Source organism: Mus caroli, unplaced genomic scaffold (genome assembly GCF_978045245.1).
Source record: "Mus caroli unplaced genomic scaffold, Mus_caroli_1 scaffold_11, whole genome shotgun sequence".
NCBI lineage: Eukaryota > Metazoa > Chordata > Mammalia > Rodentia > Muridae > Mus > Mus caroli.
The window spans coordinates 105421096-105640172 of record NW_028227266.1 but is presented as its reverse complement, the minus strand read 5'-3'; the positions used below and the strand labels follow the sequence as shown (position 1 = coordinate 105640172).

At 46.0% G+C, this 219077-nt stretch overlaps 4 protein-coding genes and 1 pseudogene across 7 annotated transcripts; 3 read left to right on the top strand and 2 right to left on the bottom strand.

The window, feature by feature from the left end:
- Positions 1–386: 386 nt before the first annotated feature.
- Positions 387–110165, top strand: Rad54l2 (RAD54 like 2). The gene is made up of 22 exons (XM_021171453.3): positions 387–587; positions 36628–36818; positions 74762–74960; positions 77322–77461; positions 78088–78204; positions 78658–78884; positions 79845–80027; positions 80473–80606; positions 81529–81725; positions 84006–84348; positions 85093–85270; positions 86631–86882; positions 87085–87203; positions 89059–89177; positions 91932–92031; positions 93781–93986; positions 94388–94560; positions 95164–95360; positions 97333–97532; positions 99881–99970; positions 102151–102243; positions 104354–110165. Exons 2-22 carry the CDS (start codon positions 36680–36682, stop codon positions 105346–105348), a joined length of 4401 nt encoding a protein of 1466 aa, XP_021027112.1. The 5' UTR covers positions 387–587; positions 36628–36679; the 3' UTR covers positions 105349–110165.
- Positions 68944–70473, bottom strand: LOC110301173 (protein kish-B pseudogene; annotated as a pseudogene).
- A 2104-nt stretch (positions 110166–112269) lies between the features above and the next one.
- Tex264 (testis expressed 264, ER-phagy receptor) lies at positions 112270–139218 on the top strand. 3 transcript variants are annotated; one of them, XM_021172381.3, is made up of 6 exons: positions 112270–112401; positions 113264–113330; positions 115841–116136; positions 124085–124306; positions 135447–135615; positions 138659–139218. In XM_021172381.3, the coding sequence occupies exons 3-6, from the start codon at positions 115879–115881 to the stop codon at positions 138937–138939; spliced, it is 930 nt and encodes a 309-aa protein (XP_021028040.1). In that variant the 5' UTR covers positions 112270–112401; positions 113264–113330; positions 115841–115878; the 3' UTR covers positions 138940–139218. The 3 variants fall into 3 exon arrangements, with proteins under 3 accessions (XP_021028040.1, XP_021028039.1, XP_021028038.1); XM_021172380.3 differs by having other exon boundaries at positions 112303–112601; XM_021172379.3 differs by lacking the exon at positions 112270–112401 and adding an exon at positions 112620–113004.
- Positions 139219–141854: 2636 nt separating this feature from the next.
- On the top strand, positions 141855–153350 carry Grm2 (glutamate metabotropic receptor 2). The gene is made up of 6 exons (XM_021172623.3): positions 141855–141936; positions 143543–144128; positions 146768–147605; positions 149697–150772; positions 152456–152636; positions 152842–153350. Exons 2-6 carry the CDS (start codon positions 143679–143681, stop codon positions 152913–152915), a joined length of 2619 nt encoding a protein of 872 aa, XP_021028282.1. The 5' UTR covers positions 141855–141936; positions 143543–143678; the 3' UTR covers positions 152916–153350.
- A 16585-nt stretch (positions 153351–169935) lies between these two features.
- On the bottom strand, positions 169936–171049 carry LOC110302528 (IQ domain-containing protein F6-like). 2 transcript variants are annotated; one of them, XM_021173314.3, is made up of 2 exons: positions 170918–171049; positions 169936–170356 (listed from the first exon to the last, which is right to left on the bottom strand). In XM_021173314.3, the coding sequence occupies exon 2, from the start codon at positions 170313–170315 to the stop codon at positions 169992–169994; it is 324 nt and encodes a 107-aa protein (XP_021028973.1). In that variant the 5' UTR covers positions 170316–170356; positions 170918–171049; the 3' UTR covers positions 169936–169991. The 2 variants fall into 2 exon arrangements, with proteins under 2 accessions (XP_021028973.1, XP_021028972.1); XM_021173313.2 differs by having other exon boundaries at positions 169936–170360; positions 170918–171022.
- Between the last annotated feature and the right edge of the window lie 48028 nt (positions 171050–219077).

Here is a 219077-nt window from a genome sequence, read left to right as displayed (position 1 = left end):
TCGTTCCCGGTATGTTTTGACGTTATCCCAAATTGAGAAGTGTAGGAGCTCAGGCTCATTTGTACTGATTAGTGTGTGTTTTTGGTAGTTAGTAAAATCCATTCAGTTGGCTCAACCAGTTCCAGGCAGGTTCTAGCATGGGATTGTTTTTGTTTTCGATTTTGTTTTGTTCCTTATTTTATTTTATTTTTTTGGTCTCACTTATTCATGAAAAGATCCTCTGTAGTAAATACACCTTACTCACCCAAGAATCGCCGTTTAGTGTCTTTCCCTGGGAAAGAACAACAGGACTCACAGCGGAACTTTGCTGCGGGTGGCTTGTGTTCCCGCCCGGGTGGCCGGGTGAGAGGGCCGGGAGGGGGAAGCTTTCTGGCGCGGACCGCGAGCGGAGGCTGAGAGCGCCGCCGCCGGAGAAGACCGACCCTCGGCCAGAGCCAGCCTGCGGCGCCCGGGCCTGGCTGGCTGCTTCCCGCCTCAGCCGCTTCTCCGGCTCCCGCCGCCGCAGACACCGTCCAAGAGGGTGCGGCAGAACGCGAGGTCCTACGGCCCAGCCCGGTCCGGTGCGGCCCGGATCCGTGGCACGGGAGGTGAGAGCCCCTGCGGTCCCCTTACTCCCTGCCGGGGCCGCTGGGACCCGCAACAATGGGGACGCGGCCAGAGTCCCCGGCGTGCAGCAGCCTGGGGTAGCAAGCTACTCCTGGCGGCTTGGGCCTTAGGGGGAGCTGCGTCCGACCTGGGAAACTCCAGTGACTGGAGGCTTGGAGGGGGTCTTGGCATCCACCCGGGACTTCAGTGGCTTGATATTTAGGGATTTCGTTGTCAAGGAAGGCAGTCGTAATTACCGAGACTGAACTACAGTGGCTATGCGCTCCTGATGTTATAACACCGGCAAACCGTGCCGTGGTTTGAGGGAGAGGGATTGTGGTTCGAATTTTAGGGGCCCCTGTGGCTTGGTCCCTAATGGACATAGGTGTGGGTCTCTGTACTCCCTCGGGCCGTCTGAGAATTTGTTAGGCTGAGTCGGGTTTGGGGAGAAGAGGCATGGAGAGTTTAGCTTCTCTGAGGTAACTGGGGAGTAGTTCCTGGAAAGGCACGAGCTTAGTTGGGCACAAAAGAGTTGAGCCCTATAGGAGCTAGATGGATCCTTCACGGCTAAGATGTATCCGTGTTAAGAGTGGTTCTCAGGTAGGAAACTTGTCACAGGAGTAGTGAGTGTTAGCTGCCTTGGGTTAGGAAAAGGCCCATGCGAGCTGGGAAGGGAGGGAGAAGATGGCCGGCAGCTTCTGGGGTCGAAGAATTGGCTTTATGTGGGTCATGGTGGCTGTCTGGGAGTAGAACAAGAGCACTTTGCAGAGTGGGCTTCCTGCTAGAGAATGACCTCTTACTGCGGGGGAGTGTGTGACTCAGATCTGTTAGATTACTGCTCTTACTGGCGGATGTGGCTGACTGTTGGTGCCTGGACTTTGAAGCTGGAATGGGTATTTGGGGGGGCTTAATGAATTTGTTCTAGAGGAGAGGACAGTGTGGACTTTTCTTTCTTACTCCAAAGTCAGTGTGGTGGCTGTCGCCAGCAGTCATTTAAGTAACGAATTTCTTAATGGTATTTGACTTTAAAGCTTTTCTCTGTTCATTTTCCCCCTTTCCCCTCTTTTTTGAATTGTGACTCATATTTTGTTTTTAGCACTGTGGCTATTGTTTGTAATGATCCACAAACTTAAACCCCATAGTATGTTGTAATTCTTGGAGCTTTCAGTACAATTCTTCTAAGCCCAAACTAATGTAAAAGGCTTCACTAACTATATATATATATATATATATATATATATATATATATATATGTAACTATAGAGGAGGATGTGAAAAAAATCTTTATAATTTCTGCTGCTCAAAGCTCTTTAGACCCCTAAATTCATGAAGTTTCATTATCTCTTACTGCCATGAAGTGATTACATTGAATCTGCTAAATCTTTGTCGTTATCATCTCAGCATCCTTGCTCTCACAGGATTTTATCTTCACTACAAATATCTGCGTTCAGTGATTCTGTTCTAGAGGCAGTGTGTAAACTCCAGCTTGGATTCTTATGGCCACACACCAGAGCTCTGCATGCACTTCGCAGGCAGAAGTTGGTTCTTTATATATATTAAAGGGAAAGCTATATGAACAAAGCCATATCAGGATCAGTGTGCCATCTGAATTTATCTTGAGTGTATAGGATGTATTTATTACCTAGTTGCAAGCTCGTATTGTCACATGAGAAGTGAAATTAGTTTGTGTGCCTGTACTGATAGTTGTTGTTGTTGTTCTTCTTCTTCTTTTTAAAGATTTATTTAATTTATTTATATGAGTACACTGTAGCTGTCTTCAGACACACAAAAAGAGGGTATTATATTATGATGGTTGTGAGCTACCATGTGACTGCTGGGAATTGAACTCAGGACCTCTGGAAGAGCAGTCAGTGCTCTTAACCGGTGAGCCATCTCTCCAGTCCTGTACTGCTAGTTCTAATTCTAGGGTTTTTTTCTCTTAAATTTAAGAATAATTTCTTAAATTATCAATTGCCAGGCCATGGTGGTACACGTCTTTTGGCTAGCACTCTGGAGGCAGAGGCAGGTGGATCTCTGTGAATTGTTGTTGTTTTTCCGAGACAGGGTTTCTCTGTGTAGCCCTGGCTGTCCTCACTCTGTAGACCAGGCTGGCCTTGAACTCAGAAATCCACCTGCCTCTGCCTCCTAGGTGCTGGGATTAAAGGCATGCGCCACCATGCCTGGCCCATTATTATTTTAAATTTGCACATATGTGGGTATGGACATGTATGTATGTGAGGGTGTGTGTGGAGGCTAGAGGTGTTGATCTTCCAGGAGCTAGAGTTACAGGCAGTTGTGAATTGTGAAGTGGGTTCAGATCCCCTTCAAGAGCAGTACTCCTAACTGCTGAGCCATCCATCCAGCCTGTAGTTCTTTTTAAAACTCCTTTTTGAGACAGGCTTGGGATTCGCTATCTATAACAAGGTGGCCTCAAATTCACAGAAATCTACCTGCCTCTGTCTTCAAGTGCTGGGCTTAAAGGCATGTGCTGCAGTGCCCAGCTCTGCATTTGTTATTTGAGACAGGATCTCAAACTGTAGCTCATGTTGTTGTAGAAGTCAATATGTTGTCCAGACTCCAGCCTGGCCTTGAACTCCTCCTCCTCTTCAGCCTTCCATTGTTGTGGTTACAAGTTCGTACTCTGCAAGTCGTTTATGTGTAAACTGGAGATCTATTACCTTATGCCTACACTAGCTTTGAACTTGCAGCATTTCACTACTTCAGCTTCTTGAATGCTCAATTGTAGGTGTCAGCCTCTGCACCTGGACTCAGGAGCTGCTATTCTAAGTAATGATAGTAAAATGTAGCTAGGTGTTGTGTAGCAATGAGGGATGAAGGCAAGCTGTGCAGTGTGCATCTGCTGGTGCTCAGGCGGGAGGAATGGGTGAGACTGTCTTTTTCTAGTACTGGCAAGTAGGAGCACACAGAGCTCAAGGTCATTATTAGCACTTCTAGTTTTTTCCCCTGGCAATTTCTTTGGAGAAGCCAGAAGGAAACCTCTTGGCATGCTAAACTTAAAATTTAGCACTCTGTTCAAACATGGTTTTTGTAGTTTTGTTTTAACACACGTAACAATCATTTCGTTTGTGTGTGTGTGTGTGTGTAGGAGGACAGAGGGGTATCAGATCATATGGAGCTGGAGTTAGAGGCAATTGTGAGCTACCTGATGTGGGTGCTGGAAATCTGACTTGGGTCCTCTGCAAGAACAGTATGTACTCTTAACCACTGAGCCATCTCCCCAACCCTTAGACCTGCCGACCTGCCTTTGATGGGCAAAGGTTACAGGCTTTGTTAGTTATTCAGATTTGTTTGTTTTTCTGTCTGTCTTTTGGGATGGCTTCTCTGTGTAGCTCTGACTATTCCTGGGATGCCTCTGCCTCCAAGTGCTGGGACTAAAGGTGGGTGACACCACTGCCCAGCTCAGTTTTCCTGACTCAGTTTTCAAAATTCCGTTAATGTTCAAGGGGAAAAATTAAGGAATGACCAGAGTGATTTGAAATAAGTGACCCCCCAAATCCTTTAGTGGAATCATTCCTTCATTTGCGAGTGGTCTTCAATTCCAGTTAAGAGTAAATGTTTTACTAGCTTGGAAATCCTGTGATCATCTGGCATGTCTGATTCAACATATTATATATATATATTCGACTTGGCCTCTCATATCTTTTAGTTTCTCTTCTACTGTAATTACCCTGATACTTGAGGCCAAGTTATAATAAAGTTGTATGTGGTTTCGAGACTGACTGACAGACTTGTTAGAGGCCTAACTGAACTCATTGTTACCATATTCAGAAAGTAAGATTATTTGACCAGAGTTTATTGGAGAATTTGAATTTTGTGATTATGAAGTTATTTATACCATTGGTCTAATATTGTAGAAATGCTGAAATGTTTTATGTTGTCATGAACTCTGAATACCACAGAGCTTTTTTTAGAGTGTGTGGCCAACTTTAAGGCTTGAGTCAAGAATTCAGACATCTTATCTCCCTGCATATACCTCAACCTTCCCGAGGGATTGAACTCAGGCTCTCTGTGTGGAGGACAAGTGTTCTACCATTGAGCTTCATCCCCAGCCTTATTTTTGTTTTGATTTGTTATTTTCTCCCCCTACATCTGTTCCTAATGAAAGCTTTCCTTGGATGGCTATCTCTCTTTGAGTATGCATTGCAGTTTGGGGGTACTTCTAGCAATCACACTGAACTGCTCAGTTTTGGTATTTTTGCATGTTTTCTATAACTACAAAATTAAACTTCATGTGTAAAAAGTGAGGTTTCAGTTTGTCCCACCAGGTCCAGACAAGTGCTGCCAAGCTGCCCCCTATTTCACACTACACAGAGATAGGACTCGAAAAAGAGATTTAATATGTTTTAAAATTTTATGTATATGTGTGTATATTTGTATATATGTGTGTGTATTGCACTTATACCTGGTGCCCTCAGAGGCCAGAAGAGGGTCCACTGGAAGTGGAGTTACAGGTGGTTGTGAGACACCTGGTGTGGGTACTGGGAGTCAAACCTGGGTCCTCTACAGGAGCAGCAGGTGGTCTTAACCACTGATCTCTCTAGCCCAAGGACAGGGTTTTTAATTTATTCCCCTTTAAAAAATGTTTATGCATGTATGTATGCATGTATATATGTACTTACTGTGTATGTGCTTATGTGTGTGCCCACACGTGGAGGTCAGTAAAGAAGATTTAGGGAACTTGTGATTCTCTTCCCTCGGCCTTTCAGTGCTGGGATTACATGAATATCACAACACTCAGTTTTGTTTTGTTTTGTTTTTAAACTTTATATCCTAGGACCTTACCATTACTGGCACAGAAAAGCTGCTTGGCAAAGTCTGTTGAGTGAGCAATTAAATGACCTGTGCTTATGGGTGATTTGAAGTCACTTGGTGTACTAGTGATGATGAAGGTCCTGACCTCAGTCACATGTGACCTGCCCTGACACTGAAGCAAAGCCTCTGCTCTCATGTTCTAGGTTACCGAACCTTCTTACTTGCTGTGGAAACAGTGTTTATTCCATATCCTTTTTCTTTAATGCAGGGTCTTGCTGTGTAGCACAGGCTTGATTTGAGCCTGCAGTGTTCTGTCTTAGTCCTCCAAGTGTTGGGAATACTGGAATGTGCTTCCAAACCTGACTGTGTTCATGTGTTTGAGTCTGGGGACTGTTTTTTTTTTTTTGGTTTTTCGAGACAGGGTTTCTCTGTGTAGTCCTGGCTGTCCTGGCACTCACTTTGTAGACCAGGCTGGCCTCGAACTCAGAAATCCGCCTGCCTCTGCCTCCCGAGTGCTGGGATTAAAGGCGTGCGCCACCACGCCCGGCTAAGTCTGGGGACTGTTACTTGCTCTTTTTGGATCTTACATGTCTATGGTAGCAAATGTGGCAGTTCTTCCTTGCTGCTGTCTAGATCTTCCAGGGCTGTTTATTGCTGTAGGCATTTTGCCTCGTGTGTGTGTGTGTGTGTGTGTGTGTGTGTGTGTGTGTGTAGAAAGTGACTATTCAGTTTGTCCCACCATGTCCAAACAGCTGTAGCCAAGCCTCCACCTATTCGTGAATGGGAAATGAACTCAGTAGTAGGATGTTGTGACTTCTGCTAGCTCTGGTGGACCTTTTGGAGGCCTTGATAGATTGATAGCCACTTTACTGGGGAAATAAGATTATTTCACTAAGCTTTCTTAGGGAATTCGAAATCAGAGGCTTTGGAATTAGTTGTTCCACTCTGCTCAGCCCAGTAGTGAAATGGATAGATTCTGTTTCCAGATACTTTGCGTTCTGATTTGTTTACCTAGAAGGTACAGAAATATGTTGTACCTATATTCTCTTGGTTATTAAAAATAAAAACTCTATTTACCTACCTACCCACTGTGTGCAAGCAAACATGTCATGGCACATGTGTGGAGATGAGAGGACAGCTCAAGAGCTTGGGTTGATTTTCTTTTTGCTACCATGATCCACCATATGTTCTAGGAGTTGGCCACAGACCCTCAGGCTTAGTGCAGGGACTTTACCACCTGACCCATGCTTCCTGTCTTACAATCTCTCTTTCCTTCCCCCTGCCCTGCCTCTCCTTCTTTTTTTTTTTTTTTTTAGATTTATTTATTATATGTAAGTACACTGTAGATGTCTTCAGACACTCCAGAAGAGGGCGCCAGATCTTGTTACAGATGGTTGTGAGCTACCATGTGGTTGCTGGGATTTGAACTCTGGACCTTCGGAAGAGCAGTCGGGTGCTCTTACCCACTGAGCCATCTCACCAGCCCCTGCCTCTCCTTCTTTTTGAGACAGGATTTCTGTTTGTAACTTTGGCTGTTCTGGAACTTGCTCTATAGACCAAGCAGGCCTGGAACTCGGAGAAATTCTCCTGCCTCTGCCTCCCAAGTACTAGAATTAAAGGCATGTACCACCATCACCCTGTGTGTTTGTTTGATTTTTTGAGACAGGGCAGCTTTGTATGTATGTAGCCTTGGCTAGCTGGGGAACTTGACATGTAAACCAGGCTGGCCTTGAATGAACTCTTTTTTTTTTTTTTAAAGATTTTATTTATTATATGTAAGTACACTGTAGCTGTCTTCAGACACTCCAGAAGAGGGCGCCAGATCTTGTTGCGGATGGTTGTGAGCCACCATGTGGTTGCTGGGATTTGAACTCTGGACCTTCAGAAGAGCAGTCGGGTGCTCTTACCCACTGAGCCATCTCACCAGCCCAAAGTTTTTTTTTTTTTTTGGTTTTTCGAGACAGGGTTCTCTGTGTAGCCTTGGCTGTCCTGGAACTCACTTTGTAGACCAGGCTGGCCTCGAACTCAGAAATCCGCCTGCCTCTGCCTCCCGAGTGCTGGGATTAAAGGCGTGCGCCACCACGCCCGGCTTTGAATGAACTCTTGATCTGCCTACCTCTGTCTTCCAAAGGTTTTCCCAACTTTGAGATTGAAAGCATGTCTCACTACAAGATACTTTCTTGGCTCTTTTTTTTTTTTTTTTTTTTTTTCCGAGACAGGGTTTCTCTGTATATCCCTGGCTGTCCTGGAACTCACTGTATAGACCAGGCTGGCCTCGAACTCAGAAATCTGCCTGCCTCTGCCTCCCAAGTGCTGGGATTAAAGGCGTGCGCAACCACGCCCGGCTACTTTTGCTCTTAGTGCTAAAATAACATATCATTTAAATTACTGTGATTTTGCTGGCACGACTGTAATCCCAGCAGAGGAAGGTGGATCTCTGAGTTCGAGGCCAGCCTGGTCTACATAGAGTTTTCCAGGACAGCCAGGGCTACACAGAGAAACTCTATCTTGAAGAACCAAAGGAACTATTGTGAATTAATTTTCATGGCTTATCAGGTCATATAGAAATCTTTCTGAAAGCTGAGTGTTAATAAGATTATTGAAATAATCAAGTTACTGTTCTCATGCAGGTACCAGACTGCAGCAAAAGAAAGCTTGAAAAAATTACTGTAATTAGGGTAGTTATGAAAATCCTTGCTCTCGTATTAAGTATAGCTCATATATATATGTCCCTTTTGTCTGCTGTATGTCTTTCTGAGACGGTTTTATTCTGTAGCCAAGACTATGCTGGGAATCCTCTGGCCTTATTAGCCTCCTACTTGCTAAGATAATAAACACAGGCTACTATATCTGTTACACTTTACTTTTTCATGGGGTTAGTGAGATGGCTTAGCTGGTAAGGGTTACATGACACTGAACTTGATGGCCTGCTGGAACCCAAACCAAAACATAACAAGCAAGATTTTTTTTTTTTTTTTAAGATTTCTTTATTATATGTAAGTACACTGTAGCTGTCTTCAGACACTCCAGAAGAGGGCGCCAGATCTCATTGCGGATGGTTGTGAGCCACCATGTGGTTGCTGGGATTTGAACTCTGGACCTTCGGAAGAGCAGTCGGGTGCTCTTACCCACTGAGCTATCTCACCAGCCCGCAAGATTTTTTTTTTAAAGATTTATTTGTATATTATATATAAGTACACTGTAACTGTCTTCAGACACTTTTTCTTCTCTCTCTGGCCCCACTCATTCCGGCCCAAAGATTTATTTATTTATTATATATAAGTACACTGTAGCTGACTTCAGACACCCCAGAAGAGGGCAATAGATCTCATTATGGATGGTTGTGAGCCATCATGTGGTTGCCGGGATTTGAACTCAGGACCTTTCAGAAGAGCAGTTAGTGCTCATAACCACTGAGCCATCTCCCAACCCCTAAATAAATAAATAAATAAATAAATTTTTTTTGTTGTTTTGTTTTCGAGACAGGCTATCCTGGCTGTCCTGGAACTCACTTTGTAGACCAGGCTGGCCTCGAAATCAGAAATCCCCTGCCTTTGCCTCCCAAGTGCTGGGAAACAATTTTTATGCATTTATTTTATGCATTTACTTTATCTTCTCCCAATAAGCTAGAAGCAAACATATCCCTCTTTACAAAGAAGCAAATAAAAAGAGATGAAGAAGATTCTTTTATTTTTTTTTTTAAATTATTTCTATTTATTCATTTTGTCTCTTTTGAGACAGGGTCTCACAGTGTATCTCTGGCTGGCCTGGAATTCTTTTTTTTTTCTTTATTTACATTTCAAGTGTTATCCCGAAAGTTCTCTATACCCTTCACCTGCCCTGTTCCTTTACCCACCCACTCCCACTTCTTGGCCCTGGCGTTCCCCTGTACTGGGGCATATAAAGTTTGTAATACCAAGGGGCCTCATGATGGCCGACTAGGCCATCTTCTGCTACATATGCAGCTAGAGACACGAGCTCTGGGGGTACTGGTTAGTTCATATTATTGTCCCACCTATAGGGTTGCAGACCCCTTCAGCTCCTTGGGTACTTTCTCTAGCTTCTTCATCGGGGGCCCTGTGTTCCATCTTATAGATGACCATGAGCATCCACTTCTGTATTTGCCAGGCACTGGCATAGCCTCATAGGAGACAGCTATACCAGGGTCCCTTCAGCAAAATCTTGCTGGCATGTGCAATAGTGTCTGGGTTTGGTGGCTGGTTATGTGATGGATCCCCGGGGTGGGGTAGTCTCTGGATAGTCCATCCTTTCGTCTTAGCTCCAAACTTTGTCTCTGTAACTCCTTTCATGGGTATTTTGTTCCCTATTCTAAGGAGGAATGTAGTATCCACACATTGGTCTTGGCCTGGAATTCTCTATGTTGGTCAGCTGACCTCAGACTCACAGAGAACCACTTACTTGCCTCTGCTTTCTAAGGGCTCGGATTAAAAGCCAGTACCACCAGTCTCAGACATAAATTAAAGTAAAATTCATATTAATGTGTATGTATACATGAATGCAGGTGTCCGCTGAGGTCAGAAGATGGTGTCAGATCCCTCAGCTAGAGTTGCAGGCAATTTCCAGCATACATGTCCTGTGACTCCCAGCTGCCTGCAACTCCAGCTCTGAGGGAGCTGATGCCCTCTTCTGACCTCAGTGGGCACCTGCATGCTCCTGAAGCCTCTCTCCAAATCTTCCCATTCAGAGGTAACAGAGACTGGCTTTTGGGTGCCAGAGGCAGGCCACAAGCCATTCAGTGGCTGAAGCTTCCAACGGAAGTCAGGGGCAGCTTGGTTAACAAAAGCCATGTTAACAAAAGCACCAGCTGACTGGTGCTCTCTGGCTTCTGGGTCAAAAGGAGTGTAGGTCCTTATAGGCTTCAAAAAGTCTTTCTAGATATTCTTGGGGGCTCCCCTTATTTCTCTGAATCACCTGGCTCGCCTTAGATAAATTTGTGGGCTGTCTGGCGATCTCTTGGAGGCCCCCCATCAGAATCTGGCAGTAAACCCAGGGCCTCTCCTTACCTTCAACAGTGTCAAAATCCCTGTTGGGTCAAGTCAAAGGAAAGGCTGCATCAATATCAGCCTGGGCTTGGGTGGGCAGCCCATTTGCTCCCCCCAGATCAAATTTCCAGGCAGCTCCCAGGATCCTTTCTGTCGTGAAGAGGGCCTGGACTTACTAACAGTCATCCGAGGTTGGCAGGTGAGTCAGCATGGTTGAATCAAGAAAACCTGTGAGGGCTGATGAGATGGCTCAGTGGGTAAGAGCACCCGACTGCTCTTTTGAAGGTCCAGAGTTCAAATCCCAGCAACCACATGGTGGCTCACAACCATCTGTAACAAGATCTGGCGCCCTCTTCTGGAGTGTCTGAAGACAGCTACAGTGTACTTACATATAATAAATAAATAAATAAATAAATAAATAAATAAATAAAAAAAAAAAAAAAAAAAAGAGAGACCTAGGACCTAGCAAGATTTGTAGGTCATTAAAAAAAAACAAGAAAGAAAACCTGTGAGAAGCCGGGCGGTGGCGCATGCCTTTAATCCCAGCACTCGGGAGGCAGAGGCAGGCGGATTTCTGAGTTCGAGGCCAGCCTGGTCTACAAAGTGAGTTCCAGGACAGCCAGGGCTACACAGAGAAACCCTGTCTCGAAAAAAAAAAACAAAACAACAACAACAACAACAAAAAAACCTGTGAGAGCTGATAGTCTTTCTAAAAATAGGGAGTTTTGCAACTTCCAATTGTAAAGACCATTATTGGCAAATGGCACATATGTCATGAAGTGTCTCCCCTGAGCATCTGGAGGGTCCTGTAGCCCAGAGGTGTAAGGCTGTAGTAGAGTTGGCCCTCTGGGCAGTAGGTGGACGAGTTAGGGGCTGCTCCTCCCTTTGCCTGTGCTGGCTGGGCGGGGTGGGGTGGGGGGCAAAGGTGGCATAATTAGGAACATAAGGAGGGGGGCAGAGAAAAGGGGAAGAAAGGAACAAAGCAGGAGCAAGGCAGAGGGTGGAGGCTGACTCTCCTTTAGAGAAAGAAGGGTAGAGAGTGGCGAGGCAGTAACAAAACAGTGGGCTTCTCGACCAGGTATTGCCACTTAGTGATATATGGACCCAGGCCCCATAAACTAAACCTTCACTCTGTAAATGATGGGGAGATGGAAAGTCTCTCCTCAGGCCATCATACTTTATAGGTGGACCACTTTCGCCTGTAAAAGATGGTTAATTTGTGGGGATGAACAACCAGACCGGAGTCTTCTGGGACTTGGCAAAAGTCCTTAAAATGGTTCGGCACCCAGTGGGATGCTTTGTGACTGTCCCATTCTAAAGAAAAAGTTTCTACTAGAGGACAAAAAGCACAAACAGAACACACAGAGACAGATACAGAAGGACATTCCCTGGAGATCAAAAACAAAATGAAAGGCTGTCTCAGATGGCCTTCCTCCCTGTGCATGGGAGGCCCATGGACCCACAGCCAAGTCACAATCCAGATGAGAACTAGCAAGTTTTCCTGCTTCTTCCTGGGACAAAATCATGAGTCCGCCTTATCCCTCTCAGCCTCCAGATTAAACCTGAAAGAGAAACACAGATATGGACAAGACAAAAGACAACTGGGAGCCTGGACTTATTGGTTGGAAAAAACACTTCACTATTTGGGTCAGAGGGTCTCCAGCGAATCCTGGACAAGAGCCCCCAAATGTAAGGGTCCATGATTCTCTGAAGAGTGATACCCTAGACTCAAATAGCATGTAAAAGCAAAGAGTATTTTATTCTGTAGAAGTCCAGCATGTTGGGTTCTCCTATTCCAAGATGGAGATGCCCAAATGAGCCCTAAGGCCCTATTTAAAGCACATTAGAATTCTGGGGAGAGATGGGAACCTCCATTATTGGCTCCATCTCAAGGGACATTCCCGAACTTTTGCTGAAGTCGGAAACTGCTGCTGACCCATTGTTCTTGCCTCAGGCCAGGTGGTGGGGCAGCTTCTGAGGCCTGGATTTGCCCAGTTCCTCTTGGTGTTTCTTCTTCTGTAAGCCTCTGTTTAAGGGAGGCTTGTACATTTGTGATTGAATTACTTCCCAATGTCCCATCTCCAGATACATTTAAAGGTATTAAAAACTCAGTGTAAAAACATGAGGGTTGGGGCTGGGGAGAAGGTTCAGCAGTTAAGAGTGCTAACTACTCTTGCAGAGGACGTGGGTGCAGGTGGTCCACAACCTTCTGTAAGTCCAATTCTAGAGAATCTGATGTCCTCTGGCGTCTTCAGGCACCTGCATGCAGGGGTGCACATAAATTCATGTAGGCCTTTATATATACAGACAGACAATGAAAAAAAATTCTATAAAAACCTTGAGGGTTTGAGGGACACAGACATTCAAAACATACCATTACTTATAAGTAGATTTGGGATCTGTTTTCTGTGAGCCCCAGATTCTGACACACTTAGAAACAGGCAGGCTTCAGCTGTTGGAACCCCAGCCCTAAGTGCTGCCATTCTCTGCAGTTCCAGTGACTCTCCCATCGAATGTGCCTGTGCTGCTCTAGAATTTGACCCCTTTGAGCATACCTTACTGATGGCTTTCTTGAAAGCTGCTCTGGGCTCATTGTCTCCTTCCCTCTGTGACTCTGTGTAGACTCTTGTTCTTCACTCCCCGTCAGCTCACCTCTGACTATCCTCTTCTCACCACACATCCTCCTGAATTTCCCCCGCATTTAAGGCTCCAGCTACCAAAACACAGTGAGAACACCCAAGCTTCTGACCCCAGCCTATATTTTAGTTGTTTTGCCATTTCAGTGTTAGCAATCCTGTTGCCATCCTGCTGTTCAAGTTGGAAGCCAGGGTCACAGATAAAAGCTTGTTCTTTGGAATTGGAAATCTGTCAGAATTACATTCTACTGTTCCTTATTTGTGTGTATTTACCTCTAGATTCCATTTTTATGACAACAATATTGCCTCCATTCTGGTTTTGTGAAGAGACAGTGGAAGATAATTGTTGAATACTCATGGGACCTTTGATATATGCCAGGGACATGGATGCTGGGACTTACTGATGAGCAAGACTGCCATCGTAGGGCTCCACTGGCCATTGAGGTTTTGCTTCCTTAGTCTATGATGCTGTTTTTGCCTTTCCCTTTGCTGTTGTAGTTCAAGATCTCATCACTGTGCTCAGATGGCCACAACAGCTTTCTCCTAATTTAATTTCTCTGCCTTAATGCAGCCACCAGAGGTTTTTGTTTGTCTTGTCTTGTCTTTTCTTTTCTTTTTTGTTTTTTTTTTTTTTCCGAGTGTTTTTTCTTTTAAATTGAAAATTTATATGAAGCTACTTGCTTGTTTGAGATCCTTCTGAAACAAAAGGGTTGAGGGGAAGATTTTGTGCATATAGCTATGGACGCTGCTTAAGGGCTCAATGGCATAGTTGTTAAGCCTATCAGTGCCATAGGCAGGAAAGTGGTACTAAGGGCTGCGTATATGCTGCCAGTCTTTGTTCAAGACAAACCTCAGGTTCCTTACCCACTCACTACCCAGGATATACACAATCAGAATGTGTTGTCGTGCCCTCTGTTACTCTTCTCCGTTAGTCTCCACCGTCATGAGCAGTCATGAAGTATACGGTGTCATTCCTAGGTCATCCCTAATCACTGAATAGTCTGAGTATCATACATAAATGGAATTGTCCAATGGGTGGCTTTTGTGGTTTGTTTTTGTTTTGTTTTTTTGTTTTTCGAGTCAGGGTTTCTCTGTCTAGCCCTGGCTGTCCTGGAACTCACTCTGTAGACCAGGCTGGCCTCGAACTCAGAAATCTGCCTGCCTCTGCCTCTGCCTCTGCCTCCCAACTGCTGTGATTAAAGGCGTGCGCCACCACTGCCGCCTGGCTTGTTTTTGTTTTTTGAGATAAGGCTTCACTCTAAGGTTAGGTTGTCCTGGATAGTCCCCATGTAGCCTGGACTGGTTGGTTAGTCAAATGCTGGAATTACAGGCATGAACCACCATGATGCCTGACAATTCATACTTTTCATTCCCAAATAATACTATATTTTCTGTAGATAGTCTATATTTTATTTCTCTATCCTGTCGGTTGATAGAAGACCCTTACTTTTTTCTGTCAGTGCTGTACCTGCGAAGCACATGTTCTCATATCAGCACTAGTTGGCTGGCCTGGCCATCCATGGCACCTCCCTCATCACTCTCTGGCCAGCATACACTGTATATTTTTAGTGTCAACCATTGCTAGTTAATAATAGATGTTTAATGTTTGTCTTCCATTCCAGAAAACCCATCACTTTGTATTTTTAGCACTTTTCAGATACAAGCTTTGGTTCCTACCTGGTGTTTCCTTCTCTCCCCATTAGTTGTATAATTTAGTTCTGCGCTCCTTTAGAGGTTGTCTCATAGTCTGTCTCTTCCAGGAGCACTAACCAGTATCTAAACATCAGATTCTCTTGCTTCTTTCACTGACCTCTGGTGCACATGGGTTCTGTCACTGATTTTAAGCACTTAATAAATATAGTATTGAATTGTTTCCTGAACTAGACTGACATTAAACCCATGAGTACCAAGAGTCCCTTTTGTACCCCTCAGTACAAAAATGTCCAAATTTTTTCTTTTTTAAAACAGTTTTGCTATATAGTTCTGGCTGACTTGGACCTCACTTTGTAGACTAGGCTGGCTTCGAACTTGAAATGATGGGCTTGCCTCTGCTTTTGAGGATAGAAGTTATAAGCATGATCCACTATGCTTGGTATCGTGCTCTAGTTATATACAGTACATTTAACATTTAGATGTACTTAAGTTTTTTTTAGTGTGTATTTGAGTAAATGAAAGAGGAGAGGTGGGCAGAGAGACAGAAGATTTTGAGGTTATTTATTTACTTTTTTGATTATTTATTTAGACATGGTCTTTCTGTGTAGACCTTACTGGCCTTGAACTTACAGAGATCTTTCTGACTTTTCTTCCCAAGCAGTGAGGTTAAAGGTGTATGCCAGCCACTGTGCCTTTTTTTTCTTTTTTTTTTTTCGAGACAGGGTTTCTCTGGAGCTCACTCTGTAGACCAGGCTGGCCTCGAACTCAGAAATCCGCCTGCCTCTGCCTCCCAAGTGCTGGGGTTAAAAGGTGTGCGCCACCATGCCCGGCTCACTGTGCCTTTCTAATTTGCCCTTCTGAGACAGGGTAGTGTATCTATCTGAAGCTGCTCTCCAACTCACTGTGTAGCTTTAGTCTTAAACTTCCCGTTTTCTTGTCTCTACCTCCCATCCCAGTTACTGGGATTACAGGTGATGATAATAACTTCTTGAGTACTGATTGGAAAAACCTTACGTGGTTAGGTGGTGTTGTGGTTGGTTATTATTCTATAGGAAAAACGAAAGAATAATTGAGGCTTCTAGAAAATTATTGACTTACTAGAATTGATGAAGGAGGGAATTAGTAGGAACTGCTGACAGACAGTTCATAAAATTACTGTATTGATCCAAGTAGCAAATGATCCAAGTAGTTTAATGCCTGAATATTAAATTACATGTGCTTTTGGTGCCGGAAGAGGGCATCGAATCCCCTGTTTACAGGTGGCTGTGTGCTATCACATGGGTGCTGGGGACCAAACCTGAGAGTCCTCAGCCTCTGAACCCTCTCTCCAGCCCCATAGGGGGTTTTGTTTTGTTTGTTTGTGTTTGCCTGTTTGTTGGCTTTTTTAGTAAAAGGAAAAAGAAGACAATTTGTTCACTATGGACATACTGGAAAGAGGGACAAAGAGATCTAATGACCTCTCTCTCTCTCTCTCTCTCTCTCTCTCTCTCTCTCTCACTGGAGATAGGAGATAGGATCTTTCTCTGTAGCCTTGGAGTGTGTGGGGGATGGGGACGAGGACTCTGAGCTCTTTCTTTAGCCTGGGCTAGTTTTCTATTATCCTGCTCCTCTCTACTTTCCTAGCACTAGGACTGAAGTCATCTAACAAAAGAATAGAGAAGATCATATTAGCTTTTTTAAGGTAAAATTCTCAACCAGGGATAAAGGTGGCTTACTTTGTGGATGCCTTTCTTTCATGCACTTCCCTCCGTTCATGTAGAAGGACTTGTTTGATTATGCTTTTCCTAACCAGGTTAATACCTTTTGGGCAGAGTGATTTGTTTTAGATATTGGTAGTTTTCTTGGTGTGCCTCACTAGCTTTGTCTTGCCTGCTCAGGTTAGGGTGAAGTAGGAGTCACTGATTAATGTAATTGAATATACCAGACCAAATTTCTTTCTTTTTTATTGAATTTTTTAAAAAAATGTATGTGTATATGTTGTGTGTGTGTGTGTGTGTGTGTGTATCTGCACATACAAAAAATACACATATCACAGTACAGGTATGAAGATGAAAAACTTTGTGGACTTGGTTCTCTTCTTTATGCAGATTCTTGGCTTCAAGGACTCAAGCTCAGGGTGCCAGGTAGGCGGTACCTTACTAGTTGCGCCATAGCGATGGTTAGTATTAAATGTCAACTTGTCAGAATTTTACATCTCCTTGGAGAAGGATCTCTAGGTATGCTTATAGGGAATTAGCTTGGTTGTGTTAACTGAGGTGAGGTGTCACTATTTCCAAGGCTGTAGACGCATGCAGGTATACAGTTCTTGTTTTCAGATTCCTGTCAGGGGAAGCAAAATAACCAGGGGCTGTACCCTTGAAATGTGAGCTAAAGTAAACCCCTCCTCCTTTAAGTTCCTTTGTCAATATTTTATCACAGCATTGTGGAAAATGACTATGAAAGCCATGTTGTTGACCCTGCTCTCCCATTTTAAGATAACCTCTGGTAGCTCAGATTCACTTCTGCTATTGTTCTAAACAGTCTAAATGATCTTCAAAGGATACTTTACCAAGTATACACAGGCAGTTATTCCTTGTAAGAAACCAGCCTGAATAGTAGAGTAGCCTTCACCAACAAAATAATCTATTCAATTGGAAAGTGTGACTCTTTCACATTTACAGTTTCTAGGTTGTCTAAGTTGATGCTTATTTCTTTACTTTGCTAATCTGTCATGAGTAATCTTGACTCTTTTTTTTTTTTTTTTTTTTTTTTTTTGGTTTTTTTCGAGACAGGGTTTCTCTGTATAGCCCTGGCTGTCCTGAACTCACTCTGTAGACCAGGCTGGCCTTGAACTCAGAAATCCGCCTGCCTCTGCCTCCCGAGTGCTGGGATTAAAGGCGTGCGCCACCACGCCCGGCTCGTAATCTTGACTCTTAATGTAGACAAAGCATTTACTTTTTGCTGCTTCTGTAAACTTCCCTTGGCTTGGCATAAGAATTATTTATGTTTTAGATATCTTAAATCTAATCTCGTTGGTGTGTTTGCTTCTAATGGTTTCAGATGCAATTGATACATTCCAGAAGCCTATGTATAGATTATTCTGGATGCCTCCAGTTTCTTCTTTTCCCTACAGTGTTTTATTCAGTCTTTGTAGAATTGGTTTATCTAGTTTTGTCTGAGAAGAATTCCTTTTTTTCTCACTTTTAAGCCAATTTTGAAACTTTTGGGTAAAACTGTATCTTAGCTATTGTTCTAGAGGTGAGTGTCTTGAAACAAATTTTGCTTGTTTAGTAATTAGACAGCACATATCTTAGATTGTCATACATATAATTGGAAATAAAAACAGGTTATCCTGAACTGCAACATTGGTTATCATGAGAAAACCAACATGGTGTGGACTAAGCTGTCACCTCCACAGGACTCCCAAGTGAGCTGATGCCCAGCTTATAATGTGTGTTTTCCTGAGTGACACAGCTCTGTAGTTGTTTGTGTTGTGCTAGGTCATTGCATTTTGTATTATGTTGCTGGGTCATGCGCTGTGTAAGTTCTCACAGTCTGGGGTTGTAGGTATCATTATTCATCTGTACACATGAGAAGAAGGGTGCTATGCTACAGGAAAGGGTGTCATGAATTCAGGTCTCTGACACCAAAGAGCTCATGCCCTGTGGTAGGAGCACTACCTTTTTAGAGGTTAAATGTTGAGGTATATGTGAAATCTGGTGTCACTCCCAGAAATGATAGGGATACTGTGTCTGCCCTAGTTACAGAGACGCTGTTTGATACTTTAGCTGACTTCCGCCTTTTTGAGACAAAGTTATCCATTTAGCACAGGAAGCCTTGAACTCCCTATATGGCTGAGCCGGGCCTTCAGTCTCTGATGCCTCTGTATTAGTTTCTTGGGGTTGGAGGTGTGAACCACCATTTTCAGCTCTCACCTCCTCCATCCCCTGGTTTTCTTTTTCTTTTTTTTTTTCTTTCTTTCTTTCTTTCTTTTTTTTTTTTTTTTTGAGACAGGGTTTCTCTGTGTTGCCCTGGTTGTCCTGGAACTCACTCTGTAGACCAGGCTAGCCTTGAATTCAGAAAACTGCCAGCCTCTGTCTCCCTAATGCTAGGATTAAAGGTGTGGGCCCCACCACTGCCTGACCACCCCTTGTTTTCAAGAATGGTTTTGTTTGTTTTTAGCTCCAGCTGGCTTTGAGCCCCACTTCCTGCTTCAGCCTCCCGGTCTTGGCCTTAGATTCTGTTCCCCATCTTATTTTACCTACATTTCCTCCAATAAACTTTTTTGTTCCTTTTCATTTTCCGATTTAGAAGATCTTGGGATTGAACATGGGGTCTGTGTGTGCAAGATTGGAAGTGTTCTGTTACTATACCACAACCTTACAGTGTAAAGCTAAGCCAAGTAGCTTCATAGACTAGTACAATGGTGATTTGTTCTCCATTTTCTTATTTATTTGTTTATTTAGTGTCTTTCCCCCCACCTCTGTGTGTGTGTGTAGTGTTGTGTTTTTGTTCAAGTGTGTGCATGCCATTGTATGGGTATATATGGAGGCCAGAAGTTGATGTTGGGTAACTTCCTTATTTACTTTCCACATTATTTTATTTTTTTAGGAGATGGGTCCTCTCACTGAACCTGGAGATCACAGATATGCTAGACTTGACTGGCCAGCTAACGTTATACTACCCCTCCCCCACCTCTCCACTGAGATTTCACTGCTGAGATTACAGAAGTGCATCATCTCTCCTGGCTTTTCACAGGAGTACTGGGGTTGGAGTAAAGGACCTTGCACTTGTGCCACACGCATGCACCTTACTCACTGACCTTTAAGTCTCATCCTTATACCTCCAACCTGCCCAAGTGCAGTCATGAGAGGAGTGTGCACCATGTCTAATGTATGCAGTGTTTGGGCTCAGACCCAAGGCTTTGTGCATGCTAGGCAAACACTCCACCTCCTGAGAGCCACCTCCTCAGCTGTTGACTTTATCTTAGAAAGCTGGAAGGTAGAAGCTGGGAGTGGTTACACATCTATAACCCCAGCCGAGGAAGTTCTTAGACAAGAGAGCGCCTGCAGAAGTAGCTTAGGATCCATGCCTCCCCAGTGAGCTCAAGGTCAGCCTGGGCTGTGTAAAACTCTGTTGGAGATGGGTGGGGATGATGGGAGGGAGGGAGGGAGGCTGGGAGAGAGGGAGGTATGAGATTGTAAAACAGAGATTTAAGCAATTTGCCTAAGGTCATGTACCAGAATGAGCTAAATTTATACTTAAGCAAATTAATTTTGCTTACAATCTTTAAAATTGTTTGGAGAAACAGTAGCCAGCCTGGGTAGTGGTGGAGGCACCACATACCTTTAATCCCAGCACTCAGGAGACAGAGCAGGCAGATCTACAGAGTGAGTTCCAGGCAGCCAATGTTACACCAAGAAACCCAGTTTCAAAAGAGAAAAGGGAACAGCATTGCCACGCCCTTCTTGAATATACCTTTTATTTTTCACCACTTCCTCTATTTTTTAGTGAGGATTGAACCTACATCCTTGCATGTGGTAGGGAAGCTCCCATGACTAAGCTATTTTTCTGAGCCCCCTGTGTTTTGATTTTTTTTTTTAAGATTTATTTATTTATTTATTTATTTATTTTTTTGGTTTTTCGAGACAGGGTTTCTCTGTGTAGCCTTGGCTGTCCTGGAACTCACTTTGTAGACCAGGCTGGCCTCGAACTCAGAAATCCGCCTGCCTCTGCCTCCCGAGTGCTGGGATTAAAGGCGTGCGTCACCATGCCCGGCTAAGATTTATTTATTATTATATGTGAGTACACTGTAGCTGTCTTCAGACCCACCAGAAGAGGGTGTCAGATCTCACTACAGGTGGTTGTGAGCCACAGTGTGGTTGCTGGGATTTGAACTCAGGACCTTCAGAAGAGCAGTCAGTGTTCTTGCCCCCTGAGCCATCTCTCCAGCTCCTGTGTTTTGAATTTTATGTGTGTGTGGTTTTTTTTTGCATCCTTTGAGATAGTTCTGTAGTTTACAGAACTTTAACCCTTAACACAGCTCTGTTATCAGTAGATTGTAAGGGTCTTACCCTAATTTGTGTTTCTGTTTGCTTTTTCTTGTGTGTACTTTGGGATTATGAGTTGGTCATTCAGCAAGGTTTCGTCTGAGGAAGGCTTAAGGCCTGTATTAGGGATATCTTGCATTTGCTGTTAGGCAGCAAGGTGCATCACTCACTGTGGGGCTACTGTAGCTTGCCTCTTGTTTTATGCAGTATAGGTGGGTGGGTAAATAAACACTTAAAGTCAGGTTAGTTGGAAGGCTGACTGGTTGTCCCAGACTCCTGTTTGATAGCCTTTTCCCTGTCTTTATGGTTAATTTTAGCCTTCAGTTGATTAGATTAAGAGCTGCCTAGCGCTGGGCGTGGTGGCGCACGCCTTTAGTCCCAGTACTCGGGAGGCAGAGGCAGGCGGATTTCTGAGTTCCAGGCCAGCCTGGTCTACAAAGTGAGTTCCAGGACAGCCAGGGATACACAGAGAAACCCTGCCTCAAAAAAACCAAAAAAAACCAAAAACCAAAAAACAAACCAAAACCAAAACAAACCAAAACAAAAAAGAGCTGCCTAGCACATCTCTGGTTGTATCTGAGAGGGAGTTCATTTCTGGAGAGGATTGCCTCATGGAGTCCTGATCTAACTAGCAAGTGTTTTAATCTGTTGATGGACCAAGTTACTGTTGTGCTTTTAATTGTTTTACTTTATGCATGTGAGTATTTGCTTGTATGTATGTTTGTGCACCATGTGCTTGCTTTGTGCCCACAGAAGCCAGAAGATGGCATTGTAATACCTGTTCACTATCATTATTGACTTAACTTAGCCTTCGCTCAGCCTCACCGCTATGTAACCATGAGTTACATCCTCACCCTTTTGTGCTGCGGTGACTGGGAGGATCAATTAGCTTCCCATCTTGCCTTTTCTCCATCCTTCATACCCCTTCTAATTTTTGAATAGATATTTTTTTTGTTTTGTTTTTGGTTTTTTTTTTTGATTTTTAATATTTTTATTACATATTTTCCTCAATTACATTTCCAATGCTATCCCAAAAGTCCCCCATAGCGCCCCCACTTCCCTACCCACCCATTCCCATTCTTTTGGCCCTGGCATTCCCCTATATTGGGGCATATAAAGTTTGCAAGTCCAATGGGCCTCTCTTTCCATTGATGGCCGACTAGGCCATCTTTCGATACATATGCAGCTAGAGACAAGAGCTCCGGGGTTCTGATTAGTACATCATGTTGTTCCAACTATAGGGTTGTAGATCCCTTTAGCTCCTTGGGTACTTTCTCTAGCTTGTTTTTGGTTTTTTGAGACAGGGTTTCTCTGTATAGCCCTGGCTGTCCTGGAACTCACTTTGTAGACCAGGCGGGCCTCGAACTCAGAAATCTGCCTGCCTCTGCCTCCCAAGTGCTGGGATTAAAGGTGTGCGCCACCATGCCCGGCTTGAATAGATATTTCTATTTTAAATAGTGCTGGGAAAATGTATAGTTGAGAAGAGGTCACAGAGTGTTTAATGACTGTCTGCTGACTGAGTGAGGAGGGATTGTATCTCATTAAGCCTCTTGTTCCAGAGTAGGCCTGGAAGTTTTTTGTAAGTTGTGTCTAGTGTTTCACTTCTCCTCTTGACTTTAAAAAAAGCAGTTATATTGTGTGACATTGTGTGTATGTGTGTGCATGTGTGCAAGTCAAAAGACAACTTAAGACTTGGTTCTTTTCTTCTACTGTTTGGGTTCTGAGGGATCAAACTCAGGTCTTCAGGCATGGTGGCCCGTGGGGCCTTTACTCAAAGTCTCTCACCCTGCAGTTCACTCTTTAACTCTGCTGTCCTACATACAGTCGCTCCTGATAGTAGGTTGACCTAGTGAGCACTAATGAGTCAGAACTAGGTTCAGGGCACTCTTTATGTGTTGTTGCTGTTTTGTTTGAGAAAGTGTCTGTGCAGTCTAGGCTGCTCATCCCTCTGCCTCAGCCTCCCACATACTTGAATTATAGGCATGTATCAGCACTCACAACCAGATGTCACTATCCTGGGCTAGGGCTTGAATCTGGGGGCTTTGAAGGTCAAGGACTCTGCCCACCCTTTTGAAAACATACGGTCTTGCAATGTCGTCTAGGTTGGACTCAAACTTGTTCCCCCTGCCTTAGACTCCTAAGGTGTGTGCCACCATGCCCTTTCAGATGATGCTTTACCTGTATTAGGATGAATGTGTAATTTTGGGTACCTAAGGGACCAGATGAGAGTGTGAGTATATTTAGACAGGTGTTTAGTGTGAGAGGGAAGAGACTGAGTTATAAATTCCCTAGTGGGGCAATAGTATTGTTTTTCATTTTTCTATTAAGGATATGATTTTGTGTTATGATTAGATGTGATTTGGTATTTATTAAAATGATGCTGGCTGCTTTAGTGGCCCCAAAATGACATTTTTGTTGATTGATTCTGCTTTGGGAACACAGACTCTTTGCTTCTTGTTCTACATCTGCATTTTCATCTCTGAAGCATGTACCTGTCTACTTCCCAGTGCCTGGCACAGGATCTTTGTACAAAAAGGACTTTGGCTTTGGACTGAATAAACTTTTGCCTTTTGCTCTTCCTTTTTGTCATTCTTTCTCAGCCACTTAACCCTCTATTCTTTGTATGTGTTACATGTGTTCATGTGTGTGTTCATGTGTGTGGGGCTGTCTGTGCTTGTGCTGCAGGCTGACATTGGGTATCTCTCTCAGTTGCTTTTTCATCTTAATTGTTGAGACAGTTTCTTAATGAAACTTTGAGCCTGATGTTTGGCTAGATTAGCTGCCATTCAGTCTCTGGGGATTCTTCTGTCTCCACCTCCCCGTGCTGGGGTTACAGGTGTGTGCTGCTGCACCTGACTTATTTACAAATATGAGTGCTAGGGATCAAACCTAAGTCTCCGGTGCTTGTGTGACAAGTGCTGACTTGCCCTCCACAGGTCTCCCTTTTTGACAGTTTAACACATCTTGTAGAATGCATTTTGATCATGTCCACCCCATACCCTCTCGTCTACCTCCCCAACTCCTGCTGCTGATACTCTCTTCTTTCTAACAACTTCTCTCCTAGTTTCATGGGTTTGAGTTTCTTTTGCTTTTTGTGACCCACTGGGTTTAGGGTTGCTTACATGAGCTTTAATTAGGGGTTACTTAGTGGCGCATGGATAACTCAGTTACTGAAGACAATGATCTTCTCTTTCCTAGCAACCATTAACTGCCTCCACTGATAGTTCCTGAGTAAGGGTGGGGCCTCGTGGGTCCCTTCCTTATCCCTGATGGAATGTTGGTAGGCCCGATCTTTTAGAGTTGGCCACAGCTACTGTGACATCACGAATACAAGGTCAGGTCAACAAGGCACACCTCTCCAGTTCCTAATGATTTCTGTTTCATCTTCTTTGATATCCCCTGAGCTTTGGAGAGAGTGACAGAGGTATTTTATTTATGGCTGAGCATTCAACAAGTCACTTTTTCTTGAGTTTTGGCCAAGTATAGGCCTCTGTATAAGTAAGTAGCCCACTGCAAAGCCTAAGTGCAGTACTTTACGGTGGATATAAATATAATAAATGTCTGTTTAGCAAAACAGCAGTAGTAGATTTTCCTACAACTTCCCTAGCCATGTTCCCTCCCCACTATCCAGGAAAGGGACTCAGATTTTTGACCAGATTTATAGTTAGTATCAAGCTTTTTAGTTTTTAATTTTCTGAGAGAGGATCTCATATAGTGCAGGCTGGTCTTGAACTCCCTGAGATGCTGAAGATGACCTTGAATTTCTGATCATCTTACCTCTTCAAAGTGTGAGAATGCAGGAGTGTGCCACTATGCCTAGATTTATGTGATGCTGAGGACAGAACCCAGAGCCTTGTATGGGTTAGGCAGGCACTTTGCTCTAGCTACCAGCTACACATTTCCTTAAAATATTTTCTCAAATAATTCAGCTTTTGTTCTTTGGCGGTTTCTTTTGTGAACTATTTTGAATGTCATTCTTCTTATTTGGCCCAGTCAAGTTTGGCCTTATCTCTGTATTCTTTAAGTGAATTGTGGTGGGATTCACATGACTTTCTATATGTAGCTATATGCAAAAGCTATGCTTTCATCTTTGGTAACCCCTCTTATCCCTGCCCCTGCCACCTCCAGGGTCTCATTTAGATGAACTCACTATGTAGACCAGAACTCACAAGGTCCACCTGCCTCTGCCTCCCCAGAGCACTGTGATTAATGGTATGTACCACAATGCCCAGCAATGAATGGCTCCTTGAAAAGATTTTTTAAAAAATTACACATTATTTCTTTATTCAATGTGTGCATACACAAGTATATATGTGTGCCTGCTAGTGTGGATTGAAAGACAGCTTGTGTAGTTAACTTTTTTGTTTTGTTTTGTTTTTGTTTTTTTTTGTTGTTGTTGTTGTTTTGTTTTGTTTTGTTTTGTTTTTTGAGAGAGGGTTTCTCTGTATAGCCCTGGCTGTCCTGGAACTCACTATGTAGACCAGGCTAGCCTTGAACTCAGAAATCCGCCTGCCTCTGCCTCCCAAGTGCTGGGATTAAAGCTGTGGAGTTAACTCTTTCTGTGATGTGAATCCCAGGGATCAAAGCTATTGTTAGGCTTAGCATCAGGTACTTATATCTACCGAATTATTTCCAGACCTACATACAAAACTGAGTTTTCCTGTAGCACCTTCCCCAGGATAGGGTTCCTCTGTGTAACAGCTCTGGTTGTCTTGGAAATCACTCCATAGACCAGGCTGGCCTTATCTTATACAGAGATCTGCCTGCTTCTGCACCCTCAGTGCTGGGATTAGAGGTGTGAGCCATCACTGCCAGCCCTGCAACTCCTTTTACTTCCAAAATGTATGGAGCAGGTTTTGTCCATCCTGCATTAAGTACTTTTCTTCAGAGGATGTACAGGGTCAGTATGAAAGAATAGCGTCTCTCTTCTCCATTATGTTAATGTTAGGCAAAGCCTCCATTTTCTTTCAAATCTTATAGTCAGTGTCACTGGTTCCTTCAGTATTTTAGGCATATTAGATAGGTTTATATATCTAGTCTGAGTGGGGGTGGGGGGTGGGGTAGGGGTGAGGAGAATAAGTTCAAGTATATGAATGAATTCAGAGGAAAGGAGAGCCTGGATTAGAATAAATTTGGGCATAAAATAATAGTGACATTTGCAATCTTGGCAAATTATATAAGTGTCCTTAGACTCCTCAGATCTGGGTCACATCTACACAAAGAAGAAAGGAAGCTGATGAATTCAATCTCTGCCTGCTTGTGGGATGCCACTTATTTATGTCACTGATCATGCCTAGAGCCTTTCAGAAACAACCCAAGTGAGACTCTTGTCTAATTCCTGCTGGGCTCAAGGTAAGAGAAATAGACCCATCTCTTAGCCAGAGGATAGCCTGTCCATGTGTGGGGACACCAGGAGACTTGGTTAACCTTTTTAAGCCCCAGGGCATGAAAGTCTGAAAGGAAAGGAAGTGTTTGCAGTTGTTATACTGCAGGGAAGACAACTAACACTTCAAGTCTGTACTTTGAAATAAGGTATGTTTATGCTGGCTAAAGTGTTGAAACCTTTGGAAAACTAGGAACAGAAAAATATTTCTTCTTTGCTGTCATTATTTTCTAATTTTATTGATTTATTTTTGAGCCTGAAACTTCCTGGATAGCTTAGACTAGCATTGGAATAGCAGCCTCCTGAGTGCTGAGATTGCAGGTGCGAGTCATGATGGTCAGGATGCTTTCAATATTGTTTTGCCTGTGGTGGGATGCCCAGTAATTTTAGCACTTGTGGCACCGAGGCAGGAGAATTGTCAGTTTGAGATCAGCCTGGGCTACATATTGAGAAACTGCCTCCAAAAAAAGGACTATTTCTTTTTACTACTAAATTCTCCTGTTATTTGCTTCTTAAGGTCGTTTGTTTGTTTGTTTGTTTGTTTTTGAGACAGGGCCTTTCTATCTAGCCCTGTCTATACTGAAACTGGCTCTGTAGACTGGGTGAGCCTCAAATTCAGAGATCCATGTTGCAGTAAATTTCCAACCCCAATAAGCCCATTCAAAAACACACAACTCAGCCGGGCGTGGTGGCGCACGCCTTTAATCCCAGCACTCGGGAGGCAGAGGCAGGTGGATTTCTGAGTTCGAGGCCAGCCTGGTCTACAAAGTGAGTGCCAGGACAGCCAGGGCTACACAGAGAAACCCTGTCTCGAAAAAAAACCAAAAAAAAAAAAAAAAAAAAAAAAAACCACACAACTCAGTTATAATATTTATAAGCTGCACTCCTAGGTTGGGCAGATCGATCACTGCACTACTCCATTCCCCAGCTTTGAGATCCTTTGCTACTTGTGGCTTCTCTGGGCCATGTGGTTCTGCTCCATCTTCCACCTTCTTCCTCTTTCTCTGTCTCCTTCCTCTCCTCTTCTTCCTCTCTCTCCCTCTCTTCCCCCACTCTCTAAAACCTCCAGCCCCACCTTTCCCTTCCACTGCTCAATCTCGGGCTCTAGCCTTTATTTGACCAGTTAAAATGGGGAGAAGGTTCCCTTAAATCACCTGAGTATTTGGTCCACTCCTTTTCAGGGCAGCCCCTCCTGAGGAAGCAGAATTAACATCAGAATACAAACAGCACCAGGGCAACCCGCAACATTTCCCTTTTTTGTCCAATTAAAAGGCTCTTTTCTTTCAGATATAAATTGAGCACAACCATTAAAATCATGCAAATTATAAAATAAAAGATACACTTAACACCCAGTCCATCATATTTTTCAATGTAGATAAAGCACTCTACCATGTGTCCTAACTTAAAGAGCTTACAATTCTGTACCTGATTTATGCCCTGGTTTTAGCTCATATTACCATCAGAAAACCATCCTCTCAAATCTATATCATCTCTCTCAATGCTAAACAGCTTGAGTTGACTATGAGACTACAACCAGTTCTCAACCCCATCAGAAGTCTGAGCAAGACTCAAATATTACCTGTAAATATAGAAGGACAAAACATAGCTTCTAAAACTTAACCAATTTGTAGAGAAGGCTGATTACCTGGACAGTTTCTAATTCCTCAAAATGCTGGAGTATCAGTCTTCAGCCTTCTGGCCCAGGATCATCTGACAGACTTTTGTAAAGCAGAATTATAAAGGACTGTTTACTCTGCCTTGACAGAGCTATCAGTCAACTCAAATGGAAATGATTAAGAATAGTTAAGATATAACAGTTCATATACTTTTTGTTTTGTTTTGTTTTTCGAGACAGGGTTTCTCTGTATAGCCCTGGGTGTCCTGGAGCTCACTTTATAGACCAGGCTGGCCTCCACCTCAGAAATCCGCCTGCCTGTGCCTCCGGAGTGCTGGAATTAAAGGCGTGCGCCACCACGCCCGGCTCATATATACTTTACATAGATGATAGTCTTAAGGAGCTTCAGAAGTCCACAAAATAGGATATTTCAGACCATTTCATTTTTTTTTTTTTTTTTTTTTGGTTTTTCGAGACAGGGTTTCTCTGTGTAGCCCAGGCTGTCCTGGCACTCACTTTGTAGGCCAGGCTGGCCTCAAACTCAGAAATCCGCCTGCCTCTGCCTCCCGAGTGCTGGGATTAAAGGCGGCGACTATTTCATTATTAAAGATCATTTGACTAGAGACATATCTGCTTCTGGCAGCACTCCCTTCTTGGTTCAAAGAAGAAATTGAGCATCAGTGAAGCCGCTCCGGTTGTGGTAAGATGCCCATTAGACAAGAATTGCCTTAATTCATCTATAGACAAAAGTACTGTCCAGGAAAAGGACACACTGTATGGAATAGTCTCTGCTGTGCTGTGACTGTGGCCTAGCTGGCCACCAAGCTTCTAGGTCACTCTTCTGTCTCTTCCTCCCATCTCGGGACTAGGAGTGTTGGTATTACAGATGTTCAGCACCACATCTAACTTTTTTATATATGAGTTCTAAAGATCAAACTCAGGTATAAGGCTTGTACAACAAGTGCTTTTACCCACTGAGTCATCTCAGCAGCCTCCATACCGATAGTTTATAGCAGCTTTCTTCTAGGGGTAATGTCTAACCCAAGGTCCTGTACTGCATTTGTTTTCTCTAATCTGAAATAGTTCTTGAAGGAGTCTTTGGAATATATGGTGCCATGTTACAGTCAGTCTCTGGAACCTTGTCTTTCAATATTCATTCTGATCTGGACTTTCTTTTGACATATTAGAAGAAAAGGTTCCACTACTTTGAGAGGAAGGGCTTGCATACGAATAGAACTTATTCCTTTAATCATAGCACTGGAGTGTTTGGAGCTGAAGCAGGAGGATTGCTGTTAGGTTAAGTGAGTTTTAGGCTGTACTAGGCTGCAGAATGATCTCTTAAAAACAAGACAACTTTTAAAGAAAAAATATGGGGTTGATATCAACTAAGGAAACAATTTAGTAGTGTGTAAACAATATAGCTGGCATGGCAACACATGCCTGTATTCCCAGCACTTAGGAGGTAGGGGTAAGAGAATCAGGAGTTCAAGGCCATCCTCAGCTATGTAGTAAACCTGAGATCAGCCCCAGTTACTTGAAACTCTGTCTTACAGTACAAAATACTAACAGAAATAACTTGCATACAATACAGGTTTAGTGGTTTAAAAATAATTATGCTGGGTGGGGAAGGGAGTTGCCTGGTGGCAAATGGCTTTAATCTGTGAGTTCTTGGCCAGCCTGATCTACAAAGTGAGTTCCAGGGTAGTCAGAAACACTGTGAGGCCCCGCTGGAAAGATGGCTCAGTGGTTAAGAGCACTTGCTGTTCTTGTAGAAGACCTGTGTTCAGTTTCCATAGCTCATATTGCAACTCACAACACTTGGAATTCCCGTTCCAGGGCATCTGACACCTTCTTCTGGCTTCTTCTGTAACCAAGCACTCGAGTGGTGTACAGGCACTCTCACAGATGCATAACGTTTTAAAGTAATGCTTTATATGATTAGTATCAATCTAGAAATCACTGACTTTTATTTATATTATTAGAGGATTCATATAGACTTCCTACCAGTCTCTTTTTTTTTTATTAAGATTTTATCTTATTTGTGATTGTTTAGCCTGCATGTATGTATATACATCAGTGTGCATGCAGGATGCCCATGGAGGGCATTAGGGCCCCTAGAACTGAAGTAATAGGGCGTCATAGAGAGTTTTCTGAGACAGTCTTCCTACATATTCACTGTAGATTCTAGGCCATCTTCCTGCTTCAGCTAAGAGCAGAGATTATGAATGTGAGATCTGTGCTTGGCTGGTCTAGTGTTTTAATGTAAATGTAATGTGAGCATTTTTTTTTTGTTTGTTTGTTTGGTTTTGGTTTTTGGTTTTTGGTTTTTCGAGGCAGGGTTTCTCTGTGTAGCCCTGGCTGTCCTGGAACTCACTCTGTAGAGCAGAGCTGGCCTCGATCCGCCTGCCTCTGCCTCCCAAGTGCTGGGAGTGATTGTTTAGCCTGCATGTATGTATATACATCAGTGTGCATGCAGGATGCCCATGGAGGTGTGCGCCACCACACCCAGCTTTGTTTTTGTTTTGAGGCAGGGTCTCACTATATAGACCAGACTGACCTGAACTCAGAAATCCATTTGCCTCTCCCTCCTTGTGCATCACCACAGCTGGCTGTGTGAGAAGTTTTCATAGTCTAGGTTTGTATCCTATCTTCTCATCTCCTGTTGTCATGTCTCCCTCTCTGCTGCTGTTTCCCTGTGGCCATGATTGTGTGGGGGCATGAAATGATTTCCCAGAGTTTTATGTTGTAATTCATTAAAGAAATGCTTTCAACTCATAACATTTTAAGTGAAAAATTACTTTTCCAAAACAAACAAACTAACCAAAACTAGAAGACCTTAATTATTTTGTACATTTGAAAGTATCTAGCTAAAGAGAGACAGCTGAATTCTTAGTTTTTTGTATCTAAATGCTTTGTTGTTGGCAGTTGCATGATAGAAGGGCACAGACTTTACAGAAACAAAAGTGGAGAGGAAAGAGTCTTTTTTTTGTTTGTTTGTTTTTGTTTTTGTTTTTTGAGACAGGGTTTCTCTGTATAGCTCTGGCTGTCCAGGAACTCACTCTGTAGACCAGGCTGGCCTTGAACTCAGAAATCCGCCTGCCTCTGCCTGGGATTAAAGGCGTTACGCCACCATGCCCGGTGAGGGAAGAGTCTTAATGTGTGTATTTTGACAAGTAGTGGTGTTTTTGTTTTTTGTTTGTTTGTTTGTTTTTCTTTTTTTGTTTTTGTTTTGAAACAGAGTTTCTCTGTATAGCCCTACCTGTCCTGGGACTCCATAGACCAGGGCTGGCCTTGAACCTAGAGATCCTCCTATCTCTACCTCTGAAGTGCTGGATTAAAAGGTCTGTCTCCACTCCCTTAAGTAGTGGTTTCTTTTTTTCTTTTTCAGTAATTTTGTTTTAAAGAATTATATGTATGTACACACTGTCAAAGTCTTTAGACACACCAGAAGAGGGCATCGGATCCCATTACAGATGGTTGTGAGCCACAATGTAGTTGCTGAGAATTGAACTCAGGACCTCTGCAAGAGCAGGTAATGCTCTTAAGTGCTGAGCCATCTCTAGCCCTAATTAGTGGTTTCTTAAAAATTAGCTGTGGACTGGGTAGTGGTGGGGCACGCCTTTAATCCTAGCACTTGAGAGGCAGAGGCAGGCGATTTCTGAGTTAGAGGCCAGCCTGGTCTACAGAGTGAGTTCCAGGACAGCCAGGGCTACACAGAGAAACCCTGTCTCAAAAAAAAGTTAGCTGTGGTATAGACACACTTGATGTGTGTCAAGTACCTTTCTTTATTTAGTTATGCAAAAATTATTGGTGTGTTTTGCACTTTGAGTGACTTTGTAAACTGTGCATAGTTTGACTTTGTGGCTGATTCCAAGCCTCTGAATCACCTTTTGAGAACTGCTGTTTTAGAAACAGGATGATACCTTGAGGACTGATGTCCGTTCCTCTCTAGGCTGGAATAAGAAGGGTGGTTGAAGCTGAATGAGAACAGCCCTTCTGGAAGTCATGCAGCTGGTTATCTTCAGAGCTGTGGCTCAGAATCTCACTGATCTTTATAAATATATCTCTAGTGTTTCTGCTGTGTTTGGTGACAATTTCTGGGTATCACCCTTCTTCATTGCCTTTAGAGAATTAATTGTCTACCATGGCCCTGATACTGGGAGTCTTGAATGTATTTGTTTACCCATCTTTCTTATTTTCTTTTAAGATCCAAATTGTGAAAAATCTTACTCTGTTTCCAAGTGAAGTATGTCAAGAGTGTCAGTTTAGCTTTGTGGCTGCCATTTTTGTACTTTTTCTTCCTTCCTTCCTTCCTTCCTTCCTTCCTTCCTTCCTTCCTTCCTTCCTTCCTTCCTTTTAAAAGATTTATTTATTATGTATGTAAGTACACTCTATTTGTTTTCAGACCCTCCAGAAGAGGGTATCTGATCTCATTACAGATGGTTGTGAGCCACCGTGCAGTTGCTGGGATTTGAACCCAGGACCTTCAGAAGAGCAGTTAGTGCTCTTAACTGCTGAGCCATCTCTCCAGCCCAGTGTGTTTTCAAGTAACTGATGTTCACTCAAAAGGCTATTTAAGCTTAGCAGGAGTTTGAAATACACAGCAGGAGTGATCAGAACAGCATCATTGTCCTAGGTGTGACTAGTGATCTATAGTGGGCTTTTAGCAGGCTGGACAGATTGCTATGACGTGCATGGACACACCCCCCCCCCCCCCCGTTTTTGAATTATGTGAATTCTTTGACTAGTGGGTTTTCTTGTGGAGTATTACTCAATGCGATAGACTGAATGTTCCCTTGTAAATTATTAAATCCAGGGTTAAGTTTATATTTTATATGTGTGCATATATAGTTGTGAGTATATGTATGATTTTATATATATAAACTTTTTATTGATTCTTTGTGAATTTCACATCATGTACCCTATTCCCACTCATCTCCCCATCCCTCTATATTTGCCCTCTGCCCTTGTAACCTTCATCCTCCAAAAGACAATAGGGCTGGAGAGACGGCTCAGCAGTTATGAGCACCTACTGCTCGTCTGAAGGTCCCAAGTTCAAATCCCAGCAACCACATGGCGACTCACACTCATCTGTAATGGGATCTGACGCCCTCTACTGGGGTATCTGAAGACAACTTATAGTGTACTTACACATAATAAATAAATAAATCTTAAAAAAAACCAAACAATCAAACTAATAAAAAAAACCCATCTCACTGTGGAAGCTGTGGTGTATCATGCTTTGTCACATACCCTTTTGATTGAACAGTTTTACTTGAAATGAGTCATTGTTCAGCTTTGAGGCATCGGGCTTCAGCTACACTATCCATACTGGATCCTCACCTGGACTCCTCTTAGATATCCTGCTGTTGTCCTGTGTCATGGAGATCCTGCAGCTTTGGTTCTGCAAGACTGGCCCCTTCATGAGCTCCAGCAGTTCTCAGATGGGGGAGATGGTGGGCCAACTCCAAGCCCACCTGGGCATGGGTGGTAGCTCTGGTGCTCATGCCACCTGGGTCAGGTCTTCAGCACTGCCCCAGTGAGAAGTGGGGGCCACCTCACCTGAATGCTACAACCAGCAAGGGACTGGGCCAGCTCTCCTATACCATGTCTCTGGCCATGTCATCAGGCCAGCTCAACCTTGCTGCCTAGGTGAGGTGTGAGGCTATTCTCTGGACTGTTGCAGCTGTTGAGGGATGGGGCTGACTCTTGGCCATTGGACATTAACATGGTCCCAAGCAGCAGCTCAGACTAGTGACATTGACATGGTCTTTGGTGGTAACATGGGTCAAGAACATTGGCATGGATCCCCCACCAGACATGGCCCTCTGCAGCAGCCCGGGCCAGAGCCTCACCATGGCCTCAGAAAGCAGTGCAGGCTACTCACATCAGACTGTTCTCACCACCCTTGAGTCTTTAGTTGCTCCTTTCTTCACCATGTATACATCATCCTGCTTCCTTCTCTCCCATCTCTCCACATTTACCTGCTCATCTTAGTGGTGCCTTGGCTGTCTGGGTATCCTCTGTCCCCTATGCACTGTGCAGTGGTGGGCACAGGTCCTAGTATTTATGTTTTTAATGAAGTCAGATGCACATGCTGTGGAATTTCTCTGAGGTCATTTGAGAAAATTTAATACTATTCAAAGTCTCCAGAGATAATGAGGTCATGCAATAAAAATGATGCTCTTTCTAATTTAGGATTTTGTTCTAGCTTTTCTCGAATTTAGCAATCTGCTTGTTCTACGTGCTGGAACTCTTCACCTGCCACCATGGCTAGTAGAAAGCTTTCTTTCACTCAGACAGGAGCATGTGCTACCATTACTGTACACCTTTGAGCTGCCATGGACTGTCCCAGTGATGGTGTGTGTATACACCTTTGTCTGGTTCTTTGATTTTAATGTGGGCTCTTCATCAATGCTCTGGTTTGTGAACAGAGGCCTTGCATTCGAGTGTGTGTGTGTGCTTAGATGTAAGAGCTGAGAAGAGTGTTCATTGTATCACCTCTAACAAAAATTTAGTATGGAAGAATGGGTAAAAGAAAAATTGATATTCTCTGAGAATTCACTCACTTTCTATTGTATTCATAATGGTCTGGGTATAGTTTTTACTTTTAAAAGATCCACACATAATTGGACATAATTTGATATAATCATGCAATGTGTAATGATAGAATCAGGGAGTTAGCCTTTCCCCTTCTTTAAAAAAAGTGTTCCTTCTTTGTATTGGGAGCTGTTGAAGTTCCTTTTTTCATCTTTTAGAAAAAAAAAATCGATGCTGAACTGTGAACTTTAATTACCGTACTGAACTGTAACACTTGCTCTCCATCTTTCCCCATGCGTCCTCCACCTTGGCTCTGATTTAGTGTCCTGTTTTTTTGCTGTTGCGCTGCTGCTGCTGCTGCTGGTGAGCATGGTAATGGCAGTGATGACACAGGGTCTTGCCATGTACTCTTTGCTGGTCTGGAACTTAGGTAGACCAGGCTGGCGGCATCTCTTGTCTTATTATCATATGTAGTACTTGACTATTGAACTGTTGTTTGCTACTGTCAGGAGTGTGAGGGCTAAGGTGGTGTTTTGTTTGTTTCTTTTTGTTTGTTATTCAGACAGTCTCTCTTATGTAGCTCTGGTTATCTTGGCATGGTTCTTGCCTTTCCTTGAGTGCTGGGATTAGAGGTGTGGGCCACATTACACCCAGCAGCCCTTTCTTCTTCTTCTTCTTCTTCTTCTTCTTCTTCTTCTTCTTCTTCTTCTTCTTCTTCTTCTTCTTCTTCTTCTTCTTCTTCTTCCTTCTTCTTCTTCTTCTTCTTCTTCTTCTTCTTCTTCTTCTTCTTCTTCTTCTTCTTCTTCTTCTTCTTCTTCTTCTTCTTCTTCTTCTTCTTCTTCTTCTTCTTCTTCTTCTTCCTCTTCTTCCTCTTCTTCCTCTTCTTCTTCTTCTTCTTCTTCTTCTTCTTCTTCTTCTTCTTCTTCTTCTTCTTCTTCTTCTTCTTCTTCTCCTTCTCCTTCTCCTTCTCCTTCTCCTTCTCCTTCTCCTCCTCCTCCTCCTCCTCCTCCTTCTCCTTCTCCTTCTCCTCCTCCTCCCCCTCCTCCTCTCCCTCCCCCTCCTCTTCCTCCTCCTCCTCCCCCTCCTCTTCTTCCTCCTCATCCTCCTCGTCCTCCTCCTTCTTTTGCTGATATTGGTTTAAATTAATGTTAAGTGAGGGTATGTAGAAGCCTATTCCTTGTTACTGTGATTGTTACTCTATTGCTATAAACCTTATTTCCTAGAATGACAACCATCTGGGTACCTAAAGGTACTAATTAGAAAGTTTGTCTAAAGCCAGTTGTGATGATTCATACCTAGAAACCTTGGGCTTGGAAGGTGAAGATATGAGGATCTTCTATATGAGACCTTGTCTCCATTAAAAAAAAAAAAAGGAGGAAGAGATGCCCTCTGTATTGGGGGTGGGGTGTTTTGGTATATAGGGTATGTGACACAGCAGATTGGCAAGTAGTCAAGGAATACGGACAAATGGATGCCCACAGTATAAAGATAATTCCCATTTACATACCTGCCCTGGAGGTTCACTGTTGGTCAGGAGGTGGTCTGTATTAACCTTTCAGGGGAGATTTGTAGTGTTTAGTATGGCTAATGTAATTCAGAAGAGAAATATGATTCCCTCAGCTTCTTAGCAACGCTTTTTGGAAGATGTGGTTGGAACTTTGCCAAGATGTAGAGAACAGCCTAAAAGCAGACATGGCCACTGAGACCTTCACATGAGGCTTCCTACAAGCTTGGGCAGAGTGACAGTATGGCCAGCAGTCAACTTCTCACTGTCTTGTGGTGTCCTGTGGCTGTATCTGCCCTATCCCACACAGGACCCATTCCTTGTATTCTAAGTGTTCCCAGTTCCCTTGATGCTCCTCTGCCTGAAGTACACATTTTTGGGTGTCTGTGGCTTCCTTGTGTCCTTTAGTCTCTGCTTAGTGAGGGTTTCCTTGACACCCAGTGTAAAGCAGCAGCTTCTCCTGGCACACACCAGGCTTCACACTCTCTATATACTCTTTCCTCTTGCTGTACCTAGAATAGTGCTGGGGACCATAAGTAAGTAAGTGTGTCCATGTCCTGTGTCTGTGTGGACAGGCAGGCATGGACATAGGAGATGGTTTTCAGCAGCCTGAAAGGAGCAGCATCAAGAAGGCATGAGCAAGTGGGAGTGAGTTCTAAGACATCTAGTTTTTATTCTGTAGCTGTTACTTTCTTGTCAAAGCAGCCCTGAGATGCTTGAGCTGGGCAAACTCATCCAAGTCTGTATTAAGGTAGCATTCTCATAGAGAAGATTGAGATTTGGATTTGGTTAGTTTGCCTTGCTTTAAAAAGCTCCAGGCATTCCTCTTCAGCATGACTTTCTTGGGAAGGCTTGTGTTCCTAAGTGAAGCTGTGGTGATTCTGATGCCTCCTGACCTCCTCTTAGGACCCTTCTGTGGACATGAGTCGGTAATGCCCACTGAGGACTTCTGGGAGCCATGTCAGACGAATCCGCCTCAGGGAGCGATCCAGACCTGGACCCGGACGTGGAGCTGGAGGATGAGGAAGAGGAGGAGGAGGAGGAGGAGGTGGCAGTGGAGGAGCATGACAGGGATGACGAGGAAGGCCTGCTGGATGGTAAGTACCTCTACTGAAAACAGAGATTCCTGGGAGAACATGGTATTTCTAGTTGTTTTTTCTTTGGAGGGCTGGGGCTAAAGGGTGTTGAGACAAGGTCTTGCTCTGTATAGCTGAGGCTGGCCTGGAACTCACTGTAAACCAGGTTTACTCTGAACTGCTGCAATCTTTATGCCTCACTTCTCTAAGTACTGAGGTTGTAGGTGTATATGTTATGCCAAGGGTCAAGTTGGATTTTGTAGATCATCTGTAATGAGAACAGGCAGAGGAAAGGGCCACAGAACTTCTGTGGTCATTCTCAGGGGGTAGATGGTTGTTCTTTCAAGGAAACCTTGTTTTAGTGGTAGGAAGATGAGCATTTAGTTCATCTTTGACAGAAAGGTAGGCACAAATCCAGAGATGGAGAAATATGTGGTAGAGTCCCTGTGCCAAGTCTGCAGCCTTGGAAGTGTGAGCTCTCAGGTATAGTAGTGTCCCGTGAGTTTCCTGAAATCACAATTAAAATTCTGCTTGCATGTTTGTAATAAGGGAATTGTATGGATAGAGATTCTCAGACAGAATTAATCTCTGTAGTGCTAGTCACATGTAAATTGCTCCAACTAGAAAGCAGCTGCATCTCCATAGCTGATAGGCTCCCTCCAGATTCCTCTTTTTTTTTTTTTTTTTTTGGTTTTTCGAGACAGGGTTTCTCTGTGTAGTCGTGGCTGTCCTGGAACTCACTCAGGCCCAGGCTGGCCTCGAACTCAGAAATCCGCCTGCCTCTGCCTCCCAAGTGCTGGGATTAAAGGCGTGCGCCACCACGCCCGGCCAGATTCCTCTTTTGTGTGTGTGTGTGTTTTGTTTTGTTTTGTTTTTTTGTATTTTTTAAAATTAGATTAGATTTATTTATTCTATGTATGTACTCACATACATAGAATAGCTGTAGCTGTCTTCAAACATACCAGAAGAGGGCGTCATATCCCTTTACAGATGGTTGTGAGCCACCATGTGGTTGCTGGGAATTGAACTCAGGACCTCTGGAGGAGCAGTCAGTGCTCTTAACCGCTGAGCCATCTCTCTAGCCCCAGATTCCTCTTATTTAAGTCCCTGTTTACTTTGTCCCTTGACTTTTTTTTTTGACAGGACCTCACTTTGTAGCTCTGGCTGGCCTCAAACTGGCAGTCCTCAGGTACACTAGGCTAACATCTGATTTTTGAAATAGCATAGAAACTTCATTTCCTTTTCTTTTGTGGCACAGGGAATCGAACTCAAGGCCATTGCCTGGTAGCAAAGCCCTTGCTCACTGAACTATATTTTTGTTTCCAGACAGGGTCTTACCAAGTTGCCAGGCTGGCACTGAACTTGGTCTGGAGCCCAGGCAGACCTGAAATTCTCCTCCCTTAGCCTCCCAAGCACACGAGATTCCAGGACTGTGCCACTAGACCAGTGAGGCTCTTTTGATATTTGTGTGTACATGTGTTTGTGCGAGTTTGGGTGTGCACATGAAGGCTAAAAGCTGACATTGGTTGTCTTCTTCAGTTCTCTTCACCTTCTTTTTGAGACAGATCTATCATTGATTGAGATAGCCTAGCTGGCTCACGAGCCCTAGAGGTCCTCCTGTCATTGATTGAGATAGCCTAGCTGGCTCGCGAGCCCTAGAGGTCCTCCTGTCTCTACCTTCCTAGTGCTGAGGTTACACATGAGAACTGCCATACCTGCCTTTTTTCCTGGGTTTGGGGATCCAAACTCAGCTCATAATGCTTGAGCAGCAAGCACCACGCCCACCGGCATCTTTCCAGCTTTTCACAAACCTTCTCTTTTGATCTTTTTAGACCATGGTTAGGTTATCTAGTTAGTCTTAGGCCTTCTCAGTTAATTCTGGCCTTTCATGGCCTATAGTACTCATTGAGGAAAAAGCTTTCGGTGAAAACATTCTATTACGTTGTGGAACTGAGCAGTGCACTAGACCATCACTTTTTTGAAGGAGTCTAGGGAAATGTGTTCCACCCTTCAGATTCTGGTCCTGAGCAGCCATCCTCTTTCTGCTGTTGCATTCTTCCGTTCTCATTCTCTCTAACCTCACACCTGCCATGTGGTTCAGAAGTCAGATTTTCTCTTCATTACACGGCTCACATCTTCTCCATTTAACCTTTGACTCCCTACGTATCTGTTTCACTTTCTGTTTCTCATCTGGGTTCTCAGATCAGTATTTGTAGACACCCTTAGAACCCTGTAAAGTTCAGAGGAGTTTTAGATGTTGATGATGAGTATCACACACACACACACACACATGTATGTATGTATGTATATATATATATATATATATATATATATATATATATATATCCATTCCTAGCTTCTTGGAGCATTGCCAGGTCCCTTCCTTCTGTCTCCCTTCTTCACTCCTCCCTCTCTTCCTTTTGAGGCAGGGTCTCTATGAATTTCAGTCTGGCCTCAATTGACATCCTCCTACTTCAACTTTTCTTTTGTTTGATTTTTTGGTTTTCGAGACAGGGTTTGTCTGTGTAGCCCTGGCTGTCCTGGAACTCACTCTATAGACCGTGCTGGCCTCAAACTCAGAAATCCGCCTAACTCTGCCTCCCAAGTGCCAGGATTAAAGGTGTGCGCCACCACTACCCTACTCTCCTACTTCAACTTTGTAAGAAACTGGATAAATCTGTTCCTCTGTACCTGGCTTTATTATGACATTATTTTATACATGAAACTTGAGTATCTGTGGACTCTGTTATCTACAGGAGATCTTGAAAACAATTTCCCAAAGATATCAAAATATGTACTAAAAATAGCATGCCTTTAAGGCCACACAGTTATTTATTTAGAAGTATTAAGAATTTCACTGTGATTTGTTTGAGAATAGTGTAGTGTTTGTTTGTTTGTTTGTTTGTTTGGTTTTTGGTTTTTCAAGACAGGGTTTCACTGTGTAGCCCTGGCTGTCCTGGAACTCACTTTGTAGACCAGGCTGGCCTTGAACTCAGAAATCCACCTGCCTCTGCCTCCTGAGTGCTGGTATTAAAGGCTGCGCCACCACGCCCGGCGGAATTTTTTTTGAAAGATTTATTTATTTTATTTAGATGAGTACACTGTAGCTGTCTTTAGACGCGCCAGAAGAGGGCATCAGATCTCATTACAGATGGTTGTGAGCCACCACGTGGTTGCTGGGAATTGAACTCAGGACCTCTGGAAGAGCAGCTCAGGCTTGGCATTCTTCCAGGCATGCATTCTCCCACCAGCCAATAGCTGTGCAGATAACAGAGTCCACAGATGCCCAGGTCTCATGTATAAGGTTAAGGTGTATTTTGTTTGCTTGTGTTAAAAAACAAGTTACTTTGCATCAGACATAGAGATGTACACCATTAATCTGTACACTCTAAGGCAGAGTCAGGAGGATCTGTATTGAAAGCTAGCTGGAGCTACATTGTGAAACCCTGTCACTACAAGGTAAAATAATACATTTCTTCCAATTTTGTATCAAAGCTTGTGTGGGTTTTTTGTTTTTCCAATTTTTTATTAGGTATTTTCTTCATTTATATTTCAAATGCTATCCCAAAAGTCCCCTATCCACCCCCACCCCCCTCACCCCCGTTCCCCTACCCACCCACTCCCACTTCTTGGCCCTGGTGTTCCCCTGTACTGGGGCATATAAAGTTTGCAAGACCAAGGGGCCTCTCTTTCCAATGATGGCCGACTAGGCCATCTTCTGCTACGTATGCAGCTAGAGACACGAGCTCTGGGGGTACTGATTAGTTCATATTGTTGTTCCACCTATAGGGTTGCAGTTCCCTTTAGCTCCTTGGGTACTTTCTCTAGCTCCTCCATTGGGGGCCCTGTGTTTCATCCAATAGCTGACTGTGAGCATCCACTTCTGTGTTTGCTAGGCTCCGGCATAGTCTCACAAGAGACAGCTATATCAGGGTCCTTGCTGGCGTATGCAATAGTGTCTGCGTTTGGTGGCTGATTGTGGGATGGATTCCCAGGTACGGCAGTCTCTGCATAGTCCTTCCTTCCCTCTCAGCTCCAAACTTTGTGTGGTTTTTATTATGCTCCATGATCTGTAGCAGAAGAGAACATTGAGATTTTTTTTTCAAATCTACTTAGCAGAAAAATTTGAGAGGCCTTGGATGCATATGTCAGCATCTCTTTATTTTATTACCCTGCTGCATTTTTGGGGAGATGGGGTACTAGACATGGAGCCTAGGGCTGTGGGAATGCTAGGCAAGTACTTGGACCAGCCAAGATAGATCTACAGCCTTTCGCTTTATTCTTTACATGACATATCAAGGTACTGGAATTCTAATCTACATGGCATGCTTAGTCCCTTTTGGGAGCTGCTTCATATCCAAAAAGTAAGACTTTTACCTTTGGCTGGAGGCAGCCATCTTAGGCTGCTGAGTAGGGAAAGCTGGGCTCCTCCATCTCTGGGCTTTTGATTCCCTTCAGAAAGTTTGCCTTTTGCTTTTCATGTGGTCCCTTTTATTTGTTCTCTTTGAAATGTGAAGTATCAGGGGTGAGGGAAAGGCCTCAGGAATAAACTTGATTTAGAATCTGAAACAGTGACCCATTGTGGCTGGATCGTAGTGAGATAGCTACAAGTCAAAGGACAGAATAGTCTGGGAAAAGAGAGGCAAGGTGTTCTAGTTTGCTTTTCTTTTGCTGTGAAAAACAGCATGACCAAAAGGAACCAAACAGGAAGTAAAAGGTATATTTGACCTCCACTTCCAAGTCACAGTGCATCACTGAGGGAAGTCAGCAGAAGCTTGCTGTAGACACCACAGAGGCTGACTACAGCCTGGCTCCTGCTCAGCTACTCTCTTATACAGCCCAGGCCTACCTGCCTAGGAATGGACCCACTTACATTAGTTAATAACCAAGAAAATGCCCACTGGCCAGTCTAATGGAGGGAATTTCTCAGTTGAAGTTCTCTCTTTCCTAACTGTATTGAAAGACTCCGAAAGGAGCCCCTCGCTCAGGCCTCAGGACAATAGCAGACACCCAAGAACTCACGATAGACCGAGCTTGTTGCAAACCACATGAGGCTTTATTCGGGGAAAGCCAGAGCTCTGGGGACGACTCATATCCCGCGCAGGGGTAGAGGAGTCGATCTCGAGGGGAAAGAGGTCCCAGTTTTTATAGGCCCTCAGGGGGGAAAGGAGAAGGAGGGAGTAGGGGATTTCCAGATCTAAACAATGTCTATTCTCAAGAAATGGGTATGGGAGGGGTACAAGGAAAGAGTCTGGTGCAGGTGTAGCAACTCCGGATTGGCCGGGCTGTGGTTGCTGGGGAGATTTTCTGACTCTTTCTCAGCAACCAATATCACAAACACCTGGCAATGGGCTTCATCAGTGGGCACACACATGGGTCAAGGAACGGTCAAACATTGGCAGACACACAGGTTCAAGGAGTGGCCAGAGCATTGTGCACCTCTATTTTTCTAAATCAGTGAAGCTAGTTCTGCTAACAGTGACATCTATTTTGCCAATTTCAGGGCTTCTGTGACCTTTTACATTCTGTCAGGCTCTTTCAGTATCAGGTTACATCTAAGATTAGTGGTCACACAAGAGGTATGAAGATGCTAAAATCCTGAAAATTCTGAATTAATTTATACACACACACACACACTCGTGTGTGTGTGTGTGTGTGCATGCATTTATGTGTGTATGCTTCTGTTATAGGTATATGTGGAAGTCAAAGGACTATTTGTAAGAGTTGATCCTTTTTTTCCTTGGGGTGGGTCTCAGGGATTGAATTCAGGTGGTCAGGTTTAGCAACTGGTACCTTTACCAACTGAGCCATCTGGCTGGCCCCCACAGATTGGTCTCCTGGGTTAGTGATTTCAGACTTTTACTGAATTCTCACCATATCACTAAAAGTAAATAGCGACAGTCTGCCGGAAAGGTCATGCTCTTCAAGTAGTTGGAAACAGAAAAAGTACAGAGGGCTCCAGAGTTAATTTACTCAGAAGCAACATGAGTGGGTTTGGTTTTATACAAGAATTACATGCAATCCCAGTACTAAGGAGGCTGAGTTGCAAGAACCCCGAGGCCAGCCTGGCTGATAGTGAGACCCTGTGAACTCCCCACTCCTCTACCTCACAGGGTGGGGGTAGGAAGTATTACACCTGAGAGGGCTGGACTCGTGGTTGCCTAGCCTGCATGTGTAGAATGACCTGGGTCAGTTCCTAGCACCTCAAAACAGAGCACAAGTTCTACTAAGGAATGGCAGCTCCCTGTACTTGTCACTCCAGAATTTTGGAGGCGAGGGAGTGAGGTTTGGCATGAGTTTGAAGCCAGCCTGGTCAATGTAGTGAGACCTGGTGTGGAAAACAACAAATAAGAAAGGGCTAAGTCTGAGCTCAGTGATAAACTATTTGGCATGCACAGGGTCTTAGACTCAGTCTTTCATGTTACCACCCTCCAAAGGTCTTCCAAAAAGGGCTGGAAAGTTGGTTCTGTGGTTGGGGGTACTTCTTGTTCTTGCAGAGGACTGGGGTTTGATTCCCACCACGACCTGTCATGTCCCAACTGTCTGTAAGTCCAGTTCCAGGTGGGCCAGTGCCTTTCCTGACCTCCTAGGGCAGCAGACATGCACATGGTCCAGAGACATACATGAAAGAGGATACTTGTAATATAAAATAAATCTAAAAATTAAGAACCAAAAAGTCCCCCAAACAAAACTGTACTGGATAGGAGAGATTTCAGAAATCTCTGCTTTTTGTCACAAATTAATTTGTATTAATTTGTGTTTGTGTGCGTTTGAGGGGGTGGGGAGGCCTTAGTACTGAGTTGGGTTTCTTCTACTGTTCTCTACCATAAATTCTGAAGGTCCCTCACTCTATCCCAGTGTTCCTCATTCTGGCTAGATTGGCTGGTCTGCAACCCCCCAGGATTGATTTATATGTTAGCTCCCTCTAACACTAAAGTTACAGGAAGCCTGTGTCCAGCTTTTACACAGGTGCTGGGAATCCAAACTCTGGCCCTCATTCTCTCACAGCTGGTTCTTACTCACAAAACCACCTGCCCGGCCCCGCCTTCTAGAATCTCTATATAAATGGGATCACATAGTATATTGCATTCTATATTCTTTCTACCAGTTCAACTTCATTTACTCAGCATTATTATTTTGAGATTTATATGTGTTTTTTTTTTTTTTTTGGTTCAAGATGAAAGTAGGGAAGAATGGGCATGTTTGTAGAAACAAAAGGAATTATCAGGTGGGCCTGTCATAGTGATGCACACTTTTAATTCCAGCACCCCAGGACGGACATAGAACTCTGTGAGTTCAACACCAACCTAACATATATATAGTGACTTCTAGGCCAGCCAGAGCTACCTGTCTCAAAATGTGCAAACAAAAAAATTGTAGAAAAATTGTGTGGGAAGAACCTTGGAGGGTAGTCAGGCCCTGTTAAATGGCAGATGAGTGGAAGCGCCAATGTTTCTTTATGACATTTCATCTAGTTAGGTTTCAGCATTTTGTTCTCTCCATAGGCAAGTAGTAACAAAATTGCATATTCAAATCAGATCTTTATTGATGAGTAGTTCATCTACTGTTTGGTTAGCTTTGAACTTGTGAATTCTTGATCCTTCTGCCTAAGCTTCTGTAGTGCTAAGATTATAGACCTGTTACACCATACCCCGCCTTTTCCCCCCTCCCTGAAATAAAGCTTCTATAAGTAAATGTGCAAGCTTTCATCTAGCTTAGATAACGGATTCTGCAGGGGTGTAGCTCAGCAGTTACATAACAATTGTAGTAGTCCTGAGCTTGTTCCCTAGCACCTTCCCCTCTAATGGATTGGATCTGTTGCCTCTATTATCTACCATTGAAGTCATGGGGAAAACTGGAATAGAATAAAACTGAGACTAGAAACAGTATTAGAATCAGTATTTAAATCATGAGACGTTTATTGCACATACTAGCAGGACTCATTGTGATGGTGCCAAAACATGCTGCTAACACTGATCATGCCCACCTCTTCCTCCTCCTCACCTTCCTTCCTTCTTTGGCTTTTTGAGATAAGGTCTTGGCTACATGGCCAAGTTTGGCCTTAAACTCACTATGTAGTTCAACTCACTCTGAAGTCCATGCTGACCCTGAACTTGAAATCTTTCCTTCTTAGCTTTCTGAGTACCAAATTCATTGTTTTCTTCACTTCTGACTTTGCCTTTTTTAAAAAAAGTTAAAGTATAATTACTCTGGGCAGTGGTGGCGAATGCCTTTAATGCCAACACTAGGGAGGCAGAGTGAGTTCCAGGACAGCCAGGGCTATTCAGAGAAACCCTGTCAGCCGGGCGTGGTGGCGCACACCTTTAATCCCAGCACTCGGGAGGCAGAGGCAGGTGGATTTCTGAGTTCGAGGCCAGCCTGGTCTACAGAGTGAGCTCCAGGACAGCCAGGACTATACAGAGAAACCCCGTCTCGAAAAACCAAAAAAAAAAAAAAAAAAAAAAACAGAGAAACCCTGTCTTGAAAAAAAAAAAGAATAAATATATAATTACATAATTATATTTACATATAAACACATAATTACACACATATATTTATGTGTTTATGTATATTACACAAATTTTTCCCTTCCCTTTTCTCCCTCCAGCCCTTCCCTGTACCCCACCTGTTCTCTTTCAAATTCTTGGTCTCTATTTCTTTGTTACGTATGTGTGTATGTATGCATGCATAACCTGCACATTCTGTATAATGTAAGTTGTATGTATATGTTTTTGTTTTGTTTCCACTTTTTGTCTGTTGGATTTTTTGTTGTTGTTTTTGAGACAGGTTTTTTCTGTTTACCTCTGGCTGTCCTGGGATTTGCTCTGTGACCAGCTCAAACTCAAAGATCTTCCTGCCTCTGTCTACCTGAGTGCTGGGATCAAAGTTGTGCATCACCACTGCAGAACTTGTAAATATGTTTCTAAGGCTGACCATTTGGTACTAGATCACCAATCACTTTGCTTTTCCCAGAGGAAGACTTTTATCTACGCTTAGCATTCCTCAGTTGTATGTAGTTCTTTGTCTAGGGCTGAGGCCCCTAGATTTCCTGTTTCCTGTTAGAATGTCTATGGATGTTGGCCTTGTTCAGGTATTGTTAAAGCAGCCATAAAGACGAGACTTCACATGTATAGCTTTTCTGAGATTTCTAGGAGATGAGATTGAAAAGCAAGCTTCCTATTCTTAGCTCTTAGGACCTCTCAGTTCCTCCTCCTCTATGGTCCCTGAGCTTTAGCTTTTACTGTTGAGATGGATCGATTGGAGTTGCACATCATGCAGTCATTTATTCTCTGTGTTTTTATTGGTTGTGGTTTTCTGTAATTATCTCCACCTGTTACAAGTAGACATTTCTTTGTTGGGGGCTGAGATCTATATTTTTCTGTGGAATAAGGATAAATATTTAGAATGTAAGATCTTTGATGGCTTTGTAAAGTAGCTATTGTAGGCTTCCTCCAAGATCCATGATCTTAAACACCCTGGGGAGTTATCTAGGTATGAATTTCCCTCATGTTGAGTAGACAGTCCCCACTCCTGTATCTTAGAGATAAAGTACATTGTTTTTTTTGTTTTTTTTTTTAAAGATTTATTTATTTATTATATGTAAGTACACTGTAGCTGACTTCAGACACTCCAGAAGAGGGCGCCAGATCTCGTTACGGATGGTTGTGAGCCACCATGTGGTTGCTGGGATTTGAACTCTGGACCTTCGGAAGAGCAGTCCGGTGTTCTTACCCACTGAGCCATCTCACCAGCCCCAAGTACATTGTTTTAGTTCAAAGATTTCATAGCTTGGTAGGACTGTTGGTTACTTCTCCTATCAAGAAAGGTAGTCCCCAGGGAGGAGCTTTCAGGTCAGAACTAGCTAGGATCCTTTGGACCCTGTGTCTTAAGTACATGGTATCTTCAGCAATAGGGACTTGCTTTCAACTGCTATGAGGCAACCAAGCAATAGCTTATGTTTTGGGAGTCTCGTGGGTAACCCTGGCTAACAACTCAATGGAGGGTTCTTCTCTCTACTCTCCTCTCCTCTCCTCCCCTCTCCTCTCCTTTTCTTTTTTAAATATTCATTTATTTATTATATGGGAGTACACCGTAGCTGTCTTCAGACACTCCAGAAGAGGGTGTCAGATCTCATTAGGGATGGTTGTGAGCCACCATGTGGTTGCTGGGATTTGAACTCAGGAACTCTAGAAGAGCAGTCAGTGCTTTTACCTACTGAGCCATCTAGCCAGCCCCAATGGAGGACTTTTCATGTTGGGAATTTTGTTAATAGTTTATGGCACTTGTGGGGAATATTGCCAGCCCGGAAGTCTGCCTTGCCTTTTAGTCCTAGACTTCCTTTAAGATGCCCCTCAGAATAAGGTTATTCCTTCTCCGTGTATCCAATTGACTCCTATCTAGCCTGCAGGTCACTATAGACTTTGTCATATATAATAGTTGAGATTAAGTTCTTGTTAGACAGATTTGAATAATTAGAATCTATGAGGACTCAGAGTTGCTTAAAAACCCTAGAGACTGTCATTGCCTAAAGTGATAACAGGTTTGAGAGGGAACATGGGACATCAGGAAAGGAATATGGTGTAGAAGAACAGCAGGGAGGCTAGGTGTGGTGGCGCATGCCTTTAATCCCAGTGCTTGGGAAGCTGAGGCAGGCAGGCTGATTTCAGTGAGTTTGAGGCTCTCCTGGTCTACAGAGCTAGTTCCAGTACAGCCAGGGCCACACAGAGAAACTGTCTTAGCCCCCAACCCCCTTCAAAAAAAAAAAAAAAAAAGAAAGACAAAGGATCTATTCTTTCGGTCACTCAGTAATATTTATGACACCTCTGTTCTTTGCCAAACATTGTCATGGGCATTGGAAATACAGAGAGGTCCAAAAATGTTTTTCCCCATAAAATTCTCATTCTTGTAAGGCATTTATAATAAATACACAAATAATGCCTGGTGTTTAATTATTTATCTTTGAGATGTGTAGTCCTGGCTGACTTAGTTCTTCCTATGTAGCCCAGGCCAGCCTCAACACATGGTCAGCCTCACAAGTGCTGAGATTACAGTTTGTATCACTATACCTGGTTTATAAATAGTATGTCAGAAGATTTATTTATTTATTTATGTACTTATCATATGTAAGTACACTGTAACTGTCTTCAGACACACCAGAAGAGGCCACTGAATCCTATTACAGATGGTTGTGAGCCACCATGTGGTTGCTGGGATTTGAACTCAGGACCTTCGGGAGAGCAGTCAGTGCTCTTAACCAATGAGCCATCTCTCCAGCCCCCAGAAGACTTTTAAGTGCTATAAAGAAACAGAAACTAGGGCTGGTGAGATGGCTCAGTGGGTAAGAGCACCCGACTGCTCTTCCAAAGGTCCAGAGATCAAATCCCAGCAACCACATGGTGGCTCACAACCATCCGTAACGAGATCTGACTCCCTCTTCTGGTGTGTCTGAAGACAGCTACAGTGTACTTACATATAATCAATAAATAAATCTTTAAAAAAAAAAAAAAGAAACAGAAACTAGATAAAATCGGAGTGAAATCTGAATATGAGAACTGCTACTTTATGTTCCGTATCAAGACAAAACAAGCACAACCCCACAACCAACTAAAAACCCTCAAGTAGGTAAGTTTTGAGTTGAGATTTGAACAGTTAGGAGTTTGCTAAATTGCCCAGTGGAAAGAGCAACCTAGTCAGATAGAGACACTCTCTGAGTGTCAGCAGAGCAGCAACAAGATGTGACTTCAGTTGTAAATGATCCTTCTGGCTTTTATGTAGAGACTTAGATACAAGGAGGGACCAAAGCAGAGAACAGCCTCTAAGATTTCACAAAAATCCAGGCAGAAGGTGATGGTGGTGGCTTGGTGGAGGTGATAAAAGTAATTAGATTTTAGTATGTTTTAAAGATAGAGTGAATGATTTTCTTTAAGATTTGTTTAGCTGTATTTATTTTATATGATGGGCATTATACCTGCACGGGATGTATTGTAACTTATGCATACCAGTTGTCCTGGAGGCTGAAAGAGGCTATCAGATGCTCCAGAATTAGAGCCACAGATGTTGTGGTGTGCTAAGTGGGTGCTGAGAATCAAACACAGATCCTCAGAAAGAGTAGCCAGTGCTTTTACCCTCTGATCCCTTTCAGCCCTGTATTTATCTCTGTCTCTTTCCTTTCTTTCTTTTTCTTCATTCTTTTCTTTCTTAAAAATCCAGTGGTTGTAGATTTTGTGAAAGAAATTAAGACAAATTCCAAAAATTGTGGACTGAAAAACTGCTGGGCAATTCCATATCTGGTTTTTTGGAAGGTTTGGGGTTGGGGTAGGGGCAGAAACAAATGAGGGCACAAAAGAGTTTAGTTTGCCGGGCATGGTGGCGCACGCCTTTAATCCCAGCACTCGGGAGGCAGAGGCAGGCGGATTTCTGGGTTCGAGGCCAGCCTGGTCTACAGAGTGAGTTCTAGGACAGCCAGGACTATACAGAGAAACCCTGTCTCGAAAAAAAAAAAAAAAAAAAAAGAGTTTAGTTTTATAAGCATTAAATTAAATATGAGTTGTACCTTCAAGTTGAAGTGTCTGGAAAGCGGATGGTTGAAGTTGAGGGGACTCTAGATTACAGATTAACATGTGAGTTATATCTAAGTTTAAATTGCAAGTAAAGTTGGATTCATCTTGTTGGGATCCAGGAGTCGCCCTACAAACCATACAAATACTGATCTCAGTCAGACAGGGATGGCTTATTGAACTCACGCCCTAAGATTGATTGATCAGGGCTATAGCTCAGAATTTGGGGGCTGAGGCCTTGAACCTGAACACTTTTCTATGTCAGCTTATAAAGGCTAAAACCGCAAAACTACAATGAGCTCATATGCAAATGCTGGAAGTGCTGCCCAGTGGTCAGCCCTGACTCAAGCCATTTTAGACATAACAGTTCATATTGACCTTTATTTGATGGGCCCTACATGAAGCTTATAGTTGTGGAATTTCTTAAGGTTAACAAACCTCATAACATCCAGAACATAATAGGGCATGTGATCCGCGTGACCCTGCTCTGAGTCAAGTTGTTTTTTTGTGTTGGTGACTGGTGGTCATATTACAACAACAATATAAAATAGCTGGTAGGCATGAAACAACATGGCTACAGCTTTGCTAGGGGGATAGACCTCAACACTTCTGTCTTAGGGTTTTACTACTTTGAACAGACTTGAACCATATATTTTATATTTTTCCTTTCTAAGCTTGCTACACTTGTTTAAAACACTCTTCATGAGACTTAACCAGACAGTAAAGTCTCTGCTGGGCTTTTTTGAGACTTCCTTTGTTAATGCAATTAATAAAAATCTCTCTATCTTAGATTCAGGTAGATTCTTCAGACAAGGGCAAAAAGCAGCCACATTATTCACCAAAATACCACAAAAACAGTCTTTAGGCCACATACTGAAAATCTTTTCCACCGAACTCTCTTGGGTCAGGTCTGTACTTTCAATTACAAAGTCTTCCATATTAATGGAAGAAATGGAATGATAGCCCGTAAAGCCCCATTTAAAGCATTCTTCTGCTTTCCAAAACCAAAGCCCCAAACCCACATTCTTCCAAACAAAAGCATGGTCAGGTGTATCACAGCAGTACCTCAGCCCCTGGTACTAACTTCTGTCTTAGTTAGGGTTTTACTACTGTGAAAAGACACCATAACCAAGGCAAGTCTTATAAAGGACATTTAATTGGGGTAGCTTACAGGTTCAGAAGTTCAGTCCATTATCATCAAGGGGGGAGCAGGGCAGCATCTAGGCAGACATGGTGCAGGAGGAGCTGAGAGTTCTACATCTTCATCTGAAGATGGCTAATGGAAGACTGACTTCCAGGCAACTAGGGTGAGGGTCTTAAGCCCACACCCACAGTGACACACCTACTCCAACAAGGCCACACGTCCAAATAGTGCCACCTCCTGGGCCAAGCATATACAAACCATGACAACATCTGAAGAGTAAGAGAAACTATGAAAACCAGGTTTTACACATCAACATTTATAGAGAAGGCTAGAGAAAGATCAGCAGGAAAAAATGTCTACCAAGGAGGAATCCAGAGGGAAGTGCTGTGAAGGAAGGCAGGTAACAAAGCATTTCAAAGAAGAGGAGGTGCAAGATTGCCCTGGAGCTAGTCACACACAGTTGTGAGCTACCATGTGAGTGCTGGGAATTGAACCTCAGTCCTCTGAAAGAGGAGCCAATTCTCTAAACCACCAAGCCATCTTTCCAGCCCCCCTTCCTGCTTTCAAAGGCAGGGTCTCACTTGCTAGTCTTGCTGTCATAGAATTCACTATATAGCTTGCCTAAACTGGTCTTGAGCAGTCTTCTTGCTTTGACCTTCCACATGCTGAGATTACCCTTAATGTTTTGATGAACAGTTTCAGGGCAGTGATAGAGGCGTAAAGAACAGGTGGGTAGGAGACCCTCAGAACAACCGTGTGTGTGTCTGTATCTGTCTTGTCTCTGTGTGTGTTATTGGATTGAACTTAAGGCATCTTTGATGCTGGGCAAGAGATTTACCACTGGGCTACACCTCTAGCACTCTTCTTACTTAAAAAAAAAAGTAATAAATTTTTCTTTCTTTTTCTTTTCTACCCCAAATCCCTGTCCTCGCTCCCCACAAGATCTTACTAAGTTGTGCAGGCAGGCCTTGAACTTCCAAACCTCTTGCCTTAGCTTCCTTGAATAACTAGGATTGCAGGCTTATACCACAAGTCTCAACTAAGAATAGATAGCTGAGAACTTTTGCTATATACAGGCAGATAAAAGAGCCAATAGTGAAGGGGGAAGTTGAGGTCAATAGATTTTTCTGGTTTGATGCTTTATTTATTTATACTATTGTTATTTCTTAAATTGGTTTGAATCCCCCTTTCCTCTGTAGAGTTTGGAAAGTGTGTGGGCCACCATCCCAACCAGGTGGAGTTTCTTGTTTTTGTGTTTTTCGGTTAGTAAGTTTTATCCTTTTAGCCACATGACAATAGAAATGATCAGGGAGGGAGAGAAGCTGATGATGCAGGAAAGGCAAGGTACAGTCTATGCTGCCTAGATCCTGGCTGTGACTGTGGCCTTGAATTGTCTTCACTGTGAGATACAGTGCTGAGTAGTAGGCAGGAACATGCCTCAGGCAAGACAATCAGTGCTTAACTTCTGTGATATTGGGCAAGTCCTTGATGAACCTTTTAGTCCCCAAACACAAACTGGAAACTCTGAAACACAAATTCTAGGCCTTTTATTTTGTTGTTCTGTATGAAGGTTGGGAAGGATGTGCATTTAGGAAGAAAAGAAACAAACAAGGGCTGGTGAGATGGCTCAGTGGTTAAGAGTGCCGACTGCTCTTCCAAAGGTCCTGAGTTCAAATCCCAGCAACCACATGGTGGCTCACAACCATCTGTAATGAAGTCTGATGCCATCTTCTAGAGTGTCTGAAGACAGCTACAGTGTACTTACATATAATAAATAAATAAATAAATAAATAAATAAGAAAGAAAGAAACAAGCAGGCTGGTGTAGATGGGCCTGGGGTAGCAGCCTGCTCTGACCAAATGGAAGGTGTCTTCAGCTTTCTTGTTACACTTCAGCTAGGCGAGTTTCAGCATACTGGTATTTCTGTGGGTGGACAGTCACACTCCTTAAGTTACAGTTTCCTGTTTGTTTGTTTGTTTGTTTTGCAATAAGGTCTCTGGCTGGGCAGTGGTGGCCTTTAATCCCAGCACTTGGGAGGCAGAGGCAGGCGGATTTCTGAGTTCGAGGCCAGCCTGGTCTACAGAGTTGAGTTCCAGTACAGCCAGGGCTACACAGAGAAACCCTGCCTTGAAACAACAACAACCACCACCAAAAGGGTCTCTGTGTAGCCCTGGCGGGTCTGGAGCTATATATGAAGATTAACCTGGCTTTGAACCCATAGAGATTTGCCAGCTTCTGCTTGAGGAATGCTGGAATCAAAGGTGTGCAGTACCCCTCCCAGCTAAAGCACAGTTTCAGACCAGGTATCTTTGTTCTGAGTTTGTTTTTTACCATTTTCCCCACTCGCTAGGAAGTTATAACAGTTTCTCTTGGGGATGCTTGATTATTTACTGTTGGACTAATTTTTTCAGAATAGCATTTGCCATAACTTTTCGGCCTTTTGGCTAAGACCAAATGTCAAATAGCAAAAGTCAGAATTTATGGCAGCCTCTCTGTTTGAGATGAGGCAGTGCCAATTTAGATACCAGTTCCTGTCTTCCCTTTCTCTGCCAGGCTGGAGGCACAAAGGGGCAGAGTGTTTGGGTATGCCAAGGGCATCTGAAAAGTACGCCAGACATTGACCCCATTGTTCAGCATGACTTGGAAGGACCTTTAGCAGTTTTTCTCAGTTAGGGGAGGGGACTGTCTGCTGCTGCATTTGTATTTCTTAAATTAGTTCATGTATTGTGCTCGTTTATGCTTATGGCTATTTTGACATTTGAGAACTTACCATTTCCTATTGATTTGTAAAGATTTTATATGTAGATAGAAGTCTTGTCTTTGATGTACATAATATAATCATTCTCTATCACCTGATTTTTCCCCCCTAATCTTCCTGATTTTTTTCTTTTCCGTTTTCAGAACTATATTTTGTTTTTTTTTTTTAGAGGTAGTATCACACGTGACCTAGACTGGCCTTGAACTTGCTATGGAGCACAGAGGTTGGCCTTGTTCTCCTTACTCTCCTGTGATCCCCTCCCAAGTACTGGGACTCTAGGTGTGTGCAGTCCTGGCATCTGTTCTTGACTTTTTTGGGACAGCCTTGCTATTTATTAGCTCAGGTTAGTAGCTGCTGTTGTTTCTCCTTCTCCCTGCCCCCTTTCACCTCCTCCTCTTCCTCTTTTAAACAGAGTTTCATGTATTCTAGGCTGGCCTTGAACTTACTTGCCCCGAAGAGACCCCATGGTCAAGGCAACTCTATACAGAGAAACCCTGTCTCAAAAAACCAAAAAAAAAAAAAAAAAAAAAAAAGGCAACTCTTAAAAAAGGAAGAGCAGCCGGGCCTGTTGGCGCACGCCTTTAATCCCAGCACTCAGGAGGCAGAGGCAGGTGGATTCTGAGTTCGAGGCCCGCCTGGTCTACAGAGTGAGTTCCAGGACAGCCAGAACTATACAGAGAAACCCTGTCTGGAAAAACAAAAAAAAAAACAAAAAAAAAAAAACAAAAAAAAAACCCAAACAAAACAAAAAAAGGAAGAGCATGCTTACCGTTTCTAGGGTTAGTCCATGATCAGTCTGGCAGGAAACGTGGCAGCAGGCATGGTGCAGAGAGTTTATATCCTGATCCCAGGCAGGTCAACAGAGAGACTTGGCCTGGCATGGGCTTGTGAAACCTCCAGTGACACACCTCCTCCAACAAGGCCATACTTACTTAAAAGGCCACACCTCCCAGTCCTTTCCAAACAGTTCTACTAACTGGAGACCAAGCATTCAAACATATGAGGCTATTCGGTCCACTCCACTCTCACTCTCTGTCCACTGCTTGGTGGACAGAGTCACCTACCTGTTGTCACTACTAGCAAGCTAGCGTTGCCATTCAGGCAGGAAGGACAAGGGCTTCTCTTCTGAACAAATGAGTGGATGCCACTTTTAGTGATGGCAGGTGAGTTGGGGGTGAAGCTGGGCACTGGGCTTCACTTTTGTTTCTTTTTAGTATGGCCAATCATTCTCCTGTCTTAATCTGATTAAAGTTTAATTATGTAACTCTTTTCATTAACAGAGTTAACATTTAGGGATTTTTGGTCTTTTTGTTTTTTTTTTTTTTTTTTTAAGACAGGGTTTTTCCATGTAACCCTGGCTTTTCTGAAACTTGTTTTATAGACCATGTTGGCCTCAAATTTAGGGATCTGCATGCTTCTGCCTCCCAAGTGCTGCCTCCCAACTGCATCACTACGCTTGGTAAGATTTAGGCTTTTAATTAATGAAATAGTCAAAAAAGCTCATGAGTTTGTCATTTTGTCAAGGCATAACTTGAGATGTTGTTTTCTTTAGAGTATAAGGGCTTAATTATAATTTAGTTTTGCTTTTCATAACATCTCCTTTCAATCTGACTTAGTGTTCCCAAATCAGAAAATCTTATCATGATTAAGGGTGTGAAAGAATTACTTAAACTTTTTAAATTACACCTGAGTACTTTCTATAGAAGACTTGTACCTAGGACTGTATATGGTAATCTGGGGTTTTACAGAACCCTTTTCTCCCCATGGGCCTTGTCTTAGTTAGGGTTTTACTGTCGTGAACAGATACCATGACCAAGGCAAGTCTTATAAAAAACATTTAATTGGGGCTGGCTTACAGGTTCAGAGGTTCAGTCCATTATCATCAATGTGGGAGCATGGCAGCATCCAGGCTGTCATGGCGCAGGCAGAGCTGAGAGTTCTACGTCTTCGTCCAAAGGTGGCTAGTGGAAGACTGACTTCCAGGCAACTGGGGTGAGAGTCTTAAGCCCACTCCCACAGTGACACACCTACTCCAATCAGGTCACACCTATTCCAACAAGGCCACACCTTTAAATGGTGCCACTCCCTGGCCCAAGAATATACAAACCATCACAGGCCTCTTTTGCTTTCCCAGCCTAGTGTCTGCTGCCAAGTCAGATGCTCATGGAACTTAGTCTTTGCCATTCCCTTTTCTGAACTACACAGTCCTGGGAGCTATGTGAGAGCTGTTGTGTTGTTTGTAGCTTAATGTTCACCAGTAGGAGGAGACAGTAACCTTAACTCCTGTTGGCTTTTTCTGTTTCCCTTCAGGCTACTAGAGTAACTAGTTTTACTGTCGCTGTGCTGAGTTAACTCATTTGCAGGTGAACTCTTATAGTTTCTCTATGTCCCTTGTTTCTTTCTTTCTTTCTTTCTTTCTTTCTTTCTTTCTTTCTTTCTTTCTTTCTTTTTTTTTTTTTTTTTTTTATGTCCCTTGTTTCTTTTTTTTTTTTTTTTGGTTTTTTGAGACAGGGTTTCTCTGTGTAGCCCTGGCTGTCCTGGAACTCACTTTGTAGACCAGGCTGTCCTCGAACTCAGAAATCCGCCTGCCTCTGCCTCCCAAGTGCTGGGATTAAAGGCATACACCAGCATTGCCCAGCTTCCCTTGTTTCTTTAATGGGCTTACCTGGAAGTAAACAAGAATATTTTACTGCCTTTGTCTTCCTATTCAAATCCCTAGCCCATTCCATTCTACAAATTTTTACCAAATAGACAAAGGACCTGTAGAGGTGGTGCTTGGTGGACAGAGTCACCTACCTGTTGTCACTACCAGCAAGCTAGCATTGCCATTCAGGCAGGAAGGACAAGGGCTTCTCTTCTGAACAAATGAGTGGATGCCACTTTTAGTGATGGCAGGTGAGTTGGGGGTGAAGCTGGGCACTGGGCTTCACTTTTGTTTTGGTTACAGCTTTGTGGAGTAGCAATGGCTTTGCTATGCCAAAGGAATGTCCTTTCCCAAGCTGGGGTTCTTGGAGCTCCTAAAATGGCTTTTTGAGATGGAGGGAGATAACTTATTATGGCTAGGGTATAAATCCTGAAGTCTCATATTTAGTCTTTATTATCTTGGGATTTACTGTGGAGTCCAGGCTGGCCTTGAAGTCACAGAGATCTGCATGCCTCTGTCTCCCCAAGTCCTGGAATTAAAAGCATGCGCTACCACACATGTCTGGTGGGGACTTTTACTTAGCAAGGGTGACATACTAGTTAGTGGTTATATCACTGAGAAATATACCTCCTAGACCCTCAGCAACAATTAATTAATTACCTATAGCTCTTCAGGGAGGGATGGGACCTTGTGATCCCTTTCTTCATCCACAAAAGAGTGCTGATGGACCCAGGTTTGTACTGGTATGCAAAACTCTTCTCTTTTTTTCTTTCTTTCTTTCTTTCTTTCTTTCTTTCTTTCTTTCTTTCTTTCTTTCTTTCTTTTTTTTTTTTTAAAAAAAAAAGGTTTATTTTGTTTGGGTTGTGTGTGAGTGTAAAGTATTTGTGGGTGTGTACATTGTGGCATTGTGTATAGAGGTCAGAAGACTTAGATGAAATTCAGTAGTCAGGCTCAGTGGCAATTGCCCTTTCTTCCCACTGATCTTTCTCACTGGCAGCCTTTTCTTTTGAGACAGAGGTTTTATGCCAAGATAGCCCAGTACATATCTATCCAGGATGGTACCAAGGTCCTGGTAATTCTTCTTCAGTTTTCAAAATGCTGGTATTTGGCCACCAAAAATCTTCATGATGGTATTGGATAGAGTCAATTAAATCTCTTTGCCACCTGGCTGAAAAGATCTGTTGTGTTTACAAATGATTCTTTACTATTTTTAGCCTGGATTCTGTTAAAGCTCACAGGGAGTGACATGGGCCTTGAGGGAATGTTTAGCAATGTCTCACAGAGTCTGCTGGTTGTTGCAGCTGGAGGAGTAGTCCTGCTGTGGGTAGAAGTAGGGAGGTCATCAGACACACTGCGGTGCATAGGACAGCTCCAAACCAGGGTACTGGCAGACCCAAGAGACACTGGTGCTGAGGCTGAGGCAACCTGTGAAACTTTGGGAACATTAACAAAGAATCTGTAGTTGTTCCTCTCTGAGGGCTGGATCTACAGGACGGCTATTTCTTCTTGTCTTAAGTTGTTTCTTGAGTTGTAAGAGTTGGCATTGGGAGCCGGGCGTGGTGGCGCATGCCTTTAATCCCAACACTTAGGAGGCAGAGGCAGGCGGATTTCTGAGTTCGAGGACAGCCAGGGCTACACAGAGAAATCCTGTCTCAAAAAACAAAAAAACAAAACAAAACAAAAAAAGAGTTGGCATTGGGCCTTTGCCCCTAATTTCTTGTTTTACCTTTTTATTTAAAAAGTTGTGTTGTGAGACAGGATCTCAGTTTTGTGGCCCGAGCTGGTCAGGAACTATCTATGGAGACTGGGCTGGCCTTCAACTCACAGAGACCTATCTGCCTCTGCCTCTGCCTCTGCAGAGTATGGGAACTAAAGACATGCCTCACTGTGGTAGGCGTCTGCTGCTGTAAGACTTATTTATATTTATTTGTTTTTAAAATAATATATTCAGTTCATTAATCTTCAGTTATTCATCTTATGACATAAAATTGCCTTTCTTTTGCTTTCTTTGCAAAACTTGGCTGTAGATCACTGTGTGTGTATTAAATTGCAACATCAAATATTTTACTATTTTTTCAAATAACTACTAACATTATACAAAAAGTGGCAACAAATGTCTACAATGAGCCAAATATATGTTTTATGATTATGAACATTGCTCTAACTTCTAGAAAACATGGACCACAACATCACAGTAGATTAGCAAGATATTATACAGTGAATTTACTTTTTTACATGTTGAAATTTTTTATTTTGTTTGTTTGTTTGTATGAGAATTTCATAACTGGGCACTGCTTCTAAATCACTCAACTTTTTCATTTTCCCCTTCCAGTTCCTTCAGTGCTCTCAACTAAATTCATGATCTCTCCTTTAATTATTATTGTTACATGTATATACATATGTGTGCATATATCTACATTATGTATACACATACTTGTCTATATGCATGTATGTATGTGTGCATATGTGTATAAGTAACCTATGTAGTCTATTCAGCTTTGTTTGTATATTTATGCTTCAAGGTTGATCACTTAGGGTTGGATCCTGTGTGGGATCCTGTGTGGCCCTGGAGGCATCTGATTCTCCTGCTTTCAGCATCTAGTGACTTCTTGAGTGGGGTAGAGCCACGTGAAATTTCCCCTGTCTGCACTGGCATGTCAATTAATGTTGCCTTTTTACAGGTCTGATTCTGGCAACTCTAGTTTTGAGAGTTCATGGGTATATTTTCCTTGTCATGTCTAGGGGACATGATCTATCAACAAACACTCTTGGCCTCTGGGTCTTAGCATCTTCCTTGCCCCCCTTTCCACTGTTTTCCCTGACCTTCAGGGCTAGAGATTGCAGTGCAGATGTGTCAGTCAGTTGGGATTAGTGAGCACCTCATATTCTGCATTTTGACCATTTGGAATCTCTAGTGTCTGTATGTTGCAAATAGATGCTTCTGTGATGAAAAAATAAGAGTCTCTTTTTTTGTGTAGCCCTGGCTGCCCTGGAACTCACTCTGTAGACCAGAGTGGCCTTGATCTCAGAGAACCATCTGCTTCTACCTCTGATTAAAGGCATACACCACCACCTCCTGGCAATTTTTTTTTTTGTTTGTTTTTTCAAGACAGGGTTTCTCTGTATAGTCCTGGCTGTCCTGGAACTCACTTTGTAGACCAGGCTGGCCTCGAACTCAGAAATCCGCCTGCCTCTGCCTCCCGAGTGCTGGGATTAAAGGCGTGCACCACCACGCCTGGCGGCAATTTTTATTTTGTTTTCTTTCGTTTTGTTTTTCCAGACAGGGTTTCTCTGTAGCCCTGGCTGTCCTGCTCTGTAAACCAGAGTGGCCTCAAACTCAGAGATCTGCCTACCTCTGACTCCTAAGTGCTGGGACTAAACATGTGCGCCAACCTGCCTGGTGGTGAGAGATCCCCTGATTTGTTGATATAAGGATAGACACTTAGAAAACAGAAATGATATTGGTTTAAGAAACTGGCAGTAGTAAGCTCTCCTCTAGTGTCTATTGTTGCGGCCTGCCCACAGTCCACAACACGAACGAACGGTTCAACTGAGAATGGCAGTTCGAACTGAAAAGAGAGGAATCTAGACGGGGCGGAAGAAACAATGGAGCCAAGACAACAAACATTCTGATCAAGGCTCAATTTTACTATTTTCAGACACTCAGTTATAAAGGAAGGGGGAGGGAACCCAGTATCCCGCCAAGTAACTCAGGGTCCAGTAGCAGGACGAACACGTGTGTGCCTCCAGGCAGCAAAGGCAGGTTCCAGCAGTAGGCGTGGCAGGACGAATGAGCCGGTAGCTCCACCCTTGAGCAAGCAGGTTCCAGGCTGGGGGAAGGGAGGCCACAGTCTATGACTTTTCCATAACTGTTCTAGCCATGAGTATAGTTGGACAGATTTACAGTATAGTTGGACAGATTTACAGTATCAAGCATGAATTCTCTCCTGTTAAATGGGCCCGAAGTCCAATAAGACAGCTCTTGGTTAACTCAGGCCTCTCTTGCCCAGAGACGGTGTTGCCCCACATTAATCATCAGTCAAGGAAAGGCCCCATAGGGGCTGGGGAGATGGCTCAGAGGTTAAGAGCACTGACTTCTCTTCTGAAGGCTCTGAGTTCAAATTCCAGCAACCACATGGTAGCTCACAACCATCAACAATGAGATCTGATGCCCTCTTCTGGTGTGCCTGAAGATGGCTACAATGTACTCAGATACAAGAAAAGGCCCCACAGACATGGTTACTGGCCAGTTTGATCTAGGCAATCCCTTACTAGAGACTCCCTCAAATAATTTTGGGTCTAGGAGACCTAACAACCTGAATTCGTTATCTGGGACTCATGATGGGGAGAGAAAACCAACTCCCACAAATTGACCTCTGACTTCCACATGTAGTGATACTCCCCCAAAATAAATGTACAGAATCCCTCCATGTTTTGATAAGAATTATGTAGACAATAAAAGATAGACCTGAACCCTGTTAGTGGAAGAAGGGTTCATTTTAGCCAGGGTGGAACTGGTGGGGGCCTGGTGGGGCTTGAAGAAGGTAGTGTTTGTAAAATCAACTCTTGGTTTTGTTTTGGTCTCAAATTCTTTGTATCCAAGAGTGACTGTGAATTTCTGATTCCTCTGACTTCACCTGGGTGCTGGGAAGTTCAGGCATGTGCTACGATGCCTTCTATGCTTGTTCTAGTTTCTGTTGTTTTCCAGACAGGGTGTAGTCCTAGGTGTCTTGGAACTTGCGCTGTAGACCAGATTGAATTTACACAGATCCACCTGCCTCTGCCTCCCAAGTGCTGAGATTAAAGGCATGTGCCACCATCACCCGGGTTCTTTCTTTTTTTTTTTTTTTGATTTTTAATATTTTTATTACATATTTTCCTCAATTACATTTCCAATGCTATCCCAAAAGTCCCCCATAGCGCCCCCCACTTCCCTACCCACCCATTCCCATTCTTTTGGCCCTGGCATTCCCCTATATTGGGGCATATAAAGTTTGCAAGTCCAATGGGCCTCTCTTTCCATTGATGGCCGACTAGGCCATCTTTCTTTTTTTTTTTTTTTTTAATTTCATTTCACACTTTTATTTATAAATTAGTTCTACATGCAAATTACTAAGCACAGAAAGAAAGTTCACAGCTTCCATCCTTCACACTAGAAAAATAATTTTACTAGCTTCAGAGATCTGCCTCCTGCCTTCAGAGATTAAGGTACTACAAATACGTATTTTCAACTTGTTTTTATTCTTTGCAGAGAAAAATTGACACTATTTTACATAGATTGTAAATAAATGCTAGAATAACTGTACTTATAGGAAATGAACTTCATATAATATAAAATTCTTAAGAATTCTATAATTTATATAATTATATTATGGCAAGTCTGTGAATACTAGGCCATCTTTCGATACATATGCAGCTAGAGACAAGAGCTCCGGGGTTCTGGTTAGTACATCATGTTGTTCCAACAATAGGGTTGCAGATCCCTTTAGCTCCTTGGGTACTTTCTCTAGCTTCTCCATTGGGAGCCCTGTGATACATCCAATAGCTGACTGTGAACATCCACTCCTGTGTTTGCTAGGCCCCGGCATCGTCTTGCTAGGCCCCGGCATCGTCTACCCGGGTTCTTTTATTTTATTTTTTAAATTACTTTTATTTTATTACTTCACATTCCTATATAGCCCAGGCTGGCCTTAAATCACTCCTAAAACCAAGGAGTTTAGAAATATTTATTATTGCTCTGTTTTTGGCTTCAGGAAGGTCCTAACTGGCTGACTAACATTCTTTTTTTTTTTTTTTTTGGTTTTTTCGAGACAGGGTTTCTCTGTGTAGCCCTGGCTGTCCTGGAACTCACTTTGTAGACCAGGCTGGCCTCGAACTCAGAAATCCGCCTGCCTCTGCCTCCCAAGTGCTGGGATTAAAGGTGTGCGCCACCACGCCCGGCCTGACTAACATTCTTGCCTATTAAACTTTCTTTTCTTTGTAATTTTGTAGGGTCTCATGTAGCTCAGATTGGTCTCAAGCTCACTTTGTAGCTGAGATTGGCCTTCAACTATTAATCTTCTGTCTTTACCTCCACAATGCTGGATCGCAGGCATTCACCACTATACAGGACTTCTCTACTTACTTTCTCTCTCTCTCTCTCTCTCTCTCTCTCTCTCTCTCTTTCTTTCTTTCTTTCTTTCTTTCTTTCTTTCTTTCTTTCTTTCTTTCTTTCTTAAGATTTATTTATTATATGTAAGTACACCAGAAGAGGGCATCAGATCTTGTTACGGATGGTTGTGAGCCACCATGTGGTTGCTTGGATTTGAACTCAGGACGTTTGGAAGACTAGTCGGTGCTCTTAACAGCTGAGCCATCTCTTCAGCCCCACTTCTCTACTTTTTATGATGACATCTCATTATATTCAAAGATAGTTTTGAATTTCTAGGCTGAAATGATTCTCCTATCTCATCCTCCTGGGTAGCTGGGGCTACAGGCACACTACCATTTTTCTTTACCATAGATCTTATTTTATGCTTATTTGCTTATCTAGTGAATTTTAAGGATTTGGTTGGATATAGTGGCTTACTCTGTAATCCTAGAATTTGGGAAGGTAAGGCAGGAGGATGCCTTGAGTTTAAGGGTAGCCTGTTCTCTAGAGAGAGAGGGCCCTAGTCTCAAATAATAACAAAAATCCCTTTGTGCACATTTTATCATGCAGTTCTAATGTTTTTTTTCTCAGAAGACTGTTCATTCTAATTTGAACAAGCAGTTCAGTTGTTGATTGATCACTTTAGTTTGAGAATCTTTAGGTTTAAACTTTAAAAAAAGGACTGGGGAGGGACTATCCTAGGACTTACTCTGGCAGTTATTCCTACTGGAGAGCTTCCTGTAGCCTCAGCTGTGCTGTAGGGGTGCTAATGAGGTGCTAACGAGATTGGGCAGCTCTGAAGCTCCCAAACTCCCACTGCTTCCCCAGCTCTGTTAAATGTTAGGGTTTTCTGCTTTTCTGCTGCTCCTGTCTTCTAAGTCCAGCTTGGTGTGTGCACAGATAGCCAGGTCTTGCCGTTGCAGACTCCTGGGCTCCCTCACTTGGACTTGCAGCTTTCTGTGCTCCAGTAGGAAACTGTCTCCTAGTGTTGACAGTCTAGCTCCCTGTGAGCTTCAGTGGTTTCAATTGCCATTTCAATGCTTGACTGGGGCTCTGTATGTAGCAGCATATGTCTATTTACTTGATGTGTGCGTGTGGGAAGTGTATGCACCTGTGTAGAAGTCTGAGGACAAGTTGTAGGAGTTGCTTCTGTTCTTGCATTGTGTGAGTCCTGGGATTGAACTCATCAGGCTTCACGGCAGCAGGCCATGTCATCGTGTGTTCCTTCTCCACCACTCCATTTTGTTTTTATTCTGATAAGTGACAGACGTAAACTTTACTTTTCTTTTTTTTTTAAAGACTTATTTATTTTATTTATTTATTTATTTATTTATTTTTGGTTTTTCGAGACAGGGTTTCTCTGTATAGCCCTGGCTGTCCTGGAACTCACTCTGTAGACCAGGCTGGCCTCAAACTCAGAAATCCGCCTGCCTCTGCCTCCCGAGTGCTGGGATTAAAGGCGTGCGCCACCACGCCCGGCTTACTTATTTTTTATTATTATATGTAAGAACACTGTAGCTGTCTTCAGGCACACCAGAAGATGGCATCAGATCTAATCAAATTCAGTATATCTTTGGATGGTAGTACCATTAAAAAATTATATGGTTTACGGTGCACACCTGTAATCCCAACATTCAGGAAGTAGAGACAGGAGAATCAGGAGTTCAAGGTCATCCTAAGTTACATAATGAGATTTTAAAAAATGTAACGAATCATTTATCTTTAAACTTGTTATAACATTTATAAAAGGTGAGGTCACCATGTAAGGCTAGGAGTAGTGATGGGACTTACAGTGAAATAGAAAAGGAACAATTATTTTGGAAATTTATTTTTATCAATTCTTTGAAAATGTCATACATGGATACAGTGTATTTTGATCATATTCACACCCAATCCTCTCTTTTAACTGCTCCCAGATCCAACCCTATTCCCTCATGCTCTCCTAACTTTGTCTTTTTAAAATTTTAACCTTCCAGGTCTATTTTTTTAGTGTGTGTGTGTGTGTGTGTGTGTGTGTGTGTGTGTGCTCTATAGACCAGTCTGGCTACAGAAAAATCCACCTGCCTGCCTCTCAAGTACTAGGATTACAGGTGTGTACCACCATTGCCAGGTTCTTCAAGTCCAATTTATTTTGGCTGTATACTCACAGGTGTGGGGCTAACCATTGGAGTTTGGGCACATCTACCAGGAACATGGCCCTTAAAAATGACTGTAGTCGAGAGAGATGAGAACATTGCTGCTCTTCTAGAGGACCTAGGTTCAATTCCTTCACCCACATAGCAGCTCATAGCTGTTGGTAACGTTAGTTCTAGGGGATCTGATGCCTTCTCCTGGCATCTTCAGGCATGCACACTGTTCACAGACATATAGGCAAGCAGAGTACCTATACACAATAAATTAAAACAAAAGCAAACCCCCATCCTGACTCTCCCTCTTAGAAACCTTCAATTGTCAATAGCTCTTCAACTAGGGGTGGGGAGTCACAGCTGGTCCTTCCTCCATACTGGAATGTTGACTGGCTCTGGGGGAAATGCTAAGCAAAAATTTGATTGGGATTAAGACAGAGTATCCAACAACTTCTGAACTGACTATAAACCTGTCTCTGCTACCTTGTGTTATACGTTTGTACACTTGTATTCTCAGCATTGATTATAAAATTAAATTTATTGATTAACTCTGAAACCCATTTAAGATGCTCTACATTTTATACCATTTACTACTATTTCCATACATGTGTAGAGACTGGAGGTCAACTTTAAGTGACTTCTTTATTGTTCTCACTGAACCTAGATCTCAGCTAGGCTGGCTGGTTGGCCAGCAAGTTCCTGGGGCCATCTCTTGACTCTGCAGGGCCGTGCTGCCATGTCTGTTTTTTAGGTGGGTATTGGGATCTGAACTTGGTTCCTCATACTTTATCCACCGAGTCATCTCCTTGGCCCAAGATTTTATTCTTTATGTAAAAATAAACCAGTACATATACTTCAATGTGCAAATATGTTTAATTTTTCACAAATATAATTATATGTACACAAAGGAATTAAAATTTTAAATAGCATATATTGTGTATGCTTGAATATCTTTATTATTGTAAAAAATTTGGGGGGGTAAGGTCTCACCTTATATTATTATAGCTCAGGAAAACTTAGAAGTCAGTCACTCTGTAGTCGGTCTGTCTGGCCTTGAACTCAGTGATCATCCACATCGGCCTCCTCAGAGCTGTGTTACAGGCATGAACCACCCTGCCTGTCCTCCCTCTCTCCCTCCCTCTCAGGGCTGGGGCAGGGTTTCTCTGTGTACCCTTGGCTGTCCTGGAACTCGCTCTGTAGACCAGGCTGCCCTCAAACTCAAAAAGATCCGCCTGCCCCTGTCTCCTGAGTGCTGGGATTAAAGTTGTGTGCACCACTGCCCGGCTTGAACTTGACTCAGCTTTAATATATGATCCTTGTTAGACATTCAGCTTTTTTTTCCTGCATGTGTATTTTTCAGCATTATTAATTGAATAATTAATTCCTCATTGAATGGTCTTGAAACCCTTGTAAAAATCACTTTGATCTCATGTCTTATGGGAGTTTGTTTTTTAACTTGTATTTCACTAGTCTTCATGTGTGCTTCACGCCAGTACCTCATTTTCGAATATTGCGGCTTTGTACTAAGTTTTGAATATTGCGGCTTTGTACTAAGTTTTGAATATTTTGGCTTTGTACTAAGTTTTGAATATTGCGGCTTTGTACTAAGTTTTGAGATAAAAATAGGGGTCTTCCAACCTTGCACCTTTAAAAATGTTTTTGGTTGACTTTGTGACCATTATTTATTGCAACACCTTTTCTCACTTGTTTATGTGTGGCTTTTTATGAGATGCAATGATAAAGTTAAATATCTGTGATGGAGATGTTATTGCCTGTAGAATGTAAAATTTTTATTATCTGATTCACTATTGAAGATATTTGCAGATACTTGAACACTAAAGCACTATTTATTACTCCAGTGGTAATAGAGTAGAATAAAAATAAAGGAAGGGAAGATATACAAAGGCGCATAGACCACTGTAGATGCAAATGGAAGGAAGAACATGCCCAGCAGCAAGAGAATGGTGCTAAGCGATTTTGCTTACAGTGTGCCATGCACGTGGCAATTGTGCACTCTTTGTCAAGGAAGCACTCAGATACAGGGCCGGTGACAAGGTGCTCAGTGTTACGCTTGATAGTCAAGTCTGACCCCAGAACCCATATGTTGGAAGAAGAGAACCAGCTCCCACAAGTTGTTTTCTGACCTCCACACATGCATGTTTGCACATGAACACACACACTCATGCACACAAAATAAAAATTAAAAAAATTTACATATATGAGGCAGCTAACAGAACTCAAGAAGGTATATACTCACTAATCAGTATAGGAAATATATAAATATATATTAGCAGATGTGGAGAAATTAGCATATAGGTAGTTGAGAGTTTAGTGCTCATTTAATTTATTTTCTCTTAAAACTTAAAAAGTTGCACTTGCATATAGCCCAGCAACAGAGCACTGATCTAGTTTGTCCAATACTGTATGCTTAACTCCCTGCACTTGCATATAGCCCAGCAACAGAGCACTGATCTAGTCTGTCCAATACTGTATGCTTAACTCCTGTACTTGCATATAGCCCAGCAACAGAGCACTGATCTAGTCTGTCCAATACTGTATGCTTAACTCCCTGTACTTGCATATAGCCCAGCAACAGAGCACTGATCTAGTCTGTCCAATACTGTATGCTTAACTCCCTGCACTTGCATATAGCCCAGCAACAGAGCACTGATCTAGTCTGTCCAATACTGTATGCTTAACTCCCTGTACTTGCATATAGCCCAGCAACAGAGCACTGATCTAGTCTGTCCAATACTGTATGCTTAACTCCTGTACTTGCATATAGCCCAGCAACAGAGCACTGATCTAGTCTGTCCAATACTGTATGCTTAACTCCCTGCACTTGCATATAGCCCAGCAACAGAGCACTGATCTAGTCTGTCCAATACTGTATGCTTAACTCCCTGCACTTGCATATAGCCCAGCAACAGAGCACTGATCTAGTCTGTCCAATACTGTATGCTTAACTCCCTGCACTTGCATATAGCCCAGCAACAGAGCACTGATCTAGTCTGTCCAATACTGTATGCTTAACTCCCTGCACTTGCATATAGCCCAGCAACAGAGCACTGATCTAGTCTGTCCAATACTGTATGCTTAACTCCTGTACTGCAAAAGTTAGAGGTAAATTACTATTTAAATTAGGCAATTTTGAAAGATAGTAAACACAGTGACAGGATGAACTTGCTGTGATTATTATTATTTTGGGGGTTGTCACACCCCCTGTTGCCTTTAAATATCTATATTTGGGGTTCTACCCCAGTTCAGATCATTTAGTTCCCAAATAAAAGACACAGAGACTTTTAGGTTCATAATAAACCTTTTTTTTTTTTTTTTTTTTTTTCCCACAGGGAAAAAAGTTTATTTTCAAGGATTGTGCCAACAATGGTGAATAAAAAAGGTGCTGATTCCACTATAAAAAAGGAGCTGGGTTCATCTAACCCTGGTGCACAGGGTTGGTGCCCACGCCAGCCTGAATCTGAAGTAATATTGTTACCCTCATACCTCCACCCCTGAAGGACCTCCCCTACAACAATTTACCATTTTTTCTTTGCCAAAAAAATGAAACACATCAGCCTAAATAATAAGTACAGCAGGTTTCTATTTACCTGATTACATAAAGCCAAAAAATGAAATAGGCCATTTGTTTCTTCCTGTACTTTTTAAATACATTCTGATAAGAAAACATCTCAAAATATAATAATGCAAAAACATTTAGGCCAAGAGGATCCACGAAGGAAGCTGCAGAATGAAAGCTGTTTAAGAAGCGAAGCTGGCCGGGCGTGGTGGCGCACGCCTTTAATCCCAGCACTCGGGAGGCAGAGGCAGGCGGATTTCTGAGTTCGAGGCCAGCCTGGTCTACAAAGTGAGTGCCAGGACAGCCAGGGCTACACAGAGAAACCCTGTCTCGAAAAACCAAAAAAAAAAAAAAAAAAAAAAAAAAAAGAAGCGAAGCTGTTTTCTAGAGCACAGTCAAGAGAAGCCAGCCCTATTTGAAAACAAGTCATTAAATACTAAGTAGCTAGTGTTGTGCCTACTTCCCAAGGGACACCCAGTTGGTCAACAGGTTTCAAACCCCCACCCACAAGATCTCTCCAGACCCATTAAACTTTTCTCTCTCCTGAGGAACGATGCTTAGGAATGGCCAGAAAACAGCAATCATTGCAATTAGCCTGTGGACCAATTCCTAGCGAGTCTTACACATGCATCGTGTGCTTGGTGACTTTCTACACTGCTGCAGACCCTCACAGCAGTCAACTGCATCAGGACCTGCACTTCCCAGCAGCCTGTTCTGGTGCAGAGTACAGACAAAAGCGAATTTCACTTCTGGGAGTGAGCCCTGCACTTGTTCTGTCAAGCTTTTTTGACTTGTTCTTTCAAGCTTTATGACACACAATTCCACGGAGCATGTGTGGCTCGTGTGAACTATAATATTAGACCTACTTTTTGTTCCACTGTTGTAGACTTCACATTTACAAACTGAGTCTTTTGCAGGTGTAAGGAGGGAAGGAAGAAGTTGTCCCTTCAAAGGCAGAGTCATCTGACATCACCTGCTCAGGAGTCCCCCCACTCCACGGAAAAGCCCTCAACACTCAGTTGCAAAGCTTCATTTTTCTTTCCTCAGAAACATACTCATTTTATTAATGAATTCTACGAGCTGACCAAATGTTAGTATCAGTGATTTTTCTCATTTCAGTTTCTCATGGCCTTAACAGAGAGTGAAATACTGCAGTATGGACAACACTAAGAGTTGGCAGAGACACAACTAAAAATTGCTGGAGACCAGATTAGAGAACAAGCTTGTGTCTTTTATAACATGGCAAAACTCCCACCTACATACATTTTCATCACAGCAAATTCTGACACTAGATGAGCTTACTAGTATATGAACTGATATACTAGTTTACTTATCTCTTCTACCAGAACTTCAAATATTATTAATCAATGATTTTTTCAATAGTCCCCTCCCCCAGCATTCGTATTTAAAACCGAGTAACAGTATTTAGCACTAGGTAATTTAGGAAATAGCGAGAGTTGGTTCTTTTTCTCTATCAGTCGGTCGAGTGAAGTCCTCTCTGGGGACACTGGTAAGCGGAAGACTGCTGCCTTGCTTGCTTCTGTCACTGCTTCTTACTGATAACCCTGGCTTTCCTATGCACTCAGGTTCTCTTGAGAAATCCCGCAGGCTGCCAGCATGTGGCAATCTGTTCTCTCTGCAGTGAGAACCATCCTCTCTCAAGTTCCCAGATGCACAGAAAGAACACACTCCAACAGCCAAACAATTGTTTTGCCTTTCGTAACTCCCAGTTCTCATCCAGCCCCTCTCCCTCTCTTCAGTTCACCAGATCCAGATCCAAATTAGCCAATGAAGAAAATGAAGCCTAAAAAATTATCTCCTGGCACATGCCTCTAATTCAGAAGGCAGAGGCAGGCGGCTCTCTGTGAGTTTGAGGCTAGCCTGCTCTCCATAGAGAGTTCCAGGACAGCCAAGGCTATGCAGAATGACTCTCTTTACCTTCTGGGAAGTCTGAACAAAGCCTATATCATTCCCCAGTGAGCCTCAGTTTTCAAAGATTCTGATGAGGGACTAAAGAGCCAAATAGACGGCCAGCTGTAGGTTGTTTTTACCAGTGTTGGAGAATGAACCCAAGACCTTGCCAATGCTAACCAAATGCTCTACCACTGAGCTACCACCCAGCATAGGTGTTTAAGCAGGAGATAGATAATTGTATCAATGTGGGATGTGGTTTATCTGGACATCAGACTTGCTGCTGAGGGCTGATTAACGCAGAGATCTAAAGGTTGGCTTTCTGGAATCCCCTGAAGCAAAAATGTTCGTGACCATGAGTTTTCCCCACATGTGGCAGGCAGAGGCTTCAGTGTCATCTTGGAGACACAGATGATTTTAGCTCAACTCTCCTACACTGGGTCCAGGTTTCCGACAAGTTCTTCATCTTTATCCCTTGGTTGGCAGTTGATGAGCTGGAGGGTTTGGAATTCATTTGATAAACAGGACGTAAAAGGCCATTACGATGCAAGCGATTGCAACAGCAGCATGCAGCCGGGTTCCAATCACAGCAGCTTTGTAGAATACACCCCACACTCCCTTCTTCTCCGACAGCAGCCAGGTTTTGAGACGAGGTACTTTCTTGAAGTAGGCACAGGTGCAAAGAGCAAACCAAACACCAGGATCCCATCCAAGGAGTACACGTTCGTCATGGCGATAGTGCCCGGCTTGGGTGAGGGGTCCGGGTTCAGCTGTGGCGGCTGCAAAGGTGGGGGAACCCGGCTCCCACTTGACACTTCCCGATCCGGGACGTAGTGACGGGAACGAGCCGTAGTACGCAAGCGCCCATAATAAACCTTAAAGCACTGGAGCTGGGCAGACATCAGCCTTCTATGCTATTTTGTCTATTTGCCTGTGGTGATCCCCAAGATATCGCTTGCCATGTTCCACCTGGGCCATTCCTACTCCATCAGGCCGGTCCTTGTGACTGTGCCCTCATTATCCACCAACATGGCAACCTCCTCTTCCTTCCTCCTCTGTCTTTTAGTCCTTGCCTGAGAACCCAAGCCCAGGAACCTTCTCTGTGCCTCCCTCTCTTCTGCCCATCCTAGGCAGAAGCAACCAGATCTTGGAGGCCATATTTAGCATTTGAATACATAGCAACATCAGACCAACTCCCTACATGAATTCTGTCTGCTTCCAGCTCTATTCCAGCAAGCCAGTCTGTCATTTGTTCTCAAGTCTTCCATCCTTAACATTATAAACCGCTTTCCCCCTTGATTAGAGCCGTGCCTCTGACTGGAATTCGCCAGGTGGACCAGACTGGCCTCACACTTGGTCCAGTACAAGCCTCCTGCTTCTGCCTTCCGCTGCTGGGAGCACAGGCATGGGCCACTGTGCCTAGCTTTCAAATTATAAAAGGAGCTCCTGGGTCTGGGAAGATGCCTTAGTAGTTGTGAACTTCTTTTGAAGAGGACCTGGGTTTTGTTCCTAGCAGACTCACAACTGCCTGCAGCTCCCACTCTAGGAGAACTGACACTTTCCCTCTGCAGGCACCACAGGCATGTAACATACCCTTCATTCAGGTTTGTACATATACACACAGTTAAACTTTTTAAATGTAGTTGTTTATATTATGAAATACTGAGATGATCCTCAATTATCTTTAAAATTATTTTTATTGTTAATTTATTTACATTTCCACAAGGATCACATATGGTTGGTATCCTTTTACATCTTTTTAATTTATTGATTTTTGCCTCCCTTATATATTTTTTCTTGCAGTTTATTTCTACAGGAAAAGGATTTACTGGCTCTATAGTTTTATATATTCTAGATTTCACTGATTATACTCATGTGGTCTTGGTTAACATAATTTCTTTGTCCTTTTCAATTTTGTAAATTTCAAATGTGTTGAGATTAGGGTATAAAATTTTTGGTACATATAGCCCATGGATTGTAGTGTATGCATAATTTTTACATTTGTTTCTTGTTATCTGTATCTGGGATGTTTTCATTCTCTCTGTCATCTTGCCTCAGTCTTACAAGTACTGGGATTACCAGTGTGTGCTACCACTCCTGGCCCAGCATTTATCATTATATAATGCATTTACCACTATTATGCATTTTTATCACAGGACATTAGTAGGGGATGCTGAGGTTTAGAGGCCACTGGTCTCTCAGTATAGAGGGAAAGGGGTGGTCCCTAGAAGTATCTGTATCTGTGCACTCACTAAATGAAATGTGCAGGGTGGTGTGTCCTGTCTCTCTCCCTCACCACCCATGCAAGGTTTATCAGTTAAATTTTTGGTGATGGTGGTATTTATAACTCATGTCCAAGAAGCTTATGCAAGTGGTCTTTGTTTATATAACTTGTGATTGCTACTCATAGGTGACTTGAGTGAAAGAGAAAGTTCAAGGCATTCAGGTCAGAGAGAAAGTTCAGGGGTATTTGTGCCCAGGTCTGAACCTATGATCTTAGCCAGGGTAGTAATAGCCATTGACTTTTAAGCTATGCAAATACTAATTACATTTGTTATATGTTATTTACCTTCTTGTTTGATTATAGGTGGGCCTACCACAACTGGCCAGTTTCTGAGCATTTAAAAGATTTTATTGCTACACTCACCCCCCCCTCCCAACCTTTGCTAGACCCTAGGTAATAGGCCTTATAGTTTGGAATGGATATTTAATAGTAAATCTGCCTGTAACTCTGAAAGACTGACAGTTGTGATTTTTCTCTCCCAAGATCAGCCTATTCTATGTGGAAGCATGACAGGCAGAAAAAGGAAACAACAGGTTCTCTCTGTCCAGCAGATCAATCTCAGCCCCCTTGGCTTGACCTTGCAGAGCTGCCCCCTGTTCTGACTCTGTCCTGTCTGCCTACTCTTTAACCTTGATTCCAACTGGTCCTCCAAGTAGTTACTCAATACATTTGCTTGTGAAATAGAAACAAAACATAAAAAGATTTGGAGAGCATCAAAGGTCATTATCCCGTCATGGGGTATAGTTCAGTGAGAAGACAACTCAGCTATTGTACAACCAGGCCAGAGAACCAGCAAAGAACACTAGGTTGTCCAGTCTCAGCTCAGCTACAAGTGTAGTAAAGCCATTCTGCAGTTTTCATCTGATCTACCCCCAGCAAGCCACCTCAGTAGGTGCTCACTCAACAGTGGATAGCCCCCTCCTTGGGGATCTGCTATCTACGCAGCTGTTTACTTGGGACATGGTGGGATTGGGAGTCAGGATTGATGTGTAAAACTTTGGGGCTTTTCAATGCCTGCCCTTGCTCTAAAATAATGACACAAAGACCTGGTGTTTATTAATAGCTCCTTGCACTATAGCTGGGCAGGGTTCTCATCTGTTCTAACCTGACTATGCTACTTCCCAGTCACATGGTGTTACCTGCCATCTTGGTTTTGCCCTGACTGTTCCTGCTCCATTGGTGTCCTCCTGGACTAACCCTCTCGTGGCTACCTGCTCATGGCAAATTCTTCTCTTGCTGGTCTCTACCAGAGACCCTCTCACTGAGATCAGAATTCCCTCTTTATTCTCTCTTGCCCCGATATTGGCTGATCAACTCTTTATTAAGCAATCAGAGGTGATGAAAAACATTTTTCAAACAACATCAAGACAGGAGATACTTGACAATGCCAACATCCGGACTGCAACCAGATCTCTGGACTCAGTCCTCAGCATCTAAATAAATAGACGGTGCACAAAAACAACCCCTCACCCACATTGATGGCTCTCTCTTTTAGGAGATAAGAATTTAGCGCAGAGAGTTGGACAGTTGTGAAAATGTGCATCTGTATTTGAGAGGAAAGGGTGCTAAAAGAAAAGGGGTTTGGGGTTTTTTTTAATCTATTGGTTTATTTCCTTTTTTCTGAGATACTGCCTAACTATGTAGTTCTAGCTGTCCTGGAAATCACTATGCAGACCAGGTCAGTCTTGAACTCACAGAGGTCCACCTGCCTGTGCTTCCTGAGTGCTGGGATTAAAGGTGTGTACCACTACACCTGACTGAAAGATAGTTCTTTTAATGGCAGACAGTTGCCTGGCTTTTCTTCAGAGCTGTTTGCAAGAGAAACAACCTTGGGAGAGTAGCTAAAAGACTTGGTGTTCTACTTTGACTCCACTCCTCCTTCAAGATAATTCTTTTTATTGTTAAGATTTAAGACGGTGAACTGGTACAGGCTTTAAAAAGCAAAAAAACAACAACAACAAAAAAACAGGTTTTACTTCAGTACAGTGTCATGGGTCCAAGGACATAGTTCCAAGCATGCAGGGACACAGATAATCTTGTTTGATAAATCCAGCCTCCTAAACTGTTCAGCGTAGAATGACAAGGTAGATTGACACGGCTCTCCTGTGTAATATTTCCCATTCTGTTTCATTACTTTCAGCAGGAGGTTCAAAATCAGTCTGAATAAATCCCCTACATAAGAGTCTTCTGAAGAAAATAACTTACTTTGGGGCTGGAGCCCTTGCTGTTCTTACAGAGAACCTGGATTTGGTTCTTAGCACCACGTGGTGACTTGCCACTTCTTTACTATTCAGTACATATTGCTGTCTGTGCCTCAGTGTACATGAGCCATCTTTTGTAGAACAGAATATTCTTTGAAGGGAGCCTTAAAACTATCTGTTGATACATCTGGGCAGAGCTTGCCGTTTGTAAATCTACACTAAATGGCTGACAACTTGAACCATTACTGTGCCAAGCACTGAAAGGAGTAGTGTGAGTTGTCTCCAGCTCCCAGATGCTGGGACTGCAGGCATGCACCGCACAGTCAGCACTCTGCGAGCAGTCTGAGGCTAGAGGTCTCCTAACTCCTATCATACCACTAAATGAATGTTGTCATTTGTTATGCGCCCTTCTCTGGTCAGGAGTAGGTCTAGGTTAGGTCCACACACTCTCTAGTCTTCAATAGCTCTGAAGTGCGAGCATCGTTGTCTTTATTTTAGGTACATCTACTGACATTCAGAGAGATATCACCTTGGGTGCAGAGTTGTAATTTGAACCTTGGGATATCTGGCATCAAAATCCACCTCTTCCCCTGTCCCCAGTAAGCTACCTCTTTCTCCCCCTTTTTTTCCAGACACATCCCTGGAAGGCATGTGTGGCACTGAGCATGCCCAGCTGGGGGAAGATGGGCAGCGGCCGCCGCGGTGCACTTCAACTACCTCATCTCAGTCTGAGCCTTCAGAGCAGCTTAGGCACCAAGGCAAGATCCTAGCGTCCGAGGACCCCAAAAAGAAGCGAGCTCAGAAGCCCTCTCACATGAGAAGAAACATACGGTGAGCTGTGTTCTGGGTAAGGAGAATTGGAGAGAGTATTACTAGTATTTATAACAGAAAAATTAATCTGGGCAAGAATGTCCTTTCCAATGGAGAAAAAGTGGCCATCTCTGAACCATCATTAAAAGTGCAGATGGCACATGCGGTGACACATGCCTGCAATCAGGCACTTGGGATGCTGAGGCAAGAGAGTCATGAGTTCCAGACCAGCTAGATTACATAAGGAGACCCTGTCTCAAAACAGCAACAACTACAAAACAAAACAAAACCAAAAAACCCAAACCAAAAACAGTAGTGAAGGGGCAGTTCAGACCCACTGTTAAAGCACAGATTGAATGTAGGGAAGGGTGTGTGTGTGTGTGTGTGTCGGGGCCAGCAGCACTTGACCATAGGGAGGCCTTGGTGGCAGCTTAATGACGATAGGGTCCTCTGACTTAGACTTTTCCTCTTTTATGTTTCAAGACATGAAATTTAAAACAGATCAATAAACTATCAGCAACAGCAGAAAACTTACCATAAAACTGAGTCATCTTCTCCTTGGAATTCGATTTCAGATAGTTGGATACTGACCCAAGCGTGGGGCTTCTTCCGTGACCTAAAAGATAACTAAATATAACTTTCTTAACTTTCCAGATTCTCACCAACCCTTCTTTCTGCCAAATAACAACTTGATCTATAAGGGGAAGTAAATAACGTCATTTTCCTGTTTCTTATACTTTGTTATTCTTCATTTGTTTGTTTGAGATAGGGTCTAACCCAATAGCTGAGGCTGCCTGGGGCTCACTATGTAGCCCTGACATTGAACATGTGGTAATCTTCATACTGCAGTCTGTCGAGTGCTGGTATTAAAGTGTGGGCTATCAAGTTTGGCATTGCCCCACAGCTTTCAAAACATGGAATGGAAACTTGAAAGTATTACTCTAAGTTTAGAAAATAATGAGACAGAATCCCTATTACCCTACTTGTCTGCCTAGCAACTTCAACTTTGTGTGTGTACATGTCTCTCTGTGTGTGTGTGTGTGTGTGTGTGTGTGTGTGTGTGTGTGGGCGCACACACATGTGAATACCCATGTTTTGTGTATTTATGGCATACTACATGCACTAAAATGTGTGGAGGCCACAGTAAGTCATCAAAGTGTTTTCCTCTACTGCATTCCACCTTATTGCTGTGAGATGGGATTTTTCCACTGAATAGGGCGCTCATTTTGGCCAGAAGCTCTTAGGATCAACCTGTCACTGCCCCCAATAGTAGAGTTAGGAACATGTTCAGCCGCTCCTGGCTTTTTTTTTTTTTTTTTTAATGATTTTTTTTTAAGATTTTATTTATTTATTATATGTAACTACACTGTAGCTATCTTCAGAAACTCCAGAAGAGGGAGTCAGATCTCATTACAGATGGTTGTGAGCCACCATGTGGTTGCTGGGATTTGAACTCTGGACCTTCGGAAGAGCAGTCGGGTGCTCTTACCCACTGAGCCATCTCACCAGCCCCCGCTCCTGGCTTTTTACATGGGTGCTGAGAATTTGAACTTAGGTCCTTATGTGTGCAGAATAAGTTCTCCTAGCTACTGAGCTGTTTCTTCCTCCATCTAATAGCAACACACACACACACACACACACACACACACACACACACACACACACACACACTCACACACTCTAGTGTAAACCACACTATTTTATTTAACGCTTGGTCTTTCTGTTTTTATTTGTATGTATGTGCAAGGGTGTATGTGGGGGTGTGAGGTTAGAGGAGGATGTTCAGTATCTTCCTCTCGTTTTCTACACTATAGAAAACAAGTCTTTACCTGAACCTGAAGCTCAATGTTTTTCAAACAGCACAGGAGAAAAACCAGGCAGTTGCTGACCAGCAAACCCAAGCAGCCTTGTCTTTGTCCTGTCCTGTCCCACCTTGTGTCCACATCACATGGTCAAGCCCAGCTTTTTAGGTGGGCGTTGGGAATTTTCACTCAGGTCTCTTGTGTGCACAGCAGCTGCTCTCACCAACCAAGACAGCCCCGTTTTGTATATGCAGAGTCAGATTGGTAGGGCTGCCCTCGAGGACAACAAAGGAGTGAAGTACGGTACTTCAGAACCATTGAGCTTTATCCAAGTCTTTTTGGTTTGTTTGTTTTTGTTTATTTTTATATCTTGTTTGTTTGGATTGGCTTGGTTTTTGAGACAGGGTCTCACTCTGTAGCTCTGACTGTCCTGGAACTCACTATGTAGTGCTATGGTGTGGAACTCAGATCTGCCTGTCTCTGCCTCCTGAGTGCTGAGATTAGAGGCTTGCACAACTACACCCAACTACATTGCACAAATCTTAAGTTAACTGAAGGGACATCTCTTTCTAATGTTTAGAAAGCTACTCCGGGAGGATCAGTTGGAGCCCGTAACCAAAGCAGCACAGCAGGAAGAATTGGAAAGAAGAAAGCGCCTGGAGCAGCAGAGGAAAGAATATGCAGCCCCCATTCCTACTGTCCCTTTGGAGTTCCTACCTGGTAAGCAGCCTTTTGTTAGGAATGACCACTAGTTCCAGGAGAAAAGGCCCTTAGCTCGCAGAGTGGTCAGACAGGTCTGGGTTGTAGTCTAGCAGGAACCCTGAAGGCTCTTTGCTTGTTGACAGCCTTTCATAGTCAGAAGCTCTGTCATTTAGAAAGTGGAAATAGATGAAAACTTACTCAGGTTAACTTTATTGAGGCTTGTTGTTTCCCCTGTAGTTTTAGATCTTAGCATGCCAGGGGAATGTGGAAGGGAGACTGGGACGTTTTCTTAGCTTCCCTCTGCTTCTCTTCTCAGTGATCATTCCCCCACTAGAGCAGCAGAGGAAGAGGGTGGGAAGCACTTGGAAATGTGTTTGAGCTGAATGTGGGGAGTTTTACTTACTCTTTTAATTTAACATTAGTTGGAGTGTGTGTGTGTGTGTGTGTGTGTGTGTGTGTGTGTGTGGTGTAGAGGCACATTTGTAGATCATGTGTAGAGGTCAGAGGACAACTTGGAGAAATTGGCTGTCTTCATGTGGGTCCTGATGATTACACTCAGGTCTCCAGGCTTGGCAGCGAGCACTTTACCCGCTGAACCACCTCACTGGCCCTAAATGTCTTCATGTCCATCTTTCTTTTCCCAGAGGAAATTGTCTTACGAGCTAGTGATGGTCCCCAACTCCCTCCTCGGGTCTTAGCCCAGGAAGTCATTTGTTTGGACAGTAGCAGTGGCAGTGAGGATGAAAAAAGTAGTCGAGACGGTAAGGTCAGGCCAGAGGGGCCTCCATCCACTTCCTCCTGGTCCGTGGTCATCTTTACATTTATTCCCTCCCTCCCTCCCTCCCTCCCTCCCTCCCTCCCTCTCCCTCCCCTTCCCTTTTTAATTGCTAGTGGTGGAGGTGTTGAGGTCTTCCCTGTAGTCTAGCCTGGAGCTCACAGTACCCTCTTTGCTTCTCAGCCGTGCAAGTGTGGGACTTATCGAACCACCACACCTGACTTGGAAATACTTTTGAAAACTCCAGTCCTTGTTCATTTGGTTTGGAGTCCACCTCTAGCACGTATCCCTGTGTTAACTTAGCTTATCTTGTCTCTGAAAGAAAGACACTTTAAAAACATTTCTTTTGTGAGTGGTGACAAGTTTTAGCTAACTCCCTGTCTCTCCCTCTGACAAACCACAGCACTCTGCTCCTTTGATATTTTTTCCCCTGACTCAGAGGTAATTGAGCTGAGTTCTGGAGAGGAGGATACGCTGCACATCGTGGACAGCAGTGAGTCTGTCAGCGAGGAGGACGAGGAAGAGGAGAAGGGTGGCACCCATGTGAACGACGCCTTAAACCAGCATGATGCTCTCGGGCGGGTCCTTGTCAACCTGAATCACCCTCCAGAGGAGGAGAATGTCTTCCTGGCCCCCCAGTTGGCACGGGCTGTGAAACCTCATCAGGTACAGCCATCTCCAGCCTACTCTCCTTGCATTTTCCTTGCTGCAAACATTGCCTGCTTCTGGTTATTAGTATTCTAGCCTGTAAAGTACTTGTTGGATCCCAAGAGCAGCTGTTGGAAAATCCTGATCCAGTTGATGTTTTAAGAGTCCTTTGAATATGAATACAGTGGGGAGAGGGAAGAGATAAGCCTCAGGCTAGCCCTGTCCAGTAGAAATCACTGGACTGGGAGGAGGCCTGACTGTTAAGAGCACACACTGTTCTTGCAGAGGACTCAGGTTTGGGTCCCAGCACTGGCATAGTGGCTCTGTAACTCCAGTTTCAAGGCATCCAAGAGGTCCTGTATGCACATGGTGCACATACATACATGTCCTCCCTCAGGCACACACACACACGCACACACACACACACACATATGCTGAAATAAATACTAAAAATGCCATTTACCACATCTTGGTTCTGATGAATCAATAAGGAAAATCTTGAGAGACATAGATTCAAAAGACATATGAAAGTCAGACTTTAGGGAATTTCTGAAAATTGAGAACATAATAGTTTGTATTGATCCAGTTCTGGAACTAGTACCAGTGAGTGAACGCCCACAGTCAGAGATTGACTCAGTTTCAGAACTTCCCACAGCAAGAACTATTGGGTTACCTAGAGGAGGCACCCCTCAAGCGCAGAGCAGCCAGGCTGACTGAAAGACCTTGTCAGGAGTCTGCTCCTGAAGACCCTTTAGCTCCTATAGGACTTTATCTGAGGCCAGTACTATTTTGTGTGTCACCAGCCAGAGTGACAAAATTCTGTAGACCAGTCAGGGTATAGGGAAACCTCCATCTTCACTCATACCAACATCTGACATAAATACATGCTTATTTACTGACTATTCTCAAGTGAGTAAAACTATGTAGCCCTGATCTCTGGTAGTGTTTCTAACATTTGTGTGTTTTGTTTCTTGTCAGATTGGTGGGATCCGGTTCCTATATGATAACCTAGTGGAGTCCTTAGAAAGGTTTAAGACCAGTAGTGGCTTTGGCTGTATCCTGGCCCATAGCATGGGTCTGGGGAAAACTCTGCAAGTAATCTCCTTCATTGATGTCCTTTTCCGCCATACGCCAGCCAAAACAGTCCTTGCCATTGTGCCGGTAAGAGCGCTTAACTCACCCTTTGAACATCTCTGGGGACCTAAAAACTTGTTGAGAGAGAGAGAGAGAGAGAGAGAGAGAGAGAGAGAGAGAGAGAGAGAGAGAGAGAGAGAGAGAAGGAGGGGAGGGGAGGAGAGAGAGAGAGAGAGAGAGAGAGAGAGAGAGAGAGAGGAGAGAGAATATGAATGAATGTGTGTGAGAGTGAGTGAGAGTGAGTCTGTGTCTATGTTTGTGTGTGTGTTGGGAGTGAGGGGCAGTTTGTTAAATGTTAAAAGTGATGATGACCTGAATTCAAGCCTGGCAACCTGCAGAGTGGCAGGAGAGCAGAGGACTGGCTCCCACAGGTTGTCCTCTGACCTCCACATGCACATAAACAAAATAAACAAAATATTTATAAAAAGAGAGAGAAAGAAAGAAAAAGCCAACTTTTTTGGGCTTGTCATAGGTGAACACTCTTCAGAATTGGTTGGCAGAGTTCAACATGTGGCTCCCGGCTCCTGAAGCCCTCCCAGCCGACAGCAAGCCTGAAGAAGTCCAGCCTCGGTTCTTTAAAGTTCATATCTTGAATGATGAACACAAGTAGGTGGCCTACCTGTCCTCTCTGTCATAGTCACTTTAGACTTCTCTGGGACTATTGAAGTATGTCTCTCTGTCGTCCCAGATTTGATTTCTTGATGTTTCTATCTCTGTTCTTGCTCACCCCTCACCCCCAGCACACACAGTTGTTCAGAACAGTCAGATTTATATAACCTGAGAAGAGTGAAGTTTCTTAGTTCTGCTCTAGGATGCTTTTCTGTCATAATACGTCTACAACCTAGACATATTTCTGGTGCATACACTGCTTTTAATATTGTCTAATCTGGCCTACATCTGTATCACTAAGGGAAAAGCCTCCCTATATCAACATGACACAGTGAACCCATCAAAGACAGGAGACTCTGAGTGACCCAGCAGGTGGCTGGGTGGCTGTTCCCTGCCCTGCTCTGTCAGGCTTTAGTGCTCAGGTGTGAGCAGAGGCACTGCCGAGGGCCTTTGCTTCTCCATTGCCTTAGCCCTGGTACTTTTCTGTTCTCCTTGGTTTATCATGGAATCCTGGTCAGATGCAAGATGGAGTTGCCTTTCTTGCCATGGCTTGTGTTCACCATGGGGAAACCTGGAATGGTGTCTTGTAGGTATATATGCAAGGGTTTAGCATTTCCTTTTGCCTCTTCCATAGAATTACTGATTCTCGTTGGTTAGCCTTCATCAATGATTCAGTCCAGTATAAAGTAGTATTTCTGGGATACTAGGAAAGTTCTTGGTTAGCTAATCTACCTTGAGCTTGCTGCCAAATGAAATCTTTGCCAATAAAACATTCCAGATATAAATCAATGCAGCTTTGATTAAAAAAATTCTTATTGATTAGCAGCTGAAACAACTATTTTCTTTCTGTTTTCCTTTTTTAAAAAAGAAAAACCAACTTTATAGAACAGTTTATAACTCACAGTTTTCCCTTCTGCAGGACGGTGGCATCCCGTGCTAAAGTGACGGCTGATTGGGTTTCAGAGGGTGGAGTGCTGCTGATGGGGTATGAGATGTACAGACTACTCACGCTGAAGAAGTCCTTAGCCACAAGTAGGCCGAAGAAAACCAAGAAACGCTCTCATCCCGTCATCATTGATCTGGATGAAGAAGACCGGCAGCAGGAGTTCCGGAGAGGTGGGTGACTCATCCCGGGGGTGTCAGGGTGGGTGGCTTATCCTGGGGATGATCCTGGAGATGGCAGGGCAGAAGAGGCCACCAGTACCAGTTAGGTTTGAAATGAATTGGTAACTTAAACCTGCTATCTGGGTGGAACAACCTTCAGTGCCTTTCAGAAAGGACTGCATATTCTGGAAGCCACTCCTAGACTCAAAGGACACTCCCTGGCTTGGTGTCCTTGGAAATTAACTGCTGCCATTAGCAGTTCATAGAGATACTGTGAGAAAGTATTAAGAAAACATAAGTTGTTTTCTTATAAGGGCTGGGCATGGTGGTGAACATATTTAAATCTCAGCACTTGGGAGGCAGAGGCAGGCAGATCTCTGAGTTTGAGGCCATCTCTTTATTTTACATAGTAAGTTCCAGGCCATCCAGGGCTACACAGTGAGACCCAGTCTCAAAACAAAACAAACAAACAAAAAATCCTCTAAAGCTAATAGTAAGACAGAGAGTAGTGATGTTTGTGAATTTATAAAAAGGAGTAATCTCAGTTGGCTGTTCACAGCTTTATTCTATCTTTAAACAAACAAACCAAAACAATATTTAGGCTTCTAGAGATGGCTCAGCAGTTAAGAGCACTTGTTGCTCCTCTAGAGGACCCAGTTTTTCCCAGAACCTACATGATGGTCTATAACTGAAGTTTCAGGAGATTCAATGCTTTCTTCTGACCCCTACAGGCACCAAGTATACACATGGTATATGAACATACATACATACACACAAACACACATAAATAAAATGAATAATTAGTAAAATCAAAACACACACACATGTTGATGATTCTTTGAGAATTTCATACAATGTATTTTAGTTATCATCACCCTCCTCCAACTCCCCCACCCCCACCCCCACACACCTGCCCTCTCTACTCTTCCCTCCCTACCCCTGTCCCTGCAACTCAAATTCAGTTTATGTTATTCTTGGGAGTGCATGTGGTGGACCCTCCAGAGGTGATATCATTAAAGAAAACTGACTGGCCCTCTCCCAGCAGTTCCCAAGTACCAGTAGTACCTAAGCTAATGTTGGGAATCCTGTGTTGGGAATCCTGCCCACCTTTCCTCCTCTATGCCAAGATTTCCCCCGGCTTGAGCTTGCCTGGGTTTTTTGCACACTACCACATTAACTGTGAGTCCCTATGCTTGCTAGTCTCTTGTGTCCAGAAAACAGATTTCTTAAAGTTATTTACCATCTCTGCCTCTTAACAATTTTTCTACCCCCTCTTTCACAAAGATCCCTGTGTGCATGTCTGTGTGTGTGTGTGGTGTGTGTGTGTGTGTGTGTGTGTGAGAGAGAGAGAGAGAGAGAGAGAGAGAGAGAGAGAGAGAGAGAGAGAGGATTGATTTATGGCTGAACACACTACAGTTTTTTATTTTGCATGCTGACCCATTGTGGGTCTCTGTGTTAATTGTCCTAAAGTTCTCTGATGAGGAATGAGAGATGTACTGACCTATGGGTGCCCATTCTATTTTTTAAAGAGCCTTTGTTGAAAGTTTTTAAGGATTTAGAAACCCAATTCCCAGCAACCACATAGTGGCTCACAACCATCTGTAATGAGATCTGATGCCTTCTTCTGGTGTGTCTGAAGACAGCTACAATGTACTCACATATATTAAATAAATAAATCTTAAAAAAAAAAAAGGATTTAGAAACCATTCATTTTATAAGTCTTCATTCTGTGGTATGTCTACCCTGGGTTTGTATCTGTGGCAGGGTGACCATGTCATTTACAGTGACTGGGGAGTGACAGTGAGACCTTGTCCTTAACCAGCCCCTGTCAGCCAGCCTTCAGAAGGACCCAAAGTGCTGGATGACAAGAAAGAGCCCACTGTGGCGTCTAAGTTATTCCTATGGGTTTTATCCAGACATATTTTTAATCCTACACTCAAAATCCATGCAGGATCCCCCACCCCCAGTCCCTGTCCCCCAATTGATTTAAACCCCAGGATTGCAAGTAATTTTTATGTTAGCTTGAAAAAGAAAAATTTAAAGGGAATAAGTAAAGTAAGTTAAGGAGTGGGGATAAGAAGATACTAATGCAAGAGTCAGTGGCTAGGTTAGCCTCACACAGAACTTGTAGGAGCTTATCTGGCTGCTTCCCTTTTGTCAATGGGGGCTGACTCTTGCTTCCCTGCTTCCTTCATTTCTTCTGTCTCTTCCAGGGCTCTCCCCTACTTCTCATATTATTGACTAAGAGCAGGCCCTCTCACCCTCTGACTCCGGATCCTCTTCCCTCCTTAGAGTTTGAGAAGGCCTTATGCCGCCCTGGTCCTGATGTGGTGATCTGTGACGAGGGACACCGCATCAAAAATTGCCAAGCCAGCACCTCACAGGCTCTGAAGAACATACGTTCTCGTCGGCGGGTAGTGCTGACTGGCTACCCTCTACAGAACAACCTCATTGAGTACTGGTGCATGGTGGACTTTGTGCGCCCAGATTTCCTTGGTACTCGTCAGGAGTTTAGCAACATGTTTGAACGCCCTATCCTAAACGGACAGTGTATTGACAGCACACCTCAGGATGTCCGCCTCATGCGCTACCGGAGCCATGTTTTGCACAGCCTCCTGGAGGGCTTTGTGCAGAGGTGAGGTCTTGTTTTCTGAATCCTTCTATGGGTAGTGGGCATGCCAAAGCTCTGATGAAGGGAAAATACTACCACTAGAGGACCCTTCCTAGTGAAGCAGCAATAAAACTGAGTGACTAGCAGACAGTCGATGTACTGTTTATTGTCTCGGGAAGTTTATCCCATAAGCTCTTCACTCAGAAGTTGTTTTTGTTGAATGTGATGGACTATGTCTCCTAGCACTCAAGAGGCTGAGGCAGTGAGGCTGAGGCCAGTGAACTCAAGCTAGTGTCATCTAAAGTTGTTGAAAATACCTGTTTTAACTTGTTTTTAGAAAAGGAATGAGCCAGCATTCTGCTGAATCTGATAAAAGAATAAATATAATTCTAGAATATTGCTTTACCAGTTGTAGCATCTCAGTTGATGTGGTGAAGGCTGATCTAAAGCAGCTCTTTTTTTTCCTCCTGGTAAGATGACAAATGTGGAAAAAAAAAAAAAAACTCAGACATGCATCCCTGAATTTGGGCAAGAACCTAGAGTTAGTTCCTTTGGCCTTCCCTTTGGAGTTACCCCGTTAGCTGTGACTCGGGACAGTGTCACTCTCTCTGTACCATCCTGCTCCACACAAGGATGCATTGCATGTCAAGATATTTCCAGAAAATGGTGTGGCAAGAGTGTAGGCCTTGTTTATATCCTCAACTGATCCTGGCCACAGTTCCTAGGTGTGCTTTCTATAGGCCACTTCTGATCTCTTTGCCTCTGTAGGAGAGGCCACACTGTGTTGAAGATTCACCTCCCTGCCAAAGAAGAGAATGTGATCCTGGTGCGGCTTTCTCAGATCCAGCGAGATTTGTACACACAATTCATGGACCGTTTCCGGGATTGTGGTACCAGTGGCTGGTTAGGGCTGAATCCTCTGAAGGCTTTCTGTGTATGCTGCAAGGTGAGTGGGGCCCTCAGGGAATGGATGGAAAGTAAGGGTGTACATAAGTCCTAGGGCAGGATCCTTGTGGGAATTCTGGGTGAAGGAAGACTAGAGTTTAATGGGCTGCCCTCATTCACAACACTGCTGATTGTATACCACAAAACTTCTTGGGGTACTGCTCATATAATATGCTCAGTGCTACCTTTTTGTGCTGAACCCCAGAAACTACCCTTTCTTAATGATTTTTTTTTTTGGTCTTGGAAAAGAAGGGTGATAGAGGACCATTGTGGGATGGAGAGTTTTTTTACTGCTGTATGACTGAGGCTGGACCTATTGGTATATGCCTGTAATTAGCATTCAGGAGGCTGAAATAGGGTGTAGTGATCTAGGACAGCTTGAGCTCCATAGGGAGACACTGCCTCCAAAAAGTAGAAAACAAAAAGATTATACAAAGTACCTTTGGTTTGGTCTGTGTTTAGTAGGTTGAGGTCTTTCTCATTCCTGCTATCGATCCTATTTTTTTGACTTAGTGTCCCTGGATATATTCTTGGAACATCTATTAGATATTGTTCCCAATCCATTGTAAGTTGGCTGAAGATATATCTCTGAGATCAGATGGGATTTCTTCAGTCATTCATTCATTTATTCATTCATCCACCTATCTATTCATTTAGAATCTTATTATATAGTCTAGGCTGTCTCGGAACTCAAATCCTCCTGCCTTAGCCTCCTGAATGTGGGGATTACTGGTATGTGCCACCACACCTGGCAATAGATGGGATTTCAAAATATCTCTTTTGTCTTTCAAAACATTGTTCTACCACATTGTCTTGACTGGCCTTAAACTCTTGGCAATCCTCTTGCCTCAACCTTCTAAGTACCATGACACATGGCTTTCAGAATTCTGCTTTTGTAGCCACTGCCCTGACCAGAGCCAAGAAACAAAAGCACAAGTGCTCTTTGGATAGTGTTCTGGGTTATTTATTCTTCCTTCTTTCTCCTCTGTCAGGGATCTCAACTTTTCCGAGGAGTTGTTCCTGAAATTACACCCAATTGGTTATGTATCAATCAGAAATCTTTCTTTCATAGGGAGGGATTCATTTTGTTTTGTTTAGTAGCTGAATGTAGCCACACAATGAAAACAAAGCATTCTTTCCCTGTTTGAGTTAAGAGTGAAATGCTAGTGACACAGCCCTTTTGTGAACGCAGTGGCACTTCCTGTTCATGTGTCATTGTCATCTAGGCTAGCAGTGAAATACAAGCTCTTTGACTAGGAAAGGTATATGTGTAGCAAGCGTTTGTTTGAGCATGTCTCCGTCTTCCTTGGGACCCCCTTGGAATGTTCTCTGCTCTATACCTTTCCTTTGTTTAACTTTAGATCTGGAACCATCCTGATGTGCTGTATGAAGCCCTTCAGAAGGAAAACCTAGCCAATGAGCAAGACCTAGATGTGGAAGAACTTGGCTCAGCGGGGACCAGTGCCCGCTGCCCACCACACGGCACAAAAGTCAAGGGAGAAGATAGTGCCTTGCCTTCCTCAATGGGAGAAGCAACCAACAGCAAGTTCCTACAGGGAGTTGGCTTTAACCCTTTCCAGGAACGGGGCAATAACATTGTTACATATGAGTGGGTGAGTCAGTCAGAGCCTTCAGTAGCCATAGCTGCTTCTGAGGAGGGATGGTGATGAGCAGCCTGGGGAGAGGATAGTTCACACACTCACTACACTAAGCAGCCTATGCAAAGAAAGCTAAAGGTAGCTACCAGGCCACCGCCTTTATTTCTACCCATTCAGCCTTGGATCTGTCCCAATCTTCCTTGCTTCTCTTTTGCAGGCCAAGGAGCTTCTGACTAATTATCAGACTGGCGTCCTGGAGAACTCTCCCAAGATGGTACTGCTTTTCCACCTGATTGAAGAAAGTGTGAAGCTCGGGGACAAGATTCTTGTATTTAGGTGAGAAGATGCTTAATATCTGTAGGACGGTAGAGTACAGTAGCTACAGAGCGAGACCATCGAGTGTCATCGTGCCCTTTGCCTTTTCCAGTGCACTGTAACCAAGCACTTGTAGTTAGGGTTTCCTTACACTCCAGCACCTAGCCCAGGTTCTTTCTCTTACCCACAAAGATTTAAAACTACATATTGATGTTGGAGATCATATTCTAAATATTCTAGTTAGTCCTTCAGACTGTGGCCCAGACCAAACCTGGCTAGTTTTTTTTCTTCTTCTTTAGCATTTATCTATGTATTTACTTTGTTTATTTATGTTTAATTTTTTATTTTATCTTACTTTAAATTTGTGGTGCTAGGAATTAAAACTGGAACCTCATTCAAAGTAGGCAAGTACGCTAGGCTTGGCAGAAAATGCCTTTATGTGCTAGGTGTCTTGTCAGCCCTCTTTAGGTTTTTGAGACAGGGTTTGAATGCCTGACTCTTGAGTCTCATTAAGTTGTCTAGAGCCACACTGGCCTTGAATTTGTATTCCTCTTGCTTCAGCCTTCCACAAAGGTTAGATTACCAAGCCCAGCTAGGTACACTTATTTTTTAAAAACACTTTTAGTCTTGTAAAAAGAAATACAAAGAATAAAGAGTATTTGTAGTCAGCTGGCTGTGGTGGCCTTTAATCCCAACACTTGGGAGACATAGGAAGGTGGATCTCTGTCAATTATAGGACAGCTTGGTCTACATAGTGAGTTCTAGCACAACCAGGACTATTCAGAGAAACCCTGTCTCAAAAAAACAAACAAACAATCTAAAACCAAACATAAAACAGATAAACAAGAGGACCTATATGTGGGCCATAAAACCTAAAGTGTTTTCTGTTTTGCCCTTTATAGAGTGTGTTTGCTGATCTCCCACTCTGCCCTTTTTAAAATAAGGTTTTACATATAAGGCCATGTTAGTGATGTGATATTTTTGCCAGGGTCAATCTGGCTGGGGCTTTGCGTCTCATCAAGATCTAACATGTATGCAAGGAAATAGGCATAAAGTAGATCGCTTTTGGCCACAGTATACCCCAAGGACCCTGGTTTGGGGGCATCAGGTGAGGGCTTCCACATGTGACAGTCAGTAGTGATTCAAGCTTCCTCCTGATTTTCATAATCAATCAATATCTCTCTCTTCTCTTCTCTTCTCTTCTCTTCTCTTCTCTTCTCTTCTCTTCTCTTCTCTTCTCTCTCTCTCTCTCTCTCTCCTCCCCTCCCCCGTCCCCCTCCCCCTCTTCCTCCCCCTCCCTCTCTCCCTCTCTCCACCTCATACACTGTTGCTGTCTTCAGACACACCAGAAGAGGGGAGCATCAGATACCATTACAGGTGGTTGTGAGCCACAGTGTGGTTGCTGGGAATTGAACTCAGGACCTCTGAAAGAGCAGTCAGTGCTCTTAACCACTGAGCCCTTCATAATGCTTTTCAATAATCTAGCTCTCTAAATGTTTTGAAAACAGTCAAGTGGATCTGCCTCCACAGGAGACTACTTGAGATACTTGAGGTTGTCTGTGGCTCACAGTTAGATTCATTGGTATCACCGTGTAGATTACACTGCTGAACACTGAGTTAAACCCCAGAATTTTCAATTGAGAGATTAAAGAAATGGTTTGTTTGTTTGTTTGTTTGTTTGGCTGTTTTCTGTTTGGTTTTGTTTTTATGGGTCCATGCTCATAAATCTATGGGTTAGGGAGAATATTTTGGCTGTGGTTAGTGGAGTTCCATCTCATAGGGAGTAGGTTGTGGGACCTCCACTTAGAAGGTTGCACAGGAGTAAGAACAAGGTTCCTTAGGGCTTGGGACCATCTGAATCACTTTTTCATTTCAGCCAGAGCCTTTCTACCTTGGCTCTCATCGAGGAGTTCCTAGGGAAACGAGACATGCCTTGTCTGCCTGGTGCCGAGGGGCAAGGAACACAGAAGTGGGTTCGAAATGTCAGCTACTTCCGTGAGTTTATTGCTGCTTTATTTCTGGAGTCTTGGCAAGATCTATTTAAGGACTTCCTTTCTTTCTCTCTTCTCTAACTCCATTCTTCTTTAAGTGTATAGAAATATGTGATTAGCCAAGAAATTGGGAGATACTGAGAAGCAGTTTTTAAAAAAGAACCACTGCTAGGGCTACAGAGATAGCTCAAGTACTGGGATCCAAGCATGTGTGACCATATGTGGCTCAAAGCTGGAGGAGCCACTGTGTAGCAGTGGCTGGAGGGGCCTTCTGGGAGAGATGAGAAGAATTTGAAAGTTTAGGATCACTGTGGCCTAATGACCATCGGGGTCAGAGTGAGTATAAACCTAGGTCATACTTTCTCTATGGGGGAGCTAAATACCCCCAAGGATGAAAGTTTGTGAGTGTGATGGGCGGGGGGTGGGGGGATCCTTTTTTCAGATGTGTAATTTATAGGTATACATAACCATGTATATATTATATCTATAATATTTAAATCCATGGAAGACATGATGTTGATTGAGAAAAGGTATCTAAACAGATTCCTTAAGTAAGTGGTAATAAAGAATAAAATTTCAGAAACACCATGATAACATTTGGGCCAGACTTGGCTATATATGTCTGACAGGTCTGTTGTATTTCAGTAATATTTGTTGTTGGTTTTTCACCCCCCCCAACTTGATGTCAGTAAGCATCTTCAATTTTGAGAACTAAAAATGCTCTAGTCATTGCAAGATTGTCCCCTGGAGGCATGAAGGTGGAGTAATTATTCTTTGAGAGTCACTGGCCTACAAAAATGGTGCACAGAAATGAAGACTCAAAGCTTGTGTTTTCTCTAGGAGTGACCAATGGGACAGCAGTGAGCTGTGTGTCACTACTGCAAACTCAGTGGGGAAGTAGGCTGGGGTCCTCAGTGAGAACTAACCTGGGCTTTGGTTTTCCCCTAACAGTACTAATCGTGTCTTCCACTTTTCAAGTTTTGTCTTTTTGTTCTTTTTTTTCCCCTGAGACAGGGTTTCTCTGTGTAGCCCTGGCTGTCCTGGAACTCACTCTGTAGACCAGGCTGGCCTCGAACTCAGAAATTCGCCTGCCTCTGCCTTCCAAGTGCTGGGATTAAAGGGGTGCGCCACCACACCTGGCCTGTCTTTTTGTTCTTTTTTTTTTTTTTTTTTTTAAGATTTATTTATTATATGTAAGTACACTGTAGCTGTCTTCAGACACTCCAGAAGAGGGCGCCAGGTCTCGTTGCGGATGGTTGTGAGCCACCATGTGGTTGCTGGGATTTGAACTCTGGACCTTTGGAGGAGCAGTCGGGTGCTCTTACCCACTGAGCCATCTCACCAGCCCTGTCTTTTTGTTCTTAATGGATGACACTGCTTCAAGTCTTTTTGTTTGTTTTGTTTTGAGACAGGCTTTCACTATGTAGCTATGGGTGGCCTGGAGCTCACAGTGTAGAGTAGGTTAGCCTTGAACTCTTGTTAGGGATCATTCTGCCTCTGTCTCCACAGTGCTGGGATTAGAGCTGTGCATCACCACACCTGACCCTTCTGGACTTTTGTTTGTTTGTTTGGTTGGTTGGTTGTTTGGTTGTTTGGTTGGTTGAGTTTTTGTTGTTGTTGTTGTTGTTTTATGTTGCCTTATAGCAAGTTCTCGTCATCAAGAGCTTTTAAAAACAGTGAGTGTCTTGCTGGGCCTGGTGGCACATACCTATAGAGCATTTAGAGGCCAAGGTGAGATGGTTGTGAGGTGGAAGCTAGCCTGGACTATATAGTAACACTGTTTAAAAAGAAAACAAACAAACAAAAAACTTTCTTAAGGAAGAAGACTGGTAGAATGTTGTCACATTAAAATGAAAAATCCTTAGTGTTTCTGCACGCACTAGGAGTCCCATAAAGCTGAGTGGCAGCCCGAGTCAGCGTTTTCTGAGTTTCGTAGGTGAGTCAAATGCACTCTTAGGTCTGAACATTAGCCTGAATTCACTAGAGGGGAAAACATTGAAGATGTGGTTCCTCTCTATAGACCTGGCTGGCCTTGAACTCAGGCAGGCTGTATCTGCCTCCCGTGTGCTGGAGTTGAAGATGTGCCCCACCATTGCCAGGCTGTATTTTATAGTATTCCATGTGAGAATCACTCTCAACTATAGATAGATACTGTTGAATTGGACATCAGGGTACACACTTCTCAATGCTTGAGGAGCAAACATGTAGTTTCACAGTGCCGATGTCTAGGAAATGGACCATAGACCCATGGTATTTGTTGGAAAGATGGCTCAGTGGTGCTAAGAGCTCATGCTGCTCTTGGAGAGGATCAGAAATTCAGGTCCTACTATTCATGTTAAGCAAGTCACAGACAGACCCTATAGCTCCAGCTCTGAGAGAATCTGATATCTAGGGCCTCTGCAGGCACCAATGCTCACATGCATATACCCACACACAGACACACAAACATATATGCAATTAAAAATTTTAAAAATAGCCGGGCGTGGTGGCGCACGCCTTTAATCCCAGCACTCGGGAGGCAGAGGCAGGCGAATTTCTGAGTTCGAGGCCAGCCTGGTCTACAAAGTGAGTGCCAGGACAGCCAGGGCTACACAGAGAAACCCTGTCTCGAAAAACCTAAAAAAAAAAAAAAAAAAAAAAAAAAAAATTTTAAAAATTAAAAAAAATTGAAACCTGAACATTTGCCCAGTGACTTTGCTGAGTTTCTTTGCCCTCATCTATTCACTTTTTTTTTCTTTCTTTCTTTCTTTCTTCCCAGGGCTAGATGGTAGCACCCCTGCCTTTGAGAGGGAGCGGCTCATTAATCAGTTCAATGATCCCAGCAACCTCACCACCTGGCTGTTCCTTCTCTCTACAAGGTGAGTTCATGCAATTTGCCATCTGGGCAGGTACCACAAAGGCTTATCTAAATCTAAGATGAGATCTGCTCCGCTTTGTAATTTGTTTTTTGAGGTCAGAAAGGAAACCCCAGGAGAAGTTGTTATGAAGGTAGTCAACACATTGTTATAAAGTTCTTTGAGGCCTTCATTAATAATTGTCATAATTAGATATTCTCTCAGGAGTTCTCTATGGCATGGAGTGCTTTATCACATTAGATAATGTGATTGATATAAATAAGAATGCTTTAAAAAGAAAGTGCCCAGTTTTAGCAATCAGGAGACAGGAGGATTTTGAGTTTAAGGCCCACCTGAGTTCTGTCAGTGAATCCTGCCTCAAAACAAAGTAAAACAAAATAACAAACCAAAACAAAAAATAAATTTAAAGTGTAGTATAACTATAAAAGGTTGATGTTTTCTGTCTCGTGACAAGTACCTTGAAGGATCTGTAGCTTTCTACCAAGACATTGTTCAACAGTGTAGGGGTTGTTTTTTCTTTGTTTGTTTCAAATAGGTTCTGATGTAGCTCCTCCTGATTTTCCTGACCCTTCCAACCATATATTGGGACTGTAGGCTTGTGCTATCACTCCTAGTATATATGAGTCTTTCATCCCTCTTAGATGTTAAAGTAAAAATACCATCTGGTAGAGTTGGTATAGACATTTTTTTATTATAGACATTTTATGAAAGAGTTTATTATAGACACTTTTTAAAAGATGTATTTATTTTATGGATATGATTACACTGTAGCTGTCTTCAGACACACCAGAAGAGGGCATCAGATCTCATTACAGATGGTTGTGAGCCACCATGTGGTTGCTGGGATTTGAACTTAGGACCTCTGGAAGAGCAGTCAGTGCTCTTAACCACTGATCCATTTCTCCAGCTCCCCCACCCCCCTTTTAAAACCATAATCTATCTTTCCTTCCTTCCTTCTTTCTTTTTTTTTTTTTTTGTGTTTTTTTTTTTGTTTTTTGTTTTTTGTTTTTTTTTAAAGATTCATTTATTTATTATATGTAAGTACACTGTAGCTGTCTTCAGACACTCCAGAATAGGGCGCCAGATCTCGTTACGGATGGTTGTGAGCCACCATGTGGTTGCTGGGATTTGAACTCTGGACCTTCGGAAGAGCGGTCGGGTGCTCTTACCCACTGAGCCATCTCACCAGCCCTTCTTTTCTTTTCTTTTCTTTTCTTTTCTTTTCTTTTCTTTTCTTTTCTTTTCTTTTTTTTTTTAAAAAGATTTATTTATTTATTTATTTATTTATTTATTTATTATATGTAAGTACACTGTAGCTGTCCTCAGACACACCAGAAGAGGGCATCAGATCTCATTACGGGTGGTTGTGAGCCACCATGTGGTTGCTGGGAATTGAACTCAGGACCTCTGGAAGAACAGCCAGTGCTCTTAACTGCTGAGCCATCTCTCCAGCCCAGTATTACAGACATTTCTACTCATTAAGGCACAGCACTCTGGAACTTCTTTACCTTTTGTAGGGCCTTACCCTTTACAGGGATGAAGAATTATAGATACTGTTGAATTGGACATCAGGGTACACACTTCTCAATGCTTGGGAGCAAACGGTATTTATCATGACATCAAAGTTCTTGATTGTATTGTGCTTAAGACAAGGAGTGGTACTGGGGAAGGAGTCACAGAGAACAAAGCTTCTGAAGAAACAAACCATCCTCAGGACTAAGGGATGCATGGCTGTTGGCTTATGTTTTCAAGGGCCGGATGCTTGGGTGTGAATCTGATTGGTGCCAATCGAGTGGTGGTATTCGATGCTTCCTGGAACCCTTGCCATGATGCCCAGGCAGTATGTCGGGTATACCGTTATGGCCAGAAAAAGCCCTGTCACATCTATCGACTTGTGGCTGATTATACTCTTGAAAAGAAGATCTATGACCGGCAGATTTCCAAGCAGGGCATGTCAGGTGGGCCATTTTCAACGTTAGTCCAGATATACGTCTGTACCAGCCTCTTTCCTATAAGGGATGAAGGGTATGAGGGGAGGAGCAAGGGCATGGGAACACAGATAGGCTTTGAGTGGCAGAATGCCAGAAGTTCCTCCCATATTATTCTAATTCAAGTGATGGACTTCATCACTTGATGGTCCGTTAAGGTGATGGACCTCAAATTGTGGAATGTAGGCTTAATAGGAGCTAGTAGTTTTCTATGACGTTTCCGTTTTCCAGGACCTTCTGTCTGTCCTTTGACCTTTGTATGTGGAAGACTTCCTTATTGTCAGTTAAGCCACTTTCTCTGCTGACCTTCGTAGTTGTATTTTCAGGCTTTTTGATGAGTGCTGACTTTGTTCTTATTTCTTGCCTTCTAGATCGGGTAGTAGATGATCTAAATCCAATGCTGAACTTCACCCGGAAGGAAGTGGAAAACCTGCTGCACTTTGTTGAGAAGGAGCCAGCTCCCCAAACATCTTTGGATATAAAGGGGATCAAGGAGTCAGTCTTGCAACTTGCCTGCCTGAAGTACCCTCACCTCATCACCAAGGTAAGTGTCTCATGTATGTGGAGTCCATGGTATGACAGCTCAGCCAGTGATGGCTTGTTTGGTAAACCTGCTACCTTCTAAAGTGCTATTTAATACACACAACTGGAACAGAAGTGTTCTTCTGCTGATCCCAGCATCTCCAGGCATTGGAGTATTGAGTTTAGAGTCAGCCATGCACAATAATCTGACCACTGTGAATCTTCTAACAGAAGGAGGGGCAGTGTTCTGAGGGGAAGGGGGGTGGGAGAGAGAACATGAGTTTGCATGCATGCGTGTGTGTGTGTGTGTGTGTGTGTGTGTGTGTTTACATATGTGTGAATTCATGCATCCACCATGACACGGATGTGGAAGTCAGAGAACAGCTTTATAAAGTTGATTCTCTTCCTGTATGTGCATTCTGGGAATTGAATTCAGGTCACCAGGATTTCTCTCACCAGCCCATGAACTGCACTATTGATAGAACATGCTTGTTTGCCTATAAGCAGGCTTTTTGCCAGTGTTGGAGACAACCAACCTTCTCTTGGTTTCAAAATAAGGTTTACTGTACATCAGTTGTATTTGCACAAAGACTAGTAATTAAACTCAAGTCCTCTGCATCCCCAGGAGCCTTTTGAGCACGAGTCATTGCTCCTCAACCGAAAAGATCACAAGCTGACCAAAGCTGAGAAGAAAGCAGCAAAGAAAAGCTATGAGGAGGACAAACGCACATCAGTACCCTATACCCGTCCATCATATGCGCAGTATTACCCTGCCAGCGACCAGAGCCTGACCAGCATCCCTGCCTTCAGTCAGAGGAACTGGTAAGTTGCTAGAGGAAGAGTCTGGCTGCTCTGCACCAGACCCCTATCATTCCGTTCCTATTTCACAGGGAGAATCTACAGGCTGTTCCTTGGCTGCTATAGAAAGAAGGTCCTGCTCTAGGGTCAGCTGCCCCAGTGCTCTGAACTGCTCTGGTTTGACATCCTTGGCTGAAGAAATGAGCTGCTGATTTTGCCTCTTAGAAGAGCTTTCTGGGAGAACAGTATAAGATGGCTTTCTTATGGGCCAACTTTGAGTCACATGGGAATGTGTACATACAAAGAGGGTATCTTCCTCAGAAAGCTTACTGACAGGTAGGGTTGGTGAGATGGTTAGCAGATAGAGTACTCTGTCTGCAAGCCTGAGGACTTGAGTTCAATTCCTGGAACTTAACATGTAAGCAGGAGGAGAAAACTAAGTTTACATAAAGCTGTCCTCTAACTCCCACACACATGCCTTGGCAAGTATGTACCCACATAAACACATCAGGTACACACATGCACAATAATAATCATTTTTTGTTCATTATTATTAAACATTTACTATATATAAAGTATTCATCCATAACCTGGCAGATTGCATTTAAATACAAAGAATCAATGAAGTCATTCCAAATCAAAGTGTAAAAACACTCCTGAGAAAGGGTACCAGATGGCCAAAATGTCTTGTGGTAGGAAGTACCACCAAATATAATATAATTTTAAAAGCTCAGGAAAAGGAAGTTTCTTCAGAAATCTGCAATCAGAAGAGCAAATGTGTAGCACACACCTATAATGGAAGCATGTGGAGGCAGGAGGAGAATTCAAGGTTATCCTTGGTGAGCTTGAGGCCAGCCAGTAATATGTAAGTAGTAATGAGGGGAGACAGACAGATACACACACACACAAACAGGGTTGGGAGGAAAGACAGACATATAGATATGCAGGTGGAGGGAAGAGAAAGTTAATGTGGTGGATGGATGGGTGGGTTGGTGGATGGATGGGTGGATGGATGGGTGGGTAGATAGGTGGCAATAATTTGGTCTTGAATTGGGAAGAACTTTATCACAGACCATCATCTAGTTAAAAGAAGGTGAACCAGGAAGAGTGCACCATTGACCCTGGATGACATTTTGTTAGTAAGAAATACACAGCCAGTTCTCTGTACTGTGTCATCGAGAAGTCTGGCTTTGTGCAAAGGCTTTTGCTGTTGCTGCTTTTGTATGGTGGTCATAACTAGAGGGAAAGTATAGAAACCGACTCAAACAGGAGCCAGAAGGAACATCATGAACAGTGATTTGGAAAAGAGAAGGGCAGATGTATAACTTACTCAGGTTTCAGGAATGTGTGTGAGAGAATCCGAGAATGAGTAATTGGGCTAGATGTCCCCAGAGGTCACTTGCACATGTGACATCACACAGGTGAGTCAGGGTAAATTTTCCCCTTCAGATTAAAACTTAAATGTTGTCAAGATATTGACATTTTTTACATTTTTGTATCATTTTATAATCTTCCAAAAATTTTTGGTGTTTGGTTTTTTTTGTTTTGTTTTGTTTTTGTTTTTTTGGTTTTTTTTTTTTTGTTTTTTGTTTTTTTGTTTTTCGAGACAGGGTTTCTCTGTATAACCCTGGCTGTCCTGGAGCTCACTTTGTAGACCAGGCTGGCCTCCAACTTAGAAATCCACCTGCCTCTGCCTCCCGAGTGCTGGGATTAAAGGTGTGTGCCACCATGCCTGGCTATCTTCCAAAATTTTAATCTAGTTCCTGATGTAGATGGTCCAGGTTCCAGAGAAGCAGATGGTATCTTCCATCTCTGAAAGGCATTGCTCCACTGACAGGGACTGCTCTCTGCTGTTTAGTCGCCTTTAGACTTGACTATCCTCTTCATGTCTTCCAATGCTTCTCTCGATGATAGCTATGGTGACAGGGCATGACAATCCCTAGTAGGTCAGTGGCTGTTCTGCTCATCTGTAGATGTGCCTGACTTTTTCTTGCAGGCAGCCAACACTGAAGGGTGATGAAAAGCCTGTGGCCAGCGTTCGTCCTGTACAGTCCACCCCCATTCCCATGATGCCCCGGCATGTCCCACTCAGTGGTGGTGTAAGCTCTGCCTCCAGCACAAATACATCCATGAACTTCCCTATCAACTACTTGCAGCGGGCAGGAGTCCTTGTGCAGAAAGTGGTTACCACGACAGGTTTGGAGTTCTGCTTTCTCTTCTGGGGATGATGTCTCAACCTACCTACCTACCTACCTATCTTCTCTCTCTCTCTCTCTCTCTCTCTCTCTCTCTCTCTCTCTCTCTCTCTCTCTCTCTCTCTCTCTCTCAAGGATTTATTTATTTTGTATATATTAGTACACTGTAGCTGTTTTGAGACACACCAGAAGAGGGCATTGGATCTCATTACAGATGGTTGTGAGCCACCATGTGGTTGCTGGGATTTGAACTCAGGACCTCTGCAAGAGCAGTCAGTGCTCTTATCTGCTGAGCCATCCCTCCAGCTCCACACCCCCCTCTTTTTCTTTTTTTAAAGATTTATTTATGTGTATGGATGTTCTTGCATGCATGTAAGTGCACCACATGTGTACCTGGTGCCTTAGAAGAATATATGTTGGATCCTCTGGAACTGAGGTTACAAATGGTTTTGAGCTGCCGTGTGGGCGTCGGAACCAAATCTGGGTCTTCTGCAATAACAGCAGGTGCTCTTTATTTATTTATTTAATACTCACGTGTGTACCAGTGTTCATTTGGTCCCTAGGGATCAAACTCAGGTTGTCAGGTTTGACAATAAAGCACCTTTATTCACTAAGACACTTCATTGGCCCGGTGTTGTCTTTTGTATTTTGTTCATTCAATAAGTGTTCATTAAACACCTTTTGTGGACACCTTTCTATATTGGCACTATCAATAAAAATGAAGATTCCCTGATCTTGAAGAATTTACATTCTGTTGAAATCTCAATCTCCCTCCCTCCCTCTCCCTCTCCCTCTCTCCCTCTCCTCCTCTCTCCCTCTCTCCCTCTCCTCCTCTCTCCCTCTTCCCTTCCCTTCCCCTCCCCCTCCCCTCCCCTTCCCCCTCTCTCTCTGTCTCAGGGGGGACAGGGTTTCTATGTATATAGTCCTTACTGTCCTGGAACTTGCTCTATAGTCCAGACTAACCTTGAACTCAGAGATCTGCCTGCCTCCTAAGTGCTATGATTAGAGCCACCACTGCCTGGTGACATATCTTAGTATCTTAATGTCCTGGGTTTTTGTTTTGTTTTGTTTTGTTTTAGAATGGTTGTGAGTGGAATTCTATGAATACCACAGGGATTCTGGAAATGTTACTGGAATATGGGTTTGGACTTGGAAGGTTTTCAGAGAGGTGAATGTGCTGAGCTCTGCCTAAATATTTGCAGGATATAAAATGTCAGCTGGGCATAAGAGGACTAACCCACAGAGTTAGGAAGCCTGAGCTGTCCCTTGCTTTTTTTGTGTGCCAGTTATTATAGATTGAGCATGGTAGGCCAGAGGGCGATGAGGGAATTGGGCATTTCAGCCAAGCCCTGCCTGAAGTTAGTTCTGAGTCTCAGAGTGACTGGGGAGGAAAACATTTCAGAATTTAACTTTCATTTTCTTGTTTAGAAGTATCTGTGCTATATACGTTTTGATGAAAACATCTTAATTGATTTTTTGGAAATAAACTAAACAAAACTCCTGATAATTTTATTTTTCAACTGAATCCTTTCTTTCTTTCTTTCTTTCTTTCTTTCTTTCTTTCTTTCTTTCTTTCTTTCTTTCTTTTTTTTTTTTCGAGAAGAGGGTTTCTCTGTGTAGCTCTGGCTGTCCTGGAACTCACTTTATAGACCAGTCTTGAACTCAGAAATGTCCTGGAACTCACTTTATAGACCAGTCTTGAACTCAGAAATCCGCCCGCCCGCCTCTACCTTCTGAGTGCTGGGATTAAATCTCAATTGAATCTTAAAAGTCCTTCTGCACTTTTAGGAGTTGTGGGGCAGTGCCAGCAATGAAAATCATACCACTTTTGTTGCCTAAAATGATGTGGAACAAATTTATGCAAATAGTTCAGAGTGGAAAAAAATAGAAATAACCTTTGGGACTGAATTTATTTTTTAACTAAAAACCTTATGAATTTCTAATTTTTAAATTAAAATGAACTTGCCGGGCAGTGGTGGTGCACGCCTTTAATCCCAGCACTTGGGAGGCAGAGACAGGTGGATTTCTGAGTTCGAGGCCAGCCTGGTCGACAGAGTGAGTTCCAGGACAGCCAGGGCTAGACAGAGAAGCCCTGTCTCGAAAAAAGAACAACAAAAAAAACCCCAAAAAAAAATCAAAGGACCGTGATGAGGAAGATGGCCCGACTTTTAAGCAGCTTTGGTGGTTGCGGTGTTCTTTTGCTGAGACAGTCTCTGCTTGTTTGTTTCACTATCTCTGAAGAAAGGCTATGGCAAAGGCAGTACCTGGGGTGGGTGTGAGACTTTAATTTTCCTTCTTTTCTTCAGTCAAGCTCTGTGTCATCTAAATGCACGGTCTGTTTTTCACTAGATATTGTTATCCCTGGACTCAACAGCTCCACAGATGTTCAGGCAAGAATCAATGCTGGTGAGAGCATCCACATCATCCGAGGGACGAAAGGTGAGGACCCAGCGAAGGGCGTGTTAAAGTGCTAAGCTAAGCATCAGTAGATCTTAGGGTTTCAGGTAGAGATAGGAACTAGCCGTAAGAGCTTTGCAGTTGGGAGAGACAAGAGGACGTGGCATTTCTGAGATGACATTGAACTTAGAGGAAATTGGAGGTCTCATGTTTCTGTATGTTTTGCTTTTATTGGAAACCTTGGGATTACTATGCGTAAAGAGACCAAAACTGAGAAGAGTTGTGGAGTGGGTTGTAAGCCATTGTGTCATTTACACACAATTTCCTTGAGTCAGGGTGGTGGTCCCCAGCTAGGAAGTGTATGCCACACATGAATTAATGTACAGATGGCTTTCACAACAGAATTTTTAGTGTGATAATTTTTAAAAGCCCAATATGATACCAGGTGTAATGCCTATAGTCCCAGCACTTGGCTGGCAGAGGCAGGTGGATCTCTGTGAGTTCGAGGCCAGCCTGATCTATGTATGCACTGAGTTCCCGGACAGCCAGAGCTACATAGTGAGACCCCGACTCAAAACAAAACAGAAACCCAGTAAATAAATAGCCTCAGTATCTTTCTGGTATTCTTACAGAGGAATATGAGATCATTGAGATAAGAAGCCATGGGTTAAGTAGTGTCAGCATGCAAGCAGCTGAGCTTGTTCCCATAGTAGGTTTTTGGGGTTGGGGGCTTGTTTTTGTTTGTTTGTTTGGTTGGTTGGTTTTGGTTTTTCGAGACAGGGTTTCTCTGTGTGGCCCTGGCTGTCCTGGAACTCACTTTGTAGACCAGGCTGGCCTGGAACTCAGAAATCCACCTGCCTCTGCCTCCCGAGTGCTGGGATTAAAGGCCTGTGCCACCACGCCTGGCTTGTTTGTTTGTTTTGTTTTTGTTTTTGCATCACTGCACCCAACCTCATAGTAGCCTGTAACTAAGTTCTATTTCTGAATGAGGCTGCTTAAGGCTTTTTGCCCTAGCCTGCATTGGATCAGGTACCTGTCGGCTTAGAGGAAAAGCAGCATTGAGCACTCGGAGCCACAGATGACTCGACCCAGCCTTACTTGATTCTCCTTAGTGTGGTGCCCAGCCTTTAACTGTGACAAATGTGTCCCGTCTAACCTGCTCTTAGTGCTATACCTGAAAGCTAGGATGTAGTTTATGGTTTTAATTAGTGGGTAAAAGAGAAGAAAATCAAGGGGAAATTCCAGAATAATATTTTGTGACATGGAAATTATATGAAATTCACATTCTCTCTCTCTCTCTCTCTCTCTCTCTCTCTCTCTCTCTCTCTCTCTCTCTCTCTCTTCCTTCCTTCCTCCCTCTCCCTCTCTTTCTTTTTCTCTCTTAAGACGGTATCTCTGTGTGGCCCTGGCTGTCCTAGAACTCACTCTGTAGACCAGGCTGGCCTCGAACTCAGAAATTCGCCTGCCTCTGCCTCCCAAGTGTCACATTTTCTTTTTTAAGTCTTTATTTGAAGTGCAGTGATAATGTGGGTGAGTCCAGTGGGCTGACTGAGCCAGTAAGATGTCCCACCCGATACTCATTCCTGGGCCTCACATGACAGGAGCAGCTAAATGACTTCTGCAAGTTGTTCTCACACATACAATAAATAAATGGAATAACAATATTTCTAAAATATTTTTTAATGTATTTTACATGTGTGGATATTTTGTCTGGACATATGTGCCTGATGCTGGAAGAGGGCATCAGGCTTCCTAGAAGAGAACTGGTGGACAGAGTACAGCTCCAGGATTCTCCCCACTGAGCAACAGAGGGTGCTGAAACAGTAGTCAGGGTTCATTTTCCAGACCAGGAAAAGTATCCAGGCCCAGAGTGCCTGAGAGCACAGAGCTTGTTCTTCCCAAGTACTCCTTATTTCCTTCATTGCTTGAGTACTTTCTGGAGTACCTGCATTCTTTTTTAGAAGTTAAGCTCCACAAGATAGGCCCTTTTCTGTTTTAAGTACTCAAGTATTAAAACTGCCTGGTATATGGTAGATTAGCAATTGATGTTTATGGATCAATGAGTCACTGTGAATACAGATTTCAGTTATCCTCTCCTTATTGTAGGAGTTTTGTGCAGTGGGGTGATTTTGTAGGTTTTACCAGCCCATGGTACCTGGAGTTTTTCAGGAGTTAGATATATCCCATGCAGGCTCCTGACGGTCTCTCTCGTTATCTCCTAGGGACATACATCCGCACCAGTGATGGACGCATCTTTGCTGTCCGGGCGACCGGCAAACCAAAGGCCCCTGAAGATGGTCGGATGGCTGCCTCAGGTATGGTGGCCTATAACTTTCTATTGACCCACACAGCATTTGTATGGCTTATTTATAATTAATGTACTTTTTGCATAAATAACATCTATATGATTTATAATCTAAAAGATGAAAAAGGATAAGGTGATGAAAAGTAAGTTTTCTGTCCTTCTCCCTGTCAGCTGTTGGTCCTCCCTGGAGGTTTTCCTCTTTTTTGTTGTTGTAAAGATATTCTAAATACATGGTTACAGGGTTATGTGTATACATACAAATAAGATTGTCTGCACTTTAAATAGGTATAGGTATTTTTTTCTTTGCATTTTAAAAATAAACACTAATATACTATACTTTATTCCTTTTTTTCACTCCCCAGTGATTGCTCATTTCTTATCCTTTGTTCTAGATAGGCTTCAATGAAAGTTTACCATTGATTTACATCTAGGTTATTAGGATTGGCATGTGGGTGTGGGGGGGACACTCTCCTAGAAGTAGGAATTTTGAGCTGGGTGGTAGTGGTGCATGCTTTTAATCTCAGCACTTGTCAGGCAGAGGCAAGTGGACCACTGTGAGTTCATGGCCAGCCCGGGCTATACAAAGAAACCCTGCCTTGAGAAACAAAACAAAAAAAACAAGCAAACAAACAAAAAAATCAGTAGGATTTTTGGTCAAGGGTGTATTCATGGCAAATGAAGAATGTTAAGGATTCCTGCCAAGTTCTCCTCAAGAGAAGTGGTTTTTATGTATTATCCCACTACTGAGATAGGAGAGGAGAGCTAGACTGTTCCTAGTTGTGATGTCTAGCCTTCACCTGTGGGTTGGAAGAAGAGAACTATATATATCTGTATTCCTGCGTCTAGATCAAAGGATTCTTAATTTTCCATTAATCTTCTGTCTTTTCCTGCTTTTCTTTTATGTGAATCACTTGCAAGCGGAAGAAACTGTGCTTTTTTATCCATAAATACCTAAATATCTATCTCTTAAGAGTGAGGACGTTTGGCCGGGCGTGGTGGTGCACGCCTTTAACCCTAGCACTCGGGAGGCAGAGGCAGGTGGATCTCTGAGTTCGAGGCCAGCCTGGTCTACAGAGTGAGTTCCAGGACAGTGAGGGCTACGTAGAGAAACCCTGTCTCGAAAAACAAAAACAAAACCAAACAAACAAAAAGAGAGTGAGGACATTCACCTATTAGCTACAACTTCATTGTCATACTAAAAGAAAAATTTAACAGTAATCCATAATCCCATAATGCCAAGTTTTATCCAGATTTCCTAGTTCTCCAAATTATCGATAGTAGCTAGATTTTGGTTTTTTTCCTTAACTTGCAGAGGCTGAATTTTAACTTCATTTGTATATTTTTATCCCTTGATAAAAATCTGACTTTACCTTTACAAAAAAAATTTCCATCTGGGCATAGTGGTGCACACTTTTAATCCAGTGTTCAGGAAGCAGATGCACAAACAGGAAGATTTCTGTGAGTTTGAAGCGAGCCTGGGCTGCATAGTGAGTTCTGTTCTAGTCCAGCCAAGTATAAATAATGAGACCTGGCCTCAAAAAAAAAGAATTTCCCATTGTTTTATATCCATTATTTCCTAGGATTTACCTTGTAGAATTGTCCCATGTCCTTCCATGGGTAGGCTTATGTGTCAGTTTTATTGTTGCTGTGACAAAATACCTGAGGGGAGGAAGGTTGATTTTAGCAGGCAGTCTAAGGGGATGTTTAAGCTCACTGGGGGTCATGGCAGCAGTTTAAGGCAGTTAGGCACCTCCTGTCCACAGTCAGCAAACAGGAACAAATGCGAGTGCTTGCTCGGCTCCATTTCCCCTTTTATTCTGCCTCATACCTTATCCCGTGGGAGGATGCTGCCCACGCTTAGGATGGGTCCTTCTACCTCAGTTAACTTCCTGGACAAGCTCCCTCACAGGCATGACCAGAGATTATTCCCTAGGGTATTGGTGATCCTGGTTAAGATGACAGAATAAACCCTCGCAGCCATTTCTGTCTTTGAGAGAGGAGAAGCTGACTGGATTTAAGGATCACGAGTCTATACAAGATTTACACTCAGCAGCATTGTTGATCACTTGATGCTTCTTTCCCTTCCTTTCTGGTTTCAGTTACCTGTATTTTATCTGCAGGTTCCCAGGGGCCTTCTCTTGCGTCCACAAGCAATGGCAGACATAGTGCCTCATCACCCAAAGCCCCTGATCCCGAGGGGCTGGCCCGGCCGGTCTCTCCTGACAGCCCAGAAATCATCAGTGAACTCCAGCAGTATGCAGATGTGGCCGCTGCTCGGGAATCCCGGCAGAACTCCCCAAGCATCAGTGCTGCCCTGCCTGGCCCCCCGGGCCAACTTATGGACAACAGCACCATTCCTGGGACAGCTCTTGGAACTGAGCCATGCCTTGGGGGTCATTGCCTCAATAGTTCCCTCTTGGTGACTGGCCAGCCCAGTGGTGGCAGGCACCCAGTGCTGGACTTAAGGGGCCATAAGCGAAAGTTGGCTACTCCGTCTCTCACCCAGGAATCAGTCCGTCGACGGTCTAGGAAGGGCCATCTGCCAGCCCCTGTGCAGCCCTATGAACATGGGTATCCAGTCTCTGGCGGGTTTGCAATGCCGCCTGTCTCCTTAAATCATAACCTCACCACCCCCTTCACCTCCCAGGCTGGGGAGAATTCCCTATTTATGGGCAGTAATCCCTCCTACTACCAGCTGTCCAATTTGTTGGCAGATGCCCGCCTGGTGTTTCCAGTGACTACTGACCCTCTGGTGCCAGCAGGCCCTGTCAGTTCCTCTTCCACGGCTACCTCAGTCACTGCCAGCAACCCCTCCTTCATGCTCAACCCCTCTGTGCCAGGGATGCTACCCAGCTATTCACTCCCATTCTCACAGCCACTCCTGTCCGAGCCCAGGATGTTTGCGCCTTTCCCTTCCCCCGGCTTGCCCAGCAACCTTTCGCGGGGCGTGTCTGTCTACCCAGGCTATATGTCCCCACATGCAGGCTACCCAGCTGGTGGCCTCCTCCGGTCCCAGGTGCCTCCATTTGACTCACACGAGGTTGCGGAGGTGGGGTTCAGCTCCAATGATGATGAGGATAAAGATGATGATGTGATAGAGGTCACTGGGAAGTAGCTAGGAAGCCCCTGCCACCTCACTTGGGGCCCCTAGGAGGTTGCCCACCAAACTGGAAGGCAATGAACCTGGTCTTTCTGAAAATAGGGTACCTGGCAGGAGGGCAAAGAAGACAAAGGAGAGTGGTCGGCCATACCGGCAGGCTCTATTGCTGTTCATTAGAAGAAGAAAGACAAGACACCAGAAACTCCACAGAGCTGTAATAGTGGGAAATCAGGGACCGAAAACAGGGATGGGGTGTGTGGCAGCCTGCCCTTCCTCCCCGTCTTTCTTCTGCTGCCTGCTTAGATGCCCATTTGAGTGTAGAAGCGCATATCCCATTCTGCCTTTGGGAACATCTCTCCCAAGAAATCTGCCTGAGTTACTTAGTTTGGCCTGAGGGTGGAAGAAGACTGAGGGTGGGCATGGGGAGCAGACTAGGATTCCACAGGGAGGGGGATCTCTTTTAGGAGGTGGGAAGGAAGTGAACCAGGCCGTGTGTGTGTGTGTGTGTGTGTGTGTGTGTGTGTGTGTGTGTGTGAGTGTGAGTGTGAGTGTGAGTGTGTACTCATGCATGAAAGAGAACATGTATGTAGCAGAACAAGGGTGAAAGTGGGAGGGCAGGGAGGGGAAAAACTAAGAGGTAAACTAAAAAGAAATGAATTGATCTTTTTTGAAGTATGAATCAGAGTGTGGTGGTTTATGGCTACTAAGTTCAACATCACAGTGAGTCCAGGAGAAGAGCCACGAAAGCCAGTTCCCTTCTAGCTAGGTGAAGAGAAGGCTGGGCTAACTTGAGTCCCACATTGGTTTTTTAACTTGGGGAAAATCATGAGAAAGTGAGTGTTTCCAATCTCTTATTCTCTCCACAGTGGCCATCTCTGAGCAGATGTCCTTTCCACATGGGCACGAAGGGCACTGCAGTGTGAGGGTGAGGTGGTGTTGTGGCTGGAAAAGATGTGCTTCACCAGGACAGGACTGAGCCCCTCCAGCTGCCTGTCTTGGTAGCCTTTCCTCTTCTTTCCCTCCCCATTAGAAAGCTCCATGTTAATTTATTTCTTATGGACAATTATTTATTATTTTCATTTGGGGGCAAGGGTGGTGGGTGGAGGTTATAAAGAAGATAGCAGATAGTAAAGGAAGTTCTTAAATATTCCAGACCCCCAGCTGCTGGTCAAAAACAGAAAGAGAGAAAAGGGCCCAAGGCAGATGGTGAATTAATTGACCATAGAAAGAGAATTAGAATTAACCAAAAGTTCAATTAAACAGCTATGTTGTGGGGAGATGGCCTCTCAGGAAAATCAGGGTGCCCTGAGACTGGCTAGTTGGGGGTGGTGAGACTCATTCCATAGAAACTGAAACTTGGGATCATGGACTTTGCTACTGGGAAGTAAGTAACCTCCACATTTGGAACTGTTGTCCTCTGATGATTTCACAGGCCAGTTCTCTGCTGAAAAGTGAAGCTGTGGGTAGGTAGCCTGGGTTGAGGTAATAGACTATTGATTTTGAGTTGGGACTTGTCTTGGCCTCCCTAGCATATCAGGTGATCAGTATGGGCCTGGTTTCTGGTCCTCCACTTCTCTAAGTATCACAGGGAAGCCCTTCCTCTGTAGGAGTCTTATGTCTGGCTTTTTTTTTTTTTTTAAAGAGTACGAACACGAGTCATTCTGGTCTCCCTTCCTTTGTTCTAAATACCACGGCAGGGGTGTCTAGTGCTTAAACATAAACACTGGCTGTTTTCTATTACTGGTGTGTCCTGTGTCCTATAGCCCTCTGTCTCCCGAGCTTTTCCATGCAGACCTTTGATTAATAACTCCTGTCTGGCTTCACCTCCTTCCCTTGGCTCCAACCTGGTTGGGCAATGGCTAGATCTGCCTCCTAGTCCAAAAGTATCTTAAGCACTGCCTGTGAGTCTTGACTAGCGAATTCTCATTGTTGGGGGAAAGGAGGGAGCTTAAAGGCAGACACTGGGATTGTCCCAGAGACAAGGAGAGAGATGGTTGATGGGGTGTTTGTACTGTCCAGTAACACCAAAGTGGACTTGTGCTTTCTCTCTGTTTTCATGTGCACCCTGTCAGACTTAACTCTTCTACTCATAGAAGCCTTAGATCTACAATTTAGCTATGCAAATTATTTGTAACAATTAAAAAATAGCAGTTTCAACCAGTGCTTTCTCAGTCAAATGTAGTCCAAGAATCGATAGTCAAGGCATTTAATTGGCGTGGGCTCTGAGGTTGGGGCTGGTACAGTGGGAGCGAGCGAGTCCAGATCTCTATAACTTGTAGAACACATTCAGAGCTTGGGTTACATGGATGCCCCTCAGACCTCGGAACACTGAGCTCCCAGAGTTGTCTCTGTTACATGGACTCCTCTCAGACCTCGGAACACTGAGCTCCCAGAGTTGTCTCTGTTACATGGACTCCTCTCAGACCTCGGAATACTGAGCTCCCAGAGTTGTATGTCTGTGTGTATGCCCTGCTAGCCAGGAAGAGGGCTGTTTCTGTGTTCACAAATAGTAAATTAGTAGAAACAATTTCAGTAGGGAACTGGAACTGGTTTTTAAGCAGCCAGGAAATTCTGAGAGTAACACGTGACTGCTGTACACTCCAGCAGTCATCCCAGGCTTGGAGCGTACTTCATCTTTGCAACAGCCATAACTCTAGACAGGCCTCCTGGCTAAAGGTTTGTCTGTGATAATATGCAGCTTATGTTGTATAAGGGTGGGGGTGAGATCATGGGAGATTGAATTGCTTATTAGCTCCATGGGCTTTGGCAACTCCCCTCCCCCAACAACCCTAAATATCCTGCTTTTCAAATGGACTTACGGGGAAGTGTGCATGCACACCAAGCATGAGCATGTGCTGAGGGGAGCAGGAACCTCACAATCTATTGTGCTTAGATTGGAAACCCGAGGTGGTAGTAGGTATACCAACTATGCTTGTAATCCTAGCCCTCAAGAAACTGAAGCAGGAAGACCATTTTGGGCTATGTATACAGTGAGACCATGGGGAAAGGCAAAGGTCAGGCCCTGCATATTTTCTCTCTATTTGTCTTTCATGGAATGTTTTAAGGGTCTCAAGAAGTCCAGTCACTCTGGTGTATTCTAAATTCCTATTATCTGTAACACTACTAAATGATGCAGGATGACACTTAAGATACTTGATCCCCTTAGGTCTGCTGTGTCCCCTCTGGGAGGGATGAAGTAGCTGTTCAAGAAAGTAAGTGAACCACATTAGGTCAGATCCTTCTTTTTTTTTTTTTTTTTGGTTTTTTTCGAGACAGGGTTTCTCTGTGTAGCCCTGGCTGTCCTGGCACTAATGGCTTATCTCTTTAGTCCTTCCCCTTGAGTAACGCTACTTAAGTATCTGTATTCCTGGCTTAAAGATTTTGTCTGGAACTCTTCTAGGAATTAATGTGTGGATCATATATTTATGACTTACAACTAAAAATGAAGTTTCCTAGTCTGGGAGCATGAAGCAAGGAGCTGGGGTATGTTTTGCTGATTAGTTGAAACAAGATAGAGGTGGGACTGCCAGTCGCAGGCAGGCAGTATCTTTAGGTGTGACATCCATGGCTCTGGAACTGAGTCCTTGTCTACAGGGGAAGGTTTTCTGGGGCGTTACATTCCTTGTTCCTACACAGACCTTTTGTTTCCCGCTTCCCTTTGCTTTCCACATGCCCAGGTCTGAACCATGGTTTTCTGTGCACTCAGCTAGGTTGCTCTTTCCCAGTATTACTGCTGGGAGAAGTCCCCCTCCCCCAGGATGACTTTCTGGCTCCTCTGCTGACTAGTTCCCAGGAAATCAGCACCTTAAACAGCCAAGTGCTGACCTGCCCACTGCTCACCTTCAGACTCCTTCCTTTCCACTGACTCTTCTGCCCCTGTGTATCCAAATTGGTGTAATCCCTCAACGTCTGTTCTGTGCCACTAGCTTGGCTTTAAGCAGTTTATGAATACGTGAGTCCTATGATAATGAACTAATATGAAGGCAGTGTCCACCCTCTTTGCTTTTCAGGGACCCAAGTCTGCGCCTTTCCCCTGCCATGAGTCTGTTTGCTATAGTCATCTAGTGTGCTGGGGAGAGAGAGCCAGGCAGGCTGCATAGTAATCTACAATGTAGAGGGCTGAGGGAGGTTTGGGCACTCTCTGCTACCACTACTAGGATGATATTCAGACAAGAGAGGACCTCATACTGTGACCTGAACCCAGGACCCTCCCTGGAAGAGAGCTCAGCCCAGCTGTGTTTGAGTGAATGTATGTATGTGTTTGCATGTGTGTGCTCATGTGCACTGTGGTGTAAAATGACTGTTATCTGGTTGTGTAACTTAGGGCAGGCTGGGGACTCACCAGAAGTCTCCTTCAGGCCTGCCCAAAACAGGCTTTTTTCCTTGTACCCTCTTCAGAGGGATCAGAGAGAGGGTCCAGGTGGGTTGAAGGGGTTGCAACAGATAACCACTAAGGCCACACTGCTGCCAGAGGAGTTGGGGGGAAGGGGGAGGGAGATGAGGTTGCCCCAAGGCTCTGGTACCTGGCTTTAGTTTTCTGTCTTCTTTCCTCAGGACGCCCCTGAGGCCCAGGACCTGTGCCTGGCTTAGAGGACCATCTGTGGCTGGGTGGTCCAGCTGCTGGTGTGATCATGGGCTTCCCTCCTCTCTCAGCAGGGCAGACACGTCTGCTCCAGGGACTGGGCGACTGGCTGTTTCTATGACGTATTTATTTTTACTTGTGTTTCATGTCACTTTTTTAAAAAAAAAAGCAAACAGAACAATTGTAAGTCAGTATAACTGCCTATCAGTTTTCTTTATTTCTCTTTTTGTAAAATAAAATTTAAACTCAAGATGTTTGGTCAAGAAATTTTCTGGACAGACTTAGCTGGGTACTAACAAAAGGAACCTAACAGAATAATGGCACTTGGACAGCGCACGAGGTGGGATGGGACAGGCTTTGAGCAGGGTCTGTTGGCAGCGTCAGTCATTGGGCTTCTCCTGTTTCTGCTCACTAAGAGGGTTGAGTACCTTGTCCTCTTGGTAGAACAATGAAGCTGACTTTTGAGTTGTTGAAGCAGGTTAAGTCCTCAGCTGTGCGGCAGCCCATTCAAGGCTGGATGGCTGGATTAAACCAGTTTCAGTCATACAGACAGTGGGGATGGGAGTGGTGGGAGCACTTTACACTGCGTGGATATTCTCGGGCAGAGTTGGGGGCGGGACTCTAACAGGGTTTGGAAATGGAAGGAGGGGAGGAAATGGACAGTTCCCTCTAACCCCGCAAGTTTAAGAGGAGCCGCTGCGGGGGCAATCTACACAGCACCTCAGTTGGTGATTACTGGGAAAGAGGAAAGGTAAGTCTGGGCTTACACTAAGTGGGCCTGTGCTCTTGAGAGAGGTCTGGGAATGTAAGGTGAGCCGGTCTCAGACCTGGTAGGAGTGTACAAAGGGCCTTGCAAAGGAGTCTGCTGCCCCCTAGTGGTCACTTGATAGCCGGCATCGTTGGAAGCACTGGGAGACAAAGTCTGGTGGGCTGATTCTCCTACAATACGGTGCTGACATCCCTCAGGCATACCTGCAACTCTGATACTGAGTTCTAGAGTTCCCACCCAGGCTAAGGGAAGTGAGCCAAGATAGCAGGATGAGGAAAGAGTGTCTCCTGACAGTCATTTCCTGACACAGGCTAAGGAGTTTCAGAGAGACAAAATTAGCATGTGCTCTGAACCTGGGCCACGTGCCCTTCGTGTGTCTCAAGAACCCTATCTAGTGTACAGCCCACCTGCCCGAAGCAGCCAATCATTACCATGTTTGATGTTTACAGTAAAATAGCTATAATGACTTTCCTGCCCTCTCTACCTTGAAGACTTTTGAGTAGCTAGCTGCTTATTTTTACCAGACTGTCTAGAGCATTGGGACATTTGTCTTGTGGATGACATTCGAGATCACATGTTACCCCATGGCTGCTGGCTTTTTCCAAAGTCATCTTATATGCTCTTTGGGTGACCAACTTTCCATAAAGCAATCTTGTCAGAAGCACTAATATAGTCCTTGGCCCAGCCTGCCTGGCATCAAGATTTATAAACAGCCAGGTCTGCAAGCATAGTGGCCTTCCTCACTTCCACCATAGATCTGGGCGTCTCAGGAGGTGCCCTCAGTACAGTGCCTTGAGATTCATACATAGGTCATCAGATCCTAGCTCAAGATTGAACCTGTATTGAAGGAGCTTACCCTTGGCTTGGGAGTTACCTAAGTTATATTAAACAAGTAGAAACTCCCAGCAGCCACAGCCAGGGCTGTGGAGTAGAAGCTTTGAAGAGAGGTGTTCCCTGGAGTGAACTTCGGGAGGCCAAGGCTTTCATTTGGTTCACTCAGTGTTTCCATCTCCTGGCAATGTCTTAGTAGGAAGTAATAAAGGTTGGATGGAGGGATGGTCGTCCCCATGCTCAGAGAATCCCTGATGGGTGGCTGAGTGGAGACACTTATATTTGCATTCTCCAGAGATTGTTCAGAGCTTCTTCTGTTTATCCAGAGCTTCCTCAGCTGTTAAGACCTGAGCAAGCGGCCGGCCAGACTTGAGAAGGTTCTGAGAGAAGGTGGCGAGATTTAAGACTGGTTCAGTTAGTAAGAGGCCGCCGACATTGCTGTGCGGATCCTCTCTAAAATGCACAAACACTATTCAGTCCCGCTTTGACTTCCTGGGCTTCTGGAGCAGGCAAACAGGCTGACTTTCCCGGTGCTTCGCCCCTGCGCCTTCCCTTCCCTCCCTGTCGGCCAGGATACCTTGGGGTACTGGTTGGTTGTTGCTTGATCACCTTCAGGAGTTCCCCTTCATTGGAAGCAGGAATGTGTGTTGGGGGCCCAACCCAGCCAGGGGGGCGGTGGCCGCGGCGGGGGAGGCGTGCATGTTACCAAGGAGACGGGGCGGGGCAGGCCTCCGCCCTCCAAATCTGGAGCGCACGCGCCCACAGCCACGGTCACGTCCCGCCGCGAAAGGGGCGGAGCGAGCGTGAGGGGCAAGCGCACACAGGCTCCAAGACTGAGCCCCATCTTCCTCCGGCGCCCGTCCGCGTCCGTGGGGCCGCCGCTGAGGTGAGGGCGGGGCCAGAGGCGAGGCGTTCCCGACCGAGTGTCTGCCGGGGCTCCCCCTCATCCCCTCCCGCCTGCTCCCCGCGGCCTGAGCGGCCCACTGCCCCGCGTCTGACTCACTGCTGGCCCAGACTGCTTCCCGGGCCTGAAAGCGACGGGGAGGCGGTCCTGACCTCTCGGCGTGGATCCTGCCTCGGTGCTGGGTGCGGGAACGTCCCGGGTCCGTGGGACTAGAGGGGAACGGGCGGGGCTCTCACCTTTCAGCAGCGCTGCCTGCGGCCGCGCGTTGCGTCGCCGCTCCAAACTTTAGCGTGTCTGAAGTTGCAGAGGTGCAGGAGGCCGTGAGGCGAGCCGGGGCGGCTGGAAGCAGACAGCACGAAGCGGCGACCCCAAGCCCCCCACCCCCCTCCCGGCTGCTAGCACCCAAGTTCGCCGGCGCAGGTCCCTTTAAGGGCCCGGCCCTCCGCCGAGCGCACGTGAGAGCGGCCTCCGGAAGCCTGCGCCGCGTCTCTACTCCGACGCTTGCGGGCCAAGGAAGTCATCTCTACCCTGCACCTCTGACGTTAGTGGAAACTGAGGCCCAAGAGAGGGCACACGCTGCCCAAGGTCAGCAGCAGGGGTTGCGTTGGCGCTAAGTGTGGTAGTCGGGCCCAGTGAAAATCATAGGCATGACGTTGTGAAGCTGGACTTGGCCTGATTCCCCCACCCCCACCCCCCGCACCGCGCGCGATTTGAGGGTGAGGTTGGCGCGTTTGTAGATGGGTCCCCGTTCTGTGGGCTTTCCCTGGAATAGGGTTACTCAGGGCCTGCTTTGCTCACTGCCTGTGTCTAGGGCTGGGATGACTGTTCCTTTCTGCCCCACTAGCGCCGGAGTACTGGAGCCCTGCTGGACTGGACGCTATGAGTTGCTAAAAGTGAGCCTGGCTTTTTCGGTGAGCCTTCCCATCCCCTGTCCTCGCCTTTCTCTGTTGGGTGTGGGGAAATTTACCTTACTTCTTCCTTGGCTGACCAAAGCTCTGGGGATGGGCAGAAACATAGCCCCACTTTTCTGAACAGTTTGCGAAGTGGAAGGAAGACACAGGTTGGGAGCTAAGTTCCCTTAAACAGAAGTGTGTGGCAGTGCTTGTCACTCCCAAGACAGGCTATGGCCTAGATATTGAGAGCTTCTAGCCTTGAGATCAGCGAGAGCCAAAAGATGAAGTTCCCTTTTGGAAACCAGAGGAGGGAAAAACTGTCAGTGAACGGCGGTTAGACTGTTTGGGTTCCCATGGCCTGTGTTTTGGTCCAGGTGGCTCAGTGTAATACCTGTGTGACCTTGGACAAGCATCTTGACCTCCAACCACTTATTTCCTTCTTAGATTCTTTTTGAGGATTAGTGAAATAGGTGAGTTTCAGGGTTCAGACAGTGCCTAGCCTATATCAAGAATGAGTGGAAGCTTTGGTATCATCATTATCAGAGAAGAATGAAACCAACCGGAGGTGGGATGAGTAGGGCAGAGAGAGCAAACAGAGAAGATAATGAAGCTTACAGGCAGACCTACAGGGTGCATGAGGAGACCAGTGGGAGTGTCCTGACACCAGAGTTGGCTTCTTGGTAAAGCCAGTTCTGTGTGCTCATTGACTCCAAAAACAGACTTTAGCATATCTTACACTCAGAACCTTCATATAGCAGTAGAGCTAAGTTTTCTGTAGGGCTAAATAAAGCATTGTCTTTTCAGCTCTAAAACCTTTTACTTTTTGTTTTTGTTTTTCGAGACGGTTTCTCTGTGTAGCCCTGGATATCCTGGCACTCATTCTGTAGACTAGGCTGGTCTCGAACCCGAAATCCGTCTGCCTCTGCCTCCAGAGTGCTAGGATTAAAGCTACGTGCCACCACTGCCTGGCTTAACCATTTACTTTTTAAATGGAACTTTTGTTTGTTTGTTTGTTTTGTGGGTTTTTTGTTGTTGTTGTTGTTAAATTGGCTTTTCGAGACAGGGTTTCTATGTGTAGCCCTGGCTGTCCTGGTACTCACTCTGTAGACCAGGCTGGCCTTGAGCTCAGAAATCCACCTGCCTCTGCCTCCCGAGTGCTGGGATTAAAGGCGTGTGCCACCATGCCCGGCTATGGAATTTTTTTTTTTTACACTTAATTTTGTGTGTGCGTGTTCAGGTGGGTGTTTTACCTGCATATGTGTCTGTGTATCACCTGCATGCCTGAAGCCTGTGGTGTTGGATGCTCTGGAATTAGAGTTACAGACAATTGTTAGCTACCATGTAGGTGCTAGGAAATGAACCTGAGTCCTCTGGAAGAGCAGCCAGTGTTGTTTACTGCTGACCCATCTCCCCAGCCCCTTAAAAAATATGTTGGTGGTGTGCAGGGTCAGGGAATAACTTAAGGGAATGGTGTGGGGGTCTCTCCTGCCCCACCCTGTGTGGGAACTCAGGCACCCTTACCTGCTGTCCCGCAGCTCCTTAAGGAGGAATTTTAAATACCTAGAGTAAGAATGTTTTCCTGGTGATGTTTATATTTCTCTTTTCTTTTTAACTGTTCTGTGTGCTCTGACCCTGGGCTACTCAGATGACACCCTCTGGAAGAGCCGGCCTAGAATGTTTCACACTGACTTCCCTGGTAATCCTGGGCTTACTCCTTTAGACTCTCTCTGTCTCTGTCACTAGGAGTAACTCCGACTCATCCCTCTCTTGTGTTTCCACTTTTCACGGCCTTTTCTTCTTACTCCCTTGTTTCTAGTCTTTGTGGGCTGGCAAATGTGGAATGAAACTTATTAGCATTGGTGGTTCAAGTCATGGAAGCCCAGGTTGAACTTTGTTCTTGCCTCTCTCGGGCTGTTTTGATCTGGTCTCCTGTAGTTTTGGATAGCTACACTGTTGGAAAGAGAGGTCCCTAGAGACCAAATGGGGCCAAAAACAAAAACAAAAACAAACAAACAAAAAAACCCTCATGAATTCTCTTCCTGTGGCTCATTTCTCCCTGAGGTTTCGTTCCTTACCCTTACAGCACACTGTGTGTTAATCAGTGTCTGAGCCCCACACCTGTCAGGTGTCTCTCTCTCTCTCTTTCTCTCTCTCTCTCTCTCTCTCTCTTGGCAGTAGTTCATGAGGCTTGAGGGTGTTGGACTGGCAGTGTGGTTCAACTACAGGAAGGAAGAGGCAAAGGAGGGGGATATTTCCTCTTTGGTCAGGGCCTGGAGTATGACTCAGTTTCCCCAGGTATGAACAGGGCTGCTAGTACCAGGCAGAGCTGTGCCAGGAGCTTCAGTGACTGTGATTAAGAAATAAAGAGGCTTGTGGCTTCAGTCATCTTTTGTAGTTCCCTTCTAGGTCACTGTGTGTAAATACCTGTGGCCCCTCCCCATCCTGGGCCAGAGCACTAAGGCAGGACTGGCAGGCAGGCCGGATTAGAGCAGGCTACCAGCCTCCTCTCCCTTCTGTCTCCTTTGCAGCTGCCTTGGGGTGCTAAGAGGGAGTCCCAGAAAGAACCATGCCGGATCTCCTACTACTGGGCCTGATTGGGGCCCTGACGCTGCTGTTGCTGCTGACGCTGCTGGCCTTTGCTGGTTATTCAGGACTGCTGACTGGGGTGACAGTGAGTGCTGGATCACCCCCAATCCGCAACATAACTATGGCCTACAAGTTCCACGTGGGGTCCTATGGTGACACTGGGCACCTTTTCACAGAGAGCTGCAGCATCTCTCCCAAGCTCCGTTCCATCGCTGTCTACTATGACAACCCCCATACGGTAAGGAGCCTCCATGGGCTTCTGCCTCTTTGACAGGGCCTGTTGGGGTAGGAGAGCTTTGACTTTCTGAGTAAGGACAGGGGAATCTGAGCTAGCCTTGCAGTTACCTTCTCTCAAAGCTTAAAGCCCCATGCAGATTTAACTACTGTGTGTAGGCATCCTGAGGCTTTGCACTTGTCCACATCTGTGCCCCTTGGCTCACGTCTATTCAAGGATGTCCGACACAGTAGACCCTAGCTTCTGTCTGGACCCTGTCTTTTGCTGTCCTTTCTTCTATCTCCATTTGAGGCCATGCTCTTAGGCCATGCCAACCAGAATCTGCCCGTTCTCTAGAGTTAAGTCCTTTTTGTCTACTTTTCATTTCTCAGCTCATGCCAGGGCTATGGGCTCTTGAGGACTGAGAGGCAGTTTCTGGGCATGAGGCTTGGAATCCCACCTCTCTGGGAGGCTGCTCTCCCACCCAGTGGCAGGCTTTTTCGTAGACTTCAAGCTACCTGTTGGGAGAGGGCCAAGCAAGCGAAGCCAAATGAGCTACTCAGGAAGCCCGAGGATGCTGGGGTCAGAGAGCAAATCCAGCCTCACTGGGATCTAGTAGGCGTCTGGATGTACTCAAGCCTACAGTGAGTCAGGGCTTGCCAATGTAGTCTCCTGCTGTGCTATGGGGTGGTGCTGCCCACAGCTGGCTGGGCCGGCAGCTCTGCCAAGGGCTGTTCAGCCTCAATTTTTGAGCCATGCCAAACTAAGCCCTGGGGAATTTTTATTTGGACTCCTCAGCCTGGATTTTCTTTGCCTGGAAAGCTCAAATGAACAAACCCTATAGACTACCTGCAGACAGGCCTCACTGGGACACAAGCACTAGGTGAAATAAATAAGGGTATCCTGCTTCTCCCTCTCAGCCGGATCCTGCCCTGCGCCTGCACTCTGGACATGAGTCAGCTCCATGAAGATGATTTCGCAACAAGACCCTGGACTCAAGTGTCCAGAGAAGTTTGAGTTGGGGGTTTTGGAAGCCTTCGGGGAAAATTCAGAGAAGAGAGTCCTCAGAGTATATATAGCCGTAAAGCTGGGAGTCTGGGCTCTGGTTATGTCTCATTACTTTTTGCTGTGTGATCTTAGGCACGTCACAACTTTTCTGTTTTATCTCTGCAACATCCTGAGAAAATGCTTACTTGCTTCATAAATAGGCTGGCAAGGATTCGCGTCAGTAATAGACATGAGACATGCACCCCAGCACATGGCTCTCAACAGGTGTTTAACAGGAAAGGGTGGTGAATCTCTCATGACTGACCTGCAGTGGACATCCGGTCAGCCTAGAAGAAGAGTGAAGAGGCTAAAGTGGCCACTTAGACTCTGCACTTCCCTAATTCAATCCCTCCAGAAGATACCCACAAGAGCAGGCTTTTACCCTGGCATGCACTTGGGGTGGCACAGCGACACTTGGGACTCTTTGTGCTCCTGAGCTAGATATTGTCTTGTCCAGTGGCAAAGGCCTAGGGAATCGTGAACTCCCAGGATCCAGGGGTTCACGCCCATCTATCTGACCACTTGGTCCTCATTCTGGTACTGTAGTAGGTATAATAGGTGGGGGAGGAGACGGGTGAAGAGAGCATGAGTGAGGTACTAACCTGTTTTGCTTTAGTCAAATAGTTAAGTCCTGGCTCTGCTTGACACCGGGCACTGTGGAGTCCACGAGGTATAGTTGCTGAACACGTAGGCTGCAAAACTACTTGGGATGAAGGTTTCAGGAACCTGGAGGTACTAGAGATGAGATCCTGTTTCCTTCCTTAGAAAAGTTGAGAAACCGTGTTTGTCACTTCCTAACTGCCTCTACTATCAGTGGCCGTCTTGGATGTAGATATGGGGAAAGAGGATATAGGCTGACCTCTTGGGTATATACCACCTCAAATCCTCCTGTAAACACAGTACAACAGGAGTCAGATGGTCTCCGCTGTGAGTGTGGGCGGGAAGTGATGCTCTTTCAGGTAGAACAGTGGGTAGTTAGATTAGAGATTGGCTTTTAGATGTTGTTCACTCTGCTGAGGTGTGAACTGACAGCTCCCTAGACATGACCGTTCCTAGTCCAAGCTATGCAGGGGGAGGATGGTTCCTGAGAGAGTCTTAGGGAAGTTCCACTTTGTTTGATATGGGTCTGGACAGTAGCAGAAGCAGCAACACCCTCAAGGCAGGACAGTAGCCTTTGCTGTAAGTTCTTTCATATCATTTGCCACTTGAGCCCCGAGTCCTGGAATCTTGCATGGGAAGGAACTATGAGTTCTGAGCAGTCAGTTTCTGTGAGGCAGGAGGAGGGATTCCGTTCTGACTTGACCCCAAACATGGAGGCAGCGTGTCAGGAAGTGAACCAGCCTGGACATAGATCCCAGGTCTTGCTCTCTCATCGTTGGCCAACGGTCATGGAGTACAGGCCGTTTCCTCTTCAAGGAAGCTGGTGGGTAGGAGTGAGCTCTTGAGGCCGAAGCCTGCTTTCCACAGCTAATGGTTTACACATAGCTAATGGTTCACACTACCTCCCGCTAGAGAATGGTCCTGGCCGGCAAGCAGTGTTGTGCCTCATCCCTGTTTCTAAGTTGGATACTGGAGAGTTGAAAACTGACTTAAGCCTCCTCTGCTGAGATGAATTCCTCTGGGAGCCTTTTGTGGTGGAGGGAAGTGAAGGACTGGGAGGACCCTGCACACCTCACTTCTTCCCGACTACTGTGGCCCGCGCACATAGGTCCTTGCAGCTAGGTGCTGTCAGCATTCCTGTACGTCTGCCCTATCTGCCGCTCCTGCTCCTGTCCCACCTCCCACAGCTCCTCCTCCGCTGTTTGCTACGTCTGCACCCTGCCCAGCTACCACCGTGGGAGGTGAGGGTGTGGTAGCTAGTTGTGTTTACCTGGCCTGGGCAAGAGGGGGTCTGCTGCTCACAGTTACTACCAAGCACTGTGCTTTTCCTCCCAGGCGTGGAGCGATGGAGGAATGGGTGGCATTCGGAGCTTACAGAATACTCTCCCTCTCTCTTTCCATCAGTCCACTGAGAATGAAGGCCTAGAACGAGCAAGTCTAGGCCTGAGAGCTTTAAGAGTTCTGCACCCCGTCCTCACTACTCAGTGGGGTTTAGGGTAGCTTCTCTTACGGCATGTAGGTCAGGGGGAACCGGGAAGGACAATGAGGTGGTTTCCCAGGGCTGACCTCCTCAACAGAGAAGTGGAAATCCGAGCTGGGTTGCTGTTTCCTGAGGGCCCAGGCTGTCCCTACTCTGATTTACCTGAGGATGTTTTCTGCCAGGTGCAGCCAGACTATTGCTCTGTGGTAAGTTAAACGTGGGAGAGATCTCGCAAGGTGAGCTCCTCTGCCCAGCAGAGATGCCCTTGGGAGGTGGAGTGAGGGGAGGACTCTGGAGTCACCCTCCTAGGTCTGAGTCAGAGCTCCAGCTGCTTCCCTGCATGTGATTCTGTGTGAGTCACTTGGCCTCTTGGTGAGTGTGTCTCGTGTATCAAACAGGGGTGAAAGAATCCTTCCGATCTTGGGCCCTTTTTCTTTTTGAGGGGCTGAATAATTTACCCAGGGCCTTGTTCATGCTTAATACATCTCCCCCCCCACACCCCCCACACACACGCCCCATCCCAGACTTTAATTTTGTGGCATCAGCTTGATGAGCCTAAGGCCCAATGCTTGGCTCCTGGTAGGTACATAGTGCATTTGACAGCAGCCCTGTCTGTGAGCCTTGTACCACCGAGCTTTTATGCCTTCAGGAGCACTTCAGGGGGCCTGAGTCTGAGGAGACGCAGTGCAGGGAAAGGCTGTTGTGTCTTCATCACTGGAACTGACTTCTTAAATCCCCAGGTGATTGCGGGTTGGATGTTGCAATTTCCGAGCTTGTCTGCTTAGGTTTGAACCCTGACCCCAGCACTGCCTCCCTGTGTGACATTTGCTAACGTGGTATCCTGGGCCTCAGGAACAAGGTCGAGGAGAACATTTGGGTTTGGTGTGTGGAAAGCAGCAAGTGGTAAGGCCTGGTCAGGTGCCCGCTCTCAGGAGGGTATGCTTCTGAGAGTAGGAGGAAGGCTCCTAAGGAGCTAAAGGTGGGGTCGCCCAGAAAGCCCCAGAACCTCTTTTAGAGTTGATATCCCAATGACTCCTTCCCTCCTGAGTATGAACCTTACCCTCTGGCTTGGTTGTCGGCATCAGCCCATATTCCATCTGGTTGCTACCCCGTGTTCCTTCACATACCAGGGGAGTTGAACACATGGCATGAAGTGTTGAGCTGTACACCAGGTCTGGGTAAAGGAGGCCCAGTATACATCTGTAATCGGCAGATGCAGTCCTCTGGGCTTGGACTACTAGATCATAACTTACTCCTATTGACTGTATAGGTTGTGGGCTTGCAGTTGGCCGTCTCTACTGAACCCAGTGGGCCAGCTGACATAATTTCTCTTTTCTGAATCCTTAAAGATATCAATCTTGTCCTGTTCCTACACTTCTGAGGTCTTTGCCAGGCAGTACCATCAAGAAGAACTTCTTCACAGTGACCTGATGGTTGTCAGAGACCTACCTCTCTGGTAGGGGCAGCGGGCTAGCCTCAAGATGGACTCATGCCTGAAAGATCCAGTTTCCAAGAAACTGCCCTCTAGTACTGGGCTGAGGAGGCTGGATACCTTGAAAGAGATGTGCTGAAGCCTGGCATGCCCCTGCCTCTTCCTTGTTAGTCTTGGTTTTCCTGGGTGGGCTTTTCTTTCTTCAGAGTGGTGGTGGTCCCACCACTGTCCTGTCTTTCTAATATGGATCCAGGCTGGTGCAGTTCTGGCCCAGCTTTTGCTGGTCACAGGGACTCCAAAGAAATGTCTGATGTAAGAAGAAGTAGACAAATAAGAGGTGTAGGCTTTTGTCTTGGACTGAAGCACTGCTATTGGACCAGCTTTGCCACTTCCTGGATTATCTTCATAGCTGTCATATCTCCTTGCTGACCTAGTTCTACAGATTTCTAGCTCTGGCATTGCTTGTACTGCTCAGCAGGTGGTAGGATTGCTGTGCTCGGGAGGGGACAAATAATGACCTAACTGTGGAGTTGGGAGAGACTGAGTCAGAGAGAGTTCTTGTGTTCCATTCCACATTATTCTGATTACACTGGAGAGGAACACTTCCCTTTTGCCAGGTTATTTGATTGTGGGCGGAGTTTGTGTGAGCAGCTGTGTTCATGCCCGCACCATTGTTCCACATACCTGAGGAATTTTCTTTGTAGTATCCTAGACTTCTCTGTGAGGCCTGGCGTGGTGGGGGAGAAATGAGAAGGCTCCATTGCAGTGCAGTAGAAGACCTGTACCCTTAGTGTATATTTAGGGTCAGAGGGGAGGCGTAGCTCCCAAGAGAATATCAAAAGGCTTTGAGGAGAGGAATTGAGCGGAGTCTTAGAGGATGGACTAGAGTTTTCCAAAAGAAGACTCACATAGGTCGAAGAGGAACATTTAAGGCAGAGGAAGTAGCTTACGCAAAGGCAGGCAGGCAGCATGGGACGACGTGGCATGTTTGGCTGCAAATAGCTCCATGTGGGTGTATATGGGGGTGTGGTGGGAGAAAAGACTGGCAAGGTGGGCTGGGCCAGAGCAGGGTTCTGCCCCTCCCTCTGCCACGCACTCAGTGGCTGCTGGCCAGCCCATCTGGGTCCTAGCCCTGCTGATGACTGACTGGTCCTGAAGTGAATTGAGTGTCACACCTGGCCTGATTGGTTTAGTTTTGCCATAGATGGGAGCTGTGAGTCATTGAGAGGTTCTCATTGTGTGTTCAGACATCTTCCAGAGTCAGAAGAGCGTTGAGTTGGTCGTTCCATGGGACCTGCTGAGGGGTTAACGAGGAGAGATCAAGTGGCAAGTGACCTAACACCCATTTTTCCCTCTAACCTTTGTTAACATTTTTTTTCTACCCTCTCTCCCACCTGGCATGCCATACGTACATACAGTCACTTGGCCAGTCCAGACCTGTGGATGGGAACTTCCTTGCCTGTATGACCATTGCCTTCCTTAGGGTGTAAGTGGTGCAGGTGCACCATCTAGAGACAAGACGTGGTACTGCAGCAGTGACATGTTTGAGTAGGATGGCAGTAACTTGAGAAGGACAAGACAGCAGAATCTAGGAAAAGTTTCAGAAGAGGAAAGGTGGTACAAAGTCTCACTGAACCTGACGGATGGGATGATGGTGGGGAAGGTCTGTCTTCAGAGTTAGAGTAGGTGGGCATTCTAGGTCACCTAGTCAAGGGACTGCTGTTGGGACCATGTTATTGCTACGAATAGCCAAACGTGGTTATGGGGCATTTCATTAATGTCAAGCCTTTGTGAGCTATCTCTTCTAACATGAAAGGCCTGTAAGGAAATATCAGGGAATTGTGCTCTGAGAAGCCAGGGGAAGGACTTGGGCGGGATCACATGACTCAGGTTTCACTCCTGGCCGACCTTGTAGCTATGGTTATAAACATTACATTATATTGCCTATCTCTAAAACTCCTTTAAGTTCTGCCTGCTGTCATTTGTCCAAGGAAGCAACGCAGTCAGAACCTTGAAAGTTGGCTATCCCCCTAGGGTCTGTTTAGAGGTCAGAGCCTGGAACAGGTCTCCCACGTTCCCCCCCAAAATGATTCTAAGGCAGGATAGATTGCCAGAGTAGAGGGAGTGGGTCAGGGCTGGGAAAGGCCCACAGATTAGTGGCAGGTGTGAGCGGGGCTGGAGGGGGGAGGTAGGGACCCCTGTGTGAGAGTGACTGTGGTGCTGAGGAAGTGCTCAGGAAAGGAAATGAGTGCAGGTAGGGAGTGTGCTGTCACATCAGAGGGCGGTGGGCCCGGCTGGGGAAGGATTGAATGGTGCAGAGTTAAGGTCCAGATCTGTGGTGAATGTCCTGGATTTAGGAACAACCTTTCCCTAGGCGCCTAGTCCAAGAGCTGTACATAGATGGTAGGAAAATAGACCTGGGAGACAGAGGTTGGACAGGCTGTCACCATCTGCTGGCAGAAGTGAGTCCTAGGAAGTGTTGGAAACTCAAAACTCAACTGTCTCTGGTTGAGCCATGGACAGAGGATCAGGAGAGATGTAGAACAGGAATTACATTTGTTAGGGGCTGGGAGACATGGGGAGGGGGACCAAGAGTTTGGAGTAAAATCAGGAAGGGATTTAGAAAGTAGACACGTTTTATGGGGAAAGGACCAGAGCCCTTGTGATGGTGACTGTCTCTATCTGTGAACCTAGAGGGGATTTCGGATTAAATTTTTATCTCACATCCCTGTCTTCTCCAGCAAATGCTAAATCCCTGCCCCAGGCTCTGTCCTGTGTGTTCTACTGTGTATGCTCACACACACTTGTATTTATGGGCAGCCAAGAAAGAAGGCTGTTACAGGCTTTCCCCTTTGTTCCCATTACTCAGTTCCACTGCCTTGCTTTCCGTGATCTCTCTGTTAGTGAAGCTTGCACCTCTGGGGGGTAGGAGGGAAATAGCTAATTGGACTGTGCTGAGTCCAGATCTTAGGATCAGCTCTCTGCAGTTCTACTGGATGCCCTCTTGAGGCTGGGACCCACAGAAGGTAACATAAGGAGGTCCCTCAGCAGAGCTGCTGATTAATGGGCTGTGTAGAGGGTGATAGCTCAGATAGCTCTTTGTTCTTCCCTCCCCAGGGCTCCTGAGGGTGGAGACCAAGTCTTGCCTTGTCTTTCTTGCTTTTTTTTTTTTTCCCACCATGACTCTTGGGTTGCATTTGCAGCTTGGCTTGTTTGCTGAAAGAATTGAAGGAATAAATGAGAGTCCCACAACAGGATGCATATACACAAGCCATAGTTGATTTTAGTACGGAAATACCAGCTTCATCCTGGGATCTGGAGCTCTGGTTCGTCAAGGACTGGATTAGCCCAGGAGCAGAGGACCTTTGGTCTGAAGGCCTCCATCCTCTGCATGACTCTGCCTCCCTCCACAGGTGCCTCCTGAGAAGTGCCGCTGTGCAGTCGGCAGCATCCTGAGTGAGGGGGAGGAGTCGCCCTCACCTGAGCTCATCCACCTCTATCAGAAATTTGGCTTCAAGATATTCTCCTTCCCAGCACCTAGCCATGTGGTCATAGCTACCTTCCCTTACACCACCCCCATATCCATCTGGCTGGCTGCCCGCCGAGTCCATCCTGCCTTGGATACCTACATCAAGGTGAGACATAGGTATAGCGTGTGGAGGGTGGACACTCGGGTCCCTTGGGTGGGAACTGAGAGGAATACACCTGGTTTGGAGAGAGCAGCTCTCTAAGGCCCTCATGGATCAGTCACCAGGGTGGCTAGGCTGTATGGCAGAGACTTTTGACATCTCTTTCAGATGCTTAAGACCTTGGGGTTAGACCATCTCCAAGGGCTTGTTCAGAACCCTGGTGTGGTCACATTGACTCTGTCTTTGTCTTCACCCTGCCCCTCTCTTCCTTGAGGCCTAAAGAGCTCTCAGTGGCCATGTGTCAACCTGGCCTTGATGCTACCTTTGACAGTGTGCCCCCCCTCCCTACCCCCAGGACTTGAACAGCCATGGCAGGCCTCGCCTCCTTCATTTCTGACCTGGAAGGGAGTAATGTTGGCAACACAGCCTGTCTGTAGGAAGAGATTGGATTGGGGGGGGGGGTCTCTGTGTCTACAAGAGTTCTGAAACCTTGTCCTGTTTATACCACTTCTTTAGATACTTGACAACCCGAGAGCTAAGGAAAGGGTTGCATGTATAGGGTCCCTAGATCCAGTCCAGCACTAAAAGCCGACCTAACAACCAGTCGGTATTCAGTTGAAGCCTTCTCTTGAAGATGGGCCACCCCGTTCCCGGGCATGGGCTATGGGGCTGTGAATGTCCTGAGGAGGCAGTCGGATCTGAGGGGAAAGACCCACAGGTTAGACTGACACTTCTTGGTGGTTGACACTCCTTCCCTCAGACACATTGGGTTGACAGAATTACTTTGTTTAGGCCATAAGACACTGAAGTCAGTAACTTTAGCAACGCAGAACCAGCACAGAGGTTAACACTATATTTTGTGGTAAAACTGTCAGGCTAAAGCTGGGAGAGATGGTGTGGGGTGTTACAGAGGCTGTGTCCTTTCTTACGGTAGTTGAAAGCATAGCGTTGCTTCCCACTGAACTGAGGAATCTAAAAGAGGCCCCTGGTTTTCAACAAAACTGGTTCTGTGACTAACAGTGGTGCTGCTTGCTGACTGCATGTGCTGTGGGAACGGCTGAGAAGCAGTGGTGTCTGTGGTGGTGTAGGTTAGAGGCTGTGGAAGACAGGGTAAGTTTTCCTTTGTGAGCTGGAAGATGGTCCCCGGAGCACTGCTAGAGAGGGTGTGCTTCGGGTCCAAGTTAGACTGGAGGTCTCATATGGTGGCAGGAAGTGAGACACAGATGTTCTAGCCCCACTCTGCATGGGACCCCGGGGGTCACTGTTCATTGCACTCGAGGGAGAGCTGATGTAGTGTTTTCCTTCTTGTCTTTGTCATCTCCAGTCTTGATGGCTAATCTGGAAGAACATCTTCAGGGAGATACTTCCTGGGTTCCAGACCTCAGAACAGGCTGTGTGGCATGGGGTATGGTGGCAAGCGACTCAGCCACCAAAGCTTTTTCCTGGCTTCGGGGGTTTATTTTTAGACACCTTTGTCCAAATTTCCCGGCCTCTGACTGCTTCACAAGTTGGCTGGTTTTGACGTCATCTCTTTGATGAAAGCCCTTTCTCTCCCCTCCCCTCCTGTGGGAGCCTGTTAGCTGTGCTCTGGGCTCTGTTTTACTGGGGTGGGGGCAGGAATAAAAAGCCAGAGGTTTAGGGCAGTGTGAGGGTCATCCCTGTCCTGTGTTTAGCCAGACTTTGGTTTCTGGAGAACTAAAATGAAGGGAAGATGAAGAAGAGCCTGGTTGGCCATAACCTATAATCTACAGGAGGTGGCCCTGTGCCTCTCGGAACAGAGAGTAAGGCTGCCTCCCACCCCTGCCTCTTCCCACTGCCCTGTGGTCAGGGAAGGCTATTAATGAGACTCCAGCACTTAGGATTCTCCCAGCCCCAGCTGACTATTGTTGACTTTGTGTATACACACACACACACACACACACACACCCTACACGTCCCCCTCCTTCCCCCTCTCTGTGAATATGGGATTGCTATAAATGTTCTTCAGATGAAGTGACAGCAGCCATCAGCACTCTTTCCTGAGGAATGAGGAGGGCTTATCTGATCACGTTGCCAAAATAGGGGAGGATTGACTTGACAGTCTCACGTGCTGCTGCAGAAGCTGGGGTGGGACATTGGAGGTCTCATGGGACAGCAAAGGACTTGAGGGTCACTACAAGGAGCCTAAAGAGAAGGTCCCCTGGTTTCTGGAAGGGATGGCTGTAACCCATCTTTGTGATCTGTGTGACAGCCTCTGGCTCTCTGGCCAGCCTTCCTCAGATTGACAACCTACTAGACACCTCCAGACTGAGCACTCTGGGACAGCCTAGGCAAGGGCTGCCTGAGTACCACTGGCCATCTATGTATATAAAGGATGTCCCAGCTTGGCTAGGCTGTGCTCTCTGGGACAGGAAGAAACTGCCCCTTCTGTCCCAGGCAGGAGACAGCTTCAAGCAGCTACAGGAGGAAACTGAACTTCCTTCAAATTTTAAGACTACAGAAGAGCTATGATCTAGATATGAGGGTAGAGCAATGGTGATATCCCCAAGTTCACCTCAGGGTAGATCCAGTCAGAATGGTAGAAATAGGGGTCCTGTGTGTGGGATTGCATATGAAAGGTCCTAGCATGGGCCATAGCTCGTGCCTGACTTAAGCAGTTGATTGGGATCATTGAGAGGATTAAACTGGCCTGAACGAGCCATCTGACTACCCTGCCCCATGCTATTCCCCCTTCAGCAAGGTTCAGAATCTATTCCATAAACCCCCTTCTCTAGGGTCTTTTATATCCAAAAGTTATTTTTAAAAATTACATAAGTACCTTCTCCCAAGTTTAGGGAAACAGAGTGTTGTTCACACAATGGCTGGAAGTAGGCAGGCCCCAGAAACCACGTGGTCATTTCACTATAGTATTAGAAAGAGAGCTACAGGAGGAGTTGCCAAAGAAGGTGGTGTCCTTATGAGGGGGACCATGGAGGCCGAGACCTAGGACAGCTGGATTGACTGGTAGCTCTGACAGGGGCTTAGAGTAGGAAGGAAGCCATACTTCTCACACTGCTCTGTGGTGGGAGCTAAAGACTCTGCTGAGGTGCCCTGTGGCTGGCAGCTTAGACCTCTCCTGTTTCAACTGTAATAGCAATGCCTAAAGGTTCTTTAATCCAGCTGGTGTCTTAGCCTTTTGTTCAGAAGAGGATTTCTGAGCCTCAACTGGTTTGTAAACTTCTGTACTAGTTGAACCCTTGGGAAGATCCCCCTCTGCCCCTGCCAGATGCAGGATTATTCTGGATTCTGAAGATGCTGCATAGCTCAGTGTAGGCAGAACAGAGGACAGCATTTGTTTCTGGAGAAGCATCACTCTGATTGGAGACTGGAGCTGAGTGGATGCCTTAGGGGCTTCGGGTTGGGGGTCTGATGGAGCAGAGACAACAGAACTTTTAAGTGGTGGGTGCTTGTTTGACCGGCGAGAGGATCTCAGGAGCAGCGGCACAGTGAGGTGCTTGTGAACGTGAGTCAGCCTGATGAACTGGATGGCGCTTACAGCAGCCCACTCAGGCTCCGAACCCTGTATTTGTGTCCTCTTAGCCTGCCTCGTCATGTCTGAGGTAGTGAGTGAGTGGGGCTGGGTCTAGAACATGAGTGGAGAGATATTAGGTCCTGGCTGTGGGAATCCAGATGAGGGAGCCCGGTGGGAAATTTGAGATCTGGTCATTCTCCCTCCCTCCCTCCCTCCCTCTCCCTCCCTCTCCCTCCCTCTCCCTCCCTCTCCCTCTCCCTCTCCCTCTCCCTCTCCCTCTCCCTCTCCCTCTCCCTCTCCCTCTCCCTGTCCCTCTCCCTGTCCCTCTCCATGTCCCTCTCCCTCCCCCTCCCCCTCCCCCTCCCCCTCTCCCTCTCCCTCTCCCTCTCCCTCTCCCTCTCCCTCTCCCTCTCCCTCTCCCTCTCCTTCTCCCTCTCTCCTTTGCTACCACCTTGGCCCAGCTAACGTGATTAGGTTCTTAGCTTCACTTTAATAAGGAGCTAGGCCCAGCGTGGAGCATGTGCTTAGCACACAGAGACCATCTCCTTCCCTAGCACCAGCAATCAAAGGGAAGGTGGAGGCCCTCTTGACATTTTGCTTGGTCTCTTATTCAGGATTATTTGCCGACCCTTCCTCTGGATGGGGATTGGTTAGAAGATAATCATGGAAGTCTTGAGAGATGCCAGAGGCCCAGAGAAGGGGAGGTTACCTAAGGTCAGGGGATGAAGTAGTGGCTGCATCCAGGCATGAGTGGAGGTGGAACCAAGAGGCAGAAGAGTTGTGAGTTTGGGCTATACTTGGAATGGTGCCATGGTGGGTCTGACAGGACAGGAACTCGTACCAGCTTGAAGCTCGGTCTCCAGCACTGATTGTTACTGTGGAGCCCGAGGGTGCTGCTCTGTCTTCCCATTTTCCCAGCAGGCACTCATTAATGGCGGTCTTGCAGCTGCTCAGGCAGGAAGCAGCTGCTCCAGGCACCCGATTGGGTTTGATCTCCTCATCTCGGTGAGATGGAGGCTGCTTCGTTCCTGGGCTTCTCTCACTGGGTCTCTAGAGCCAGGTCAGCCAGCAGAGCCACAACCTGCTAATTGGCCTGTGCCTGCACGGAGAGGAGGGTGCTCTTGGTAGCCCAGGACATTGGGTTAGATGACGAGCCCCTAGAGTCTTTCTCATTCCCATCGTCGGGAGCTTAGCTATGTCTGGGGGGTAGGAAGGAGAGGGGAGGAATAGGCTCACAGAGAAGCACAGGCAGCCATTTTGGCATGGTAGTAAGGATAGGCCATGTTGTTTAGGGGGAAGACCCTTCCAGAAGAGACATTAGAATCCACTTGAGGCTAGAGTGCCCAGGTGGAGCACCAGACTTTATACCCCAAAGATTGGGTGGGTCCTGCAAGTACCAGGGAGCCACAGGTGTTATCTGAGTTTCTGCCACCATGCCAAGGGATATGTCTTCTGAATGACAGTGTGCAGGCTGGGTTCAGAGCCGGGCACTTGAGTGCTAGCAGATGAGAAGGGATAACTGGATAGTTAGTGAGAGAAGCAGAACTTATCTGGGAATAGTAGTGACTCTTTAGTCCTAGATGACCAAGCCAAAAAGTAAAAGAAAACCTTCCCACATGCAAAGGCTTTACTCCTGGCGTCCCTCAGGGAACTGTTTGTGGAGACTGAGGTATACAGGGACCATGGGGCACCAGACCTCTCCCTCTTCGGGCTCTCTGGGTTTACCCTTTTCCACTCCCCTAGGACTGAAAGCACAAAAGCCAGCCTTTGCTGGGGTGGGATGCGAGCCAGCACTCTGGAGATACCTACCTGGGCACTGTAGTTTGGCAGTCCTGTGGGACTAGGGACTGAGGCTGTCTGGATGGCACTGCTCATATGGACCATTACCAGTTCAGAGAAAACACCTTTCCTAGGCAGATGGACCTTACCAAGGAAAAATTCTGTTACTCTTCTCAAGAAAATTTGGGATTTTGGACTGGGGGGGTGGGGGGAGACAGGATTCAGAGGAAAGAACTTTTTCATAGAACAGAATGAGTGTGCCCTTTGATGACACCCCCAGATAAGGAGAAGCTACATGTCTAACAAGGCTTGTAGGAAGGGTGTCTCTGAGAGCTAGAGAGAGGTCAGAGTGCCAGTTGGCACTGGGAAATCAGGGCTGCCTTTCTCTTCCCCTCTCTCGTTTTCTCTGCCCCACTTACCCATCCATCCTTCCCCTTTGGTTTCCTGACTCTGGCTCCTGGGTGCTTGGCTTCATGGCCCCATGTGCACTGAGCAGCCAAACAGGGCTCCAGGCCCTTCACTGCATAAACACTACTGCATCTTGGAGACCTGGTGAGCTATATGTAAGCTCTGGTATTAGGGTTATCATTAGGAGCATCCAATCTGGAAGGTAGAGCCATGGTATCCTGTGGCTAAATGCCCATGGGCTACTCACTTCCAGGCTCCCTGGATTCTGCTCTCCTTCCACAGGGCCCAGAAAGTCTAGTGCAGAGCTCAGCTAGGCTTTCATATTGGCCATGTGTGCCCGGGTGGAAGGAAAGGCTGGATGTGGCCGCAAGTCCAAGGCTTACCAGTCCACCCAGATACCAGGACATATGAGGACCTATGACCCAGATACCTGCTTCCAAGGAATCCTAATTTCCCTGCTCCTCAGTCACTAGCACATCCTGATGGCTAACTGGTATGGAGCACCCGCTCCGTGAGCCACCTAGGAAGCTAGGGTCTGGGTGGCACCAGGGAGAGGAGCAGAAGTGTAAATTGTGTGGCAAGCTGCCGGCTCTGAGGTGAAAATGAAAAGTCTTCAGGCAACAGCAGCAGTAGGCACAGCAGCCTGGGGTGCCAGGCACAGCACCCCACCTCCCCACCTCACTCCTTCACACTCCCCCCCCCCCCCCCCTGCAGTCTTCCCCAGGCTCCTGCTCAGGCCTGGCCTTGCCCGCCCAGCTCCTCTGTCATCCGGCTACGGGGCTGGCCCTGAGACAAACCTAATTCTAAGAAGGTCTTGGTGTTTGCTCCTGTTGTTTTTCTAGTTTGTTGACTGGCACACAAAGAAGTGGGCCATCCTTCAGTGACCTCTGTGATATTGATGTTCACGGCAGGCTCATCCAGCATTCATTCTTTTGTGGTTTTCCACATTTGCAGTGCTTTTAAATAACAGGGTTTTTGTCTTTCCTAGTTCCCACTTCTCTTGAAACTGTTTACTCTTCTTTATCTTATAATTGGAGACCCTGAGGCCCAGAAGGAACCACTCATTTGTTAGTAGCTAGGCTAAGATCTCAATACCTATATGGGGCTTTCTTGGCTACTCTGTCCCTTCTCTCCCCTTCCTGACTGTCTTTTTTGTTTGTGCTTTTCCAGGCTTTGGATAGGTAGAGTGAGGAGGGACAGGGAGGAAGGAAGAAGGTGCTCTTCTAACTTCTCAGTAGGCTCTCCTGGCTGGTCTTAGGGTTCCCCAGGACATGACAAAAAGGTTTAGGTTCCAGGCTAGAAACTATTCCGAGGTCTGGTGGAGATGAGAGGGGAGTGTGGAGAGGGAAGTCGACGGAAGTTCCTGGGCAGCATAATCACAACTGTGCTGTCTTCTAGCTGTCTTCTAGCTGTAGCCTCCTGCTGTGCCTTCCCCCCCCCCCCCCCCAGCACTCTGCACATGTACTGCAGACCGGCTGCCTGAGGGACCTCCAGGGTCTGAGCCCCCAGTTGCGAGGACCGCTGTGTGCAGGCGGGAGCCTGCCTATCGGTGTCTATGTAATTAAAAATGAGCACGCATCACTTCCCCCAGTGAGGAGAAGCCCCCACCTCGGGTGAGATGCAACAGCTGCTGGCTGGCTGTTTGGCTGCTTGGTTGTCCAGCTTGGCACAGACAGAGGGGTAAGACTGGTCAGCAGTGGGTGAGCAAAGAGACCCAGGGAAGCAAGAGGTAAGAAGGATGCATCAGGCAAACTTACTCTTTGTGGGCCTGGAGCATAAGTGAGAGATGTGTGACATAGTCCTTGGCCTGTACCCATGGCTCCCCCGTTTGCAGCATTTGCCACCTAGCTCTAAGCATATCCAGCCCTTGAGCACCCCACAGGTGGGATTCTCCTTCTGTTTCTACCCTGGCCTAGCTGCTTCTGTCCCTTGCCCTTCCACACCTCTAACTAAAACCAGTAACACACAGGCTGATGTTCTGAAAGCAAAACACAAAATAAAGATTGTTCAGGTCCTCCCTCTTACCTCCCTACCCCTGAATTCAGAAAGATCTACCTGTGGGTCCTGGCAGAACATATTGGCCGATCATACCAGCCCAGACCCTTGTGGGAGCCCTGGGTAGTGTGGGCAGATACTTAACTCTTCCCAAGAGGACTTAAGCTGAGGTGAAGAGTAAGCTCCCAAGGTAGCTGAGGTGACCCTCAGGACTGTTGCCTTGTGTGGAAAGTTGCTCTGTCTTTTGTCTCCCAGCACTTGTGGGTAGGTAGTCTGTGTTAGTGGAGGGTGGCACGATGGGAGGAGATGCTCTGAGAAGTGATGTTTCCCTTTCTTATTTCCAACTCTGGACAGCCCAGGTTGGAGAAAAGGCCTGGGGGTGTGTCTAAATGGCTGATACTCCTGAATCCAGTTTCTCACAGTTCTTGCTAAAACCTTTTCGTGATTGGCTGACTTCTCCCATAAGGTGGAGTAGGCTGTGGAGAGAATCTGATGGTCCGTGTGTGTGTAAATGAGCTGCTCTAGGTGAGAGTTCGTCAGATAAACAACAGCCCCATGGCCAGGAAAGGTTATTGCTTCTGCCTACCTTTGGCTTCTTGGGCTGTGGTATTTCAGGGCTGATTGGGGTTTCAGGCCTATCCAGGCTTCCTTTTCCAGCTATACCAGGCTCTTGTGGCATTGAGCTGGTGTCCTTGGCCATTGGCAGTCTGTTCTCCAAGGGCTCCCTGGGGCTAGCTGAGGGAGAGGCAGCTGGCCTCACCTTCCTCCAATGGTTTTCCAATATTTCCTGGCTCATCGACATGCTGTTTGGGCAGCAGCTCCTGCTGTGCAGTGAGGACCCAGGAGCCAGCCCATGGCTATCCTCTTCTTTCCCTAGAGGCTGCACCTGGCTAGAAAGGGAAAGGCTCATTCTCTGCCTGACCACTCAGGGAGGGGCATATGCTGGCTCTGCCCCAGTGCTCTTTATCCCTAGTTCCCATTAGACTCCTACATGATGGACAGAGCACAGAGCGGAAAGTAGTCTCCTGGGAAAGACTACAGGGATGGCGGTAAGCCCCTTCCCTGCCCAAGGGCTAACAGAGAAGTCTTATCCTTTTGCCTTCTTATTGCCCCTTCTCTGCCGCTCCTGAGTCTGAATCTTGACAGGATCCAGAACGTGTTATAATGATTTGGGGTTGAGCAGGCAATGGGATTTTAATTAGCTTCATGCTTCCCTCCAGTAGGGAGGGCCAGGTCTGAGCAGGCCTGGGCAGTTAGTGCTCTGCCCCCTGTGTAGGAGGCTGCGGAGAGGTAGGGGTGGGCAGAGAACTGCAGCTGGGCCACAGTTTGCTCCTCTCCATCCTCTGTCTCCCCCTTCCCTCTGTTCTCCCGATGGCTTTGAGATGAAGGCGATGGCAAGGATGGAGGATGCAGTTTCCATGGTAACAGGCTGTCCACAGCCAGGCAACTTCAGAGCTGGGCTCTCCGGAGGAGGCAGATGCGCAGAGCAGCCACAGAGCTGCCTGCCAATGAGGGGGCTGGCAGAACAGGTGGCACAGGGTGGCTGCCTGGTGCTGCCCACCCTGATGCCCAGCCTAGAAAAGAGGGTGGAAAGAGCACTACCCCCTCTTTCTTATTACTGTCAGACTCTTCCAGAAGGAAAGGTTGGAGGTACCATGAGTTTGGTAAGGGTCAGGGCTGGGGCATGAGCCTCATTGTCTCTGGAATCTGGATGGCCACAGACTTTACTGTTGGTCCTGAGATGGCCATTGGTCATTGATGCTACCACTTGGACCTTTTAAATGTTTAGTGTCTGATGATGTTGGTGAATGACATGCTCTGACTGTATTTGGGGACCCTTCATCCTTCTTAACTGCTAATCATCTTCTGAGAGCCCCCGTGGCTTTGGCAGCCTGGCCCAGATTGTTGAATGGAGCTCAGGTTTGGCAGATACCTGTCCTCAGGTGCTGGCTTTGGAAGGGTCCCAGAGCCTAGTAGCACCTACTTTTTTGCAGTGTGATCTGTCCCCTGACAGTACATTGTCCTCAGGCTCCTCCTGAGAACTAGAGCTCTAGTAAGCATGTCCAGAAACAAAGGCAGCCATCTAAAACAAGACAAAAACCCAGAAGGTATATCTAGCGATGGCATGAGCCTGGCTGTGGAGAAGGCCTGGAGAGTAACCAGACTGGCGTGAAAGACTGGAGTCAAAACTAGTAAAAATAATGACTTTATTTCTCTGACCTTAGACACGGTGGGGCTAGGGTGTGGTCCTCTGTGTTTGAATGCATGGATACTCAGGAGGAAAGGCTTTGCCTGGGTTACTAGTGGAGATGGAATCTGAGCTGCTGCTGACATAGGATGGGCCATCTACCTCCATCTGGCCTCCTGGATATACTCTCTCTCTCTCTAGCTGGCACTGAGGGCCCTAGCTGGGTCTTCCTTCCAGACTTCTTATCCCTTCATTTTCCTTCCATGGGCTCTTTTTAATTGGAAGACTTTCCTCAACCCTTGGGTTGGCCAAGCAGGCAGACAAGTGGAGTCCTGGAGTGGCTTCTCCGAGCCAGGCGATAAGTCTCTCATTACTGTTAAGTGGAAGGCTCATTTTAGAGCTCACGGTGAGAGTTTGGCAGGTGCTATAAATAGCCATGTTGTGAAGGTTAGCGGGTGAGCAGTGACAGGGCAGGGGCCTCACAGTTGTCTTGGTGGGTAATTGTGCCATCACAGGAGAGGGAGGGCAGATCCTACACTGAGAGATGTTTGCTCCCTGTTCTGGCTGTTCCTGCCTGCCCAAGGGTAGCTCTGGCCTGGGTCTGCTGCTTTGATGCACTAGGGGGGGAAGAAGTAATGGTCTGTGTCCAGGGAAAGGGGAGTGGAATGCCTGTCAGAACTGGGGGACCATTAGGTAATATTGAGTGTCACCTCATGTCCCCCCAGCTCAGATTATGCTTCTTCCTCTGAGAGAAACACTGGGGTTGGGTGTAAAGAAGTACAGGAGCCATATTTGATAGTTTCAAAATTTGACATAGACCTAGCCATGGGAATGGGCTAAACGCAGTTTGTGGTAGTGCATATATAGATAGGGTCCAGAGGCCTCAGGTTCAGGACTACTGCCCTCACCTGATTTCTATGTGTCATTGTCTAGGGGAGAGACCGAATCGGGCTATAAAGTTGTAGGATAAAACGTCAGACCTCGGCTTAAGTGTCTAAGGCCATAGTTCATACGGTTCCTGCCCTCTGCTCTGGGAGACTAGCTCTTTAGTCCTGGACAGACACACACAGGATTAGCAGGGCCAGAGTCATCTTTACTGAGTCTGAACCTCCTGAGTGTCCATGCACTGAAGCACAGAGGACCAACCCTAGCCCTGGTGCTTCAGAGGTCAGCAATATAGAGCTGACCTTCCAGAAAGACTAGGCAGCAGGCACTTCCCCCAGGTTCCCCTGGGGCAAGTTGGTCAGGACCCTATAGTGCTTATATTCATTTTGCAACACTGGTAGGAGCGGAAGCTGTGTGCTCACCCTCGCCTGGAGATCTACCAGCAAGACAAGATCCATTTCATGTGCCCACTGGCACGGCAAGGAGATTTCTACGTGCCAGAGGTGAAGGAGACAGAGCGGAAATGCCGGGAGCTTGCGGAGGCCACTGACACCCAGACGGATGGCACAGGTACCAAAGGTGGAGGAAGTAGGGTAGACCTATAGCTGCCTGGAGTCCCTCCCTCGTCTGCACATCTAAGGACATAGTTAAGGAGGCTCCTCTGCCAAAGCTAGCCTTGTAGGTAGATACTACTTGGCAAAGAAAGGAAGGTGGCCTCACACCAGGACCCACATACAGAATTGCCTATTGCCAGACATGCACCTCCACATAGATAATAGATTCACACCTATTCTCCAGGTAACACCACCCTGTCTGAATTCCCTTCAGATGTTAACAGGAACACTTAGTATCCTAGGCATCTCTGGGTGGAAGGCATCTGGGCAGGGCTCATCAGGAAGTGACACTGGACTATGTCTGAAGATAAGAGAGGAAACAAGATGCCACAAAAGTCAGCCCATGCTGGTAGCTAAAATGCCCAGGGTTAGGCCCACAAACCACTTGCCTGTTTTCACCACCTTGCCATAATCTTGTGTTGAGACCCATGGGCAAGGAACCCTGTGGGTAACATGCCAGGTAATCCTAGGGGCCCCAACTTTTGACTGTTCTTTTATGTGACTCAGAAAGTCTAGGGATGGTACAGGGCTGTGGGAAAAGAACTACCCTCCTTTACTTCCCTGGGAGTCTTTCTGCCTGTCCAGTCTTCAGCAGCCAAGGTCACTCTAGAGAGACATGTGTTGGCCGGGGCTGATGCAGGCAGGGCACTGGGAGGCGGTCTCTTCTCCCTTGGGGCTAGTGTCCAACATAGTTAACTTCATCTGCCACTTAATCACCTCTGTGGGATACTGCTCCTTTCTGCTTAGTAGTGCCCGGCAGATACTCTTGGTGCCCCTACTGTGGGCACTGGACATGACACAAGGTCAGCAAGCACAGGCAGCCCCCAGAGGCAAAAGGAGGTGTGCCTTGACCTTCGGGCAACCTTTCTCTGCTTCCTGCCTTCTTGGCCCACCCACCCAGTTCCCTTCCTTCCCAAACACTGCCTGCCAGGAGTGTTAACGGACGGCTTGGCTCTCACTCCAAACAGCTGGCTGCAGCCACAGCTCCCGCACCCCTCAGGTCCTCGGTCTGTCCTCCCCTCAGCCTGCCCGCCTCCTCCCCACTGTGGGTGCTGTGGGATCTGCCCACTTCTGACAGAGGCTGTCCTGACTCTCAGGGCAGCCACTCGCCAGGTGCATGCCACTTACAGTGTAATGCATGGTGGGTGCCTGGCCACCCAAGGCTCGGCCTGTCCCTCCTTGCCTCCCTGCTGGGCCTCTGACTTGGACTGGGAGGTGAAAGGGGTGATTAGCCGCCTTGTGCCTGTTATTACATTGATGTATTATTTAGCTCCACAGAAGCGATGAATATTTGATCTCCTTGCATTGGCTGTTGGCAGAGGAAAAGAGAGGAGCTGGGTAAAGGTGGTAGCTTCACATCCCCTGCCCAGAGCCCTGGGGATTTAGGTGCTCCTTTCCTTCCTGGGTCCTCTTTCTAGGGGCACAGGCTTGACAAAAGGACCTCCTTCTGTAGGGCTGTAGGCTGCCGTTTCTCTGCCTTGAAGAGCTCCTTTGTAAGTAGAGTCCAACTGTTCCCAACAGCCATCTTCATCTGATGTTTTGAGCCTGGGCTGAAAGGAGGCACTCCTGGGCTCTAATCCTCTGATTAATCTTAGCCCAGGAGTGGGAAGGGAAGACCCTATATCCAAGGGTCTCGGGTGAGCCATTAGGTGGGTGAGTAGATAGAACATGACAATAATGGGGTCAGGGAAAAACTACCCCCATCCTTTATGCCTTTCAGACCTGCAGCCCTTGGTGGATGGGTGAGGACCTAGAGCCCTGCCCCAGAGTCAGCGGGATTACCCATAACTCCCTGCTCTTCTGGTGTGCTTCTACTGTGGGAGGTGTACCAGAGGCCACTGCAGAAGGAGAGCATAGGGCCAGCAGTCCTACACTTGCAGGGCTCATCTCACCTTTGCTCAGATGGCAGAATAGGTTAGCATAACAGAGCTGCCCTACCCCCTGCTAAGTAAGGCTCAAGGGACAGATAGCTCTATCCAGTGCAAATACCAAGCAGTCCCCAAATTGCTCCCCTGGAGGCAGGAGCTGGGAAAGGCAGCCCACCCTCACTCCATGATGTCGAACAGATTTGACAGCTGTCCCTCTTTACTTGTGCTTCAGATGATACATGGGCTATCTCCAGATCTAGAGTCCTGCACATAGTAGGTCCTCCTCACCACCTTCCACCTGCAATCAGTGCCTCTGGTTTGTAGAGATGGCCAAGGGACAAGTCCTGGGCAGGGTATGCAAAGGAGCACTTACTTGTAAGACACACTAGGGTAGAAGGCAGATTAGAGAGTGCCAACGGTTGGAGTGGGCACTTGGTGGGTTGACCCAGGCACGTTAGGAGAAAATCCTTAAAATGCATAATCCTAGCTCTCTCCTTTTGTCTGGTTGAGTGTTTCTTAGGATTTCTTCATCCTCTTGCTTCAACTTCTTTATATGGGGTACAGTGTGATAAGGGGCAGGAGCCAGCTGATGTCCTGAATATCATGGCTCCTTGTGGAGGTCTTAGGGGGGGTGGGGAGCATGGACTGGAGATGAGTCCTCTTGGTCCTTTCTTCAGCCCTCCTGCCTCTTGGGCAATGCTTTGTAGCTGTCCCTGGACAAACCACTCTCAAGCCTGAAAATGAATGGTGTTTGGATCTCCTTTGTTCTACCTCAGCTCCTCACCCTGGGGCTGAGTGGCCCTTAATGGATGTGGGGGTCGGGGTCAGTGGCTTTGTGGAAATGCAAGGAGCTGGAGGTAATCTAGGGTAAGAGAGAAGTGCGCAGCCAGCTGCTCCTCTCTGTCTCCTGCCCTGCACACTCCCTTGGCTCTCTCAGTGCAGCCCTAGTCAGGGCAGAGGGCAGAGGGCAGCCGGAATGGGCCTCCTGAGCCGGCGCGGCTGTATTATTCATGAGTAGACTCTTCATGCTCAGTTCCTGGGCTGGTGGGAGAGCCCTTGCTGTGGCCCTGAAGGAAGGGACAGTTAGTGTGTGGTAGTTGACTAACCTGTGCTCTCTTGTTCTGGCCACAGGAGCTGATACAAGTGATACAAGTTCTGTGAGCCTGGATGTTCGCCCTGGCAGCCGGGAGACTTCAGCCACCACACTTTCTCCTGGGGCAGGCAACCGTGGCTGGGACGACGGTGACAACCGCAGCGAGCACAGCTACAGTGAATCGGGTGCCAGTGGCTCGTCCTTTGAGGAGCTGGACCTGGAGGGCGAGGGACCCTTGGGAGAACCCCGACTGAACCCTGAAGCCAAGCTTCTGGGGCCCCCTCGGGAGCTCAGCACCCCTGAGAGGGGTGAGGAGTAATGATAAGCCCTCAACCCTCCTGAGGTGCATCGGCTAAGGGACTGAGCAAACTCTCCAGCCCTTTTTCCTTAACCTGCCTAGCTTGGGCTGGGAGTACCAGGAGCCTGAGTTGTCCTGCTCCAAGCCTAAACCTCCTTCCTCACTGCCCTTTTGGCTCCCAGGGCCAAAGGAGCCAGAGACTGTTATCTGCACCAGCCTCCTGGGCTGCCAACTTTGCAGACTCTTATTGGAGCTTCCAGAACCCAGAATAAAGTGAATTACTTTCTTGTTTCACCTGGATTTGAGTTGGTTTTTGTCTGTCGTATCTTGGGGAGTCTTTGTGGATAGACTGGGAATGGACAGGATCTCCCATGTCCAAAAAGACTATGCCTGAGTTCTCCAATCAGAGGGATATTAGAGGACCTTCATTCCCTGCCCTGTCACCCCAGTGGAAAGTCACCCTGCATTGCAGTAGCCCCAGGGGCTTTCCTTGCTGCTGGATAGCAGAGTACCCTCCAGGTCTCAGGAACAGGGAACTCACAGGTTCTTTGCATCCAAGAGCTACCTTTGAGTCTGCAGCTTCAGTGTACCTGTGCTCCCGCTGGGACCTCCCCATAAGGTGAAGACATCCATGCTGGTCCTGCCCAGTGCCCTTGTTCCTAGGCATGTTCACATATACTGTGGGTGAGGCTGGGTCCATGTGAACTTCAGAATGTGACTGTAGTTGGGCATGGCTGTTAGTGTGTAGATGGTTGGCTATGTGCGTATGTTGCTGTTCTGTGTGTATGGTTGCATTTATAGCGCTATGTGGAGCTAGCCAGATGGAACCATTTATGTGGGTTCGGTATATAGACAGCTGTGTGTGGCTGTGTGTGTATGTATAAAGTTGTGTGTTTTACTGTGTCTCCATGTATAAAGCTATGATTGTAGCTGTGTATCCATGATTACAGCTTTGTTGGGGTGGGCATGTTTGTGTGGCTGTGTGGCCAAGTCCATGTGTACAATTGTATATATATGTCCGTGTATACACAGGCTTTTGGTTGTCCACATGGATGGTTATGGCTGTGTTTAAATATGTGTAGCTGTGTACATGTTAACAGCTATGCCTGTTTGGTGAAATACGTCCTCCTGTGCCCAGCCAGGAGAGGTGTCTGCATGGCTGAGTGTTGTACATCTGTTCTGCAGTGGGATAATGCAGCTTGCTTGCTGCAGGCCATGTGACAGGTTTCTGGTGCTGCTGCTGTGGACATCCACATCTGTGTACAAAGCCCTGTGTCTTTGGTGAGGCCGCCTTGGTGAGTGGGCTGGAAGTATGGCTAGGCTCTCTCTGTGCGGTTTCTCACCTCAGCACCTCCTGCTGTCAATCCCTCTGCTCCAAGAGCCTGGCCCATCACTCACTCACCCCAGGGAGCAGTCGCTCTGAGCCAGCCAAAGGGTGAGAGCAGGCGGTGGCAGAGCTGGGTCTGGAAGACAGTGTGTCTGTCTCCCCAGCTTTGTCTGACAGCTCTGAACCCTCATCCTGCTGCTACCTCGTCTCCCGTTAGCGGTCGGGCTTGTTTGTTTGGGTTTTGATGTGTCTGTTTTGTTTAAAAGCTGTGGTCTTTACCGAGCAACGGGGCATCCAGTTTCTGTGTCCAGGGAAGAGGCCTATCTTAGTCATCCCCTCCCCCAAATGCCACATGCCCGTGCGGGAGGTGCCTGGGGGGGTCTCTGCATGGCACAGCACGCACATATCTGAGCTGACCTTGCTTCCACTGACACCTGTGGAAGACAGGTCAGTGCTGGAGGCTTGGGTGGGGATGCTGTGCCCTAGTGCAGGGTAGTGCTTGTTGGGGTGCGTACATGCTGCAGCCATAGGACAAGCTCTGAGGCCCAGTCTCAGCACAGACCTTCCCCCCAGATCCTTCAGCACAGCCTGACACTACAAAGCTTATCCACCACCCCCTACCCAGGGGTGTCCTTCCCCATCCTGCTGTGGGAGGATGGAGTCAAGCATCTTCTCAGAGCTGTCCTCCCTCTGCTCAGGCTCCTGCTCAGGCTCTAGCTCCCGATCCCTCCTACGCAGCAGCCAGTTCCTGGAGCCTTTCCTCAGCCACCTCCCCTTCTAACCCCAACTCCCTGCCCTTCTAACCCCTAACCCTGGCTCACTGAGTCCCTCGGGGTTGATCCCAGTCCTTTGCCCTGAAGCCCCTCTACCCCCATGGCCTGATATCGCTACCGTAAATGCCCTCTGCTCATAGGAGCAGAGATTCATGGGGGAGGGGCAGCAGCTTTAAAGGTCATCTTCGGGAAGGAAGGGGAGGCCCATCCTCTGACCTCCGCCTCCTAATCTTTTCTTTCCTAGTGACTCAGGCCCTAGCTCTCACACGGGGCCTGTCTACTATGTAGCAGCAGTCACTGCGTGGAGAGAATGGATGGGAAAACAGGGGCAGACTTGCAGCAACAAGCCAAGCACTCCACCACCTGCCTCCTGTGTACCCTTTTACCTATGCCTCAGTGTTAGCTCTCAACCCCAAGGTCCACCTCTTTACTCCGTGGCATATAGGAGCCTATAGCACCGTGCTCACTCTGCTAGCTCAGTGACCTTTCCAGGCCACTGTCTCATCTGTTCCTGCCTGGTCGCAGTCTGACTGAGGGGCAGAGGGGGCTTGAGAGGCACCTGCTCCAGCGCACAGTGGGAGCGCCCGGGGATTCAGCACCACATTGTGGACAGCTCCAGGCCCTGCGGACCTGTCAAGAGCGGGATCTGCTGGAAGCTGCTGGAGGCGCTGGGCTGGGAACCCTGGGGAGGTCCGGCAAAGCCGGAGGTGCAGGCCAAATTGGGGCGGGGTGGCAGAGGGTGGTGGGGAAGAGGACCGGGAGTCCAGAGGAACGGAGGAGGGGCTGGGGGCGGGCCGGGGCCGGGGGCGGGGCAGGCTGCGATTGAAAGCGGCAGGGCGGGCCGGCGGAGAGCGCAGAGCCAGCGAGAGAGCCAGCAAGCGGGAACCGGGAGCCCCGCGCCAGAGCTGGGCGCGCCAGGTAGGGTTAGCCCTTGGTGCCGCCGTCACTGCCAACCTTTTTTAGCCCTGACCCCACATCCCGGGGCCCCGCGGGTCCTAGAGTTCTGGAGCACCCGGGCCGAGACGTCCAGACAGCGCTTTCTGGGAGCTCCGGGAAGCGGGAAGACCGTCCCGGGCACCCCGCCTTTCTTCCCAAGAGAACGCACGCCCTGCATCGCTCTTTCCAGTTCCTCCTGCTCCAGCGTCCTCTGGTCCTTCTTTCTCTCTGTGTCTCTGTCTTTGTCTTAGCCTCTCAGGCTTGCTTGTCCTCTCATCAGATATTTGTGGTCCTGCCCCTCGGCTGCTGGACTCCCAGGTTCTGCCTCCTTCCCTGCCTCTGAGTCCATCAGAGCCTCCCCTGGGTTTCTGCCCCATCTGTGTTAGTCTTCAACCCTGATCCTCTCTCCTGTTTGCCTGGCTGAGCTGCTTCTTTGGGGTCCTCGCAGGCTTCCCAGCCTCTGCCCTGACACCAGCAGACTAGTCCAGTGAGAAGCCGTAGTCGCTGTGGCCAGGACGGGGGTCCTTGAAGTAGTTGCTGATCTCTTTAGCTTGTAGTTCCTTTCCAATCCTGAGGAACGATATGCCCCTCTCTCAGTCTGCATGATTTCAAGAGCCTGTCTGTGTAGGGTTAATGTAAGGTGGATGGTTAGGTACAGATGAGATCAGATGCAGGGTAAAGAGGATGGGAGCGGAACTCTAAGGTCAGTCAAAGGCTGAGAAAGGGAAGGCTGGAAGTGATTGTCTGCTGGGTTTGGAGTGAGTGAAGAGAGACAGACGCTAAGTCTCCAGCAGCCTCCTATGAAAAGCTAGGGCATCCACAACTCAGCTCCGGTACTGTTCAGAGGTCTCCCCGGGTTAACTGACCCCCATCTATGGCATGCATATATATCCATCCATATTGATTTACTCTGCTGACATAAGACCTTTAACTACATGGTACCTTCTCTGAGGCCAGCCCCTCCACCTTGCTGTCTCACTGGGATGAGTGAGGATCTCCTTTCCATTCTCAATCAGGAGACTTTGAGGGCTGGCCCTTTAAGAACCATAGTCTAGGACCCTGGGTGTCCACCTGGGCTTTAGTTTCTCTTGGGCTAGAAACTATCTCATAGAGACTCCCCCCTCTCTGTGGTGGGTCTTTCAATGTCCCTACTCTGGGAATCCAAGGCTCAGGATGAGAACCAGACCCCTGAGTGTGTAACTGCTATGGCCTCAGCTACTACAGTATTGGTCTCCTAGGAGGTTTGTGTAGGCCCTTTGGTTTATGTAGGATTTGGCAATGGCTGGAACCCCTGCCCTCTGCCTGGGTCCCCACTCGCACCCTCCCTGTCTTCTGCTGAGTTTGGTAGGGGCCCAGAGCCCATCTTTAGGCAAGATTAGGGCAAAGCCGAGACACAGACCTCTGGGGGTAGCCCAGGAGCTTCTCAGCCGAGTCAGTGACATCACCACTCTCCTCACGACTCCTGAGTACCTGGGAAGGGGATGTGGGGAGGTACAGAGTCAGAGGGGAAGCTGGAAATAAAAGGGGGCAGCCACTCTCTGGTTCTACTCTCTCTTCCCTGTTTGTCTGTCTCTCTATCTCTCTGCAGGAGCTGGCCCCCTTCTCATCTCTCTTCCTGTCTGTCCTTTCCCGGCCCCTGTTTGCTCCTTTCTTTGCCTTTGCCGCTTCTGTCCTCACCCCTCGAAGACCCCAGTCTGCTGGACCTAGCCGTCCCTTTGGGGGCCATGGAATCCCTGCTTAGGTTCCTGGCACTGCTGCTGCTGCGGGGTGCTGTGGCCGAGGGCCCAGCCAAGAAGGTGCTGACCCTGGAGGGGGATCTGGTGCTGGGTGGGCTGTTCCCAGTGCACCAGAAGGGTGGCCCAGCAGAGGAGTGTGGACCTGTTAATGAGCATCGTGGCATACAGCGCCTAGAGGCCATGCTTTTTGCACTGGACCGCATCAACCGCGACCCCCACCTGCTGCCTGGGGTGCGCTTGGGCGCGCACATCCTCGACAGCTGCTCCAAGGATACACACGCCCTGGAGCAGGCGCTGGACTTTGTGCGTGCCTCACTCAGCCGTGGGGCTGATGGCTCACGCCACATCTGTCCTGACGGCTCCTATGCTACTCTCAGTGATGCTCCTACAGCCATCACCGGTGTCATTGGCGGCTCCTACAGTGATGTCTCTATCCAGGTAGGTGGGAATCACCCAAATGGGCGCTAGGAAGCGAGGCTGGAAAGGGTGAACCAGTGATCCTGATAAATAGGGACTTCCAGGACAGGTGCATCGAAAAGGGTGCATCTTTCTTTCAGTAGCTTCTTATAAGATGGCCAGAAAGTTCCCTGGCCATATAATAGGGTTGGTTTCTAGAGAATGTGTAAGAGAAACTTCTCTTGCGGGGAAAGGAGAGAAACAGAACCATCACGTTACACACACACACACACACACACACACACACCCCTGATATTCAATGTCCCAAAAGGCTTATGAGGTGGCTTCTGAAATCAGCCTTCAGGACTGAATCCTGGCTCCCATCGTACTAACTGCATGACTCTGGGCAGGTTCTTTCTTTCTTTCTCTTTCTTTCTTTCTTTCTTTCTTTCTTTCTTTCTTTCTTTCTTTCTCTTTTTTCTCTATGTCTCAGCTTCCCTTTTTATAAAATAGGATTAATAATACTTTCTACTTTTAGGTTCCCAGTAGAAATTTAATGAGAGGACGAGCATGTATCAGAGAGCCAGGCAGGTCATAAGGGCACAGTTGGGATGAGCTGCCGTCAGTATTAACCCATTTTATAGACAAGGAAGCAGCTTCAGAGAGAAGCAGCTCATAAATCAATGTGGTAGCAAAGCAGAAAGCAGGAGTTTCAGGAGAAATCAGGGCTCGAACCCTAGTCAGACCGCTTCTGTCTGGACTTGACAGAGTAGACAAATAGAAGCCAGGAGCAGCCAAAGAAGCAAGGCAGGGGGTCCAGGAGGAAGAGAAGTTGGGGGGAGCATCGATGGGAAGGGTACCCTAAGATCTTCAAGTGATGCAGAATTTGAGGGAAGAGGAAGGCTAGAGACACCACCACTAGCACTTGATTTTCCACAAGGGATCAGCAGAGGGCGCTCTGCTAGGCTCCCACTATGGCTCCGGCTGACTTTCTTCTCTACTCTCTGGACTACACCCTGGGCTCACTTGGCAGCTTTGGCCTAGGTGGGATCTTTCCCCCTTCCTGACTGGGTCTCCTCTCACCCATGTCCTCTCCTGTCTGTGTCCAGTGTAGGTGCAGAGAGATCAGAGCAGAACTGGAATCAGGGCCCCGGGGCTATCTGGGGACATCAGTGAAAGCCTCAGTTTCCTTAGGAGACTGGCTGAGGTCATTGCTGCAGAAGTGGGACTTAGGCCCTGACCTAGGTTGATGGTTTAGGAGAGATGAAGCCTAATCAAGAGCCATGGGATATAGGTGGGAACTCAATTACCTGTCTTGCTAATCCCAACTGCTAGAGGTGGTTACGTAGCTGCTGAGATGGGTGTGGCTGTGGCAGCGTCTGTAGCCTTGGCTTTGACGGGGACAGGTGGGTAGCCTCCTATGGCTGTCTTCAGAGGACTCTGGAGTGCTTTACCAGCAATCCCCTTTCACAGTTTTCCCTAGGACCGTGTGTGTGTGTGTGTGTGTGTGTGTGTGTGTGTGTGTGTGTGTTTGTGTGTCTAGAAGCATAGTCACTTTGCTATCTCAAGCCACCTCTTTCTCTAGCAGGGCCACCCTTTAGAGTCAAGGCTGCTCCCCCCACCACAGCCTGGTGTTCAGAGGCTCAGTCTTTAGTCCTCAGATTCTGCTGGCCCATGAATGTGTCCCCCCTCATTCCAGCCCCTCTATCTTGCACATATCGCTGTCAGCTCCCGAATGCTAGACACTGGTGCCGCCATATAGATCGCTGTCAACTGTTCTGTAGCTTGGATTCAAACGTGAGAACCCCACAGTGCAGGGAGATTTTTATTAGAGGGCTACGGAGGAAGAAAATGTGTGAAGAGATGAATATTTAAACTCTAGGCCATTGGAGAGCCTATATCCCAGTTGCAGGGTCATAGGCCTCTTCTGTAGGGCCTGTGCTTTCATTTACCCACCATCTGGGGCTCTCAGATGAACCCCATTCTCCTGGCTATAGGGACCAAAGGTTAAGAAATGAGGTGTTATGCAGTGAGTGGTAGAGTAGAGAACCCTTGTTCACTTTAGGGTTGGGCATCCAATGGAGACCAACTTGGGCTTCCAAGGCTCTGTGACCCTTGGATCTAAGCCTTTCTTCCTGGAGTGACTTTTGTCCAACTTCCCATGAGAATTGTCACTAAAGAAGGACTACCTGTACTAAACACACACACACACACACACACACAGACATATATATAGAGAGACAGACAGACACACAGACACACACACACACCGAGAGAGAGAGAGAGAGAGAGAGAGAGAGAGAGAGAGAGAGAGAGAGAGAGAGAGAGAGAGAGAGGCATCTTTGAGTATCCCAGATGACTCCTGCTGTCTCTTTATGCTGGTGCAGCCAAGTGCTAATCTCTCTCCATCCCAGGCCATTCTTTGTTCCCCTTGCTCTGCATCTGGTTCGGATACAGCACATGGTGTATCCTGGGTGTTCTCCCCCTCAATCCTTAAGAGAGGAAAGAAACCCTCTATCCTCAGCTAGAAGACACATCAAGTTCAGACTCGGGTCTTTATAGATAGGGACCTCTCAGAACTGACCTGTGGTCCCCAGGTTCCATAGGAATGGGGGATGCACCTGACTCTGACGCTTGCTTCACTCTGGCCTCTGACCTTTCTGCTCCCTACCCTTACCCAGGTGGCCAATCTCCTGCGGCTGTTCCAGATCCCACAGATCAGCTATGCCTCCACCAGCGCCAAGCTGAGCGACAAGTCCCGTTATGATTACTTTGCTCGAACCGTGCCCCCAGACTTCTTCCAAGCCAAGGCCATGGCTGAGATTCTCCGCTTTTTCAACTGGACGTATGTGTCTACGGTGGCATCTGAGGGTGACTATGGAGAGACGGGCATTGAGGCCTTCGAGCTCGAGGCTCGGGCACGCAACATCTGCGTGGCCACTTCTGAGAAGGTGGGCCGTGCCATGAGCCGCGCAGCCTTTGAGGGCGTGGTGCGAGCCCTGTTGCAGAAGCCCAGCGCCCGTGTGGCTGTGCTCTTCACCCGGTCAGAGGATGCCCGTGAGCTGCTTGCAGCCACCCAGCGTCTCAACGCCAGCTTCACCTGGGTGGCCAGCGACGGCTGGGGGGCCCTGGAGAGCGTGGTGGCAGGCAGTGAAAGGGCTGCCGAGGGCGCCATCACCATTGAGCTGGCCTCCTACCCCATCAGTGACTTTGCCTCCTACTTCCAGAACTTGGATCCCTGGAACAATAGCAGAAACCCTTGGTTCCGTGAGTTCTGGGAGGAGAGGTTCCGTTGCAGCTTCCGGCAGCGAGACTGCGCCGCCCACTCTCTGCGGGCCGTGCCCTTTGAACAGGAGTCAAAGATCATGTTTGTGGTCAATGCCGTGTACGCCATGGCCCACGCTCTGCACAACATGCACCGTGCCCTCTGTCCCAATACCACCCGCCTCTGCGATGCCATGAGACCTGTCAATGGGCGCCGCCTCTACAAGGACTTCGTGCTCAATGTCAAGTTTGATGGTAATAGTGCCGGCCAGTGACCGTTAGCCTGCAGGCCTTCAGGTTCCATCACTTAGCTAAGAAAACAGGGTGGAACACAAGGACATAGTCAGGAACTGTGTCACTTAGGACACAAGGACCATAAGCAGAGGACCCCAGCTGGAGTCAGGGCTGAGGTTCCACTTTCTGAGAATCTTCCAGAAAGTGGAATCTGGACTGGTCCTGATCTAGGAACTCTGTCTACTGCTTGAACATTACCTTCTGGCTCTTGGCTCTTTATCTGGCTTGGTTCGGAACCCAAGCAATTCACAGGCAGAGTGAGAGTCCCAATCAGGGGAGGTTGAGGGTGAACCATAGGGAGAACTTCTATTTAGGTGAAACTTCTATTATTAATCTTGATAAAAACAAAAACAAAAACAAAACAAAACAAAATCTGTTTAGGCCATGCTATGTAGCCTAGGCTTGCCTCCAACTCATTGTGTTGCCCCAAACTCATAGCAGTCCTCCTGCCTCAGCCTCCCGAGTGCTGGAACTATATTGTGCACAGCTATACTTGCCCTCATCTTAATTTTTCTACCCAAAGTAGCCAAAGTGTTCTCGGGAGCAAAAATTAAAGTACACAGCCTCAGAACCGCAGTGCTTGGGTTCAGGAAGAATCTTTGTGTGTGCAGTGGGAGACGCTGCCAGGGCTGCCAGAGCATAGAATCATAGGGTCAGACTTAGACCAAGAGGGCAGCTGTCCTCCGCATTCTGGTAGTAGAGGCGGCTTCTAGGACCCGCATAGGTATCAAAGTCTGAGGGTGCTGACCCCTTATCTAAAAATGGCATAGAATTCCCAAATAACTTTCACCCAGCTTCCTGTTGCCTTAATTAATCCTTCATGTCACAGAAATCCAACTTGAATCATCAGGCCGGATAGCAGACACCTTTACTTGCTCAATTGATCTCACCAGCCCACAACTGAGTGTTTAAAACAAATGTTTTTGCTAGGTGTGATGCCTCTGGCCTGTAATCCCAGCACTAGGGGGCTGACTGTGAACGCAAGGCTACAGAGCAAGACTCTCTCTCAATATATTGCCTCCCCCCGCCCCCCGCCAGAGAGTTAGCTAGCTCTGTTGCTGTGGAACCTGTGTGGAACCTAATTCCACTAAGATAGGCAGACACCCAGAGCTATGATTGGATCAGGTAGAGTGTTAGGGATAGCGTCTGGGCTTTCATGGAGTTGATGTGAGAGAAAAGCCATTTTCAGCTTGCTGGGCTTGGTTGGGGACAGTTGAGATCTTGAGAATGTGGAGTCTAGGGAGAAGAAATAGGGGCTGGGCAGATGGGGGTTCGAATCCAGACAGCACTGCTCACTTCTGAGATCCTCAGCTTCTCATCTGACTGGACCCCTGATTCTTCACTGGGGTGGCTGTAGTTCTGGTTCCTGAGCCTGGCTGGGTGACAGAAGGTTAGGGGATAGAGAGTGGCAGTGGCCATCCCATGGTGGCCACTGAGGTTGGGATTCGGTTTGCAATGGACCAGTCAGGACTGACCAGGATTGAGGCGGGTGTAGTGGACTGTTGCAGCTAGAGGTCGGGTTTGGCTTTGGGATCTCTGTTAAAGTTTTGGGAGAGAGCTATGTTACGTGTTGTGATACAAGTTAGAGTTTGAAGACTAAGGTCTAAGATTGCAAGTCACAATGGGATCGGAGCTTAGAGTGGGTGAGACTGAGTGTGATGCTGAAGTCTAGGGGCCGTAGTATGTTATAAACTGTCTTTTAGAAAAGTAGCTTGGGGGTGGGGTTGGGCCTGGACAGATGGCTCAGTGATTAAAAGCACCAACTGCTCTTCCAGAGGACCCAGGTCTAAATCCCAGCACCCACATGGCAGCTCACAGCTCTCTGTAACTCCAAGATCTGACACCCTCACACAGACATACATACAGGCAAAACACCAATGCACATAAAATAAAAATAAATGCCAAAAAGAAAAAGGAGCTGGGGTTAAAATAAGATGGGCTTCAGTTTTGCAGTGAGGTAGCCTCAGCTCTTAGTTCAGGTTCCTTCTGAAGGTGAAGTTTGAGGTCACATCAGAGGACCTCACCGGCCTTTCCTTCTCTCCTCCGTTCCAGCCCCCTTCCGCCCAGCAGATACCGATGACGAGGTCCGCTTTGACCGCTTTGGAGATGGTATTGGCCGCTACAACATCTTCACCTATCTGCGGGCAGACAGTGGGCGCTATCGCTACCAGAAGGTAGGCTACTGGGCAGAAGGTCTGACTCTGGATACTAGCATCATCCCATGGGCCTCCCCATCAGCTGGCCCCCTCCCTGCCTCTCGCTGTAGCGAGCCCTGCCTTCAGAATGAGGTGAAGAGCGTGCAGCCCGGCGAGGTCTGCTGCTGGCTCTGCATCCCCTGTCAGCCCTACGAGTACAGGCTGGATGAGTTCACCTGTGCTGACTGTGGCCTGGGCTACTGGCCTAATGCCAGTCTGACTGGATGCTTTGAGCTGCCCCAGGAGTACATCCGCTGGGGCGACGCCTGGGCGGTGGGACCTGTCACCATCGCCTGCCTAGGTGCCCTGGCCACCCTCTTTGTGTTGGGTGTCTTCGTGCGGCATAACGCCACACCCGTGGTCAAGGCCTCGGGGCGGGAGCTTTGCTACATTCTGCTGGGAGGCGTCTTCCTCTGCTACTGCATGACCTTCATCTTCATCGCCAAGCCCTCCACGGCCGTCTGCACCTTACGGCGCCTCGGGTTGGGGACTGCCTTCTCTGTCTGCTATTCAGCCCTCCTCACCAAGACCAATCGCATCGCTCGCATCTTTGGCGGGGCCCGGGAGGGTGCCCAGCGGCCGCGCTTCATCAGTCCCGCCTCACAGGTGGCCATCTGCCTGGCACTTATCTCAGGCCAGCTGCTCATTGTTGCTGCCTGGCTGGTGGTGGAGGCACCTGGCATAGGCAAGGAGACAGCCCCTGAGCGGCGGGAAGTGGTGACCTTGCGCTGTAACCACCGTGACGCAAGCATGCTCGGCTCGCTGGCCTACAACGTGCTCCTCATCGCTCTCTGCACGCTCTATGCCTTCAAGACCCGCAAGTGCCCGGAGAACTTCAACGAGGCCAAGTTCATCGGCTTTACCATGTACACCACCTGCATCATCTGGCTGGCTTTCCTTCCCATCTTCTACGTCACCTCCAGTGATTATCGGGTGAGCGTGTGTTGCCAAAGCAGGCAGGGTAGAATGCCAGACCTGGTCTTTCCTGCTATCTATCTCATTTTATCTACGGTTAACTCTAAAGCGTCAAGAAGTCAAATGGACCCCAGGGAAAGGTTTATGGGAGAAAGAAAGCTTGGAGAAATGTCCAGGGAGGTGGGAACTAGCTTGGGGTTGGGGGATGCCAAGTGTCCATCATGGGTGGTGCCAAGTGTCAGTCTTGGGTGGTGCCAGGTGTCAATCATGGGTAGTGCCAGGTATCAATCATGGGTAGTACCAGGTGCCAGTCATGGGGGTTGGGGCAGGTGTCAGTCATGGAAGGGGGGGACAGGTGTCAGTCATGGGAGGGGGCAGGTGTCAGTCATGGGAGGGGGCAGGTGTCAGTCATGGGTGGGGGCAGGTGTCAGTTATGGGGGGGCAGATGTCAGGACTGATACCATCCCCTAACCTAAGAGTCGCTGGGGTTGCAGAAATATGTTCCAGAGAGTGAAGGCTGTGCAGTGTTCCAGTGGAGGGTCATTTGGAGATGGAGGAGGGGATGGTTAACAAATGAAGAACAGCAAGGGTAGGAGGAGGGCTGAGGAAAATTAAAGTAGGTGACCACTGTTCTTCAGTTGGTGGCTTTCGAGCAAACGGTTCCAACTGGCACTTAAGGGGTGTCCTTGGCTCCGACAAGCAAGAGCTACTTCAGATGAGATGGCCCTAGAAGGTCTCTCTGAGGAGGTGGCAGGTGAGCTGAGCTCTGAATAGTAAGAGCATCATCTTGGTTAATCCTCATGGCTCAAAAGCCACAGCTCTCCTGTTTAACTGATGAGGACTCAGGGAGAGCTAGTCCCAGGCTCCAGTCAGTCAGCCTGGGACTCCCGACCAGGGTCTTAAATTGATGGTCTTAACAATGAAAGGGACAGGAACACTGTGGCAAAAGCCCTGGTGTAGGTCCTTTTCCCCAAGACAAAGGTGGCATGGTACACTGCTGGGGGTGGGGGTGGGGGGTGGGAATTGCTGGGCTGGGTTGCTCTGTTTGCACCTGCTGGGCCACCTGCTAGGGTAGTGGAGGCCAAGGCTGGGGAGGGAATCAGGTCTGACTCAGCTGCATTTGCATATGATTTGCATTTGCATGCCAATCAACAGTGGCTAAAGACTCACCAGAGATGCACGGGGTCAATCATGCATGCCACACATCTGTGTATGAGCACGCATGCCTGCATATATGAAGATGCACATGCATTCCCTTATGCACCTACAAGTGTGCGCACACATCCTGGCACATCTAGAGCACACACATGTCTTGCCCACACATAGAGCCCTCCCCACCCACAAACACTTTTGCATTCTCCTCTGCAGAGTCACTACCACACAATATGCCCACACTGTTATGCTTGCATCTACACAAATATACTCCATACCTGCACCCCTATGTGTGCATGCACCCCTTTGCATACACACACCATTTCATGTTCATAATACGGCTGGGATCCTGGTGTGCCTCCGAAAATGATTAACTAGGGCTGACACTGCCATTGTGGTCCTTCTTTGAGGCTTGGCCAAAGGACTGTTCAGTCGATACTACCATCCTTCTCTGCCTCCGCCTAGGCAGGGGTCATAGGCCCAGGCATGTGGAATGTCTTCCTGACATTCCTTGACCTTCCTTGACCCGTGCACGCGCATCCCTCACAGGTGCAGACCACTACGATGTGCGTGTCCGTCAGCCTCAGTGGCTCTGTGGTGCTCGGCTGCCTCTTTGCCCCCAAGCTGCACATTATCCTCTTCCAGCCACAGAAGAACGTGGTGAGCCACCGGGCTCCTACCAGCCGCTTTGGCAGTGCTGCACCCAGGGCCAGTGCCAACCTTGGTCAAGGTGAGCACCCTACACACTCCCCTACTGGGTCTGCTCTCCTGCCCAGCTCCCTGGCATGAAGTCCCCTCCCCGGGCTGCTGAGGTTCCTTATCTGGGAATGGGGCACTGTCAAGATAACACTGAATACTTGGGAGAGGCCTAGGTGGAAGATCACCCTCCTGCTGCCTCTTGGGGTCAGTCCCAACCTCTGGCGACCTTTCCCTAGGGTCTGGATCCCAGCTTGTTCCTACTGTTTGCAATGGCCGTGAGGTGGTAGACTCAACAACATCGTCGCTTTGAAGATCCCACACTCCTGCCCTGACATGGCTGCTCCCGAACCCAGCGTAGACCCTCTTCCACGGCCAGGAGGAAGTTGGCTGGAGCCTTGCAATAACACCTACCCCATGCCTGCCCCCAAAGTCACCTACCCACCTCCTGGATTCCCCAGCCCTTTAGGTCAGAAGTCAGAGCCCTTAGCTGGGAGTCTCTGCATTGGCCAGTAACTATCCTTGTAGCTATGCCCCGTGTTTGCCAGGCCTGGGAATTAGAGGGGGAGAAATTCAGTGTCTACCATGTTTTAGAACAGCGTGGCTGAGGACGACAGGCCCAACCCCCATGCAAAGGTGCTTCCAGTCCAGCCCCTGCCCCAGGCCTTTTTAATTTTTTATAAGTTACTCTGGGTTAGAGAGGAAGGTTATTGTGGGATCAGTCCCTCCCTCCTTACCCAGTAGTTTGTCCCGTGGTTTATTTTGTATTACCTGTAAATAAAGTGTCTTTATTTAAACGTTTTGTTAAAAAAATTATAGACAGGGTCTTATGTATACCAAGGTTGCCTCAAACTTGCTATGTAACTGAGCATCACATGAAACTTCTGACCCCCCTGCCTCCGCCTCCAGGGTCTGGGATTCCAGGTGTGCATCATTATGCCTTGTTCTTATTCAGGGGGTCTATGAGTGCTAGGCAAGGCAGTGTGCTACCAACTGAGCTGCATCTCCAGCCCATGTCTTTTTGTTGTTAATTCTTATTGTGTGTGTGCGCAATTTATTTTGTCTAGATGTAGGCTTTCTTTTTTTGTTTGTCTTTGTTTTTTTTGTTGGTGGTGGTAGGGTTTTTTTTGGGGGGGAGATATGGGGGGTGTTGAGACAAGGTCTCTTCTACTCTCATTGTAGCCCTTGGTTGACCTGGAGCTCATTATGTGGACCAGGCAAGCCTTAAACTCTACAGATCCACCCGCCTCTGCCTGGCAAGTACTGGGATGAAAGGAGTGTATGTAGGTCTTCTGCACCACATGCATGCAGTGCCCACAGAGGCCAGAGGAGGGCGACCAGATCCCCTAGGTCTGGAGCTACAGTTGGTTGTGAGCTGCCCTGTTGAGGCTGGGAATTGAAATCTGAATCCTCTGGTAAAGCAGTAAGTACTCTTACCTCAGTCTTCTGCGGCTCATTTTGCTAATGTGTGTCAACTCTGGGCTGTGCTCAGCAGAGCCACTAAGGCGAACCCAGCGCTACTTCATCCAGAGGCTGAAGACGTATCAACTATCCATCCTTAAAGGAGCCACTGAAGACTGGTCAGCACCCTCTAGAATTGTCCGGTCTTCTAGGAGACGGTTTTCCTCAGAGACCCAGCCTACGGTATGGTGTGGGAAGTGGGACACCGACTGTGGGCTTTACATGACAGCCTGACTGGAATTTGGACAAGCCAGAGCCAGGGTAAGTGCTTAGCAAAAGGGAACCAACAATCAGATATGGGACTGAATGTTACCTGTTCACAGGTAATATATGTAGCCAGAAAGGGGCCCTCAAGGAAAGGGGTGCAGACACGGCGGTGGCGAGGCCATCTGCGGCTGTCATCAGAAAAGGGTCCTTTCCAGACTCTGAAGGATTGCTGGCTGAGCCTGCCATGCCCTGGGCATCTCCCATGTGCGTCATCTGGAGCTCACCAGTAGAGGGCGCCAGGGCTCAGCCTCAGCTTCTGCTCCCAAGGGCAGGGCTCTCAGCAGCCTCCCAAGGCCTAGAGGGCGCTGTGCAGTGAGCTGGAAGCATGCAGCTACTGCAGGCAGGGCTTCCGTAACAGGCAGGGACAAAGTCCTGTGTGAGAAAACCAGCCAGAGACATTGATGATTTTTTTTTTTCAAGTGAGCTAATTTGCATCAGTGGGCTGGTAAAGTCTCTGGAAATGTGGGTTAACAATTTTTAAAAAGTGGAAATAAAGACAAGAAAACTTTAGGGATGGCTTCTCCCCAGTCAGTGTGTGGGATGGAGGGATGAAAGGAAGACGGGATATTCAGCTAGCTGTGGAGGTCATAAGCAGAGAACTCCTTTTCTTTTTTTTTTAAGTATAGGTATATGTCCCCCACGGAATTTGGAAAATACCTATACTAAGAGTCTCTGTCATAGATAAAGCAATAACCTTTTTTCATTTAACCTGAGCCGCTTGTATTTTTACCAGCACAGACTGTCAAGACCACTTGAGTAGCTGGAATCGAGGCACTTGGTTGCCTGGTCCCAGAGAACCCAGACTTCTTCCCAGGGCCTGGGCACCAGGGTGCCTGGAGCAGCCATCTTTGTTTTCAATCTGCTGTTTTTGTTTTTCCTGAGTCTTCTTGCCATCCTCCATCCAGAGTACACTTGATTTCTCTTGGAACCCCTGGGAAAGCTAAGAGTGCCCTTTAAAAATAAATATGTAATAAACATAGATTATCAGTATTAGCAGTGACTAATATTGTTATATATCAGTCGTAGGCACACAGCTAGGTAGCTGCAAAGGTCTCCTGTGGTGGAGGCTCTCAGTCTATCCATGCCACCATCTGAGAGGAAGAAGAGCCCAAGGACCAGGAATCTGGAGGGAAACACAAAAATGGGGGGAGAATTCCACAGCCCAGATCTCTCACACGCCCACTACACCCTTCTTCTCTCCCCGGCCCTTTATGATTATAGCCCATGGCTACCCCTCCCCACCCTGTAGTGTGTCAGTGTGTGTGTGGGGGGGGAGGGGTACATACATTCCAAGGTGGTCACTTCAGGTATCATTCCTCAGGAAATACCCATCTTTTTTGGATGAATAAATTAACCTATAAATCACTGGTTATAGACTGGCGAGTCCCAGGACCTGCCTGTCTCCACTTCCCCAGTGCTGGGATCACAGGCACAGCTACCACACTGGCTTTTTACATGGGCTAAGGACTGAACACAGGCCCTCAGGCCTGTGTCACCAGTACTTCCCCAGCTGACAATCTCCCAGCCCCGTGGGCAGTGAATCTTGGTGTTTGCTCCTCTGCTCTCGATTCTTAACCACAAATTAGAAGACCAGGCCATGCCATTTCTCATCCCAAGTTCCACTTCCAGTCCTCAGCAGCCTGGGTTTCTGTCTCTCTTATTCGTCACTCCAGTGCCACATCCCACATCCCACAGAGCTTGACACCTCTTCTTGAAAAGCTCAGAAGCATAGGTGGCTACTGGGTTTGTTTATGCTAAATCATGGGGTCCTCGAAGCAGGCTGCTCATTCTAGGGTCCGAGGGCCAGATATACCAAACGTCTGTGATTCATCCCTGGACGTGTCTACCACGGTGAACTGACCGTCTGCACATCACCACCACATGCTTAGCTTGCAGAGTTCGCACGCGTGGGTGCTTCCCTGACGCCTTTGTTTAAAGCCTTTCCCTGATCCGCTTCTGTCCCTTATCTGTCCCTTTAGTTGGCTTTGTGAAAACATCCAGGAAGCCCCTTGTCCTGTCTCTGTGGACCTGTATCTTACTCAACCCACAAACCACAGAACTTGTGGGAGAGTGACTCAGACATCTCTGGTCCCCGAGTCCTGGTATGTATGGCGAAATAGGGGGATGGTCACATCACAAGGGCCATTTTGATGATGGATGCTTCTCCACATGCAAGACCTCTCCAGGAGCACAGCCTTGAGACACTCTCTCAGTCCAAGTTGGGGGTAGTGGCTTCAGGTGTGGGGTGGGGGGGATTAAAAAGAATGTCAAGGAGTCAGGGATAAGACCCAACTCTTCCATTCCCCGACCCCCAACCCCCACCAGCACCCCACAGAGAGCATTCCCCCGAGTGGCCCTCAGGCCCTCATACCTTCCCATGCTGTTCCCTTCCAACTAACCTTACTTACCTCCCCTGCTAGTGTGAAGCTCACGGGAGGGAAGGAAAAGGCGGTTTTCCCAAGGTCTCAAAGCCCCTTAAAAAATGTCTCCACCCCAAGCCTCAACAGAGAAAGGCCCCGTGCTTCTTTTCCCAGGGGCTGGTTCATCATGACGTGGTGAAGTGTTCCCAGTCTCAGGGAAAGGCAAGCTCTGGGGACAGCAGGACAAGGAGAACGTGAGGGACAAGAAATGGAGGAGAGAGGGAGAGAAATGGGAAAGATGTGGGAGAAAGAGGAAGGAAATGAAACCCTGGGGGCTCTTCCCAAGTACTGATGATGATGATGGTGGTGACTGTGGTGACGATGGTGATGATTGAGACAGATTCTCATTATGTAGCCATGACTATCCTGGAATTCTCTATGTAGGCCAGGCTAGTCTTGAATTCAGAGATATGCCTACCTCTGCCTCCTGTGTGCTGGGATTAAAGGATTCTCCACCATTCCTAGTTTAGGATTGCTTTTTTTTTTTTTTTTTTTTAAAGAAATACGACTTTTCCAGTATATGCTCCCTGTAAACAGTTTAAGCCTTGCATAAAAGTATAAAAAAGAAAAATCAAAGTATTACCTCAAGTTTCATGATTCAAATATAACCGTCATTAACATTTCTGGTACAGCATGCTAGACATATTTCTATGCATTTTTACAGATAGGGGAGATAGAAATACTCTCATAAAAATGGGATCATGCCATATGTCTATTTTTTTTTAGTGGATTTAATTTTACTTGACTCTAATTGAAGAAAATGAATCTGAAGTAAAATTGGAAGGAATTCTTGGACTTTACATACATTTCTTCATCACAAAAGATGTCTTTCCTCCCAGAATGAATCCTCTAAGCTTAAGAAAAGATCTGGTGTGACATTTGAAGGTAAACATTCCTCTGGTCTCCAGAATTTGACCCGTTGTCAACCTTCGCACAAGCTTAAAGAGATAACTCACTTCAGGGGCACCCTGGGGGTCTCCTGTCCTCTCGGGTCCACCCACACAGGACACCGGGACCAGAGCCTGGCCATCTTATCATTTTGGCTGTTATTTGCTGTGTAGTCGACAAGGGGAGCGAGGCAGGCTGGAATTTCATCACTGTGGAGGAATGCGCCCTCATCCTCACGGTGTCTCTCCTCAAATTGATTGGCCAGAATCAGGCATCTGTTTATCCCAGAGAATACCACCCTGTCTGCATCCTACAGCCTCAGAGTAAGTCTTCCGAGGAAGGCTCAGGCTCTTTGGCTGTCTACTCTCTCTGCCTAAGACTGTCTAGGGCTTTCCAGGTCTTTCCATTTCCATATAAATTTTGGTACCAGTCCTTCAAGGTTTGCAAAAAAAAAAAAAAATGGATTTAGGAATTATAATCTTAACAATATTGTCATTCAACTCACAGGCTTAACGTACTTTCTCCTTTACTTCAGTCTCAATTCTGATGCTATGTTCTAGTCTCCAGTGTAGCCGTTTTACAACCAGCTTTTCCAGCTGTTTTATGCACAGTATTAATGCACAATTGATTTTTAAAATTGCAGTAAATTATAAATGACAAAAAAATTACCACTTAAATGATGTTTCATCACACCACATAATTATTCCCCTGTGTGTGAGGCTTGGAAGATCTCTCTCAGCGATCTTTGAGGAGATGATACATGGTCATTAACGATCATCAACATGCTTCTGAACAGAGACCCAGTCCCTATATGCTCAAACAGGAACTGTCTATGCGTGAAATATCCGTTTCTTGACTTTCTCCCAACCCCAAGTCCTTCCCGCCACCGTTTTACTCTCTGCTTCTTGGAGATTTTCTAAAGGCTTTTTTTTTTTTTTTTTTTTTTCCCGAGACAGGGTTTCTCTGTGTAGCCCTGGCTGTCCTGGAACTCACTCTGTAGACCAGGCTGGCCTCGAACTCAGAAATCCACCTGCCTCTGCCTGGGATTAAAGGCGTGCACCACCACCGCCCGGCTTTCTAAAGGCCTTTTATTTTGTTTTGGTTTGCTTTGTTTAGTTTTTGAGACTGGATCTCATGTAGCCCAAGCTAGCCTAAATTTCCTATGTAGCCAAGGTTGACCTTAAGCTCTGGCTCCTTCTGGCTTCACCTCCCAAGTGCTGGGCTTACAGACAGGCACAGTCACGCCTGGCCCTACTTCTATTTATTTCTGCTGCTTTGGATGCCACTTACAGATGAGATTATGACGCAGTCCTCTTTGTCTGACTAGTGCTTTGCACTCAGATGTGCCACAGACTCATCTCCGTTGTAACAAACAACAGAACCTCATTCCTGCTTGTGGCTGAATAACAGTATATTGTGTATAAACATCTTATTGGAAAAGCATATTTAACTACTCATTTGTATATGGTTAGGTTAATTTCATATCTTGTAAATAATGCTCCAGTAAACATGATGCAGGCCCTCCCTCCTCCCTTCCCTCCTCCCCTCTCTCTTTCTCCCCTTCTCTCCTCTCCTCCCTCCTCCTACTATTCTTTTATTTGTTTGTTTTTTTGTTTTTCAAATCAGGATCTCACTATATCACTTTGGCTGCCCTGTTACGTACTATGTTGATCAGACTCTCCTGGAACTCACAGAGATTCACCTGCCTCAGCTTCCCAAGTGCTGGGATCATAGGAGTGCGCCAACATTCCTGATCATCTGATATCTCTTCAATGTACTAATTTTATTCCCTTGGGTATAGACTGAGATGCAGTGCTGCTGAGTCATATCTACAGTTCCGGTTTCAGTTCTGGAGCACTGTTTCCACAGCCGCGGTGCCTTCCGCATCCCTACCCCTGGTGTGTGAGGAGTCTCTCTCAGTGCCGTTTATACACGAGTGTGAGGTGGCTTCTTTTGCATTTCCTTGATGATTAGTAAGGTTTGGTACCTGACAGGTTTTCATCTGGGAAATATCTACTCATGTCCTTTGCTCATTTAAAAAAAATCAGGTTACTGGAGGGTGTGGAGTTGGTTCAGGTGGTAAAGTGGTTGCTGCCCAAGCAGAAGGACCTGAGTTCAGATTCCCCAGTTCCATATAAAAAACCAGGCACATAGATGCAGTCCCAGTGCAGCCCTGGGCGGCAGAGGCAGGATGATCCTGGAGCCTGCTGCCCAGCTGGTCTCTCTGAATCAGTGAGTTCTAAGTTCACGCTGTCTCAGAAAACAGGTCGGAGAATGACAGAGGAAGACTATTCAATGGTAACGTCCAGCTGGCACGTAGCCATCAGCACGTGCATCTGCATATAACCACATGCACGGGCACAGGCACACACGCACACACACCAAATTAAAAAAAAAACTGTAAAGTAAATAAAGGCTTCGATGCCATCCAGATTTATTTTTGAGCCCTCTCTTTGGTTCGACTGTGTGTTTTTATGCTGGTACCGTACTGTTTTGCTTTCTCTCCCCTGAAAGAGTTTTAAATTCAGGTACTGTGATGCCTCTAGCTTTGTTCTTTTTGATCAAGATAACTCTGGGAGTTCAGGGTCTTTTGTAGTTTCCTGTGAATTTTAGAATATTTCTTTCCTGTGTCTGTGGGAATGGCCAGTAGAACTTGGGTGGGGATTAGCATTGCATCTGCGGCTTACTTCAGCTCGGATGGATATTTCAATGTGAATTCTTCTAATTTATTGAACATGGGTTAGGTTATCTTCCCCTTTCTGTCAGAAATCTCTTTGATCAATGTTTTATGGTTTTCAATGTACTGGTCTTCCATTTCTTTGATTAAAATTACTCCCAGGGAGGCTGGAAAGTTGGCTCGGTGATGAAGCGCACTGGCTTCTCTTCCAGATGATGGGTTCAAGTCCCAGCCCCCACATGGCAGCTCACAGCTGTCTGCATTGTCGTTTTCAGGGAATCTGATGTCCTCTTCCATATTCTGAGGATACCAGGGGACGATGTGGTACACAAAACGCACATGCAAGCAAAACGGCTATACACATAAAGTTAAAAACCAAATTCGTCCTAGGAATTAGAGAGATGGCTCAGTGGTTAAGAGCACTTCCGGTCCTTGCAGAGGATCCATGCTGGCTCCCAGCATCCACATGGTGGCTCAGAATTGTCTGCAACTCCAGGGGATCCAACTCCCTCTTCTGGTATCTGTTGGCAACCAGGCACAGGTGTGTGTGTGCCTAGACACACAGGTAAGCAATCACACATATGTATAAAATAAACATAAATAAATATTTGAAGATGTATTCCCAAATACATTTGTTAATGGAGCAGAGCTGGTTGTCTTGTTGACTTTGGGCTGTTAGTCACTCTTAATGAATGGAAATGCTACTGATCCTCGCATGTGAACTTTTGGGAGCTTGCTCTGAGGTCCAAGCAGAGGTGTGTGGACACTTATATACTCTTGACTGAAGAATAATCTTTTGTGGAGAAAGGCTGTCTTCTTCAGTGAGCACTCAGGGAGTGGTGAGGGAGGAGGGGGACACTGACCGGCCTCACTGGCCAGCTCATCCTGGGTTCAGTGGGGTGCTGGCTATCACAGTGAGAGCATACACATACACACTCAAACACCTGTACTGTTGTGGCCTTCAAAGCTGCACTGCATATGCTTAATAAATCTCATAGGGGTTTTGTTGTTGTTGCTGTTAGCTGGCTGTTTTGGGGTTTTGTGCATAAGATCACATCGCCTGCAAGCAGAAAGGATTCTATTTCTTCCTTCCCGACGCCAAGGCCTTTTATCTCTTTCTCTAGCTTAACTGTACCAGTGACGACTGCCTGCTGATTATATTCAGTTGATGTTCGGCGCTGTTGAGCCCACTCTGCCCTTATCACTTCTGGCTCTGCCTCTCCTCCACAGATGAACATTTAAGCCCTCAATTATAATAGTGTGGATTCATCTTTTCCCTTGCAGGTCCCTCAGCTTTTGCCTCATGTGCTTTGATGCTCTGTGGTTAAGCCTATACACATCAAAGATAGCTATGTTTGTTTTTATTTCGCTTTTGTTTCGGCACAGGGTTTTAGGCAGCCTGAGATGGCCTCAAACTTGGCTATATTCTCGTGTCCAGCCTTTCAGCTTGCTTATTCCATTTTTGTCTCAGCCAAGAAAAGCTGAATAGCGCGGGAAATTTACTCATAAGCAGACCTCAAAGTTATTCATCTCCTAGGTGAGCCATTCTGACGGCTCTGTGGGTGAAAGTACTCACTGTGCAGCAAATCCCACCTACCTGAGTTCAAACCCCAGATACCATGGTAGAAGGGAGCCCATTCTGACCTCTCTCTCTCTCTCTCTGTCTCTGTCTCTGTCTCTCTATCTCTGCCTCTCTCTGTCTGTCTCTGTCTCTCTCTCTCTCTCTGTATGTGTTTGTCCATGGGCATGGTGGCACATAAGCACTGCCCCTTACCACAGAACATACACACCAAAAAATTACTCTCCTAGGCATATCTCCATATAATTAAATTGACAAGATTAGCCATCACCAAACTACTCCTTGCCAACATGACATCCAACAAATCCCCTGAGCCACTTTTCTTTCTTTCTTTCTTTTCTTTCTTTCTTTCTTTCTTTCTTTCTTTCTTTCTTTCTTTCTTTCTTTCTTTCTTTCTTCCTTTCTCTCTCTCTCTCTCTCTCTCTCTCTCTCCCTCCCTCTTCCTCCCTCCCTCCCTCCCTCCCTCCCTCCCTCCCTCCCTCCCTCCCTTCCTTTCCTTCCCTTCCTTCCTTCCTTCCTTCTTTCCTTCCTTCCTTCCTTCCTTCCTTCCTTCCTTCCTTCCTTCCTTCCTTCCTTCTCACTTTCTTATTTATTTGTTTGCTTATTTATTTATTTTGGTTTTTGAGACAGGGTTTCTCTGTGTCACCCTGGCTGTCCTGGAACTCACTCTGTAGACCAGAGCTAATGGACTTGAACTAAAGGAGATCCACCTGCCTCTGCCTCCTGGGATTAAAGTCATGTGTCACCACCTGCCCCACCCTCCCACCCCAGCTTCCTGCACTACTTTGTAATACAAGCTGAACTCAAACTCATGATAATCCTCCTGCATCAGCTTCTGAAGTGCTGGTATCATACATGTGAGCCACCACACCTGGTTCTTTGTTTTGTTTTCCCTTTTTAAAGAACCAATCCTCCTGCCTGGGCCTCCGGAGTGGTAAGGTTACTGGTGTGTCTGACCCCTCCCCTCAGATCCTGGAACTATGGTTAGAATTTACTTGGACTTTTATGTCATTTATCATTGAGAGTGATCTTGACTTTGCTTTCTTGTGATACCTTTGTCAGGCCAGGCCTTTGTCCCAGAGCTCTGTGCTGCTTTCTACTCTCATACTTAGGACCAGCGGCTGCTTCTCATGATGTCGATCCCGTCTTGTTACGCTCATTTTCCTTTCTGTCTCTCTGTGTATATCTATGCCACACGTATTCGGATGCGTACAATGTCCAGAAGAGGCATGGGATTCCTTAGAGCTTGAAGGGACAAGTGCACAGGTGGGCACGGGTGCTGGGAGCTGAACTCAGGTCCTCTGGAAGAGCAGCAAGCACCCTTAGCCACCGAGCCATCTCTCCAGCCCTGTGGAATCCACCTTGGTGTAAAAGACACCGTTGCCTTCCGTGTCCGTCTTACCCTTTCAAGGCACATGCTCATGGTTTACTTTGTTTATATGTTTTTTAATTAATTAATTTATTTTATGTATGTGAGTATCCTGTTGTTCTCTTTAGACACACTAGAAGAAGGCGTTGGATCCCACTCCAGATGTGAGCCACCGTGTGGTTGTTGGGAATTAAACTCAACTTCTGGAAGAGCAGTCAGTGCTCTTAGCCAACGAGCCATCTCTCCAGCCTTATGCATCTTATTTTTAAAAATAAAAAATTTAAAAAACAACATTAGATTACAGAGTGCTTAAGAGCCCAGGTCTGGAGTCAGATGCTGCCTTTCAGCCTCACAGCATCCTCCTCCTCTTGCCTCTCTGTGCATTTTGTTCTGTAGCCCCCTCCCATCTCACCCAGTCTCCTTCAATACTCATGACTCCTTTTCCAGGCCTTGGTCCTCTCTCATCGCTGGCCCCTCCTCTCCTGTTCTTCATGACTGTGTGAGCTCTGGGGGATGAGATCAGCTGGTCTGTCTTCGTTTTCTTCGGTCTCGAGAGAGATGATTAAATGTTTTAGGACAAGCTTCTTCCTATGTTAGCTTTCGCGTCTTTAGTTTCAGCCCACAGGTTTGTCTCATTTCAGGTGTGTCTATTATAAACAACATATGGTCAGATTACAAGAAATAGCGAGATGGGGTTCTGCTAATAGATGAATTTTACCCGTTTCCGTTTAACGCAGACTAATTCCCATTGGGGCATCTCCTTTTGCCTCATCTCCCTTTTAGCCAAGGCTAATAACAGCTTACCCTCTGCCTCGTGTCGAGAACCTGGTGTTCTTGTTTTCTTCAGCCCCACGGAAAGCTGATAATACCATTTGCCTTAAGATGAGACAGAGCCACTTGGATAACTGAGCCGATAAAGTGAGGACCCTGAGGCTTGAGACACAGGTCATCCTCAGCATGCAGGATCCAGCTCCAGGACTTGAAAAGAGTGACACTAGAGATTTGGGAGATGATTCAGTGGGTCAAGTGTCTATGTGACCATGGGGTCCTGAACTCAGACTCCCAGCACCAATGTAGAAAGCTGGGTACCACAGAGGGTCTCTGTAGCTGTAGTAATGGCTCACTGGCCAGGTTCAGGGAAACTCCCACCTCCCAAAGATAAGGCACTAACATTGACTTCTGGCCTCCGCATGCCCTTGCATGCCCACATACACATATCTACGCAAACCACCACCACTACCACTCGCGCACACGCACGCACACACATAAACACAGGAAGTAGAAATGTGGCTTTTCCAAATGGCAGGTGAGAATTTCTGGATTCAGGCTGGAGAGATGCCTCAGTGGTTAAGAGGACTGACTGCTCTTCTAGAGGGCTTGAGTTCAATACCCGGCAACCACATGGTGCCTCACAACCATCTGTAATGGAATCCAATGCCTTCTTCTGGTGTGTCTGAAGACAGGGACAGTGTACTTAGATATAATAATAAATAAATCTTTAAAAAATTAATTAAAAAAAAACAAGAAAATTGAAATAATACCCTGTATCCTATCTGACCACCACGAGATAAAGTTGGATAGCAGCAGCAGCAGTCACACAGAAAGCACCCGCATACACGAGGCATAGACATACTCAGAGAGACAGAAAGGAAAATGAGTGTAACAAGACAGGCAACAACATGAGAAGCAGCCGCTGGACAGAATTGCTAGATCTGTCACCCCTGTCACTCCTTTCCCAGTAACAGAAACACGGTCACAGGGGCTTGCTTTCCCACACAGCAGGGCATGAGGAGGCGTGGCCAGGAATACCAAACAAACACGAAGTCATGGAACTCATGGAGGAGAGAGAGATGCTGCCTGAAGCCCAATGGGCTTTGTGTGAGAAGTGCACTCCTCTGAGGTCTGCGGGGATGTGTCACAGCACAATCTAGCCTGTTTAGCCATGCCAGGGTTCAGTCACAGTGTTAATGACAGTCCTCAGGGCTGGGAGGGTCGTGTGACAGCTCTAGCCAATGAATGCTAAGAGGAGGTTGCTGGGCATGTAAGTGTGTGCCTTTTAAATTAAGACCTTTCAAGGAATCAACTTCGGTTACAAGGGGTTTCTCTTTTCACCCTCTTTTTTGGAAATATAACACAGGAGCTGGAACTACAGGAGTCACCTTGACAGCAAGAGGACTTGGTGAGGAACCACAGGGGCGCAAGGGTGGAATGGGACCCTGCAGATATGGCAGCTACACTTTGGACTTCCCGTGGCTGAGTTTCATTCTGGGAGGAGGAAAACAAGGTCCTGTTTCAATTCAGGTCAAGGATTTGGGGGTTTCTGTTCCCAGCTGCTCGCCCTAAGTTTTTATTGTGTGAGTGCTCATTCCCTGGCCTCAACAACAGTCAATGCATGGCTGATTGTCTAGCCCACATACCTGGTATTGGTCGCTTTCCTTGTTCTGCGACAGAATGCCTGACTAAAGCAACTTAAGGGGGAAGTATTTATTTTGATTCTCAGTCTGAGAGGATCCAGTCATCGTGGTGGGAAGTGCACCGTAGCGGGAGCCATGTGTCTGGTCATGGCACATCCATGGTCAGGAAGCAGAGGGACACCAGCCTTTTTTATCGGGTCCATGACCTCAGCTCCTGGGATGGTGCTACCCACATTCAGTGTGGAGTTTTTCTCTTCAGTAAAACCTCTCTGGAAATACCAGCACAAACACATCCACAGATGTGTCTCCTAGGTGGTTCTAAATCCAATGGTTGACAACATTGTTTCTCTAACTATGCAGTTGGTCCTGTGTGCTATTCCCAGACCACTCTCAACAGATGAAACTCCTGGTGCCTCTCACCTAACCCCATTCTCTCTCCCTCTCCCTCTCTCCCTCTCTCCCTCTCCCCTTTTCCCCCTCCTCCCTCTCCCTCCCCCTCCCCCTCTCCCTCCTCCCTTCCCCTCCCCCTCCTCCCTCCCTCTCCAAAAAAGATTAATTTACTCACCCATTTTTAATGAGTATCCTATCTGCAATTCACCTAAATGCCAGAAGAGGGCATCAGACTCCACCATAGATGGTTGTGAACCACCATGTGGTTGCTGGGAATTGAACTCAGGACCTCTGGAAGAGCAGTCAGTGCTCTTAACCGCTGAGCCATCTCTCCAGCCCAAGGCAGGCCTCTTTTAACCATACATCTTTTTGGCATTTCTTTTCTCCAGTGTCTTGGGAGTCCAGGAATCTTGGCTCTTATGTAGTCCCATAAGGGAGGAGGGGTCTAGATTTACGGGAGCAGCTCCTACCCCCACCACCTGGGCACTGTGCAACCTCTGAGCCACACAGTCCCCAGATTACACACTCAGATTTCCTGCTGGGGTGATGTAAGGGCAATGGAGCGAGTGGGAGCTGCAGTAACTGACCTTCCTCTTGTTCTGTCTCATGGATGGGATTTTTGTTTCTCCCCACTTGACCAGAACATTTTTTCCCTGTTCTTCTCTTCCCTTCTATCTCCTGCCATTCTCTGTACCCCAACAATGATAATAACTTCTTTTAGGTCAGAAGTCCCAGTTTTCCCAACATATTTACTAGTGGTGTCCCTTTCACTGGAAGTCACAATCTCTTTAATGTCAGATTCTATGCTAAATCCTTAATTGTCACATGAATTGTCACAGTCACAGTTTTGGCAGTGACCAGAAACCTTCTCCCCTTTGAATACACTCCAGCTCCTCTATGCAACAGACATTTGCTTCTATATTTTCCATCAAACTCAATATTTAGAGGCAAAGCTGATCAAAGACTTTGCTTAAGGTCTTGCCGTATAACCTAGAACCTACTTTGTAGGCTTTGAACTTTTGAGCATCCTTCCTTCAGTTCCTGAATTCTGGGATTACAGGCGCTTGCTACCATGCCCAGCTTTTGTGATACTAGGGACCAAACCCAGGACTTTGTGCATGCTAGCACACACACTCCCAGCTGAGCTACAGCCCCATGCCTGGTCAAAAGACTCCTTTCTAGATACCAGGCCCATCCATCATGATGGGGTGTGGAAGGATTGTGTTCCACCCAGTCAATGTGTCTGGAATGTTATGGCAGTGGTTGTGGCCACCTCATCTTGGACTGTATGTGTGACACAGAGAAGCAGGCATTAAGACAAAGATGGTGACCTTGGAACTGTGGGATCAGAACTAAGTTTGGTGACATATCAAGCCAGGAACTTGAGCGTACAGGGTCAGACTCTGGGGACTGAGACTAGATGCCATCTAGAGAGCCATTGCATGATGGGGCTTTCAATGTACAGGACACTTGCTTAAGAATCCTATGGTCTGAGCCAGTCTTGAGGGTTAATATAATTAATTCCTCTTATTAATAGGAGGGCAATCTGGGGCACATGTCTCTTGGGAATGTCACCAGGAGAAGGAGCAAGAGTGAAGGCCCAGGTCCTCCCGGAGCACACTTGGGCTGACCCCTTGTCCTGAAGCCACAAGCATGTCCCTTCCCCCACACAGTGTTCCAGCACTTATATTCTCAAGAGGGATTTTTTTTTTTTTTATGCAGCTTGGTTCTCATCAATGGTGAGAAGCAGCAGGAGTTTGGATGGCCTGCCTTTAAAAGTTTGCCCATTAACCTCACCTCTACTGAGGAAAGGGGGCTTATGTCGACGGCTCATACTGGCCTCAGATCTCAGCCTCGCTCCTTACTCATTGCTCTACCTGTTCAGTTCCTCTGCCTTGGGGCTCTCCAACACACCCCTATAGATCCAGACCATTCCTGGTTTCTCAAGACCCCTGACTACTGGCAAGGACACTGAACACACCTAGTCAAGACCTTGGATCTTCATTCTTCTGGGTCTAGCCTTTGGGTCTCTGTTGTTCGCACTAGTATGATTTCATCTTCCTGCTACATACCTGGTAAGACAAGAGACCTTGTCTGCTTCCCCCTCTTCAAAGCTCATCTTACCCACTCACCACCCAGGGACCAGGAAAGGCTGTGTCCTTCTGATGCCAAGTGGTTTCAACCCAAAGTGGAGCTCCCTCCTGAGCCTCCCTTCCCTTTGCACTCTCGGGTCATTGGAGAGCTCAAAGCCTTGATGACCCTGAGCCTGCTTGAAACTCTTTATGACCATCCCCAAGTCAGATTACACAGGCTCCGTAAAAAGCATTTAACGCATCCATTCCCAGAAGTGGACACACACTGGCCTCTCATCAGCGTACTCAAAAGAGAATCTCTGACTGCATGGAATTTCTTAATGTCTTAGGAGAGGAGGATTAGTCCTCAACCCTTGCCAGCCCAGGTCTTAACAGCAACAACAAGGCCAGATTGGAAGAACTTCCCTCATGGTCAGCTTCACACCTTACCCATCTCACCTCACTCATGGCTCTGAAAAGTGGGAGGAGAGCTGTATCTGGAGTTTGCAGAGGGGTCCCTTGGAAGAACAACATCCACTCAGAAAGTCCGATGCCCAGATCCATCCCTGCCATCTGCAGCTAGTGGGGGTGATGGGAACAAACTGAACTCTGAGACCTTTCTTCTGCCCCTGCAATGCTGGAAGCTATCACATGTACATGTACACATACAAGAATAAACATGCAAGCACACACATATGCACACACACACATACAAGAACAAACACGCAAGCACACACACACCTGCACACATACAAGAACACACACAAACATGCACACCCACACCCACACGCACACATACAAGAACACACATGTAAACAACCTTCTCCAGCAACAATGGTATGAAGACCCCCGCCTCTTGCACACCACTAGCTGTCCCTCCTACTTCCCATGAAGGGCCAACCACCCACAGATCCTAGGGAAAGGTAGATCTCAAGTTTTTATGTTGGAAATTTAGACTCCTGAGGGATCTGGGTGAAAGGTACCTCAAGCTTAAAAATAAAGCAGAAATGAGAGATGAGAGATGAGCCAAGACTGTAAGAGGCCCAGCAAAGCCAGGGGTCTGCAGCAGCCGCTGAGGCTGGCCCAGCAGAGGGTGGCAGTCTGAGGAGGGAGCAGCATAGCTTCTGAGAACAGTAGGATCTGAAGGCCATGGCCTCCAGTCACACCCTGCTTGTGTATCCACCCCAGCTGCCCCTCTGCACTCCCAAGCCATGCCTGCTTCTCCCTGGGAGTGTCCAGCAGAGGGAGGGAAGCCTTGATGCTCAGCCTCAGGGGGCAGAGGCAGCAGGCACAGCTGGCTGCCTCTCCACTCAGCTCTGGCCTTCCCCAGGGGCTGGCTCTGGAAGACAGCCTCCCCCACAAGTCCACAGGGACACGTGTGTGTCCTGCTGTTGCCCTGCTGAGGTGTGCTGTCCTGCTGGCCCCCTGCCAAGCCCCGTGCTGGCCCCCAGGGCCCTGCGGTTCATGCTGTGGAATCCCTGTTTTCCCAGTTGGCCCAGCTGCAGCCAGATCCTCTGGAGCTGGATGCTGAATGGAGATGTTTAGGTACGAGCTGCAGAAGCCTAAGGCTTATTTCCATGGTGCCCCCCCACCCACCCCGGTCCAGCTGCTAGAGGCGTGAAGACAGGGCCTGAACCCTGCAGTCCCTTTGGCGCAAGATTGGCTAAGTATGTCATTAGGAACAGTGGCCTAGGGTGGGTCTCAGGGGACAAGGACACTATACCACACCAGGGAATCTTTCTGAAGTTAGGGGCTGGATTCTCTCTGGGTCCAATATCCACAGGGTGAGTCTGTGATCAGTTAGTCTCTTTATTGGGAAGGAGATCCAGCCTCCCCTGGCTTTGCCAGCACCCTAGGTCACAAGGATTTCGATGTCAAGCTCCAGCCGGCTGGCTTTGACCTCATAGCGGCTGTGGATCATACCTTGGCTTTGGCTAGCATGCCAGCGCCAGTGAGTCTGGATAATGCAGGCTGCTTGTCGTGCCTGGAGGAATCGTCTGCGGGCCTGCCACATGCGGACATATGCCTGCACCTTCACCACTGCCCATTCCTGGCAGGTGTAGAGTTTTAGTGCCAAGCGCCGTTTTTGCTCCACTATCTTGGTTTGCACTGACCTCCACCAGCACTGGATGGCCCACGCTCCAAGTGCTGCATCCAGTAGTGCTCGGCGGACCATGTTGCCACGCCACCATGACTGTATCTTTATGGCTGTCTTCTCTAACTGATGGAGAGGGGGTGGAGGGAAAATGTGAAGATGTTCAATGGGGCTCTGTGCCATTCCCATCCCCACTTCTGTCCTTGGGAAGGAAGGAGGTCTGTCCTGGGCTGTCCTGACCTCTTGTCTCTAGATCTCCTTTCTTCCTATTTCCAGCCCCCACTGTACTGGCTGGTTTTATGTGTTAGATTGAAACAAGCAAGAGTCATCAAAGAGGAAATGGCTCCATGAAATCCAGCTTTAATGCATTTTCTCAATTAGTGATCAATCAGGGAGGGCCCAGCCTATTGTGTGTAGTCCTATTCCTGGCCTGGTAGTCCTGAGTTCTATAAGAAAGCGGGCTGAGCAAGCCATGAGGAGCAAGCCAGTAAGCAGCATCCCTCTATGGCCTCTGCATCAGCTCCTGCCTCCAGGTTCCTGCCCTGCTTGACCTCTTGTCCTGACTTCCTCCAATGATGGCCTATAATCTGTAAGTATAAATTGAATAAACCCTTTCTTCCCCAACTTGCTTTTTGGTCATGGTATTTTGTCACAGAAATAGAATCCCTAAGATGCCTACTCACCTTCACACTCTGCTCATTATCCACTGGGCAGGTCTCTTTTGAAAGGTCTGTATTCACAGTTTTTATGTCCATGGCCTTGGTCTTTAGAGTCCACTCATCCGTCATTTAGGCTACCCTAGCTTTAGCCCCGCCCTCAACTATTAGTCACATGCCCATCACTGGACTCCACCCATCTTCCCAGGAGCCTTCTCATGAGGCCCTGTCTGCCTGCATTTTAACCATAGCCTTGCCTCCTTCTGGATTGGTCAAGCTCTGTATTCATGTACTCCCATCCTTGGGGCGTGCAGTCTTCTGTGGCCTCTGGTTGCTTCTCAGACTCATCTCCACCTCCTGGCTGCAGTGGAGAGCTGTGAAACTTTCGGGTAAGATGATCTTAGGTTAAGACTGCTCAGAGCCATTGTGGGTTTGGGAAAACCTTCAATGCCAAGGTTCCAGGAAACGTCCCAGGCAACATGAAGCAATAGAAATGTATATTTTTGTCCAAATTTCTTAGCTTGGATTAGAGAGGGTCTCCTGTCTCATCTTTCTGAGGCTCCTCTGCCGTGCCTCCTGATGTTGTATGGAAAGACAGCGTCTTGGGTAGCTGAGGTGGGGTGTGGCTGGTTTAGATTAACAAGCAGAGCTTTGTATGAGTCCAGTCCCAGGTGCCCGTGAGAGCAGGGACTTCTGCTCCTGTCCCTCTGAAGCCTCTGTGTTCATTCACCCCGTGTCACAGCATGAAGACGCAAAGACAGAGGTACTGCTGCTGTGACATCAATGTGTCCCATAGAACCTGGCACTAAAAGTAAGGGGACTGAAAAGAAACAGTACAGATTAGAGAAAATCCTTCCTGATGCCAGGCATATGAATGTGTATATATATGTATATATATATATATATATGTGTGTGTGTGTGTGTGTGTGTGTGTGTATGTACAATGTATACACACAGACACACATATATATATTGGTTTTTCAAGACAGGGTTTCTCTGTGTAGCCCTGGCTGGCTGTCCTGGGACTCACTCTGTAGACCAGGCTGGCCTCAAACTCAGAAATCCGCCTGCCTCTGCCTCCCAAGTGCTGGGATTAAAGGCATGTACTACCACTGCCCAGCGCTCATCAATATTTTTTAACTTATTTATTTTTTACATGTGTGCACCTGAGTGAATATATGTGTCTGTGTGCATGCAGGGATCTGTGTAGGTCAGAAGGGGGCGTCTCCTGAAACTAGAGTTTCAGACGGTTGTGAGCTGCCACGTGTGCTGGGAATCAAACCTGGGTCCTCTGCAGGGACAGTATGTGTTATTTATTGTTGAGCCCTTATCAGTGTTTGACTAAAGTTGAAGTTCCTTATTGTAAAACAAAACAAAACAAAAAACAAAACAAAACAAACAAAAAAAAAAAAACCCTTGGCAATGCAGTGATACAAGCATAAGCATATATAGTTGTTTTCTTTTTTTTTCTCCCCCCCTTCTCCCCCCTAAAACTGGGGAGTAAAGCCAGAACCTTCCACATGTTAGATATGTGTCCTGCTGCTGAGCTATGTCTCCAACCACCTTTCATTTTTTTTCTCTTATTGATGGGATTTTTGTAAAAATAGCACTTATCAAAATTGGGGCTGAAGACCTAGCTCAGTGGGTAAGATATGATCTAGCTCTGGGCAAGCATAAGACTGTGGGTCCTCTGCACCTCATGCCCAAATGCACCCATAAATCCATAGCTTGGAGAATGGATAAAGACAGGGGAATCCTGAGTTCCCACTGGTCAGCCAGCCTAGCCAGAATGGTACGCCCTGGGTTCGGTGAGAGACTCTCTCTTTTAAAAAAAAGGGGTGGGGCGGGGGAGGGCAGGGCCTGGCAAGATGGCTCAGTGGTTAAGAGCACTGACTGCTCTTCCAGAGGTCCTGAGTTCCATTCCCAGCAACCATGTGGTGGCTCACAACCATCTGTAATAATGGGCTCTGATGCCCTCTTCTGGTGTGTCTGAAGACAACAACAGTGTACTCATAGACATAAAACAAATAAATAAATCTTTTTTAAAAAGGGGGTGGGGGAGGCAACTAAGGATGACATCTGAAGAAGTTGACCTCTGGCTTCCACATATGCAAGCATAGGTGAGCAACTTTCCCCAAATGCACACACACACACACACACACACACACACACTCAGAAATTGATTATTGGACCAAACCCAGGACTAGGAGGTCTGCAAGAAAACTCTCAGGCTTTAAGCATCCCAATTGTCAATAATTTTTTTTTTTAGAAAATGATATAAAATCATCCCTTGAAGGAACATTCAAAGGACATACAGCTTAAGAAGTAGGAAAGAATAACAGAGGCGAGGCAGTCAATATAAAGAAACTCCCTGAGCACGGGCTGCCCACCACCTTTCCAACAAAGGTGCCTGGGAGTGACTTCCTGTCCTAAACGCTCACTTAGCTTCGCATTTGTGAATTTGTATGCTTTGTACTATTCTGAAAACTGGCCTTCTAAAAGCTATGAGCTTCAGGTCCCACAAAACCCGAATCTGTCCCTTCACGCTGGGAATGTGCCATTGTGTAACCAGATCTCCTGGGACCTCACCAAGTACTGTGTTTCTAAGACTCAGCACTGTGGTCGGTGCCCAGTGATGCAGGAACAAAGGAGCAAACACTACAGCGACGGTGCAAGCCCTCTGGGGTCTGGAAGGCCATTCTGGTTTCAGCATGATGGCTCTTTTTTTTCTACCTTTCTTTTTTCAGTATGGATGGCTGTGGGATTATACACCACCCACAGCTCCTGTTTATGTATCAGAGGCCCCTGCTGCCTCACACACCTGAATGAAAGTGTCCATCTGGATGTGCAGGTCCAACTGAGCAAACTCTTTGCATTGCGTTCAAAGTCCTGAAAAGAATTCGCCTTTCTCCTGTTAAAGGCTCTCTAGCTGGGCCAGCAGAGCACAGCCGCCAGTCATCCCCAAAGCCTTTGTCTTTGTCACAACCCCCCATGGCTTTCATCAGAAGTTCATTCCTACAGACTAGATCGCACAGAGGAGGGGCTGTGGACATGGCCGTCTTCCTGGACTCAGCCCATCAGACCAGGTCGCTGTGGCCCAAATCCCACTTCCTTCACTCCTCACTTTTCCTTGTGGATCAGATCGCCCTGCTCCACTCTGGCTCTTTGGGAAGTTGCCATGGTATCCCGGATTTGTCTCCTCTTTGGATGAACTTGAAAATCCCCACCTGTCCTTTTATGTTCACATAGGTTTTAGTTCCACAGTGGCAGCCGGTATGCTGGGGAGTGCTCTGGTCCATCTCCAGTTCTGTTCGAGTGTGCTCCATCCTCTAGAAAATTTCTAGGTTGTAAACTTGGACCCCGAGATGGCGGTGCCGGGGATTGAGACACTCAAGAGTGAGGTCTTAGAGAGAGGTCTTATTATTGAGGTGCTGCCCTCCAAACAGATCAATGCAGTAGGAGTCCTGAAAGCTCCCAGTCAAAGCTGTTGAAACTGATTTCTGAACTACTTTCTGGCTTTCCCATAACTCCACCATTCAGATGCCCCCCACCATGAGCCAACACTGGTATCAGGCTCCCGAATCTCACTTAACTATGAGTTAAGTGAATTTCTTTCTTTATAAAGTTATTTGGCACCGGGTTCTTTATTACAGCAACAAGATGGACTAAAGCAAGAAGCAGAAGGAACCCCAGCCATGATTCTTGCAAGCTCTGTTTCCTTATAGCACCCTCCTGCCAGAGAATGACATAGGGTATCCCGCTCTGTCTCTCTCTATCTTATCCCCTCAAGACAGGGTCTCTCACTGAACCTGGAGCTAGGATGGTCCCAGCAAGCCCCAGTAATTTTCCTATCTCTGTCCCGGCAGTTCTGGGGTTACAGGTGTGTATATACAGCCAAGCTAGCTTGTTGCATAGATGCTAAGACCTGAGCTCAGGTCCTCATGCCTGTACAGCCACCAGCCACTCCTCACAGAGCCATTGCTCCGCCTATCTTCTCTGCTTGCTTAATTGTTTCTAATGAAACATATGGTGTGTTTCTTCTGCTAAAATTTTGATATACAGAGACATTAAAAGGAGAAAAGTGAATTTCGTGTGAAATTTGCCCTCATATTCCTCTATGCCATTTATACATGGACTTAATTTTCTTATTAAAGTAATTTAAATAACTTAAAGCATGAAGTTGTTTAAACAAGCATATCGACATCCATTACTTTGTATGCTAACCTGATAGTTAATAAAAAAAAAAGCTAAAAAGCTCAACATATTCCTATAAAAATGGATACATTTCGAGCTAAACTTTCCCTTGGCAATTATGGTTACTCCTTTTATTCCTGCTGCTCCTAGCTTAGATGATGTCCTAGACATTTATACACAGCACGTCTGTGTGTGTGTGTGTGTGTGTGTGTGTGTATTTGTGTTTTAAAATTGAAGTTTAAAAAATCTGATAAAATTGACCACTTAACCATCTAAAACTGCTCTACCCAGAAGGTTTTAGTATGCTTAATGGTATTTAGAACACCTCTACTCACCAATTCCATTTTAACCTAATTTCAAAAAGGAACTCTATTGCGCGACCACCCCTCATGGCCTCTCTGCTATCCCAGGCCTCCAGTCTCTATGCTTCTCTAGGCATATTCTGGAAACTTTATATAAGAGACCTTCCTTGGCTGACTTCCTAGGGGAATGACTTCAAGTTTCAGCTGTGTGACCATGCCTGCCAGTACTCCATTCAATTTTAGGGCTGAATAGCAGCATCCCACTGCAAGGTCACCCCACATCCTGTTGGGATATTCATCAAATGGTGGACGTTTAGTTCTTTTCATTTTTTTATGACTGTTAAAGGTGCTTCCATGAACACACACTGTCTTTGTTTAAACGCCTGTCTTCATATGTTGGAGAGATGGCAGTTCAGACACAAGCCGCTCTTCTTCCTAGAATTTGGTCCCAACCACTCACATCAGAAGGCTCATGGTGCTTACACCTGTAGCTACAGAGGGACTCTGACTCTTTCTTGTTTCCCCAGGAACCTGCACTTATGTCAGCATGTCCACACATAGATGCACGCATACACAAAACTAAAAATAATACAATGAATTTTTTTACAATGCAAGCCTGTCTTCCATTTTTATTTTTCAGATGTAACTGGGCGTGATCATTTGGCATCTAAGGTTTTGGGAAACCAGGACACTGGTTTTTGTTTCTACACAGCTGAGTCATTTTCATGCTTACCAGTCTCTGTATTCTCACATATACTAGTAATAGTTTATTACTAGTATATTACACCATGATAGCCATGCTTGGGTGTGCAGTGGTGTCTCATTGTGACCTGAACTTTCACCTCCCTGAGGTTAATATGTTGAGCATGTGTGCATACACTTGTTGGCCATTTGATAGCTTTTTTTTTTTTTTTTTTGGTAGACCAGGCTTGCCTTGAACTCACAAATCCTCCTGCCTCTGCCTTCTGAATGCTGGGATTAAAGGAATGAGCCACCACTGCCTAGTCCATTTGATAGTTTTTTAAGTACTGTCTATTAAAGTTTTCCCAGATATGTGTCCAGCCACCAGCTTATATGTTTGAATACTCGGTCTTCAGTTGGTAGAACTCCATGTTTTCATGATGGAGAAAGGGTAGCTATCCTTTCTTTTTCCTTATATTGCTATTTGATACATGCAATTTTTAAGTTTTCATGAAATCTGCGATAATTTGAATGGGAATGGCCCCATAGGCTCAAAAATTTGAATACTTGCTGGCTTTGAGGTTTCAAAGGATCCCTGCCAACCCAGTCCCCATACCCCACACCCTCCCCTCCTCCTTTCGGATCAAGATGTAAGTAAGCTCTCAGCTGCTCCTGACCCCATGCCCTTGTTCCCCCTCACGGGCTCTAACTCTCTGAAACCATAAGCTCCGAATTAAATGCTTTCTAGTATAAGTTGCTCAGCCCATGGTGTTCTATCGCAGCAATAGACAAGTAACACAAGATTGAATTATCTATTTTTCCTTTGTTGTCTGTGGTTTGGTGTCATAACTAAGGAATGTTTGAGAGCTCCAAGATCATAAGGGGTTAGTTACAGGCTTTCTTTCTTTTGATTCGTTTACTTATCTATATCTGCATTGGTGTTTTGCCTGCATGTATGTCCGTGTGAGGGTGTCAGATCTCGGAGTTACAGACAGCTGAGAACAACCATGTGGGTGTTGGGAATTGAACCCTGGTCCTCTGGAAGAACAGTCAGCACTCCTAACCACTGAACTATTTCTCCAGTCCTGCTATATGCTTTCTTTTAAGGAGTTTTTTTTTTAAAATTTTTTATTAGATATTTTCTTCATTTACATTTCAAATGCTATCCCAAAAGTACCCCATACCCTCCCCCCTCCCCCCACTCCCCTACCCATCCACTCCCACTTCTTGGCCCTGGCATTCCCCTGTACTGGGGCATATAAAGTTTGCAATACCAATGGGCCTCTCTTCCCAATGATGGCCGACTAGGCCATCTTCTGCTACATATGCAGCTAGAGATATGAGCTTTGGAGGTACTGGTTAGTTCATATTGTTGTTCCACCTATAGGGTTGCAGACCCCTTTAGCTCCTTGGGTACTTTCTCTAGCTCCTCCACTGGGGGCCCTGTGTTCCATCCAATAGCTGACTGTGAGCATCCACTTCTGTGTTTGCCAGGCACTGGCATTGCCTCACAAAAGACAGCTATATCAGGGTCCTTTCAACAAAATCTTGCTGGCATTTGCGATGGTGTCTGCATTTGGAGGCTGATTATGGGATGGATCCCCAGGTGCGGCAGTCTATAGTCTAGTCCTTTCGTCTAGTTTTATCTTTTCCAGTGACATCTTCAATGAACTTTGAGTTCATATTTATAAATGGTGCCAAGTTAGAATTCAAGCACTCACCATCATAGTGTTACTACTCAGTTATTATAATGATTTTGGTAAAATACCACCCCTGCCCCATGTCTTGTTCCCTTGTTAAAAATCAACTGAACATAGCCAAGCTAGGTGGCACATGCCTTCAATCCTAGCACTCATGAGGTAGAGATTCTGGGCGTTTAAGACCAGCCTGGTCTACATAGCAAGTTCTAGGAACAGTCAGGACTACAGAGAGAGACCTTGTCTCAACACCCCCCCCCCACCACCTCAAAACATCAACCAAACATAGGTGTATTGGCTAATTTCCAGCCTCTCAATTTCACTTCAGTAATGTATATATCTCCCCTTCTCCCAGTACCATACTGTTTTGATTACTATAGCTTTGTAATAAGTATTAGAATTGGGAATTGGGAAGTGTAAGTCCTCCTTTTTTTTTTTTCAGTGTTGTTTTGTCTCTTCTGAGTCTTTTGTATTCCACATGACCTTAAAGCTTAGCCTGTGGGGTGACTTTTGAAAAGAGTGGGAATTTAAATAAGGATTACATAGAATCTGTAGATTATTTTTCTACTGGTGAACCTGCGATGTCTTTGCACTACTAGATCCTCTTCAGCATCTTCCCACTATATGTTATAGTTTTCCAGATAGAAGTTTTGCATCTGCTTAGTTAAATTTATTCCTAACACCTTTATCCTTTTTTTTTTTTTTGGTGCTCTTTATTCATAGAATTGTTATCTTAATTTCATTGTTGAATAATTTATTGCTAGTATGTAGAAATGCAAATGAGTTTTCCACGTTGGACCTCCTGCTCAAAGCTTTGCTGAGCCAGTTTATCCATCCTAGAACTTCCCTAGATGCTCCTGGATTTTCTGCACACAATGCCCTGTCAGCTGCAAATAGAGGTCGGGCCTGTTTTAGCTTGCTTCCTTTCTTAATTCTTTGGCTAGAATTTCCAGGACAATGTTGAATAGCCTTAAGGAAAGAGGATGTCCCTACCTGATTCTTTTCTGAATATGGAGCTCACTGGTTGGCTAGAGTGGCTGTCTACCAAGTCTCCAGAGAGCCTCCTGCCTGTGAGTCCCAGTGCTGGGATTACAAATGTGTGTCACCATGCCAGGTTTTACATGGATGCTTTGGGTATATAAACTCAAATCCCCATGGCTGTTAATGGAGTCATCTCTCCAACCCCTGCTTTTTGAAATAGAATGTCAGTCTACAGCCCCAGTTAGCCTAGAACTTACAATTTAGCCCAGGCTGGCATACTGAGTACTGGGATTGTATAGGGCTCTGTGTGTGTGTGTGTGTGTGTGTGTGTACATATACCATGCCCTAGCTTCCTAGATGATTCTTCATCTCTTTTTAATATATATTTATTTACCTATTTCTCACTTGCTCTCTGTGTGTATGAGATATAGACAGGGAAAGAATTCTAAGAGATCACCCTTCTTACCCAGACTATGTTACGGATGATTTTTTTTTAAAGTAAACTTTCTGAAATTATAAAACATACAAGCTTTGTTGGGTGTAGAGAATGAGGTCTTTGTCCTGTTACCTTAGTGGTCATCTTGTGACTCAACAGAAACTGTCCTTAAGGCTAAAGCGAAGGAACATCTCACCCCAACTCCCAGTGTTTGCAGAAGAACTCTGGATTTGGGGGGGTATTCTTTAGCTCTCTGACAGTTTTCAGCTATGAAGAACTTCATATTAGCCCCAACTTTCTGCTTGCGCAGAATCTGAAGGTTAACCAGAAGCAAGAGAAGGAGGTAGCCCCATGAAGCTTAGGCAGTAGACCTTGCCCATTATGATGGATACTGTATGAATAGTGGAGCCATTAAGGCCATGGTAACAGCATAATTAAACAAACACTGTGAAGGCATTTGCTACCAGCTGAAATATTGTACGCAGCCATTCACCCTATTATGTGGGGTTGAGCCGAGAGAACAGATCACATTCTTTACTAAGAGCCAGGATGAGAATGATATTATTAATATCTGTACTTGCTGAGCCACATCTGCTAGATTAGCTTGTGCTTGGCCAGAATTATTTATACCCGCAACAGATTTCTCTTAAATGGCACAGACCCCTTCCCCTATAATCCAGACACACAACATAGACACACAGACAGATGCACAGGTACACACAGGAACACACAGCACAAGTCAGCCATCTGACACCAGCCATCTGGGCCAGAATCTCATACAAATGTTGCATGGATACAAGGCTATGTTACAATAGACTTACGTGTCTGTTACATTTGTAGCAGCCTAAAAGCTTCAATGGATAGCCCTGCAATGCTCATTTCACCACCTGTCAATAAGAGCAACAAGATTATGGGAATAAAAATATCTTTGTTGGGATGGATATGTCCTAATGGCTTGGCTAGCTGACTATACAGGGAGGTCAGAAGACACTGGATACATGCTGTACTTTCTGTGCACTGTGTGGTGATTCTTTTTAACTCTTGGGAAAGTCAGATCTGGATAAAGCAACATGAAAGCCACTATACACAGGGATTTCAGTGGGTAGGCAGATATAGTTGGGCAGTAAACATTGTACGGTTGCCTTCAGGAAAGGGTTCCTCTATCATAAAGTGGTCATAGCTTGCTACCTGTCCCCAGTTGGGTGACCAATGGATAACTTAAAACAAAACAACCAATAGTTTAAATTCATAAAGGAAGTTGTTGGAGAATATAAAGATAACATTCCCTATAGAGAGAGTATTAATTACTGCTGAATTACCAATATGGGCTATGTGGCTGTGCATACATAAGTATGTGCAAGGATAATGGGGACGATGTGGCCTGGAATTTAGTATAGTTAATGTCTAAGAGAAATGGGACAACTACTAGACGTCAAGGATCTTAGCAGTCTGGGATCAAAAGCCTATGGACAGAGGGGACCATGGCAACTGTACACCCCATATAAAGCAGCACTTGTCCCCTGGGCAATGTTTACTTGTAAGACTGACTCCCAGGTATCCAAGACAGTACCCGCTCTGGTCCACTCACATCCACAGCTCTTCCAGGCTCTCTAATGCAACCACCCAACCTTTCGTAGCTTCAGACAACCTTTATAATTGACTATTTGGTCACATCTTTTCCGATGGAGGCATCCTACAAAGATGGTGCCGAATAAGAATTTCTCTCCACGCCCCTGCGTTAACCAAGCACATAATTCATTTGTGACATTTGTGACTGCTGTACGCCATAACGTTCTACACTGCCAAGTGAACTGCATCCGGGTCCACAAGCTGGTCATGGCAGGGGAATCTGTTGTGCAGCACGGAGCTTGGGTGGGCAGGCAGGGCAACACCTGGCAGCAGAAGTTGGCACAAAACGATGCTATAAACTGCCAACAAGCACTGATGCCTTCTCAAAGGGGTCAGGGGTATTTAGAGGACACAGCTAGTAGGCGCCACGGTGGTGTGTAACCTGTGCAAACCATCCCATCCTTGTTACTGAGTGACTTAGAGCCCCAGCTAACTTGTGATTTCTGCATCAGGGCAACCAGAACTCTGCCCCACGCAGAAGGAAAAATAACTAAGCAGGTGTGTACGCGTGTTTATGCTGTGCCTTTCGTTCAGCACTGCGCTTGCGTGGCAGCCAGGCCTATTGCGTAGTTGTTGCACTGTGACTGGGAAGCTGTTTGTGCTGGCAGATGCCTTTGCAGCTCTTGTCTTCAAGTTTCCTGTTTCTGTCCTCACTGGCTATCACCTTGGTGTTGGAAACCTGCTCTTATCTACTGGAGTATAGGTGAAGATCTGGCCCGGGGCAGCTCTTGGTTCTTCAGATAGAAGATATAGATTAAGCACACACATACCACCACACAGGAAACTAGTTAAAAGGTTTACTACCTGGTCAGGGAGGGATCAGTGAATTGGGAGAGAAGTCTCTCTGTCTCTCTCTGTCTCTCTCTGTCTCTGTCTGTCTGTTTGTCTCTCTCTCTCTCTCTCTCTCTCTCTCTCTCTCTCTCTCTCTCGTAACTAAATGGAGAATGAAGAGTCAAAAGCTTGTGGTTAGGTAGATGAAGAGGGGAGGGAGAGGGAGAAGGAGAACCGGGCACACAGGCTAGCAGTATGTATAGGGAACAGGGTGTGGAGTGCTTTAAGTTCAAAGCCTGATTGGTCCACAGAACAGAAAGACAGGGAAGCGGTGAGCCAGGTTTGCTAGGCTGGAAAACTGCCTGTAAGTTCTCACCCCTGTCTGCCAGCACAGGGCATTTGAATGTGGTGTTCTTTTAAAAGAGATGTTAGGGCTAGAGAAAGCTCAGAGTTTACAAGCACTGGGTGTTCTTGTAGAGGACTCAGGCACCTACCTGGCAGTTCATGGCCGTTTGTAACCCCAACTCCAGGAGATCTGACAGCCTCCTTTGGCCTTCACAGACAATACACACACACACACACACACACACACACACACACACACACACACGGGCATGAGTAAGGATCATGGGCAGCTCACCCATGGCTACACGACTGAAGAAAAGATCATTCTCTCCTCCGGCAACCATTACCTGCCCATTGGTCCCCAGGGAGGAACAGGACTTGGCGAGCTCCTCCCCACTCCATAGTGAAATATTGGTTGGCCCTATCTCCTGTACATCTCCTGCGGTAATCAGAGATGATGAGGGAGGGTCCAAGACCGCAGTGGGTCAGACCATGCCAGGAAGGCAGCAGTCCACACCCCTCTGTCCCCTTCCTCTGGCTCCTACATCCTTTCTGCCCCTTCTCCCATGATGTTTCCTGTGTCTTAGAGGGTGCAGATGTTTCACTTAGGGCTGAAATTCAACGTTGTGAGCCTCCGCAGTAACAGTGCCCACTGCAAAAACGAAGCTTCTCTGAACAAAGCTGACTGCAGCTGTGATCTAAGAGCCCAAGTGGAACGATTCAGAAAGCAGATTCCAGGTGCATCATGTCATTCAGCAAGACAACAGCAGGCGCTTCCCCTCCTAGGACCTTGGGACCTCTCCAGTCACAGGCCAAGTCTGTAGAAGCCTCACATGGATCACACCTCAAATTCAAGAAGAAAGTAGTTGGCTAACTTCTTAACAGTCATGCCACTTGTTAGCAAGTTAGCATTCCTTCTAGGCTCTGCCCAACAGTTACCTAGCAACAGCCAGGTAGGAGCCTGGCTTGCTATAAAAAAAGCTGTTCTCTCTCTCTCTCTCTCTCTCTCTCTCTCTCTCTCTCTCTCTCTCTCTTCCTCCCTCCCTCCCTCCCTCCCTCTCCCTCTCCCTCCTCTTTCTCCCTCTCTGTTCTCTCCTTCCTTCCCCTCTTTATGTGCTCCTTCTGGTCTCTTCTCTCTCTTCTCCTTTTTCTCTCTCCCTCTGTCTCTGCCTGTCTCTGTCTCTCTGTCTCTCTGTCTCCCTCCCTCCCTCCCTCCCTCCCTCCTTCCCTCCCTCCCTCCCTCCCTTTCTCTCTCCTTCTCTGTCCCCCGTCTTTCTCTGCATCTACTCCCTTCTCAACCCAACTTCCCATGCCCCAAATAAACTTCATTTTATACTAGACCAGTCATAACTGGTCCCTTGTGGGGGAGGCCCCAGCATGGGCCTGCTAAGGCACCCCCTCCAGCCACACCATACCTCGTTTTATATAACATATCACCACTACTGCACTCTTGAGCGCATTTTGGCTGGCAGGTCAGTAGTTTAGCATGCTAGGTTCACAGCTGGGTAAAACTGATATTTTTGCTCAGAGGCCAGCTGTCTTAGTTTGGGTTTTACTGCTGTAAACAGACACCAGGACCAAAACACGTCTTATAAAGGCAAACATTTATTGGGGCTGGCTTACAGTTTCAGAGGTTCAGTCCAGTGTCATCCCAGGCAGCCATGGGGCTGGAGGCGCTGAGAGTTCCACGTTTTGATCCTGAAGGTGACCAGGAGGAGACTGACTTGCTGTAAGAAAGGCTGTTCTCTCTCTCACAGTGATACACTTCCTCCAATAAGGCCACAGCTCTGAATAGTGCCACTCCTTATGGACCAAGCATTCAAACACATGAGTCTATGAAGGCCAAACTTATTTAAGCCATCGGACTGGCATAACACAAATCCTAGCCGGTGCTGAGGAAGCTTCCAGTTCAGTTCCCACTTAGTTTTTCACTCTGCAATCAAAAGCACACGATGCCTTCAACAACAGTGTCTTACCATCTAGTTCTGGTGGGCAAGAATAACTACAGCAATAGCGGATACTGTTGTGGGGGACTGGGGGATGGAGACCTCCTCAGATCTCTTCTGCAGGCATCTGCTAGAATGGCAACAATGAGGGAGCTGTTCAAAGCCTGCATTCTCCAAACTGCCCCATTCCAGGCCTCTCCCTCCCAGCGGTTTCCCCTTTGCTTTGTTTGCTCTGCTGTTGCTGCAGGCGCCAGGGGCTGGTGGCTAATGGCTTTCAGTGTTTTCCACAAACACCCCTGGGCAGCTGCTCTCAGAGTCTGGCTAAATAAAGGCAAGCCCTTTTAGCTGGTCCTGCAAGGAGATAGCAGACAGGATAAAGTAAGTGACCACGATTCTTTCAGAGTGAGGTCCGTGCAGAAATGGCTGAGCCTTTGCTGTGGTCTGTAAGGCCGCAATGAGCTGGGGTGGGGTGGGCTTGGCGGGGAGTCCAGGGTAAGTTAAACACACGACCAAGCTCGCTAATCAAGATTCAAGGTTTTCCTTGTTTGGTTTGTCTTCATTAAGCACCTGCCCCGGCGGCTTTAATCTTTTGACTGGCTTCCAGACTCCAAGCAAACTGACTCTGACAGTTTTGGACAGTGTTTACTGTTTTAGGCGAGGGAATTTTTATTTTAAGTACCGAAGACCAAACCCAGGGCCGCATAAAAAACTGAAAACATGCCCACCTTCTCTCTGAACTATATATCCCCAGTGTTGGCTTTTTAAAGTAAATGTTACCATGAAATTGCTTTTTTATTTTCCTTTTTTTCTTTTTTCAAAGCATGTCAGCATGCCTTCCAGCCGCTTGGGAGACCATGGTCTCCAGCTATGATGTGAGCGGTTACGCTCTCCGCATGCAAGCCCACCGTGGTTGCTTGTCACAGGCTGGGCAGCAATGGCCTAAGAGATTATAGACTGAAGCCTCTGAACACGTGAGCTGAGATAAACCCTTTCTCTGCATAGGTTTGTTAGAGCATCAGAAAGCTGACTTGCGCGTAATGTGTTCTAATCTGCAAGTTATATTTTTCATCTCAGACACTGTCGTGTTCATCTCTAGGAGTTCGATATGGATCTTTAAAATATCTTCCATGTCTCTATATTTAAGCTTTTGACCATATGGAGTGCAGTTACAGTAACTGCTTTAATGTCCTTGCTTTCTAAGTCTGGTATTCAGGTCAGTTTTGATTGACACCTCCCCCCTCCCCAAATATGGGTGGTGTTTTCCTGTTTCTTTGCCCAGTGATTTTTTTGGTTGGATGCCAGTCAATGAGAATTTTTCTTTGTTAGATGCTAGATATTTTTGTGTCCCTAGGAATACTCTTAGGTTTCGTTTTTTCTTGAGATACAATCAAGATACTTGAAAACAGTTTGATCCTTTTAGATCTGGCTTCTCAGCGTTATTAAGGGAAAGCGAGAGTCACAGTTAATTCTCCTTAGTCCCCACCGCTGAGAGAGGCCATTCTGATCCCCTTATCCGGCTTGTTGAGCTGTAGGCCGTGACCCCGTGGAATTGAATGTGGGGATTTCGCAATACTTAGCAGGAGGAATGGCTCCTGAAGGTGCAATGACCAAGACTTAATTCAACAGCCAAGGTGTTTTGTCAGAGCTTACCCATGTCGCAGCGCACACAACCCCAGAGCAGCTCTGGTTCTGAGCCCACAGCACTGTGTGCTTCCGCTGCATGTCCCGTTGTCTGTGGCAGGCAAGCATAGGTGATAGCTTGGTACCATGGAACCCCCATTTGGTTTGGGGTTATACACACACCTCTCCCTTGTAATAACACACTAGGCAGTCCAGTTCCTTCACCTGCATGTATTATGCACACACATCCTCCCTCCCCAAACCATGTGCCTAGCAATCGCAGAACCCTCTGGAACCCACCCACATTGGGCCGAATAGACTCCCATCTTTGTACAATGTTATAAGTTAGACGGTGTCTATTCAAGTGTATTTCCAAAGTATCTAGGTATGAAGAAACACCAATCTGGCCTGAAATGGCCTACCGTGTTATGCCTGTATACAGTTGGGCATGTATATTGTTGGCATCAGGACATCCCAAACCTATGACATCACATAGGCGACAGTGCAACCTGTGACCCACAGACCGGTTGCCAAGACAACAGACATCATATTCCCAGCATTCACTTGGCTCACCTCCCACCTTTACTTGTGTTATGTCATTTTCCATATAAATAAGAACACCCTTTCCTCACTTCTCTTTCTGCCACTACCTTGTCTCTCCCTTCCAATAAAACCTCTTCCATGCGGAACTGCTTTGGCCTAGCGTGCTGTCGAGACGAGACCCGCCATTCTAACACGTTACATGTAGTTAGTAGGATGTATTATGGGAAGAGGCATGTTCAGTAGAGAAAACATTATGTAACCTATCAATAAAAATAGAAAACTACACAAACTACAGCCCTCAGTAACCGACCCCTCCTCCTGAACTCATGAAAGGAATCCTTGAACAACAATGAAGGCCCTGAGTGCCCTCACTCACGTGTGCCCACTCTCAGTCCGGATAGCGAATCTTAGGACCTACACTGTTGCTTTGCTCCAAATGAAAGTATCTGTCCCCTTTCACAATTCTGTATGAGCCTTGCCATGATTTTCAGTTCTTTGGATCAGACACCAAGAGCCTGGAAATATCTGGCCCTAAACCTAAGCCATTGGCAGCATCACCAGGCAACGGCAGCAAACACAGCCTGAGACAGCAGGGCTTGGGAACAGAGACTGTAGTGTGCTATGAGCTTCTGAGGTTTCTGCTCTTCCAGGATCAAAACCAAATGCTGAATATTTTCCTACAGTCATTCCTCAGCACGTATCAGTTTAATATATCTTTGGACTATGCTATGTTAGAATGTTTAATTTTGGAAATTACTATTTTAGTGGCTGACTTGACTTTCATTATAACAGCAACAACAAAAATCATTAGATAAATTTGGCTTGAGAGGAGGGCAGAATCCAACCATTTTTGAAAGACCCCCCCTAAACATACTTTTGTTGTTTTGTGTGATGCTATTCGTAAAAAAATGATGATTAGAAGATCAAAATATTGACCAACTCTGGAGAACATCTACAATGTTCTGCATCTCACAGTGCTAAATATTGTGCCAAGACTTAACTCCTTATGCAAAACTAAACGAGCACACCCATCTCACTAGCATACAAATTTGATTCATCTTTAATGCATGGTGAAATCCCATGTATAATGCACCCATACTTATTTAAAATAAATTTCTACATGATTTATTATCAGTAAATAATTGCTTTGTATATTTACTTTTAAATACTTAATATCCAGGGTCCCCTGAAAGTTTCCAGGTGAAAGGGGTTATGAGTAGAGACCCTGCTTTGTCCAGTGCCCCATACACCTGTTCTGGGTGTTGTCCCTGCCCCTGGATGTTGTCCCTGTCCCTGACCTGTCCTCAGTACCCACTTTTTGTTGTTTTGCACCTGGTCTCAGGTAGTTTCCAGCAGATCTGGATGACGCTCTCCTGAACACTCAAGGATGCATCATCTACAGATCTGTAAGCCTCTCTCTCTCTGCAGCTTTCTCCTTTCCCACGGTCTGCACCGTGAATCCCAGCCTCCTTGGCTCCCCTGGGCTCCCAGCCCCTTGACCTTAAGGCAGGAAGTCCACCCGCTTTCCTCCTTCCTGTGCCCAGACCCAGAAACCCTCTCAAGCCACTGCTTCTCTGTCAGGGATTAGTGTCTGAAAAGTGTTTTTTTTCTAAATTCATGGGATTTACTTACTCCAGTTGTCTCATTTAGGCAAGCAGGTGAGACCAGCCCCCATTAGCTTGCTTAGCTACATGTTCAAATCCTTTGTAATTCTTTTGTAAAGATTTTATTTATTTTATGTATGTGAGTACACTGTAGCTGTCTGTAATGGGCATCGGATCCCATTACAGATGATTGTGAGCCACCATGTGGTTCCTGGGAATTGAACTCAGGACCTCAGGAAAAAGAGTCAGTGCTCTTAACCGCTGAGCCATCTCTCCAGCCCTGTAATGCTTACTGTATGCTTATATACGGTACCCAGGACTTACAGCGGTGGCATCTGTGTGTGGGTCTCCCTCTGTCGGCATCTCCTAGGAGTCTGTCTATGAGCTGTGAGGAGATGGTACAGGGACAGCAGATCTTCCCTGGGAACTTCTCAGACGAGGCCCATTCCCCTTGGTTTGACCTGATAATGGCTTTACATTGCTGCAGGGATTCGAGTTGTCCATAATATTTATGCCCTTTCTTCCTTTTCTCTCATTTCTTCTTCTCCCTACTTACCTCTCACCAGTGCTGTTCTCTCACAAACAAAACAGAACAAAAATAAAAACAAACCATTAGTAGAGGCTGGTTATCTTCACATGGTTATCTTCACATGGCTTTCTCTGTTGTGGATATAATCAAACCTGCCAGTCATTTTGTGCACGGGAGGTATATTGGCTAGTTTTCTTATCACTACAACCAATAACCTTACAAGAAGCAACCTCAGAGAGGAGGGACTTATTTGGGCTCAGGGTTTAAGGCACAGTCCATCACGGTAGGCATAATGGCAGAGTAAGGCTGCTTGGTCACATCTCTGAAGATCAGGAAACAGAGGCAAGAAGGGTAGCCGGTCTCGAGCCCTGCCCACCAGACATGACTTCATCCAGCTAGGCTCCTAAAGGCTCCACAACCTCCCCTAACAACTCTGCCATCTGGGGACCAAGTATTCAAACACATGTGCTCTTGGGGGACATCCTACATCTAAACCATAACAAGGAAGTTGTCTCTGTCATAATAGATAAAACCTTAAGTTTTGAGTCTTGCCTTTCTCAAAATACCTTCCCACCAAATTAGAGACAGACATGGAGGCTAAAAATCAGAAGGGTGGGGCCTGATGCCATAGGCCCACCATCTCTTTGTACTTGAAAGATGGAAGCGGGAAGCTCGCTAGTTAAAGATGGAGATCTTCATCTTTTCTACCAAGAACTAATGTTCCATAGAGTAGAAGTGGCATGATTTATCCATCCACCTCCTGTCTGGTGGGTTTTTCTCTTTTTGTTATTTCTGTTTTCCACTGCACTGTGCATCTCATGGTGTGCTTATGCTTTTACTCGTTACCACACGCTGATGTTGTTATCCAGAGCTCTGCAGGACAGAGTGGTTTCTGCATCAAAGATTATGAGCTTATTAAACTTTATCAGATGACCCCGGGTTTTGTTTTTTTTTTGTCTGTTTTGTAGACTACATAGCCCAGGCTAGCTTCAAACTCTCTGTCCTCTTGCCTCAGCCTCCCGAATGATGGGATTGCAGCCATGCTCTACCACACCAGACTCAAATTGCTCTTTTATGAAGTTGTACCAACTCCCGCTCCTCTGCCATCCATGTCTGAAAACGCACATCTCTGCCAACACCGCTTCTTATCACACAGCTTCCAGATTCCTCTCGATCCAAAGGGTGGAAAGAATTCTGTGCAGTCGTTTCGCCTCACTTTGCATCCTCAGAACAGATTGAGCATGTTTCTCTTGGTTGATTGATAAAATATTTGCTCCTCCATTCAAATCCTTTTGGCCAGTTTCCTACTTGGTTGTGGTTTTACTCTGTGACAGCTTCTCTAACTCTAGACATTGAGGCTTCATCTATCAAGTGCTTTATAATCCCCCTTCCTTGTGTCTTGTTTTCTGCTTTGATGGCAAAAATATCTGTTTCCGATGAAGCCTTTAAAGTTTGACATATGTCAAATTGTGTTTCTTTTTCTTTTTTATTGTTTTCATTTTGTGGAGGGTTGGGGGGCCAGAGAGGTCTTGTTATATAGCCCAGGCTAACCTTGAACTCCTGTATCCACACCCCCAAAACTGAGATTATTATAAGCATGAACCACGACACATGGATGTAGTGCTTTTTCTTTCTTATTTCCTCTTCTTTTCTTTTTTTTTTTTCTTTTTTTTTTTTGGTTTTTCGAAACAGGGTTTCTCTGTATAGCCCTGGCTGTCCTGGAACTCACTTTGTGGACCAGGCTGGCCTCGAACTCAGAAATCCGCCTGCCTCTGCCTCCCGAGTGCTGGGATTAAAAGTGTGCACCACCAAACCCGGCTCTTTCTTATTTTCAAGGTTTCTGCCTGAACTAGAAAGTTCTTCCAAACTCAAATACCAGGAGGGTCTGGGCCTGGTGGTCTGGGCCATGTAATCCCTTGTACTTAAAAAGCTAAGGCTGGAGATTCACAGGATCAAGGCAACCTGGGAAACTTAGGGAGGTCCTACCTGGACAAAGGGGAAGGGGTGGAGTGGGGCTAGGGATATCACTCAGTGATAGGTGCACACTTGGCGTGTAGGAGACCTGTGCTAGGAGGCTCCTGGGAGGAGGAACCTGCTAGAGGCAGGCAGCATCCAAGAAACTTTGTCATTCATAATCACAAGACAAAGGTAGCCAAGGTCCTAGTAACAGCTCCTGGTGAAGCTGCCTGCTGCAAACTCCTCTCAGTTACTCTCTGGCTCTGGCCCTCTGGCCTCCATGGTCGTAGCATATCGTGGAGAAGAAGGAGATTCCATTAGTAAGAGTGGCTATATGGTGAGCCCTGGTTGGGCACATGTGGAAAGGTGTCATATAGACTATACTTTGGTGTGGAAGAACACTCTAGAACTGTGCTGGTAGCTCCTGGGCACCCCTGGCTGCAGCCCCTCCTACGGCTGCTCTTAAAGTAAAAGATCTCAGGAACTGGGGTGTCTTAGGGTTTTAGTGCTGTGAAGAGATACCATGACCATGGCAACTCTTATGAAGGAAAACATTTTATTTTATTTTTATTTTTATTTTTATTTCATGTGCATCGGTGTTTTGCCTGCATGCAGGTCTGTGTGAGGGTGTTGGATCCTCTGGAACTGGAGTTACAGTTGTGGGCTGCCATGTGGGTGCTGGGATTTGAACTCAGGACCTTTGGAAGAGCAGTCAGTGCTCTTAACCACTGAGCCATCGCTCCAGCTCCTGCTTATGAAACCTCAAAGTCCACCCCACAGTGACACACTTCCTCCAACAAGCCCACATCCATTCCAACAAGGCCACATTCCCTAATAGTGCCACTCTCTACAGCCAAGAACTCAAACACATGACTCTATGGCGGCCATTCCTATTCAAACCCACAACATTGGGGAAGGGGGACTCTCAGCAGCCTAGGAAGGGTCTAGACCAGTGTTTTTCAACCTGTAGGTCACCACCCATTTGGGGGTCAAACAACCCTTTCAAAGGGATCACCTAAGACCATCAGTAAACAGATATTTACATTGCAATCCATAACAGTAGCAAAATTACAGTAAAAAGATAATTGTATGGGGGGGGGTGTCACCACAGCCTGAGGAACTGTATTAAAGGGTCATATCATTAGTAAGGTTGAGAACCACTGGTCTAGACTATCCTTGAGCAGGGGAGGTGGGATAGGGGAGGAGTAGCCATGTAGAAACCTGCTGTCCTGTAAGAGAAATAAAAAATCCATCAGAGAGGTGAAAGCGGGTTACTCTGTGTGGCTGGGTGATGCTGTTCCTAGATGCCGTGGGCTACTGACTACAGTCGCTAGTGTCAGGAACTGAGATAACTCCATAGGAGCTTGTCAGGGGGACCCCAAAGACCCCCCAACAGTACAGACTTATGTTTGCTCACAGGAACTAGAAGAGCATATTCCAGAATACACTGACCTTAGGCCCTTAGGCAGTAGATCCAGAGACAGAAAGCTAAGACAAGCAGAGTATGCCCTCCCCACTGGTTAGCCTTTGCGGTGTGATGGGGGGCTGCGTGAGGTACTGGGGAAGAAAAGCTGTTACCAGTCTTGCCCTGCCACGAACCATACATGAGGCAATATGTATCCACCTAAAGTAGTGACTTAACTGTTATGGGAGTCACCAACTGGCCTCTGATTGGATTTGAGGTCACTCCATGGTAGGTAGGGGAACAGTGCCTGGTATTGTAAGCCCGAATAACAAGCTAGGCTTTGGGAGGACATGGGCCTACCTGGGGCCCATATTTCTTCTGTTTAACTAAAGTGACATAGCATCAAGCTGCCTTCTACATAGCTATGTTTATACCCATAGACAAAGCTACCCCTAGCCTTACAATGAATGGCAGTGAATAATGCAGAGACTCAGAGCTTCTTCCCAAGAAGCCGAGACTAACAGCCCTAAACCAGACATTGTCACTTCCTCCTCTGATGTTCATGGAACCTTGTGGATGGGGGAAGAGCTGGAAAATAGAGTGAAAGGCTGTAAAATCTATCCTCTAGACTTGATAGAGCCAAGGCGCTCAACTCATGAGTGCGGCTACCTGCTCTGTGCTCACGTACGACTGATCCTGCCAACAGTTTTGGAAGGGGGTGCTTACGTCTTTTGTTGCTGAACTGTTAGCTGGTGAGAAAATCTGGGGCAAGGAAATCCCTGTCTCCAATCGTGTACATATTACTGAGCCCATCAGAGTCTACATACAGATCCAAACCCATGGTCTCCACAGGGGGCCCTGATTAAACCTAGTGAAACACGTAACAAAATAAATAGGCGTGAACGTGAGAGAGATTTACAGGTCAAAGCGGAGTCGGGAGGATAGTCAAGGTGGTAGAGTCAGAAAAGGGAGTGAACAAGAGTGTCCAGTGTGCGTCGTGTGTGTGAAATCATCTAAAAAAAAGACTTGATTAGTAAAAAAGTCAAGTAAGTTACTGAAGGTGACTATCTGGTGAGCCAAGTTTGAGAAGAGTGTAGAAGTGGGTGACTCCCAAGCAAAATAATTACAGCATCAAAACCAATCAAGAAAAAGCAGAAAACTTGAGCAGACCAAGCAGTAGAGGTGATTGTGTTGTCTTGTGTTCAATGTTGAGCCATTCCTAAAATAAAACTTATTTGTTCTTATTATTTATTTTGGGAGAGGGATTGAAACAGAGTCTCTGGTAGTCTAGGCTGGCCAGGAACTCACTGTGTAGCCTAGTCTGGCCTTGAATTCATGGCAATCCTCCTGCCTTAGTTTCTCAAGTGCTGGGATTGTAGGTATGTACCACCACACTCGGCTCACTCTTGATGTCTTATTCTTTGGATCCGTCGCTGGATTCTACTCTGTAATGTCTCATGCCGTATCTTTGTTTCTATGATGGGTAGTGAGGTTGTCCTACTGCTGAGGTCAGCAAAAGTACCACGGGTCATGTGACTCTGTTGTGGGTGTATAAGATTTATTTATTTTATGTGTATGAATGTTTTCCTACATGTATTTCTGTGTACCCACTGCCCATGGAGACCAGAAGAGGGTATCAGATCCCCTGAAACTGGAGTAACGGATGGTTGTGAACAACCACGTGGGTGCTGGGAATCGAACCCAGGTCCTCTGGGAGATCAGCTGTGCTCTTAAGTGCCGAGTCACCTCCCCAGCTTGAGAACGATACTTAAGATATAACAGGACAATCGTGTGTAATGACTGTCAATTTTCATTTTTCTTGGAGTGTCGCTGCAGGGTGCTTGCTGGGAAGTCGTCCGCTTCCTCAGAACCTTCAACCTTGGCTTGCGGTAAGCTTGCTCCAGATCGTCTTTTAATATAGTTTTAATCTCACCACACTTACAGCTGTATCTTAGATTTCGCTTCCTAGCTTCTATATTCTCACCCACCCCCCCTCCTTATTTTTTAACCTGGCTCATAAGAGTTCATAGATATTATTGATCTTCCCAGACAATCAGCTTTTGAGTTCAATTATATTTCCAGAAATCTCTGTCATTTGGCTTTCCATTTCATTAACTCAAAATTACTGTTATCTTCTCGTCCCTGTTCATTTTGTTGGGTCTTAATGTTCGGTGTGTGTGTGTGTGTGTGTGTGTGTTGAGCCTTTTGTTTTTATTCCACATTACTGAAAGCATTTGGAAGTGGAGTCCCTGCCTGTTCCTGGGACTGATGGGAAGGGGGTTTGTTTGTTCCATATTCATGGGCTTCTGACAATCCACTTGGACTTCATCTATCAGGGTTTCCTTTCCAGTGAGGAAAGACATTGAGTTTTAAATTGTTTTATTGTGATTTTATAGGATATGGTCAGCAGACATACCTATAAAGCTATTTTAGGGATTTATTTTATTTATTTTATGTATGTGAGAACACGATAGCTGTCTTCAGACACACCAGAAGTGGGTATTGGATCCCATTACAGATGGTTGTGAGTCACCATGTGGTTGCTGGGAATTGAACTCAGGACCTCTGGAAGAGCAGTCAGTGCTATTAACCACTGTGCCATCTCTCCAGCCCATAAAGCTATTTTTGTATTGCTTTAAAATATCCTGTGGTGTCCAAGCACACAGGAACTGTCTTAATATTCTGTGGGCAAGTACGTTAAAGAGCTGACATTCTGAGCAGATTTTCTGGATCTTCTTTTTCCTCTCTCTCTCTACCCAGACTTTATGATAAAGTTTTAATAAATACATTAAAGTTTATTTTCTTCCCTTAAAAATGGCTTTTTGCAGCCTTGGAGAAGACTACCTACTGGTTTGGTTTTGTTTTGGTTGGTTTGGTTTGGTTTGGTTTTTTGTTGATGTGTTAACATGACAGATTGCATTGATAGATTTCTACAGTAGTCTTCATTACAATAGTGGACATGAACCATGTTTTATGGTACCTGACACTTGAGCCCTTCCCCATGTAGTGGGGGCTACCCATCTTACCTCTGTTGATAAGACACAATCTATCTCCAGCTACAGATCTGAAACTCCTGCTGGTCTTTTGTTTTCTTCAGTGGACAGGAGACCAGGTTTGACCAATCACAAGTTCCTTTGAGAGATTTCTGGTCTGAGCGTGGGATCCAGAGTGCTAGCGTTGGTGGTAGTATCCTGAACAGTTGGTACAGTGACAGTGTTAAATGTCGCCATGGATAGACAACTTCTGTTGATCTGCCTGTTTTCTGGGCCTGATCACCAGACGTCCTAACAGTTGGTGAGTGACTGAACATTACATCAGTCTATGTATGTTCCTACTTAAATGCATATGAACCAGGATATGTTGTTTGTGATTACAATGGTCATTCTACAAGTATTGGTAAGAGAAATCATATTCATTGGCTTAGTATTTGAAGCTACCATGGATTTAGGGGCCAATATTTCTATGTGTAGACAAGATAATTCTGACCAGCCCCTATGTTAGTATTTCCTAATCTGAGTTTAGTGTTAAGTACGTACTAACTTTTCATCTTGTCACATTGACTTTTGAACTTACGATCCACCTGCCTCAACCTTTCAAACAGCTGGCATGTGTCTCCATACCCTGCTGACAAAATTTCTATGGGGAAAATCCCATTGGTAGAATAACTATAGCAAGTAGTTTCTGCATTTTCGTGCTTGGTAGATGGTGTCAAACTGTTATTCAAAGACTTTTGCCAATTTAAATTCTGAACCACGCTATATAGTGCTGCTTCTTTCTCTCCACCCTTGCCAACGCAGAGGACCTGTCACCAATATGTTCCTTTATTTTTATTTTTATTTTTTTTATGGACGAATTAAGCATCCTTACATATGTTCAGGATATTTTTCTCCAGCTCTTTCTTTTTCTGTGGAACTGTCTGTTCGTGTTTTGGACTAGACAGTTGATTTCTCTTCTTTTAATTTGGGATGTCTTGGTAGAACCTCTGACCCAAAGTGATCTGATGATCTGCAGTTTAGACTCAGTTGCCTTCTATGCTAATTGTAATGGCTGCTGGATCTGAAGCTGCCCTTCCTTCAGACTTCTAGGGGAGGAAGGGAGCACAGGGAGGGAGCACGGAAGGAGCACAGAAAGGGAGCACAGGAAGAGAACACAGGAAGGAAGCACAGAGAGGGAGCACGGGGAGGAAGCAGAGGAGGGAGCATGGGGAGGGAGCACGGGGAAGGAGCAGAGTATCACTGCTTCTACTTCCTAATTTAAGACATTGGCTTTCCAGCCACATCCAGCCATTGTGAAAAGGCTTTTACTGAAGTCTGGGTAGAAGGTTCCACAATTCCCTATTAATAATCACTGTTCCACAAACCAATAAGAAAATGTTGCACAGATATATGTTAGTATTTTAATGATTTCAGTAGATTATATGAGTAGACTAGATTCTCATATTGTGTCAATAGTCAGAAATCTGCTTCCTAGACTTCAATATTTATAATCTTATTTTCAATTTCTTTTAGAATTTTAACGTTAAGCATAGACAGATAGAGTTTTCGTATGTAGCCTTTGCTAACCTGGAATTCACTGTGTGTATCAAGCAGAACTTGAACTCACAGAGACTCACCTGCCTTTGCTTCCTGAGTGCTGAGATTAAAAGTCTTCACCACCATGCTTGGCCCCATGGTGGTGGTGGTGGTGGTGGTGGTGGTGGGGTGTGTGTGTGTGTGTGTGTGTGTGTGTGTAGAACTCACTCTGTAGACCAGGCTGGCTTTGAACTCAGGCAGGGATCTGCCTGCCTCTGCCTTCAGAGTGCCAGGATTAAAGGCATGTGCCACCACCTGGAGGCTTGAGGTTTTTTGTTTCTTTTTCAGGGTGTTTTTGTTTTAATGTTTCTTCTCATGTTTTTATTTATTCTCTGAGAATTTTAAACAATATATTTTTATCATCAACTCTACATTTTAATGAGTAAACAATTTCCCTTTTGACAAAACCACATAAAGGAAATCACTCCAAGTACGTGTTGCCCAGCAAGTCTTGATTTGGCTGGTGAAGAGCGCCCTCTAGGGGATGAAAAAATAGGAGCCGCACCAACGGCAGCAGCAGGATTTGTTGTTTGCTTCTGCTGGTTTGGAACAGGTTGGTTTCAGGACTGGGATTCGTTGGAATCTTTTTAGACAATGGGCCCATGCTGGTAAGGGTAACATTGGTAAGACTAATGATGCCCTCTTTGTTGGCTCGTGGCAGTCACAAACGGTCATGGGATCCTGGTTAGCTATAAATGTCAACTTAGCAGAGTCCTCTAAGAGGAGACCCTCACTTGAAGAGCGGCCTAGATCAGATTGGCCTGCAGATATGTCTGTGGGGGGGTGGTCTCAATTGTTAACTGATGTAGGAGGGGCCAGTTCACCGTGGGCGGCACTATTCCCTGCACAGGGGTCCTAAAGTGTAGAAAAGGCTAGCTGAGAATAAGCCTGCCTGTGAACCAGCAAGTTGCAGTCTCCATGGTTCCTGCCACACTTATTTGCGGTGAAACAAGACCTTTGGTTGGAGGTGATGCTGTGTGGAAGAGCAAGCAGGCCGCCTTCAAATTCCTGCCCTGACTTTTCTCAGTGATGCAGTGTGGCTTGGGTTTGTGGCCTAAAATAAACCTTTCTTCCCTAAGTTGCTTTTGGACAGAATATTTTACCACCACAACAGAAATGGAACCGGAACACAGGGAAATATATATATATATATATATATATATATATATATATACAAACCTGTCACTCACAGGAAGGTAACCTCTGTCCATGTTAAGGTAGGGCTTTGCCAGTCCTGTTTGCCTGTGATATTTGCCTACAACAAGGTTTCAACACTTTCTGAAAAATGAACAACCCTCCAGAACAGAAGTTCTGAGCTTAGTGTTGCTTGGAAACCATGACTACGCTCTCTGACCAAGGACAAGCATGTGTCTATGATCTGTGACTGCGTGGTCTGTGCTGAGAACATGAAGGTTGATTTATTTAACTGGCTCAGACAAATGTATTTACGCAATACTTATTTAGTGAGCACTCATTATGTTCCGGATACCATTGCAGGGGCTGGGGTCACAGCAGTGAGAACACAGGCAAGATTCTAGCAGCTTGCAGACAGTGCTGGGTGCAGAGATGAACCGAGCAGAGATGGGAGCGGGGGAGGATGCTAGGATGGAGAGGAGTCCTCGGTTTCATCCATGTGGTGAAGGACACTTCAGTGAGGGGTGAAGAAGGGAAGGGAGCAGACAACTGGAAGATGGCCATGTCTAGCCGTGTCCAGCCTGTGAGAGGAATACCATCGCTACCTTAATCATACGGAAGCCATGCCTTACTGACCAATGACATATTTCAGTCTGAAAGCTCTCAAAACCACCCAATAGCCAGCAAGAAACAGAGCATATCCAAGAGGGCAACATGAGATCAACTTTGGGGACACTGGTGTGATTCTGTTTAGCCCAGTCCTGTTATGGTTTGGTTAGATCCCTTTGTATGGTTCTCAGATTGCTCACCGTCTTAATCTTTCTTGCGTGAGGCACATTGATGGTGTTACCCTGGTCTTTCCTGAGTCTGGTTGAGGTGTGTGTGTGTTGGGGGTACTGTCACCAATATCTCTGGCCCTATCTGGATCACTGCCATATTTACTGGCTTGTTTGTATATGCTCTGGCAGGAGTCATAGTAACTGTCACTCTTAATGTTACCCCAAACATAAAATGGACCTCTCAGGTCCCAGGCTGTACAATTAATTGGATTCTGTGATGGAGTAGCCTCGGGTCCTGAGAAGTCTGAGCTAGATATATGAATCAGGGATGGGGTTGCTGGGGAAAAAAAAAAAAAAAAAAAAAAAAAAACGGCTTTGCTGTGGCAACGTTGCACTTGACCACACACGCTGGAGCTCATATCTGTATTGATAGAATTCCTGGCATCTTTCTGGCCCAGGAGAGGCTAGAAGGCTGTCAGGACAATTTCTCATCTCCTCTCAGGTCTTAGAGGGAGCCTGGGGCTTTCTGACCCACCCCATCAGGATACAGCAGCAGAATCTATACCTCTTAGCTGTAGTCTAGAACTGGCTCCCAGCAAGGAAACATCCCCCATCTCCCCAGCAGCAGGGCATCCCACGGGCATGTGGGACGGTCACTGAGACCTTCTGTTGTCCGATCTGAGAACCCACATCAAAGATCTGAATCTAAAGTGTCCCACAACATCTTCACCGATTGGGTCACTCAGTCCTTGGCCTTGACTTTCTCCTGTTGTGTATCTGTGCCCAGAGAACTGGACACCACAGACCAATGATTCTTCCTGATCACCGTGGATCCCCTAAACCATCAGAGTTATGGTTGTAACGCTGGCCACAAGCCTGTCGCCTAGGACGTAAAAGGCCAGCGAGACGCCGAACTGTGCACACCTTGATCATGTTCTCCGGCAGCTCTTTGTACTCTAGGAAGGAAGAGAAACGTGAGTCTGCATGTGTGAGGAGTTGCTGGGCCTCAGAGGAGATGCCACGCAACTTGGCCCATATTTTCTATCAGGCTGAGGAAACCCAGTGTTTATTTAAAGTCTGTAGTGAATGAGCTTTGCCTGCTGCTGCTGCTGCTGCTGCTGCTGCTGCTGCTGCTGCTGCTGCTGGACCAGATCTAATTCTAAGACTGAAGACAGTAATAGTCCCAAAGAGATTAACAATTGCCATATACAAAATAGGTAAAAATGTAATGATTAAAAAGCAGACAGGGAGGGCTGAAGAGATGACTCAGCGGTTAAGAGCACTGACTGCTCTTCTAGAGGTCCTGAGTTCAAATCCCAGTAACCACATGGTGACTCACAACCACCTATAATGAGATCTGATGCCCTCCTCTGGAGTGTCTGAAGACAGCTACAGCATACTTATAATTAATCAATCAATCAATCAATCAATCAATCAATTTTTTTTAAAGCAGGCAGGTAGATTGAGTCCGTACATCGAACAGATCTGTATAATATTTTAAAAGATCAAAGTAAAACAAGGTAAGCTTCCAGTTAAGAGCGTTCGCTGCTCTTCCCAATGACCTTAGTTTGATTCCCAGCACTCATATATCAGCTCACAACCATCTCTAACTCCAGTCCTATGCCTCTGTGGGCACCAGGCACAGATGTGGAGCACAGACACGTGTGCAGGCAAAACACCCATACACATAAAATAGTAAACATACCGAAGACAGGGATAGAATAAAGGTGTGTCTTGAAAATCCCAACAGAATGAACTTCGATAACAAGAAGAGTTTATATGTTTTACATAAGAGGGATGTTTTACAGTAGGGGCTGGAAAAATGCTGGCCAACCAAACCCACGGGCTGCTGCATTTTTCTTTGTTTCTTGTGGAAGATGATCTAAAATTCCCAAGTCTCCTGCAGCTCTCCAGGAATCTTCCAGGCCTTTGGGACTGGAACAGGATGGCTGAAGTACCCAGCCTGGTGCACTGAGGGTTCTCAGCCTCTCTGGTGAGAGAAAGCCATTGTCGGGCTCCTCTGACTGTACCGTGTAAACCGCTCTAATAGTTTCCCTTTAAGTAGACTTTTGTGCTGTGGGTTCTGTTGCTCTGGAGTACACTCAGGAATACAGTGGGTGGTGTGGGGGGATGTCAAGGAGAACCTGGCAGCCAGGAGGTCCTGATACAGCTCCACCCATCACCTGTAACTGGTTGTCACTGATAATCTTGCAATATCTCTGTCCCTTTGAAAAGTTAAGGTACCAGCCCCGAGTGACAGGCACAAAGTACACAGCCTCCTGAGTTTCTTGCATCAGCTCATACTGTAGTGAGGACAAAGGCTTAGGGATGGATACTGTTGTGGAAATCAAAACTTTCTCACAATACCCACCCTCCTCCTTTGTACATGACATCTTGAAGATCTAGGTTTATCTGTGAGGATCATGCTTGAAAGCTGACAGGAGAGGAAAAACTGGAAGATGAAGGTCAGGACCAAGAAGAGACATGTACAAGATCAGCTAGGAGCAGTGGCCCCACAGGGATTATGCAGTCTTAGCCTTTCTTGTTTTCTTTAGAGCAGATACAGGGACGGAACTCTATGTGGACCACATGGGAGTGATAGGATTAGGGGCGCATATTTACACTTAAATTCCCTAACTTATTTTTATAAGTATGTACATATTATATATGTAGCCCAGGCTAGTCCTGAATTCACCAAGTAGCCCAAGCTAGGCTCCAATTCTCCATCTCCTTGCCTCTTCCTCCTGAGTGTTGGGATCACAGGCACATGTGTAATTTTGACCGGGAGGAGATGTACAACTGTTACATCTTTTTCTGTAAAGTCTCTTCCTAAAGAAGATTCAACTGTGACCTTCAAATGGGCTACGGTCCCCTCTTGATCTCCTGTGTCCCCTTCTCTTCTTTCTTTCATGTTGGGTGTCTCAGCCATCCATAAGCAAGTTAAAGGAGTTTACCATGGTATAGGGGTTGTATCCACATCCACCCATTCTGCAGGGAGTTAGTAGCCAAGAAGAAGAGTGAAGAAAGTTGAGCCTCCCCGTCCAATTTGCCTCTTCTGCGTATATTGGCTTGTCTTCCCTTTATGGCAGAAGCTGGGCTGATCACGGCTGAGCAGTGTCCCGCTAGCTGGACCTTCTATTACTGAACATCCCACCCGTAGAGGGAGACAAATGGTAATAAGTCACCATGCTGGACGTTCATACACCTCACAGGTGGCCGATTGTCTCAGGGGGGTGGGGCATTTGCCCAGTATATAGATATTCCTATATGGCTGTGTGTCACTAATGCCTAGACATCCACGCTCATGCCAGAACATCATGCCAGTTGTCAGCGTCGGGGCTTCTTCAATTCGGGCTGTCTATCATCTCTGACAAGCATACTTCTGTCTGGACAGCCCCACAAATATACAGGTTAAGAGATGTGTAGATTCATGCAACTGGTGTGACAAATCGCCATGTCGTACTTGGTGGCTAAAAGCAAAGAAATATGTTGTTGTGGTTGTGCAGACTAGAGTGTGAAATTAAAGGGGGTCTGCAGATATTGACACCCCTAAAAGCTCTAGGGGAGAAGCTTGCCATGTCATGTCTAGCTTCTGGGGGTCACCAGCATGTCTTGGCTGGAGACCACACCCTCCAATTCTGTTTCTATCTTTATATTGCCTTCTCTTCTCTCTCTCTCAAGACTCCTCGGCCTCCTCGTGTGTGTGTGTGTGTGTGTGTGTGTGTGTGTGTGTGTGTGTGCATGATATGCACGCACATGTCTACATGGGTGCACACGCCCACACATGCAGAGAGGCCAGAGGAGGATATGGGGATATTGAGTGTCCTGCTTCATCAACACTCTGTCTTATCCCTCTAAGTCACGCATCTCTCACTGAACCTGGAGTCAGACTGGCACCCTTCAAGCCAGTGATCCTCCTGTCTGCACTCCCTACAGCACAGAGTGGCAGGTATCCGTGACCACATCTGGCTTTTGATGTGAATTCTAGGGATTTGGACTCAGGTCTTTCTTTATGCTTGAGCAGTAGGCCTCCTTCCCACTAAGCCATCGCCACAGTCCTCCCTCTGCCTCCTCCAGAGAGGAAAATGGGTGACTATATTTAGGTCACACCCAGACAATCCAGGATAAACTCCTTTTCCTCACAAGATCCATAAGTTAAACACATTCACAGATTCCAGGGGGTTGACAGGGATATATTTCTGAGGGCCAAATTTTTAGCCTACCACGGGCCTATTTTTGAGCTGTCAAACACAGTCTTAGAGGCGGTTAGCGCCCCAGACAATGTTATCATCCCCTCCTCTCTTCCCATCACATCTGCTCAGTCTGCAGTGACAGCAAGCCAGATGCACTTGAAACAGAGACACTGCTGGCACAGAGGCCAGGCTGCGAGAAAACCCAGCTCATCATCAAAATTGCCCAAGCCGAGGCCACCCTAGGCCGTTGCTCCCAGTGGTAAACCAAGCAAGGCTCGTGTCTGCAACAGATCCTAGGAGTCAGGTGGGGTGGGATGCTAAAAGAGACCTAGGAAGGAAGGAGCGGGCTGCAGGCTCTTTGCCCCCAGGAGAATTCAGACCTTGGGCCTTGCCCTTCTGCAGCTCGTGCCTAAATGTCTCCATTCAGCGCCCAGCTCCAGAGGCTCTGGCTGCAGCTGGACCAACTGGGAAAACAGGGATTCCACAGCATGAACCGCAGGGCCCTGGGGGTCAGCACGGGGCCTGGCAGGGAGCCAGCAGGACAGCACACCTCAGCAGGGCAGCAGCAGGACACACACGTGTCCCTGTGGGCTTGTGGGGGAGGCTGTCTTCCAGAGCCAGCCCCTGGGGAAGGCCAGAGCTGAGTGGAGAGGCAGCCAGCTGTGCCTGATGCCTCTGTCCCCTGAGGCTGAGCATCAAGGCTTCCCTCCCTCTGCTGGACACTCCCAGGGAGAAGCAGGCATGGCTTGGGAGTGCAGAGGGGCAGCTGGGGTGGATACACAAGCAGGGTGTGACTGGAGGCCATGGCCTTCAGATCCTACTGTTCTCAGAAGCTATGCTGATCCCTCCTCAGACTGCCACCCTCTGCTGGGCCAGCCTCAGCTGCTGCTGCAGACCCCTGGCTTTGCTGGGCCTCTCACTGTTTAATGTCTGTGGCCCACTCACTTCCCAGCTGCCTCATGGGGTCTCCGCTTTGTTATCTAAGTCAGGGGTCCTTCATTTTCACCCGGTTTCCTCGCGTGTCTAGGAACACTCTAAAAGTCCAGGGTCTGTCTTTCCCCAGAGTTTTTAAGGAGTTGGACCCTGGAGAAGGGGTGAACCAACTGGGATGCGTGTGTGTGTGTGTGTGTGTGTGTGTGTGTGCGCGCGTGCGCGCGCGTGGGAGGGGTAGGGGAGCTTTCTCAAACCCCAAGCCTCTTTTGTGTGTGAGGATGAGGGTGGTGTCCAGGCCAGCATGTTTTCAGGTTCAAGGTTCAGCCTGATGCTCAACACCATCCACAAAGATTTAGCTCAAAACCTTTGAGTTTTGTTTTTTATTTAGATTTCTTAGTGTGCATATATGTGTGTCTCTATGTACGTATACGTATACGTATATGTATGTGCATGTGAATACCTGGGGCAAGCAGAAGAGGGTATCAGAGCCCCTGAATTTGGAGTTACAGGTAGTTGTGAGCCAACTGATGTAGGAGCTGCAGACTGTAGTCCAGTTCTCTAGAGGAGCAAGTGCTCTTAACTCCTGAGCCAGCCCTCCAGCACTCACTCATTTTATGAACTCTACTCTTATTATGAATTTATGTACACACCACACATAAACACACCACTCGGGAGGCAGAGGCAGGCAGATTTCTGAGTTCGAGGTCAGCCTGGTCTACAGAGTGAGTTCCAGGACAGCCAGAGCTATACAGAGAAACCCTGTCTCAAAAAAACAAAAAAACAAAACAAAACAAAAAAAAAACAAACCCAAAAACCAAAAAAAAAAAAAAAAAAAAACCCAACACACCACACCACACACACACACACACACACACACACACACACACACCTGGATACACATACACACCATATACACACCACAAACACACAAACACACCACACACACACATACATATACCACAAACACACTATACACACCACACACACACTCCACACACACACACTCCACACAGCTCCCCCACATGCACACACCACACACACATGCATACACACACATGCATACACACCACACATACAAACATATGCATACTACACACATCACACTCACACACACGCCATGGAAGCCAGCAGATAGCATTGTATCTCTCAGTGGCATTACTGGCAGTGCATCCTGATGTGTGAGGGTAATGGGAACTGAACTTGGTGCACACTCTTAAGCACTCCAGGACCCAGCATCTTGCTGCACGCAGGAAATGCACCTCAGTGACAAAGACAGACACTACCTCAGAGGAAACGGTTGGAAAAAGATTTTCCAAGCATTCAGCCATCTCTCTAGACCCGGGTTTGTGGTTCCTAAAACAGGCTCTGACTGCAGCCTCAAACTCATGATCTTCCTAACTCTACTCCACTCCACTCCCGTGAGTGCAGATTCCAGGCACCTCTCACCACGCCCAGCTTAGGCTCACAGCCGAGCCTGGCTTCTCTGTCTGAGGGGCTCCCTTTTCTGGACATTTTTAGGATAGCTTCCACCTCTTTCACTCAAAGCAAGAGAGAGTCCCTGTGCCATCATAATGAGAGCTGTGCCAGCTCATGCTGAATTGCTAAGGTTCCTGTGCCTGGAATTCCACAAGACAGGTCTCTGGAGAGTTCGCTGGGGTTGGAGGAGGGGTGTTTAAAATTGGCTCTGAAGGGCCAAGCCAAGTTCTCAGTGAGCCCAAGTGACTCGTTCTTTCTGCTCTACAAATGATCCAAATACAAATTGGAAATGAAATTAGAATCTAAGTCAGCGGGGGATAGCGGGGGAGGGTGGGGGGGTAGCCTATAACCTTTGCAAACATCTGCTAACTTGGGTTTACAGCCTGATGGGGGCAGGGCAGAAGAAGAGAGGCTCCACCTGGCGAAACTGTTTCCCAGGTAGGTGGCACCTGTCATTGAAGTCACACAGCATGTGTCAGGAAGAAAGGGAGGAAGATATCGATGCCTTAACATTTACCTGGCATATACACTTAAAGAAACCCCCGGCCTGTGCCAGAGGATAGATAGATAGAGTTTGTCTCCAGTCGTGAGGACTGGATCTGAGCTGAGACAGAGGGAGGCTCTCTTCTTGCACTGGGGTCCACTGACTCTGCTTTGACCACATGAGCTCTTCAGAGCTCACTGGCTTTGCCTTCAGCTCAGCTTTTCCCCAGCTCTGTAGCCTTTAGATGTTAACAAAGCAGTGACTGAAGCTAATTCCCCAGAGAATAGGCAAGTGGGTATACCCTAATCTAATTAGAAGTAGGTCTAGCTCCTTGTTTCTAGTTCTTAAGAATCCAGTGTCTAGTTCAAACTCTGGACATTGCATGCATGCCTGCACACACGCACACACACACACACACACACACACACACACACACACACACCCTTGAAAGGCTGTCTGAATAAAATGTCTAGGGACCTCAGAACCCCTGAAACAACACCCAGGGAGAATTCCCTGGCATTTCTTTGGCCAGGGAACTCTTTATTTCTTTTTCTTGCCTTATTGCGCTGGCTCTAACTTGTAGCAATCTGTGGAGTAACAGTGAGGAGGGTCAACTTCCTTGCCTTGCTCTCAACTGAGACTTGGAGCTGAAGAAGCCAGAAACACAAATAGTCAAGAAAAAAAGCTACTCCCTCCCCCCCAGACAGCAGAAAAACGCAGACCAAGATCAAACTGTTAGGTACTAAAGCCTCTACTCCAATCAAATGCCCCACAGCCCACCATGACACCTCCCAAGGCAGAAAAGGAACATAGAGTCCTACCCTACCCAGGTTGCGATACAATCCTCCAGTCCTCCTGCTGGGATGGTCCCAAAGAAGATTCAGTAGGCACCTGTGGATAGACATTTTTTAAGTGCAGGAAAATTAACATTCTCACTCTGTTGCGCCTTCCAAACTGGCATGCGGTGTCTCTCCTTATTTAGAGCTTCTCCAATTTCTTTCCATCTGTGTTTTGGAGTTTTTAACCATGCAAGTCCTGTGTGTGTGTGTTTCACGGCACTAAAGATGTACGTGGCATTAAAATTTGGGGGGGAACCATTTGCTCAGTCGATGTAAAAATAAAATTGACTTTTTGTTTGTCTTGCATCCTTGACTTTGGTGAATTCACTTATTCTAGAAGTTTTTGTTTCCGTGCATCACGTGGGGGTCTTCTGCAATTGAAATGATGTCATATGCAAAAGCGGTTTTCTTTCTTGCCTTATGGTAAGCATGGTCTTTAATTTACTTTTCTTGCCTTATTACACTGCTTATAGCCCTCTGTGGAATGAGATTGAGAGTGAGTCCCAGGGATCTACCTGTGTCTTCCTCCTTGGTGCTGGGATAACAGATGTGTCATGGCTGGGGATCCAAACCCAGGTCCTCCTGCATACACAGCAAAGCGCTACCAGCTATGCTCTGTCCCAGTGCCTCAAGTGTTTCTGTAAATCAATTAATATCAGATCTTCTTCACCTGTTAATATAGTAGATTGTTACCGGTTGGCTTTTGAATGTTGAACCTGTGTGGAATAATATATGCTTGGCCACATTATGTAATTATTTTTGTCTGCTGGGTTGTATTCAATATTTTTAAGGACTTTTGCATATATGTTCATGAATATACAGGTTTCTTTTTTGTTTTTGTTTTTTGTTTTTGATTTTGTTTTGTCTTGGTTTAAGGACACTCATTGTTTCATTGAAAACTTGGGAAGAGTTATCTATCCTTCTATTTCCTAGAAGAGATTGTATAAATTGGTTTTAATTATTTAAGGATCTGTTAAAATTGGGGGCAGAGGTTTTTATTGTAGCTTTAATTTCTTTCATAGTATAGGACTAGTCATTTATCTATTTCATACTGAGAAAATTAAAATACTTTGTATTTTGAAATATTTGTCCATTTCGTCTAAGTTGACACACTTGTGTGATCAGAGTTGGTTTTGGTAATCCTGGGTTATCTTTTTTTGTATTTATGGGGTTAGTAGAGAGAGTCGTTGTACATTTTTTTCCCCACTTAAGGAGTGTGTCAGCTTCGTTGGCCTTTGCCTAGACCAAAGCCTTTATTTCTTCACCAGTTCTATCCTTTATTGATATATAATTTTATGGATTTATGTTCTCATCTGCACCATTTGCCCAAGCTATTTATTCTGCCCTTCTTCTCCCACCTCTTGGTATGAGAGCTCAGAATATTGTTTTAAAGGTATTCTAAAATCCCCTTCTCAGCGTAGCTTTAACAACCCCCCACAAATGTCGACATTAAATATTCACAACTTGTTGTACATCTGAAGATTGTGCCGTGGAATTGCCCTGGATGTATGCACATCTAGAAGTATGCCTTGTGTACTCAGCGGGAGGAGCATGGCGGTGCTCTCTGGGGACAAGTGATCTCAGTTGGTGACTTTCCTCACAGGTTCTCTCTGATCACCTGACGAAGTTGACATCTCTCTTCCATCTTCAATTGATCCTTCTCTCCTTGGTAAAAAAAAAAAAATCAGAAGACAAACTTGCAATTCATTAAATTATCTTCATCTCATCAAGTTTTAATGACACAGTACGCGTCACTGGTTTCCTACACCATGGTTTATGTGGTGACTTTAGATCACAGGACTCTAAATATCCCCAGATGTGTCCAGCAAAAGCTCCTTCAGCCTGATGTCTCTATTCTTTTTTTTTTTTTTTTTTTTTTTTTTTTTGGTTTTTCGAGACAGGGTTTCTCTGTGTAACCCTGGCTGTCCTGGCACTCACTTTTGTAGACCAGGCTGGCCTCGAACTCAGAAATCCGCCTGCCTCTGCCTCCCGAGTGCTGGGATTAAAGGCGTGCGCCACCACGCCCGGCTTCTGATGTCTCTATTCTTTTGACATATCTTCATGGTTGACCACAGAACATGGAATAAGCGCATCTTGCACTTGTATGCCACAGACTAGGAATTAGGTACTGTTTTTAGTTTTGTCCCATAGGTCTTAGAGGCTTCAGACTCGTGTTAAACTCTTCAACGTTGATTGTATTGGAGTTATCTCTCTCTATCGATATCTTGCTTTGTAAATTGTAATTATTTCCTTTTGCTTACTTTATCCTTTTATAATCATATGGTTTCCTCCTTTGTCTTTTTGTAGTTATTTGTCTGATATAACTACTCCTGCTCACTTTTGGTGTCTATTTGCCTGAAATAAATTTCCTAACTATTAACTTTTGGTCTTTACTGGTGGAGTGAGTTTCTTGTAGATAGCGTCTCTGGGTCATTTTTCAACCCTTCGAGTGAGGTATTTTATCTATTTACATTCAATGTTATGATAAGAATATGAATGTTTTGCAAATTTGTTCCTTTCCATCTTTCCTTCTCCCCACCCTCCTCCTTTTTTTGTGGTTTGGTGCTGTCTTGGTTCACATATCTTTGCTCCCTGAATTCTATTTCCCTCAGTCACTCAATTAACTGTGAATACTCAACTTTTCTATTGATTCCCCTAATATTCTTATCTTTAAGGGTTAGATACCTGCTTTTTATTACTTAATGTTTTGTTTAATCAACTCCCCCACATTTGTGACCAATCCTACATTACTGTTGCTGGCCAGCCTACCCCCACACTGTGTGTGAGAAAACTTTTCTCGGGGAGATACAACAAACACATCTACTCATCCCAAAGAAGGAGCCCATGACAAACCAAACTACAGATACCACCAAAGTCCAACTTGATGAGCCACGAGTTTTACTGCAGTTAATTACAGAAATATGGGCAAGAGGTTACTTACAGGAACAGAGATGACCTAAACATAGCTGCCTCACCAAAGCCTAGCCCAGCATGGATGACAGCTCACAAGTCTGGGAACCTGGAGCATACTGCACAACCTATAAGAAGCTCAACAGGTTGGAGAGTGTCCTTTCCATGTGCCTCAGTTGCTCTAAACCTTTTTTTCAAACAGCTCAACAGCTGGGTTGGTTTCTGCTTCTTCCCAGCAGTTATTCTGGTCTTAAGACTCTTTGCAGCTCGGCTTCATTTCCTTGGAGACCAACTCTCAGCTTTTATTGTTTACTCTGTCAAGGAAGAACCTTGTGAATCTGTTCAGTTTCAGAGACTTCCTGAAACTAGACTTGTTCCCCTTCGGCTAGAGTATAGAATGTTTCACTTCTTGGGAGAAGCTGTTATATAATAGTTTCCACCCTTTCCTCTGGCTCTTATATTTTTTTTCCACCCATCTTCTGCAATGATCTAGGAGCTGTGAAGGGGATGGCTATAGATTGACTAAGAAATGAGTCACCATGACACTTGTTCTCAGGATCTTCATCACGGGTTGTGAGCTGAGGCTGGCAATAACTATCCTGTATGAGAGTGAATAGACATTTAGAAGACAGTTTGACAGGTACATCATCCATGTAGAAAATCATAGAAGTTGCTTCTCCATTTGGACCTATGACTTGTTCAGTCATAGGTTTTAGTACTAGGCTTGAAATCCCTCTCATGGAGTGAGCCTTAAATCCATTGGGAAGGCTGTTGGTCTTACGCATGATAACTGAGCCACTATTGGACAAGCAGGCCTAGCATGTCAGTATCTTAGCACTCAGGGTTCAGAGCCAAGCAGGAATATTGATGACAGATCTCTACCCAGGGTCTGAATGGCCCCTTCTGGCTCAATGAAAGTCAGCCAGCAGGCTGGGAGTTTCCAATTCAGTCTCAGCTTAATTTCCCCATTCCTGGAGTCAAAGCATGTGGTATCTTCAGCAATAGGTTCTTACCACCTATTTCTGGTATACAACCAACTACAGTAGCAATAGCCTTTATGGTTTGTGGACCCTCAGGGTCTTCTCTGGCCAACAACTCATAGGAAGACATGGGTTGGGAGAGCTCCTGACACTGGATTTTCATTCCATAACCTTATAAACTTTGGGATTTTTTTTCTATTTCCTTTTAATTAACCCAGTTCCAGTTGCAAGATAGGAGAAAGCATCATTGTAACTGGTTGTCTCTCCAATGGCTTTCCAAATCTGCAAAACATGTAGGGGTTAGCATTAGTCACTATCTAACAGAACCTTTCCGGAGGGTAGGCAAGACCAAACAACATGCTGAACCATTCCACAACAGACAGTGGGGCTACAAAGATAATCTTGGGGAAGCTCCATCAAAGTGCTTTGTCTTCTCTTCTGAAAAACTGTGAGGTGACCCCGGAAGGTCACAGAAAGAAGATACTAAAGAAGAACATAAACCGCATAATACAGTATGGAAGGTTCCACCCGATCTTATCAGTTGCTTCCTCGACAGATCAAGTTTGAATAGGAAGCATGAATAGAAGGCGTTAACTTCATTGTTTTTCTATAATCCTCGGCCTTTCTCACTGAGGCCTTATAGTTACACATCCTGGAGCTCTTCTGTGTGGTAAAAAGTGGCCCACTTCAGTGTTGGAAAATCCACCAATGCCTGAGCTCAAAACCCCACCAATCCTGGAGCTTGAAATCCCACCAATCCCTGGGCTTGCCTGGAAATCCCACCAATCTCTGCCCTGGAACTCTCCACCCTGGAAAACTCAGCTGACAAGAAACCCAATGTAAGCCTGTCTCCTCCTCAGTTCCCCGCTGCTTCTTTCCAAGCAGAGACAACCACCCTCCTGTCTTTCCTAAGAAAGCTCTTGTGTGAGGTTTGTTGTACGGTGTGACTTTGTGTTATTAATTGGCTCCCAAATGCCAGGATACTTTTCCTTTCAGAACTGCAATACTTCCTTTGGGGGAACGTGTTGGTAAATACTGCTACTTAAGGTCGAAGTCTACCATGTCTGGATAGCTCCTCTGAGCTCGGCTCAAAATGGAGGACTCCTTTTTTTCCAGCAGTGCTGCCCATTCTCTGACTTTGTTTAGGGAGCCAGACCTGAGGAAAGTCTCATAGCTTTTAGCAAACCAACAAATTCAGCTTCCTCTTTTCCCAATAAGAACCTGCCCAGCAAGGACCTAGGGTTCCTGGAATGCCTCTCCATACAAACGAGGTATTCACAGTTAAGCTCCAAACGACGATTTTATGTTCACCATGAAAACTCTTCCTGCTCTCCGAGGTTCACATTATAGCCTCCGTTCACCCCAAAATAAAGTGTATGGGCACCAGCTGTTTCACTGAAGATCTAAGAGAGCCGTTTCATTGAGAGCTGTAACACTGAAATCCTCAGAGACGGCCCCTAGTCCCAGCTAGTCCAGAATCCAGCTTAGTGTGCAGCGGTGCCTGGACGCCCTGAAGGAGGAAATGGAGGACACAGAACCACAGCTGGTTCCCCAAAACACAAACCACAGAAACCGTTTCCCTCGATGCTGCAACACTTGCATTGAGGAAACCTTTCCCCTCAGATCTGTAACCCTTAACATTGTCTACATTTATCCACACCTGATAGACTCCGTGAGCAGGACTTAATCTGCTCAGATCTTTCACCCAGGACCTCCCCTCCTGCACCTGTTAGCTCCCTGGGGGACAGTGGTCTGTGGGTGCAGTTGTAGGTGTTATCTCCCATTCACCATACGTGCCTGTTGGAGGAGTTCCCACCTGGGCAAAGCAGTGCCACCTAGAATAATTTCCTGCTGGAAGGAAATGTGCTCTCCTTCATCTGGGGGTAAAATTGCCCAGCTCTGGGGCAGGATGTATCAGCTTCCCCTGTGTTTTTCTGTCATGGATGTTTTCCACGAACAGCTCCTCAGGCTTTAAAGCCCTCCAGAAGCTCTTTAGCATACAATTTGGCTATCTATCTGTTCTTTCCTTAGGAACTCCTACTCAACATAAATCCTGCCATATTTGTCTTCGGTAGAAGAAAATTCTCACAAGTGAATTCTCACAAATGACTAAAAATCTGCTTCTTTTTTTTTTTTTTTTTTTTTTTTTTGCCACACACCAAAAGAAAAAATTTTAAGTGCTGTTGACACAATCTCAGACATATCTGTGAAGAGGGAATCTTAACTGAAATAATGTTTCCATAAGTTTGGCCTGTGGACAAGCCTGTGAAGTGTTGTCTTTATTGATGATGGATAATAGGAGGATCCAGTCCACCCTGTGCAGGTGGCCCTGGGCCGTATAAGAAAGAAAGATGAGCAAGTCATAGAGAATAAGCAACTAAGCAGCAATCCGCCATGGCTTCTGCTTTAGTTTCCCACTCCAGGTTCCTGCTCTGACTTTCCTCAGTGGTAATGTGTGGTTTGAGAGGCATAAAGTGAAAGTTGCCATTAGTCATGGTATTTTGTCATGGTATAAGAAGCCTGAGCTATTCTTCTCCCACGGCTTCCTGACTGGGGATTACAGCGACCAGCCACCTCGTGCTCTTGCCGCCATGGTGGACTGTATTCTCAAGAATTTGCGGAAGAAGTTGAAGGCCACCACTGTATACAAGTAGACCACTACGGCCAGGAGCCCTACGGTCATCACGAGCTGGGGACAGAACAAGATGTGGAGCTCAGCTCCCCAGCACCATGCCTGCCTGCACGCTGCCATGCTTCCTGCCATGATGATAATGGACTGAACCTCTGAACCTATAAATCAGCCCCAATTACATGTTGTCCTTTATAAGCAAAAAAAAAAAAAAAAAAAAAAAAAAAGAAGCCTGAGCTAAGACAGAAATTAGTACCAGGAGTGGGATGTTGCTGCAAGAGACCCAACCATGTTGTCTTTGAGGAAAGTGGAAGACTTTGAAACTTTGGACTAGAAAAGTGTTTGAACTTGCTCTATACAGAGGCTCTTGGGACATCCTAGTAGAAGCTTAGAAAACAGTGCTGAGAGCAATGTGGACAGTGGAGGCCCAGCTCAAGAGGTTTCGGGAGGAACGATATTAGTAGACTATTCCTGTGATAACTGGCTGATTTCCGTTCCAGTCCTAGGGACTTGCTTGATTTCTTTAGTGAAGATTTCAAGACTGAAGAAAAATACAACATGTACTTTTTGAAGAAAAGAAGAGCAAAAACTTAATGTTGCAGCCAAGGTTTGTGCTCAAAGATATGAGATTAGGCAGAGGCCTGATCTGTCTTACAATAAAGAGTGTTTCAGAGCAAGACCCCTTCTAGCTAAGCTGCCAACTCCTGAAAAGGCCTAAGGGATTTTCTGCTCATGGAAAGAAACAACACACAGAAGTTGCTGCAAACGTGATTCAAGGACCCAGTCCCCATCCCAAGTTGGCCACCAAACTTGGCAATGTGACAAGGAGTCAAGAATAAAGGGGTCATCGAATCTAATGCAGTTTCAGAGCGCAACAAAGGACAGGCAATGTATGATAGGGTAGTCTCTTCATGAGGACTCTGAGAGTGCAAGAGGGACCAATGGGTCACTGAATGAGGTTGTGGAGGTGAAGCCTGCATCACATTAGAGACCCCAAGACATTGGACATGTCTCGGGCATGATGTAGCTGCCAAAGAGTCAGAACAAAGAAATGTATGTTGCAGGCAGCAAAGTTAGAAGTGTGGGGCTATCTAAGCCCACTGACATCAGACACAGAGCTACAATTTGGCCTTTGTCCTGCCAGGGTATGGTCTTGCTTTTGTGTTAGTCTCAAACACAGGACTAATGGCTAACTGGAGGTGCCTATTAACATATAACGTGGATATTTTCACTAGGTTCCCCCAGCATCCTTCAGTCCCTAACTGTTACAGGGCCCTCCTGGCTGGTATAACCCACTCCTTATACTAAACTCTATAGCCCAGGGGCTGGGCTGCCCTGCCCCATATAATCCAGCTAATGTGGTTACATCTGTCCTTTTTACCTCTTGGCCTCTTAGGTACCGTCCTTAGACTTTGGGCTCTCCCCACCTCCTCTCCCCTGTCTCCTCATAGGGCCCAGCTCGGTTTGCTGGCCCTGTCCACTCTACTCTTCCATATGTCTCTGCCCCTGCCTCTAATTGTATTCTTCTTCATATCTATAATAAAAGCCTCAACCCCTTAGAAGCAATCACGTCTACCTTTGATTTCTTTTTCTTATTCACTTTAGCCCAGTACGTCCTCACTCGCTCCTTTCTTTTGGAATAGAGATGCCTATTCTGTGCTATTATATGTTGAAAGTATCTCATTAGCTTTTTGTGATTTTGCAGGAACTTGCCATCAAGATTGCCTGGACGCTCTGCTCTTCTAAACTGTGTGGAGACTGTGAAGGATTATGGAGACTTTGGCAGTTGGACTCAATGTGTTTTGCATTTTTACGGGGCCCCAGGAAGAAGGGGAGGGAGTGTGGTGGTTTGAATAAAAGTTCTCCCCGCACCATAGGCTCAGACCTTTGGAAGCTTGGTCCCTAGTTGGTGGCACTGTTTGGGGGGTTAGGAGGTGTGGCTTGCATATATCATTGAGGGTGGGTTCCCTCTGCTTCCTACTTGAGGTTGGTTTGTTCCTGAGGTCATGTCTCCCTGATGTCACTCTTACAACCATGATGGTGATAGATCCCACCCCTTTAGAAGTATTGGGGGGTCTATGAATTGCCATACAAACCACTCAGACATGGATCTCAGTCACACAAGGGTGGTTTATTGAATACCACACCCCAAGACTGATCAATCAGTGCCATGAGTAAGACACGGGAGCTAACTGTAATGTGGAGTCAAGATCCTATAGGGCTTTTTGAGCCCGAGAGCTACAAACGTCTGTGCCAAGTTATTCCACCAATCAGGATTTAGGGATAGGGGACTTCCTTAGGAACACGTCTTTGTTGTGCATTTATTCTGTTTCCATTGGTTGGTGTATTCAACTGTGACAGGGGACTTGCTTTGTCTGACATTCATGTCTTAACTTGTCAACCGGAATGGGACTTGCCTAACATTCATGTCTTAACTTGTCAATCAGTATGTCGGTTACCCATGTCCATGTCTCTTTCTGCCAAGCAGGGTGTCAGTTCCCAGGGAGGTCTTGGGAACTTAAACTTTACTCCACTTCCACTCAAAATGGAAGTCTTATTCCAAATGGCTTCTTATATTGGTGCAGGTGGGGGGCTGGTGAGATGGCTCAGTGGGTAAGAGCACCCGACTGCTCTTCCGAAGGTCCGGAGTTCAAATCCCAGCAACCACATGGTGGCTCACAACCATCCGTAACGAGATCTGACTCCCTCTTCTGGAGTGTCTGAAGACAGCTACAGTGTACTTATATTGGTGCAGGTGTCTCTCTTCTTGTGTTGGGGTCCATCCCAGGATAGCTTATAAAAGCAAATAACATAAAAGCTTATACCCAGGTGCAGGACAGTGCTGCTGGGTGGTTGGTTCAGGTCCAAGCTTATTGTGGGCAACTATATAAAGCAGTTCTACTGACTTCTATCCTGATTGGTTTCCAGGGGCACAGAACATATCAGAATATGTAATTAACTTGGGCATGAGAAAGTCTCCTAGTAACAGCAGAAACAACATATGAGAAAATGTCCTTACAATATTAGTAACAGCACAAGATGAAAGGCTAGATAGGTAACAGTGACCTATGCCTTAACATTCCATCTAGGCCTTAACAGGAACCGTACACCTACATAACCGTCATCCTATTAGTGGCCTTGGCCACAGCATTCCCCCACAGCAGTAAGAAAGTAACTAATACAGTCATTCTCTCTAGGGAAATGTCTGGCTTTGGGAAGCATGGAAAAGCCTGGTGCCAAGTGACAACTTGACTCAAGAATGCCCCTGCCCAAGAGACCATATATTCCCGATACCTCATTCCACAGAAATGGGAGAATCCAGGGTACCAGTGTTGATCACATGTATACCCCTCTGTAAAGAAGTATTGCAGAGAAGATTTTCTGTCATTGATGAGAGGGTCTGAGAGAGATTCTTTAGGAAAACCAGCATAAGCCAACCAGCTAACTGAGCCACTCTGACTGAAAACAGATGGAGCCAGACATATTATGAGATGCTGGAATTGTGAAGAAGAAATAAAGCCAATAGTTAGCTCCAGAGGAGTAAGTCAGACTCTCAGCAGCAACAGCAGAGCAGAGAGTGAGGACCAACATCCCTACTTCCTGGAGAAATCTCTTCTTAAGCATCAATTATAAATGCACCCCAAATGCTATCCATTGTGAGGGGGAAATGTAGGACCGTGTTTTATGTGCAAAGACCCAGCAAGTTTCCAGCATGGCCTCTAAGTCATCACTGGGCTCGAGAACAGTGACAAGCCTCAGGAAAACTGACACAGGAAGCAGCTATGTGTGTCCCCTATTGTGCCGTTATAGAAAAATTGTACAAAGGATCTTTCATGAAGACTATTGCTTGGGAGATAGCTCTGTAGGTAAAGTGCTTGCCTTATATGAACAAGGACATAAGTTCCATTCCTATAACCCACACTAAAAAGCTGAGCACGCACACATATAAGAGAGCACCAAGCTGAGAGGGGATGGAGGTGGGGGTGGATCTTAGAGGAGTTAGGAGAGGAGTGGGGGTGAATATGTTCAACGCACGCTGTATACAATAATCAAAGAATAATTGGTTTTTAAAACCGGGTGGACTGACAAGTACTTGAAATATCAGCACTGGGGTGATGGAGTCAGGCGGATCCCTGAGGCTCACTAGCCAGGCAGACAACCCTAATTAACAAACTGTAGCCTAGTGGTTCTCAACCTCTGGATTGAGGCTCCTTTGGCAACCCTTCTTGAATGAAAAAAAGAAAGAAAGGAAGAAGAAGAGAGAGAGAGAGAGATCCTAGGTATGGTGGAGGAGAAAGTTTACTGTAGATAAAAGAACATGGTCAGAGGTAGGGACATCTGGGAGAGTGAACGTGACCCTGAGCGGAAAGGAGAAAAGAGGGGAAAGGAGAACCGGGTACAACAGCCAGGAGGCCCAAAAGAGAGTAAACTAAATGGATCAGGTAACCAAATGGTTATATTATATAGGGAAGGACAGCCCAGCCCCTGGGCTGGAAGATCTAGGATAGTGAGCAGGGTATGCCAACTGGGAGGGCCTTTTAACAGATAGGGGCTGAGGGATGCAGGAGAGCCAGGAGGTCAAGTCTGCTTTGATAGGTTCAGTAGGCACTCCAGTTATTCAGCATGAGCCAAATACAGTTAATCAACAAAAGTCCCCAAAGTCCCCCAGAGCCTTAACCAATCACAAAGGCACCCACACCCCTAGAGCTAGAGCCAACCAATCACAGGGAGAAAAAGGTAAAGTCTCACACTATTCCCCTAACAGGCTTTAAATTGACCCCGACCCATGCAAAGTCCATACCTCTTGTCTTCCATCCTAATGTATGGTGGACCCCTGCATGCAGGTTCTCTGAAGAATAAAATACTCTTTGCTGTTGCATACTATTTGAGTCTGGAGTATCAGTCTTCGTGAATCACAGGCCCTTATACAAGCTGTGTTAGAAGTGGACAGCTGGCTATCTCTCCCAAAGTCAGGATTTCAGAGAGCAGACCCTCAAGGGGTTTTGAGGTCCTTTTTTATAAGGAAGTGTTGATAGAAAACAGCTGTCAAAATAAGTGGCGGTTAGCACCTGGACAGGAGAATAAGGACTTGGGGCTCAAGGCAGCCTGTGGGGTTGGTAAGTATAAGAATACATTATCAAGGTATCTGGAAAGGCATGTTTTCATAAGGCAAAAGGATACTCATAATATCACAAGTAAGGAGTTTATCAAGGCTGAGGTGTGGGCATACATCATCGTAGGTCACAAGTTCAGCATAGGGTGAAAAACAGGATATATTAAGCTTAGGAGGCAGAAATTTATTCTTGTAAGGTATGTAATTCTTGTAAGGTGTGGAGACTTAATAACAATGTATGACACGTGGGTCCTTAACAACAATAGGACCCCTGTTTTGGTTTCAAAGTGCATATAGCACACCAAACTTAAACCAAGATACAACCAACTATAATAACCAACATAAAAAAGCAGTGAGGAAAAAAATCCCCAAAGACCCCAGCTGCCGTGCCTGGGAGGGCCCAGCTTTATTCCCAGCACTTGGGAGGAAGGTGGAATGCGGAGCCTGATCCATGTGGCATAGCCAGCCCCAGGGCCTCCAAAATTACACAGTGAGACCCTGCCTCAAAAAAACATAAAGGCAGGGGGAGGGAGGATAAAGAGAAAAAGAGAGAGAGAAGGGAAGGAGGAGAAGAGGAAGCTGAAGAGATAGGCTATAGCTAGGTGGTGCCATGGGCTGGACCCAGTCGGAATCCCTCCACCCAGGGCGGGGTGGGGGGAGATTCAGGGTCCCAGTACTCAGGGGGGCAAGGAGTCAGTGAGTGACAAACAGACACTGACACAGAGAGAGTGCTGTATCTGAATGTAACAGAAGAAGACGAAGAAGTTAGGTGACACATCAGCCAAGGTAATTCAAGTCATCCGATGCATAATGACTCTTTACACAAAAACAGAAAGATGCCTACATAAAAACTGGCAGGAACAAGGCAGTGGCTACAACTGAGACAAAGTCAGCCCTATCTAAGGTCAGCTTATTCTTCGAAGCCAGGTGTGAGGGCTTTTACACCCCAGGGGCAAGGGCTTCTAGTCTATTGTTTAACCCACCACCAGCCAGCCCTTAGTAAACACCTAACTATGCTATTCTTTTGGACTTGTGAAAGTATGCACCAGGGAGGGTCCGTACTTGCTAACCCTTCCTCGAAGGACACAATACTCTAGTTTCTTCTTAAACCACAGCCCAATCTTCTTCCTAAACCATTGTAAATTCCTGTATATGGGAGTGACTCAGCTGTTATTTACCAGAGGAGCCCACCAACTTTCTCCTATTATGCAATGTAGTCCGCCATACATGACTATAATAAGAATTCTAAACTTACTTTGTTAAACTTGCCCCGAAATTTCTTTGTTTGTTTGTTTGGTTTTTCGAGACAGGGTTTCTCTGTATAGCCCTGGCTGTCCTGGAACTCACTCTGTAGACCAGGCTGGCCTCGAACTCAGAGATCCGCCTGCCTCTGCCTCCTGAGTGCTGGGATTAAAGGCGTGCGCCACCACGCCTGGCTGAAATTTCTAACTCTATCCAGTAAATTGTAATGCCTGAGTTCTTTCACTATCTCTCTTTCATTACTGGA

Bases quoted from the DNA above. Each gene is read 5' to 3' on its own strand.
- Tex264 (XM_021172381.3), top strand. From the start codon at position 115,879: ATGCCGGATCTCCTACTACTGGGCCTGATTGGGGCCCTGACGCTGCTG. The intron at 116,137-124,084 runs GTAAGGAGCCTC...CTCCCTCCACAG, and splicing joins ACTATGACAACCCCCATACG to GTGCCTCCTGAGAAGTGCCG. The intron at 124,307-135,446 runs GTGAGACATAGG...CAACACTGGTAG, and splicing joins CCTTGGATACCTACATCAAG to GAGCGGAAGCTGTGTGCTCA.
- Rad54l2 (XM_021171453.3), top strand. From the start codon at position 36,680: ATGTCAGACGAATCCGCCTCAGGGAGCGATCCAGACCTGGACCCGGAC. The intron at 36,819-74,761 runs GTAAGTACCTCT...CTTTTTTTCCAG, and splicing joins CGAGGAAGGCCTGCTGGATG to ACACATCCCTGGAAGGCATG. The intron at 97,533-99,880 runs GTTTGGAGTTCT...GTTTTTCACTAG, and splicing joins GAAAGTGGTTACCACGACAG to ATATTGTTATCCCTGGACTC.
- Grm2 (XM_021172623.3), top strand. From the start codon at position 143,679: ATGGAATCCCTGCTTAGGTTCCTGGCACTGCTGCTGCTGCGGGGTGCT. The intron at 144,129-146,767 runs GTAGGTGGGAAT...ACCCTTACCCAG, and splicing joins ACAGTGATGTCTCTATCCAG to GTGGCCAATCTCCTGCGGCT. The intron at 152,637-152,841 runs GTGAGCACCCTA...ACCTTTCCCTAG, and splicing joins CAGTGCCAACCTTGGTCAAG to GGTCTGGATCCCAGCTTGTT.
- LOC110302528 (XM_021173313.2), bottom strand. From the start codon at position 171,022: ATGACGGATGAGTGGACTCTAAAGACCAAGGCCATGGACATAAAAACT. The intron at 170,361-170,917 runs GTGAGTAGGCAT...CCTCTCCATCAG, and splicing joins ATAATGAGCAGAGTGTGAAG to TTAGAGAAGACAGCCATAAA.